This window comes from Monodelphis domestica, chromosome 3 (assembly GCF_027887165.1).
Source record: "Monodelphis domestica isolate mMonDom1 chromosome 3, mMonDom1.pri, whole genome shotgun sequence".
NCBI classification, from domain to species: Eukaryota; Metazoa; Chordata; class Mammalia; order Didelphimorphia; family Didelphidae; genus Monodelphis; species Monodelphis domestica.
In genome coordinates this window covers 396,276,974-396,565,331 of record NC_077229.1, presented here as the reverse complement: position 1 = coordinate 396,565,331, position 288,358 = coordinate 396,276,974, and the positions used below count along the sequence as shown (strand labels likewise).

Genomic DNA, 288,358 nt, shown 5'->3' with positions numbered 1-288,358 from the left:
GAGGGACAGTCGATATAACAGCACAATAAAGAGTGAATCCATGACTTTCTCTTTGCCATTTATGCAATGCTTTTTTTTTATGCCTTGCCTTCTGTCTTAGAATCTTGATTCCAAGGTAGAAGAGCTGTCAGAGCAAGGCAATTGGCATTAAATGACTTATCCAGGGTCACAGAGCTGGGAAGTGTCTGAGATCAAATTTGAACCCAGGACCTCCCATCTCTAGGTGTGGCTCTCTATGCACTAAGCCATCTAACTGCCCTTCACAAAACTTTTTTCATAAGTTGCTCTTTTCCTCCCATCCCAAAATCCATCATCTATTGCTCAGCCTTCAGCAGATGAACTCTCAGAACTCACTTGGGCTTGCCTTTCAATTGCAGGCATAGAGTGTATCATTTACCTGTGCCAAGAGCCTTTCAAGCTTGGTAGAATCTATATTTCCTTCAGATCACTAGGCTGGTGCTCAGAAAGTAAATAGATATTGCTAGGTTCCATACTTAAGGTCTTTCCAGCTTAATAGGACTTGGCTAGAGCTTGCTTCACTGTTATAGCCTTTGAGTCACCCCCATATCACAGTGAATCAGCAGGGAAATACTATGTAATTGGGTTTGGGGTGGACCGTGGGGGCCAGCCTCAGGGCATTTGTAGATATTACCTGCCTACTTCCTTATGTGAGAATATGGAAGCTTAGCGAAAGGCTGTGTGTATCCATGATGATTCAGTAGTTTGTGCTGTGTGATGATGTGTTCTATAATCAGTTGCTGAGCTCATGAAGACTCTAGAAAGGGAGAAAAAGGCTTCCACTCCAGGAGGTGAGCTACCCTTTTGCGACATGTGTTCTTTATATGTATGCCTTTATTATCTCTGTGTTGTGTTTGTACCTTCTTCCCTTCCCCTATGGATTTGGAGTATACTTGTGGTATATGAACCCCAGACTCTGAGAAGGGAGGGAAAAACTTTGCATCAATTATTCTTACTCTACCTTCTTAGCAAATACCATTAAAATCGAATTGTCTACTTGGCTGATTATTAATGGGGAGCAAGCCAGTGGGGGCTTAAGAGGATAGTCCTAGAAGCACAGCATCCCAGTCCCACCAGGGTTGCCCTCTAGGGAGAGTTGAGTTAGTGAGCCATCCTCCAGGAATAGCAAGCTATAGGCAGGAGAATGAGTGGAGGGATATTTCCTCATTCTACATCAGAAAAAGCCTTTCCAGCAGGGGGAAAAAGAATATGAAGCATGATGTAGATTGTGCAACAAAGATGTTCTAATGATCAGGGAGTAAGGAGATGGAGGGAAGGGAGCAAACAGGCATTTATCAAGCCCCTACAATGTGCCCAGCACTATATTTAGCACTTTTATAAATATTATCTCATTTGATTCTCACAACAACCCTGAGAAGTAGATGTTATTATTCTACCCATTTTATATTTGAGGAAACTGAGGCAAGCAGAATTTAAGTGATTTACCCAGCACCACACAGTTGGTATATATCTGAGATGGAATTTCAGCTGAAATCTTCTTGACTCTAGGCCTTGTGGTCTATCCACTGAGGTCTCTAGAGTAAGGGGGAAGTAAACACAGGACTTGACAATGGGACTAGATGGTGTGAAGACTGAGAGTCCTTGGGACAGTGAATAAGGGCAATAGGCCAAAGTTACAGTTAATATAATAAAAAGGAGTGTGGAGCTAAGGAGTACAATAGATAAAATTCTAGACCTGGAGTCAAGAACTAAGTTCAAATCTAGACTCAGACCAGCTGTGGGATCCTGGTCAAATCACTTAACTTCTACTTGTTTCCCCTTCCTGATCTGGAAAGTGTGAATAATAATGACATCTACACAATTTACTATGTAGTTATTCATAATTTAAATAAATTAATTTTATGTAAATTTAAATCATAAAATTTATTTTAATAGTTAATATAAACATTAGCTGTTAATATTATTTCCCTGTCCTCTGTTTTTCCCTCATCTTCCTCTCTACAAAAATGGTTGATAAGCTGAGAAGGGAGAAAAAGGGAAGAAGGAGAAGAAGAAACAAAGAAGAAAGAAAGGGGAAAAGAAGTATAAGGGAATGGTTAACTGCCCTTAACTCTCCTATTTCTGACAATGCAAGCAGAGCTGGATACAAGACTGAAGATTTAGGGATATCCTACAGCTTCTAACATTTGGCCATAGGATATAGGGGACACTGCCTGTAATTTAATCTTGAAGGTGAGTTATGAAGTAGAAACATATGTCTTCTTTGATTTAATCTCTATTAATCTGACTTTTTACTCTTAGAAACATAATTTTCTTATTCACTAAAAAAACAGACTTTGTGTTAAAAGCTAAGCCAACATTCTACACTTAAAAGAAGAGCTAAAAAAAATGTTGTCCAATAAACGTCTGAAAAATGTGATGACTTATAAATTCAGTTTTTATTTTTATTGAGGCAGAAAAGAGACATCTCAGGCTGGCAAAGATGTTATTTTGTTTGGGACTGAGAGAAAGAGATGTAAAAGGCCCCTTATTAACAAGTGGCAAAAACCAATTGAAATAAAACCTAATAAAAATACAACTCACATCTGAACTAATAGCTTAAGTGCCAAGTGGATCTTTTCACTTATAATTTACATAGGATTCCTATCACCATCATTTTATTTCATTTTTCTCTTATGCAAAATTTAAATGTTGAGTTATATGTATTCACTCCCTATATTAGTCCTTTAATTGCCATAGGAATGCTAGTAACTTTTAAAGGTCACTTTAATCAGAACTCTCAAAAATACATAAACAAAAATTGAGGTATCTAGTTATCTATCGTATGAGAAGAAAAAGATGGTGATGTCATTAAGCAATCAATCAATCAATCAAGAAATGTGAATGAAGTGCCTCCCATGTGCCAGGCTCTTTGCTAGGTGCTAGAGATACAAAGACAAAAATGAGCAGCCCCTGACTTCAAGGAGCTTCCATTCCATATCAATATAAGTGAGAATGGCAACCCCTTTATGCCTTTGTATGCAGTTTTATGTATTGTTGGGGCCACAACAATGTATTAACCTTTAGTCAAGGATATAATTTAGCTAGGCTGGTTCTCAGATGATAATTTGTAACCTGATTGTACTTGTATTGTACCTAGTTTGTACTTGAAACCTTTCCAACTTGGTAGGGTCTGCCAGACCTGTGTTCCCATGGCATAACTGAGGGTCACCTTCACACCACGCTGAAGCAGGGAACTATCCCTTCCACATTGTGACTTTCCCCATCTCAGTTTCAGGATATCACAGGTCAGCATAAGAAATGAAATGGGAATTTACTGGGAGTTTTGTAGAAGCCAAAGATAACACAGAAAAAGTTTAGAAACTCAGAAATGCATACTTAAATCCAGAATTTACAAGATACTGTAGACACTCAATAAAAGAAAAAGAAAAATATCAGACTTCTTCTCTGGTATGAAAGGAGGACCAGGAAATTTTACAGGGATTTTCCAGATTGCTGGAAGCCAAACCCACATTGCTGGAAGTCAAACCCTAATCCCTGAGATGTAGGAAGAATACCCATATATAGACACAGATAAATACATACAGATATAAAACAGCTGGTGTTTCATGTCTAACTCTTTGTGGCAAAGATACGAAGTGGTTTGCCATTTCCTTCACCAGTGGGTTCCCATTTTACAGATGAAGAAGTAAGTCATGTCCAGGTTAAGTGACTTGTCCAAGGTCACACAGCTAGTAAGTGTCTGAATCCAAATTTGAACTTGAGTTTTTGACTTCAGGTCAGGTACTCTATCTACTTTGCCACCTAGCTGCTAGAAGGGAGCAGAGTTTTCTGGAAAGACCTTTGCTATGCTGGATTCAACAGACATAGGTGTGAATCTCAGCTCTAAAAGTAACTAGCTAAATAGCCTTATACAAATAATTTAATCTCTATGAGCAGAGATTAAATCAAAATCACCCTTTCATTTTTCTTTTATAGGATGAAAATAATACTTTCACTACAGACACTGTCTTTTGCCTATCGTTGGATTCTCACTGGGTATGCTTAGCACAGTACCCAGCACATAGAAGGTGTTTAAGAAATGCTAGATCAGGTTTCAGAGTCAGAGGACTTGGGTTCAAAGATTGTCTTTGACTCACTACCCAAGTGAGCTTGGGCAAACCACTTAACCTCAATGGGCCTCAGATGGTGCAGAAGTTGGACTAGGAAGCAAGTTCCTTCCATTTCTAGATCTATTCGTCTAGGAGAAGGGGAAGGGGGATGAAATGGCTAATTTGGGAACTGGTGGGTAGAATCCAGGATCATAGATCTAGAGCTAGAAGGCATCTAAGAGGGCATCTGATCCAATTCCCTCATTTTACAGATGAGGAACTAAGTCAATCAATCAATATGCATTTATTCAGCATAAACTATGTGATGGACACTGTCCTAAGCACTGGGAATAGGAGCAGAAAGAAAAGACAGCTCCTGTCTTCAGGGAGCTTATATTCCAATTGGGGGAAGACAACACATAAAAGGGAGCTGTGAAGGAGGCAAGAGTTCTCCAAGTACTTTCCTTCATGGTAGAAAGTCCAGAGGACAGTCCGGAGAAGGGTCAAACAAGGCTGGCCTACTTATTTTCCTTAAGTAGAAGTTCTAGGAGAAGCTATCCAATCAAAGAAGTGGGAAGGTGGGATACTTTCTACATGTAGTTTCCAGGGTTGAAGAGAGCTTCTAGCATGGAGAAATGTGGGGGACATGATAGAGAAAAGTTCAGAGCACAGCTTGGAGAAACTACGTCCCAGAGAAGTTCAGAGACTTGCCCAGAGTATCACAGAAGTATAAGTATCAATGTGAATAAATGAATGAATGAAGAAGCATTTATTAAGTGCTTACTGTGTGCCAAGCAGGATGTTAAGCACTGGGAACATAAATACAAAAGCAAAGACAGTTCTTAGGTTCTACTGGGGGAGGCAACACTCAGAGGTGAGGGATGAGCTATAGTTTGGTGAATGTGACCAGAAGGGAGTAGATTGACATCAAACAGTTTCAGAGTCAATTAATTTGATCCTGGTTCATGACTGAAGGCAAGAGGAAGTCAGCAAGTATTTATCATATACCAGGCAAAAATGCAGACCCAAACTCAAGGTTTACATTGTACTGCAATCATCTAGTCTATCTATACACAGACCCATCTTACAAATGAAGAAACTGAGACTGAGACTTTGAATGGCTTGTCCAAGATCACACAGCTAGCAAGAGACAAAGCAGAGCTTCCAACCCAGGTATTTTCTCTCTAAATCCAAGGCTTTTTCCTCCCATTTTCCCAAGGAAAAGTGTACTTGTAGGCAACATGTGGCACTTTTCACCCTGAGGAGGGATTTTGAGCATAAGAGCCTATGAGGCAAACTGGGGGGCCACCCTGACCCTGAATTCTTACTCATTTGAAGAACACTCACAGAATGAATTCTAAAACTGGAAGAGTAAGAGAGAAAGTTGGGTAAGATTCAGGCAAGCTGATAGAAGAAATTGTGATGGTGGATAACCATGATGAGAAAATGTGTCTATAGGCCATAGACCAGAAGGCCCAACACACAATCTTGAGGGCAGAGAAATAAGAAAGCATGGGCTGAGGAGTAATTATTAAGAACAAAGACTGGATAAATCCATGCTCAGTAAAAATATCCAGGATGAAAGAATGATTGACTGTATTAAATGCTTCAGAACTGTAAAACACACACGGTGCAGAGCCTTTGATAGAGGGGTAAGGGAGGAAGATAATGGTGGAGATTGGGTAAAAGATCAGTGCATTCAGTTACAAAAGACAAACCTTTGACTCCAGGGTGCAAAATGTTGGCCGCGTAAAGAATGTAAATCTAGTGGTTTTGCAGCTTCTAGCGTTTAGAAACAGAGCAACAGCTGGCCCTGGGGGAGAAGAAGTAGGTCCTTTTGGTGAGTTAAAAGTAATTTTTGTAGATTTCAGGGGTGGGAGTAGAGATTCCCCCTGTTGGACCTTTTTTAATTTATTCATTTTATTTCCACAGAAACAGAATTTCCAAGTTGGAAAAGCTTTCAATATCTACCGATACCCCAAAGTGGTTACCCAGGCCTTGAATGAGGAGGATTCCTAAATCTCCTGCGACCGTCCATTCTGCTCAGATGGTTAGAAAGTTTCTCTTGATATCAAACTTAAATTTGTCTCTTAAAATTCTACTCATCGCTCCTGGTTCTACCCTTATGGGTCAAAACAAGTCTAATGCCTCTCCCATAGGACAACCCTTTCAAGTACAGGAAAAGAACCATCACGGCTCTTTTGAGTATTCTCTTCTTCAGGCTGTGGGCTTCCCAGGTGCTTCAATTTCCTGGTCGCCCTCCTCTGGACATTCCTTCTCAAAGGGTAGGGCCAGAAGGAAACACAATATTCAGATCTGATCTGATCAGTGCTGAGTACCCGGAGGAACCATCACCCTGTTATTCTGAGAAGTAGCATCTCTCTTCATGCAGCCCACGATCATTTTGCCTTGCTCGGCTGCCACATCACATTGCTGACTCATACTGCGCTTTTTAATGGGAAAATATTTGGACTTATGTGTAGAGTCATGGACTGTGGCATTTTTTTCTTGTTTCTATTTTTCTCTAATTCTCGAGGCATATAATCTGATTTCTGTAACAAGTAGTTGGTGAGTTGAAATCCTGGATCCACTTTAATCCTACATCACTTGGATGATTTCCTGTTCTTTGGCCCAGGCACCCTCAAATGGCCAAAGCCGAAGGCAAGGAAATCTTTAATGCTTCAGAGAGAGGGATAAAGGGGAGCAGATCCTGACACCGTGAAACCCACACTCTTTACATTATGTTCAGTAAGGACAGAATATGTTATCACCTGAGATAAGTAAAAGCTCTTATTTCTCCAGACAAGTAGCGGAGTATTATTAAATCATACAATGCTGCACTTTATTTTTCTTAAAATAATTAAATGGTTTATTGATGCACTTTTTTTTAACATTGCTGTCTCTTCCTCGTGACTCACTGCCACCACCACCATGAAAATCCTCCCTTGCTACAAAGAAACTCAGCAAAGCACACAAATCAACACATTGGTCATAACCAGCAAGATATGCTTTGCTCTGCATCTATGTAGTCCAACATCTTTCCTCTGACTTACTGTTGTTGCTCAGTCATGTCTGACCCTTTGTGACCCATTTGAGGGCAGAGAACCTGGAGTGTTTTGCCATTTCCTTCTCCAACTCAGTTTTTAGATGAGCAAACTGAGGCAAACAAGGTCAAATGACTTACCCAAGGTGACACAGTTAATAAGTGTCTGAAGGTGAATTTGAATTTTGGACTTCCTGACTCCAGGCAGGGTATTCTATCCACTTCACCACCAAGCTCATCCCCTAGCTGCTCTACTGAGAGGAGGTAATAATATTCCAATAGCTTCCTGACTATACTATGCCTCTGCATGATTCAAAGGTCCAATGTCTTTCAATGTTGTTTTATTTAAATTTTTGTGGTCATTGTGTAAATTGTCCTCCTGATTCACTGACCTTCATTTCATACAACTCTTCCCAAGTTTTCCTAAATTTTTCACATTCATTAGTTCTCCTAGAGCAGCCAAGGGGGGGGGGGGAGAAGAAAGAATTTATTGTGTCTGCTAGATGCCAAGCACTGTGCTAAGTGGTTTACTAAGTGAGAATCAATTGATTCTCACAACAACCCTGGAAGCCAGGTGTTATTATAATGCTACTTTACATTTGAGGAAACTGAGGCAGGCAGAAATTAAGTCACACAGGTAGTAAGTATCTGAGGTCAAATTTGAATTCAGGTCTTCCTGATTCTGAACCCAGCAATCTGTACCACATTTTGTTCAATAATTCTTCCAAATCTTGGTACCAATTTTGCTTCTAGTTCTTTACTAACCCAGAAAGTGTTGCTACAAATTTTTTTAGCATATATGAGACATTTTTCCCTGTCTTTGATACCCTTATGGTATAGATCTAGAAGTGGCATCATTGAACAAAATAGAATATAGAGTTTAATGATTTTTTTCAATATAACACCAAATTGTTTTTGCAAAGAACTCAACTAATTCGTATACCTATTTTGTGCCTATCTTCCCACAATCCCTCCAATATTTATCACTCTCTTCTTTTGTCATCTTGATCTGTCTCATGGTTGTGAGATAAAACCCCAGAATTATCTTAATTTTGGTTTCCCTTACTAGTGATTTGGATTATTCATTTATATGTTTGTTCATTAAAATCTAAGGGAAACATTTGAATATTAAAAAAGAAACAATGGTTAGTTTTCTTATACGATGTCCAGGATGAAAATGGAATAGCCCCACTTGCACCAGACGATTGGGTCCCAAGAGGGATGGCTGCTACTATTTCAGGGTTCTAGGGGTCACTCCATGGTTGACTATCTTTGTAAGCTACCTATTCACAATATACATGATATACATTGGAAAGAGAGGTAGAGGCCTGGATAAAAATCCTAACTGCCATTTATTAACTAACTAATCTTAGAGAAGCTTCTTAACCTAAACAGATCTCAGTTTCTAGTTAGTGGGAGGCAGTGGTTGATCTCAGTCAACTCAAAAGCCCCTTAAACCTTTAAATCAATGATGCACTGAAAAACACACACAAACCTTATTTTCTGTACTAAATATGGATTCTAAGACAGAAGAGGGGGTAAAGGCCAGGCATTTGGTGTTAAGTAACTTTTCCAGGGTCACACAACTAGGAAGTATCTGAGGCCAATTTTGAACCAGGTCCTCTGGATTCCAGATCTGGCTCTCTATCCACCAGGCTACCCAGCTGCCTCCCATGATATACTTTTTAAAATCTATGTTTCTGGAGGCATCTAGGGAACACCATTGATGGAGTGCCATGCCTGGGGTCAAGAGGAGCCTCAAACACTTCCTAGCTTGACTCTGAGCAAGTCACTTAACCCCAATAGCCTGGCCCTAACCTCTCTTATTCCTTAGAACTGATACTTATCCTAAAACAGAAGATAGCAGTTATTTAAAAAAAAAAACAACATATTTCTGGATAGTTAAATATACTTTTTGGAAAAATAACAACTTTAATATTAAAAAAAACACTATTATTTCCCAGATATAGGTACTCCCTCCCATAAACCTAGATGACAAGCTTTAATAAATAGCATTGAGTGGATGAGTTAAAGGATTCATCACCAGTAGGAAAACCTTCTCTGCATATAAGCAGTAAAACTAAAACTTTTGTGATAGTGGTATGCATGTTACTAGAGATAAGAAATAATTTTAATATGGCATCATTTTAAGACAAGAATGGTCATGCATGTACTTCACTAACACAAGGCAGATTCTGAAGTCTGATGCTAACCAGTGCTAGTTTCTCTATCTTTATAGAGTAGACCAACAAGTCCTGGATTTTGCAGAACTGTTTTTTATTGCTTTCTTGTTTGGGGGTTGATTTTATGACTTTTAAGAATGGATTTCACTCCAAGAAACACACAAAAGTGGTAGTTCTTAGAGAGCACACTTCAATGACCATTAGAGATATATTTGTAGCAATTGGTATGGGGAAGTCAAGTGTTCCAAGGATTATTCAAACCCACAATGAGGTAAGATTAATTGCACTGAAGAATAAAAGAAAGTACAATAAAAAAATTTTAAGTAGAACAAGAATTAAGAAACTATTGCTTAAAACAGCCTAATTAATCTTTAGAAAAGAAGCAAAGGGGGGCAATTGGGTAGCTCAGTGGTTGATAGCCAGGCCTAGAGATGGGAGGTCCTGGGTTCAAATGTGGCTTCAAACACTTCCCAGCTGTGTGACCCTGGGCAAATCACTTGACCTCCATTGCCTAGCCCTTTCTGCTATTCTGCCTTAGAGCCAATACACAATATTGGCTCCAAGACAGAAGGTAGGGGTTAAAAAAAAAAAGAAAAGAGGCAAAGCCCTTCAGAGGAACCTGAAAGTTGTAGTGGCTCTTATTGATTCTTCTGTAGTACAACATATTGAGATTAAAAGAATAGTAAGTGGACTAGCATGGAAAAAGTCAGTTACTAACTTTTGGTAATAAAGAAAAAATGCTTATATGCTCCTCATGGGCAAAATAATATGAAGATTTTGTATTGAAGTATTGAAGAGTGGAAAAGGGTGCTTTTTACTGAGGAAACAATTTTTCATTCAAATCTATATAAAACCATTGCCAGAAGTCCAGGTGAGTCTATAAGTTCTGGGCAGGCTTATCAGACTTATAGAAAATGCTTGCCCTAAAACTGTTCAGAGATGTTTTTTTACTTCCAGAGGGCCTAGAAGAGTCTTTTTCCCCCACTGAGGGAATGATGATGTCTGAGATAGATAGATAGATAGATAGATAGATAGATAGATAGATAGATAGATAGATAGATAGATATTGATATACTAAAAAGAGGAGCCATTCCTGAATATCAGAAATCCCCAAATGGAGAACACAGTAGAGTGACTTTGTACCATACCATATATATAGAAGATAGAGATAAATACGCTTCAATGGCCTAGAAACTTGCCTGATTTAAACCCCATTGAAAACCTGTGGACTATAATCAAGGCTAGACTTAAAGGTTAATTAGGTCAATCTCTATTCATTCTGGCAGGTTGGCACCCCAGAGGAATATCTTCTACCATTTTCTCAAGGTAATTCTGTGGCTAGTTATTCTTTTATCAACAGTTCACGAGCCCCAACCAGTGAGCTTCCCCTTTATAATCAGCCAGTAGTATCAGATCTCTAGCAAAGGCATCTATTCAAATGGCACTACAAGAATATTATGTTTTGTTTATAAAACAGTTCTCCCCAGTGCTCTCTCCCACAAATAAACACATAGTCTTTGGAGAGAAGAACAAGCATGAACAGTAGTAGTGTATTACTTTAAAGTACAATGGAAGTAAGGAGTTCTAGGTCCAGGTAACTCACAACTCCCAAACTGCAGGATCTCAGGATGCTTCATTCTCCAAAGGATTCTCAGGGAGGTTGCTGCAGCTGTCATGGATGATTTGTACTGCTGTTCACCTGGGCTAGCTCCTCACAATGCATGCCATTTCCACTGGTTAAACTGTACCTCAGCTGGGCTTGCTCCTTACAGGGCATGATGTCCCAGCTGGATAAATAAATCTACTACTGGGCTACATCAAGCAGCTCACATTCATCTATAGTTCTGGCTCCTCACTGAGGTTGGCTGCTGTTGGACCAAACTGGGAAAGCTACTCAGCTGCTGGACTGTGGCTGCCAGATGGGGCCAGTCAAACTGCTTTACTAATAGGAGAATAGTTTCCCCTGGGGCTGGGTGGGACACTAAGAGCCTGTGGTAAAGTAGTTAGGATCCTAAATGGAAAGCTACCATTTCAAGCATTATAGAAGGGTTCATTTGAGCTGGTGCTTAAAGACTCAGTCAAATTTGACAAGTTAGGAGAGGACACTCCAAGTGGAGAAAATAATATGAGCACAGAGGCAGGAAAGCTCTGAACCTATATAATCCAGACAAAGATTCAGAAACTGGGAGTCCTGTGAGAGCTCAAAGGGCAAGGCAGGGCAGGTGTGGTAGCAAAGAGATTCTAGGTCAATAGTAACAAAGACTTTTGTCATTGAAAAAATGCCTTAGCCATCCAGAAACCATTTATAGGCTCCCCTTAAGCATGGCTAAACTGTAATGTGCAAATGGAAATAAGTGAAAAGCACCTGTCTAGAGTATGAGGTTCAAGAGAAGAGAGAGAAGAAAGTTTAGACAGTATATTTCTTACACAGGTAGGTACTGACACAAATTTTCTTTCAACACAAAAAAGAGTTATTTGTATGTGAGATATCATGAGTCCCCTTTTTCCTCAGAGTAATGAGCTCTTGCTTTGTTTATAAGGTGGACACATGAGCTAGCATTTATATAGCAAATTAATGTTTACAAAGTGCTTTACACACACTATCTCATTTGATCTTCACAACTGTCCTGTGAGACATGTGCTGTTATTAGCCCTATTTTACAGATAAGGAAACTGAGGCTGAAAGAAGCTAAGTGACATTAACTAAAGTATTATGTAAGAAATAAACTAAACTAAGCCTAAGTGACATTAACATTAAGTAATCTAGATATTCTTTAAAGAGGCCACCCTGTTCTGTGTTGATCTTCAGATTATAAATGCCTTAATGGTAGGGATCCATCGAGACGGCATGGGACATTATACGCCCAAATTATAGAAGTGTTTTAGGATAAACTGTTAGCGGGAAAATCCTTTTGCTTCCTTATATCCTTGGGACTCCTGATAAGACCCTGATAGGAATATTCTCTTTGGATTGTCCTTTAGGTTTGAGATGGATCTAGAGCTATGCCTTGATAGCATCGAGTCGTATCTAAGACATCCTAAACTAGAAGGGTCACCCTCTATAACTTCAGGCAAACCTCCCCCCCCACCTGCCTTGGTGCATACCACCCTGAAGCCACATATTAACTGCTGTGAAGAATATAAAGAACCCAGAATTGATGTCCTCTAGGAGGCAGCTTCTCGTCTATGCTGTCTTCCTGGCTGGATTCAACATTACCTTCTAAATGAATACGTTTCTCTTTTTTGTTTTTAAGCTGAGTTTTGGAGTCTTGCATTCCTGCAAAGGGCACCCTTCCTGAACCTTGGGGCATTCCACTCAAGCCCCCCACAACAGAACTAAAATCCTAAACCCTGTAGCATCTATTGCTATAAAATCCTGGCAGGCAAAGAGGAAAAGTGCCATGTATGGGAAGAGTCAGCTCTTACATGTCAATAGATTATAGTGACTGGCAAATCTGGGGATATTCCTCATTAGAATAAACAGGATGTAATGAGCTTTTTCTTTGGAATTTGTTTCTCTTGCCTATACCAGATCATTAACAGCAAGAATGCCCAGATGAACACAGTGATAAAACATGGAGAAAAGACAGTCCCAACCTGGATGTTTCCGAAGTCTCATTTTCTTGCAGAAGAAAACATATGATTTTTCACTTGTTTATTTGAGTATGTGATTTATAATAATTTAAAAAAATGATTACAAAAATGAACAGTATGAAAATGGGTAAAATCCAGTGGAACTGCTTGTCATCTATGGGAGGGAAACAACAGGAATCATGTGACCTTGGGAAACTTACTTGTTGCTGGTATAAAATAAGGAGATATTTTTAAAGTCTCATTTTCAGGATCTCTCCATTTAGAGGGGTTGTTCCACTTGGGCAGGTTACCTCTGTGCCTTCGAACCAGAGGCCACTGCAGTTATTGAGCACACTTCAGCAGCTGTTCCTCCTCTGAACGCAGCAAAGCAGAGAATTGAGGCAAGAGGTCTTCTAAGCACGTGGGGACCAGAGGAGTATGAATTGACCAGACTGGATGTTTCCTTTTATCAAAGTCAGTGAATAAAGTGCTTAACTTTTTTGCTTGACTTTGCCCAAACAGCCAGGGCCTCCAATGTTTGCACCTAAGGCCAGGGATTAAAGAATAATGCTTTGATGACAGGTTACCTGTGGCTCCAATTGGGGATTTCATTGAGATCAGAGGGGTGTCAGGATCTCTCCTGAGGCTCTGATTGAAAGCCCCTTTTTCAGAATTTAAAGGGCCTTGGACTAATCCCCTGGGCTGTGGGGGAGCAGCCTCAGGTGTTGATTGCCTGAGTGAATAAGTGGCAATGCTACTGTCACAAATGAGCTAGAGAACTCCAGCCTCTGTTGGAGTGCAGTGTTGTTCTCGCTTGAAAAGAGCCGAGCTCTAGCCAGCTCAGCGTTATTCTTTGGTTAATGTTCATTTGGGGTAATGTTTCTTGTTTAATGCTTGTTATTTGTATAACTTTATGCTGGGTAAATACAGCTGGCTGCCTCTACCTTCCAATTATGGGCTATGACTTGATAATGGGCAGAGGGATGGCAAGGTGGGAGTGAGTGGCTGCTGATGGATTCTCTTCTGCTCTCTCCTACGAAGTAATTGTTCTCTTGTTTGTTTTCAGAAATTGCCAGGTGCCAGGATGCAGCCCCACAACATGTAAAGTCAAATACCGGCCAACCTCTGGAAATAGACCTAGAGGCATTGTCTCAAAGGGCCCCAAATGGTGAAACTCTCCGGCAGGCTTTCCAGAGGGCGAGAGGTTGGGATTCTGTAAGATTCGGAATATTGGGTACTTTTCTCCAACCCGCCCCCTCCCCACCCTATCCAGGACCAGATTGGCCATTTGGGAAGTTGAGTCAAATGTCTGAAGGGATCTGGAGAAGCCCAGCTTCAGCCTCTCACCCCTCCTATCCTACTGGTACAGGATTCACTAATAGAGCAAAAGGTATAAATACTCCCCAGATCAATCAAATCTTTCTCCGGTTAATTTGATGGAAACACCCAGGGCTCCAAATGCTATGTAAATAACCCATCATCTGTGAATTTAAATAGGTAAGGGATCCCAAACACTGTGAAGAGCCGTAACTGTCTCAGAGAGGCTCCTGGGGTAACCAGCATAAACCCTGAAAACGGATCTAACATACAAATAATCTTTACACTGGAGAGGGCTAAGCTTTGTGCTTTATCTAACTAAATAAGCACTGATGCCATTAAAACGCTGAGCTGATTTTAAGTCTTCTCTGCTCCTGCTGCTCCTATTGACAGAAAGATAAAGTGCTGTCTAACAGCACAGCAAAGATTCTTACCTGCAGGAGTGCAGCCCAAACCTTTCTTGATGCTGCCCCCCAAACCCTGCACCAACAAGTCAGGAAGCATGTACTGAGCTCCTAATGTGTATGCAACACTGTGCTGTGTGCTTTGGGAAATAAGAAATAGGATATAAGCCCATGGGCTAGCTTGGAGCTGTGTGAATAAAAAGGACAAATCAGAAGGATTCTTTAAAGGAAGAAATGGAAGAGGAAAATAAAAGGAGAGCCATGCTAGCTGCAAGTTAGGAGATAAGGTTCTAGAGCCAGACCAGCTGTGTGACTCAGGCAAGTCATTCGATCTCCCTAAACCCTCCCTGTCTCCTTGTATAGAAAACACAGAGGCTTCACCAAATGTTTTTGTGGTTTTTTAAACCCTTACCTTGTGACTCAGAATCAATGCTGTGTATTGGTTCCAAGGCAAAAGAGCGATAAAGGCTAGGCCATGGGGGTTAAGTGACTTGCCCAGGGTCACACAGCTGGGGAGTGTCTGAGACTAAATTTGAACCCAGGACCTCCCATCTCTAGGCCTGGCTCTCAATCCACTGAACTACCCAGCTGCCCCCAGAAATCTTTCTTTAAAGAAAATGCTTTAGCCTGATACAGTATTCATTCAAAATGGCTAAATAATCTGTTCATCATTTTAGAATAACAATACATGTTCTGACTAGGTTAAAGAACAAAATCAACAAAAAAAGAGGAGAGGAATGAAGGCTTATAGGGGGAAATCTATAGAAAAATAGTTTTAAAAAGAATAAAGAAATGGGTTAAAATGAGATAAAGAGATAAATACTATGGAATTTTAAATGGGTGGGTTGGGGGAGGGGAAGAAGAAATATTCGGAGGGAAGGAACAAGACTAGAGTAATAACTTTGCCCAATAAGAGAGATTGGAGTGAGGGAGGAGGGAAGTAGTCAGTGTATAAGGGTAGAAAAGAAGATCAAAATATTTGAAGCAAAATAAGCTATATAGTACCCTCTACTGTTCTGCTTGTATGTTTTTGGCTTGGGTAAGTAATATAACAGGAGCAGATATAGAGGAATATGCAAACTTAACATCTATAGTCATAAATATTAATAGATTGCTGCTAAACAGAAGAAAGTTGAACTAAAAATAAAACCCAAGTTTGCAGTATTCAAGAAACACTCAAAACATGGGAACACATTCAGAGTTAAAGTGAATGAAAGCAACAATATGCTTCAACTGAATCTAAAAAGCAGCTTTGTGTATGCTGTATTTCAAACACATAATTCTGCCACCACCACCACCACCTCTTCAATGAAGAGAGAAAGACTCTCTCTTTTGGAGAGAGTGGAACTAAAGTGGATACTAAAATTAGGTAGTATTCAGTTTGGGGTTTTGTTTTCAGTCTTTCCATTGTAAATATGATCTCACGCAAGTCAAAAGTAGAAAATTACTAATAACGTAAATGTGCAATTTTGAAACGGTTTTTATCATATTATTACTGATGTATAGTATTTTTTATTTTTATATCACATTGATTTCCAAATAAATCTCTCCCCATCTCTCCCCAGATAGCCAAATATTTTAAACAAAAAGAAAAAAAAAGAAACATACTGTTCAGAAATACTAACCAACATGTTGCCTGTGTTAATAGTATATATAGTGGTCCACGCCAATTGTCCCCCATCTCTGCAATGAAAAGAGAAAGGAGCATTTTCCTAACTCTTGTTCAGGTGTGAAGTTTGATCATTATAGCTATATAATGTATAGTTTCATTTTTGTTGTTGCTTTTCCATTTTCATTGCTGTAAGCATTATGTATATACAGCACATTGCTGGATTATGCTTTCTTATACATTCTTCCACTCTCATCTCAATATAGTTCATTCACATCTAATATTAAAATTATTCATTTTGTCATTTTTATTTTTCATTGTTTGTTATTCCTTTCCTCTTTTATGTCAGTACTTTGCCCATCAAATTAGTTTTGATACTGGCCTGTTCTCATAGAGTCTCCTACCCCTCCTCCTCCCATTTCCATCTAAACCAAATTCTTGGAATTTACTAAAATTGTTCTTCCCTCTTCTTCCTACCTAATTTTACTCTGTACTTACCACTAAGAAATATCAATTCCTGAAGGATATAATGGAGAGTGAAATAACTTTCATATGGTAAGAGTTACTTAGTGTCCAGGATCTTAATTGATCTCATTCCACTATTAAATCAGGTTATCCTATCTCTGGCTTCATGTCCCTCTTACCACTTCAAATTCTAACTACTTTTAAGGGCTAATATACCACAATTCCTCTGCTGGGATGGGATTACAGTCCTAGAAGATGTAAAATTTTCTTAGAGAGTTAGTTGTTAATATGCAAATTTCTTCTAAATGAAATCTATTATGATATCACTGTTTCTTGCTACAAATATCTATCCCATTTCATATGAGAATTCATATGACACTATTAGTAACTTGACTTTCTCCCTTCTGGGGAAAGAATCCTCATATCCCAGTGCCTACCCTATAATATTTTTAGGCCATAATTCCACTAAATTCACTCTTCAAAAACTATAGGAATATTTTTCTTCTTTGTCCATATAGGGAGTTGCAAGAAATATATGTTCAAGGGTCAGTGTAGCATTAAAAAATTAGTTTTTCTGCTAGAAGTATATTTTTAGAGGTTTATTTAAGATTAAGAATTTAAGAAAATACAAGCAAGAAAGCATGTGCCTAGGAGGGCCAAAAGGACCATTCAATTTCACTTACATCATGAGAGACGCGTCTGCTTGGAAGGGGAAGTAGGAAGAGTGCTCAGTAGACTTTTACAGCCACTTAAATAGAAATTTTGATCTCACCCAGGTGGAAATCTCAGGGAGATTAGAGGGAATCCTGGGAACTAGAACAAGGACTTCTGGGGATTGAAGTCCGGGGTTCAAATCTCCATTTTTACATTCTCTGTTTGAGCATTTGGGAAAAAGATTTTCCCCAAAGGGTCATGAAAACATAATCAACTTAAGGATTACAATAATTTGAGGATAAGAGAAAAAAAAGAACAAAGCCAATAATTGCTAGATGCATTGACAAAAAGCCAGTTAGGAGGCATTCCCCTTTGGCATGAAAATACAGATACAAATAAATAAATGTTCAATCAACCACACCAAAAGTTCATTCTTGATCTTTTTGTGCAGCTTGTGGTCTGGAGGCTTCTTCATGGTATCTTCTCCAACAGTTCAGTTTCTGGATTTGGAGAGGTATCATCTTTCTTTACCTAAAATTCTTCTCAAAAGGAATTTAAACTTTGCAATTTAAAATAATAATATTTTTACATTTCCCCATTAAAAGAGTGAATTGAAAAACACAGAATCACTTAGGGATGCATAGCTGAGGTATGAGGTATATGAATCAATTGATAAGAGAAATTAAAAACACATCAGAAAAATTCAAATAAAAAAGTTACTGGATGAAAATGTAGACTATCAAAGTCTTATGTGTTAAAATTCAAAGTAAAAGAAAATTAAATCTATAACAGGTCCTTTAATCAGGGCCCAATTAAAATGGTCTAAGTAAGTAAGCATTTACCCAGTCAGTAGCCAGGACTATAGAAAGTTTGCATACTATGAAAGACAGAAAAGGGACCAGATTGTAGGAGCCAAGTTTGAGGATACTCGTCTGTATTTTCAGAGTGTGGACCCAAGGGAGGCCTATGTCATAACAAATGTTAAACATAGCAACCTCGAGTCTTCACACTAGGTTCAAGATCTTTGTATTGGCTTAGAAGTGTATCAGTCCATCCTGGATTGGTTTATCTTTGGCCCTATGCAATGGCTCTTTTGTGTTTATCTTGTCCTGGAATCAGACAGAATCATTAAGTAAAGTCTCATAAATTTTTTAAAAATAATTAGTGGCATCATTTTTATAGTCTCAAGCTTTTGGGTCATGCATTGACATTATAGCAAATGTATTTTAAACTTATATTACTGCAAAATCAAAAAAGTTAAAGAAAATCTTAATGCTGGTGATGTGCTTCAAATATAAAAGGAGAGAAAAAATATTTTAAAAAACTGAAATAGTATATTGCACATGTAATAAAAAATATAATAAAACGTTTTAAAATTCAAAAATGTAGCTTATAATCATTGACATACTGTGTCAGCTAAGAATATATAGAATACAAGGCTTTCTCACCAAAAATGAGATCAATTTCCTCTTCATATCTGGCCATGATCCACTGTGAGTGCAAGCAAATGAATTGAACAAGGTAACATTTTTCATTTTTAAAGAACAGTGGCACAATTATGTAGGAATCAGTATCCCCAAAATTCTAAATAGCCCAATTAATTACAATAGCAAACAAACACACTATCATATTTCACATAAGTTGCTGTATGGCATTTTTTAAAACCTATGAGTTGTTGGATATTTGTCACAATTTTTATAAATGTAGCAAATCTTCCAACCTTCGCAAATACATTTTTAAACAAAGTAAAACTCATTTTGGGTTTACAACATCATCAAGAAATCTAGATATCATTCTGGTAGAAGTAAAATGAGCTGAAGAGTTATAAATGAGAAACTCCTTGTTTGGAGACTTTTTAGGGGTACATGCCTTGGGATTAACTGCCCAACTTCCAGTCACATTTTTAGAAATGTGGGAAGGTTGTGGGTTATAAAATGTATTTCACTTCAGCTGTAGAATGGGCCTTACACCTCTTGTTAGGGGCAGGCAAAAATGACCAGAGATTGTTAAGAAAAATTCTAAAAATCTTGTCTAGAAAACCCTTAAAATCAATTGAGATATTTAGCACAGTAAATTTTTCCAAAGGTTGTTATAGCACTTTTTTTTTTTTATGGAGTCCATCTATCCTCTGTGTGACAATTTACAAAGTCAAAATAGAAAAGCAGTTTTTTTTTTTTAATATGGGCTTACTCAATGTTTGTTCAGTATTGTTATAGGGGAAAAGCAACAGAATATAACAGTAGTTAAAACTCAGTACATTAAAATGATTCAGTGTAACAGAATAGCATGGAATGCAATAATATATGAACTTAAAAATCACAAAGTTAAAACTTAAACAAAGCAATCAGTAAAATGCAATAGAATACAGAAATTTTTATAAAACATTGGAGTCTGAAATGCCTTAAAAATATATCCTCCAGTCTCTTTAAAGTTCCTTGGGTTTTTTATCCATTTAGATGCTTATTGCTTATAAGTTCCTGTTTGGAAAAGTCTCTTCCTTCTTTCCCTTCCTTTCTCCCCTCTTGTGATACCCCTGCCAGTCCAGTCCCCAGGCTAAACATAGCCTAAGGGAAAATTACCTCCCATCTTTACCAGGTGCTAAAAATGAGTCCTGGGCCTGGGGCGATGAGCTGTCTGCTCTGAGGCTAAAGTTTTCTGGAGCTCACCAGGTGATAGAGATTGGGGTCCGGACGCTGGGATCAGGAGCTGAGCCGGCCGGGCCAACAGGAAGGGCTCAAGAAAGTCTGAAGCGGATGGCTGCAGGCAGGCAGGCAGGGATGGGCCGGGCTGGGCTGGGAGCCGGTGAGCTATCTAACGGCCAGAACAAGCTGAATCAGCAACAGCTTTGCAAGGGTAAAAAACCTTGGCCAGAGAAACATGGCTTAAAAAAAAATTCTAGGCAGTAGCTATTAAAGGGTAAACTAAAGATCAGAAGATTGAGGGTATTTAGACTTCTGGTCAAGATGGCAGCTTAGAGAAAGCTAAAGTTCAGATCTCCGGAAACCCTTCCCTACCAAACTCAAACTATATGCTCCTAGGGCACCGAAATTCAAAACGAACAACAGCATAGACCCCGGGAATCTTCCTCATGGACCTGGACCAAAAGGTACGGCCCCCCAAAAGCCAGAACCCGAGATCACTCGGACCTAAGGGGTAGGCAGAAGGAAGGTCCCAGGACCCATTCCCCCCCAACCCAGAGTGCTGACTCCGAGGCAGCAGAGGGAACCTCAGAGCCTCAGGGCCGGCTATTCTGAAGGCTGCTTCCTGAAAACAACCTGACTCAGTCGTGGGGGCACACAGATAGCAGGGAAACAGAGAGAGCCGGGGGGAGCCTGTAACCTCCTGACTGGATCCTTCCATCTGAGTCTCACGGAAGGTCCCTGCCCCAGGGCATAGTCAGTTCAACCCAGCGAAAGCTAATCTTATCAGGAGCCCTCAGAGCTCTGGGAAGCCGCGGCCCCTCACCCCTCAGAGTGCAGGCTCTTCTGTCCGGCTAAGGCACAGAAAAACCTCGTGGAGAGTGCCAAGCCAGGCTCAGAGTGTGGAAGTAAGGCAACGGAGAAGCATCGGGAGGGAACTGAGGAGGGCAGTAACATGGAAACACCAGCAATTCCTGGCCTCCGCGGGAAGACAGAACAGCTGAGGAGAACCGGACAATTTGACTAGGGCTAAAACCTCTGAACACCAGACAGAGATAAGAAAAGCTAGTCCTCCCCACTCAGATAGAAATGGCAAACTCCACAGAAGCACAAAAGCCTCAAAATTCCAAGAAAAACAAGAAGAAAGGGGCGACTTTGGACACATTCTATAGAGCAAAACTACAAAATACAGAGGAGATAGAAGAGGAAACAAAAGCAAATGCTCCAAAACCTTCCAAAGGAAAAGGGAACTCTCCACAAACTCATGAAGAATTGGAATCGGGAAGGATCAAAAAGATGGAAGCCTTCTGGGAGGAAAAGTGGGAAATAATGCAAAAGAAATTCACGCATCTACAAAACCAGTTTGACCAAAGTGAAAAGGAAAACCAGGCTCTAAAGGTCAGAATTAGGCAACTCGAAGACAACGAGCAAGAATTAATAAAGCAAAGCCAAAAGACCAAGAAATTAGAAGAGAACATAAAATATCTCACTGACAAGGTCATAGACTTGGAAAATAGAGGGAGAAGAGACAATTTAAGAATAATTGGACTACCAGAAAAGCCAGAAATAAACAGCAAACTCGACATCGTAATACAAGATATAATCAAAGAAAATTGCCCAGAGATCCTAGAACAAGAGGGCAATACAGCCACTGACAGAGCTCACAGAACACCCTCTACACTAAATCCCCAAAAGACAACCCGCAGGAATGTAATTGCCAAATTCCAAAGCTTTCAAGCAAAAGAAAAAATCTTACAAGAAGTCAGAAAAAGACAATTTAGATATAAAGGAATGCCAATCAGGGCCACACAAGACCTTGCAAGTTCCACTCTGAATGATCGTAAGGCATGGAACATGATTTTCAGAAAGGCAAGACAGCTGGGCCTTCAACCAAGAATCAGCTATCCATCAAAACTGACTATATACTTCCAAGGGAAAGTATGGGCATTCAACAAAATAGAAGATTTCCAAGTTTTTGCAAAGAAAAGACCAGAGCTCTGGAAAGTTCGATATTGAAAAACAAAGAGCATGGAATACCTGAAAAGGTAAATATGAAGGAAAGGGAAAAGGAGAAAAATGTTATCTTTTTCTTTTACTCAAACTCTCTTCTCTAAGGACTACATTTATATCAATCTATGTATATTAACATGTGGGCAAAATGTAATGTGTAAATAGGGGGAAAAGAAAGACCAAATTGTAATGGTGGAAATTTAGGGGAGATGGGAGAGGTTATAATATTGTAATGGTTAAGAATGTGGCTACAGGATTTATGTAATATTAAACAATGGCCGCCAAGGAATTTACTTATGAAATTCCTAAAATGAAACACTCAAGTCAGAATGAAGTTTATGGAGGTTTAATCACACTGGGAGTAGGGAAAAGGATAGGGAGAGAAGGAGAGAAGAGAAAAAGGGAAAGGGGCTACTCAACCTCTGACCAAGGCAGAGGGAGTTTTAGGCCCAAAGGCCCAGGTGGAAAGAGTCAGTCCTTAACTCACGTGACCAATCTGAAGGAAAGCTGTCTGCGGGCGTCCTCTCTGTCCAAGCTCCTAACACCAACTCTTCCTCACACCAACTCGCGTCTCCCTCTCCCCACAGGAAGTGAGCGAATTCCAGAGGCTGTTCCCTACCTCACTTCCTGTGTCTCACAAAATCCAATGGTTGGCTCTAGCTTGGCTTAGGACAGCCCAGGTGGGCAGTTAGTTATTTCTGATTTGTCATTGACTAGCACATGCCCATGTAGTGTGGGTGTGCACAATTTTTTTGGTGCTAGACCAAGATGGAGACTTTTTAAAATTCACAAAATAGAATAATCTTTCTCACACAAAGATTCACACGGGAAGGGGAGGGGAAGAAAACTCCTATAAGAAGGAGAGGAAGAGTTTTTACTTAAACTTTACTCTCAGGGAAATCAACTCTGAGAGGGAAGAACATCCAGATCCATTGGTATCTTGAATTCTATCTTACCCAACAAGGGAAGGGAGAAGGGAAAACCAAGGGGGGTAGGCGGGAAGGAACACAAAAAATGGAGGGAAGAAGAGAGGGGAGGGGGAGGGAACAAAAAGGGAGGGACTAGAAAGGGAAACATATCAAGGGAGGGGACTAGGGGGACTGATTTAAAGTAAATCACTGGACTAAAAGGTAGAGCTGAAGAAGAAAGGTTAGAATTAGGGAAGGATATCAAAATACCAGGGAGTATACAAGTGACAGTTATAACTTTGAACGTGAATGGGATGAACTCACCCATAAAATGTAGAAGAATAGCAGAATGGATTAGAATCCAAAACCCTATCATATGTTCTATTCAAGAAACACACATGAGGCGGGTAGACACCCACAAGGTCAGAATTAAAGGATGGAGTAAGACCTTCTGGGCCTCAACTGACAGAAAGAAGGCAGGAGTGGCAATCATGATATCTGATAAAGCCAAAGCAAAAATAACCTGATCAAAAGGGATAGGGAAGGTAATTATATTTTGTTAAAAAGGGACTTTAGATAATGAGGAAATATCACTAATCAACATGTATGCACCAAATAATATAGCACCCAAATTTCTAATGGAGAAACTAGGAGAATTGAAGAAATAGACAGTAAAACCATATTAGTGGGAGACTTGAACCAACCATTATCAAATTTAGATAAATCAAATCAAAAAATAAATAAGAAAGAGGTGAAAGAAGTGAATAAATTCTTAGAAAAATTAGAGTTAATAGACATATGGAGAAAAATAAATAGAGATAAAAAGGAATACACCTTCTTCTCAGCACCACATGGCACATTCACAAAGATTGACCATACATTAGGTCACAGAAACATTGCACACAAATGCAGAAAAGCAGAAATGATAAATGCAGAGCGAGAGGAGCAGAACCAGGAGAACACTGTACACAAAGACTGATACACTGTGGTATAATCAAACGTAATGGACTTCTCCATTAGTGGTGGCATAATGTCCCTGAACAATCTGCAGGGATTTAGGAGAAAAAACACTATTCATAAGCAGAGGACAAACTGTGGGAGTAGAAACACTGAGGAAAAGCAACTGCCTGACTGCGGCGGTTGAGGGGACATGACAGAGGAGAGACTCTAAATGAACACTCTAATGCAAATACTAACAACATGGCAATGGGTTCGAATCAAGAACTCATGTGATACCCAGTGGAATCACGTATCGGCTATGGAGGTTGGGGGACGGGGGAGGAAAATGATCTTTGTCTTTAATGAATAATGCTTGGAAATGATCAAATAAAAATTATAAAATTAAAAAAAAAAAAAAGAAGATTGAGGGTATTTCATTTTCCCGAAGTGGAACACCTTCTTTTGGAATTGCACAAAAGAGGACATAAAATCTCGAAGGATAAGGTTCAGTGGTGTCTCCCCAAAGTAGAATATTTGGGATTCATCCTGACTGCAGGTGCTCGCTATATTTCTCCAAATTGAATTGAGAATATTCAAAATTTAAGTGCTCCTACTAACTAAGAAACAATTGAGAGCAATTTTAGGAGCAACAGGGTTTTGCAAACAATGGATTCCTTGCTATGGGGAAATTACTAAACCCCTTATAGCATTAACAAAGGATTTGGTCCCTGAACCCCTAAAATTAGAGGCAGAACACTTGTCAGCTCTATCAGATCTAAAAAAGGCTATCCTATCTGCCCCTGCTCTAGGCATCCTAGATTACAATAAGCCATTTACTTTGTATGTACATGAGCGAATAGGAGTAGCTTCGGGTGTTTTAACTCAGACTTTGGGACCTTCTCAGCACCCAATTGCTTATTATTCTGCCCAACTGGACCTAGTAGCATCAGGAGCACCACCATGTCTTAGAGGAGTAGCTGCTACAGCCTTACTAATGACAAAAACTGTTGATCTAGTATCGGGATGCCCATTAACAATTATGTTACAACATGAGGTAGAAGCATTGTTGCTAAGGCATAGAACACAGGCATTCTCAGATCAGAGAATTACAAGGTATGAAATAACCTTGTTAAATAGCAAAAACATTACCTTGAAATGTTGTACTACCTTTAACCCTGCCACCTTGCTTCCAGATTTACCAACTTCAGGAGAACCATTACACAATTGTGAAACACTAGTGTCCATGGCAAAAAAGACTTGAGATAATATCTTGGACACTCCCTTAGACAATGCAGATCTGATTTTATTTACTGATTGTTCCTCTTTTATGAGGAATGGCATACGCTACACTGGAGCTGCCGTAGTCTCAGAATTTGCCACTGAGTGGTCAGCTTCTCTACCCTCTAACATTAGCGCTCAAGGAGCAGAACTTATAGCTCTGAAGCACGCTTGTATAATTGCCAAGGATAAAAAGGCAACAATTTATACGAATTCTAGATATGCTTTTGGCATTTGTCACTCAGTTGGAATGCTATGGATCCAGAGAGGATTTTTAACCTCAGCTGGAAAATCTATAATGTAGAAATTATTAATGAAATTCTTTCTGCTCTCCAGCTGCCTGAAACCCTAGCTATAATTCATTGCTCTGCCCATAAAGGTGGCACTGACCCTGTCTCTAGAGGAAATGACTGAGCAGATGCCACTGCAAAGCTGGCAGCCATAGAAGGACCTGAATTAATTTTAACATTAACAACCACCGATGATTTGAATTTATCACTTTCCTATAATGAAAAGGAAGTGGAAAAATGGAAACAAAAATTCAAAGCAAAACAGATCAATGGAGTATGGGTGTCATCTGAAGGAAAACACGTGCTCCCTAGAAGTTTCTATCACCAAATTTGCCAATCTATTCATAAAAATGGTCATTTTGGTAACCAGGACATCATGGACTCTATTAAGAGAGTATGGTTAGCACCTGGTATAACTACTATAGCCTCTAAAATGTGTTCAGCCTGCTCTACCTGCCAGGCATATAACCAACATGCATTTCGTGGCAAAGCTTTTGGTGGACGTCCTCTGACTTACACACATTTTGAACATCTACAGATAGATTTCATAACAATGCCAAAGGCTGGACATTATAAATTTTGTCTAGTCATAGTAGATCAACTGACCAGATGGCCGGAAGAATTTCCTGCGACCCGAGCCACAGCGGATTTTGTTGCTAAGATACTTTTAAAAGAAATTATTCCTCGCTTTGGCCTCCCAGCACTTATTGATTCAGATAGAGGAAGTCATTTTATTGATTCTGTCCTAAATCAGATATATTCTTGCTTAGGGATAACTCCCAAATTCCATGTTCCATATCATCCCCAGAGTTCAGGCCAAGTTGAAAGAATGAACAAAGAACTTAAAACTATGATTGGAAAATTATGCACTGAAACACATTTAAAATGGCCTGAAATTCTCCCTCTGGCCTTATTTTATCTTAGAAGCAAGCCTAGAGGAGACCTACACATCTCACCATTTGCAACGCTTTTTGGACATCTGCCTATACAGGCTAAACCTTTTTCCCCTGAATATACCCAAAAAGCTTTAAACTATGGGAACCTGCCATTTATTGATAAAATGTTATGTGACTGTGATTAATGTTTGTATCTGATTCTAGAAAATGGGATAAAAACAAGGAGCACAGACTTAACCTGAATAGTGCCAAAAAGGGCACACATGAAATACTAATGTGGACTCGAGGTTGCGACGCTTGACATATGTTAAGTCGTAGGACTTCCTTGTAGCTACACTCTTTGCGAAGTACTCATAGAAGTATAAAGTTTGACTATCATGCTGGGTCCCTATATCCCTGAAAATGACAAAAATCAGATGAGGGAATGACACTTCCCTATCAAAATGGAATTCTAGTTCCTTTCCTTCTTATATTATGGCAACTTCCTGTAGTCTTGGCTGCAAATGGGTAACTGAAATATTACTGCATTCTGTCCTACAGACTTGTGGAATAGAAACTACTTTAAATTGGACCTATACAAGGGCCTATTTTGAATTTTTTTTTCCTTATGTTTTTGATTGTGTTTTTCAATTCTTCTGATAATTGACTCATACACACTCATAACCTTAGCTGAACTGAATGTTTTTTAACACCTACTTCAGCAGGGATTGTATTTTAATTTAAAATCCAAGATTTTTGATTTTTTTGTTTGAGATTTTATTTTTATAAAAATCCAAGATTTTGATTTTGTTCAAGAAAGATCTTCAAGGAAGAAGTTTGCTAACTCCTAAATCCAGATAATGAATTGTTGCAGAAAGATGCCAGAAAACCCACACTACATCAAGAAGATCCAGAAGGAACTTTGGGTGTGGTTGATTGAACTGAAGTTTAATTGAACATTTATTGTAAATGTACACATTTATGCAAAAAGGGACTGCCCCTAATTTGGCTTTCTGTCAATAAGCATAGCAAAACATTGGTTTTGCTTTCTTTCTTTTCTATTCCTCCCTAACTACTGTAATTTCCTCTTAGAAAATTGAATGTTGTATAAATCTGTAGTTAGAAGTGCATTTAGGACTACAAAATGATAATGTTAAATGATCAGTGGGGAGATTAGTCTCCCAATGATCATCAGGAGGGATTGTGAATTGTAAATTTTTCAGACTCTACCTTGGAACATTTGGTTAAGACTATTCCCCATTTTAAACAATGAAGGTACTTGGTCAGGAATGTATTGAGAAGTTTAACATTACTCCACCCATACTTAGGCATACTTTAGGGGAAGATAAAGTTGTAAACTCCTGATGGAACAATGAGAAAAAGTCCCCAACCCATACTTATAGTGAGGCCAAGCCCTTAAGCTAGGTCTATTTTTAGATCTAATACAAAAGGGTGCTAAGTACCCATGAAGGTCAAATTAATCACTAAAAGGTCAAGCAACTTACAAAGGGCAAGCTTAACAAAGAGGTGTGAAGTACTCAGAAGGTATAATCTACCCAGAGAAAGTGAGAACTAAAGAGTGGTGAAAACTAAGAATGGACAGTCCTAGGAAAAGCATCTACTGTGATTGGTAGCCATGAAAATTTAGGGGAGGTGACACAAGAGAAAATTTTCTTTAAAAGGAAGGAGCTTGAGGCCTCTAAAGAGGGTTAAGCTTTGGAAGCTGAATTGGAGGTCAGGAGTCAGAGCTGGCTCTCTCAACTGAGGAGCTAGTTGGAGCTCAGACTAGTTGGAGTAGCTGGGTCTCTGAACACTAGAGTTTTGCTTGGGATAAAATCTTGTGGTGAGTGGATTAAAGAGTGACTAGTCTCTCTCAAAGCTCAGGCCTAGGCCAATGGCCTAAGCCCTTTCCTACTATTTCCTCTGCCTCTCTCTCTCTCTCTCTCTCCCTTTCTTTAATTCCTTCATTTGTATTAATTAAAATCTCCATAAAATCCAGCTAACTTGGGTATTTCATATTTGGGAATTTTTCCCATGGTGACTACTTATTTTTGATATAAAATCAAGACACTAAAATTATTTTTATAGTTTTGGCAATTTAAGTCTTCAACCCACATTTTCGCAGTCACAACAGTTAGGTAACACAGTAGATAAAGCACCAGGCCTGGAGCAGGAGAGACCTGCCTTCAAATTTGGCGTTAGACGCTTTCTAGCTTAACCCCAATTGCCTAACTCTTCCTGCTCTTTTGTCTTAAAATTGATACTAAGACAGAAGAGAAGGGTTTTAGGTGGAAAAGAATATATGTTCAGCTTCCATCTATCTCCCAATTTTCTCATAGTGCTATTGCTCCCACAAAAGACAATGATTCATTTTCCCAATTACCTGTATTCCTTCTAATTTTGATTGCACTGGTTTTGTTGGTGCTTAAAAGCTCTTCAATTTTATATCACTAAAATGATTCATTTTGTCCTTTGTATCTTTTCTCTCCCTGTTACACTCATGAAAACTTTTCCCTGATCTGAAAGGTACTTTCTTCTTTGCTTCCCTAATGTACCTGTGGTATCACCTGTCAACATGGAAATATAGAGGTCCCCAGTTTATTTAGTTTGAGTGTAGAAACCCCAGGTTTTGACCTTGTCACAGGAGAGTTTCCCCCTGAGGGAAGGTCCCTCTTCACCAGACAGTGAACTTCCTGGTAGTTTGGGGGGGGACAGCTAATCCCATCCAATATTGAACATCCCTTTTGTCCCAATGGTTTCTTCCCCCTAGGCTAAGGTCTATGACCAAGGTGACCCAGCCCTAGGCTGAGTCTTTCCCTTTTGTGTCCATTGTAGGGCCCCAGCCCCTCACTATTATTCCTGTCTGGAACTCTTCATTTTCCTTTCTTACCATTGTAAAGTCAATCAACTGTCCCTCTAATCCTAAATCCCCCCCCCCCCAGGCCATCTGAGTGGTATATAGGTTCCCCAAGTTCTTTTGTTCCTCAGAGTCCATCCTGAGTCAGTGGCACTCCCAGGGGCTAGTGACCAGGGCATCTTGACTCTGTGCAGTCTTGGAAAGCAGCTCTGTTGTCATATTAGTAGCGCTACCCCCTTTTCCCTTGATTAAAGAGTGATTTTTGACTATTTAATAGTTCTGCGTTTTTTCTAGTTGACACACCTTATATGTCCAAGTCATGTATCTATTTATAATTTATCTTGATACATGGTATGAAGTGTTGGTCTATACCTAATTTCTGCCAGCTTACATTACAGTTTTCCCAGAAGTTTTTTTTTTCACATTTGGGCAAGTGCTTACCCTGTTTCATTGAGAGGAGGGGGAGGTAGAACACATACTGGTTCCATTACTTTGTTTAGTTGATGCAGCTATTCCATATAGAATTTGGTAGGGAACTTGCATCTGCGAGAATAATAATGAAATATAAGAGGAGTGCCTTGAAGGGACTCTGGAGCATCTGTAGACATTTACTTCTGGTTGGCTAACCATGTGGTAGGGAGGAGCATGTTTTTAAATTGTCTGCATATCCAGAACTATCTGGCCCTAAGTTCCTTCCCCTTACCACATGATCTCCCCTTGGATACAATGACCAAAACAATCACCAAGTGAAATAAAGTAAGCAAACAAGAAAAAGAGAGGACCCAAAATAGTTTTGCAAGCCAATTTCCTGTAGTGTTCAGATTTGGTAGGAATTCACCATAAGACCAGAAATATTCTTAGGAAAGTCTCTTAAAGAAGTAGAATCATCCAATACAAGACTATTAGAACTAGCATAATCTTAAAGTTAATCTAGTCTAAACTCCTTTATTTTGCTGGTGAGGAAAATTGGAGCCAAAGAACTTAAACAACTTGACTATGAGCACATAGCTGGTTAAGTAGCAGGGCCTACCATAGTTGCAAAGACAGGAGATTATGCAAGCCCAGAACGTGTTTGAGATGCAGCTAACATATCCAGTTTGATATCCATCTTGGGGACAAAATAAAAGGTATCATCTGTATAGAGATGATAACTGAATTCCCATGGAAGAGGAAAGCTTGATGCTCCTGTCATGTTCTTATTCCATAAACTGCAGTGGTTCCCTGTTACCTTCAGGATCAAATATAAAATATGTCTGTTTGTCTTTTTTTGTTTGTTTATTTATTTGTTTGCTACATCAATATTCCCAGGTAACTTCCTCCTTCCCTCCTCTTCCCTAAATAGAGAAGCCATCATTGGACAAAATGATACGTGTATATATAAAACTGGCTTGCTTTTTTCTATTTATCAGTTCTTTCTTTGAAGGTAGACACGCACAAGCCATTCTTCAAGCAATGTTTCTGTGGCTGTATAGTGTTAGGTATATTTTGGAAAACAGTCTCTGTTGTCGTTTGTTGGTAAGGGCCAGCTGGCTGTGAGTTGAAGAAGGCTCAACGTAACTACTTTGGCCTACACAGAGTGAACTACTCAGAAAAAGATTTAGGAAACAAACCCTTATATTTAATAGATTTGAAAAGGCTTAAAGGAAAGGTAAAAAGTATAGCAGGAAAGATCCCTAATACTAATGGTGTACTAACTCAAACCATACCCAACTCAAGGTTTCTCATGGAAACTGCTTCCATCTGGGAAAACCCAGACCTGCTCTCTCTCCTTATCACTACCTTAACCCAATTTCTATCTAAACCTATTTCTAACATCCTAATAATAATATGTAAAATTCTAAAAATACTGTCTCCAAGTTTCTTTATAGTTCACCACTCCAATGTCAGCCTAGTCAGGTTTGGGCCTAGTCAGCCAGAGATGGCTTCCTGGCCTAGGTAGGCCAAAAGCTTTGCCTTTGCTTCTGTAGGCACACAGCGTTAAAAGCAAAAAGTCTTCTTTTTTCTGTCTGTTAGTCTTCTTCTGTAGTCACTGCCAAACTCACTTTTTCTCTTCCAAACTGTCAATCTGGTATTCCCAAGGTTTTCAAGGAAAATCCCAGAGATCCAACAACCACCAGCCTCCAGAGCCAAGCTCAGATTCCAGAGACTCTGACAGGTGGAAACTCCAACCCTTCTCAGTACCTCAGAATTCCAGCAGGAACTCTGGCTCCAAGTTCCAAACTAGGCCTCAAACTCTGAGACACTTTTCTCGCATTTTATCCTTAATCCTTAATCTCCTTTAATCTTATAATAATAATAATCTCCCGAATCTTATAATAGTCCCAATAATAGAATGTTATTTCTTGGTTCTGTTCATTTAATTTTTCATAACTTCATGCAGATCTTTCCATGCCCAGCATTCAAGGTCATCCATAAGCTTCCTCCAATCTACTTTCGGGTCTTATCTCATGCTACTTCCTTTCATGTACTCCATTTTCCAGGGAACCTAAGCTACTTATTCTGCCTTCTTCTGCAACCATGATTGTGTTTACACTGTTCCAATCCTTACAGAAATTTCCTTTTCTGATGATCCACATTCTAACCTAACTACCTCTGACATTGTCTTCTTAAATCTTTCCCTTAAGTCAATGCCAACCTCAGGTAGCATCTTCCCCAAAAAGTCTTGGCTGGTCCATGCAACTAGAAAATAATCACTTCTTCCTTGAATCTCCAGTAGTACTTAGTTTGGTTTTCTTCTTTGTATATTCCAAAGTATTATTTAGATTGGATTCAGCAATTCCATTCAACATGCATTATTGATTTATTACAGTGAACCACATAGAGAGTAAAATTAGAAGAGGATTATTGATGAGAGGATCCTAGGATTTTAGAGTTTGGAATGTACCTCTGAGATCATCTACTGCAACCACTTTGCTATACTGAACATCAAAAAAACAACAACAAAAAAAGATAGCAAACAAATTGATAGTAGTATACTGTGGTATTTCTAAAGAGCTTAAAAGAAATCAAATATCTACTCTATAGAGGTAAAATAGTCATAAATAATAATTGAAATAACCTAGCACTATCTAATCATGTAGGTGTTCCATATAGTAATTAGGTAATCTATTGATAAGAATTATATATGACATATCTCAAAAGTCTTAGTGTAGCTTAAGCTTATTAATGCTTAAATTGCACTAAGACTTTTGGAACAACCTATATAACATAGAAGAGAAATGTCAATTATTTACACTCATGAAATTCTATAGGAAATGTGGTCAGGAAGCACTACCCCATGTACTTTGCATAGTCTTCCAGAGAGGCATTCTTATCTCATCAAGGTGGATCACTAATTTTAATAATTGATGTATACTACATTGTGTTTTCTACACATATAACGATATTTTCAAAGTAAGGCCTACAAATAATTGGAGACTACTTAGTCATTTTTTCCAAAGACTTGCTAAGTTTTGTGAAGATAGAATTAACTCCCCCCGTGTCTATTTTTAGCTAAACAAGTCAAAACTTAAAGCATCCCTACTTAATACTAAGTAAGAGAATTCACAAGTCACTTACTAGAGTAAGGTCACACCTCCAAAGGCTACTGCCACCCCCTTTGAGCAGTTCAAGGCAAATTGAAAGACTGCAATTGACTCACACAAAGTGAGGGAGAGACAAGAAGTAACTTAAGTAAACTGCTTTAAAAAGGCCAACTTGAGGATTCAGTAATTCTCTGCAGTGGTGAGCTGGACTGAAGGAGGAGACCCTTTTCCTGGATCCTGAATTGTGGCGGTGAGTGGAGTGATTCCTTCCTTGGTTCATCAGTGAGGGGACCCTCTATGCTCGTTGGTGTTTTGGTGGGACACTCCCTTCAATGTGAGTTCTGGTGATATTCTTGGTGGTCTTAGCCTCATGTCCACTGAAGGTTCTCAGCAGATTCTTCAGCATCTCCTGGCTCTTTGGATTTTGGCTTCCTAATTAGAATTTTGGATTCTAGTGATATTTGCTTTCAGATTCTTATTTGTAGTCTGGAGACATTAGGATTAAACTTAGGGTATTTTGTAGCTAGTGTGAATTTTAGATTTACTCTACCCTGCTTAGTCTTTAGAATTTTAGCAACCAGGAATGTATACACCTCCATTTAAGGATTAAGTGTGGGAGAGGAAGGTCTATGATCTGCATGTGCTAGCAAGTGACAAATCAGAAACAACTAACTGACCTCCTGGGCTGTTCATAGACAAGTTTAAGCCACCATTGGTACATGTGAGACACAGGAAGTGATGTAAAGAATTGCCTTTATATTTCACGTCACTTCCTGTGAGAGGGACTTTTGAAGTGGAACTTGACTTGGATGAGCTCAAGTGTGAGACCTCAGACTGCTTCCCTTAGACAATCACATGATGAGTGATAAGGCTGACTCCCCTTTCCATGACCGAATTTCTGGAGGCACCAGCCTCCAAGGAGGCCCCTCATCTTGGAGGAGGCCTTGTGGCTGGAAGCCGAGCTAGATTTAATCTTCTGGGAAGGCTCCTTGGCTAAGGCCTCTGAACTCTTCCTGGCTCAGACCAGGCCAGAGCAGATATTCTTCCCTTTTCCTCTCTTTCCCTCATTCTTAATTTCTTCCTTCTATTGTAAATAAACCACCATAAATTCCATTCTGACTTGAGTATTTAATTGGGATTTAGAATTTAAATCCCTGGCAACCACAAAAAAAATATATTAAGTCTCAACCCTAAATTTTACCCTTAACACTAGGCAGTACTTTCTGTCTTTTTATCTACATTTTCCACTTTCACTCTTTCCACCTTTTTGTAAATAAAGCTACTAAAAGTCAATTTGTCTTAAGCTGTAATATTTTAAAATCAGTGACCACACTATTACTTTAGAATTCTCATTTTTAGCATAAAACCTAAATTTTAATTCTTACAATTTCCAAGAGGACCTATGGTTTCATTTGAACAATTCCTATAAATGACTATATTCTATAGGATTAGAGGAATAAGAAGGAAAGTTTGAAAGAAGACAGGTTGCAAAGCAGGAAACTCACAGGAGAAACTAAGGGAAAAGAGGATTCTAAAAGGAACCTGAGGACAGAATGAGAGGGAGAATTGATCCTGGAGCTAGGGCCAGAGTTCTTGTGGAGATTGGAACTTTGGAGTGTCAACTTCCTGGGAGTTAACTGACCTGCCCGGAGGAGTAGTTGCCCTGTCGGTTGATCCCTGAAACCAGTTTCCAGCTTATGGACTCAGCTTTTTATCGGTTTTTACCTCTTTGTTCCTGACCTGATTTTGAAGATATTGTTATGTTCCTGAAGAATGCCAGCCTGAGGATATTTTGTACCTGTCTATACTCAAGGAAACTTTTGGGTTTTTGCCTGAAGCCCTTGGGTGACTCTGACATCCAGTCACTACCCGTATTCAACAACTGAACTATAAAGCTTTTCCTAAAGACTTTTGGAGTGACCAATAGTCAGGATAGCTAGACTACGGATTTGGGGGTAAAGATAGAATACTGTTATTTAGCAGCAAGAAAATGAAGATAGGCCTTTGTAGGCCTCTTAGATCTGGAGGATGGAGTAATAGAGTTATTAGCATCAGCATTACCTCGGCCCTCCTCCCTATCCCATTCCTTGTTTATATACTATATGAAACCTTTTACTAACTTAATAAGAAAAGTCAGATTGTGTTATTAAAAGATCCAGGTCTGAAAGCAGCCATCTTGGTCTTTCAGCCTGGTATAGACAGAGATACTGGACTTTCAACCTTACCATCTCCAGAAGTGTTAATATCCACATCTTTCAATTCTTAAACTATTAAAAAAAGGAATATGCAAGGCTTGGAAAAAGGCCTCACTTGTTAACACTTAAATAATGCTGACTTCACTAAGTTACCTACAACATAAGGTAGGGATATGTGTGGTATTCAGGGAGGACTAGTACCTCTGGTGTGAGGGCTTATTAAGCCCTTTGCAGGGTTACCCATCCACCTTTGGTGTCCAGCTCTCACCCAACTTTCATCTGTGGCTCCAAAAACTTGTAGCAGGCCTAGGATCCACACCAGGCTAAACCAGGTTGAGGTTAACTGATGGGTCTCAAACCCATTGGGTAGTTAGGGGGATGTTTACCCAAGCATGTGAAAAACTTCTCCCAGAAGACTGGGTAGATGAGAAAAATTTGCTTCAGTGGTCACAAAGGAGGCTGTGGAATGTTTAGAACTTGGACAGACATTAAAAAGGCCCATGTCAGACACTATATCCTGGGCCACCAGCAGTCATTCTGATTTTTCTCTTGCCAGTGGTCTTGGATAACTCTTGAAGAGAGAGTGAGATTGATGATTTTGTGCAACTCTGCCTCACTTGAACCCAGTTCACACTGTAAGATTTAAAATTGGGTTTGACTCAATATGAGAGATATAAAAGTGAGATTGTGGTTGCCATTTATAAAATATTAGCCCTTAAATAAAAAATGACTGTTAACAGCTTTCATTTACAACAAGGTAGAGATATGGAAAGTCTGAAAGTGGGAAATTTAGGAAGGAGACAGAGCCTTGTCTAGCTTACCAGCTTAAGTGTTGTGAAGGGCTCCCTCAAGTCCCAGTCTCCATGTGGAAGTCCCAGTAGCATCTTCAGTCAGAAATCCACCAATGCAAGCCTCTTCCTTCAGCCCAAGTCACCAGCCCAGAAAGTCTCTCCAGAATAGAAAGCTCCAGTCAAAGATGAATCTAGGATAAAGTGACTGTCTCCAAGAGTCTTCCTTTAGCTGGGCTCACCAATGCAGAATGAATCCAAGAAGAATCTCCCTTCAGCTAGGCTCACCAAAGCACAGTGCATGAATGAATGCTTGGGCTGACCTTTTTAAAGCAGTTTTCTTGAAGTCACTTCCTGTTGCTCCCCCACTTCATGGGAACCAATCACAGCCTCCCAATTTGCCTAGCATTGCCCAGGGAGGGCAATGGCCTTTGGGAGGTGTGAGCTTTCTCTAGTAAGTGACTTGTGAACTCTCTTACTTTTTGGATTAGCTAGGTGCTAAATAGGGGTATTTTAAGTTTTTGATTTGATTAAATTAAAGGTTGCCGATTGATTACATGAAAAATAAACTGAGAGTCTAATTATCTCTTCACAACACATGAGTCAAGATATCACCCCTTAGTGTCATTGGTCCTCTTCAAAAAACAAAGGATGAATAATAACCATAAGGAATGAATAGTGTGTCCTGTTAAATCACTCAGTAGCAGATCAAACTATCTTAGCTTTTATAAGACATTTGCCTACTTCAGATTGTTTTTAAATCTCTCGTGTATATAAGTCTCTTATGATCTCTGGTATATTTGCTCTCACAAAGGAAAAATAAATGTTGTCAACTATTTTCAAGTGCCCAATCATTGCTTTCCAATACAGAAAGACTAAACTACATATGAGTTAATACACAAAGATCCTACTTCTGCCCTCTACTTCCCATCAATGTTCATTCATCAAGAGGGGATTAAAAAAAAATTTAGAGTACATTATGACAGTATTCAGTGTTCCTATCAAATGAGCATCTAATATATCAGTTTGTTGAAATGGAAAGAAAAAGGAAACTCCCCCCCATCAAAGCATTACTTTATTCTAGAAATTTTCTTTGGGAAGGATAAATGTCCAAGTGAAATATAAAAGGATCATTTTGTCATCTTTCCTAAACTAGAGGGGTTCTCAGTCTTCATATGGATAACTATCAGAATCAGTGTTCCTCCTCATTGAAGATGGGCAGAGGTTCTAGTCCTTGCTGCTAGGGTTTTTCAGCAGCTGCTTTCTTATTGCCATATCAAGACTTAAATAGACGTGTCTGTTAGAACTTCCTCCAAATGCCCTTTGTAAATAATTCCATAACATACTTTCCAACTTTTCCAGAATGTGAAATGTCAAAAGCAAAGACCAGTGTTCTCCTAGATCAGGAACCATATCTGAACCTTCATCAGAATTTTTGCTTAATCAAAAGTACTGAGCCAGGAAGACACTGGAGAAGGCATGATACACATCAGAATTGTGGAATTTTCCGAAGAACTATTGGAATTGTCTTTCACATCAGTGTATCTGGTTTATTTTGGGGTTTTGTTTTTTTGAGTGTGCTTTTACAACAATGACCAGTATGGAAGGGCCTCAGACCTTAATAGCTGTGTTACCCTGGAGAAGTCATTTAACATTGTTTGCCTCAATTTCTTCATTTGTAAAATGAGCTGGAGAAGGAAATGACAAACTACTGCAGTATCTTTGCTAAGAAAACTCCACATGGAGTCACAAGGAGTCAGACAAGAATGAAAACAACAAAATAAGAAGTCCTAGACAGAATCCTGCCATTGCAGCTACCACAAGATTCTAGTTTTATTGTTGTTAATCCTCCTAGTGGCTTTTTAAAATAAATCTTTTTTATCCAAGGCACATAGGCATTGCAGATGTTTCCCAAATGAGCTTCATGCAACACAAAGCAGCTTTGGTAGTCCTTCTCCTAGTGTTTATTGTCAGTGATATGAGAACCTAAGGATTTGGCCCTGCCAATAGAACAGTCCTCTATACTTCTGTTCATCTTGGGCTTGGGATAACCAAACATCTTGTCTTCTGTAGCCTTCCTTGAACCACTCTACACACTGAATAACATGTGTAATGTGTAGTATGCACTGTGGACTCACCCAACCTGTATATCTTCCTTTGCTTGCTCCTCCTCTGCTAAATAAATTATCTACCACAATTCTGTAGCTGCAATAGCTGGCCAAGAAAGTACAGATTTCTATTTTGCTCTGTCCACAAAGATGTTTCTGGGAAATTTTCTCCAGAATTGAGCTTCTCCAGTACTCGTCATTGCATCAAGGTACCCAGTTATCACAGGGAGGGGCTACTGAATGAGTTCTTTCCTTCATCCACATTGGTCTGGCAGGGAAGGGAGTAAGACTAGAGCTCCAACTCCTGCTTTTTGCCCTATGCTTTAATTAAGGCTGATGAGTATGATTTGTTTATATTTCAACTATATATTTGCTTACATGAGAATTTTTAAGAATCTATATTCTCCAAGAACCTTTAAGTTAAGATCGAAGATCAAGTCATTATTCCTCTGGCACATGAGAAGATAAATAGCAATGATATTTACTCCTCTATTTCATAGAGAGAAGTCAGCATTTGCCCAGCTCCACAGTGCATAATTTCCTAGGACTGTTACCAATACAGATCTTGAGGGTATTATTGATATTGTACAAGTACGATTCAGGTGCAGGGAGTGGTGCCATATTGAAATGGAGTGATAACAAGGGATAGGGAGATACCCTGTTGAAGGTAAGTACACAAATTATTTGTGTATGTGTTTTTATTTCCATCTGACCTACTATAATATGAATCCTTGAAAAGCAGAAATAATGTCTTTTCAATATGCATATCTTCAATACCTTCTACAGCACCTTTAATATTTGGTTTGGATCTAAATTTGCAATTCCATTGTGTGGAGAATTTCTAATGTCAAAGGATCACAAGATCTGGAAGGTTTCTTAATTCAGTCTCCTCATTTGACAGATGAGGATCTATTACTCTCCAGAGAGGTTAAGATTTGTCCAATAAGAAGTAGAAGGATCAGGATTCCAAACCAGCTCCTTTAGTGATAAACCCGCCAAGTCTATGCCCATTCTTACTGGTGCAAATGCAAATCACAGATCCACGAGAGAGTGCCCGAGGCACTAAGAGGTTAACTACCTTATTGACAATCATCTATCTAGTGTGTCTCAGAACACATTAGTGCAATGGACAGAAAGGGGCCTCTAGCCAGGACGACTCATTTTCCTGAGTTCAACTCACTTAACCTTGCTTGCCTCAGTTTCCTCATCTGCAAAATGAGCTGGAGAAGGAAACTGCAAACTACTCCAATATCTTTGCCAGGAAAACCTAGAATGTGGTTACAAAGAGTTGGACATGACAGAAATGTGTGAACAACAAAGTGTATGTCAGAAGCATGGCTTGAACCAAAGGTCTTCCTATTTCTAGAACTGTCCCTTTATCCGCTCTGACATACCACCTCTCTATATACCCTGAGTTTACCCATAATAAGTATTTCTTGCTCATCTAAAATGTATTTTATGTCAACATAAAACTCCTCATAAACACAGTGAGGATTGAGGTGATAGTATTTTAGTCTACTAAAACCAATCCATCAGAATATATTTAGTAAAGCTTTTATAGCATACCAGGCACAGGACTTGGAGCTGGGCTGGACAAATTCAAAGTAAGATATTTCTTGCCCTCAAATACCTTATATTCTAGGAGAAGGGGAGACAATCTTTTCACAAACAAATAAATATAGGAACTACACAAAAAGCTACAACACCCTAAATAGTGTCTGGAGAAAGGGAAAAGCATTAATAACTGGGGTTATTAGGAAAGGCCTTGTGAAAGAGCTAACACTTGAGCTAATCCTTGAAGGCATCTAAGTGTTTCAAAAGACAGAAGTGAGTAGGAAGGGCATTCTAGGCTTAGGCACAGTCTGTGCAAAAACAAGAAAGTGGGAAATAGAATATTATGTACAGAAAATGGCTAACGGGCTGGAATATAAAGGACATGAGAAGAAATGAAGTGTAATCATCTCAGAGAGGCAGTCAGGAGCCAGATTGTAAAAAGTTAAATGTGCAAAACAGAAGTTTATACTTTAACCTAAAGGTAACAGGGATCCAGTGAAGTTTCTTGAGCTGGAGTGACATCATTATGCCTACACTGTTAGGAATGTCAATCTGTTGGCTATGTGGAGGATGCATTAAAAAGGGGAGTAAGTGAATGAAGGGAGAAATTATTGCTATTGTCCAGATGAGAGATGATACGGACTTGGACTTAGGTGGCTTGAAGAGGAGTAGAGAGAAGGGTTCAAGAGAAACTGAGGAGTTGAGATTGGCAAGACTTCATAATTGATTGATATAGGGAGGGTAGTAAGGTGAGGAAGAATGAAGAGTTGAATAAAATTCCTAGATTGCAAACTTGGATGACTAGAAATGAATGAATCCTTGTTTATTTGGGTGTATCATATGGGGTTTTGCTTTTATTTTTTTTTAAGCCCTTACCTTCCATCTTAGAGTCAATACTGTGTATTGGCTCCAAGGTAGAAGAACAGTAAGGGTGAGGCAATGGGGGTTAAGTGACTTGCCCAGGGTCACACAGCTGGGAAGTGTCTACGATCAGATTTGAACCTAAGACCTCCCGTCTCTAGGCCTGGCTCTCAATCCACTGAGCCACCCAGCTGCCCCTGGTTTTGTTTTTATAAGAGAATCATCTCTAACAAAACTGAATAATACAGAAATATGTTTTGAGTGATAAAACATGTATAACCCAGTGGAACTGCTTGTCAACTGGGGGGAAGGGAGGGCAAGGAGACAATAAGAGTCAACTTTGGAAAACTGACATGTAAATTTGTTACTGGAATAAAATAAAGATATATTTTTTTAAATGAGTGACTCATGTTTACACTCAGAAGTCAGAGACAGGATTGATATGAGGCATCCCCAGAATCTTAGGGCAGTTTAGAAGAGTGAACTAATTATAAAATTGCACTAGCCCATTCCCTGTACACAATATTTTCTTTCTCACTTCTTTGCTTTTGCACAAGCTGTGTCTTTGCCTAGCATACCCTTCCTTCTCACTTCTGCCTCTTGGAACCCCTAGATGCTTTCAAGGATCAATTCAAGGGTTATTTCTTTCAATAGTGCATTTCCTATATCTGCTCTGTATAAACTTGTTAAGTGAAGACCTTTAGAAGTTTCCCATAGAAGAAGAGAGCACAGATATCTTTTCACGTACGTGGAAAGGTTCCCATGTTCCAGTGGTCATGTAGGGGGTTTTCAAATTCACGGACAGTCTCAAGAGCAGAGTAACAGGATCTTGAGATTTTTTTCCCAATACATCCAAGCCCATTTTTCCTAGCAATCCTGACCTGGAGCCAAGGATGGGTTCATTCCAAGAGGCAGTAAGGCAGTAGGGCTTCTTTGCCCTCTGCCCCAGGAAACCTGCTTTGGCCAGCACAAAGGGGGGAAGACGTTACTCTCTTCACACATTTAGTGGAGTCTTCCTGAAAGAGACCCACTACTCTGGTTCTAATGACTGCCTTTTCCTAAAGAGAAACATTAAGAACAGCAGAAACATAAGTAGGTTCTGTAAACTTGTAATCATACATGTCAAACACAGTGTACTATTTTTCCCCTTCTAAAGTAGAAATGGTAGGAAGTAATATAGAGTGGGTGTTGTAAATTGTGTTTTCTATGACAGAAGTTAATTCTAAACTAAGTATTCCCTGAAAGAAAAACAGAGAAAACATTTTTACATGTCTATCATTTGTCCTTAGAGGACGCAGAAACAAATATGTTTTTTAAAGCTTGACACCAGTATTATTCTAGGTGGCCTCAGGCTATGTGCTTTGTTTCCAGTTTGTAGAATTGGAGGGATAAGAAAACAGCTTTGCATTAAGAGGAACACATTGTACAGGTTAATCATAGCCATGCAGAAATCAGAATGCTGCCAACAAAATAATGGAGCCCGGGTGCCAGGGGAGCCACAAGGCTGATTCAGAGGGAAACCCGGGGACAATAACACCTCGTTTGCATGGAGCAAAGCATTCCAGACATGTGCCTTGCAATTAATAATTGATGTGACTGAAAAAGAAGTTTTTACTATTGTCAACAGCGACAAACGCTTGTAAAAATTTAATTGGCTAAAAGTTCATTTCGGTGTTGTGCCATCAGGAAGCAGCCATTACAGAAGGAAGAGATTGTTGAAATGATGTTTAAATTTTAAAGGGATGTAAATTGGAAAGGCAGATCAAGACTAGGAGGCTTTGAAAGTGCAAAACTGTCTGATGAAGTCAGTCACTACCCAGTCAATATTTTATCAATTAACTCATTTAATGGTTAACCCTGTAGAGACCCATTACAAGCCTGCAGCCTTGTGCAAATCCAGGTTTTGCAAAGAAAAGGATGTTTGTAAGAAGGTTGTGTTTGTTTGGTTTGTTGTTTTTTTTTGGGGGGGGGGGGAGGTTGTGACTAAAATTGTTTTCTTAGTGACTGTGCTAAGTTTAACCAAAACACCAAGTTCTCCTACAAGTTACTTCATTCCCAGTTCAAGAGTTACTTTTATCCAAACTGAGAGGGGGCCTCCTTGTCATAGTAGATATACTTTCTCCAAAAGAGTATGAAAAATGTTTTGAATCGGGTATCATCAGTAGAATTTTGTATGTTAAATAGCATTTTTACTGCATTGGGGAGTTTATATTGAACAGTCCATATTACAAAAGTAGTCACCGTAGAGTGTGTTCAGGTGTGGGTCTAATCAGATGACTTCCAAGGTTCCTCTCATCTCGGAGATTCTGGGATTTGTAAAAATGGAGATTTGAACCCCAGACTTCAATCCCCAGAAGTCCTTGATACTTCCCAGAATTCCCTATAATCTCACCTAGGTCCCCACCTGGGCCCGAACACAGTTTGTATTTAAACTGGCTGAAACGCCTACTTCGGCCTCTCTTTCTTCCTCAACTTAAAACATTGCAACATGTAGAAATTAGGCTATGAATGAGATAAATCAGCCCTAAGCACGTGGCTTATTATTTTGTATCCTTGCTTTCTAATAATCTTTAATAAACCTCATAAAAATATAATACTTTTATTACTAGAGACTAAATTTAACTTTTACAGTGTCTGGGATTCACTATTGGAAAAACTGCAAAGTTCTATCTGTCCATGCTTGTAATCCAAAGAAACTCTATATTGAATATTCTTATATTGGAAAGAATCATTTTACAATAGTACTGTCTGGGTTTCTGCAAACTGAGTTTTCTTTAAATGGTTCTCACTTTGCAAAGAAACAAACATTGTTCCAGGTAATACTTTATTTGTGGAAGAAGAAGGAAGTTGTCAAATCAAAATCCCCAACCCTTCCAAGCTTGCATCTCCCTCTCTTTCCTCTCTGAAGACTCTTACTGGCCAGTGGCTACTCTCTTTCTCCTTCTGACTCTGAAGCCATCAAATCCTGCTTTCCTTTTGTGCTCCCACTTTATGTCCCTTCTGCTGAATGTAAACCTCAAAATTCCTTAGACTTATAAATGTTGGAAATTTCACCATTGGGATATTTCATACTTGGAAAATTTCTTACTGACAGTCTATTGGAATGGGAACCCCATTGGCATGGGAGGTTCTTTCTCTTCCCTTCTTAAGATTACTTTAGGACAGAAACCCTTTGCTGAACAATGGAAAGGACTTTGACCTATGCTTAAGCATAGAACAGGAATTTCTTTGAGTCTTGATTGATTTTAGAATTGATACAATGGAGATACTAGGAATAAATCTCCACCCTATTCAGTCCTAATAGGATTGAGTAAGGGCTGCAGCCTAGATCAAAATTTAATTATTCCAATCTCTACCATACTCAAGTTAACAGGATTTAGAAAGGGCTGTAACAAAGGAGTAAAGATTTAATCATTTGAAAAATATGACCTTCAACAGACATGTGCAAAAGCCAGAAACCTCTGGGCGGTCCTGGGTTAAGCGAGAGCCTCCATTGACAGGGAAATTGATGAAGAGTGATTGGTAGATGTGAGGACTGAGGGGAGGCAACTTGGATGGTGTCCTTAAAGATAGGAGGGTCTGGAGACTCGAGGAGGTGGTTGTTGAGTTTTTGGGTCGGTGTGGTTGCTGGTCTCTGAGGAAGCTTGCTCTGAAGGAAGCTGAAGGTGGGGGCCTCTGAGACTGTTTCTCCATTTTGGACACGTGAGTGAAAGGGACTGATCTCTTTTCTTTGCCCCAGCTATCTAAGGGCTTGGGCCTTTTGGCCCAGCCTAAACAGAAGGGGTATTTAAGCCCTATTCCCTTCTCTCCCCTTTCTCTCTCTATATATATCTCTAATTCCTTTCTTGCTCCTATTGTAATTAAACTCCAAAAAAGGCTGACGGCTGACTTGAGTTTTTCATTTAGGAATTACATAGCTGATTCCTTGGCGACCTTAAATTAATATATATCAGTCTTTTAAAGTGATTCCCTTGTAACATTGTGGCTGACCACACGGGAGTCTAAAGAATCCTCTCAATAAAACTTTTTCCTTGCCTTTTTACTATACTGTTTCACCACTTAGTCCTTTTTTTAAAAAAAAAAAAAAACTTGGCTTAAAGACACAGCTGCTAGAACACGTGAGTATAAAAAACTTTTTCTCTTTTCTCCTTAAGTTAAATTGGAATCAGCAGTTTTTTCTTTTTCTTCCCTTTAATCTTAAGGGACAGCTGGGTAGCTCAGCGGATTGAGAGCCAGCCCTAGAGGCAGAAGGTCCTGGGTTCAAATCGGACCTCAGATACTTCCCAGCTGTGTGACTCTGATAGACAGAAAACAGCTGTTTTTAAATCTCAGCAACAGGACTCTAAAGTCCTGGCTGGAAGAACTGTTTCTAAATATCCTTTCCCTTAAGGAACAACTTCCTGGATTAGAAAAAAAAAAAAACCCTGTGGAAAGTTTGTTGCTTTGCCCTGCTCCCCACGTGTTTTGTGAAATTACAAAATATACATATAAAAATGAGTACTACATTCTTTGACAATTATATGGCAGCTGAAGAAGTAGGGGCATTGAGGAATGAAGGATACCTCCAAATTTTTATATTAATAGGTACTGTCATTTTTGTACTCCTCAATACTATATTTAGAGATGAAAAAATAAAAAATATTGAGGATAAAATAAAACAAAATGAGGATAAAATAAAACAAAATGAGGATAAAATAAAACAAAATGAGGATAAAATAGAAAATATTGAGGATAAAATAGAAAATGTTGAGGATAAAATAGAAAAAAATGAGGAAAAAATAGAAAATATTGAGGATAAAATAGAAAAAATTGAGGATACAATAGAAAAAATTGAGGATACAATAGAAAAAATTGAGGATAAAATAGGAAATATTGAGAATAAAATAGAAAAACTTGAGGATAAAATAGGAAATATTGAGAATAAAATAGGAAATATTGAGGATAAAATGGGAGATATGGAAGATAAAATAGGAAAAATTGAGGATAAAATGCAAGCCCAATTAGAAGATCTAAAATGTTTCTTACAGGATCAATGGGCAAACACCCACTCTACCAGAAACAGACCTGTTTCTGAACCTTTGAATGAGGAAATTTCCTTCCCTGAAATAGAGATGGAAAACACCTTCCCTATAGCCCAGTTAACAGACTGCTTCTCTCGTGCAGTGCAAATCTTGTCTGAATTTAATCCCCAAAACCCTTCCCCTGCAATCCCAGCTTCTCATGTTCCTTCTCCTACAGAAAACCAAATTCCAATGCAAGGGAGATCTTGTCCTCCTAGAGAAACCTGTCCTTGTCAAACTGACCCACAGGTGCAAAATTCAACTAGAGGCCTGTTTCCTCTAAGAGAAGTACCTGAAATAGGACGAAATGGGGATGTGGTGACTTTAAGACATAGGATACCGTTTACTCCCCAAGAAATAAATGAATTTACACGAAATATCCCCACATATGAACAAGATCCTTTTCTAGTAACAAAAAAGATGGGAGACATATTTTTTCAATATAATCCGTCTTACAAGGACGTTGAGAGCTTACTACAGGCTTTTTTAAGTGAACGTGAAAAAAATAAAATAATTGCTCATGTCAACAAAACCCGGGGGCGTAATGCAGCACATTGGCCATCTCAGGATCCCGAATGGGACTATAATAATCCTGAGGACTATCTACAACTATACCGTTGTAGAGAGGCCATCCTCACAGCCATGAAGGAATGTGCGGACAGTACAGATAAGTGGATGGAACTGGAAAAAATTAAGCAAAAGGAAAACGAAACACCCTCCAGATTTATGGACAGAATTATCGAGTTTGGGGACAGATACTTAGATTGGGACTTAAATAAAGAGAATAGTTTAAGACAAGTTAGAAGAATCTTTGTAAATAATTCATGCAAAGTAATTAAAAATTATTTTAAAACACAATGCCCAAGATGGTCAGATATGGATCTTGAAGAATTGCGAAAAACAGCTATATATGTTTTTAAGGGAAACGAAGAAAAGGAGAAAGAGAATAATGATGACATGGAGGAAATGAAGAAAAAAATGAGATGTGTAATAGATAGGATAACTAAATTAGAAAGTGGGCATGATAATGAACCAACGACAATTGCCCCTCTCCAGAAATCCAATTATCAATCCATTACTTGCCACTTCTGTGAGAAGAAGGGCCACAAAATGATGGAATGTAGAACCTTTCTTAAGATGTTTGGAAGGAATACACACTTTAATAATGGTTTTAGAAATAATAACTATAGAAATTATGATAATGGTTATAGAAACCAAAATTCTAGAAATTATAATAATGACTATGGAAATAACTATAATGAATATAGAAATAAGAGCTTTAGAAACCAGAATTATAGAAATAGGAATTGGGAATTTAATGACAATGCTCAAATTGAAGAAAATTTTAATGATTATACTCAACAATATATGAGAAATGGCGCTCGTCCAAAAATTACTCGAGGTACTAATGACCCTCAGAGAGGTGCCCTTCAGGGGGGTGCCCAAGGAATATCCCAAACACAATGATGGTGCCCGGGGGGGGCTGGGGCACAGGAATCAGAGGATACAACCTTTGATTTCCCAGACCCTGATGTCCTACTACCCGTTGTCCCTATCCACTGCCCTCCCCATACTAATGAACCCCATGTTACCTTAAAAGTGGGTAACACCTATTATGATTGTCTATTAGACACCGGAGCTTCCTGGTCTGTATTAAAGAGAACACCTGATTTACAATGTTATTCTATTGGCTCAGAGAATGTAATGGGAGTATCAGGAATAACCCAAAGAGTTAAAAGACTTCCTCCTAGAATGGTGTCTGTAGGACCCCTGGAGGTACAACACTCCTTCCTTTTGATGCCTGACTCCCCTTTAAATTTGCTGGGGAGGGACCTTCTATGCAAACTCAGAGCCACAATAACCTGCTCCCCAGATGGCTCATTATCATTAGAAGTACCAGAGGAATCTTTAAATTTACTCCCTGTACTTCTCTCTGAAAACCAGGAGGCAAAAGAACCTTCCATTTTTGAAATACCTAAAGATATACCGGAGTCCCTTTGGGCCACATCTTCTTCTGATGTAGGCTTACTTAAATCTGCTGTTCCTGTGCAGATAAAAACTAAATCTAGCCCACCTCCTTCTATCCCTCAGTATCCCCTCTCAAAGGAGGCAATTGAGGGTATTACACCAGTTATTAACTCATTAATAGAACAGGGAATAATAATCCCTTGCAAATCTGAATACAACACGCCCATCCTGCCAATTAAAAAACCAAAAAAAGGACCCGATGGCAAGCACATCTATAGATTCGTACAGGATCTAAGGGCAGTGAATAATCATGTTATAAAGAGACACTCCGTAGTTTCTAACATACATACTATTATTTCATCTATTCCTAGCACAGCTACATACTTTACAGTAGTAGACTTGTGTTCAGCTTTCTTTTCCATACCAATACATGAAAACTCCAGGCATATTTTTGCTTTCACCTGGAAGGGCTCACAATATACCTGGTGTCGGCTGCCACAGGGTTATGTCGAAAGTCCGAGCTTATTTGAGCAAATTTTGAGCCAAGACACAGACAATATAACATTTAAAAATAGCAAATTAATCAAATATGTAGATGATCTACTCTTGGCTTCAACAGATGCAGAAACATGTCAAGAAGATAGCAAACACCTTCTTTTGGAATTGCACAAAAGAGGACATAAAATCTCTAAGGATAAAGTTCAATGGTGTCTCCAAAAAGTAGAATATTTGGGATTCATCTTGACTGCGGGTGCTCGTTATATTTCTCCAAAACGAATTGAGAACATTCAAAAATTGAGTGCTCCTACCACTAAGAAACAGCTGAGAGCAATTTTAGGAGCAACAGGGTTTTGTAGACAATGGATTCCTTGCTATGGGGAAATCACTAAACCCCTTATAGCATTAACAAAGGATTCAGTTCCTGAACCCCTCAAATTAGAGCCTGAACACTTGTCAGCTCTAACAGATCTGAAAAAGGCTATCATGTCTGCCCCTGCTCTAGGCATCCCAGATTACAACAAGCCATTTACTTTATATGTGCATGAGCGAAGAGGAGTAGCCTCTGGTGTGTTAACTCAGACTTTGGGACCTTCTCAGCGCCCAATTGCTTATTATTCTGCCCAACTAGACCCAGTAGCAGCAGGAGCACCACCATGCCTTAGAGGAGTAGCTGCTACAGCCTTACTAGTAACAAAAACCGTTGATTTAGTATTGGGATGTCCATTAACAATAATGTGCCCACATGAGATTGAAGCATTATTGGTAAAACATAGAACACAGGCATTCTCGGATCAGAGAATTACAAGGTATGAAATAACCTTATTAAATAGTGAAAATATTACCTTGAAACGCTGTTCAACTCTTAACCCTGCCACCTTGCTTCCAGATTTACCCACTTCAGGAGAACCACTACATAACTGTGAAACATTAGTGTCCATGGCAGAAAAGCCTCGAGATAATCTCTTGGACACTCCCTTAGACAATGCAGATCTGATTTTATTTACCGATGGTTCCTCTTTTATGAGGGATGGCATACGTTACACTGGAGCTGCCGTAGTCTCAGAATTTGCCACTGAATGGTCAGCTTCACTACCTTCTAACATTAGCGCTCAAGGAGCAGAACTCATAGCTCTAAAACAAGCTTGTATAATTGCCAAGGATAAAAAGGCAACTATTTATACAGATTCTAGATATGCTTTCGGCATTTGTCACTCAGTCGGGATGCTATGGCTCCAAAGAGGATTTTTAACCTCAGCTGGAAAATCCATAGCTAATGCAGAAATTATTAATGAAGTTCTTTCTGCTCTCAAACTGCCTAAAGCCCTAGCTGTAGTTCATTGCTCTGCCCATACAGGTGGCTCTGACCCTGTCTCTAGAGGAAATGACCGAGCAGATGCCGCTGCAAAACTAGCAGCCATAGAAGGACCTGGATTAATTTTAACATTAACAACCACTGATAATTTAAATTTATCACTCTCCTATAATGAAAAGGAAGTGGAAAAATGGAAACAAAAATTTAAAGCAAAACAAATTAATGGAGTATGGGTGTCATCTGAAGGAAAACCCCTGCTCCCTAGAAGTTTCTATAACCAAATTTGCCAATCTATTCATAAAAATGGTCATTTTGGCACCCAGGGCATCGTGGACTCTGTCAAGAGAGTATGGATAGCCCCTGGTATAACTACTGTAGCCTCTAAAGTATGTTCAGCCTGCCCTATTTGCCAGGCATATAACCAACATGCATATCGTGGAAAAGCCTTTGGGGGACGTCCTCTGGCTTACACACCTTTTGAACATCTACAGATAGATTTCATTACAATGCCAAAAGCTGGACGTTATAAATTTTGTCTAGTAATTGTAGATCAACTAACCAGATGGCCGGAAGCATTTCCTACGACCCGAGCCACAGCAGATTTTGTTGCAAAGATACTTTTAAAAGAAATTATTCCTCGTTTTGGCCTACCAGCACGTATTGACTCCGATAGAGGGAGTCATTTTACCGATTCTGTCTTAAATCAAATATATTCTTGCTTGGGGATAACTCCAAAATTCCATGTTCCATATCACCCCCAGAGCTCAGGCCAAGTGGAGAGGATGAATAAAGAACTTAAGACTATGATTGGCAAATTATGCACTGAGACCCATTTAAAATGGCCTGAAATTCTCCCTCTGGCCCTATTTTATCTTAGAAGCAGGCCTAGAGGAGACTTACATATTTCACCATTTGAGATGCTTTTTGGACATCCGCCTATACAGGCTAAGCCTTTCTCCCCGGCTTACACATCGCTATTAGGGGGAGATATTACTATTGCTTCCTATATACAGGAGTTACAGCACAAACTACGTGAACTTCATGAATCTGGAGCTGCAGTACAAGCTGGACCATTAGACTTTTCTCTGCATGACCTGAACCCAGGAGATAAAGTTTATATCAAGAATTTCAAGCGAACTGGAGCAACTGAACCTTCCTGGGAAGGACCATTCCAAATATTATTAACTACTCCAACATCTATAAAGATTGGAGAAAGAGACTCTTGGATTCACTGCTCACATGTGAAGAAAGCATCTTCTGCTGAGACTGATTAACTCTATCTTATCATATGAATTGTGACTCTATCTTATCATAAGAATTGGAAATAATAATCCATAGACAAATGGATGCTGGTTTTTTTTCTCTCAAGAATATATTGAATTACTGATTTTTTTTTCTTATTTTTTCTTATTTCTTTTCTTTTATTTTTTTTATCAGAATATTTGATTTTTTTCTCATTTTTTGTACTGAAGGTACACATAATTAATATTAATATTATTTTTTCCCTGCAGTAATACAAGTTAATATATATACTCTTGCTATAATATCAATATATGCCTAAAAGCTTTAAACTATGGGAACCTGCCATTTATTGATAAAATATTATAGGACTGTGATTAATGTTTGTGTCTGATTCCAGGAAAAGGGATAAAAACAAGGAGCACAGACTAAACCTGAATAGTGCCAATAGAGCACACATGAAATATTAAAGTGAGACTCGAGGTTGCGACGCTTAACTTATGTTTAAGTCGTAGGACTTCCTTGTATCTACACTCTTTTCAAAATACTCAAACAAGTACAAAGCTTGACTATCATACTGGCTCCCTATATCTCTGAAGGAAAAAAAAAATCAGACAAGGGAATGACATTTCCCCATCAAAATAGAATTCTAATTCTTTTCTTCTTATATTATGGCAACTTCCTGTAGTCTTGGCTACAAATGGCTAAGTGAAATATTACTGCATTCTGTCCTACATACTTGTGGGATAGAAATTACTTTAAACTGGACCTATACAAGGTCTATTTTGAAATTTTCTTATGTTTTTGATTATTTTTCTATTTTTTTGATAATTGACACATACACCCCCATAACTGAACATTGCATGCTGAGCTAAACTTGATTTTTTTTTTAAATACTTACTTCAGGGGGGATTGTATTTTAATTTAAAATCTAAGAATTTTTGAATTTTTTTTGTTTGAGATTTTATTTTTATAAAAATCCAAGACTTTTGTTTAAGATTTTACTTTTATAAAAAATTCAAAGATTTTGATTTTGTTCGAGAAAAGATCTTCAAGAAAGAAGCTTGAAACTTTTATATCCAGAGAATGAACTGTTGCAGAAAGATGCCAAAAACCTACACTTCATCAAGAAGATCAAAGAATGAACTTTGGATGTGATTGATTGGACTGAACTTTTGATTGAACATTTATTGTAACATTTATGCCAAAAGGGACTGCCCCTAATTTGGCTTTCTGTCAATGCGCCTAGCAAACATTGGTTTTGCTTTCTTTTCTTTTCTATTTCCTCTCTCACTATTCTAATTTCTCTTAGAAATTGAATATTGTGTATATCTTTAGTTAGAAGTGAATTTAGAACTACAAAATGATTATGTTAAATGATCAATGGGGAGACTAGTCTCCCAATGATCATCAGGGGGGATTGTAAACCTCAAAATTCCTTAGACTTATAAATGTTGGAAATTTCACCATTGGGATATTTCATACTTGGAAAATTTCTTACTGACAGTCTATTGGAATGGGAACCCCATTGGCATGGGAGGTTCTTTCTCTTCCCTTCTTAAGATTACTTTAGGACAGAAACCCTTTGCTGAACAATGGAAAGGACTTTGACCTATGCTTAAGCATAGAACAGGAATTTCTTTGAGTCTTGATTGATTTTAGAATTGATACAATGGAGATACTAGGAATAAATCTCCACCCTATTCAGTCCTAATAGGATTGAGTAAGGGCTGCAGCCTAGATCAAAATTTAATTATTCCAATCTCTACCATACTCAAGTTAACAGGATTTAGAAAGGGCTGTAACAAAGGAGTAAAGATTTAATCATTTGAAAAATATGACCTTCAACAGACATGTGCAAAAGCCAGAAACCTCTGGGCGGTCCTGGGTTAAGCGAGAGCCTCCATTGACAGGGAAATTGATGAAGAGTGATTGGTAGATGTGAGGACTGAGGGGAGGCAACTTGGATGGTGTCCTTAAAGATAGGAGGGTCTGGAGACTCGAGGAGGTGGTTGTTGAGTTTTTGGGTCGGTGTGGTTGCTGGTCTCTGAGGAAGCTTGCTCTGAAGGAAGCTGAAGGTGGGGGCCTCTGAGACTGTTTCTCCATTTTGGACACGTGAGTGAAAGGGACTGATCTCTTTTCTTTGCCCCAGCTATCTAAGGGCTTGGGCCTTTTGGCCCAGCCTAAACAGAAGGGGTATTTAAGCCCTATTCCCTTCTCTCCCCTTTCTCTCTCTATATATATCTCTAATTCCTTTCTTGCTCCTATTGTAATTAAACTCCAAAAAAGGCTGACGGCTGACTTGAGTTTTTCATTTAGGAATTACATAGCTGATTCCTTGGCGACCTTAAATTAATATATATCAGTCTTTTAAAGTGATTCCCTTGTAACATGAATCAGAGGCACTTGTGGGATTTCAGAACCAATGAACCTAGTTATAGGATGATAAAGTTGCACAGTCCAGGAAGACTGGCCCAAGATTCCTCAACTGTCTATTAGCCAACTGACCCAGAGCTTCCTTATGTAAGTGAACTCCTCTTTCTCATCATAGACTCTGGCCTTTGCTTCTCATGGAACCACTTAAAACTTTGCTCCTAGAACTATCTAAATGTGTAGCCATCCAGCTAAATGTTCCTCATAATACAACCTTGCAAGGTTAAATACTTTCCAAGGTATTTGAATGCTCAGTGGCAGCACTGCCAGGAAATTCTATTTTAAGTTACTTAGGCTAGAGCTCAAGCTATGTTTAGTGCCATTTAAGATATCAAAATAGCAACCTTGATAAGCTAAATTATTTTGGTTATGAAACAGAGATTGATGGGAACTGCATTTATTGGATGGCATTTTTCCACAGATTTTTCTTACCATTTCTTTTTTTTTTAATCCTTACTTTCTGTTTTAGAATCTCTACTGCTATTGGTTCCAAGGCAAAAGAGTGGTATGAGTGACGTTTGGGGGGCTAAGTGACTTGGCCAAGGTCATACAGTTAGGAAGTATCTGAGGCCACATTTGAACCCAGGACCTCCCATCTTTAGGCTTGGCTCTCAATCCAGTGAGCCACCCAGGTGCCCCCTCCATTTATTTTTAAAATAATATTTTTTTAACTTGTTTTCAACACCATTCTTTAAGGATGTTACTGAAACTATCTCATTCATACTCGAAAAGACCTTGGCCCTCTCCCTTTGATTAAGCAAGGATAAGAATAGAAAAACCATTTCTGACCTGAACTTCAGGTTGGTTTGTTTTTTTCATCTATCCAATAGATAGGTTGGACAAGAATATTTCTCTAAGGCCTCTTCTAATTCTCGGGTTTAGGATTCTGATTTTTTCCCCACATTCTTTCTATAGCCCAGATTTATGTAAGTGTATTTCCCTGAACATTGACCTTTATTGTGCTAGAGAATCAATGACACATGTGAATAAAGCCTGCAGCAAGCTGGGCAAAAACATGCAATTACAGCAAGGGCACTGGACTTGGAATTAGAAAATATGAATTTGAATGCTACCTCTTCCGCTAGCCAGATGTATAACTGATCAAATCCCTTAAATTCCCTGAGTTTCATATTCCTCATCTATAAGATGGTGATAATACTTGTATTACCTGCTCCACAAGATTATCGTATGAGCTGTGCTCATACCTTACAAGGCTGACTTATTATCATTTCCGTGTTACACACCATGTTCTTTAGAGTTTTGCTCCAACACAAACGTCTCCTGACATGGGGGTAATCCCGGTTTCCTAAAAACCATCTTAGCAGGATGCAAGCTCTGGGAGCTTCAAAACAAGTTGGAAAGTTTCCCATACATACAACTCACTGTTAGACTGTGCCTGCTGTCCAAGGACCAGCCTCATATCCAGGGAGGCTCATCACCAGCTGGCTGTCCATTGCGTGTTGAGATCCTCATGATGCCCTTAATACATTATTTGTTCAGTTGAGTTGAAATGATACCCAAACTAAATCCCAAGAGCACTTATAGATAAAACTGAAAGGAGAGGGAGAAAACAGCAAGAATTGACATTTATATGTTGCTTGAAAGTTTATAAAGTGAATTTTACATTATTAATGCCATTTTGGACTTAATGCAGTACCTTAGTGTAGTTTTAAGCAAATTAAGTCAGTAAAACTGTATACATTTCCTCAGCTTATTCTCACAACCAATCTATGAGGCATTGTCTTCTCCATTTTACAGATAAAGAAATTGAAGATAAGAGAGGTGAAATAACTTTCCATGATTCCATCTTGTATGCTGGATTTGAACAAAGCCTGTCCTTTTTTCCCCCCCAGGCTAGTGCTTTTTCCATTACGCCACTCTGGGAACAAATTGGTACAAACTTAAACTGACTTGCCAGTGTTTTTCTAGTAAAAATATTCCTATCGCCAGTGGCAATGGAACCACCACATTTGGCCTCTAACACTTTAAAGCTGGAAGTAGAAATGTCATCCTAGGGGATGAATTCAGGAAAAATGAATGGAGTTGAATAAGAATACTTAGTAAGTATGGATGGGTTGAGATTTGCTTTAAAGAAACAGGAACCTATTAACATAACACATCACCAATGCAAAATTATTTTGATTGAACCCTTGTATGAATGGAATTTTCCTTCAGGGACAATGACACTAATAGGTGTCCATTGTAGATTGTGGCTTTTAAGACTATTGTGATTTTCTTTTCTGCAAAGTGTCTAATAATTCTCAGCTTGTTAACAAAGTTAATACAGTTCTTTTTAATAGAACCTGACCAATATGCCTACAAGTATGCTGTAATAGAAAGATCATTTACCAGAGACTTTGCCATTAGCTCACAGGATAACCTTAGGTAAACCACATTGTCTTATGTGTGGAATGAGGTGATTGGACAAAGGTCTTGACCAGCTCTGTCATTCTATATTCTATGGATATGCCTAGTCTAGTAGGCTGTCCAATGGAGGGATTTCCTTCAGATTAGTGAATAAAGAGTTCAAGCTGGTGAGAGTGTGATAACCCTAAGAGGCAACCCATCCTTCATGCCATTTGTGTCTCTAGCCCAATGAAAATGATGAGTAAAAAATAATCTCTCCCTTTGGAGTTACATTCATGGTTACATGTAACAATCAGTTAATATTTTCTCTCGCTTCATACCCAAACATGGAGCCAAGATGGAGATGTAAATGGCAGGTGATAAAGTCTTCTGAGAACATTGTCATCCAGTTTCCAAGTCCATATCCATTTCTTTATACTCTTGGTTTGAACAGAGAATGTCTATTCAGTAGGACCCTCAACAAAATCCTTCTTACACCTATATAATCATGGAAACAAAGCTACAAGGGGTCCTAGAGATCACTGGGTCTATCTGCTATTCCTTAGATTTCTCTTCTTCAAATGAAATAATATTTATAAAAACACTTGGCACAGTACCTGGCACATAATAGGTACTATGTAAATGTTTAATCATTCTTTCCTTCTCTTTGTCTCTCCATTCCCCTCTTCTCTAGAGGGAAAAGAAATGATGCTGAGTTATATAACCTTAAGCCCTAGGTCCAATTTTAAAAATAATATATTTATTTTGACCAATCATGTGTAATAATAATTTTTCTGCTTTTTCTTTTATTTAATGTTTTATTTTTACTTTAATAACAAATTTCCACATGTTTTCCAAAGTTATATGATTCATGTTATCTCCTTCCCTTTTCCCCTCTCCCCTCCTAGAGTTGACAAGCAATTCAATCTGTATTATATATATATATATATATATATAATATATATAATCATGTAAAACATATGTAATAAGTTTAAACACACATATTCCAAAGTTATGAGATTCAAATTGTCTCTCTTCCTCTCTTTCCTCTCTCTCTCCCTGAGATGTTAAGCAATTTGATCAAGGTTATACATGTATGATTATGCAATTTCTTTATTGGTTATATTATGAGAAAACACTTAAGTAAAATCAAAACCCCAAAATCAAAACACATTCAAATAAAATGAAGTAAAAAATATTATGCTTCATTCTGCATTCAGACTTCATCAGCTCTTTATCTTGTGGTGGATAGGATCATAAATCCTTCAGAATTGTCTCATATCATTGTATTGTTGAGAAAAGCTGTCATTGACAATTGATCATAATACAATATTGCTGTTACTGTCTACAATGTTCTCCTGGTTCTACTCAGTTGACTCTGCATCAATTAATGTAGGTTTTTCTAGGCTTTTCTAAAATCATCCTACTCATCATTTCTTGTAGCACAGTAGTATTCTATTAAAATTATATACCACATTTTGTTCCACCATTCCCTAATTGATGGACATCCCCTCGAATTTCCATTTCTTTGCCACTACAAAAAGAGCTGCTATAAATATTTTTGTACAAATGGGTTCTTTTTCCTTTTGCTCTAATTGTTTTTCTAAGGCCTTCCAAGGATTCCATTGTTTTTCTCTGGATTCCCTCATTTCTCCAAGCCTATCCTGATATTTGTAGAACAATTTTGTCATAGCAAAGTTCTGCATTAGTAATCTTAGACTTCTTTATCAGTCTCATCTTTTTGATAAATCCTTTTTCTAATCAAAAAAGGTCACAAAATATTAAAGTGAAGTTGAAAAATTTACCAATTTTATTAGCATCACCAGTTTTCCAAAGGAAAAGAGAATGTTCCCCTATACATATTACACTACCAAACAAAATACAGTACCATCCTGTTAAAATATGGATTATTATAAGATGGAATGAGACATAAAATTATACACCTTCCCAATAAAAAAAAGGACTAATACAAATTAATAGGTTAGCCTGCAACCTGTATTCCGTATAATGTGATGGAAAGAACATTGATCTTAGATTCCTAAGTACCACTTGAACAAATAACTTCTCAGTTTCATTATACATAAGAGGGGGGTTTTATTCCTGTATCTCTTCTTATTGTTGTTCAGTAGTCTTCAGTTGTATCTGACTCTTTGTGACCTACTTTGGGGTTTTCTTGGCAATCCCCTTACCATTCCCTTCTCCAACTAATTTTATGGCTAAAGAAACTGAGGCAAATAGAGTAAAGGTAGCTTGTCCAGGGTCACACAAGTGTCTGAGGTCAGATCTGAATTCAATAGGATGAGTCCTCTTGATTCCAGGACTGATACTCTATGAACTGAGCTACCCAGATCCCTTGTATCCCTTGACTTTCCGCAAACTTTCCCCTCACCTTTATTCACTATGAAAGGGAACAAATTCTAAAGCTTACCATGGATATACACATAAGAAATAAAATAAGAATGCACTAATTTCAACAGTATGGTAGCTTTTTACCAAATGTAACAGGAAAACTGGTCTGTGGGATTCCCATCCTTCAAACATTTGCAGTGCCTTGCCTGATGTAATATTCCATGGGAACATCAGAGCAACATAGATTTCACATACCTCTTGACAAACTGATCATATCTCCTGGAGATGGCATAGCCTTGCTTAGGAATCTATTTTATAATTCCAGCAGGAGCTACCTCTCTACACTGTTGTAAAGAAAACAATTCATGAACCTCAAAGCATTATATAAATTTATGACATTACTCTTCTTATGCCCTGATATGTGGTCTAGAAAGGAGATCCACTGTATCTTGAGAAGGGTACTTAATGTTTATGCAAATATTTGATTTTTTTCAAAGGAAAGGAGGGAAGAAGAGAAGGAAGGAAGGAAGGAAGGAAGGAAGGAAGGAAGGAAGGAAGGAAGGAAGGAAGGAAGGAAGGAAGGAAGGAAGGAAGGAAGGAAGGAAGGAAGGAAGGAAGGAAGGAAGGAAGGAAGGAAGGAAGGAAGGAAGGAAGGAAGAAGGAAAGAAGGAAAGAAGGAAGGAAGGAAGGAAGGAAGGAAGGAAGGAAGGAAGGAAGGAAGGAAGGAAGGAAGGAAGGAAGGAAGGAAGGAAGAAAAAAGAAGGAAGGAAGAAAGGAAGGAAGGAAGAAAGGAAGGAAGGAAGAAAGGAAGGAAGGAAGGAAGGAAGGAAGGAAGGAAGGAAGGAAGGAAGGAAGGAAGGAAGGAAGGAAGGAAGGAAGGAAGGAAGGAAGGAAGGAAGGAAGGAAGGAAGGAAGGAAGGAAGGAAGGAAGGAAGGGAAGGAGGGAGGGACAGTATTAAGAATGAATTCCTGTTTAACTGAAGCTAGATTACTTATTAATAAAAAAAAAATGTGAAAACCGTTTGAAGCAGCATTAAACAAGTACATAGGCCCCAGATCTGGTACAGAGCGACTGCTCCATGGGTTAATATATTCACCTATAAATAAAAGCTGTGACAGCTCTCCTGTCAGTACTTGCTGATGGACGGTTCCTTTTTCCGCCATTACAGCCTTGTGAATGTGGGAAAATTAATTTAAGTGGTAGTTAATTTCTAATGAATTCCATTCAAGCGGTTAATATGGTCCCTTGATGTTATGGTAACCTTCATGGATCATTGCATTATGTAAATAAATTCTACTTTATGCTGGTTTATAAAAAAAGAGAGAAAAAAAGATTGGTGAGTCTGGTTAAATCTTTACTACACATGCACACACAACTAAAAGTTGCTAGGGAAATTCTTTCCCAAAAAGATAAGAAATACCAATACATCAGTGAGTGCTCTGAATTAGCCTCGGTGATCAAACTATTCATTTTTAATGCTTCCAAAGCAATTTTTCTATGTATAATTACATCTAAATCATCTGTTAGATGCCAAAGGGAAAGTGAAAAGGAAGCTGCCTTACAAATCAACACCAGGTGGGCTTTATGTGCTCCATAGGAAACATTACACAGTCTTATTCTGAAGTTGCAGTCATAGGACAAAATCAGATTATTGATTTGTTGGTTACAGAGGAAAATTATGACCAGAAAACAGGAGGTTAGGCCTTCTGGGTTATGTCAACCCTGAGATAAATATCTGGCTTTTGAAAAGAAATAGAAGAATTATTCTACCTGGTTCTTGCACACACACCACCTCCCCTCCCTACCCTACCCCCAAGCCCAAGACAAGGAAAAACCCTCTGTGGGTTCTTAAAAGACATTTGGAGATGTCTTACCACTTTTTATATGAATGGAAAGCCTCAGCCCTTGGCTGCTCAGCCATACTGCTCTCTGTCAGGGGTTGGTATGGTCTTGGAAAAATCCAGTGCCAGTGGAGAGGACGTAATGTGATGAATTGGCCCGGAGCTTTCCCTGTTCCAAGTGGACTTCATGCTATACTCTCACTGTCACCCAAAGCCACATCCTCCACACACTGATTTTTCAGCTCACTGGACAGTCTTTCCCCCAATAAAAGTTCTACTCCTACTGGTGCAGAACCTGAGTAGTTGACACTACGCTGATGGGGCGCAAACTCTGAAGGCAGGATGGGAAGGTTTCGAATACTCCAGGATCCAGGCATAGACTCTTTGTCACCCTGGCACTAGCTGAGTCAAATTCATCTCTCAGGTGGCCAGAGGATGGAGAATTCCTCAGCCATAGCATCTCTCCAGCAGGCATAGGAAGGTGGCAACTTCCAGAGGTAGAGGGAGCATCCCAGAAACAAGATCACAGATCATTGAAGTACTGAAGGAGATTTAACCCTTGCTGAATGCCAAGCTACTAAGAAGCCAGGTGACCCTGGGCAAGGCACTTGATCTCTCTCAACTTCAGTTTCCACATTGGTAAAGTGGCCATAATAATAAGCACCCACCTCACAGAGTTAGTTCAACAATCAAATGAGATGACTTAAGTGAAGTTCTCTGTAAACTATACAGCTCCATATAAATGCTGGCTATTCTTCTTATTATCAGTAAATTACCATGAAAGGCTCACCAAACCACCCTCCAAATATTTCCCCATTGGCCTGTCATAATGCCTGAAATTCCCATTTTAAACCCTTTGGGATAAGGCAGCAAATATAGCAGCTGTTAAATTATACATTAAATTTATGAACTGGAGGACTTCCATGAGAACTGGAACAACCTCCAGGAATTGATGTAGAGTGACAGGAACAGAACCAGGAGAACATTGTACACAGAGGCTGATACACTGTGGTACAATCAAACATAATGGACTTCTCTACCAGCAGCAATGCAATAATCCAGGAATGAGGTGTTGAGGGCTCGCACTAGAGCGATGGCTGGGTCAGCAGAGTGAAGAAGGCATATGAGAGAGATGCTACAAAAGCAACAGTAGGGATACAGTGGGAGACAGTGCAAGCCTGAGGGTGGCATGGCCCTCTCCAGTAATAAAGATTGAGGTGGGTGGGGGAAAGATAATGAAATGGGAGAGTAAAGGATAACAGAGAATTTGGGACAGGATTAGATTGATTAAAGAATCATCAGAATAGAGAAGGTAATTAAATACAGGGGAGCTATTGGAATCACCAGGTGAAGGAGATAGAGGGAGAAGAGAAGAAAAGGCAGGACAGAACCGGGAGGGACATCCCTGGTTACAGGATGTTGTTATCATCCCTTAATACTTTAGATCAAATTGATTTTTTCAGATTCATAGATTAGTCCTTACAGGAGCAAATTCCATAGCTGGGCACTGGGGGATGGTTGCGGGGTGGGGGTGGGGTTAGGGAGAGGTTGTTTAGGCCAAAATTAAAGATTGGAGTCCAGCTAAATTTGAAGGAAAGAGATCAAGGAGAGGGAAGGGTCAGTAGTAATTTAAGGCATAGCTGTAGAGCTAAAATAGGGAACTCTGAGCCATCTAAGAGCTCTTATTTATATAGCTCTGTAAGATTTGGGCACTAGGTAGCACTGTAGTGTGTTGGACCTGTAGTCAGGAAAACCTGAGTTCAAATCCAGCCTCTGACACCTACTAGCTACATGACCCTAGACAAATCACTTAACCCTATTTGCCTCAGTTTCTTCATCTGTAAAAATGATCTGGAGAAGGAAATGGCAAAGTGCTCCAGTATCTTTGCCAAGAAAACCCCAAATGAGATTACAAATGGGGGACACAATTGAAGCATCTGACAAACAAATAACTTCATGTATATAATGGGCATTCTAATTCCTGCCTTCTCAATGGGTGGGGGATGAGTTGAAAGGAGAGAGAGAATTTGGAACTGACAATAAAAATAAAAAATTTAAAGTAAAAAAAAATATTATTGCTAAGCATTCTATTTTTATTAAATTGAAGTCATTATCGATGGGTTTGTATATTGTTAACTCCCCTGGTCCTAGACATCTCAAAGTTAAGGATTTCCCAATAATCAACATACTGATGATCCCCATCAAATAGATCTCTCTAAAAAAAAAAAAAAGATTTTTTTTGTTTCTTTCATTCTCTGAACAGCCTTTTGAGGTACACAGTTGAGCTATATGAAACTAGAAAGGGAATTACATTGTTATATATCAAAATGAAGAACTCATAATGCCATATGCTTTTGATTTTGAGCATCCTTTGAAAAATCATCATAATCCTACAAGAACCACTTTGGGAACATCTATAGATCTCCCAGACTTGCTTGGGAGATGAGCCAAAATTACAGGTCAGGATACAACAGTATTCCTCAAACTGGTCCACAGACCCCATTTGGTTTCATATGAAAAGAGAGTGCCACTGAATTTTAGAGTTGCTAAACAGTATCTCTTCAAACCATACCTAAACAAGGATCCCACTTACAACACACATGACAGTCATCCAGCCTTTACTTGAAGACTTCCAGTGAAGGAGAAGCAGTTTTACTATTAATGTTGTTCAGTTGTTTCAATTGTGTCTGACTCTTTGTGTTCCTATTTGGGTTTCCTTGGCAAAGATTCTGGAATGGTTTATCATTTTCTTCTCTAACTTATTTTATAAATGAGGAAACTGAGGTAAATAGAGTTAAGTGACTGGCCCAGGGTCACTCAGCTAGTAAGTGTCTGAAACCAGATTTGAACTCAGGATGAGGACTCTTCCTGACTTCATGCCCAACACTCTATCCACTTCATCACCTAATTGCCCCCCCCCTTCATTTTTGGACAGCTCTAATAATCTGGAAATTTTTCCAGACATCAAGCCTAAATTTGCTACTTTGTAATTTCTATCTGTTACCCCTAATTTCTCAAACAAAACCAATCTAATTCCGTTTACACTAATTCCTTTCAAGTTTTTGAAGACAGCTTCTCATGTCCCCGAGTCTTCTCCACTCTAAAATAAACATCCTCAGTTCCTTCTACCAATCCTCATACTGCATAGTCTCAAGACCTTTTAACACCCTAGTTACTCTCCTTTGAACCTCTGTAGCTAACCAATGTTCTTCTTGAACCGTGGTAAAATAAAGTTGTAAAAATGTTTCAAGTAGGTCTCTCAGCTCCACATTTCACAATCTCTCCTTATAAAGAGGCTTCTTTGATCTACACCCATTTTTAGCTTAATGATGTATAAAAACAGTTTGCTCTTTGTTCTGGGCCATCTCCACCGTTCCAGTGCTGCTATGTCAACCACTGGAATGGAAGAGATGAGCAGCACATGTCCTGTGACCCCAGAATGCCTGCCTCCTGACCATTTCCTGTTCTGTTTTATTTTTTTAATGGGATTTGTTTGTTACGTTAAAATACCCAGGTAACCCCCTCCCTCCCTCCTCTCCCCCATCACTGAAGACATCCTTTGACAAAAAGATATGTGATATGTATATATAAAACTAAGGAAGAGAACCTATATGTCCTAAAATATTTATAGCCACTCTCTATGTGGTGGCAAAGAAGTGGAAATTGAAGATATGTCCAGGTCTATTTTATTCAAAGGCTCTGCTTGGCAGCTCTCCAGGATCCAGTGTCCAGGGCATCAACCAAGCAGCAATGCCAGTCATGGCATGTGAGTCGCCACCCTGATCCAACACTTTTGTTAACTCTGTCACTTAAGATACAAAATGGGGAAGGGAATTAAGGCTGAGCTGCTGTCCCTTCCACCCCCTGGGTCTTTTCACCATCTTAAAATTTGAATGTTAAAAGGCAGAGGCAAAGTTGGGAGTTTGTCAGAGCATCCTACTCCCCTACCTCGTCTTTCACACTCTAACCTGCACCAATTTCTATTTCCATATTTTACATGAGCTGAATATCCAAGGTCCCTAGCCAATAGCCTTGCTATTTTAAACAATATTCTTCGTGGCAAAATTCCAGGACTGTAAGCCCAATATTTTGAGCGTTCCCTTGGTGTTATAATAAGATATGGATTATTTCGTTGATTTTAATTAATATTTTTGAGGCAGGTCGGTGACTCAGTGGATTGAGAGTCAGACCTAGAGATTTGAGATCCTAGGTTCAAATCTGGCCTCAGACACTTCCTAGCTTTGTGACCCTGAACAAATCATTTAACCCCCATTGCCTAACCCTTACTGCTCTTCTGCCTTGGAAGCAATATACAGAATTCGATTCTAAATTGGAAAGTAAGGTTTTAGGGGAAATAGGAATAAAATAAAACAATACTTTCACCTTAAGGTGAAATGAAAGGAAATAACAGTATCCTAGCTTAACTAAATATTTCAGAAGATAACATCTACAAGATCAGTGTTAACTATGAATGAGAGGCCCTTCAAATCCTTTCTGACACTTAGACCCTGTATGACCTTGGACAATTCACTTACCCTCCTTTAAGCTTCAATTTCCAATAAAATAAGGGACTTGGATTGGATGGTTTCTAATGTCCCTTCTATTTTTACGAATTACAATTCAACTGCATCTGATTAAAAACGTTTAAAAAAACATTGCTTCTAAAAAGATTATTTTTGGGATATACATGTGTATGTATATTTATCTATATAATGTTATACTGTAAGTTATATATACATGATAGATTGTATATATGTATATGGTATGCGATGTATACATAAATGCTCTGTGTATTATATATTACATACATTATGTGCATACAATATATTGCATATATACATAACAATGTTTATTGTATGCATATAAAATACATATATATTATATGTCTGGCAGATAAACACTGAGATGACTGCATTTTCATGTGGCATTATTGCCCTCTTGTGGAAGTTAATGAAAAGTTTAGCCTTGAGATATTCAGACATTAATCCAATACTTAACCAATATGTTTTTTTTCTTTTTTTTCCCCAGTGTTAGTTGTAAGGGATAAAATAGAAACATGAGTCCTAAGTTTGATGAATGCCTTACAACTTCCTGTATAACTTTAGCAACTGATTCAGAGTTTTTCCTGGGGTTAAAAAAAATGTTAGAAAGAGTTCCGGATTTAGAGTCAGAGATTCAATCATTTTCAGCCCAATTCTTCATGATCCCATTTGGGGTTTTCTTGGCAAAGATACTGGAGCAGTTTGTCTTTTCCTTCTCTACTTCATTGTACAGATGAGGAAACTTAGGGAAACAGGGTTAAGTGACTTTGGGCCAGGGTCACACAGCTAGTAGGTGTCTGAGGAGGGAATTGAACTCAAGAAGATGAGTCTTTCGAACTCTAGATCTGGCACTCTATCCATCACACCTTCCAAGCTGGGTTCAAATTATGGCTCTGCCACTAATTATATTTATGAATTTGGGCAAGTCATTTAATATCTCTGGGCTTAATTTCCTTCAGTTATCAAGAGAGATGAGAAGATTGGGCCAGATAACCACAAAAGACCCTTCTATCTCTAGATCTGTAATCCTAAGTAATTTCTTCCCTGTTATCTCATGTCATAATAAATATGCTTACATTTGTGAAACATTTTATAATTTTCTAAGTCCTTTGATTTGCATTATGTCTTTGGATCCTCACAATTATCCTGTGTGACAGAGAGGGTAAATATTTTTATTCTTATTTTACAAAAAAAAAGAGGAGATTGAGGCTAGGAGTGGTTGTATAGCTTTTATAAAATCACTTGGACTAGTAAATAGATTAGAGCCCAGGACTCTGAGTGTCTCAGTCTTTATTTCTTTCCATTATACCATGTTGCCTCTCACTCAGCAGTTCAAACATTTATAGAAGATCTGTGTAATACCCAAACAGAACAATTTTTTCCCTCCTTGATGGCATCAAACTTCATCTTCCAATCACATAGCTATCAACTAGAATAACCAAATTCTGACCTACTGCTTCTCCAAGATTGTGAAGATATTGCTTCTGTCTACTCACAACCTCCTTACTTGCAATTGCTACTGCCATTTCCCTAGGGTGCCCCTAGGATGCTCAGGTTCCCAAGACCACAGTAAAAAAATCTCTACCTTTACCTGAACTTTTCAGTGTAAAAAGTACTGGATTAGGCATGTAAGGACTTGCTTTTTCATCATTTTCTCTTACTGAACAGGTGATGGTCTATAATTATAATGGAATACTATTGTACTATGTAAGAAATGATGAGCATGCTGATTTCAGAAAAAACTACATGAACTGATACAAAGCAAAGTGAGCAGAACCAGAACATTGTATATAGTAATAGCAATATTGTACAATGGTCAACTGTGAGAGACTTAGCTATTCTCAGAAGTGATCCAAGACAATTCTGAAGGACTTATGATGAAAAATACTATCCATCTCCAGAGAAAGAACTGATGGAGTCTGGATGCAGATCAAAGCACACAATTTTTCACTTTATTTTCTTCATGTGTTTATTATTTTAACATGTTTCTACTCCCACAACATAGCTAATATGAAAATGTTTTGCACAACTACACATGTATAATCTATAGCAAATTGCTTGTCTTCTCAAGGAGGGAGAAAGAATTTGGAACTCAAAATTGTAGGAAATTAATTTTATAATTTGTCTTTATGTGTAGCTGGGGGAAAAGAAAATGGGGGATGGGAGAAAAAATAGTATAGGTGCAAAATTATGAACTAGGGGAGTGGCTGTTTGAATGGAGAGGAGATCTCTGCAACAGGTACATGGCATGTAAAACCCCTTCTAGCTCAAAGTCTATGATATGATCCAGTGAATCAGTCCCACTTTGCTTAGACCATTCCACCACTCTCTCCATCTAAACTAGAGCCTACTAGACCAAGGAAGCCCTCACAATTTCATTAGATTCCTTTAAAACTGGTGACATTGTTCTGTGAAGACTGTATTAATTCCTTAACCTCCCATTATCAACACAGGTCTTTTTAAATTCTCTTTGGGCTTTATTCCCTTGTTGTTGTTGTTGTTGTTGTTTATTCCCCTTGGGTTACAGAATATTGCTTGGAAAATATTCTAAATCAAACTGACTTGGGCCACTATAAATTCAAGTTATCCAAATTTCTCTAGGCCCTTGGTGTTGATCGATAATCTTTAACAGTCTTTTATTCACTTCCTATTGTATTCCTTGAAATGACTGGTAAAAACATCCTTTTTCCACAAGGTACCATCCAATTCCTTGTCACCTAAAGAAGATATTTGTCTCTGACATTGACCATTGATAGTCATAAAAATACCATAAGTTTGTACAGCATATCATTTTCAAAGTGCCATATAATATCTCATATGATCTACAACACAACTTTTTTTTTTCTTTTGAGGCAGAATAACCATGGCTTGGCCCATTTTACAAATGAGCAAGCTGAGAGACTCAGAGAATTCACACTAGAACAATACTAGGAATGGAATCCAGGCTTTCTGACTTCTGGGTCAGGGCTCATTCCATTCCACATCCAGCATCCTTATCAACTAGTTATTCTTACCCTGCTCTTCACCTTTATCTCTCTAACCATTCTCTTACTCATTCACTCCTTGATCCCTCACAATCTGATTACTAGTCCTACAATTCAACTAAGAGTTTTCTCCAGGATCACCCTGATGACCTCACACAAAATCTCATTATTGGAAAGGACCTCAGAGACTGTCTATAACCAGCACAAGAAACCAGCTCATGCCTACCTAAGTCTCTGTTCTGTAACATGGGCAAGTGGTAAAGCAATGAAAAGGGGACCGATCTTGGAGTGTTGAACTTGGAGTCATGAGACCTGAATTTGAATCTTGGCTCTACCATTTATGCCCTGTGTAACACTGAACAAGTCATTCAACCTCTCTAGCCCTCAATTTCCTCAATGGTAGAGTAAGGGCATTAGAATAGTCCTCTAATGTCTCCTCTAGGACGAGAACTAAGTCCTTATGAATTCCAATGGGCTTCTTTTCTGTCCTCATTCTCCTTGACTTCTTGGCTTTCAAAACTATGAGCCAACTCCCTCTTCTTGTGGCCTGCATCTTACACCTTTCAAACCTTTTCTCTTACTTTCTCCTCATTCTCTCTCCATGTGGATGTTCCCCACTGTAAGAGCTGAGTCAGCTCTCTCTCTCTCTCTCTCTCTCTCTCTCTCTCTCTCTCTCTCTCTCTCTCTCTCTCTCTCTCTCTCTCTCTCCCTCCCCCTCTGTCTTTCTATCTGTCTATGTATCTGTCTCTCTCCTCTCTCATCTCATCTTCTCCCATGGCCTCCCCCCCCCTCTTTCTCTCATCTCATCTTCTCCCATGGCTTCAATTATTATATCAATACATCTGACTATTCCCAAACCTGGGTTCCCAAACATAATCTTATTCCAGAACTACAGTCCAGTAATTCCAACTACTTGCTGGGTACCTTCATCTGAATGTTCTGCCATCACCTCAACCTTGATATGTTTAAAACTCATCATCTACACCAATATATATATAAGCACACATACAAGCAAACACACACATATTCCTCTTTATTTCCCCCGAATAGCTCTATTTTTATTGATGGCACACTTGACTGTACCAAGGATGTGTGGATTTGTGATTCTACCAATTAGAACTTTGCTCTGGGTCCCCTCTTATGGCTAACCTCTCTTCCTTTTGAACTGTTGAATTTCAATGGATGCCAATAGTAACCTTGACATAATACAGTTGCTTCCCCATGGAAGTTATCCTTCTAATTCCTTGGATTTGTAAGCTCTGAACCATCTTTGTTTCTTGCCTCTTCATTTCTTTTCCTCAAACCAATCAGTTTCAAAATTCTGCCATTTTTTAAATTTCAGAAACATCTCTAATTTTTTCCATTCTTTCCATTACCATTGCAACCAACCTCGTTCAGGTCCATCCCAGCATCAGATAGCTATATATGTTAGATACTTCTTTTTTATTATATAACCAAAATCTCACTCCCTATAATTACCCAATGATATTATTTCTACTGTCTAAAGCAACACCAACTAAAGCATCTTTGATATGATCTCTTTAAAAGTTCAAAGACAGCCAGTGTGTTTTCTTTTAATCATCCCTAATCTGAGCCAAAGTTGGCAACACTGCCCTTAGTCTATATTCTCTATTCATAAATCCAGAGCAGGTACACTAGAATACCCATGGAATTCTTCAACCCTTGACTCATTTTCTCATTACTTTCATGATTGGAGGTATAATGAGAAAACTCATTTTGGTGAATTAATCAGTACCAATGACCTAAATCTGTTGCTCAGATGTGCTATCTAGCATATATCAGGTTTTTAACATCTAGGTAGATCAGAAAACAGGAAGACAAAAAGAGTTTGAAACAATTGTTTATTACATAAACTTGTAGTCTCATAAACACTACATTTCATACAGTTCATTCTTTTTTTGCTAAAACAGCTGATGCTTTTTTGTATTATTCTCCCTGCTTTTGCTAGACTTTCCTCTGATCTTTCCTGTTTCTGTCTCAGAGCCATTGTGCAATAAGAATGCAATAAAGAACTTTAGAATGCAATGAAGAGAATTCCCAATAACTAACCAGCATCAGGTCTAACTATCTATCTCTCCCTAAATGTGTCCTACACTTCTTCTTGGAGAATTCTAACAGCTTTCTCATAGGCTATCCCTTCAGGGAACAGTGTAGTCTAGTGGAAAAGAACACTAGACCTGAAGTCAGAAGCCCAGAGTTCAAATCCTGACTCCATCATTTCCTAGTTGGCAAGTCTCTTAGCCTTAGAGAATATCAGTGTCCTAATCTATACTTATACTAATTGACCTCACAGAGTTGCCCACAAGTTGTGGGGAATGTAGAATGTATTTTTAAGAACTTTGCCAAGATGAGCTATTATTTCAACCACCAGGTGGCACTGATAAACACTTATTTGGGAGTACCAAGCTCTTCTTGGCAGCATTGAGCAAGTGTGATTATTAAAGAGTCTAAGCCCTTCTGTCCTTCAACTCTACCCTTCACAGCAGGTCAGCACTACTACGATGTATAGATTTGTGGTTCTACCAATTATCACTTGGCTCTGAGTCCCCTCTCAGGGCTAATTCCACCTTCTTTTGAAGTGCTGAATTTCAGTGGCTGCCAGCAGTAACCTTGCCATAATGGAGTTGCTTCCCCAAGGTAGTAGATGTAAATACTAGGATTCTATCTACACCAGTTTTATTCTTAGTAGAAAATTGATAAGTAAATAAACTATTTAATAAGAAGGAGACAAGGCATGATAACTAAACAAATATTTTCAAATGGCCATGACATGCCTCAAAGCCCAAAGTTCCCCTAGGCACAGGATCCATCTATACTCAGAAGCTCCAGGCATGTTATAATGGGAATTCTTCCTAGAGCAGGCAAAGAAGAGCAACATCATTCCCATGGGAGGTTCACCTTAGATTTCCCTTCGTATTGTCACTAAGCGCAGACACAGGAGCTCTAGAATCAGTCCCAGTTCATTCCCAGCGTAGGACTGGAGGACATGGGATCAAGTGCACGCTGGAACTCGGGATGATTGGTCCTTTCTGGTTGCTATACAGACCTCTGACCTTGTCTGGCAACCAGTAACCCATCATGGATGAGGGTGAGCATATAGGCAGCCAGCCTAGCAAGGAGGCGTCCCTCCATCTCAGCTTAATGTATTCCTGTCCCTCTGACTTTCATTTGCCATTCTCTCTGCTGCCCCTGCACCACATCGCTTCCTTTCTTTCTCTCCCATTCTACATCTTGAATCACTGGGAGGGGGCAGTTGCACAGGGAGGGAGCATTACACCATTATTCCTCCAAGAAAGTTTTTAGGCCTCCACTTCCTTCATCTCTGCCCTTTGAAAATATCCTCAGGAAGCATCTACCCTTCCTCCTGTTGCCCAACTAGTATGTAGCTGATAATTTCTTCTCTGGGTCCTTCTTGACTTTCCAGCCCTGCTTCCATTTTTCCTGATGCTAAGAATCAAGGCATGAACATCACATTCCTGTAACGGTGTCATTAATCAATGCAACAATGTTTACTCCTCTTCCTAGTTTGTAGGAAGCAATTTTTGTCTCATCTTATGGTACATAACCTTAGCTAGACCCTTGAAGCCGCTCAACAAATCTTGTACCTTAACTTTATTAATCCCTTATCTCATTTCCCACAAAACTTGTTTCATACATTTCCTCCTCTTTTTCCATAACCATCAAACTCACTCTACAACCCACACTTTGAAAAGATTACTTGGGCTCATATTCCACCAAGAAGACTGAGGCCTGCATAAACATCCTAAGCTCCTGTACTCCATTCATCAAAACCTTTTGGTAGGGGGCAGCTGGGTGGCTCAGTGGATTGAGAGCCAGGCCTAGAGACAGGAGGTCCTGGGCTCAAATCTGGCCTCAGACAGTTCCTAACTATGTGACCCTGGGAAAGTCACTTAACCCCAATTGCCTAGTCCTTAGTACTCTTCTGCCTTGGAATCAATACGCAGGATTGATTCTAAGGTGTAAGGTAAGGATTACCCCCCCAAAAAAAAATTCCTTTTGGCACCATCATCTTCTCTTTCCTCTTTCTCTTTTGACACAAAAGAAAAGATATTCTGACTATTTACTGTTGACTATTACTTACTACTTACTATTTACTAACACTAATTCCTCTCTCTATATCCTTGAATCTATTTCTTCCTGCAATTATCCCTTCTCTCTTTCATGTCTTCAAACACTCCTACTTCCTTGTTATCTGCCTATGAGCATCCTTGGATTTTCCACAAGCACCATTGCCCCAAAAGTTCTCCTTTAGCTTTTCTGTCACATATTTCTGTTTCTATTCACAAATAAACTTCATTTAAAAAGAAATAATGCTTCTATGTCCTTACTAGCACCATTCTCCACAACCTCTCCTCTACTACTTTAAAATGACTGTCAGAGGTCACCAATCATCATGTATCACCCAATCTAATGGTCTTTTTAATATGATCTAGGCTGCTTGACCTCTCTAGCTTTTGCCACTGTGGACAGCTCCCTCCTACTAGAAGCTCTTTCCTCCCACAACTGGTTTGTTTGTTTTCCTTCTTCTGTAAATGTTCCTTCGCTCTCCTTAACCAGTTCCTCTTTCTTCCTGATCTTGTGATGCGGGTAACCATAGAAGGCTCTATCTTTAATCTTGTCCTCCACGTTTACATCCACTTATTTGGCAGTCACTCACTGCAACTGCCAGATATTTCATCTGGGAAGATTTCCAAGTATATATTTCTAGTCTTGGTCCCTTTCAAGAGCCTTCAAGATGGTTCCAGCCATATGACCCTCCAACAACTCAAGCTTATCATGTTCAAAATCAAATTCACAACAGTCACCTTGAACCCTGCTTCTCCTTCTGATTACCCTAGGTCTGTGGTGACCAAATCTCCCACATTTTAAACCTTAAGATTTTCTTTACTCTGCCCTTTTCCTTTTCTTCGTATCACATCACTGAGCAAATCATGTTGTTTCATCCTCTGAAAAATATCATGTTTCCTTGCCTCCTTCCTGTTCTCATTGCCATCACCCTAGTATATAGGTCCAGACTATCACCTTCTCGGACTATTGCAGTAACTTTCTACCAAGTCTGACTACCACAGTTCCATCTTTTCCTTTCTATTCTTTCCACTCTTTGCTCCACTGCCAGAATTGATTTTCTTAAGCATAGACCAGACCATACCAATCCTTTCCACTAAAGTCGTCAGTGGCTTCCTACTGCCAGTTAAAAGTTTAAACTCCTCTCCTTGGCATTCAGAGTCCCTTATAACATGGCACCTACTCTTTAGCTTTACCTTGTACCACTTCCCTCTCACAAGTCCATACTACCATTTGATTAAACTAGTTTCTGATTCCCAAACAGGCTCTGAAATTTCATGTATTCTTTTTGCCTGTTGAATACTTCTCTTTTCTTTACAACTCAACTCAAAAATACTACCACCTCCAAGAAGCCTTTCTTGGTTCTCCCTATCCTATATTGACAAGTACTTTTCACCTTGAAACACATTTAATACTTCATTTTGAAACACTCTTAAAACACATATCATTTAACATGGTGTATCATAGCTATTTGTACTGATACCTTACTCCTCTACTAGACCAGTGATGGTGAACGTATGGAAGCCACCCACTCTTCCCCTGTCAGAGTTCCTTACTAAAAGGCAGAAGGACTTGGGTGGAGCTGCTCCCCTCCCCCTCTCTACCATGACTGATGACATTTTTTTCACATCCCCCACCCTTCTGCCCAGCAGCCAATGGGAGCACATAGGAGTTAAGGTGGGTGGCTCACAGATGGCAGAGCTGGAGGGGAGCAGAGCGCTCTAGCCACTCCCCTCCCTCTCTTCACCTGCACTGAGGACATTCCTCATTTCACCAGCCCCTCTGTCCAGCAGCCCAACTGGAGCACTTTCTCCCTCCCCTATGTGGGATAAAGGAGGGGGGTGTTGAGGGGGAGGGTCAAGGCACAAGGTCTTGGGGGTGGGGTAGGGGTGGGGTCCAGCACTCTCTAAAAATTTCACCATCACTATACTAGACCTTAAGTTCCTGGGGAGCAAGTGCCATGTCTCATCCAAATGATCTCTTCCAATTATCTACCCATAATAGTTTCTTCCCTCACTCATTTTCTCCCTCTTTCCTCCCTTCCTTTCTATCATTCATCCTTTCTCCCTTCTTTTCTTCCTTCCTTGTCTCCCCATCTCATCCAGGCTGAAAGTACAAGAGTTATTCAAAGTCCAGTCCCACTATGGACCAGCATTGGAGCTTTGACAAGCCCCATTTCCAACATGGGCCAATTGGTTCCTCTTTGGGCAAACTAGTGGCCACTACCCAGCTCTCTTGGGCTCACTATACTGATGCTGAACTTAGTGGTGGCAGCTGTTTGGCACAGCACCCTGCAGTTCAGAACTCCTGAGCTCAAGCAATCAAGTATCAACCTCCCTGGTAGCTGGGATGCCAAGTTACGTCACCACATCTACCCATAATAGATTCTTTTTTGGTTGGTGGTTCTTTAAAATACTTTAAAAAATTATTTAGCCCCTCTCTCCCCTCCCCACATCACAGAAGTCCTCATCTGATAAAATATATAGATTATGTTTTTCATGTTTCCACTTAATTTATTCACAAATTACACTTTAAATCTATAGCTGTATATAATGTTCTCTTGGTTCTATTCATTTCAGTCCTCATTATCACTTATAGTTCTCTCCAAGTTAAAAAAAATTAATCTGCTCATCACTTCTTATGGCACAATAGTATTCCATCACAATCAAATACCACAATCTGTTTAGGCATTCCCTCATTCTTTGCTTTTTTTCATGATCTCCTTGGAAAACAGAACTAACAGTGTGGCATTGCTTGGTCTAAGGATATACACAGTTGTATAGCTCTCTGGGTGTAATTCCAAATTGCTCTACAGAATGGTTGGATTAGTTTACATTTCCATTGACAATGTTTTAGTGTCCCTGTTTTTCCATATCCTCTCCAACATTTGTCATTTTACCTTTCTGTCATTTTAGACAATCTGATGAGTATGAGATGATACCTCAGAATTGTTTTGGTTTGCATCTCCCTAATTAGTTGAGATTTAGAGCATTTTTTCATGTACCTATATATGGTTTTGATTTCTTCATCAGAAAACTGTCTATTCATATTTTTTGCCCATTTATCAATTGGTGGATGACTCTCATTGTACTTTTAACATAATACAGTTTCCCTGTAATTTAATTTTTTAATATTTATTTATTTTAATTATTTAATTTAAAATCCCTTTCTTTTAATTATATCTATTTTAGTTTTAACTTTGTCAGAGATCATGATTGCTACTCCTACTTTTTTTGTATTGGCTGAGGCATGGTAAATTCTGCTCCAGCCCCTTATTTTCAGTCTATATATATATGTCTCTCATTTTTAAGTGTTTCTTGGGTTTTTAATTCATTCTATCCATTTTCATTTTATAGGTGAATTTATCCCATTCATGTACAAAGTTATAGTTCCTAGTTGTGTATTTCCCTCCATTCTATTTTGTCCTCACTGTTTGTCCTTCTCTTCCTCTCCTTTTATCATAACCCTCCTCAGGCATCCAATTTCTTCTATTACCTCTCTAATTCATGCCCCTACTTAGAACTCACTCCCTTATCCTCTCCCTTTGCCCTTCTATCTCTAAATCAACCCATTCTTCCAAGGTTCCGTCCCTTGTCCCTTTCCCATTACCTCCTAGTTCTTATTGTATTCCTTCTTCCAAAAATCCTTCCTTTATCTATCCATTTTGCCCTTTTATTTCTTTATATAAATTCCCTTCTAAAAATTCTAGTCTCACCAAATCCATCCATAATAGGTTTTTAATAAAAGTATATGTTTGTACTTTTTTGTACTGTATTGTCTATACTATTGCTATATATATATATATATATGTATATATATATATATATATTTCAGGTATTTCAAGTAGGAACCAAGGGTACCCTGTTACTTAACCATAGCCATCAGCCTCAGGTAACCTGCAGCTATCTGGGCACAGAGTTCTCTCATATTGCTCTTGGGAAAATTTCCAGCTACTCATTCCAATATAAGCTATGGTTGCCTTTCCCTTCTCTCCACAATACTACTAAAAACCTCGATTTCTGACACCAACAAAATTATATCCAACTAGCTTTCTCTTCTAATTTCAAAATTAGCCTCTGTCTTGTTCATATATCACAGTGGATATTTATTCATCTTAGATCATTTTTCTCCATGTCTACCCACAAATCTTCCAGATAGGATCCACCCAATATACTAAAGGGATTCTTCTCATGCTTTAACTATTTCATGAATACCAATGTTATGGTATTCTCTCTCTCATTATTTACATAATATTGATAGATATGTATAGAATGCTTTACGGTTTGCAAAATACTTTAAATATACTATATCACTTGTTGCTCAGAACAACCTTATGTACTACTAGAGGTATGATTATCCCCATTTTAGAGATGAAAAAATGAGACTTAGTGTAGCTAAGTGACTTACTTAAAGTCAGAAAGACTCTCAAAATCTGTCTCACATGTGTGAATGCTATTTCAGTTCTCCCTTAAAAGGAGAATGTGTGAATCCATACCCTAAATAAAGGCTGAGATTTTGAGGGGAATGGGAGGCATCAATAAAAAATTTAACAATGTAACAAAAAAAAAAACAATAAATGAAACCAAATGCTATTAAACCCACATGTAGCTATAATGATATATAAATACAGGTGCAGGTATATTTGCTATAATAACCATTTGGGGCCTTCTTTCTTGGAAGAAGTCTATGGGAAGAGAATGCCATAAATGCTGCTAGATGATGATGATGATGATGACTATAATAGGTAATATTAACATAGTGCTTTAAAGTTTACAAAATGTTTTATATATGATATCATTTGATTGCTGAGATGAAGGCTGTTAGTTTTGCTTAAATGGAAAGTTCAAAAGTTGGAAAGGGAAGCCTGTCTCCAGAAATTAATGACTATAAAATTTAACACGAGTATTTTTTGCCAATTTTTATATTCGCTGGTCTCCAAAATGTTCTGAATGGTTAACTATTTATATTTTTGTCTTAAAATAATTGACACGTTAAACCCAGGGGAATTGTGCATCAGATATGGGAGGGGGCTTGGGAAAGGGGAGGGAAGGAACATGAGTCTTGTAACCATGGAAAATTATTCTAAATCATCTAATTAAATAAAATTTAAAAAAATTTTAAAAAAAGAATTGACAAGATTTGTTTTGAGAATTTTGTTGGAAATGGAAATTTTAATGGAAAACTCTAAAGTTACAACTAGAAGGTGTGGCAAATTCACTTGAGAGGGGAAAAGAGCAAAATGCAAAGCTCTTCCATTGACCCCTCAGCTCCTGATGTAAACACTGCAGAGAGTAAACCTGCCTCCCTCCCATAATGATGATATGGAGAAAGAAGAATACCATAACCCCACCCCTCCACTTTTGAATCTCAGCACCCTGAGATAAAGCCCCTCTATTCTAGTGATGGCTCCAGAAGATTCTTTGGGTCTCACCCAATCAAGGTTGGGAGTCATCCTGTTAATTATCTGAGAAGGGTATAACCTTGATTTTTGTGCCTCAGCTTTTTAATTTAATAGCCACGTTAAATATAAATTCCAATTGAGTTAGTATGAAGACTACTAGAGGCTCTCTCAAGCATTTTAGGGCACTCAGAAATTATATGGCTTCTCTTTATGCATGAATGTCTACAACCCTTGCGCAGGAAATCTTAGAGAAATCAGGTTGGAAGTGGAGAACCCCACATATCTTTTATCCAATCTTAAACAACTTGGCAGTGAACAAACATACTGATAAAAGTAACAATGCTTATTTTAAATCAGCAACTAAATTCTACCACAAAATAACAATCTTAAATGAAAACAGAACTTCCACAGATTCTTAAAAGACATAATTATGTGGTGAGGCAGTTGGCTGGTGAAAAAGTCTTGGAATTTGAATACATTTATGAGTGTTAGATAGTAATGAAGTCGTATGGGGAAAATGGCATTGTTCTTTGACATAAGAAACACAAGGTCTTTAATAGTGATAGGTAAGGGGGGGATTTATCTGAACACTTGGGGAGTTATGTGTAGCTGGATCAGTGAGGTATACTGGGGCTAGCTAACTGACAGATCTCCTTTCAGATATTGACATAGCCCAAATCAATTTCTCATGCATTATAAAACAGTCTTCTTTGTTCTTTAAATTTCATGTTTCTCCTTTGCTTTACCGTATTATTTAAACAAACAAAAAAAAGACAATCCAGGACATACTGAATTTTAAAAAATCATTGATATCAAAAGAGAAATAGAAAAACAATTTGCTTTAATAAATTGGGAGATCAAATAGAAAAAAAATGAGTAAATAGAAAAAGAACTACATCTAATAAATAAATATTAAAAATATTCCATTCCATCTATTTATCACTAGTCTAGGCTCCTCTAAGAAAACAGATTGATAATATAATAAATGAAATTAGCATTATTTTCTACTTGCCTGGCTTAAATTGTTACCCACCCTCAGTGAACAAGTGACTGATCATCACATAACACACAATAATAGAACACTCCAGAGTGTGCTGCTTTCAGAACCACCAGATAAATAATAAAGGGCTCTTAGTGGTTCCACATTTGATAAGAATGCTTCAACTAAGATTATTACACATTTTACATTTCCTTTTGAAATATTATTTTTGCTCATTATTTAAAAACTAGTTTGATAACCTCTTAGAATATTAATTCAGAAAAATCCCTTTATTCTTCCTTAAAATTTTGTTCACATACACAGAGGAAAAAACAACCATAGTATACCAATGGGAAAAAGATAATCCAAAAGGCCTTAACTTACATGGAGGAATCAGGGCTAGAAAATCACAGGGAATGGAATGCATTCAAATTGTTAGAAATTTTGGAAATTGTACCACAAAGCTACTAATTTCCTAAGAATAATGATGTGTGTTCTTAATAGGTAAGTATTATATCCTAAAAAACAGCAAAGAAAATTTATGATGAGGGATACCTGCTGACCATACCAAAGTTTTTTTACTTTAGTGTTAGATGAGTGGTCTCTAGAAACAAATTCTAACCATTGTTATATTTCTGAGTCTGTTTTACCTCAGATAAAAAATTATGTCTAAACATTTATGAAATAGACATAAAAACTAATTTTCAAAAAAAGATTATACATATGTATCATATTTTTGTTAAATTAAAAATATTTACTTGATTAATATTCTCATTTATTTCTGGCTTTTTCCAAATTAGATAATGAGATCTTAGACACCTAAGAGCTGAAAGAACCTACTAGATTCAATTAAAACTACTCCAGATAGATAGGCTTTTCCTAGTTTTAAAAAGTAGTAGTAGAATCTAAAAATTCCTGAAAAATAATAATTTTTATAGTACTTTTAAGGCTTATGAAGCCCCTTACGTATAATATCTCATTTGATCCTTATGACAATGTTGAGAGGACATTTTACAAAAATGAAACTCAGAATGAGAGGGTGACTTGCCCAGAATTACACAACTAGTAAACGTCTGAGGCAGAAATTAACTCAGATCTCCCTGAATCCAAGTCCAGCACATTAGCTACTGTACCACATAGCTGACTTCTAGATATGAAGGAAGAATAAAATTATTAATTGTATTTAATTTAATTTTTTTTATTAAAAATTATTTTTAAAAATTTTTTTAATTAAATAAAATTTAAATATTTTTCATTTTCAGGAAATTCTTCTTCATACCTAAACTTATTCCACTGAAGTTAAAGTCATTTTCTCTTCTCAGATGAGAAGAAAAGTAGCTAGCAAACTATTTTTTTAAATCATCTCTTCATAAACTATATGCCACCAAAAGCACATGAATGTCACTTCCTTCTCCCTGCTCCACCCTCCCCCAACCCCAGGAAAATTAAGAGCTAAGCATGGTTCAAATTAGGACCTGTTCTCGGGCCTCCCTTATTCCATTATTCTGAACCTTTTCCCACTGGTTGGAACCCCCCACAAAGTATATAATTTCCTAATTAGTTATTCCATCCCTTTTAGCAAAACTAGAATTTAGGAGATGCTCTGACAGCTCATTCACTCTGAGACAAATTTATCTGTTATTTTCCATATGCATTTATACCTTATCCAGGAATAGAAGAAGCCTTATAGAATGAAGCTCTATAGAATTTGGGGACCGTTAGACTAATGGAGAGAAGAACTGGGAGTCATATGGAGGCTTTCTGCAAATTCCCCAAAATTAAAACCAAATTAAAATTAAATTAAAATGGTTTCCTATGTTGCCTGTCCCACATTGATCAGCAGCAATTCTACACTACATGAAAAACACTCAAACCATGATCCTTTATCTGCACGCTTCTCCAGGAAACATTATAAATTTAAGAATGGCCATAATTCATCAGTAAACTAAGTTACACTAATGACAAAAGGACAAATGCTATTCATCAAAAACAGCAACACACTGAACCATAAGAGAAGCTGCTTAAGGCCATTGAGCATGAAAACTTTTATGAGATATTAAAATAGCCCTTTGACTTTTTATCAGGTTTCATCAGTGAAGATATTTAGAAATACAGGGTACAAGAAAACAGGCAAACAGATGAGGCAATGGACAGAATGCTGGGACTGGAATTAGGAAGACCAGTGTTCAAATCCAGCTACATGGCCTTGGGCAAATAACTTAATTTCTGCCTCCCTCAGTCTCTCTAAATGTAAAATGGGGATAATACCTACCTCCCAGGGTTGTTGTGATCATAAAATGAGAAATAAGGACTTAGCACAGGCTTTGGCACTGTGACAGAGACTGGCACATAAGAAAAGTGCCAGACTGAAGAGTATGTGAAACTGACCACCTTGACAGGGGAGGTGCCCCAAGGGATTGGAGTCTTGAGGAGGAGAAGTCTCTGGCTGGTAGAGGAGTTGGTCACTCAGTCTTGAGAAACTGAAGAGTATTTGGGAAAAGACTTTCTCCTGAGGGTTACCTACCTTTCCTGCTGGTGACTAGAAATCCTTCCCCCCAACATTTCCCAATTGAAGGAACTTTCTGAAGAGAAACCTGAGCAGGCTTTACTTCAGCTCCTGTTGCCCTGAGTCTGAACTGTGGTCAAGGGGCCAAATGCAGGGTGAGTCAACCTGACTTTCTCTCAGGTGGTTCAGGCTGCCAAGGCCTGAGTTCCCTCCAAACTCGAGGAGGGAGGAAAAGGGTTTTAGATAGAGACAGGGATTTCCCCACTTCCCTTTCCCATTCTTTTTGTGAGTTATTACTTTTGTATTACCTGATTGAGTTGACATTAAAAGTTATCTATTCCCCAAGCTGAGTGTGAGTGAACAGATCAAGGGAAGACCCTTTGGTCTCAAGTAGTGGAGGGGGGACAAGAGGGACAAGAGCAAATTGGGGAGAGCAGCTTTAGCTGAGGAGGGAAGGCAGAAGGGTAAAAATCTTCAAACCCCTCTCTCCTCTCTCTGAGTCAACCCTAAACATCAGCTATCTCCCCTGAACCCTGCTTTTAGAAGGGAGGTCTCCACTCTTTCCCCCTCTCAATACTGAAAGACTGAACCCCTCAAATACAAATTAACCTCCCCTTATAATACAGCACACAGCAGGCACCTAATACATCTTTGCTTCCTTTCTTCCCTGGGATTCTTAGGGGATATTGAAGAGCAGATTATAGCAGGAAAACCATCTAGTCAGACCATGTATAATATTTCTTTTCCTTTTGTAATTCACTTATTAGCATCTCCTAAGGGTTAAAGACCAACGGTTCTATTTTTTTTTATAGACTACAGGCATTTCTATTATACTACAACACATTCTATAATTCTATTATTGGTCACATCCAATAGTCATTTGTGGAAAGATACTAGACCCTTTTGAAGAAAAAGGTCAGGGGCCACCAGACAGCTCAGTGGACAAGTGTAAAATTGAGATTTGAACTCTGGACTTCAATCCCCACAAGCCCTTGTTCCACTTCCCCAGAATGCTTTGTAATCTCACGCAATTCTGAGGTGGGCCAAAATCAAGGAAGGATTTAAGCTGATGGCAAAGGCTTTTGGGCTCTCTTTTTGGGACTTCCGTTTTGGAGCAGACGTGGCTCTTTCCATAATGTTGGTGAGGTCTTGTCTAGGCCTCTGGCTTAGGCACGTTTTTTCCCTTATCCTGTATTTTCTTTAATCCTTAATCCTTAATAAACCTCTAAAAAATATAATACTACTCCTTGCAGAGAGAAACTAATTTCTACCTGCCTCAGTCTCCCCATATTCCTAAATTTTAATCTTAACACAAGGAGCCAAGGCTAATGACAGGAAGTCCCAAGTTCAAATCTGGATTCAGACATTTCCTCCCTGTATGACGTTGGGCAAGTCACCCCACTGCCTAGCCCTTACCACTTTTCTGCCATAGAACAGCTACTTAGGATTGATTCTAAAACAGAAGATGTGTTTAAAAAGAAAGAAAAGAAATAGGTCAGGTTTTGAATCAAAAAGGCTCGATCTTCTTAGTAGAAAGTTTTTTTTTCCATCCATTTCACAACTCAGTACTGCCCCCTTGTTCTAGCCAAAGTTGGAGTAAAGGGATATTAGCATTTTATTTCACCATTCAAATAGTTAAAAGGCAACAAAATATTGATCAAAAAACTATTTGAATTTGTTAATGGTTCCATGGAAGGTGTAAGGGCAGGTTGCAAAAGGGGAAAAGATGGAACATTGAAAGTGGAGATGATTAACAGCAAAGACCGTGGGTAGCAGAGGATGCTGGGAGAGAAGGGACTTTCTGGGCTTTTGAACGGAGATCTGGAAGAGGCAAGAAGCATTTCCTTGCTGGGGATTTTGCCAAGAGTCTATAAAGGATTCCCGTGTTTAGCGCTGAGATTACAAAGTTATTTCAATGGCATAGCATCTCAAGAAACAACTCAAAAGAGTGTCAAGACTCTTCAGACCCAAGAGGGTTGTGGACTCTGCCTGAGAGCCTGGCTCTCAACCCTTCACACCTGCTCAGACTTTTCCTTAGCCCTGATAGTATTAAAAATAAAAGAGAATTAGTGGGAAAGGGGAGGAGAAACTCTGGTTGGATTGATAGCTGCCAGTGATGGACCTTTAAGGGTCATAGATCAGGGACCCGATTTCCTCATTCTAACTCCCCAACTTTCCTTATAGACATTGCCCATTATAGCTTCTTGCATGCAGTCAGATATATTTCTAAGAACTAAAGGAAGGTAATTGGCTGAGGCTATAGATAAGCCATAACAGAGTGCTAATCAAGACCCCTCCCCTGCTGAGTCAAAGACCTGGGGAGGCTTGTCTCCGTGACCTCCTCGTGCAAGGAAAGCTGGGGGGGGACCTTGATAGGGGAGACCTTCTTTCATCTTCCATCACTCTCACATAGCAGGGGAAACCCAATTTCCTGAGTACCACCCTTTAACAGCATTACTCAGGAGGGGTGAGTGGAAGAGAGAATGTAGGAGCCAGACCATCAAGGCTCCTACCATTTGGCACCTCCCTCCCCTTCACTGCAAGCTCCCTTTTGACCATCTTTAACCAGCCTTAAAGTACCATCAGTGTCTAGATCACTTATGATCATGACAAAGGGAAGGCTGGAAGGAAGGACCACAACTTTGGGCAGTCGAAGGAAAACCTAAGGGTTTAGGTTCAAGGAGAGTCAACAATTTAACATTCACAAAGTGCTTTCCTCATGTCAGTCCCTTGAGGATAAGATTATGAGTGATCTACAGATCAAATTTTCTTTCTCCCATATTTCAGCCTCTTAATCATAAGCTACTTATTGGATATTCCCATTTCTTTATCTCCAGATAGCCCTCGTTATCTTCCCCTGAGGCCCTTTCCTTAACTTTGGTTTCTGTGCAGGGACCATGGCCCTTCCAGTTGTTGGTTCAGTTTTGGAGTCATCCTCTACTCCTCCTTCATCCCCCACATCTGATCAGTTTCCATGTTTTGTTGGCTCCATATCTCTTGCATCTTCACAACCACCCTTATTTAGACCCTCCATACCTCTCACCTGAACTACTTAATAATACAAGAGCCTCCTAACTGGTCTTAAGTCTCTCAGTTCTCCAATACGTCTTTCACACAGCTGATATTTCTATTGATATTCCTAAAGCACAGGTGTGACCTTGTTATTCTACCATGCTAGCAGACACTGTACATGAGCTGTGTAGACATTCTAAACTCCTTGTGGTTACTTCTGGAGCCAAAAGACACCCACCTCTTGTCCACATTGAGGTTTGAGTCCACCAATCAGAGAGATTTGGGAAAAGGACATCATGAAGAACACAAATCGCCAGAGGATATGCTTCCTTTGGAACCAGGAACTAGAGAAGGCATATGGTCTGGCAGCAGAAAGAGCAAGCCAGCCCCACATGGCTCATACTTCTCTTTCTCTGGCCATTTTTTGCTATATAATAATAATAAAATTAAGCTAGTCTCCAGAGAATTTAAACATAAGTCCTTTACTATTGACTCCAACCTACCTTTCCTACAATAGTCAATACTCTCCTTCATAAAATCTACCTTTAATCAGTCTCCTTTGCTATTCCTCACACAAAATTCCACTTTGCACAGACTACCTCTTGAACTGTCTCTTAAAATCAATTGGGAGATTTTTTACCTGAGGCCTTTATAGTTGCTGCCATCCCCTCAAATTACCGTGTACTTATTCTGTACTTACTAATATAGACTGTCACCTTCATTTAACTGTAGGATCCTTGAGGACAGAGACCATTTCATTTATGTCTTTGTATGTTTACTTGATATCTTTTTACAGATGAGGAAACAAAGGCTCAGATAAGTGACTAGGTTCAGTTCTCACTCATTCACTTCTAAAGCCACACAGCTGATAAATGACACACACACAACTGGGAGTCAAAGTTTTCTGATTCCTAGGCTGGAAATCTTTCTATACTTCTAACTGAAGTAGGAAAGCCTACAATCTGCTTCACAATTTCACTTTGGGTTGGTCTTGGAACCCACAAACCCACTTAGCTTCTCTTCATGGCATTATGTGAGACCTACCATTCATAAATGTATCTGAACTCTCCGTGAGCCTGTTTAGGTTGATTTTGGTCTAAACTATCTTTCAAGATACATTTTTGTGTGTTTATTTACTACTTTGTAAAGCAGTAGTTCCTTCAATGGCTGGAGTCACTGCCACCATCAGGATAACATACTGTATGAAGTCACAGCACCAATACAAGTCTACTATAATTTTCTATGTAGTCTTCAGTGCTGAATGAAAAAAAGCAAATTTCCTTGTCTCTATCCCAATACTCTCAAAAGTTACTACAAACCTTCCTTCCTCAAACACCCTACCCTCACCAACAGATGGCCTCCTCTACTTCTGTCGAAACTCAATGTTCACCCATCCTTTAGTCTCAGAGAAAAAAAATAGGCTTTCTTTACCCAGGTCAGTCCCTCTTGATTGTGCCCACCTTGTCTTCATACTTTGTTGTTTCCTCCAGGATCTTGCTCCCATGATGATTTCTCTCAATTTTTTCCTTACCTATTCCCTCTTTGTCCCCCTCAAAAACAGCTTGCCATTACCTACACACCTGCTCATGATCTTTATAATGTGGTTCGCACCTCCCTTTGCACACTTTTTTCTCTTCATGAACTCTTTATGCCAACCAAATTGGATTTTTTTTTCTTGAACTGAAGATCCATGTCCTGCCAACACGTATTAAGTTATCTCATATGCCTGGAATATTTTGCCTCCTCATCTCCATCTCTCAAAACCTTTATCTTCCTTCAAGGCACAACCTATGTGCTACCACCTACATGAAAGTTTTCCTCATACTACTGGCTTGGGGCTCTTGAATTTTCTAATACATTTATTTGTATACACATGGTATTCCCCTAAGAGAACGTAAAGCCCTTTGAGGGAAGCTTCTATTACATTTGTAGCCTTTTATCCCCAATACTTAGCACAGTGCCTTGAACATCAAAAACACAAAGCATTTATAAAATTGTTGAGTTCGCCATTTGAAGACATGGCTCATCTCATATTCAAAGATTTTATGAAGTGGAAATGGTATAGCATGTGGAAACTACAAGGAACCACCAAGAAAATCAGGTCCAACTGCCTCATTTTACAGATGAGGAATCCAAGGCCCAGAGAAATTATGGGACTTGTGGTGAAAGTAGGGTAGAAGGCATAGCTATAACTAGAGCTAACTGATATTATCTAACCCACATCTTTCCTTCCTTCTACAAGAAAAGCACATAAAACTTTGTCAAATACTCTCCCAAACTTTAGTAATCTATAGGTATGGCATTCTTTTGATTTCCCAGGTCTTGATGAAGTCAGGTTGAGAACATGTTCTCCTGGATGTTCAGTAGCCATCCCTTGAATAACACTTTCTAAAACTTTTGCAAGCAATTAAAGTCAAGCTCATTAGCCAATGAAATCTGTAAACTTCTTCCGCTTCTTTTTGAAAAATAGGACCATTTGCCCATTTCCAATGAGATGGTACCCTCTCCTTCAAAAATTCCTAATAGTGATTTACCAATCACATGTCACTTCTATCAGAACCACAGAATACAACTTGTGTAATGGCTCCTGAAAGGAAAAGCTTTTGCTAAAACCCAGATTTCCTGAATTCCACCCTTGTAGACTTATATTGTTACTTGTATTAGACCTATAATGAAAAGACTATTATAGTAAATAATAAACATTTAAATGAATTTCACCCTAATACCATGAAACTTCCTCTTATATTTGCTTTTCTTAGCATGTTAAGTTCTTTCTTTATAAGAAACTATGTCCACTTTCCGATTTGTATTCCTAGAAATTAACATAGTGCTTTGTAAAGCGCTTAATAAATGCTTTTTTCATTCATTCATCTCCCAACTCACTCTAATACAGTTTCTAAACTTTTTATGTGTCAGGGATTCCCCAGGCAATTTGATGATACCTATGAAACTCTTCTCAGGGTAATGTTTTTAAATGCGTAAAATACATACGATTACAAAGAAAACTAATTGAAATACAATTACAAAAATATTTTTGAAAGAAAAAAGTTCACAGGCACCAGGTTAATTACTCCTATCAGGATAGGTAGGCTAAAAAGAAGGCTATGGTAGAGTAGAAGCAGAGAAAAACAAATTGTACATGAGATTTTAAAAATTCATTTCTTAAATGACAGTTAAAGAAATAAAAACTCTTTTATCATCCATCTTCATGATATTGTTATTTAATGGTATTATTGCCAACATTTGACTGGCTCCAGTTGTTTTGGTTTTTGTTTCTGCCAATTTCTAAATGATAGATGGTATTTTGCACTTCATTTCAGTAATCAGACTTCAACTGTCGTTGCTTGTGTCTTGGATTTGTGGCACAATATACAAACCATCTTCCACGCCTTTTTACAAAATAACAGTCCTTACAGCGCTTCTTTAGAACAGCTTTTGTTTTGAACCCAAGAATAGGCTGAAAGGGTCTTAGCAGATAACGGGAAAGAAATGGATGAGTTATTGTGCTAAACTTCACAGGACCAGCATCTAAGGGAAGTGTATTTTGTTGCGATGAAAACAGAAACGCAGAGACTGAGGAAGGTTTAGCTGAATATCTGCTCACATGGAGAAGAGGACTGGTGATCATAACCATCATTTTCTTTACAAATAGAGATGCCATGTTTTAGCCAAACCTAGGGGGAAGAAGAAAAAAAAAATTACTTCCCCTCTGAGAGACCCACTACTTTCTTCTGTTTTATTTAATACTTTTTATTGCTCAAAGCTTAGACAAAGTAGTATACATAGCTACAGCTATTATCAAACACCCAGTTCCATTATAATAAAACTCATAAGGAGCAGCTGGGTAGCTCAGTGGATTGAGAGGCAGGCCTAGAGACTGGAGGTCCTAGGTTCAAATGTAGCCTCAGACACTTCCTAACTGTGTGACCCTAAGCAAGTCACTTAACCCCTGCCTAACCCTTACTGCTCTTCTGCCTTAAAACCAATACACAGTATTGATTCTAAGATGGAAGGTAAGGGTCAGAAAAAAAGAAACAAACTCATAGGCTATTCACATTCTTCATTGAAAAGTTTTTATCATAATGACATTAGAAATAATGACACTGAAGAGGGAAAAGGGCAATATCCAACCTCCCCAGAATGAAAAGAAAATAAAGTACTTTAAAGATAATAACAGAAAAAAGATATCACATGATAATAGGAAGACAATATTTTCCTTCTATTCTCAACACCCCAACTTACCCAGACATACACACACACTCAGACTGAAACACACACCTTTGGATCATTAGATCCTTTTAGTATTTTGCTCTGTTGAATAGTTTTTAGATTTATTTTTCTTGGGGAGCTAGTTAGGATATTTGGGATAACTGGGAGAGAAAAACTGAGGGTCAATTGCAACTTAATGACAAAACAAAAGCTTATGAAAGTTTGAGTTTCTGTTCAGTTTCCCTGTAAAACCACTTTTCACAGAGAGAATAAACATACAAAATTAAAGAGCTTGATGTTATATCTGGAACATTTAGGTACCCTTTATAATATGTTCTAAGACATGTAAAAATTTTCTCATTGCTATTATACTTATCAGCTAGTTATTTTACCACAAAATGAAGAACTTTGGCAATAGAGAATCCACTACCTTCCAATCAGCCCACTCCACTTTGTTGTTGTTGAATCATCTCAGTCTTGTGTGACTCTTCCTGACCCCAGTTGGGATTTTCTAGGTAAAGAAACTAAGGTGGTTTGCCATTTTCTTCTCCAGAAGATGAGAAAGCAAAGAGGAAAAAGGGACCTGTCCAAGGTCACACAACTAGTAAGCATCAGAGGCCAGATCTAAACTCACAAAGATGAGTCTTCCTGACTTTAGGCTGCACTCTATCCACCATGTCACCTAACTGACCCTTTGGAAAAGTTCTAATTTGGGTATGCTCCTTCTTTACATCATATCTAAATTTTCCTCTTTGGAAAAAGGCCTGTACGAAAATATTTATAGCCGTGCTCTTTGTGGTGGCAAAAAATTGGAAAATGAGAGTATGCCCTTTGATTGGCATATAGCTGAACAAATTGTGGTATGTGTTGGTGATGGAATACTATTGTGTTGAAAGGAATAATAAAGTGGAGGAATTCCATGTGAATTGGAACAACCTCCAGGAATTGATGCAGAATGAAAGGAGCTGAACCAGAACATTATACACAGATACTGATACATTATGGCACAATCGAATGTAATGGACTTCTATACTGGCAGCAATGCAAAGATCCAAGACATTTCTGAGGGACTTAAGAGAAAGAACACTATCCACATCCAGAGAAAGAAAAGTGAGAGCAGAAACACAGAAGAAAAACAACTGCTTGATCACATGGGTCGATGGGGATATTATTGGGGATATAGACTCTAAATGATCACCCTAGTGAAAATATTAATAATATGGAAATAGGTCTTGATTAATGACACATATAAAACCCAGTGGAATTGCTCGTTGGCTACGGGGGTGGGGAGGGAGTTGGAGGGAGGGTAACCATGGAAAAATATTCTAAATTAAATAAATAAAATTTTTCAAACAAATTTTCCTCCTTCAACAAGTCCTTATATTGGAAGTCCTTCCCCAATCAGGTTGCCCCTCTGGATATTCTCCCACTTATCACTGTCATTTCTAAACTACGGTGCCCAAATTTGAACACAATATTCCAGAAGGGGTCTGACCAGGGCAGAATAAAGCTATACTTTCACATTCTTATTCCAGTAAGTTATGCCTCTCTTAACCAAGATTATCCAAAACCTGTATTCAAGGGCTTATACTGAGCTGTAGTCCACAAAAACATCTAGATCTTTTTCAGACTGCTATAAGAACATTTTTGCCCATCTTTTATTTATAAGGTCATCCTGGAACTTGAGGGGAGAACATTTACTTTCTCCCTCCTTAACTATTTAAGGGTTCAGAACTATCAATCGGCAGATAAATGGATAACATATATATGTGTAAATATAATATATATAGCATATGGGATGTCACATGCACATATATGTGTATATGTGTAAAACATGTGCATGTCAAGTTATCATATGTGTGTATTGAATTTTAGTGTAACATTTTGAGAAGAATATTGATAAACTGGAATAACATAACAGTCTTGGGATAATGTCACTTGGGGCTGAGCTGAAGAAAGGGGATGGATGGTTAGTCTGAAGATGATGTAGAGGAGCCATGATACCTTTCCTCAAGTATCTGAAAGACTGTCACCTGGAAGATGAATTAAGACTTGTTCTATTCGCCAGAATGCGGGTCTAGAAGCAATCACAGAAACTGCAATAAGGCAAATTCAACAATTTGACAATTAGAATTGACAATTAAAAACTTAACAATTAGAGCTGTTCTAAAATGTATGTACTTTATTTCTCTGGAAGTAATGGTTTCTTCTTTACTAGAGGTCTGTGTTTTGTGGAAAAGCAGATTCTCAGTCAGGTGCAGGATGTCCTGGATGGCCTATTGTCCTTTCCAATTCCATTTCCATGGCACACTGTATAATATACTTATTACGTTTCATCAATGACTTCAAATTTTAAGCCAAAATACTCACATAATTAAAAGCACAGCAGCATTAGCAAACATTTCCACTAAGTTTTCATGTGTCCAGGTCTATACAGGAGAATCTATATGAGGATTATCACATTTGATCTCCAAAACAGTTCTAATCCAGTGAACAAGGTGACTAAAGGCTGGGTTCTGTATATTATAAGCTTCTTGAGGTCAGAAATAATTTTATATACCTTTGTAATAAGTAATAATAGCAATACTTAAGTTACATTAACATAGAGCAAGGAACTTATTTTATCTAGGTTTCCTAATTATGCAACTGCACACACAAAGAAGTAAATGTATGTTCTATGAATGAATAAATGGCACTTTAAAGGTTGGAGAAAAGCAACCATGTAGGAGGAGTTCAGTTTGGCCATCCACATTCAACCCAATGTGAATATTGAGGGTAAGGGGTTGGATAATTTGCCTAGGCTCAGATGTCAACTTTTGCCTCTGATGATGAGCAAGTGGTACATACTTAAAAAACGATTGCTGATTTGACATGACTAGTGATTACTATCCCTCTGGCCCTGGACAGAACACTGAACCAGGTCACCCAACCAGTAAGTGTCAGAGATCAAATTTGAACTCAGATCTTCCTGACTCCAGAGCTAGTGCTCTGTACACTGTGACACCTAACTGCCCCACTTTAAAATCTATTGCTTTTATGAGGATAAAACAGTAAGAATGAAACAGTCCCTCTCCTGGAGGAGCTCAAGTTCTACTGGGAAGATATCAGGGCAGAGATGCAGCACACAGAGGTCTGGGGTGGGACACCCCAAATCCAGTCCTCTTTGTATTGCATCCTGGCCCTCAGGCACCTGTTGCTCAGTCCCTATGGATAGTTTGTGATGGAGAACAGTCTTTACTCTGTAGGCCACTGCTAAGAAAGCACTGCACCAAGGACTTCAGGTGTATAAGAGGTACTCTACTGTTTGCCTTCTCAATGGGTGGAGGTGGGGCCAGAAAAAGAGAGGGAACTGGGGGCTCGACATTAAAAAAATGTTAAAGAAAAATTAATTTTTTTAAGTTAAAGAAAGTGGCTGCAACCACGCGTCTGAGGATGGCTTAACCCCAAAGCTATCCAAAGCATCCCAACAGCCCTGTGTGATGGCTATGACCGACCTACATCTGTCCATTTCACAGATGAGGCAACTGAGAATGGGAAAGATGAGGCGGGCCTTCCTCACACGGAGACTGCACTAGAGATTCTTGAGACTGTGGTCGGCACACAACAGGCATTTAAGAAGTACTCAGAACTCACTAAGGAAAGGTCTGCGAAGAGCAAGAGAACTGAGGACATATGTGTCAAGGTCATTCCCAAGGACCGCCCCCGCCGGGACTGCAGGCTCGGACACAGCTGGGAGTTCCGTCCGCTGCAGGCCGGGTGAGGGCGCGGCCCCTTTAAACAGAGGGAGGGGAAGAGAGAGAGCACTATCCTCTTCTCCCCACCCCCACACGCACACATTTGAGCGGGGCTTCCGGAGCTCGGGCGCCAGGATGGCACCGATCTAGAACGGGCTGCGAAATCAAGAGAGCCCCGATGCCCGCGCCCCAGTAGCGCCTTCCACGTGGGGTCACCGCTATCGAGTCAAAAGCAAAAGAACGTACCTGCGGCAAGTTGTCCAAGAGCAGCCGAGAAACCTTCTTGCCCCTAGCCCCAGTAGCTTTGCGCATGCGTTACGTCTCTTCGTCTTACGCACAGGGACAAGTGAAGCCCTGACGCTCACGCTCTTTCTATCCCTCCAGGAGCAAAGATGGGTGGCTTATGTGGTCTTGTAACTTGCTGGCTGTGTTGCGCAGACTGTCGTGCTAGGAATCCACTCTTATGAAAGAATATCTGGAAAGAATTTCCTAAACCAGCAAAATTGACATATATATGTGCGTTTGTGCATGGATATATATATATATATAAATTATATATAAATATATACAGTCAGCTTTTATGTATAAAAATTAAAAGATTTTTAATATAAATATATACATTCTGTAAAAGAAAAAGACTTGAACATTTACAAGCAAGCATAATATATATGTACATATATATATATATTAAAAGAATTTTCAAACCAGGATAATTGATGTGTGTGCTAGAAAGCGAATATGAACCAGGATAATTTATATACACCTATATATTCAAGTTAATTGTGTGTGTGTGCTGGATATATGTTGTGAATGTGTGTCAGTTATGCTGGTTTGGGAAATTACATGTATATACTATATATATTGTATATGCTGTCAACGAGAAAAAAACGCAGAACTATTAAATATTCAAAAATCACTCTTTAATCAAGGGAAAAGGGGTTAGCGCTACTAATGCGACAACAGAGCTGCTTCCCATGACTGCACAGAGTCAAGATGCCCTGGTCACTAGCCCCTGGGAGTGCCACCAACTCAGGATGGACTCCAAGGAACAAAAGAACTTGGGGAACCTATATACCACTCTAGATGGCCTAGGGGGATTTAGGATTAGAGGGACAGTTGATTGACTTTACAATGGTGAGAAAGGAAAATGAGGAGTTCCAGACAGGAATAATAGTGAGGGGCTGATGCCCTACAATGGACACAAAAGCGAAAGACTCAGCCCAGGGCTGGGTCACCTTGGTCATGAACCTTAGCCTAGGAGGAGAAACCATTGGGACAAAAGGGATGCTTAATATTGGATGGGATTAGCTGTTCCCACCCAAACTACCAGGATGTCCATTGTCTGGTGAAGAGGGACCTTCCCTCAGGGGGAAACCTCTCCTGTGACAAGGCCAAAACCTGGGGTTTCTACACTCAAACTAAATAAACTGGGGATCTCTATATTTCCATGTTGACAATGCATATACTATATATGTATATCATATATGTGTATATATTGTAAAAATAAGCAATGAATTGATTATTGATTATAAACTGATTTGATACTCTGCTTGTTGAGCTTACAAAGTTTCTTCAGTTTATATCAGTGAAGTGAAGCTCATAAATGAACTTCACTTTGGGGCCAGGTCCAAGGATGTTAAGGAGACTCTTGTTATATAAAAAGGAACTATTTATTGAAAATATAAGGAATAAAAAAAGGATTTCTAACTCCATCCAAATAAAATCCCTGGTTCCATAAGGAACCACTTTTCCTGTTTCCACAGGCTACATACACTAATCCTTCCTGATCTGACTAACCCAATTTTCACAATTCTGCAGTGAGCTAAACACTTTTATCTTTATACGAAGTATATAACTCTTAACTTTGTCTCCAAGTTATAAAAATAAGAAAGGCTAGCTGGCAGAGCCTCAGTGTCAACATGGAAATCTAGAGATCCCCAGTTTATTTAGTTTGAGTATAGAAACCCCAGGTTTTGACCTTGTCTCAGGAGAGGTTTCCCCCTGAGGGAAGGTCCCTCTTCACCAGACAGTGAACTTCCTGGTAGTTTGGGTGGGAACAGCTAATCCCATCCAATATTGAACATCCCTTTTGTCCCAATGGTTTCTCCCCCTAGGCTAAGGTCCATGACCAAGGTGACCCAGCCCTAGGCTGAGTCTTTCCCTTTTGTGTCCATTGTGGGGCCCCAGCCCCTCACTATTATTCCTGTCTGGAACTCTTCATTTTCCTTTCTCACCATTGTAAGGTCAATCAACTGTCCCTCTAATCCTAAAGCCCCCAGGTCACCTAGAGTGGTATATAGGTTCCCCAAGTTCTTTTGTTCCTCGGAGTCCATCCTGAGTTGGTGGCACTCCCAGGGGCTGGTGACCAGGGCGTCTTGACTCCGGTGCAGTCTTGGAAATCAGCTCTGTTGTCGTAGTAGCAGCGCTAACCCCTTTTCCCTTGATTAAAGAGTGATTTTGACTATTTAATAGTTCTGCGTTTTTTTCTAGTTGACATCAGCAAGAACCAAGTTAGGACTCTGAGCCTTAGCAGACTCAAGAGTCCAAACCAAAGACCAGGTCTTTCTTTGGTCTTCTCAAAGATAAAACAATTTATACAACAGCAATAGACAGTCACTACTGTTTACCAAGTTGGAAAAGGAAAATCACTTAGCTCCTTCAGGTTTTTCCCTTCTTTCCTTTTACACCAGACAGTGAGGAGTGAAAAGAAGTCACTTCCTCCCACCACTCAGAGAGAGCCAACTGCCACACCCAGAGACCAACTGACACACAAAAAACATTACCCCTCCCACACACACTATCATCATTTGAAACTGACACTGTCTCAGCTCTGCTTCAAATTCCAATTCTTAAGCCAGTTCTCTACTTATCTCTAAATTAATATAACAAGACTTAATTTCTAATATCATCCATATATATATACATACATATATACAAATACACATATATATATATTATATAGATATATATATTCTTGTTTATACATGTCCATCTTTTGCCTTTATAGAATCTAAGGTCCTTGAAGACAGGGATTGTTTCACTTTTCTCTTTGTCAGCAGCTATTACAGATGTCTGTAACATTAGAAACTGTTACTAAATGCTTGTTCATTGATTCATTTATTGGTTTACTTAGAAGAGGGAGACAGGAGAAAATTTGAAATAATCCTGGTAGGCAGGGGATAATACCCCCACACACAAAAAAAATTTTTTTCAGTCACTGGAGTGATTGCCCAGACTACAATAATACATAAATAAATAAATAAATGAACGAATAGATAGATAGATAGATAGATAGATAGATAGATAGATAGATAGATAGACAGATAGATAGATAGATGGACAGATAGATAGATCATTGCTCATGGTCTTTCAGTTCTAATTATATTAGACTATATGCAATCACAGAGGGCAAAAAAGATCGTAGGGTAAGATCTTATAATTAGCGCTGGTAGGGACAGTAATCTAATCCAAACCCTTTATCTTACCTTTTATTTATTTATCAGTCAAAGAAAATGAAAACGAGAGAAGTTAAATAACTTGGTCAAGATCACACAGACATATTTGACAAGTGGTAATCTAACTCTTGCTTCATATTTTTTTAGGAAGAAGAACCCACTGCCTCCCCACACACCCCATTCCATTTTGGGACAGCCTAATTATTAGAAAGCATTTCCTCAAAACAAATCTAAAAAAAGTCCTTTGCAATTTTTAGTCATTGATCTCAAGCTTCAGATCTCTCTGTCCTTAGGCCAAGTAGAATAAATCTCAGAAATGTAGGGATCATGTCATCAATCTAATCTTCTATTCCAGGAACTTTTTATCCCTTTCCTTCAATAGCAGTCGAAAGAACTAACCATAATTGTTTTCAAACATTGGTTTTGGCTCAGGATGTGAACTCCTCTTGAGGTCTCTATTCCTCCACCCCTCTCTCATTTCTGAAGATGAGGAAAAATCCAAAAGTACTTGCTTTAAGGAGATCTGCTTGCTTAGAGACAATAAGATAAACTCATTTAGTTTAAATAAAGGTCAAATGTCTGCATTCTATGTAGTATTCTCTTAATGCAAAATTTAAAAACTGAAAAATACAGATTGAAAATAAAATCCATAAACTACTTCAAACCCCTCCAGTGCATCTGCTACTAGTTGCATTTGACATAATCAATTAAACACAAGTCCTTTATACACCAACCCCTCATCTCCTTATCATACACTATGGCAAAATACAAATTTGGGATGCAATTAAAATTAACTTAATCTAGTAAATAACCAGGAACATTTGAAGTAACAAAAACACAGTAATGAACCATGCTGCTAGTTGCATATGGTAATAAAACAGAAGGGGAAAACAAAATAGTAAATTAACTATTTTTCAATGGTTTATCTAAGTAGCCACAATTCATTTTCTTCAGGCTAGATGCTCCTATATTGAGGAAAGGAAAGGAAAAGGTTCTAGAAGCTATAAGGTTTAGGATCAATCTCCTGTAAAGCATCTTCTTTCTGCTGCTGCTGAGACCATTGTGCCTGCCACTGTTCTTATTCTTCAACTCCCTGCCCAATTATCTTCTGTCATGTCCGTCTCTTGAGCAATTTAAAAACTGCCACTCTATTGGAAAACTCCACTAGACAGTTCCAACTAGGATCTTCCTCTGGTCCAAAGTATGAAAGAAATACAAATTCCAGGGTCTTTAGAAAGTTAGACCCCTTTGCAGGGCAGCCAGTACAAATCATGCCAGAAGGGCTGATACTTATATAAGGAATTATCTTGTAGACCTACTAAGAGAAACCATTAAGATTTTATCTACCTTATAATTTCTCTATACCTTTATAAAGGCATACACACACATATACATATAATACTAATATATGAATGCTTACATATATAATTATTACTAAGAATGATCATTATTTTTACACAAAGAAACACCTTTTTGTATGAGTGAGCATATTTCAGGTTCTTATAAATATGGGATCCTATTCCCTAAAAGCAGTTTTCTTTACAAATTGGAGCTTCTGTTTCTTTTACATGTAGGACTTCATCTGCACATGTGGATTTTATATACCTTTGATATATATGGAAATTATATCTCTAGCTTCTTTAAATATACTCTGTCTCTATTTAAGACTAAGTACAATTTCACTAAAATAACAATCCAGGAAGAGCTATGTTTATAATTATCAGAGATAAGACTCCTTTAAATGTAGAGTATTATTTCTAGATTCAATAATATGTAGACCCAGTGCCTGGGTATAAACATTGATAATTCTAAGAAATTAAAAATATTAAAGAAAAACTTCCAATGTATTGGATGGATCTACTTTAGAAGATTTACATAAAGACAAATGCAAAAATTGCCCAGAGTGATGTCTTGGAAGAGGTGAGATGTCATCATCTGCTCAATGAAGAGCCTGGATTAGATGATTTTTGAAGAAATTAATTACAAATAGGGAGCCAAGATGGCAGAGTAGAAGCATGGAAAGCTGGAGCAACTTTAATAATCTTCTCCAACCCACCTTAAAATAATACCTCAAAACAAATACTAGAATGACAGAACCAATAAGGGAGAAGAGTAAAGCATCAGAAGAAATCATATGGATTATCTCAATAGATAGAAGAAAAGTCTTCAACAAAATGCAATACTCATTCCAATAAAAACACAAGAAAAGACAGGAATAAATCTATCTATCTATCTAAAGCCATCAGCAAATATCATTTGCAGTAGAAATAAATTAGAAGCATTTCCAATAAGATCAGGAGTGAAGCAAGACTGCCCATTATAATCACTATTATTTAACATTGTCCTAGAAATGCTAGCTGTTGAATTAAGAGAAGAAAAAGAAATTGAAAGAGTTAAAGTAGGCAAAGGGGAAACCAAACTAAATTTTTGCAGATGATATGATGGTATACTTAGAGAATCCTAGAGAATCAACTAAAAACCTAGTTGAAAAAATTAATTACTTTAGCAAAGTTTCAGGATACAAAACAAACACATAAAATTCATCAGCATTTCTCTATGTTTCAAAGTCCTGCAGCAAGAAATAGAAAGAGAAATTTCACTTAAAATAACTCTAGACACTACAAAATCTACTTGCCAAGACAAATATAGGAATTATGAACACAATTATAAAACACTTTTCACACAAAGTCAGATCTAAACAATTGGAAAAGCAATTGCTCATGGATAGCCCAAGCTAACATAATAAAATTGAGAATTCTACCTAAATGTATTTACTTATTCAGTATTATACCAATCAAACTGCCAAAAAATTATTTTATAGAACTATAAAAAATAAAAACAAAATTCATCTGGAAGAAAAAAATCAAAAATGTCAAGGGAAATAAGGGGGAGAGGGAGTAATGTAAAGAAAGGTGTTCTGGCAGTACCCTAGATCACAAACTGTACTATAAAGTAGTAATCATCTAAACAATCTGACACTGGCTAAAAAATAGATTGATGTACCAATGGAATAGATTAGGGATAAATGACATTAGCAAACTAGTGTTTGATAAAACCAAAGATCTCAGCTTTTAGGATAGGAACTCATTATTTGACAAAAACTTCCGGGAAAACTGGAAAACAGTGTGACCGAAATAAGGTATAGACCAATATCTCATACCCTATACCAACATAAGGTTAAAGTGGATATATGATTTAGACATAAAAGATATTACCATAAGTAAATAAGGGAAACAAAATAATTTGCCTGTCAAATCTATGGAGAAAGGAAGAAATTATGATCTAACAAGTGTAAAAAGGAATTCTTTATTCCTTTTTTAATTTAACAGGGACCTGGAGGTCCTCTTACCATAGAGATGTGTAGGGATCCCACCATCCCACAGTGACAGGAAGTAGGAACCAGGGAGCCCCCTGCTGGGCAAGCTAGTGGAACAGGCTGTCAGTTACTGACAGGTGGGGATGGAGGGTCAGTTGCTGCCAGTTGCGGTCTGTGAGTTGCAGACAGTTAGGGCTGGCAGTTATGGGGAAGTTAGCTGCTGGGTGTGAGTTGGTCCATTGGGGATTAGTTGCTGGTGGTGTGGATTGGTGATTAGTTGGGGGTTGGCATTTACTTGATGGAATATAAAGGTGGGCCTGAGCTTACTGATAGGGTTTTTGCCTTTTGGTTTGGGCTTTTTAGGTTAGGGTTTTTTTTTTCCCCTTCCTTGAACTTTTTGAAAGGTGGCTGGTCTTGGTTGACAGACCTAATTAGGGTTTGATCAAATACTGATTGGGTTGGTTTTGATTGGGCTGGATAGGGTTGGAACTTTGTAGGGTGTTTGTTATTAGCAGTAGTTATAGGCAGTTAGGTAGATATAGGCAGTTTTAGATAGTAGTTATAGGCAATTATAGGATAACTAATATAGACATTGGGAAAATTTCTTTCTCTACCTCTTTACTATATTTCCCTCCTTTTCTATATTCATTTTTACTATATTCTTTACTATCGCTATTTTAAATAAACTAAATTATTAATTGTTGAAAGCTGCTAGAAGTTTTCTTTTCTCTTTCTTAAAGGGATAATATTAATTTACAACTCTACTATATTCTCATTAAAACTTAAGTTATTAAAGCTGCTCTCTTATTTGGTCAAAACCCCTATTTAAACAAGAGACAGAGAACATTACAATATATGAAATGAATAATTTTACTATATTACATTTAATAGTTTTTGTACAATTCAAACCAATATAGCCAAGATTAAAAGGACCACAAACTGGGGGAAATTTTATGACATGTTTCTCTGATTAAGGTCTCATTTCTCAAATATGTAGAGAATTAATCTATAATCCATGGATATATATAATTTATAAGAATACAAGATATTCCCCAATTGACAAATGGTCAAAGAATATAAACAATTTTCTGATGAAGAAATCAAAGCTATTGATAATCATATGAAATCTCTTTATGAGAGAAAATGCAAATAAAACAACTCTGAGGTACCATCCCACACCTTCCAGATTGACCAATGTGACAGTAAAAGGAAAGTGATATGGCAAAATTGGGACACTAAAGCATTGTTGGTGGAGTTGTGAAATGATCCAACCATTCGGCAGTGTAATTTGGATCTATTGAGATTATCATGTGATTTTTGTCAGTTTGCTTGTTAATATGGTCAATTATATGGATGGTTTTCCTAATATTGAACCATCCTTGCATTCCTGGTATGAATCCTACCTGGTAATAGTGAATAACCCTCGTGATCACTTAATGGAATCTTTTTGCTAGTATCCTATTTAAGATTTTTGCATCTATATTCATTAAGGATATGGGTCTGTAGTTTTCTTTTTCTGTTTTGGACCTGCCTGACTTTGGAATCAATACTATATTTGTGTCATAAAAGGAATTTGATAGAACTCCTTCTTTGCTTATTCTGTCAAATAGTTTGTATAATGTTGCAATTAGTTGTTCTTTGAATGTTTGATAGAATTCATTTGTGAATCCATCTGGACCTGAGTATTTTTTTCTTAGGGAGTTCTTTGATGGCTTGTTCAATTTCTTTTCTGATATGGGGTTGTTTAAGTAGTCTATTTCTTCCTCTGTTACTCTAGGTAATTTATATTTTTGTAAATATTCATCCATATTACCTAGATTGCCATATTTATTGCCATATAATTGGACATAATAGTTTGTAATGATTCCCTTAATTTCCTCTTCATTAGAGGTGAGGTCTCCCTTTTCATCTTGGATACTGTCAATTTCTTCTTTCCTTTTTTTAATTAGATTGACCAGTACTTTGTCTATTTTATTTGTTTTTTCAAAGTACCAGCTTGTAGTCTTATTAAAAAATCAATAATTCTTTGACTTTCAATTTTATTAATTTCTCCTTTGATTTTTAGGATCTCTAATTTAGTCTTCATCTTTAAAAACAAATTTAATTTGTTTACTTTCTAGTTTTTTAATTTGCATGCCCAATTCATTGACCTCTGCCCTTCTTAATTTGTTAATATATGAACTCAAGAATATAAATTTCCCCCTGAGTACTGCTTTGCCTACATCCCATAGATTTTGAAAGGATGCCTCATCATTGTCATTTTCTGCTATGAAATTATTAATTCTTTCTGTGATTTGTTCTTTAACTAACTGATTTTGGAGAATCGTATTGTTTAATTTCCAATTAGTTTTTGATTTGCCTCTCCATATACCCTTACTAATTATTATTTTCATTGCATTGTGATCTGAGAAGGTTGCATTTATTATTTCTGCTCTTTTACATTTGTTTTCAATGTTTTTGTGCCCTAGCACATGGTCAGTCTTTGTGAATATATCATGTGCTGTTGAAAAGAAGTTATATTCCTTTTTGTCCCTATTTATTTTTCTCTACATATCTACTAACACTAATTTTTCTAAGATTTCATTCATTTCTCTTACCTCTTTCTTATTTATTTTTTGGTTTGATTTCTCTAGTTCTGATAGAGGAAGGTTCAGGTCTCCCACTAGTATAGTTTTTCTATCAATTTTGTCCTTAAGCTCCACTAGTTTCTCCTTTAGAAATTTGGATACTACGCCATTTGGTGCATACATGTTGAGTACTGATATTTCCTCATTGTCTATATTGCCTTTTATCAGGATGTAATTACCTTCCCTATCTCTTTTGACTAGATCTATTTTTATCTTGGCTTTGTCAGATATCATGGATTGCAAATCCATGCCTTCTTTTTATCAGTTGATGCCCAATAGATTTGGCTCTATCCTCTTACTTTTACCCTATGTGTGTCTACCTTCCTCGTGTGTGTTTCTTGTAGACAGCATATGGTAGGGTTTTGGTTTCTAATCCACTCTGCTATTCGCTTGTGTTTTATGGGTAAGTTCATCCCATTCACATTCAGAGTTATGATTACCAGCAGTATATTTCCCAGCATTTTGATTTCCACTCCTAGTTCTGACTTTTCTTCTTTCACTATTTCCTTCTATACCAATGTTTTGTTTTCAATCAGTCCCCCTAATTCCCACCCTTATTTTACTTCCCTTTCTACCCTCTCCCTTCTTATTCCCCCCTTATTTTCTTTACAATCTTTTAAAACTACCCCCTCACCCTCTCCCTCCCTTTTACTGCTTCCCTCCCCACCAGTCTGTTTGTTATCCTTCTACTTTCCTATAGGGTGCAAATCAATTCTTTGCCCCAATGTATTTAATTGTTCTTCCCTCTTTGAGTCAATTTCAATGCACATAAGAATTGAGTATTTCCAATCTCCAACCTCTTTACCCTTTCAGTGTATTGATGTTCTCCCCCTCTCCTGCCATGTGCTATTTTGTGACATATAAATATACCTCATTTTGTTTCTTTTCCCATTTCTTTTAGTATTATCCTCTTTTTTAGCTCTATTATTTATGGATATATATATCTATATAGATATTTATATGTTGGCATTTCATCCTATACAATTTGTCACTGTTCCCTCTAAGTATAATTCTTCTAACTACCCAGGTGATAACAACAATTTTTAAGAGTTACCAATGACCTCTTTTCTTATAGGGATACATATCATTTTAACTTATTAGGTCTCTAAAAAAAGTTGAAATTTTTTGTTTGTTTGTTTTGTTTTGTTTTGTTTTGCCCTCTTTCTTAATTACCTTTTGATGATTCTCTTGAGTTCTGTGCTTGGGCATCAAATTTTCTATTCAGGTCTAGTTTTTTCTTTACAAATGTTTGGAATTCTTCTATTTTGTTAAATGACCATACTTTCCCCTGTAAGAATAAGTCAGTTTTTCTAGGTAGTTGATTCTTGGTTGTAGACCTAGTTCCCTTGCTTTCCAGAATATCATATCCCATGCCTTTTGGTTCTTCAGGGTAGATTCAGCCAGATCCTGTGTTATTCTCACTGTAATTCCATGGTGTCTGAATGACTTCTTCTTAGCAGCTTGTTGGTCTAATAGTTCTTGAATTTGGCTATAATATTCCTGGGTGTTGTCAGTTGGGGATGAAGTACAGGAGGTGATCTGTGGATTCTTTCAATCTCTACTTTTCCCTCTTTTTCTAGAATATTGGAGCAGTTTTCTTGGATAATTTTCTGTAGTATGATGCCCAGGCTTTTTCTTTTGTCTTGGTCTTCTGGTAGACCAATGATTCTTAACTTGTCTCTCCTGGAACAATTTTCTAAATCTTACGTTTTCTGAATGAGGTACTTCATATTTTCCCCAGTTTTTTCATTCTTTTGATTTTGTTTTATAATGCCCTACCACCTTGTGAAGTCGCTTGCTTCTAATTCTGGTATTCTGATTTTTAAAGACTGGATTTCGTCCCTGGCTTTTTGGTCATCCTTCTCCTTCTGATCTTTCATCTCCTTTGCCTCATTTTCAAGCTGATTAATTTTGGCTCCCAAGACACTGTTTTCTGTTTCCAGATGACTTATCTTGCTTTTTAAGTTCTTTTCCCAGTTGTCTTCAGCCTCTCTTAATTGTGTTTTGAATTGTATTTTGAGTTCTTCCAAGGCCTATATCCAATTTGCTGGAGTTTCGGTGTTTTTTCTTGCTATTCCTTCAACCTTCTCTGTTCCATTTGCTCTTTGTTCATTGCCTGGATAGAAGCTATTGATTGTAATTTCTTTTTTCTTTTTCTGTTGTTTGCTCATATTTACCCCTTCTTTATTTCCTGCAGTTGCCTGTGGTTTTGCTCCTCTCATTTTGTGTGGTATCTCTGGTTTCGGGCTTTTCTGTCAGCCTTCACCCTTGGGGCTTAGTCAGAAAATCTCTCAGTCCAATCTGTGGGGGAGGGGTGTTGGAACTTGAGCTTTCTGGGCCTTTGAATGCTTTGTTGGAATTAAGCTCAGCTGAGTTGCAGAGCTGGATGTGTCCTGAGGCCAAAACTTCGGGAAGGGGGTGCAATATGGAGTGTCTCCTCTGCTGCAACTAGGCTGCCCATGCTGCGCTTCTTCTCCAACTGCCTCTCAACCACCTGTGTTTGATGCTCTGAGCTTGGCACAGCTTTGCCCATAAGGTACTCCCTCCAGACCAGTGCCATTGCCAGTCCAGAGGTTCCAGTTATCGATGGATAGAGGCTCAGTGCTCTAGGTGGGGGAGGGATCCTGGGACCTTCCTTCTTCCTTCCCCTTAAATCCCTGTGTTCTTGATTTCAGGCTTTGGGGGAGTGTACCTTTTAAGTTGAGTCCAGCAGGAGGTTCCTTGGCTCTGTCCTGTTGTTAGGTTTGATTTTCAGTCCCCTAGGAGTATTTAGTTTGTAATCGGTAATGAAGGGTTTTCAGAGGTCTGAACTTTTGCTGCCTCTATGCTGTGAAGAAAGATTCTATGCCCAACTGACTTCTCTCCTGGAAGCAAATGAATATAAGACTTGGAAGAGATTTTCTCCTGAGACCAAGAGAGGAAAGAGGTTTTTGGATCTGGCTACTGGCAGCATCAGTAAGAAGATCTGTGGACCTGCTTGGATATCAACCAACTGAAGATCCTGGCCCATTTGATTGGATTCCTGGTGTGAGACTTGGATATTGGAAAGTTAATACTTAGCTTAATAAGATAGTTTAGATAGTTTATAAATATTAGCTTTTAAGATAAGTATAGTTTACTCCTATATCCTTGTTCTTTCCTACCCTTCCAAACCAATAAATTTGAATTTATCTATATGTTCCCTCTTATTCTTTCCTTACCCCAAATCCCATCATGACAGTTTTGGCAAAGCCAGCTAGGTTAATGAGATCAAAGTTAGGTTGAAGAGGCTAGGTTTATTTGCCTGTTTTGTGAAGATTGGATTTTAGCTATCTCCTGATTGTAACAATGAAGGTATTTAGCTCTTCCTTTTTTGGGAAAATTGAATTGTAATCCACAATCTATTTTTAGATTTTAATCCCCAAAAGGTGATAACTCAGTATTTTAAGTAGATCTACCCATTTTAACTACAAAAAAGTGTTAACTACAAAAGGTGAACTAACAAAAAAAGGTGTTAAGTAACTATAAAAGGTGAACTAACCAAAAAAGGTGTTAATTAACCCAAAAGATATAATCTAACCAAAGAAGGTGTGAACTAAAGAGTGCACAGTTCTGGAGAAGAGCTGAGGTTGATAGATGTGAAATTTAGGGGGGGTGACACAAGAGAAAAAGATCTTTAAAAGATGACCAGAGGCCAGAAGGAGATATTTGATTCGAGATTTGAGTTAGATGGAGGATCTCTGACTCAGAGTGGGACTGGAGAATCAGTCTCTTGATACATTTTATTCGATACTGGATTTGAGGAGATCGAGGAGCTCTCTGACTTGGAGGAGAGACTGGAAGATAGACACTTGAGGAGTGACCAGAAGACAGACACTCAGATTTCTTTCCATTTAGATGGTCACTGTTGGTGAGTGAAAGGCTGACTTAGTGACCCCACCTTTCTGGAGGTTTTTTTGGTGTAAAGCCTCCAGGAAAGGCCCATCGTCTTGAGACTCTTTTCTCTGATTAGGGCCTTAGTATTTCTACCTGGCTCAGAGGAAGCCAGAGTTTCCTCTCTCTCTCTCTCTTTCCTTAATATTCTCCCTCTATTGTAAATAAACTACCATAAATTCCATTTACTTTAGTAATTCATTTTGGGATTTAGAAATCAAATCCCTGGCAACCACATAATTAATATATTTCAGTCTCAACCACAAATAAATTTAACAGTTTATTGTATAAGTATTTTTTAAGTATATAGAGAGAAGGGTTATGCCAACATTCTACTCTATATTTACATGGCTAGGAACTTAGGGGGTAAGCCACATAGAATTCTAAGGGCTTGGCTTGCTCAAAGGGGTTAGTGAGTCTGCCCCATAGACCCCTAGCAGCCATCTTGGAAAAAAGCTTTTTAAAATTTGAAATTTATTTATTGTTTGTTTCTTTGTTGTATGTGTAAATTACAGTGTGATAATATTGTTATGTATAATAATTTAACAATGGAAGCTGACATATCAGCAGACATGTTTAGTAATATGATAATGATGTTTTTTCACTATATTATGTATATTCCCTATTTTGTATTTGTGTCCTTCCCTACCTAATGCCATTATGTTTTTGACATGGATTGTATGAAGTCACTGATGGACCTAAAACTGTGTGATATTATAGCATATGTACCCCTTGCTGTGATCTGTGGGTGTATTGTATACAAGTCTCGTGCCTCTGTGTGTCTTTGTGTAAAGCATCTTAGAGGTCTAGTAACCTGGTTTAGAAGGGATTCTGACTTAAAGCTGATGATTATACAAATGGAACATCAAATGGATACACTGGAGCAATTTATAAACAACATGAATATGAATCAAGTCTGTGTACATGACAACAAATTAAATAATAAAGGGAAAAACCTAAATGGGCTGGAACAGGAAGAAGTAGCAGGAATAGTAAATTAATGCCCACTAAGAGATATGCCAATGGTTAAACAAAATGAGGTACATAAGGTTAAGATACATAAGAGATTTTCCCCAGAGGACCTTGAATCCATCAAAGGGAGGACCCCAAATTTCAATGACAAACCAAATAAAGTAATTAAAGAAATGCATAGGGCAATTGATTTATACGATTCTGATTTCAATGATTTTGCCCTATTAATGAAAGAGGTCTTGACAAAGAGAGAGAGAACCAAATTTATACAGGAGACAAGAAGAGATACTTTATTACAATCTTGGCCAGAGGACTTAAAGCTAGATATGGCAGATGAGGGGGTTTATGATATGTTAGTAGAAGCAAGAGATGCAGTCCTAGAGGTAATGGGGAGATATACTAAAAGACCCAATACATGGTCAAAATTTGAGGCTATAAAGCAGAAGATGCCTGAAGCTCCTGTCATTTTCCTGGAAAGGATAACCGAGGCAGCTAAAACTTTATTAGGGATGGATCCACTGGAAGAAAACACAATTGCACACATCAAAAGGGTTTTTGCAAAGAATGCAGTCCCAAAGGTCAGACAATTTTTTAAAACAAAGTAACCAATTGGGAAGAATTAGATCTGGAAGACTTAAGGAGAAAAGCTACATATTTGACAAATGACTTAGAAGATAAAAATGATGAGAGAGATACCTACAGAGAAAGAACTGTTGAAGTCATAATGCAGATCAAAGCATGCTATTTATTACTTTAGTTCATTTGTGTTTGGGTATTATATGAATATTCTCTTACAACAATAAATAATATAGATATAGGTTTTGCATGATAATATATGTATAACCCAGATCAAATTGCTTACCATCTCTGGGAAGGGAGAGGAAGGGAGGGAGAGAGATAATTTGGATCTTATAACTTCAGAAAATTTATGTGAAAAATTGTTATTACATGTAATTGGTAAAATAAAATCTTTTTTTTAGAAAAATATGATATCTGAAGTCTTTTTCTGCTCTAAATGTATAATCCTAGGATGTGTAGAATACCCTCACCATTGCTATTACATTTCCGTCTAAGCAGCGTCATAGATTTAGAGTTGGAACCTTAAATAGCATTTTGCCTAACCTCCTTATTTTACACGTAAGAATGCTAAGATTCATTGAGTTACATGATTTGTCAGTGTCACACAGGTAGTAAATTACATATGCTCTTTTAATTAGCACTTCATTACAAACCACTGTATAGTCTACCCATATTAAGAATTGCAACTGGAGCAAAATGGCTGAGGACAATGCTTGTGGTATGCAGATTAAAATCCTTGTGCCTCATAGTTCAATGCCCTGTAGGAGGGGGGGAATGTGAGCTCTGGGATAGGAAGAGGGAGTAGGATTGCTGACTGATGGAGATCAGGGAGGAGAGAGATAATACCTATACTTGATAGTCATACTTCTTACAGGGTACATCTACTTCGTCTCTACCCTGCCCAACTTCCTTAAGAATATAGGACAGATACTACAGAGGATATGTGTCCTCCTGCCCCTCATCTGGGTTTTTCTCCTGGAATAGAGATTCCTAGTTATGGTTCAGCTAACAGCAACAAGCAAAACAAACAAAATGTCCATTGTTAAGAAAACATTATCCTTTTTTATAAACCAGGCCATTTGAGCTTAAAGTTACTACTAAAATAAAATTAGCATTCTTCATTTTATTGCAAACAATTTTTAAATTTTACAATTTCATATTCCACTTATTATATGTTTATAAGGCTCCCAGATGAATATTTTATTTATTTTGTTGTATTTATTTTTCTACTCATCTATCAAACTTCCCATGATAAACTACAGTCACATTTCTCATATAAGATAAATTGTACACATATTTATATCATAGGTATTAACCTGACAAAGTGGGGAATAGGTAGGTGAGGATAAAATCTTGATTTTTTTTACCTTTTGTTTTTAACTTAAATACATATTCATCCTAATCTTAAGCAAATTTCAATAGTGGAGATGTGGAAGAAAACTCAGGACTCATCCACTAGCATGAAGATATCATGAGGACATCATACATACCTTTTCTTTATTTATGAGTTCACATAACTATATAAAGGAGAAATACATTTCAGTTAGAGAAATAATTATTATGTTGTTATTAAGCAATGTAGCAATAAATTTTCTGATTTACCAGAAAAATTTAAAGTCCCATAATTAAATTCTATTATTGCCAAGAATATTTGCTTATTAGGAAAAAAATCTTAGAGAATGACAGTGTTTCTTCTAAGCCTTCAAAACAACAAGTGTATGTCTAGCTAGATTATCAGAAATGGAAATGTTGACTTTTATATACATAATTTATTAATATGAGATGTAGGTGGTGACAGATTTATAGGACATAATACATTGATCGTTGAAGTAAAGACTATAGCAAGACAAAGGGGAAATAGGTGTGAACTCTACTTCTGAATGAATCAGTGAGGCATATAAGAGTTAGCAAAATGACAGATCCCTTTTCAGATATGACCATAGCCAGAGTCAATTTCTCATGCATTGCAAAGCAGCTTTCTTTGTTCTATAAATTTCTTGTTTATCATTCTTACTCCCAATATTTAAATGTAAAATAAGAAGTAGATATCTTAAAGAAAACTCATGAATTATCATTGAAATAATAACATTTTCTTCATAAATAATTAAAGGAAATAGAACAACTAAAATAATCCAAAAAGCAAATGTGGATAAATCTAAAAGAACTCCTTTTAGTGAATATGTACTAAATGTATTCCATCTCATGAATTTCATGTTTTTTTACCTTTTTTTTTTTAACTATGAGCCTTTGGAACCTTTCTCTTTGGAGGGGTGGTATTGACTATAAGGAATTGACAGCCTTTACTTTTACCACTTTCTAGCATAAAATTGTTACTCATTCTGAATAAGCATGTCAATAACTTTTCAAGACAAATTAAATCATAGAATGGAACAAAATTATAAAATATGTTCTCCAGTAGCTTTTGTTTACAGGTTCAGCTACATGAATAATAAAAACCATTTAGAAGTTGTACAAAAGGCAAATCATTTTGATATATACTAGTGTTCATTTCATTTACTCTTTTCAAAAGACTAATCTGTTTTCTTACTGATTGCAAATGTACAGATTTATTACTTCTTGTGATTTTTCTGAACTTATTTCTTTATGTATCAAGTAGATTTAAAATTTCTGAATAAAGAGGATACAAATTTATATTTATAAAGAAAATGGAAAAATATACAAAGAATTGAATAGACAGTTTACAACGTGTTTCCCCTCACTTATTCCCAAAAGAATATTCTCCTAGAATTAATAGAATGGCAAATACACAGCATAGCATCATAGTGGAAAGAACTGACCAAGGTGATTAGTAATCATTTGAAGATGAATGAAAATTTAAGCATAATGAGAAGTATTATACAGGAATAGTTTTGAATAATAAAATACAGTGTTAAGAAGGTCAGTAATAAAATATTTTTGTTAATGTTTTATAGTTTCATTTGCACTATGAAACAAAACTAAATCTAGGATTTCCAAAGACAATTTATCCTTTAGCCTAAAAAGGAATCTGCCCAAAATAACCCTAAACTAAGATATAATTTGGAAAAACAGCCCCCAAAATGATTTCTTCTATTGCCTTGACAGTGTTTGATAGTAGGAGATAGAGCTCCAGGCTAGGAGTCAATAAGATGTGTGTTCAAATTTAGACTTAGAAATTGAGTAACCTGAAGCATGTTCCTTAATCTTTGTTCATCAGCTTCCTCATTTGTAAAAGAGAATAACAATAGCACCTACTTCCTAGGATTATTATAAAGATTTTTGTTTGTAAAGCACTTAGCCCAGTGCCTGGCTATATATAATATTATATATAATATGTATTTTATATATAATAGATAGTATTTAAATATCAGTTATTATTGTTGCCAATAATAAAATAATAACACTGGTACATAACTTTAATAGCATTAATAGCAAGATGTGCTGCCAGTTTCCTGTCGGGTTTTTTCTGACCCAATCTTTCTTAAGTTATCAACTATATACTACCAAAGGATAAACCAAAAGGATAAACAGTGGCTCCTCTAAATATAGGCCAATTATGTATTTATGTATTTTATATAAAGCATTCACAGGATTTTTATATAATGAAAAAGAAATCTATATCCACTCATAAGAAAACAATATTAGCAGAGGAGCAGAAAAAATATGCCAAAAAAGTTCTAAGAGTTTATAGCAACTTGCTATCAACTCAGCAATTAATGAATAAATTCTTGACATTGTCACATCACACATAGTTTTGAATATCACTAAGCTTTTGACTCAGTTCCCTGTCTTTGTCTTATTCATGTACTGGAATATTCAAAATAAACGCAAGTATAATGAAAACACTAGAATATATGATATTCACATGGAAAAGTGTATCTTTTTAAAACATACTACCAACAAAGTAAGTCATTAACAATTCATATAAAACCTGGCATTGCCCATTATGGTTATACCTAGCCTAAAATCTATTCATTATCATCTCTTCAAAATTGAACTAAGTATGCCTTCCAAATGAATCCAAATTAAAGGAGGAAAAATTGAATCAAAATATTTGACCATCCAATGCATAAAGGTAACATCAAGCTATAAGGCTCCATCAAACAGACACATTAGACAGCTTTTCAATCTCATGGAATCTTTCTCAATGATATAAAAATGTCATTGGACTCAGTAATGTAAAATTCTTAATATGTATCAAGAAAAAGATAGAGGCTGAAGGTTTTAAGCTTGAATTCAGAAGTCACCAATGGATTATTTACAAATACCTTAGTCTCCTCCAGGCAAGATACATTAAAATAAAGATGAAAGAGAAAGCCTGGGTAAATGTATCCAGAGACTTACTGGCATCCTGAAGCCATATTTTTTTTCAATGGGAAAAATATATTTTTAGAGCAATTAGCCCCTATGTAATACTAGTCTATGTAATATGCTTTGGGGATTGTAAAACAGACCATCACAAATTTAGGAAGTACTTAATAAAAATCCAAATAATATTAACAAAAGTTGGGACCCTATTACCCTAAAATATAAAAATATAAATTTTTTTGGTTAGTCATTTTTCAGTCATGCCTGACTATGATCCTATTCAGGGTTTTCTTGACAAAGATACTAAGATAGTTTGCCATTTCCTTCTCTAGCTTATTTAAAGATGAAGAAACTAAGGCAAACAGGGTATAGTGATGTGCCCAGGGTCACAATGCTAGTTTGTGTCTGACTCTGGTTTGACCCCCAGGAAGATGAGTCATCCTGAATCTAGGCCTTGCACTCTATTCACTGCTCTACCTAGCTGTCCCCAAAATATTAATACTTCCCCTCTAAAAAGGAAAAAAGATGATTAATAGACATTCTTTGAGTATATTACAAACAAGTAAAAACAACCCTACAAAAATACTTTTACAAAAGTTAGACCTCACTTCACTGAGGAATAATAAAGTCTGATAACAGGTACATGGCATTGGGTTTGTCAAATATAACTCCAAAAGGCTTATCTCTGGATGGAGCCCACAAAACATCTTTAGATCCAAAAGTGGAATTAAAAAGCCTGGCATGAAATTAAAACAACTCTGAGGTACCACTTCACACCTAGCAGACTGACCAATATGACCGCAAGGAAAAACAATAAATGCTGGAGGGGATGTGGCAAAATCCAGACACTAATATATTGCTGGTAGAGTTGTGAATTGGTCCAACCATTCTGGAAAGCAATCTGGAACTATGCCCAAAGGGCTTTAAAAGAAAGTCTGCCCTTTGATCCAGCCACACCACTGCTGGTTTGTATCCCAAAGAGATAATAAGGGAAAATATATTTATAAAAATGTTTATAGACACGCTTTTTGTGGTAGCCAAAAATTGGAAAATGAGGGAGTGTCCATCGATTGGGGAATGAATGAACAAATTGTTGGTATGGAATACTATTGTGCTCAAAGGAATAATGAACTAGAGGAATTCTGTGGGAACTGGAACAACCTCCAGGAATTGATGCAGAGTGAGAGGAGCAGAACCAGGAGAACATTGTACACAGAGACTGAAACACTGTGGCACAATTGAATGTAATGGACTTCTCCAGTAGTGGCCATGCAATGACCCTGAACAATCTGCAGGGATCTATGAAGAAGAATGATATCCACATTCAGAGAAAGAACTGTGGGTGTAGAAACACAGAAGAAAACAATAGGATCAATCACATGGTTTGATAGGGATATGATTAGGGTTTTGGCATTAAAAGGTTACTCTTCTGCAAATATGAACAACATGGAAATAGGTTTTGAACAATGATGCATGTATAACCCTGGGGAACTGCTTGTCAGTGCCAGGCTGGGAGAAGGAAGGGGGTGAGAGAGAATCATGAAACATGCAACCATGGAACAATATTCTTAAATAAATAAATAAATAAAGCTTCCCACAATAAGAGGTTTAATATGCATGTTCCAAAAAAAAAAAAAGCCTGGCATGGGCAACATGTAGATGAACTTAGCTAATCCTATGTCAGTAAAGAAAGATCAATCAAATGCCTAAATTATGTTGATTTCTTTGAAGGATAACTTGGTGGCATTACAGGACCAGGTCATTGCCATAGGGCATTATGGAAGAGCTATCTTTAAGTAATTTTGGGATACAAGGAAATGGTAGTGATTGTGTAATACATCACTAGATTATAAATTTTAGCATTTATTGAATCTCTAACAAGATGAGTTCATTGTCTTTCAAAGCCTGAAAAATAATATGTTACTACATGATGAATATTCTGGGAAACTAAATTGTACTGGTAATCAAACATTAACACAGACCTACAATATCATAGTCCTGTTGTCTTTAATTGCCCAAACACAGAATTATAAAACAAGGCATGCATGATGCCACCCTTCCTTCTTCTGGCCAACCATGTCTGTGACACTGATTCCCTCAGTGCTGAGGCAGTATATAGTGCTTTAAAACAACAAGATGATCTCCCTCCCTCCACCCCCTTTTCTTTGACCTTCCAGATGGAGTCTTGCTCCACAGAAGCTCCCTATTGCTTTTTAAGTAAAATACAAACTCCTCAGGCTGGTATTTAAGACCCTCTGGGATCTGGCTTTAACCTGTCTTCTCAGACTTATTTCACATTTATTTCCCTTCATGTTCTATGCATTCCAGCCAAACTGGACTGCCACTTTTCTGAAACTATATTTTCTTGTCTGCTTTTGTTCAAGTCCCTGGCCTATTAATTCACTTCTTCCTCTCCTCTACTCTGAATTCTTCCTTCAAAGCTACTTTTACCCAATGAATCCTTCTCTAACTCCCTATTTTTTTTACACATGGTATATCCTTTCTCCTCTTCCCAAACCCATTAAACAAATCTCATTAAGGACAAGGTCAGTTTCAGTTTTCTTTTCATTCCAACTCTTAATACAATGTGTTATACGTCATAAGTGCCTAATATTTGTGGAATACAATAAGGAAATAATACTTTCAACACCATACTTATAATTTTAATTATTGTAGTCAAATCTTCATGGTAAAGAATTCCTCTTGCTACAGTGTAATAAAGGAAACTTTAAGTATTGTAGAATATATAGTCAGTTGATTGGCAGTGGTTGTCCTTCATACTTGAAAAAGATCAAAATGATATTACCAATGATGTCTTTGACTCATGCATAAATTGTATTTAAGTGAGGCAGAGTTACACAAAATCATCAGTCTTATTCTCTCTTCTAGAGTCATCAAAGTCCAATGGCAAGACAAAAGTCAAGACAATTGGTGATGGTTCAGGATACAGCAGATGACTTTGGCTTCTTTAATGTCTAACCAAGCCCTAAGAGGAATAAATTGTTCTCATCTGCCCTGCCACTGGGAAAAGTTTTTACATGTCTGCAGTAGACAGCCCCTTAACTCATCAACTTGATACTTGTTGGTTACCCTCAACCTGGTTTAGCTCACCTGTCAAGATGGTTTTAATAGAGTGTGGCTGTTGCACATGCTACAGCTTCTTGGAGCTGGGTGGCAAGCAGACACCAAAGGAGGATGGCATCCCTGAAAAGGGCTTGACAACCCCTTACCTTAGAGGTACTAGTCTTCCCTGAACACTCCTATAACCCACGTATGTATTTATAAACTCTAAGAACCAATCATTCCAGTAACCCATAGAATTATGTATGAAGCCAAGTGTGAATCTAAAGGAAGGGGATCATCTAAATTCAAACTAAATAAAGAGCCAAAAGATTCACCCAGGAATTATTATACTACCCCCCATAGAGTTCATGGATTTGTTTTGTTCATTCTCTTCTTTAAGTTACAGAATATCTCATGGGTATGCTCTGAAATGAACTCAAAAATATAAAAAATGCAAACTTTCTCTCTAATTGATTTGAACTCTCATTTTTCTCCCATAGCCTAGCTTTTGCCCTTAATCTCATACTGCCCTCAACCTCCTGGAATGATACAAAAATTACTATTAATGGCCATGTATAGTGCTATGCCTGGGATAGAGTGAAGTCACTAAAATTTTTTGTCTTGGACTAGTAAATCTTAGACTTTTAAAAAATAACTTTCAAAATTTTTAATTTGCTTTATGTCCTTTGCAGTAAGACATTGAATTCACAAGACTTGGGCTATATTTAATTCTTCCTTAATAAAACACATTTTATCCCATTCGTTATCAAATACTTTTATAAGTAATCCATTTTTCTCAATCTATCCTTGAATAGCCCATTGGTTTTGAATGGGTTTTAAGTCAGACAAGTTCCCAGATCACTGAAGCATGTGTATTTCCATTTCTTGGAAAAATTTCTTTAACTCTTTGTGATATGTTGTATGATACAGAGTCATAGGGTGGTATATTTCAATTTTGGAATTTATATAGTTCAAGAAAAATTCTGCTTTTTAGTATATCAGCATATTTATCATAGTTGATAATTTCCTCAATGGAGACAAGACTTTTGGACCCAACAAAAATAAAATGTTCCCCAGACATTTGGGGGATGCATGTTTTATTTTTTTAATTTAAGTTAATTTATTTAATCAATTTAGAACATTATTCCTTGGTTACAAGAATTATATTATTTCCCTCCCTCCCCTACCCCACCCTTCCCGTAGCCAACCGCAATTCCATTGGGTATAACATGTGTCCTTGATCAAACCTTATTTCCATCTTGTTGGTGTTTGCATTAGGATGTTCACCCAGAGTCTACATCCCCAGCCATATCCCATTGACCCATGTATTCAAGCAGTTGTTTTTTCTTCTGTGTTTCTACACCCACAGTGTTTCCTCTGAATGTGGATAATGTTTTTTTCTCATAGATTGCTCCAAGTTGTTTAGATCACTGCATTGCCACTAATGGAGAAGTCTATTACATTCGATTGTACCACAGTGTGTCACTCTCTGTGTACAATGTTCTCCCGGTTCTGTTCCTCTCACTCTGCATCAATTCCTGGAGGTTGTTCTAGTCCCCATGGAATTCCTCCACTTTATTATTCCTTTGAGCACAATAGTATCACCAACATATACCACAATTTGTTCAGCCATTCCCCAATTGAAGGGTATCCCCTCATTTTCTAATTTTTTGCCACCACAAAGAGCCTAACTATGAATATTCTTGTACAAGTCTTTTTCCTTATTATCTCTTTGGGGTACAAACCCAGCAGTGCTATGAGTGGATCAAAGGGCAGACAGTCTTTTAGTGCCCTTTGGGCATAATTCCAGATTGCCCTCCAGAATGGTTGGATTAATTCACAACTCCATCAGCAATGGATTAATGTCCAGACTTTGCCACATCCCCTCCAGCATTCATTACCCTTGCTGTCATGTTAGCCAATCTGCTAGGTGTGAGGTGATACTTGAGAGTTGTTTTGATTTGCATTTCTCTGACTATAAGAGATTTAGAACACTTTTTCATGTGCTTATAAATAGTTTTGATTTCTTTAACTGAAAATTGTCTATTCATGTCCCTTGCCCACTTATCAATTGGAGAATGGCTTGATTTTTTTGTGCAATTGGTTTAGCTCTTTATAAATTTGAGTAATTAGACCTTTGTCAGAGGTTTTTGTTATGAAGATTTTTTTCCCCAATTTGTTGCTTCCCTTCTCATTTTGGTTGCATTGGTTTTGTTTGTACAAAAACTTTTTAATTTGATGTAATGTAATCAAAATTATTGATTTTACTTTTTTTCTAGCTCTTGCTTGGTTTTTAAAGTCTTTCCTTTCCCAAAGATCTGAAATGGGGATGCATGTTTTATAGATTGCTGAATATCCTAGATCATACATGTTCCCCTCATCCTCTTCTGATGATAGTTTTAGCACAACTCTAGGGAAAAACTTGAATTTTATCAGTAAAAGTTACCTTTTCTCCAGTTTTTAGAACTCTAATATTTACATTCTTTTACAAATGAATATTCTTCAAATATTTCTTCAAAGCAGTAGTTGGCAAGTGTCCACCCCTCCACCCCTGTCTTGTCTTCTTGCTCTTCTTTGAATTTTAAGAAGCTCTATTGTAGCAAAATCAGTAACTTCTCCATTTGCCAAGTCCCACTGAAGATTTTTACTTCATTTCTGAGGATTAACTAGATTGTTTGTAGCAATTATTTGCAATTTTTTCATGCTACCTTTTTGTTTTGTTTTGTTTTGAATTGTGCCTTCAGTTATACTTTTTTTTTTCTGATCCTGGTTCATTTCAGATTCTAAAGGCCCTTGAAAAGCATAATTCCCCCCCCCCCCCCCGTAACAACTAGTCATTATATATCTCTAACAGTCAATGAAGTATGATCTTTAGTAGTTATAAATTTTGCATGTTTCCTTTGAGTAGAATCCATTCTTAAAAACCATAGAATTAAAAATATAACAAAGGGAACAATGAAACACTGAACAATGTTCAAACAAAACAATGAAACAAATATGTGACATGAAATCTGGTACTCAACTCTACTGAAAACCAACAAAAGATGAAGAAACCAGTTCAATCTAGTCTGATAAAGGTTAGATATTCTGAGTCATTCTGGTTAAAGTAAAAAACACATGAATGCCCACTGCTGTCAAAACACGAAACTATATTGAATTATTGCTTGATTGTTTACATTGGCATACTGTTGTACTTTATTAATGATGTCAAATTAATTAGATAATGAAGCAAAAGATTAAAAAGAAGAGAACTTCCTTGCTTCTTAGAATATTTGTGGCTAAGGTTAAATTTTACTTTCTACCCAGCCAGTCTTAAGGGAACAGAGGAAAAGAGATGAAAAGAAAAAAATTATTTTAAAGCTCAAAGCAGAACTTTCTTCAGCACTGCTTTCTTGGAAAAGAGGAGGAGAAAAAGCTATGATTTGAACCCAACTCAAAAACCCTGCTCCTGTCAGCTAGCCCAACAGGAGTACAGAATTGAACTCTGCTCAGATCTTCAGTATCTTCCTACTGCCTACTAACTCAACTTGACTTCTTTGTCTAGCATTTGAGGTCTTCCAATCCTGCTCAAATGACCTTATCTACAGTCAAAAGTCAAAATGTTCTACTGTTTCCTGAATATTCTTTGTGCTCCCCCAACTTCTATGCATTTACTTTTTTTTTCTAAAATGTCCGCTAACCTCCTTTGTCTGGTGAACTCGTTTTATTACCCTAGTCCCACTCAAAAATCACTTTCTCTCTAAAGCCTTCCTTACTTCCGAGAAACAACCTTCTCCCTCAGACATTACATGCATTTTCTGCATTCTCCTCACCATTCTCACAGTTTTTATCTTTCCCTATTAGAATGTAAATTCCTATAGAACAGCTAAGCAATCTTAAAGACAAAAAGTTGCATAACATTTCTTGATAGTTGGGTAGAGAGAGTTTGCTCACTAGGGAATTCTCTACAAAGAATCATAGATCTAGAACCCCTACTCCCTAAGGTAGGTATCTCATGTAATTCTGTTTCTCTTTTACCTCTCTTCTAGATTGTGAGTTCCATGAAGTCAAGGACCATGCTTTATCTAAAGTTGTATCTTTCCTAGCATATAGCAGTGTTGTTCATAAAACAAGCAATTACTAAATGTTTCTTGAATAAATATGCATATATTTATATTTATATATATATATGTATATATATATATGAATTAGGTCATCAACCAAGGATAAGGCAAGGTTTTTCTACTAGCTTGTAGAATAGAAATTAAGCTCATTTGACAGCTGTAGAACAAAGAAGTAATTTGTTTTTGCTTAAAGTCATGTAATTATTTAAAGACAGAGCTAGAATTACAACTGAGACCTCCTGACTTTCAGCTCCATGTTCTTTTTGATTTAATTCTACTAAGTTCAATTCAAAACACAGTATGTGTTCATCGCTGGGCAAAGTATAATTGGGAATTCAGAAGACGAAAGACCTATAAAAATTGGTTCTTTGGCTAAGAACTTTCAGTTTCATCACAGCAATGACACATACAAAACATAAAATAGATAATAATATGGACAATGAATGATTTCATGACAAAGCAAGTAATAAAAAGAATAAATATGGAAGTAGTTTTACATTATTCCAATACATTTATTATATGAAAAGGGATAGGGACTAGACAAGTGATGGTGAACCTATGGCATGCATGCCACAAAGGGCACATAGAGTCCTTTCTGTGGGCAGGCCTACAGTCAGTCACCTACCAGAGTTCATTACTAAGAAATCAGAGGGACTCAAGATAGAGCTGTTCCCCTCTTCCTCTCCCTGCCTGAGGACATTTCTCACATGACCCACCCCTTTGCCCCTCAGCTCAATGGGAGTGCTTCCTCTGACCCCTGTCTTGGGTAAGGGGAGTGGGCAGGGCAGGGCCTGGCACTCCATCTCCTTCACCATCATTAGACTAGAGCCATGATTGCCTTGGTATAGGGAACTTCCTGGTAAGGAAATTCCTTCAACCATTGCAGTTACACCTTTTTTTTTTTAATCCCTGACTTTCCATCTTAGAATGAATACTGTGAATTGGTTCTAAGGCAGTAAAGAAATGGGGGTGAAGTGACTTGCAAAGGGTCACACAGCTAGGAAGTGTCTCAGATCACATTTGAATTCAGGGCCTCCCATCTCTAGGCCTCACTCTCAATCCACTGAGCCACCCAGCTGCCCCCACAGCCACACATTCTTTATAATTTATATTAGAGAATTGTCTCATGCAATAAGGGGTTAAATGAATTGCCCAGAGTCACACAGTCAGTATGTGCGTTTAGGCAACTCTGGAATCCAAAGTCTTCCAGGACAATTTTCTCTCCAGGCTGCCTCTCATTAGCATACCTTGACCTCCCTGATAGGGACTGCCTACAATCCTGAACTAAAGAGCCTTTGGAATTGCAATGCTTCCAGCAGAATGGCCTCAGATATCACTCTAGGAAGTCATCTCTGTGGTCTTGCAGCCTGACAAGTGTTATTACAGGTTCTACATCCACAGCTACTTAAAAGACTCAAGAAAGAAAGTCTTTGCAACCAAAGTCCTGGATACTGTTGAATAGTTTAAAATCAGAGAGTGATAACAATTTTATCAGTGCAAATGGTACTAAATAAGGTAGGTTCTAATATAATATCATTCATATCTATCCCTTCTTTATCTTTACTCACTTGGTCACCACTATTGTTCAGACCTTCATTGCCTCTCACTCAACTGGACCTCTGCAGCTGCCTCCTAATTAATTTCTTGCAGCCTCTCTCCCACTTCTACTACATCTGCTTTGTCATTTGTCAGTTTACTAAGGGTTTCCTGTTTGTCAGGCACTGTGCTAAACACTGGGGAGTCAAAGAAAGGCAAAAGATAATCTCTGTCTTTGAGGCACTCACAATCTAAAGGGGGGAGATAACATGAAAATAACTATGTACAAATAAGTTATATATGACAACATGGAAATAATCAACAGAGTAAAGGCAATATAATTATAAGAAATCAGTAAAGGTTTCTAATTTTGCATCCCAAGAACCATGAGACTTCTCTCTGATTTGCAGCTGTAAAATTCCATATTTGTTATCTCCCCCATTAGAATATGAGCTCCTTTTCTGTTTGTATCCCTAGCACTTAGCACAGTGCTTTGTTCATAGTAAGTGCTTAATAAATGTTTTCTTCATTCATTCATTTTATCCCCAAATTAGAATGCAAACATAAAAATTTTATCTAAATGCTCCCCCAATGCCTAATACAGTGTTTTGCACAAACCAAATGCTTAATAAATGTCTGAACTGTTATTGAATAAAACAGAGATCACAGTGAAGTGGAGAAGTTCAAGAAGGCTATAATAAATAAACAGGATTTGAGCTGGATTTTGAAAAATTTGGATAGAGAAATGTGAGAGGAAATTTCTAGTGCAAATAAAAATACAACCAAAGCAGGTATTTATTTTAATATTACTAAAAATCTATGGTTTCACCCATAAGAGTGCTCCCTATACCATTAAGATGATCATTCTTCCATACTTTTGTATTGTAAGGATAATTTTAGTGTTTTGACTTAAAATCTAAATAAGTGGTTGCCATGGGAAATTCCCAAATATGAAAATACCCAAGTCAGCTGGGGATTTATGGAGATTTTTAATTAATAAAGAGAGAAGGAATTAAGGGAAGGAGAGAGAGAGAGAGAGAGAGAGAGAGAGAGAGAAAGAGAGAGAGAGAGAGAGAATTTAAACTACTCTGGATAAGCCAAGCAGTAGTTAAAGGCCTAGGCCAAAGTGACCTCCCTGAGCCTAAGGGAGAGGGAGTCAGTCTTATCCCTCACAACAAGACCGTCTCCAAGCAAGCTCCAGTCCTCCACTGAATCTCCTGAACTGAGTTCAGGATCTAACTCAATTCAACTGACAAACTCAAATGCACTCTGAACTGTTCTTTACCTCCTTTTAAAGAGAATTTTCTCTCATATCACCTCCCCTAAATTTTCACGTCTACCAATCACAGTAGACACTTTTTTCCAGGACTGCCCATTCTTAGTTCTCACCTTCTTTGGTTCTCACCTTCTCTGGTTAGATTATATCTTCTGAGTACTTCACACCTCTTTGTTAAGCTTGCCTTTTGTGAGTTACTTGAATATTTTGTGATTAATTTAACCTTTACAGGTATTTAACACCTTTTTGTATTAGACCTAAAAATAGACCTATCTTTCTAGCTTCACTATAAGGTATGAGTTAAGTATCTTCATTGTTCAATCAGGAGTTTACAACATTTATCTTTCCCTAAAGTATGTCTAATTAGGGTGGAGTAATTTTAAAAGTTCCCAATACATTCCTGATTCTTGTTAGACCAAGTATCTCCATTGTTACAATAAGGGAATAGCTAAATTAAATCTTCTAAAGTAGAGTCTGAGTAGTTTTTTAGATTCACAGTACACCGTTGTTAGTTGCTGTCACCAAAACCTGTAATCACTTCTAGCCAAATTTCTAATGAAACTTCTCTGAAATTCTTCTAGGTCAGTGATCTCCAAAATGGGAACCCCCAGTCTATGGCCTGACTCCAAGGGATGTACAACCAGGTAGCATCCCACCCTTGCTGCAATAACCAAACCTGGGGTGTGTCTCCACCACTGCCACATATCCCTTTATCCTCTGGATTTCTGGTCTAGAATCAGCCCCTTAGGACAGTCATGATCAAAACTAAGAGGTAAGAGGTACCAGTAGGAAAATTATCTTCCCACTTCCTATCTCTCAAATGCTGCTGGCTATAGCATCTATTCCTTCAAAAGGAGGAAGAACTCTGCTTGGGGAAATGGCTAAAGAGCCCTTTTCCTTTTGCATGGAATAGTCACAAAAGGTAAGTAGGCATGGATGGATCTGGATTACAGATGTCACTGCATTATCTTTTCTGCTAAGCCTACTTATTTTGCAAACTTCTTTATTACTATAGAGAATACTATCATCCTTCCAGGTACCAAAGTTCTCACAAGTTCTGTGTCATCTTGAAATCCTCACTTTCCCTCACCACACTTGCAAATATAAAATCAGCTGACAATTCATGTAGGTTCTGGCCTAATAACATTCCTATCTATCCCCTTACCTTTACTCACAGGGTCATTACTGCAGTTCAGGCCTTCATCATCTTTCACCTGGACTACTGCAGCTGCCTTCTAATTAATTTCTTTGCCTCTTTTCTCCCTATTCCAAGTCCTCTCCACAGAGGCCAAAGTGATATTCCTAAAGCAGAGGTCTGCCTATGTCACCCTCTTATTCAATAAATTCCTGTGGTATATAGTTTCTTCTTTATTTTGTCCTTTTAAAATTTCTTTTTTTTTTTTGTACAAGTTTGTAAGGAACAGGAGTACAGTAGTACATGTCATGTAATCATAATAACTAACATTTATACAGGGCCAGGCACTGTGCTAAGTGGTTTACAATTATTATCTTATTTGATTCTCATAGCAAACCTGGGAGATTGGTGTTATTACTAACCCTAATTACAGATGATGCTACTGTGGCAGGCAGAGATTAAGTGGCTTGCCCAGGGTCACAGTACTAATAAATGTCTGAGTTCTAGTTTGAACTCAGGTCTTCCTGGTTCCAGGATTGGCACTTTATCTACAGCAGTGAATCTAGAGTAAGGAAGACCTGAGTTCCAAACCAGCCTCAAAAATTAGCTATATGATCCTGAATAAATCACTTAACCTTCTGTGTTCCTCTGTTTTCTCATACACATAGTTTGGCACATGCTCAAAAATAGTTTAGCAATAGGGTCATGAAATAAAAAATTTGTAAATACCCTTTAACCCAGAGATTCTAACATATGCCTCAAGTAAGTAGATAACATACAGAAAAGCCTCATGTACAACAAAATATTATAACACTTTTTGTGTTGCTACCTTTATAGTAAAGAATTAGAAACAAAGTAGATGCCCATCTATTTGATAATAGTTAAACAAATTGTTGTAGGTGAATGTAGTGATATATTATTGTATTGTAAGAAACAATTTATATGATGACTACAGAGAAGTATGAGAAGACATTATGATACCAAAAAAAAAAAAAGAATCAGGAAAACAATAGACAATAATTACAAAATGTAAATAAAACAATAGCAAAAATATAAAGGGAACTGAATGCTATGAAAATTATATAATTTCCAAGCTTGGGCCCAAAGAAGAGATGTGAGACGTCACTTCTTCTAACTTCTGAAGGGGAGCACGGAACATAGATGTGAAACAATACATATAATATCAGGGTTGTTTTTTTTTCTATACAGGTTAGTTTTGTAATTTTTTCCCTTTATTATAAGGGATGGCTCTTGGGGAAGACAGAACGGGAAACGGGCAATGTGAAAACAAAAAATCAACAAAATTTTATTAATTTGTAAAAAAATATGGAACCCATGTAGGCTAGTTCTCTTGATGAAGATATACCTTCCATCATCCAGATCTCTCCACCTTAACACAATCTTCTTGACCTTGTACTCTGCAAAAGTAGTCTTTGAGACTTTCCAGTTATCTTAACCCTTACTCCCCTCCAAGAAGCAGCAGGATAGGGCTTTAGTACATCAAATGATAGAGAAGAGGTAAGTCATTCATTCTGACATATTTACACAACTAAAAAATATCATCAATGTCCTTCCTAATTTAACTCCTCACTGCCAATCTTTGGCAGAGGATCACAGTTCTTACTAATAATTGGCTCCCTCCATGCCCCACCATTAAGCAAACCCTCAAGTTTCCAAAATAGCTGGAGAAGCAGAGTCTATCTGCTGGGACCCTAAGTAATTTTGGCTTTATCAAAGTCTTGCTAGAATGTTCTCTCACCAATTTGAATAAGCTAGTCCTTTTAAACAAGAAATTGACGCATATCTCAGTTAGGGGCTCTCCGTTTCCTTGAATTGACCAAGACCATCTCCACAAGAAAATTCTAGCTCCAGGCCCTCCTTTTCTTTCTTCCCATGGTCTCTCTCCACTTGTTTCTATTAAGGCTTTTCCTGCTCCTCTCCTCTAGATCAACTCTGCTTCCATCTTCACTAAACCTAGTTCCACTAACTCCACTTGTCTATTTTCAAGGCCTTCCTCCCCCCCCCCCCCCCCCCCCCCACTAGACACTAGACAGCTTCTGAGGGCACCTAGGATTGGAACGACTGATCTGACTTTGAGAAGTCCAGCACTGTACCCCTTCTACACCCCTATTTAAAGACGGTTCCGATTTACATAGTATCGAACCCATTTTCACTGGAGTACTGCGGACCTCTCTTAGTCCATAATCTCTCTTAAAGGCGATTTGTGTTCCGGTGACACTGGGTTAGCTGGGGAGGAATGAGCCCCAAACCAAGGAAGTAGTTTGGTGTCACCGATCTCAGGGGCCCAGGTTGGGGCAGGAGGTGACGCCTAAGGTTGCTTATGGCACCACCCCAAGGCTTGGACTCGGTGAAGGTCACTTTTGCGTGCGCAGAGGTTTAACCAAGTTTAACCAATAACAACCTAGTGCTGCAGAGAGCAGCGCGGTAACAAGAACAGGCTCAGCGTTTGTAATTCGAGGTTGGGACCCCAGCAGGGGTCATTTAAATCCTTTAACTTCCCGACATCAGAAGAGGAGAGGGGAAGCTGGACTGGATGACGAGCCAGTTCCCTTCCAGCTTTTAAAACGACAACCACTTAGGAGAAATGGAAGCACGCCCACCCTGCAGCAGGGACTGAGTCAGATGACAGACGCGAGGGAATAGACCTGGAATAAAAGGTGTAGCCTCCACCACCGCCCTTTAGGACTCAGGAGCCTCGTACAGTCTGACATGCGCAGACGCCCAGAGCCATTCAGACAGGCAGAATCGTCCTGCGCACGCGCTGTTAGAGCAGCCAAGGGACAAAAGAAGTTGCGCATTCTTCATACTGGTTCCAGAAATAAAAATGGGCGTCCGACTGCTTCCCATATAAACCTACCCACCTTGTCTTAGAAACAGAAGCCAATATAAGTTAAGTGACTTGCTCAAGATCACACAATAAGTGGCAGGGCTGATATTTCAACTAATGCCCACTGACCCTATATGTAAAGCTTTTTTCACTTCCTTCCAAATGAATGAGATTGCATACACTTAGGTAAGCATCAACTCTGTGCCTGTCACTGTACTAGGGAATGGGGATGCAAATGTAGGAAATATTTTTTTAGCTCCCTCACTCTCAACTATTAGTGCCCCCTCTCAAGATAGTGAGCTACTGTATATTTATTTGTATGTATCTATTTTGAATGTACATTTGCATATAAAAATCCTTGAGGTGGACCCAGGAAGCCTTGAGTCCAAATTTTCAGGTATTTGTTAGCTCTGTACTCCTGATCAAATCATTTAACCTCTCAGCCTTAGTTTACACATATGTAAAATAATAATAGTATCTTTCTTGCAGGAATTGTGAAGGTCCAACAAGATGACATAGGTATGATGCATTGCTGTTGACTCTTCTGCATTATATTTGTTTGTTTGAACAAGTCACCTAAACTTTCTGGGTTCCAGTTCCCCAAATTAAACAACAAGCATTTGTTAAGTGCCATGTACTGTTTAATCTGCTTATTTGACATACTGATGACCAACTCTATAAACCCATCCAAATGAATACAAAGACATTTCTCGTCTACTTTGTCTTTCCTGTGCAGATGGACAGACTCTACTCTTGAATGAATACAGATCTCTTTCAGTAGTCTATGGAATGTTCTGGGTCTTGATATAATCAGCATAATATAGATTTATAATGAATGGGGCTCAGTGATAAAGAGGAGAAAAGCATTCTGAATTGCTTTTAGAATATTGCAAAGCTCCTTTATTAACCCAAAACTTTCTCTGGAAGCAAAATCCTCTTGTTTCAATACTACCAGGTTCCTGAATAGAGGATCCTACCTCAGACTGGTCACACTGAGGTCCTTTCTATCTCTGAGATTCTGTCATAAACAAAGATCTAGGAAATCCCTGCTGACTGCTGCTTTGCCTCCCACTGACTGTTCTTATTAATTTTTCTGAGAAGAGTTTTTGCAGAAGGCCTACTCTCTTCTGGTTGTTGCTCTTTACCTCACCATGCCCTTTTTCAGTATTATTTTACTCCCACAGTTCTTTCTCTCCTCAAGTATTGAAATTATAGGTACTTGTTATATGTTGATGTTAGTATGGTAAAAAGTTATTGACCTTTCAAAAATCTCCCTGTTGGGCTTCAAGAAGCCCAAGTCTCCCTAAGTCATTTTGAGGCCAACCTCATATTAAACTTTTGGTTGGTGGCACATTATTCAAATTCAGTCAGTATTCTAAGAGAACAGAAAGACATATTTAAGTTGGAAGTTGAAACGGGATAAGAAATTCCATTACTTCAATAAATCTGAGACGCTTTATTGAGCAGCTAGTGACCAGGAAATAAACACTACTTAGGAGGTTATCAAAGTAAGGAAGTCTCATTATGCATTTAAAAATAAGTACTTTTGCTTTTGAGGGTGTTTATTATAGTCATTTTAATAGTTGCCATAGTACTGAGACACCGGCAACCAAATAAAATAAAATCTAGTACTTTTAAAAAATAATTTAAAAAATTTGTTATGTTGAATTTAACACCAATGAAGGGCCCTTTCAGGGAATGTTTTCTTTCTTTCCTTTTTTTTTTTGTATCCTTTAGCACAGTTTCTGATACACAGAGCTGCTTAATAAATGTTTATTGAGTGACTACTGTGTCAACTTCTGGGAATGCAAAGAAAGGCAAAAACAGTTCCTGCCCTCAAGGAGTGTACAGTTTAATGGCAAAGATCATATATAAACAACCAAGTACATACAAGATATATTCAGAATAGATAAAAGTAACATGAAAAGGGAAAATACTAGTAGCTAGGGTGGGGGTGGAACTTCTGCAGCTACAGAGAGGAATTTAGCTGAGTCTTGAAAGAAGCTAAAAGGTGGAGGTGAGGGGGCAGAATATTCTTCATCTCTAGTCCATCAACTCTCAGTCAAGTGATAAGAGACTATGAAAACTTGTCAAAAGGTTCATTTTATGTTTTGACCTGAAGGCTAAAATGCAGTGGGAAGCAAGGAGAAATTCAACTGTCAACAATTTCAGACACATATACTCTTTCCTTTGACTACAATCAAAAGCTTTCTGATTGATTGATTAATTGACTTCATTACAAAATGCATCTCTGGAGCCCTCTTTCACAACTCCTTCCATTAATAAGTCAGTGTAAATTAGTAGTCCATTTAATTTCAGAGAGAGGACCATAGAAAGTTAGTGATAGAAGAGAAAGTTAGTGACAGAAATAGGGAAATTAGGAAGAGGGATAGGTTTTAAGAGAAAGATTTGTTTGGGACAAATTGAATTTAAGATGCCTATAAGACCTCCAATGGAAATTGTATATATAATAAATGATGTGGGATTGGAATGCTTAAGAAAAATAAGGGTTCAGTGTATAAATCTGAGAGTCATCTGCACAGAGATGGTATGTAGAATCCATGCATGTGATCTAATGAACCTAGAGAGAATGGTGGTAGAGGGAAAAGAGAAAGTGTCTCAGATAAAGCTTTGGGAGCAGGACACATGTGGGGAGGGGTGGATTATTATTTAGCAAAATAAACTGAGGGTGGCTCAACAGGTAGGAGAAGCAAGAAAGAATATTGCCACAAAAATCCAGTATGATAAGTTTCTCTGGTTTCACAAATGCCAAATATTTCCTAAGACAATAAAGGTGAGAATTGAGTAGAGTCTAGTGGATATGAATAAATGAATTGATAAATGAAAAAAGTACTTATTAATGCGGGGGAAACAAATAGAAAAGCAGAGACTGACTCTCCTTGCTCTCAAAGAGTGACAGAGTCTGACTCTGGAAACAGCTTTCGTGGGTCATCAAGTTGGGGTGAGAAGTATGTGTATTGGGTTTACAGGAGAGCCTGTGCTTACTAAAAACTATGCAGACAGCTTCTTAGTGCAGTGGCAAAGTATATTGGGTTGGGGTCTACAATTTATAGGGTAAATGATGTAGGAAAAGGGAATAGGGAAGCCTTTTTGGAGGGATAATGGTTAGTAATGATTTACAAGATGGATAAAATGGATTTAGATTACCTCAGTGGCACTAAGCAATGTTTTCAATAGGACAATAAATTATATGTCAGCATATCAATGTATGACCCAATACAGTATGTTCTTCTTGCAGAACTGCTTCAGTGATTTTCTTGGCAGAGCATCTGATATTTGAGAGGAGGGAAATGTTTGCTTTTCTCATGCTGGGTTGCAGATTATGTGCTTGATAATTTCTAAGATGTGATTTCCCAGAGACTTTGCAAACTGGGGTGCATTGGGCATTCCTCAGCCTTGCTGGAATGGAAGCCCCTAATTTTTTTGTGCTGCTCCCACAAAAGAGCTCACATTCTAGTGGAGGATATAACACACTACAGAAAGGTTTAGTTACAAATGAGATGGAACAGTCCTTTGGTGCTTAGGGTACAGGAGCAAAGCAGAAAGTAAAGCATCTTCTTTAATGTCATTTCCACTAATAAAATTCTGTTTCTGATGTTGAGCTATTTGATAATGTCAAAGACTTAGGTATCAAGGACTTTCTTTTCTCAGTTTGCAGAATTTTGTGACTTCCTCCAGTACTATAAGAAAACATGAAATATAGGAGTTGAGGAAGCTAGGATCAAATCCTAGGTTTAGGGGTTTGCAAAGAATGAGAAAAATGGATAAAGAATTTGAGGTTAGAGGATAATATAAACTGAACTGATAAACTGTAGGGTCAGAACTGATAAGGGAGGAAAGTAAAAAGTTGTAAATACCATTGGTGAACCTTTCTTCCTGTTTTATGCCCTGTTTGATATTTATAATCAGAAAGCCATTAAAGTTATTTCTATTCTATAGTTCAAGGAATTTTGTAAGATGTTTTTATTTATTTATTTATTTTTAAACCCTTACGTTCCATCTTAGAATCAACTCTCTGCCTCTCCTAACAAAATAAACAAAAAGGTCTTGGATTATACTGTATCCAGCAGCTTTATACATTGTTTACCACCAAGTGACCCTAACAGCTCAAGCCTATAATTAGCTATCTATCATCAATAACAGATAGCAAGATCAATATCATCTATAACAATTCCAAGGAAGAAGAGTGGTAAGGGCTAGGCAATGGGGGTCAAGTGACTTGCCCAGGATTACACAGTAGGAAGTGTCTGAGGTCAGATTTAAAGCCAGGACCTCCCATCTCTGGGCCTGGTTCTCCATGTAAACTTCAAATTTCCTTAGACTTATAATTGTTGAAAATTTCACCATTGGGATATTTCATACTTGGAAAATTTCTTCAATGTTACAAGGGAATCACTTTAAAAGACTGATATATATTAATTTAAGGTCGCCAAGGAATCAGCTATGTAATTCCTAAATGAAAAACTCAAAGTCAGCCGTCAGCCTTTTTTGGAGTTTAATTACAATAGGAGCAAGAAGGGAATTAGAGATATATATAGAGAGAGAAAGGGGAGAGAAGGGAATAGGGCTTAAATACCCCTTCTGTTTAGGCTGGGCCAAAAGGCCCAAGCCCTTAGATAGCTGGGGCAAAGAAAAAAGATCAGTCCCTATTACTCACATGACCAAAATGGAGAAACAGTCTCAGAGGCCCCCACCTTCAGCTTCCTCAGAGCCCAGGAACCACACCGACCAAAAAATCAACCTCCTCCCCTCCAGTCTCCAGACCCTCCTATCTTTAAGGAAACCATCCAAGTTGCCTCCCCTCAGTCCTCACATCTACCAATCACTCTTCATCAATTTCCCTGTCAATGGAGGCTCTCACTTAACCCAGGACCGCCCAGAGGTTTCTGGCTTTTGCACATGTCTGTTGAAGGTCATATTTTTCAAATGATTAAATCTATACTCCTTTGCTACAGCCCTTTCTAAATCCTGTTAACTTGAGTATGGTAGAGATTGGAATAATTAAATTTTTATCTAGGCTGCAGCCCTTACTCAATCCTATTAGGACTGAATAGGGTGGAGTATCTCCATTGTATCAATTCTAAAATCAATCATGACTCAAAGAACTTCCTGTTCTATGCTTAAGCATAGGTCAAAGTCCTTTCCATTGTTCAGCAAAGGGTTTCTGTCCTAAAGTAATCTTAAGAAGGGAAGAGAAGGAACCTCCCATGCCAATGGAGTTCCCATTCCAATAGACTATCAGTAAGAAATTTTCCAAGTATGAAATATCCCAATGGTGAAATTTTCAACAATTATAAGTCTAAGGAAATTTGAGGTTTACATCCATCCACTGAGCCACCCAGCTGCAACAAAGCCATGGAAGCCTGTTTGTTGAAAAGCCATGTAACACCAAGTAGCACCACCTTCTCACTTTCAACTCTACACTATCCTATGCACATATCCACTAAAAATGAGTTCATGGAATCTCTCTGATAATTTTATTATTTGTTTTCTCCAGTCAGTCTGAGGACAAAATTAGTTCAAAGTACAAAGTTATTTAGGCAGTGAGATGGTGCAGTGGATAGGGTACCAGATCTGAAATCAGGAAGACACCTTCCTGAATTTAATTTTGGCCTCAGACACTAGCTGTGTGATCCTGGGCAAGTCATTTAATTCTATTGCCTCAGTACCTCATTTGCAAAATGATCTGGAGAAGGAAAAGGTAAACCAAACCAGCATCTTTGCTAAGAAAACACCAAATGGAGTAATTAAGAATTATTCACAACTGAGATGACTGAACCATATAACAAAATTATTTTAGCATAATCAGAAAAGTTGCAAGAGAACACACTGTATCTACCTCTCCAGCCCTCAGCTAAAATGAAGGAAAACATAATAAAGTTAGGGAACAAATACATACTATTAAGGAGGAGGGCAAAAATGTATTGACATTGTGATTCTTATAGTAACTACTAGGCATATAATCTCAGCTAAGTGTACTCTTCCCATCTGTACTGGAATACCTGCTGTACTGGTCTCCATTGGTCTTTTGCTGATTGGTGGATATATAACAACCTTAGCTAAGTATTATCTTGGTCTCTATTGGATATTACTCTCTGGTATTTAGTTCTGGACTCATCTCTTCAGTGTCACCTGAGTCATCTCAGCTCCAGTCTCCTAGAGCATGATGTTACATTAAAAGCTCTTTAACAAACCGGCTTCCATGGCTTTTTTTTAAAAACATCTTACAAAAGTCCTTGAAATATGGAACAGAAATAACTTTGATGACTTTTTTATTATAAATATCAAACAGGATATAAAACAGGAAGAAATGTTCACCAGCAGTATTTATAACTTTTTCCATAAGACTGACAACACTTTAGTCACAGACAACACCCAACAAATAAAACCCACACAAAGTTTCCCTATGTGGCAAACCTATGGCATACATGCGAAAGATGGCATGCAGAGACCTCTCTGTGGGCACACACATGGCCTTTCACCCCACCCCCAGTTTGTTACTAGAAAGGCAGCAGGACTCAGGTGGAGCTGCTCCCTTCCCCCTCTCCACTGTGCCTTATGACATTTTTTAACATTATCTGTCCCTCTGCCCAGCTGCCCAATGGGAGCACACAATGGGTAAGGTGGACAGCTCATGGTTGGCAGAGTTGGAGGGGTGCAGGGTGCTCAGGCCACTCCTCTCCCCCCTTCACCTGTGCAGAGGGTATTTTTTCACTTCACCTGCCCCTCTGTCCAGCAGCCCAATGGGAACACTTCTTTCTTCCCCTGTGTGGGATAAGGAAGAGGAACATGGCATGGGGTATCTGGGTGGGGGAGCATGGCGCATGGCACCTGGTCTCTAAAAGGTTCACCATCACTGCCCTAGGGCAACTTAATATTCTTCCTTTATCACTTCTTAATTTTATGACATGATACTGGTTATTTTACTACAGAAGTTAGGGTGTGGTGGTCTCTGAATGCCAAGATAAGGAATTATAACTTTTAACGTAGGGAATCAGAGGTTACTGAAAATTTTTGAGCAAAATAATGTTTTGTAGGAAATTAGTCAAGCAAGAGTTTGAAAGACACAAAGACTGGAGGCAGGGAGATCACAGAATCATGTTAGTGTTTGAAAGAAAATAGATTATCTAGTACAAATGTTTCATTTTACAGAGGAGGAAACTTACATCTCTAAGTCTCAGTTTCTTTATCTGTCAAATTGGGATTTTAATTTTTTTTTAACTGACTTCCTCAGAGTTATTCTGAGAAAGATCTTGTTAAGTTTAAAGTATCTTCTAAATGCAAGTGATTATTATTGAATGATTGAATACAGAAGATGTTGTAGTTAAAGGTGATCTAGAATTTAGAGCCTAGAGAGTAGTGGCACCAACACCAAAAGTCTAAGAAGGGTATTGATCTTGTGAAGTGGAAGATAATCAATTAGGTTTTAGAAATGTTTACTTTGAGTTGAAGGCAAGACATTCAAGTGGAAAAATTTAGCAGGCTGTTGGAAATGAGATAGAGAAGGTAAAGATTTTTAAAATTTCATATGTAGGTATACACATGAATACATATTATTGCTAATAGGGGCAGGTTGTTACTGATTGATAATACATGAGTTGCATAATACTTTTAAGGTTAGATAACCTTTTATACACATTATCTCAACAGTAATAATAGCTAACATTTACATAATGCTTACTATGTGTTAGGTACTGAAGGATTATTATTCTTTTTGATCCCTACAACAACCCTGGGTAGTAAGGAGTATCATTAATCTCCATTTTACAGATAAGGAAACCAAAGCAAACATAGGTTAAGTGACTTGCCCAAGATCACAGGTAGTAAATGTCTAAAGCCACTTAGGTCTTCTTGACTTTCTTTAGGTTTGGCAATGTATCCACTGTACCACCCAGCATTAGATCATCACAAGCCTGTAAGGTACATATAACAAACATTTTAATTTTCATTTTTACAGATTTTGAAGCAAAAACTCAGAGATTTTATGATTATATTTTTCCCATTTAATGTTCTTTTCTTATTCAATCTGCACGGAAGCAAAAATCACTTTATAAAATGTAACAACTTCTGTATCAGCAAAATCAATGCAGATAGAAGAAACCTACATTATTATTTTTTTTTGATGAACTATTCGGATCTTTAATTTGTCTGAGGTCACACAGCTGGCTGAGCCTTCTACCTTCAATCCTGTGCTCTTTTCTAATAGTTGTATCCAACAAATATTAGAAACTGAGGTTCTTACTAACGGCCACAAGAATGATGTCCATGTAATAAGAAAAGTAGGATCAAAGATGCTGAATTACAGGGGATCTTAGAGGAATCTAGTTCGACACCCTCGTTTGACAGATGAAGGAACTGAGTTCCATAAACTGAATGGCATGTCCAAGGCCAAATCTCCGAATTCTTTCTTTGGCTCATTAAGAAGTTCTAGGAAACACGAAGGTGTGCATCCTCGAGTCGTTGGGGCCAAACAATTTTCACCCCCTTTCTACCTTCCCTCCACACTCGGTCCACTTCCTTCTCCCACAGTTTTATCCCTGCCATTCCTTCTTCCTCATTTTGTTTTCCTCTCTTCTTCCTTCGCCCCGCGAGAAATAACTCCCAGAAACAAACTATCCGAGTTTATGCGCAAGCGTGGAACACCACGGAAGCGAGCGTTCTTTCGCACTGTTAAAGCGTCGGGGTTACGGGGTCATCCCGGGGAAAATGGCGGCGTCTGCGGCGGTGGTGTTTGTGACCTTCGGCCGCCTTCTGGGCCGCAGCCTCGGGCCCAGCCGGGGCTTCCCCGCGGCCGCCAGATGTTTTGGTGTGCAGATATCGCCCACGGGGGAGAAAATTACCCACACGGGCCAGGTAATGGGGGAAAGAGGAGGAAAAAGGGTCTCTCGTCCCTCCCTAATCTCTGCTGCTAATGCACCTTGTCCCCGCTCCTTTTTCTCGTGGAATCTCGGGACTGACCGATGGACCTACAGACAGACAGATGCTCAGCCTTTCCTCACTCCCCTGCTTCCAGCTTCCCTTGGATCTCTTCTTGGGTTGCTGCCCCTCTCTCCTCCCCCTCCTTTCCTCCATCCTGGTCCTCTTTTCTCTTCCCCCCTCCCCTCCCTCTTTTCCCTTCTCCTTTTTCCTTTCCTCTCTCTTCCCTCCCTCTTCTCTTCCTTTCCCCACTTCTTTCCCTCGCCACCTCTCTCCCCCCTCCCTTCCCTCTTCTCCTCCTCTCCTCGTTCTCTTACCTCCCTTTATCCCCCCCCCCCCTCCCCGTACCTTTCTGGGTCTTTTCCCCTCCCTCCACTCCACCAGATAAATGTTTGAAGCTCAGGACTAGTGTCGGACTGGTGGCCTCCAGTGACCTCCCTCTACATTCTTGAATCTTCTTAAGCCCCTTCTAACTCAGGATCCTTTTTTATAAATCTCTCCCCGACATCTCCATACACTGACACACAACCTTATCCTTTGCTCCCTTCTTTAGGAAAATCGTATCCTGTACTGGAGAAAAATATCCGCCCTCTTTGGACCTATAAGTGTCTACTTTCCTCATTTATACCCTTTTTGGCGTTCGGTTTGACCTCTTTGGTTTTTTTTGTTTTTCCTTTTTGTTTTATCTTCAACTATGCCTGGCACATTGAAGGCCTTTCGTTTGATTGCTATACCTACCTTTTATTACCTTTTACGCCACCTTTTGGTTTAAAAAAAAAAAGGAAATACAAATTATGCGGTCTTGGTCCCAGTTAAAAGATTGGTTTATTTGAGGAAGGAATATTATTATTCTGTGCTTTGTCCCTGTTAAGCCTTTGAATGCTTTTGAGCCCTAGTTGCTGAATACTATTAAGATTGAGTCATTTAGCAACAAATAATATAGACATCTTTAGATCAGTGTTTACTTTAAAAGTACCACATATGCAATTAATATAATCTTTAACTTGCCTCCATCCCTAACATTTTGATTATCCTTTGTGCAGTTATTTTGATGAAATAGCTTTACATATTTCAGCATGTAAAAACCCATTTGGTCTTACTTTGGAAAATTTTTTAAATTTCATATTATGAATAGTGGAGGTTTGAATATGTCACTTGGCCTGAAGCTTAAAACTGTAAAATCTGGGCATTTAAAACATGAGAAATTGAAATTGAGTATTTGAATTATTTTGACTGCATTCATTACCCTATGATAGTACTTGCTTATCTAATAATTATTATTATTACAAACATTAATGTAATTCTTTAAAATTTTCAAAGGACTTTACAAGTATCTCATTTTATTCTCACAACAACCCTGGAAAGGAAAGTATTATCCCCATTTTACAGAAAGGGTAACCTAGGCAGGCAGATTAGGTGACTTGCCCAGGCTCACACAGCTACATAGTGAGATTGCATGTGAATTCAGTTCTTCCTGACTTCAGGTCCAGCACTGTATCCACTTCACCACCTGGATGCATCTTTAATATATATTGCAAAAAAAAAAATAACAGAAACTGATAGTATTCACTGAAAGATGGTGTGTATTTTCATTCCATGTGCCTATAATTACAGATTTCTTCATTTTACTTTATGTGGTTGGTTAATTAGCAATGTCCAGATGTTGAAGAAAAGCTTCTTTAAATTTCACTATTTATGATTGAGGTTTGCTTTCTAAAGGACAGTTTTACCCTTCATTTATATTAGAGTAGAGACTTATTCTTTTAACTATTTTAAGTAACTGAGTTCCTAAGCTTATATTAAGAAAACATTAAGGATCATTTTTACCAAGTGACATACATGAAAGTGTTTTTGAAAGGCATGAAGAACTTACGAAATTTGGTGGTGCTATTAATATCTGGTTATTCAGAAAAGCATGATGTAACATTGAACTTTAGTATCAATTTTGACAAGTATGCTTGAAATAAGACAAATTATTGTCCTAAAGGATAAGTTGTAAAAATAAAGATGGTGTTTTTTTTCCCCCAAGGTTTATGATGAAGATGATTACAGGAGGATTCGCTTTGTTGGTCGCCAGAAAGAGGTAAGCTTATAGCTTTCAAAAGAGAGTTAAGCTTTAATAAAACTCTAATATGACAAGAAATAAAATGGCAAATTGCACATTTAACAGACAGAAAGTCTTAGAATCATTTTATTTCTTAAATTATATTTCTTCAGCCTTTTTGGAGGGATACAGTTGTGAAGCTAATTTTTTGTTTTTGAAATGTCTAAATGACTACATTGTTCACTTGAAGAAAATAACGCATTAACTGAAATGACTAATTTCTTTACATCATGCTTTTTCATGTCCATAAATTATATTGCTTATTTTTTGTTAAAATATGCTATTTTAGTTATCTAATGGAATATGATTATTTTTTTTGCTTCATTTAAATAAGTTGTGTTGGTTTGTTGTTTGGATATAAGGACCCTTAGATGTTGAAAATAGTATATATAAATCATTCTTTCCTGTAATTTAGTCCAAATTAATGTGACAAGTTAGAGTTAAATTCTTTTCTATGTAACTAATACTATTACTTGTCACCAGTCAGTGAGTTTTAGGTTGGACTAGGATCTGTGTCTTTCTTAACTCCCTTTATCTGACTCTCTTATTTCAAATGACATTAATATTCTTTACCTTGATGTTCTTCTGCCATTGATATATGTAGCCACCTTGCCTTTCAACTGATAGCTTCTCTACTCCCAGTATATTCTTAAAGGCAGGAATTGTTTTGTTTTTGTCTTTATATCTCTAGCATCAGACATAGTGTTAAGTACACAGCAGGCACTCATATGTTTAATTCCTTGCTTTAAAGAAAGGCCTGACCTTTTTATCATTTGTCCATTCTAGTTCAGTTAAACGCTTTCTTTTTTTATCTACCTTTAATTAAACCAGCTTTTTGTTCTGCCTTATTAAACCAGCTTTTTGTTCTGACTATGACAAAATTATTCATTAAATTTCACTCAACAATTAACTTATTTCTGATTACTTTTCACTAGATTTCTTGCTTGGATTCCATGATTGTAACCTTACCTAATCTGCCACCCAGAATTCTTTGCCAACTTCAGTTTCTGCCATCTTGATCGTCCTTGTCTTCTTTATCTACTCTGATTTTAGATTTCTGAGTTGGGAAAAGTTACAGAACTATACAAACTTGAACTCATGTAAATTCATATCTTATAGATTTATCTGGGTCCTAGCTACTACTCAGCAGTTTCTTTTACTCATCTTTTCTTGATTCAGTGTCAAGTCTAACTGGCTATTAAAAGTGTTTAATTCTATTCTTTTCAGCACCTTTCTTGTTGATAAAGTTATCTAGGATGACCTCTCCTTTCACAGCTTCACTTTACCTAACAGTTTTTGGCTTTTTTCTTGGTCAAATCAGGGAGAGAGAATGAGCATTTATATGGCACCTACTATGTGCCAGGGGCTTTACAAATATTTCATTTTGATACTAATAACAACCCTGGGAGGTAGGTGCTGTTATTATTCACATTTTACAGATGGGGATACTGTATGAGGCAGGTAAGTGACTTACCTGGGATCCACAGCTAAAAAGTGTCTAAGGCTGTATTGAAATCAAGTCTTGGAGATTCTAGGCCCAGGACTGTTCACCTAGCTGCCTGGTGCCTAAAAGGTATTATGGCAGGCATTTATTTGGCACTAATATATACCATTCATTTGTCAAGTGCTGGGGATAGAAAGAAAAAAATGAAGCAGGCCCTATGCTCAAGAAGCTTATATTCTGTCAGAAAAGGCAATATCCATATAAGTATATACAAAATAAATACAAGTTCATTTTGTGGGGAAATGTCCTAACTGCTGGAAATATTTCACCTCTTTTACTATCCTATGTCACCTATGATAGTCACCTATCACTTATAACAGAAAATTCAGTACTGTTTAGGTAGGTGATTCCCCTATCCCCTCATTCATTTAATCCCAGACATCAAAATGGCTTGTATTTTTAGAACATTGGGGGTAAACATATATTTGTTTGAATCCACATGACAATATTCATAATATACAAAGTGATCAGTTAATTAGGCACCTGGGTGGTAAATTGGTTAGAGTGCTGGGCATGGAGTCAGGAAAGACCTCTTGCAAAAGATGACACTAAGGTGGGTTTTGAAAGAAGCTAGGGATTCTAAGAAGTAGAAGTGAGGAGGAAATGCATTCTAAGTGTGAACAACCTGTGCACAGGCATTGAAATGGAAGATGGAGTCACAGATGTAGCCATCCACAAGACCTTTGTAGGTAGACTAGACAATATGTGAAAGCAAGTAATGTTTACTAAGTGTGGAAGGGTATTTTGGAATTAGATTGTGAAAGATTTAAAATGCAAAATAGGAGACTTTGTATATGTCTCTGAGGAAGTATTCCTCCATTTCTAAGAGTAGCTCCTTTCTACTTGGGATCTTTAGTCTGTTGCCTCTTCTCAGCTGTGAAACTTAAAGGAGACCACATAAAAATAACTTTCTGGCATCTTCTGTCATCTTCCAATCCCAGATCTTTATTTCTCATCATAGCTTATCCTCTCTATTGACTTTTTTTTTCATCTTATTCCCTAACAGTAGAAGTCTCTGAGGTTCATTTGTTGATCTTGTGGTTTTTCTATATTCCAGCCATATATGTTTCACCTGTCATTGTCCAATCTTAAGTCATTTTGTGAATGACAGCATGATTTAGTGTATAGACATCTGACCTGAGAGCCAAGAAACCTGGGTTCAAGTTCTGCCTTGGCTGAACTGGCTCTGTGATCCTGGGGAAGTCATTTAACTTTTTAAAGGTTCCATACAAGTGAAAGATCAAGTTTCAGAATAGTTGCTGTCTCCATAATAGGACATTTTCTTCCTGGGGACTCACTCCTTATATATTGATAAGATCATACTATCTTGCACTTAAAAAAAATTATTCGTAGATTATGACTAAATCCTACCTTATTGGCAACATTGTAACATAATTCAATAAATTGTTCATTTTTAACATCCCAGACTAGCTACCTTCTGTAATGTGGTTTTATCTACATTTTCAAGGAATGAATGATCTTTGGACAAATATGGCTATTTCCCTATAGGAATCTTCAATTATAGTCTTCCCTTTTTGCTCATTTTTCAATGTTATTTATTTTTCATTCTTAAAGGTAGTGAAGTGACCTTGAGAGCTGACCTCAAAGGCAGGAAGACTTGAGTTGAAATCTTTCTTCTGACACATTGGTTTTGTGACGATGGGCAAATTACCTGACCTCTTAGTGCTTTAAGTGTTCTCTGTTGGAAAAGATGCCATCCTGAATTGGTAGAGGGAATTTCCTAACATGTGATTTCCTTATTATACCAGGGAAAAATAAAGGTTTAGTATTCTATCCATTTCATGTTTATTCTTGTCTCTAAACCCTTTTTATCCTATCATTTCCTGCCTCGAATCCCTTTTCTTTTTTTTCCTCTTTATCTAAATACTCTATGTTTTAAAATTCATCTTAAGTTTCACCTAGTTGGAGAAGCTTTTTTCATCTGTATCCTAACTATACAGATGCAGTATGGGTTAGGAGAAAGACCATTGTTTTTGAAATTGAGGGACCTTAGTTTGAATCTTACCTCTAATACTTAGTAGCTGTGGAACCATGAACAAACAATTTATGAATCTCTCTGATCTTTGGTTTCCTTATTTGTATTAGGGAGGAGTAGGATGCCCTTTTATATCTGCCTCACAGGGTTGTCAGGATCAGATTAGATAATATATATAAAAATCTTTGAAAGCATTATCTAGAAAGCATTATTTAAATGTCAGTTATTATATCCTTCTATAGTAATCTCTACTTTCTCAATTTTGATAGTATTTGCCTAACCATTCATTTGATAATTATGCACTGCTTGTTTAATCTGTATGGATGTTTTATTTTTCCAGTGAGGTTTTAAGGTCTTGGAAGATAGGCACTTTATCTTGTACTTTGTATTTCTCATAGTATTTAACACAGTACTGGTCACAGAGTAGACAATAGATATTTGTGTAGTCAATGAATTCCACATCATTCTGGTAACTGATTTTTTCCTAAGCATTCTGCATAATATGTGACATTGATATTAATTATTGTTAATGACTTTGTTCTTCTTTCTTACAGTTATTCTTACTTGTTAGTTGACTATGTTCATTTATTGTATGGATGTGTTTTAATTTTATATGAAACTATTGTGACAATGAGGAAGACTGAAAAAAACCCAGAAATCACCTTAGCCTCTGTTGCTTGCTATATATATACCAATATAGATAAAGACACTTTGCCTCTGAGCTTGTTTCCTTGTCTGTAAAATGGGACAACTGGTTGATATTTGTAAGATCGCACAGTAATATGAGGAAAGCATTTCTCCAAATTATAATTCTTCTACCACCACCACTGCCACGGCTACCACTACCACTATGTTTTCCCAATTTCAGGTACCACCAAATACTCTCACTAAGAAAGTAGTAGAACTTGGCTTAGTCATGTGCTGCTTGCCTATTTTGTATCTTCACCCATTTTACTCTCTTAGCTCCTTGTTTACTTAAAATAGTCATCTATTCTCAATAATAGATAATTGAGTGCTCTTCAGCTAAATTATATTCCCCTCACTGTCCTGTCCCCACATTCCCATTTATTTTAATAATAAAATAGACTTGTATTTATAGAATATTAAAATTAATTTATGGTGAAAAATAATACTTTGATATATTATTTGATAATAAATATTGATTTGTAACAAAATTTTCTGTCAAAAACTCCATATTTTAGTCTACTTTTAAGAAAGACCTCCCTCAGCCATAAGTGGCTGAGGAATATTATTTTTCCCAGTTCCTGAGGTATTTGCCTAGGCATGAATTCTTTCTTTTGTGTATCCCATAAACAGAACTACCCTTAGCTGGGTTCATCTCCAGGGACATATCCCTTTGTCCTTTCTTTCCTCCTCATCAATGTTGGTCTTCAAAGGGAAAATTAAGCCTGGGAGATTTTGATTGAAGTAATCACTCCCCTCATGACGCCCCTACTATGAAGTGATAGGGAGGAGTTGAGATCTGTTAGCCCACCTCCTCATTAAAATACCCACCAATATAGATTGCTTTGCCTTTGTCAGGAGAGGTCTCAATGATGTATGTACTCTCAGAAGGAAGACACCAGGATTTAAAGGGGGCTGGACATCTTACTTGATGTCTTTGATCACTGAGAGATCAATTACCTCCATTTATTGGTTATTGCTAGCCTTAGTAATAATAAATTAATTCATCATACTTGGAATTTTGCCTGTTGGAATTTTATTTGGCACACTTATATGTGTTTGAAACCAAGGCAGTCTTTTTGCAGTATTAAAGTCAAATGATCACTTAAATTAGGCAGCAGGGCAGCAGGTGGTACATTGGAAAGCGTGCTGGGCCTAGAGTCAGGAAGACCTGAATTCAAATATGATCTCAGACTAGCTGTGTGACTCTGGTCAAGTCACTTAACTTCTATTTGTTCCTGTTTCCTTATGTAAAATAAGACTAATAATGACACTTAGCTTCCAGGGTTATTGTGAGAATCTAATGAAATAATACCTATAAAGTGCTTAGCACAGTGCCTGGCACATTGTAAGCACTATATAAATATTGTTATCATTGCCATTATCATTATTCTGAAGGGATATCTTTTAGTTAGGATATATGAGAAACTACAGTGTGTAGAATTTATTTTATTTTTAAAGCTTTGTAATTTTCATTTCTTTGAGTCCTATGTTCCCTCATCTCCCCTTAAGTGATCCTCTTAACATGAAAGCTTTGATTTGTCTGGTTAAAGTAAGAATGCACAGATATCTTCATTTTAAAAATCTATGAATAACTAGAATTTTTTTCTCTTGTCTGCTTCCAAAGGCTGATCTAGCAAAAATAATGGGGATGGAAGGAGAAAGATTTATTTACCCTCAAGGATCCAAAGGAAAATATTTGAAAATATGAATTCATAAACCCCAAGGTTCATGAAACTAGTGGTTTAGTCAATAAGCTATGTGAGTTGTCCTTTAATTTTATCCTTCATGGTAGCTCCAGGACTTAATGCTTGTTTCTTTCTTTTCTTTCTTTCTTTCTTTTTAATACTTTCTCTTGCTAGGCGCCAGTCAGATTAATCAGTGAACTCCTCTATGTACCTCAAAACCAGTTTGGACAAGTCAATACAAATGCCTTAGTTCACCATTCTTTTGAATTACATTTTAAAATGTTTGAGTTTTATGTAAAGAACTGTTTTTAATTATAAAATTATTGTTCAGAAAAGCATAAATATAAAAGTATGTATTTTAAACTCATTCACTTAATATGCAAACTTTAAACTTACTTAATTTTAAAAATGTAATTTACCTCATTGTTCATTTTAAACTTAAGAATTTAATGAGAAGTATGAGTTTTAAAAATACTTTTTATGAAACAATATTTTAGAGTTCTATATTTAATCTATTTTACTTTTAACATCATTTTTAGCATTGATCCAAAGACTCTAAATCATGATTTTGCCCCTTAGGTGCCTCCTTAACTTCTGCCCCTCCCCTCCCCCCAATTTGGTAGGGTTTGAATCTGACATAACAAGTTTTCCTCAGCAATTGCTATCCCTAAAGTATGCCATTTGAGTCAAAGTCCTGCCTTTTAACAATGAAATTTACTTTGGAACTAAATATTTAATATGTATAGCTTATAATTAAAAAAAAGGCAAAAGCCTGTCTTTAAAGATTTTCCTTGTTAGTGACACAAGTATTTTTCTTGCTCAAAGCAGTAGTGGGACAGTGTAGGGTATATGATTTGTTATAAACTTAGAGAAGCCTTAGCCATTGCTACCAGCTAATCAGAAATATTCAAGGCATATATATGTATAAACATTCAGTTAATTAATAATGTTCATAAAATGATTTTTTCTGCTAAAATTTTCTTAGTGATTGTAAGTAAAATTGAGGGTTTTAAAAACAGTATTTTGACATGCCATTAGCATCTAATAACATTTTTTTGTATCATAGATGGATGTGTTTTTGTTGCTTCGTTCTTTACATTCTTTTGGTTGAACTGAATTTCAGGAACCAGACATTAATAATTGGAGGGTCATGATTTCCCTTCAGATGTACTGCATTAAATGACAGTAGTGTATGCCCTTTGTCAGTCAGAAATGTCAAGTCATCAAATGCCCTTCCCTCAAGGAGATGGCTAGGTCTCTTTTAACTGCCATGATTGGTGCCTATCTGTTTGTTAGTGTGGCCTGTGTGACATTTTTGTCACTTATTTAGGCATTGTATTATTTAAACTATAAGACTTCATTTGTATGGTTAGTTGCTTTGTCCATCAGTAGCAGAGGTGAGCAGTACATCACTCATTTCATACCACACTATAAGGATGTCACTGTAAGGGGAAAGACAAGACTGTCAACAAATATATTCTGTTTAAAAGAGCATGTAATACAGCATTAGTATAATGCTACACAACTTGATATTTTTGTTTTATTGTAACTGCATTTTATCATAAATTCTTTCACCTTGAAATTGAACTTTAAGAGGAAAGCTAATAAAACTATGGTGATAGTAAATTATAAATTACAGAGTGCTTTCTTTATCATTCTTCTCTCCAAACTTGTACTTGTCAATATATGGGACAGTTTTATTCCAAATATGGATAAATATGTATGTATATATATATCTGTATTTCTGATGAAACCATCTCTGGTTAAACATGAATTTAGGAAGACTGTGATAACTAACATTAAAGTACGATTTAACACAGTTTGCAACCCCCCCCCCCATTTAATACATCTTCAGAAACAATAGATTGCCTTAACAAATAACTAGCAAAGTTGAATAAACGTTAAATAGTATTATATATTTATATTTTGCTCTAAAGAATTATTGGAGCATTGTGCTATAGTCAAGGAAGAACAGTTTTACTAATCTGTGGACAAATTTGATATTTTTTCATAATTTCTCAACTTTATTTACTAAAGAAGGTGAATATAAAGGGAATTTTTGCCTTTCTACGCATATGTTTTATGTTCTAACCTTTTAACATTCTTATAAAGACAGATGAAATAGCTATTTGGCCTAAATTCTAATTCCAGTTCTGCCATTAATGGTGCTGAATAGAAGAGATTGGCATTTTTCAGCTGATGAGTAAAATACTAAGTTGGAGGGAAAATGGGGGTGAATACACTTTGTTAAAAAGTGCAAAGTAGAGTTGAAAGTGGAGAAAATATTAAGAGGACTGGAAAACCGAGAAGAAATGGAGCTAGCTCAAAGGGCAATGTCTAAGAAATTACATGTATTATTCTATTGGTTATCATGGAATTGTGTTTCCTGTTAACTAGTGAGAATACCATTTTTTTAACTAGATAAGTTTAGTTCCTGAAACAGCGCATTTTTCATATGCACCTGCCTTCCAAAATGTAATAGATAATTTAAATTATATTTGAGAAAAACATTTACACTAGGTAATTTTTTATTTAAATATTCTGGCATCACATAAGTTTTAGGGCATTATTGAAATATATTTTATGCATAAAGTTTAATCATTTTCTTTTTCAGTCTTTATCTGTTGACTTTGCAAAAGTTCTCAAAATGTTTTAAAATAAGAATTTATTTCATGTTGAATTCAAGATTTCACTGGTTCTAAATGTTTACCCTGCTATATTACCATAGCACTTGCTATCCTTCCCATCCCTGTTAATATTCCTGTACTCAGTATATCTATTTTATGCCATTTTCTCCTCTTCCATTTCACTTTATGTAGTATTTGTTGTGTGTGTTCAATAAACTTTCTCTTTTGTCTTAGCATACTTTCTGGCCCTTACTGAGATCTGTATCAGTAGATGACTGCTGCTTCTTCCTAGTTGTTGTCTTCCATGAAGGTTCAGCTATTATCAATCAGTACGTGGAAAACACACAAGCCTATGTCTCTATTTTGTAGTCTAATCGCACTTGTCACAAGACATCTCAAGTGGGATATCTTATCACCAACTCAAATATGTCCAAGGCAAATCTTCTCATTTTCTACCCTCTCCTGCATTTGCCATAAAGTAGATGACTCTGCCTTATCACCATCTTTCTGAGTCTAGAAATCTTAGTCATTTTGAAAGTGTCACTGTCCTTTTGCTCCATCCATCTTTTTTTGTCTTATCCTGCTATGTGATCCTCGGTAACATATCCTACATCCACACCTTCTTTCATATCCATAGACTTCATCTACACTGTCTCTTATTGGAAAATGAAGTCTCTGCTTCCTACTTTTCTCTTTTATATCATCATCTAACTGCAGTCCTCCTCAAAACTGAATTGAGCTGTCTCTCTGCTCTTTTTGTTTGAGTAAATTACAGTACTTACCTTCTTAAGGCACATTTTAGATTTAGAGGCAGAATAACAGTGACCAGAACGCTGCACATCTTGGAGTCAGGAATATTTGAGGTTGAATCTTGCCTTAGACATTTACTTCATGAGTGGCCATGGACCAGTTGCTTAATCTCTTGTAAAATGAGGTAATAATGGCATTGGTCCATCCTGTGTCTTCTCTCCCCCCACCCCATCCTGAGGATCAAATGAAAATGTGCTTGTATATGAAGAATTTTGCAAATCTTAAAGCATTATGTAAAAGCCAGCTGCTTTTATTATTATGATCATCATCTTCTATATGCTGTTTGCTTTAAGGATAACTGAGCAAGCTTTGCATTTTATATTTTGGAGTCTTTTACAAATATTAAAAATTCTATATAAAGAAGTTGTTATTAATAACAATACTAAACTCTTAATCTACCTTAGATAATATTCACTTAACCTTTGTCCTCCTCTTCCAGATTCCCTTTTCATTCCCTCTCAAAAGATTTGCTTAATACTGTCATTATATTACTTCTGCCTGCAAGCCTTTTCTTAAGCTTCATTCTGCCAGTATGCCTTCTTTTCTGACAATTTGCCAGACTCCTGAAATTCCATCTTCCATGAAGGAATAAAGGAAAGTTAAGTTCTTTTGCATCTCTCCCTCAGACTGTACCTTCTCTTTTTCTGTTCACTACTAAATCAACTGTGCTTACCTTTTTGCTTATTTGTAATATAAACATTACGTTTATTCAGTGTTTTATCAGTTGTCTGTCCTTTTTACTGTAATTAAATAAGAAGGCTTAATTTAATTCATTTCAGTGTCTGTTCCAGAAGCCAGAGATTTTTTAACTTGTGAAATGATGTAGAAAAGTAGATTTTTGTTGATACCACCTGACTTTTCTGTTCTAGGTTAATATTTTATAAGCTCTTTAATAAATTTGGAGGGGTTTGAGGGAAGGTAAAAATTGACTCAAAATATTTCTTTCCTCTTAAAAACTGTCATTCTTATTTTTGGGCAATTTTGGTATACTCAGCTATCTAATGTTTTATTCATTAACTGTAAACCCATATTTCTGGAATTCTGCAATAAATGTGATATTTAATATTTATAGTGATGACCATGAGGCCTGTAAATTTTAAAATGATTAAATTAATGACCTATATAATTTTAAGTGATCGAGGCACATATTTTTTTCTTTTGTCCAAAGATCATTATAAGACAAAATAATTACCAGCTTTTCAAAGAATATAGAACTTTTAAATTTTGGTAGGATGTATGCTGTAATAACACTATTTCTAACCAGAATATTTGATTAAATAAGTTAATTTGTTGACCCAACTATACTGCATTGTTTATTTTAGATTAAAAAAGTTAAGATGTTAAGCTATTCTTTGAATCAATAAAGATTTGAAAAGTGCTACATTGTTGATTAAGCTTTTGAGCATACAAGTTTTTCTCTCTAAAATATTTGAGTATTCACATTTACTGTTAAGATCCTATCAAATTATGCTGAAATTGGTTTCTATTGTCTTAATCTTGTTTGTGATTTCTGAAGCTTGTGATAGTTGCCATAATTTCTTCTCACCAGTTATAAAATTGGTGCTATTTCTCCCTTGTAAATTTAAAACAACAAAACCCCCCACAAATAATAAAAAATTATGTTTATTATTTGAAACTAACTTCTTAAAATCTACTGAATAACTATATAGTTATTCCATTGAAGTTCTGTTCTGCTTGGTCATCATAGATGAGAGGATAACATTGTACTTTTGAAAGTCATAATAATGGAGCACAGATTCCAGAAGGCTTTACTAAAATGGAATTATTTTGAACATTGATCTAATGACAGCTCTTTTGTTTGTCATCTTAGCACTAGACTTAAGTGTAGAAAGCTTTATCACCAGAAAGGTAACCACCACTTGGAAAGGTGTCAGTCTGTATTGGTAGGGAAAGTGCCCATCCTGAGGGAATCTTGAGTTGTTATAGTCAAAATTCTTGTTTTGATGGTTTGAAAAAAAAATGCCTTTTCCCCCCTCACTTCAGGTAAATGAAAACTTTGCAATTGATTTGATAGCAGAGCAACCAGTGTGCAAAGTGGAAAGTCGAGTGATATCATGTGATGGTGGAGGAGGCGCTCTGGGTCACCCAAAAGTGTATATAAACTTGGTAATGTATCCTACTTCAGCTTTTCATTTTGTTTTCATTTTAAAATGGGTATTAAGCATATTTTGGTTGATTTGCTCATAACTCACCTTCCTTACTAATCCACAAGTCTTTTTCCTAGCCATTTACCATTACAGACTCATCTTTTACTTTCTATCTCATTTACCAGGCTATGTACAGTTTTCTCTGTCTACCTACCTAGTCTACCCCTCAATTTCAGTTTGGCACCTCTGTAGATATATGCCACTATATTATCTCCTCCTCAGTACTTTACTTATAGAGAATATCACAGACTGGGAGATTTATTAGATTCCATAAGAATATCAAGAAAAATGTGGAGATAGCAGGAGAAAGATTTTTCAGGGAATTTAGGCAGAGGAAAGAAAGCAACCATACGATGAACTGAATGACAGAGTGAATAAATGTCTTTTGAAACTCATGAATAATCCTCTGTGTGGATGATATTTCTAGAAGATTTCTTTAAGAATAGTTTGAATTGCTTTGAATATTATGACCTAATTCTTAGGGGCCATACTTTATCATTTCATAGCATTCAGGTTCTGCTGTTTTGTTTATGAATCTTTCCATTTGCATTGTAGCACTTACTGTGTATATGATATTCTGGTCCTATTAATTTCACTTTTCATCAGTTTATATGTCTTCCTATGTTCTTTGTATTTCTCAAACCTATCAATTTTTTAAAAATTACAGCACAATCATAGGCCATTACATTCATGTACTAGTTTGTTTAACCATTCCCTAGTTGATAAGTATTTACTTTGTTTCCAGTTTATTGATAACTACAAAAAGTAATTTAGGGGTGTATGGGGAGGGAAGTGGAGGGGGTGGGGTTCCCAAGTTAGCCCACAAAAACCTATAACATTAGGTAGTGTATTTTCAGCAATATTTTTCTTTTTTAAATTGCATTGCATTCAAGTGCCAAACAACATAACCTGTTTATTAGTTGGTGATTTCTATTTTGCCCCTTTTTCCTTGTTCCCTTCTTCTCCCTTGTCTCACTTCTCTACCCCCTACTTCCCCATATACGTATGGGTATAGGTTTAAAATTTTAGAAGTGAGATCTTGAAATGTTATTGTGCCTTTTTATGCATTAGTAGTATCCAGTAGTATGAGAGGCAATTGAGGAAGGCCTAAAGATACTGCCCAGAGAAAGGTAAGTTAGTTATAGGTCCAAGGGATGTAGAAGAAGTTGTTGGAGTGTTGGTGGGATGGATGGGGCAGGGGGCAGAGATACAAGTATTAACAATTTTTCCTCAGTTCCTCACTTTCTCCTAGATAACAGTTCAAGCAGGTTGTAGTTCCTTAATCTTTCTCAGATACTAATGCTTTTCTTTCCTTACTAGTAAGCATATATTTTGTATTCTCTATATATTTATTTTGTATGTGCTTATGTAATCTCCTTAAGAGCAAAATTGTTTCTTTTTTTTTTTTTTAGCATTCTCAGGACTTAGCACAATGTCTAGCACATGCTAACCACTTAATGCTTGTTGATTGACATTTTTAAAATTGCATATCATTAAGTTTAAAGTTTTTGCATTTCACAGTTCACTTTCTTATACTGCCTCTGATTAACTCATAAGGTTGACTTGAAATTTTACCCATTAAAATTATTGCATGGCAAAAGGAATTAGTAAAACTTGTGAAAATCCTATGAAATGCATTCCACATATATATATTTTCATTCTCCTGTATATTCATTAAGGTTATGCCTATTCACTGTGGGTAATTGCTTAAGGATCTGTCTTGGGCCCACCTTTTCATTTTCCACGATACTAGCAGTTCTCAACCTAGGATCTGTGGTAGATCTCAGAGTGTCTATAAACTTAGACTGGTCACCTAGTCATATGTATCATCTCTATGCAGATGATTCCCAGATCTTTAGATTTATCTCTGATCTGTATTGTGAACTCTTATTTCTACATCATTGACTGCCTTTTGGATGTTTGAGTGGTAGCTACATATCAAAAAAGTAAATCATTATCTTACCCCCAAAAAACTTCCTCTTCTCATCTTCCAATTCCTCCTAGCCACACAGACTTGAAAAATAGGTGTATTTCTCAATTGCTTACTTGCACTTAACCCACATGTCCACTTTGTTGGCAGATCTTGTAGTTTTTACCTTTACAACATTGCACATTTAAATTGCTTTTCATCACTCAGTTGGCTACCACATGTAGGGGTTCCTAATTACCTTTTCTGTGGATTGTTTTAAGAGTCTTCTAATTGGCTTCTCTGCCTCAAGTCTTTCCTTTTCCAATCCATTCTCTCCTGTCCTGGCAAAGTGATTTTCCTTAAATCTAAATATAGTCATTTCAACCTGACTTCCCCTTCTATCTACCAGCAGTGGCCTATTTGCTAGCCAGTTTATTTTTTTGTGCCCTATATAACTTGCTAAGGTTATAAATTATACATAAGTTGTTGATTTGCATTGGAGGTAGAGTTTTCACATCAGGAATGTCCTACATTGATGAAACACAGATCAGGACCTAATACCTGCATATATACATGCATGCATGTATATTGTGGAAATATGTTAATTGTTGCTTTTGTAAACGAATAGTCAATTATATTTAAAGCATTGTGATGTTAATGTTTAATTTCAAGTTTCATGAACTTTGATAACCAATTTATGATGTTTTAGATTTTTCATAAATAAAGTTGCAGCAAAATGTTGGTTCCTGTATTTAGAAAGTTTGCTTTTTCTTATTTACAGGACAAAGAGACTAAAACTGGGACTTGTGGGTATTGTGGACTTCAGTTTAAACAAGATCACCATCACTGAAACCAGTTATATTCTTTGGACCTTGTACAAGTTTCTGCATGTAAGAATTTTGGTATTTTAAAAAAATGTATTTAAGAATCACAAAACATAAGCCTTGTTTAAAAAATATTCTATGAATAGAACATAATTGTTGAGTATAAGTTTAAAGTGACTTTTTCCCCATGAAATACAGCCCTTGAATTGCATTGTTTTTTATAAATGTATGGTCAAGTCAGTCAGTCTTTTAACACATTGGCTTGGTCTCTTTTAAGAAAAATCAAAACCTTTCTGTTAGCAAATATTAAAATAAAGTTACTTTAATCTGTTTATATGTTGAATTGTTGGTGATAGTTTAGAGATTATAAAGACAACCTTACATAGATTAGAAAAAGAACTGAACTCTTAAGTCAGAAAACTAAATTTGCCTTTCAGTTCTGATACTAGCTTTATAATCATAGATAAATCACGTAATCTCTCAGAGTTTATCTGTAAAATGGGATGGTTTTTTTCTTATGATATCATATATGAACATTTCAATATTAAGAATGGAAAAGAGAGTTGTAATTAAACTATTATGTATAGTTTATATATGTTTATGCCTGGCACATATAATAGTAGGCGCTTAATAAAAATATCAATTGATTGTATGTATTAAATTTAATATGATAGTAAGAAAACTTCTGCTTGTCTTTGTCCCCTTTTGAACTTCTGCTCTTTTCTGTATATCTTAAAATATAAAATGTTTTGCTGATAATCTTTTTTTCTTGCATCATTATGACAGTTATTCAGTTTCTATCCCTACTAAGGGGAAGCCCTTCCTTGTGACAAATAGCTGTAGCCAAGCAAACAGATCAACATATTGACCATGTCTGAAAAAATGTATGTCTTCTTTTGTACCATTATTCCATCACTTGTTCCAAGATGCAAAGAAATAAAGAATGCTTCACAAATCTTTGTCATTCCTGTATAAATGCCATGCTAATTTTGTCTTAGTCTAATTTTAGTAGATGTGTTGCTTAAATTGAGTACTAAAATGGAAATATTAATGCTTACACAGTTTATAACACTTGATATCAGGATTGTTGTGAGAAAAGCATTTTGTAAACCTTCAAGTGCTATGTTAGTTTACTTAGACATTACTCTGAAAAGCATATACATAAAATTTGTATGCAAAACTTCTTTTACCCACCATTATCAGTCACAATTTTTAAAAAATCCTTACCTTCCATTTTAGAATCGATACTTTGTATGGCTTTCATGGCTGAAGAGCAGTATGGAATATAAGGTTAAGTGACTTGCCCAGGGTCACACAGGCATTATCTGAGGCCAGATTTGAACTGAGGATTTTACTCTCTAGGCCTGGCTCAACCCACTGAGCCACCTAACTAACCTGCCTCCTTATTGGTCAAAATTTGATGACAACATCATTTTAGATGATGTGGAACTGGAGGAGGCAGTCGATGGTACTACCTAAGTCTATGATTTTTTTTCAATATGTCTGTAACATGTTCCAAGTAGTCTAGGGATGCTGAGAGACTGTACCCTCATGTAGTGAATAAGTATCAGACAGATCCTAAAATGAGCTATTATGACTCTAACATAGGTCCACCATCCATTGTTGGGGTTTTTTTGTTTATTTTTTAATTAAATATTTAATTTTTTTCTAATATATATATGTAAAAGTAACTTATTAAAATTTTTGAATTCCAAATTCTTCCCTAACATGGCAAGCAATTTAATATATTGATTATACGCATACATCATGTAAAACATTTCCATATTAGTCAGGTTGTAAATAACAACAAAGGCAAAAACCCCCAAAAAAGAAAAATTATCTTTGAAAAAGAAAATACACTTCAATGTGCATTTAGACTCCCATTAGTTCTTTCTATGGAGGTGGAGAGCATAAGTCCTTCAGAATAGTCTTAAGTCATTGTATTACTGAGAATATCCAAATCGTTCACAGTAGATCATACAGTATTGCTGTTGCTTTGTATCATGTTCTGGTTCTGCACATTTCATTTTACATCAGTTCTTATAAGTCTTTGCAGGTTTTTCTTTTTCTTTTTTTTATTAATTTATTTAGTCAATTTAGAACATTATTCCTTGGTTATAAGAATCACTATTTCCCTCCCTCCCCTCTCCCTACCCTTCCCTCATCCAATGCGCAATTTCCTTTGATATTACATGTGTCCTTGACCAGAACCTATTTCCTTGTTATTGGTGTTCTTTGCAGATTTTTCTGAGAGCATCCTGCTCATCATTTTTTTTAGCACAAAAGTATTCCATCACAATCATACACCACTCCTTGTTTAGCCATTCCCCAGTTGATGGACATCCCCATAATTTTCAATTCTTTACTACCACAAAAAGAGCCACTACAAATATTTTTGTACACTCTATATGTGCTGACAGGTCATTAGAAAAGGATTATGGTGGGGACAGCTGGCTTGGAGATTTTATCTGATAATTCAGTATTGTAGATATCAAGATCCACTATTGGGGACCTATCTAGTAAGAGAACCCAATTCAGTGACTTTGTATGGTATTTGGGTGACTTGTGTGTGTTCTATTAAAAGTGGAAAGGAGCTTTCCCTATGTTGCAATGCTCATGGAATCTTGAAACAGAAACTTGGGACACACTTATGACAATGTCTTTCTAAAACTGAGTTTAGATATTACTAAATATGAGCAGAAGACTAATTCAAGAGCTGTTAAATAGCAGGATCACAGAGCTATCTTTTCCAGGTGGTCATTTTTCTTTCTTTCTTTTTTTAATTCACAACACATTTCTCTGGAGTCATCCAAGCAGTGTACAAGTAGTTGCTTTAGAAGAGGCCTTGACATTGAGGAAGGCATTGAAGCGTCTCAGTTTCAAGAAATTATAACTTAAGACCACCAAAGTACTAGGGATACTTTCAGTGAACTGTTGGATTTTGGGAAATTACAAGGAGTTGGAAGTAATTGAGGGTATCTTTTTATTTTGTGATAATCAGACCTCATTTCAAAGGCTACCCGTGCAAGTGATGTTGGGATCTGTAGAGATTTGTCTTACAATAGTACATAACACAACATGAAATTTGATAGTGTTTCTCCTTTTTTTTTTAGAAGTATTTTATTTGGGACATTCCCTGGCGACCAAAAATAATTTAGATTAAGTCACAACCTTAAAATTATCCTTACAGAAGATAGTCAAAATATTTTGAATGTGATTTTTCATTGTTTTTGAACTATTTAGCATAAAGACCCAACAAGCTAGATAACTAGATAAATTTTAAGATAACTCTTAAAATGAAAAGAACTGCTCTTATCTTTAAGGCTGGAAACCATGGGATACCATTACTAATTTGTTAACAGACACTGGCCAAACAAATGCATTTTTTAGAATATCTTGCTGTACTTTTGCACAGAAGTGGAGATTTAAATTTTTGTCAGAGGAAGTCGGGTTTTGTCACTGTGTTTCTTATGTGTTAATGTGTTGATTTATGTCTTCAGTTCTTAACATTTTAAATGCTTTTATTCCTGTTTTAAGTACTTGATTTTTAAAATACTCTGATCAAAAAATTATTTCATATCTTATGGAATATTGTAAGTTTTTTTTCTTAATTTCCATGTAACTACAAATCGCTTTGTGTGGTGATTTTTTTTTTAAGTAGACATTTGAGACATTTGTTAATTGAATTGGGTGTTTCAAAGAAGAAAAACCTAAATCTATCTAAAAGTAATATCAGGCAAAACTTTGAATTTACCAAAAGCAGAGTACCTTGTGACATTCAAACTACAGGGTCTAAAATTCTCTTATTCTCACTTTTTTTTCATAAAAACGTAATATTTCTGTAATTTTCTAAAAGCAAAAGAGTCAGTAGTTTATCCTTTTAACTAATTATTAATACTTGAGTATACTTCTGAATCGTACCTCTCCCACAAAGTCACTTTTTCCTAGAGAACATTTCTAAATGTAGGCAAGGTTGTGTGTGTGTGTGTGTGTGTGTGTGTGTGTATGTGTGTGTGTGTAAATGATTTGTGGTGAAAAAACTACAAGATTTATATCAAAGAGATAAAAAAGGAAAGAATCTGTACAAAAATATATATAGCTGCTTTTTTTGGTGGTAAAGAATTGAAAACTAAAGGGATATCTCTCAGTTAGTGAAAGGCTGAACAAATAGTGGTATATGATGGTGATGGAATACTCTTGTGCTATAAGGAATGATGAACTGCTTGATTTCTATAAGAACTGGAAAGACCCACATGAAATGATGCAAAGTGAAATGAGCAGAACCAAGAGAATATTGTACATTGAAACTGAGACACTTTGGAACCATCAAATGTAATAGACTTTTCAGCTAGCAGCAATGCAATGATCCAGGACAATCCTGAGGGACGTTTGAGAAAGAGCACTATTCATACCAAGGCAAAGAACTGTGGAAGTAGAAATGCAGAAGAAAAACATGATTTATCACTTATTTATACGGGTATATGATTTGGAGGTTTGTTTTAAAAGATTACTCTTTTACAAAAATGAATAATATGGAAAAACGTTTTGAGTGATAATACATGTATAACCCTGTAGAATTGCTTGTCAGCTTCGGAAGAGGGGAGGGAGAGAACATGAATCATGTAACCATGGAAAAATGCTTATAAATTATTTTAAAAATATTTTAAAAATAAAATTATAACCTGAAAAATAAAATAAAAATAAAATTCCTTGTTTAAAAAAAGGATGAAAATAATGTGTGCTGAAGTCAAATCAACTTTTTTGTTTCTCTGGTTAGCTCACATTGAACCCCTGCTCACTGGGAAGAGCTTCCTAAGAATATGTTTCCCTTTTCCTTTAATCCTGTTTGACTTCAATGACACTGGTCACATGTTTTGCTGTTTTTATCTTACTAAAGGTATTTATATATTATATAATTTAGTTTATTAAACATATATACAGTATGAGGTTAAGTATTAGTGGAGAGACAAAGTTTAAATAACAGAGATTTCTGTCCAGAGTTTATAGTATAGTAGGAGATATGACATGCGTAAATAATTACAAGCAATCATACATGCAAATTGTATGAATCATGAGTAAGGAGGGGTGTTAATATTAACAGGGAATATGGAATCAGGAGAGGCTTCGTGGAAGAAGAGGCATTTGAGTGGGCATAAGTGTGTAGAAACAAATAAGGTGAACTATCCAAAAAATAATTCCAATATTAAACTGATTCAGGCTGATTAAGGGAAAGTTTTGAACAATAAAATAAATGATTACACAACACACAAAAGTAAAGGAACAGTCTGATCAACTCATGTTTGATCATCAACTCAAAAAGACCCCAGTTTTTAGGGTAGTGACCTATTTGACAAAAACTGTTGGGAAGCTGGAAAGCAATCTGGATCAGCTTCTCACTGGATATTAAGATAAATTCCAAATGGATGCATGACTTGAACATAAAAGGTTATGTAAATGAGAGGAGAAAGGGAGATGGTATAGGCAGGAGAGGAGTTTATTACTAAATGAGATAGCACAGAAGAGAAAAAGGGTAGTTTTATGTAAAATCAGTGTTGCACAAAGCCAATAAAGTTAAAATTAGAAAGGAAGTAGGTAACTAGAAAAAAATCTATCACAGTTTCTCCATAAAGATATCATAGATAACTAAGAAACTGATTCAAATTAATACGACCAAAATCAGTTTCCCAATAGACAAATGGGCAAAGGATATGAATAGGCAGTTTTCAAAGGAAGAAATCCAAGGTAAGTGTAATTATGAAAAATGCTTGTTCAGTTGCTTTCAAGTGTCCAACTCTTTGTGACTTGATTTGGAGTGTTTTGTCATTTTCTTCAGCTCATTTTATAGATGAGAAAACAGGCAAACAGTTAAGAAACTTGCTCAGTTGCGTGTCTGATGCCAGATTTGAGCTCATGAAGATGAATCTTCCAGTACTATCCACTGTGCCACCACCCTGAAAAATGCAACAAGTTTTTAATTAGAGAGATGCAACTTAAAGCAACTAGAAGTTCCAACATGTAATGAGGGGATATGGAAAAGCAAGCAGACTAAATCACTGTTGGTGGAACTCTTTTTTTTTTTTAAACTAGTATCAATTTATTATATGATTCTGGGAAACTGAAAAATTAAAATTTATTTATTTATTTATTTTTTTAAAATATATTTTATTTGATCATTTCCAAGCATTATTCGTTAAAGACATAGATCATTTTCTTTTCCTCCCCCCCACCCCCCATAGCCGACGCGTAAGTCCACTGGGCATTAGATGTTTTCTTGATTTGAACCCATTGCTTTGTTGATAGTATTTGCATTAGAGTGTTCATTTAGAGTCTCTCCTCTGTCATGTCCCCTCAACCTCTGTATTCAGGCAGTTGCTTTTCCTCGGTGTTTCCACTCCCACAGTTTATCCTTTCCTTATGAATGGTGTTTTTTTCTCCTGGATCCCTGCAAGTTGTTCAGGGACATTACACCGCCACTAATGGAGAAGTCCATTACGTTCGATTATACCACAGTGTATTAGTCTCTGTGTACAATGTTCTCCTGGCTCTGCTCCTCTCGCTCTGCATCACTTCCTGGAGGTTGTTCCAGTCTCCATGGAACTTCTCCACTTTATTATTCCTTTTTGCACAATAGTATTCCATCACCAACATATACCACAGTTTGTTCAGCCATTCCCCAATTGATGGGCATCCCCTTGTTTTTGGTGGAACTCTTAATAAAAAAGAAAAACAACTATTCTAGAAATTCCAAATTATACCCCCTCCCCTAGCCAGTTACCAAGCTATGCATACTCTGACCAATAGAATAAGCTTACACTCCAAAGAAAAATCAGAGGAAAGGAGTTCATATTTATAGAAATACTTAAAAACAACCTTTCTTGTAGGCTCAAACTGAAAACTAGGGGGAAAATGGGGGAATGTCTAAACAAACTATATTATGTGAATGTAATAAATATTGTGCCATAAGAAGTGGTGAAACAATTCCAAAGTTAACTTTGAAAGACTATGTAACTGATCAGTGAAATGATAAACCATGATTCTAGAGGACCAAAGATGAAGCAGCACACTACCCACCTCCTGTAGAAAGGTGATGTCCTTAAAGATTGGCCAAAGTGGGGATTTATATTGCTGAATTATGCATACTTGTTTTGAGGATTTAATTTTTCTTTTAAAAAATTGTCAATGGTAAATGCTTGTAAGAATAAATAGATTTTTTTAGAAAATGATTAATGGTAAGTAGGAGGGGGAAGATAATTCTATAAATAGAATACAAGAAAAGGTATGGAAACCTTAAAACCACTTATGTAATGTGAAATATACAGTTTCTTCCACGATGAGCCAAGAAACATTTCCACAATCACATCAGTTTATTATAAATGTAATGTGCCCTAATTTCCATAAGGTAATACTCATCACAATTTATGTCAAGTAAGCTGTTCCTGTAGTCACAACATGCATTCTAACTTCACTGATTCTCAGGGTCAGATAGACTAATTGGAGTATATGACACATAACACAAAAGATCCTTCAAAATCCTAATATTCACGACTGTAGGGCAACAGTGAAAAAAAGGAGAGGGTTCAACCAGCATTTTGCTGTTGACCTCAAAATGTGCCACCATCTTTGAGGTGACCAGTCGTCATCCTAGGATGGTTTGGCATTTGCTGCTTCCTGGAAGATGCTCCTTCCTTTTCTGTGGCATTTGCTGCTTCCTGGAAGATGCTCCTTCCTTTTCTATGCCATAGAGAATGACATCCTCAGGGTCACCCTATGGAAGGACACCCACCACATGCCAAGGCAGAAGTGCTAGCGGGCAACAATTTCCGTAGTGTAAACCTCAAAATTCCTTAGACTTATAAATGTTGGAAATTTCACCATTGGGATATTTCATACTTGGAAAATTTCTTACTGATAGTCTATTGGAATGGGAACCCCATTGGCATGGGAGGTTCCTTCTCTTCCCTTCTTCAGATTACTTTAGGACAGAAACCTTTTGCTGAACAATGGAAAGGACTTTGACCTATGCTTAAGCATAGAACAGGAATTTCTTTGAATCATGATTGATTTTAGAATTGATACAATGGAGATACTTGGAATAAATCTCCACCCTATTCAGTCCTAACAGGATTGAGTAAGGGCTGCAGCCTAGATCAAAGATTTAATCATTTGAAAATATGACCTTCAACAGACATGTGCAAAAGCCAGAAACCTCTGGGCGGTCCTGGGTTAAGCTAGAGCCTCCATTGGCACAGGGAAATTGATGAACAGTAATTGGTAGATGGGAGAAAGAGAGGAGGGTCTGGAGACTTGAGGGTTGTTGAGGAGTTTGGTCGGGGTGATTGCGGTGGACTCGGAGAAGCTTGCTCTGAAGGAAGCTGAAGGTGGGGGCCTCTGAGACTGTTTCTCCATTTTGGTCACGTGAGTGATAGGGACTGATCTCTTTTCTTTGCCCCAGCTATCTAAGGGCTTGGGCCTTTTGGCCCAGCCTAAACAGAAGGGGTATTTAAGCCCTATTCCCTTCTCTCCCTTTATCTCTCTCTCTATCTCTAATTCCTTTCTTGCTCCTATTGTAATTAAACTCCAAAAAAGGCTGACGGCTGACTTGAGTTTTTCATTTAGGAATTACATAGCTGAATTCCTTGGCGACCTTAAATTAATATATATCAGTCTTTTAAAGTGATTCCCTTGTCACAGTAGTTAAGCACTATCTTTACCAACTCTAGAGAGTTTTGGGGGCTTATGTTAGGTTGTAGCTCAACTGGACTGCATGAACCTGTGGCCAAATTGAAAGTTTTTATAATCAATCAGGCCAGCTTCATAAAGGCATGGAACAAAAAGAAAAATAGATGTTTCTTCCCTTATCCACTCTCTTCAGTTTGGCCAGGAAAGTACAGATACACAACAGTTGAATCATAATTTGCATCTGAACTTCAAGAAGTTACCCATGATATCTACCATTTAATCTGGAGACATGAAAATGGAAATAGCTATTTCTGAAGCTGAGGTGAAGGCGAATGAAAACCTATTAAAATTGGACCATTCAAATGGTGGTATTTCTTTAAATAGAGCAGAACGCTACTAGCAGAGAAATTGAAAACCCATGGCCTTAGGGCTTGGGTTTTCATTTAGAGATACCTTCTGCTTTCCAGATGGGAAAGCTTTTTGTTTCATCTAATAAGTAAATCTAATAAGTTTCATCTAATAAATAAAACACTTAAGCAGTACATTTGGGGGTTTAATAAGTCAGTTATCCCAATTAAACTAGCAACCTGATAATAGCAAATCCATGTCTTCGAGATGGATTGGGCTGCTATCTACAAGCAGATAAGAGAAATTTGAGGGGGATGGTTTGTGTTTCAATAAGTGGGTTTTTGGAAGGATCAGTGTTTTAAGAGAATGGGACATTGAAATGATTTATCTAACAAGCTGAATAAACATTGCTTCCAATTGTGTGCAATTTCTTATTTATAACATGCTCAGGCCCACCATATATATCTTTCCATTGGCTTTTGGGTGATTTCAATTTACATTCTTTAGAAATTACTGCATAGCATGAATTATAGATTTATGATAATACCAAAAGGCTATAGATTTTAAGTGGAGGGGCCTTCGTTTCAGGTAGAAAATTAGAAGGATATATTGATGTGCATATTGACACAAATAGTTAAAAGTAGAGCTATACAAAGTTTGAAAAAACTGATGCTAATACAGTCCATGAAACAAAGATAATAGGTCTCATGTTTAAAAAAAAAATGACAGCCTTGCATGCCATATGTTTAATTACATAAATACTAATATATAATTCATATATTCATTTGTTATTATCTTTTTCCTAGTTTTAAAGAGAGAGATTCTGGATTATCCTTTGCCACAAAATTCACCAGCCTACTAAAAAAATCTTCTAACTTGCTTATATATACAATATAAATATCAGTTTTAGGATTCATCACTTCCTTCTGTCCTCAGACCTTTTCCAGTATAATCTTATGCTGAATCTATTGCCATGATGAGATAGATTTTCTTTTTTCAGTTTTTTTCCTTCTTGTCTTTCCTGTTCTACTCAGTGGGCATTTATTCAGTGTGTCTTTTGTGCACTATGCTCAAGAATGGGGCAGACACTTTTAATAGGTCTATGATCTCTTAGAGATGGATGCTTCCTTCAGAGATACATATTGCAACCATCTATGTCTTTTCATCTTGTGCTATTTATATACTTGTCCTTTCATAACCCTTCCATGGAGAGTTAGTCCAACCGATGAGGGGCTTTTTCTCTAGATCAGGAGATCTTAATCTTTTTTGTTTCATGGACAACTTTCATAGTGTCATGAAGCCTATGGAATTCTCAAAATGATATTTTTCAATGCCTAAAATCAGAATTACAAAGGAAACCAATTATATTGAAATATAGTTATTAAAATATTTTTGAAAACAAGTTCATGAGATCCCAAGTAGAGAATTCTTGTTCTAGGTCTCTTAACATTTCATGGGCATCAATCAGTCCAGTACTCAACTTGTCCCTCTTATTTTTAGATATTCTATGTGGTCAGATCATTCCCTTTCCCCAATCATACATCTTTTTTGATGATACCTTTTGCATTACTTCTTCCTCACAACTTGTCAGTAATATTCTAGTCAATTCATACCTCCTATATGTCTTTCCTTTGCCCTCTGAGTGATCAGAAATTCTGATTCTTTGGAGATTGTGGTAGTCTATTATTTCTAACTATTGCATCAGTGGAAGAATGTTAAAAAAAATTTTTTTTTCCTTAAAGAAGCTTGGAGTCTTTTTTTTTTAATAAACACTTGTCTTCCATCTTAGAATCAATACTATATATTGGTTCCAAGGCAGAAGAGTGGTAAGGGCTAGGCAGTGGGGGTCAAGTGACTTGCCCAGGGTCACACAGCTAGGAAGTGTCTGAGGCCAGATTTGAATTAAGGACCTCCTGTCTCTAGGCATGGCTCTCAATCCACTGAACTACCCAGCTGTCCCCTTTGGAGTCTTTTAAAATACTAAACAGTTTCCCAAATGTAATCTTGCTGTCTTCTACCTTGTACTAGTCCTTGACCTAATCCTGTCCCAATAGGTTGTTTCTGCCCTGATTCTTCCTGGTCATTTCCTGTAATTTGCTAGGCTAGAAACTCCCCAACAACACAACCTCACTGATTGGTACCTCCTTGCCCATGGCATCAGAGACAGTAATAGCAAGAACAGGACTATCTATTGATATGGAGTAGAGAGAAGCTCAAGATGAATCAAAACTATTAAATCAATAAGTAGGATTTTCCAACTGCTCACCCCCATGAGCCAATATTATATGTTTTGAAAGTATTGAGATTCCTACATTTTTAGAATTAAAATCCTAGTATGCTTCCTAATTTCCCACAGATTCTTATCAAGTAGGAGTCCTGCTATCTTTTCCAAATCCACCATGTGAAGACTCCAAAATCCCTGTCACTGGTCAATAACTGATGCTAATTTCATATCACAAGTATAGCAAAGCTTTTATATACCGTAAGTGATCTCACTGAATCTTAACAACAATCATGAAGTAGACACTATAATTTATAGATGAGGAAACATCCCCAAAAGATCCAGCAATCTGGCAAAGGCAATCTCTGCTTTAGTCTAACAAAAGAATTCTTACTATGTCATACCAACAAATGATTATCTAACTTCTACTCCAAGACTTCCAATGATGAAGCTACCATTTTTTGAGCAGTCCATCCTATTTGGGGGCAGTTTTTCCTGACATCAAAGCTTAAATTGGTCTCTATAACTTCTAACCCCATTTTTCTTGGTTCTTCCCTCTGGGACCAAAGAATGAAAACAAAACAACAAAAAAACCTAGCTAACCTGTCTTCTACCTGAGAGCCATTAAAATACTTGAAATTGCTGCTACGTCTCCCTGAGTCTTCTGCAATTGTCTTGGATCAGTATATTTAAATCATGATAGCTAAGTCTTTCATAATTGATCATCATTACATATTAAATATTTCTGTGACTGTGTACAATGAGCTCCTGGTTCTGCTTGCTTCATTCTTTTATTCATTCACCAGTTCATATAAATCTTCCTAGGTTTTTTCTAAAATCATTCCCTTTATCATTTCTTCATAGCACAAGTGTTCCATCACTATCATATCCAACTTGTTCTGTTAGTCCCCAACTGATGACCCCTTCAATTTCTAATTCTTTGCTAATACAAAAAGAACTGCTATAAATATTTTTGTATACACACACACACACACATATGTCTGTTTCCTTTTTCTTTTATCTTTTTTGGGATTTAGACTTAGTGGTGGTTATGTTGGTTCAAAGAGTATGCATAGTTTTATAGCTCTTTGTTCCAAATTGTTCTCCAGAATAGTTGGACTAGTTCATAACTCCAACAACAGTGCATAAGTCCCTGTTTTTCCATCTCTCCAACATTTGTCATTTTCCTTTTCTGTCTTATTAGCCAATCTAATAGATATGAAGTGGTAACTGAGAGTTGTTTTAATTTGCATTTCTCCCATCCAGAGTGATTTAGAACACTTTTTCACGTGTAGTCCCTGCCCTCTAGAAGCTTATACTGTATTCCTTTTTTTTTTTAAATAAAAAAAAAACCCTTACCTTCTGTCTTGGAGTCAATACTGTGTATTGGTTCCAAGGCAGAAAAGCAGTTAGGGCTAGGCAATGGGGGTCAAGTGACTTGCCCAGGGTCACACAGCTGGGAAGTGTCTGAGGCCAGATTTTACCTAGGACCTCCTATCTCTAGGCCTGACTCAACCACTGAGCTACCCAGCTGCCCCCTTATACTGTATTCTACTAAGAGGAAAAAACCATGCATATAGCTGACTAAATCCAATGAATATATACAATACTTATAATATATTTGTTAGGGTGCAGTACTAGCAACTGAGGAAGATCTGGAAAAAAATCTCTTGTAGGAGGAATGGAGAACACTGCAGAAATTGGGGACAGCTCAGACAGAAATAGGGGTACAGAGATGCAGGGATGATCTGAGAAAGTCATGTTCAGGGACCAGTAAGATTAGAACATAGGATGTGTGTCAGAGAGTCATGTAATCAGGCTAGAAAGATAGATGGACCGGAATAATGAAGGACTTTAAATGACAAAAGGACTGAGTAGCTCCTCTTGGAGTCTATAGGAGCCACTGAAGCTTCTTGAGCAGGGGAATGATATGGTTTCACCTGTGCTTTAGGAGCACAATCTGGCAGCTTCTTGGAGAAGCGATAGAAGAGTGGGGAGTCTGCAGGGAAGACTTGTAATGATCAAGGTGAGACTTGATAAGGGACTGAATCAAAATGTCTTATTTATTAGTTCAATAGTTCTATCACTTTTGATTTTATTAATTTCTCCCTTAGTTTTTAGGATCTCTAGTTTGGTTTTCTTCTGGGGGTTTTTAATTTGTTCACTTTCAAGTTTTTTGATTTGCATTTCCAATTCATTGATCTCTGCCCTCCCTAATTTGTTAATATATGCACTCAGGGATATGAATTTTCCTCTGAGTACTGCTTTGGCTGCATCCCATGAATCAAAGTGTCTATGGGATGAATAGAGAGGAGGACTGATACTGGAGATGCTGTGGGGAAAATTGATAGGAATGGCAGATATGGCCATTGACTGGATATGAGGGCTAGGTGAACGAGAGTGAAGAGCTGAGGATGGCTCCTTGGTTGGGAGCCTGGATGAGTAGAAGGACAGTGAAAACAAAAGATAAAAAAAGGAAATTAGATAGAATCACTAATAAACACTAGGGTTCCCCTTCCCCGATATGTAATATACCATCTCTGCCTATTCGTGCCCCAAAAGATAACTCTGTGACACCAAATAGAGCAGACTGTGCTACATCTATGTAAGGGGATGGAGGAGACCTCTGAGCCTGGGATGCTTCCCGTGGCATATGTCAAGGTCACAGGACCAGATGGTCGGAGGATGTATCGGAGAAGTATAAGAAACAGGATAAGAAAGGCAAGGGAGCACTTTTGAATAGTGGATTGGAGATTTTCCTAGATCCATAGGCATGTTGGGAAGCTGGTCCCTACCATGCTCCTGGTTTCTTGTAGAGATTGTTCTCTCTCTAACAGATAAATATGAGAATTTATAAAACCAAAGAATACACACATTAGCCTCCTAATCAGTATAATTTCTTCAGTTTCTTTTTACTATCTACTTTGATAGAGGTTTCCTAGCTCTTTGGGATGGACGGTCTTTTGTGTGACTAGCATTTGGTTGCAAATGATCACTTTTTATTCTGAACTCTTAGACTACAGATAATTGTGTGAGTTAGATATAATTCTAGTTCAGTATATCTCTTGGAGAGGAAAGAGAGATTGGTCTTGGAATCTTCTTGTTCCTCCTTCACTAGGCTGCTGCTTCTGTTGGTATCCTTCTCCAAAAAGAAAGGAAATTGAATTTTCAGGGAGGTGGAGGGGCCGTTAGGTGGCTCAGTGGATAGAAAGCCAGGCCTGGAGACAGGAAATCCTGAGTTCAAATCTGACCTCAGACACTTCCTAGCTGTGTGACCCTGGGCAAGTCACTTAACACCCATTGCCTAGCCCTTCTCATTCTTCTGCCTTGGAACTAATATACAGTATTGATTCTAAAACAAGAAGTAAAGAATTAAAAAAAAAAGTAAGCTAAATAGGAAATGGGTCAGATATCAGATCAAATATCTATATATGCCACATGCCAACCAGGCATATTTTTATATTAAATAGCTATTAACTAAACTACACAAATATTACAGTATTATTAACTATTATATATTATATGTATTATATTACAGGATGACAAATATTACAGGAATTTAGGCTATTCATTTCCCTAAAAGGCAAGGAAATTGTCCTTAAAATTTGATTGGCTTGTGGGCTAAGGGTTCACCCACGTTGCTATTTATGCCATATTGCAGTTGCTTCATGGTGTGTTGATGTGGTTTCCTGTTTATGTATGAATATAGATAAACTACTGACATGGTGTCTGGGCTTCATACTTCACAGATGTCCCCAAAACAGGGGAGTCACATACCCTGACCAGATGCTGACCAGACATGCATCTACCTGAGCTGAGTGCTAGATCTTTGTTCAGCCTAAGTAAACTTTTTTTCATCGTCTAATGGATAAGTTTCTTTACAATATTGGATCTAAACTACCAGGAGACTGGCCTGAATCACGCTTAAACGATAGCAGACAAATTTAGGGGAAAGCTAATGAACTGCTCTTTGGGAGCCATACTGTATCTCACTGCAATTAGGAGGAACAGAGATAACAACAAAGTGCAGTCTTTGCCTAGTTCCTGTTTGCTCTTTCTGCCGCTATTCATTTAGAGTCTGGCAGAATCAGATGCTTCACACACCAACTTCTAGTTCAAGGTGAAGGGTGAAGTCTGTGTTTTATCTCCAGATGATAGAGAGTACAAAGAAATCCCTGCTAGTGCATCTCATTAGCAACTCAGGGAAATCCATTCTCATTTCAGAGAAAGGATTAGGGGATGAGAATTCCAGGTTAACAGAGCCTCTGAACATGGAGCTGTTTCTTCCTGCTAAGGAGAATCCAAAAGAGAGAGAATTAATGTGGAGGGGATATACTGGGCTTGACCTAGAGAGAAGATCTGAGAATCACTAGCTCACAAAAAGGAATGTGTATATATATTTATATTTACTGACTAGAGCAAATCGCAAGCAGGTCTCTCTCTGTCTCTCTGTCTTCTCTGTCTGTCTCTGTCTCTGTCTGTCTATTTCTCTGTCTCTGTTTCTCTGTCTTTGCCTCTTTCTCTGTCTGTCTCTCTTTCTCTCTGTCTTTGTCTCTTTCTTTCTGTCTGTCTGTCTCTCTCTCTCTCTCTCTCTCTCTGTCTCTCTCTCTCTCCTCTCTCTCTCTCTCTCTTTCTCTCTCTCCTCTCTCTCTCTCTCTCTCTCTCTCTCTCTCTCTCTCTCTCTCTCTCTCTCTCTCCTCTCTCTCTCTCTGTCTCCTCTCTCTCTCTCTCTCTCTCTCTCCTCTCTCTCTCTCTGTCTCCTCTCTCTCTCTCTCTCTCTCTCTCTCTCTCTCTCTCTCTCTCTCTCTCTCTCTCTCTCTCTCTCTCTCTCTCTCTCTCTCTCTCTCTCTCCGTCATGACAACTCTAGCAAATTTTTTTTTGCATCTTTCACAAAATGGACCACTAAAGCCTAAGGGTGCTTTATCCAGAACAGAAAGTGCTACATACCTTATTAAACATTGTTTAGAACTTTCGATGACTTCCAGCCTATTATGAACTGTAGCAATGACAGATTACTGGAATATTCACATCTGACAGGACCTCTTTAGTCATGCTAAACTGAATTTGATTCCTGAGAGGCTAATATCAGTATTACAGTACTAATTTATTAGACATGGTTAGATTTAAAATTTCATTTTTGTGCAGTTATTTAAAATTTAAAATGATAACGTCTAACCCAATTAAATTTCAGTTGATCATTCTCCAAATGCACAAAAGTCTTATAAAATATGAATAAGAAGTCTTAAGAACTTTTAGAACAATTTAATCTTCGTATAGATGATCAGCTTTTGGAATTGTCATGTCACACAGTAGACATTAGGAAATATAGAGCAGAGATAGGAGTCTGGGAGACATAATATAGAAAGGAAGTCTGAACTAACTGATGCTTAAGTTATTGGACTATTTCATACACATTAAAATCCTCCTTCTCTGTTCCAATAATTATATTCTCTTATTTGACCTTTCCCTTTGGGAATTTCTGTCTTTTTCATATAAAGCTCAGAGGACTTATTTTTAGCCTTGGAGAGGTGACTAAATCTCATAGAATTTTAGATTTGAAGTGGGCCTGGAGACATCATTTAGTTCATATCTTCTATCTCATCCCCTCTGCTGTTGCTGCCAGCTAGGAGTATTCTGCTCTTTCACTGTCTGTCCACCTACTATACTCTCGCGACAAGCTGGTGTACAGCAAAGATCAGCATTTAGATGAACTCAGCAAACCTTTTAGGCATCGGGGATAGTATATTCAGGACTGGTCTTGAATGAAGTGAAACCTGCCTCTAAATCCTACCTGAGATCTACCTACCAGATCAGGAATAGGCAATTTAACCTTTTAATGCTCCAGGCAAGTGATTGAGATTATAAATTGAAAGTGTTGAAGATTTTGCAGTTCTAGGCAGTGAATTCTTTACAGAGGTGAAATCTAATGTCTAATGGCCAATAGGAAAAACCACTTAGTTTGATGAGTTAACAACTCTAATTAGATCAGCTTTTATTGGAATAAACTCACGTAGATTGGGAAATGAAAGGCCATCCTAGACACAGCCTACACATTTACAGGGTCACAAAGATTTTGGGGATGAGCAAGTCTTCATTATTAAGTATGGATTAAAATGATCAGTTATCTCTCTTCATTCATGGAGACAGTAACAAATGGGACTGGTAGTGTCAGGATAAAAAGGTCTGGAAAGAATCCAGTTAGTTTAAATGATGGGAAAAGTGTGTAAGGGAACTCTAAACCTTAAAAAGAGAGGAGGCTGCCTAGGTAGAGAGAAGATAACTTTACTCCCATTCTTGGATTTATTTCTCCCTTCTCTACCTTCCTTTCTCCCCACCCATCTGGATAAGAAGCCTGAAGGGCTTATTATGTAGCTGAAAAATTGGAGGGCCCTGGACACCAAGGACCCTGGTAGCTTTTTAGGAGAGTGCCTTCCAGACAAAAAGCTGATTAGTGTCTAACCGTCATAGATAAAAGAAGAGCATTTAAAAATCCCTAGAGTAAACTAGACTGAGGCAGTAAATTAAAAGATTCAAGCTATAGTCATTAAGGAATGGATTTAAGTCAATCTGTCAACCAATGAATCAATTAAGAAGCACTTATTAAGAGTTTGCTGTGTTTCAGACCAAGGCATTTATGGCACAATGGATAGATGGACTGCCATGAAGCCAGGTAGATTTCTCAACTCAAATGTCCCCTATGACACCTACTGGTTTTGTGTCCCTGGCCAAGTCACTGAAATTCTCTGTGCCCTGGACAGTTCCTTTAGGGTCCAAGTTGTAGAGCAGGTGCTCCTATGTCTTGACAGAGGGAGGTTCTTCTCTAGGAGTTCCTAACACAAATCAAATATCAAGTCCAGTTCAAAAACAACAGCAAAGTTCTAGACTGAGAAAAAGAAAGAAAAAAGAAAAAGTCTTTTCCCTTAAGAGATTTTTGTTCTGTTGAGGGAAACAACATATATATATAAAAGCAAAGACCAAGTAATTGGGGTGGTCAGGGGGAGATGCTAGCAGGAGAGCTGAGGATCCTAAGGGTATTCCAGGAGGCGGGACATCCCAAGTAAAAGCCTAGAAATGGGAGAAGGAAAGTTGTGCATGAAGAACGACAAAGCTCAAAAAGCAGAATTAAGCCTAAGATTTTTCACTAGCTTGGAAACACCCTGCTCTGTTTTTCAAAGAACTTGGCGTATGTAGGAGACAAAAATAAAATCTCTTGCTAAAGACAAAAAGCCTGTTTTAGCCAAAATTCTGAAAGGAACAGACAATCCAGACCTTGATTTTTTTTTATTTCTTAACCCACATAGAAAGGTCATTTTCTGGTGTGGTTTTAGTCCATGAAGGGCTCCTGTTTTTCTAAAACAACTTTTGAAAGTGTTGGAATTTGGGGCTTAAAAGCATGGCAGAGTCCAATCTTCCTCTGAGGAAGGGATAACAGTATAGCTCGGAACTCCAGCTGAAAGCAGAAACTGGACGCAGAGAGAAGCTCCAAAGCCATGTGTCCTGTGGAACTCGAGCTGCAAACAGCCAGGGGCATCCCGGTACCCAGTGGCGCAGCATCTGGCAGAGACATAGTCAGCACAGCGATAGTTGGCAGAGATCATCCATTTAGTAGAGACCAGTAAAGAGCGTGGACAGGAAGAGGAGGGTTATGACATCCCCAGAAGATATCAGCAACTCTCTGGTACTATGGATTTGAGTTATTTCTTCACGTGTATGTCCAAATGTTCCCTATAGGGGTGGCCCACTTGGATGTCTTCCTGTGCATGTTCTCTACATGCATCCAATCTTCCTGTTGATGGGCTGATGGACTGTGTATTTGAACCCCAAATTTATAGGGGAAATATTTTGTTTTCACTTTTCACAATATACTGTTTTTTTAAAACCCTCATCTTTCCTCTTAGAACCATTAGTATATATTAGTTCCAAAGCAGAAGCGCAGTAAGGGCTAGGCAATGGGGGTTAAGTGATTTGCCCAAAAGTTACCCAGCTAGGAAGTGTTTGAGGTAAAATTTGAACCCAGGACCTCACATCTTCTGGCTCTATCCACTGAGACACCTAGTTGCCCCCTCTCTGTTGGTATTCTATTTCATTGTTTTGATTTGTATCCTCTTCAAACTAATCAAGGTAAACATATTGATTAGCACTCATAAGTAATAGTTTTGAGTGGAAGTATCTTGAGCCTGAGAGTAGACTTGTCTGGAGGACCTTCCCACTTTGAGGTAATTAATCTGTAATTATAATTAATTCAAGGTATGTCCAAGTGTTATAAATGCAATTAAAAAAATTAAATTTAAAATAAATATTTTGGATATAGAGTTAGAAGTGTCACGCGAATCTGATAATAGTGAAGAAAAAAGAAATTACTCAAGTTTTATCTATTGTAGGAACATAATCACTATTGCCAGAGTTCCTGGTAATTTATGATCAGATAATATTACTGTTCATAAAGTTAGGATTATAGTATATGATTTAGAGCTAAAAGGGGGCCTTGCAGATTATCAGGTTCTTCACCTTCATTTTGTGGAAAGGGAAACAGGATAAGAAAATGGAAGTGACATATATTTAGCTAAGTAGCAAAGCTGGGATTTGAACCTAAATCTTTCACTCCAAATCCATCACCCTTTTCTTTGCACTTTGCAGGTCATATTTTTACAGAAAAGTTACTATGTTTCCCTTTTCTGCATATCTTAAGATGTGTCGTAATCATATGTATAATTTTGTTATATCCAGGAACTAATACTATCTTTAGCACAAAGTGTACACAATTTTGTAATGGAAGTCAATAGGAAAATTGAGTTTACGTAACAGAAATTTGACTTATTCTGCTAATTGAATGACATCTGGATATTAAATGGCTCTCTTTTGGTTTCTTCTTTTCTTCTTCATCTCAGAAAGGAACAAGAGTTTAAAAAAAATCTTTCTTTAGTTGCTGACATTTGAAAAGAATATGCTATTTTCTTTAGTGTCTGTGGTCAGTTGGTTCTTATTTTCCACTTTAACTTTGCTAACCTTGGAATCACAGTTTCTGGCCTTGGCTGTCTTGGACCTATTTAATAGACTCCCTTCTGTTCCTTGGTAGCCTGGCCCCAACTTTCACTTTTCTTGGAAAATATATGTGCTGCCAATCAAAGAGGAATGAATTAAGCACCTGCATGTAATTAAACACAATTTGAGGGATATTAAAGAGTTTTGTAATTTTGAACCCAGACAGAATTAAATATTTCATAATACGTAATTTTATGCATTCATCTTTGAACTTCTGAGTGGTAGGTAAACAGTCTTTATCCAAACTTTTTTTCACCCTTGGATGTACCTTGGTAACCAAAAAAGTATGTCCTCCTTGCCCCTGACATGCTGTACAAGAGACAGAGCTGGAGGACCCTGATGGGTGACATCTTTTTCCAGGTTATATTCTCTGGTCCTTCCTCCACACTCCTTAGCACATCATCTCTTACCAACCCTGAAAGGGCACTTATTACACTTCTGTTCCTTGAAATGACTGTTCATCTCCTCTCCCTTCTCAAATTACTTTGTATTCATTTTTCTGTGCCCATGCCATATTCTTTTCCTACCCAAGTAGAGAATGCTCTTGTCCTAAAAAGGGTGAAAAAAAATTCCTTCCAGGAAGAGATGAGCCTGGGAAGACTCTTTATTTTAAAAACTTTTTTACTTAAAAAAAAACAAAAACAAACCCAACCCAAACTTTGAGATTCTAAGGATGCAGGGTCTTTGAGTACATAACTAGTGAGCCTATTGGATAATACAGTTTCCCCCATACATACTCTAAATATCATTTATAGGGTCAAAGGATTATAACTTTAGAGCTGGATGAAGCATCAAAGGTAATTGAGTCCAATCCTCTTATTTGAGAAAACAGAGGCCCAGAAAGTATGCCATTTGCCTGAGGTTATACAGAGAGTAAGCTGCAGAGCTAGGATTTGAACCCCAAATCCTTGATTGCCAATCCCTAGACTCTTTATACTACGTCATGATTAAAAACACATTTGTTGATCTGGTTTTATAGGGTATAAAAAGTATAAACCAGGGTCCTTATCCTTAAGAGATGATACTTTTCTTTCGAAGACAAAGCTTTCCCTGTGAAAGTATCAGAAAACAGGACCGCTCAGAGTTGCTAAGATGTATGGTTCAGACAATCGGTATGTAAGGGGATGCTTTTACAGGTATAGAGAAAGTCAGAAATCAATGTGGGATGAAATTATTCATGAAGTCGAACTTCAGAAAAACATTAAAAGATAAGTAAGGATTTAAATGGATGGGGAGGATAGGGAAGACATTCCAGATTGTGGGATTACATGAACAAAAATATGGCGACAGGAAAGAGTATGATTTACATAAGGGAACAGGAAAAATTATAACTATATACATACCTATGTGATATAATGTAGATTATATACTGTAAAAGCTTTTCATTTAATGTTGCCACTAGTTTAGTTTGAAGGAGAAAAAGTCCATTAACCTGAATGTCAAGATAAAATACAGCTGCTTGCTTTTTTTTGGTTGATCTGTTTTTGCTTAAGTTATGCATGACTATTTTTTATGCCATCAATCATTATAAAGCTGTTGGCTTAGTAATTCCAAATACATGATTAGAATTTTTTGACTATCCACCCCTGTGAACAACACAATGATAATTGGGTTTATTTCCCCCTTTGAAGGTAATATATTGCCATTTTGATTGAATTAAATAATTTACAGTTTTCTGAAAAGATAAATATTTATTTCAACTGTAAAAAATATCAGCCTTCATTTTTAGCATGGTGATATTATCTGGGTGATAAATGGGGAGAAGCATATAAAATAGATGGGAGCGGAGTGGTCCTGAGTAACAGAATTCTATGAGGCTTTTGTGTTTTGGGTATTTCTAGTCTTACCAGACACAAGAAAGGTTTTCTGACCATATCCTTCAAGGCTTCAATGAGTCCATAATTTCTATAATTTGAATACTGTCTCCAATTATAGTTTCCAATTCACATATATTTTGTCATCCTCTTGATGGTGTCTTTTAATAAGCCCTCCAAAAAGAATGTGCTTATCGGATGTTCTTAACCTGGCTTTCCATGAATTTTTTTCCCCCAAACCATTACCTTCTGTTTTAGAATTGATATCAGTTCCAAGGTAGAAGAGCGATAAGGACTAGGCAACTGGGGTTAACTGATTTACCCAGGGCAACATGCTAGAAAGTGTCTGAGGGCAGATTTGAACTCAGGACCTTCCATCTCCAGGTCTGGCTCTCTCTCTAATGGGTCACTTTAGTATGAAGAAAATTATTTAAAAAAACATGGGCAGTGACAATTACATTACAAAACTAGTTGTCATTAATTCCTAGCTGCCTCTGAATTCTTTTTTTAAAATGTTTTTTAAAAACTATATTTTATAGCTTTCCCCAATATTTTGGTTTTCTTTTATAATTCTATGTATTATATTTTATGCATTTAAAGACTTGTTTTTTTTTTTTCTGAGAAAGAATCACTAGGCTTCCTCAGAATGCCAAAGGGACTCATAAGAATGGCGGGGCTAGAACCTTTAAAATTATGAAGTTAATAATACCTAACTTGGGCATTCACCTTGTTTTTAATACATAGACAGGCTCTTTTCTTTTCTAATTATGAATTTCCTTAAAAAAAACTTTAATAGGTTAAAATCTGTCCTCAGACACTTCTTAGCTGTGTGATCTTGGGCAAGTCATTTAACCCCCATTGCCTAGCCCTTACTGCTCTTCTGCCTTGGAACCAATACACAGTGTTGAGCCCAAGACAGAAGGAAAAGGTTTAAAAAAAACTTTTAAAATTATTTAAAAAGAAAGTTTTTTAGTCAAATCTTGGATTCAAGTCATTATGACATCAAAGAGTTTATATTTGATCCTAGAGGCATTAGCGTGCCATTGGAGTTTAATGAGGAGAGAAAGGAATGACATAGTCATCCCTGAGCTTTATTACTTAGATGCTCAGTGGAGAATGGATTGTGCAAGAGAAAGACAGAGTTTTAGATTAGGGAGTTCTTACACTAGTCCAAGTGAGAGGTGATATAAGCCTGATCAAGGGTGGTGGCTGTTTGGATGGAGAGAATGGGATAGATTTGAGACACTGTGGAGGTAGAATTAGGAGTAGAATTCGTTGGGTGAAGAAGTGATGAAGTGGATAGAACTCTAGATCTGGAGTCAGGAAGACTCATCTTCATGATACTAGCTGTGGGACTCTGGACAATTACTTAACTCTGTTTGCCTCAGTTTCCTCATCTGTAAAATGAGCTACAAAAGGAAATAGCAAGCCACTCCAGTATCTCTGCCAAGAAAACCCCAAATGGGGTCGTGAAGAGATGTACATGATTGAACAATGAAAATAATTAGGGCTAGGGGAAGGGAGTTTGAGAGGTCCTGGATGATTCTGAAGTTATAAAGTTAGGGTGTTTGGGAGAATGGTGATTCTTATAACAGAAACCAGGATGTTGGGAGGAGTAGAAGGGAAAGAGAATTTATTTGTTTTGGACAGAAGATGAAGGCCCAGCAAAGGAAGAAGATAGTATGCAAATTCAGCAACAATAAGGCAGTATAAATAATTCCAGGTACAAATAAAAGGAATATAAATAGTCCTAGACTCAAACTTCCTGCAGTTTCCCAAGCCCACCTTGACCCATAATGATTCTTTCTTTTCTTGTCACATCCAGGTCTTCGTGAGTCTGAGATGAGAATGAAATCATCATTTACTCAACGTAAGACTTGGGATTCACACCTCCCTTCCCCATTCCCCCCACCATTCCAGGTGTCCCCGCACTCCCCCACTGGATAATAGATTGAATTCACAGCCAGACTCACTCTTAGTCAGTCAGGAAGTCTGATTGCATGATGAGTTTTAGATTATTCTTCTCACATTAAACATTCTTGTTTTAATCATTGAACTAATCTTCCTCATCAAGGGACAGAAAAGTATAAATGATGTAGATAATATTGCCATTATTTAAAGAAGAATGATTCAATCTGACACATGGGTCACCCCCAAATTGTAAAAGATAAGCTAATTAAGCAGTTGTCGTTTATATTCACTATTTTATACCTTTCAATAATTGTATGTTCTCTGCATGTAAACCTATTAGATAATCAGTTTTAGTGACAAGTTATAAGGAATAATCCCAATTATTAATTGATTGAACAATCAATTAATAATTGGGTAAATCAATTAATAATTGGGTAATTGATAATCATATTGTGAGTAAAGTAACAAAGAAAATTCTTCGAAATGCCTTGGGGATTCTTGCCAAGGGGAGCTGTTTGTGCCTTTAGCATCCTGGAAAGTGTCTGGATGCTTTCTTCTGAATGGAATTTATGGCATCTCAGATGGCTTTGAAGCTAATGAAATAACCTTTGCTTTTTGCCATATATGGAACAGAGATTTTGTTACTGAACCCCAAGATAAGAAAATTTTACTTTCTTGATGAAGAAAATGAAAGTTTTGGTTGCCCTTCCTGAGAAGAAACATGCACCTGACGGCCTTCACCTTTTTTATAACCTGACTCTTTTGCATAGACTATAAAAGCTTGGGTGGTCCAAATCTCAGAGTCTTTGGCCAAACTGGAATGGTTGGGACACTGACATTTTGTAATTTATGGCTCTTACAATAAAATGTCAGTTTGAGCTCAGATGATTGCTTGCCACAATCACTTATTTCTTTATTTTCAACAAAAATTCTCAAAAGACAATCCTTTTCTGTATAGAGACTGATTTACTTTTATATCTCATTCTAGGTCTAGAGGATGTGCAATCAGTATCATACATTTGAACAGTACTTTATGGTTTACAAAATGCTTTCACATTCTTTTTTATACTTTATCTTCAAAATGCCCTACTGAGATAAAGGCAACTCTGGTTATTCCCACTTTATACATTAGAATGTAGAGCCTCAAAAAGTGTTAGTGACTACCATGATCCCAGAACTAAAGGTTTATAGGACCAGGATTCAAACTCAGGTCTATAGACTCATTGACCAGTATTTTGTCGGAAAAGCCAAAAGGAAATCTTTACATAAAGTCAAATCAGTTACTCTTCATAATTTTGATGCTACTTCAGATTGAAGAAGCCAATTTTAATAGTTAACATTAATAGTCTACTCTCTCCATTTACCTTGGTCCTTCTACTTAAATCAATCAAAAAGTCCTTAAGTGCCTGTTTTATGCCAGGAGACAGAATGTAGTATGTGAAGTATGAAGAGAAGGATAGTGTGAAGAAGGCTCAGAATTCTACAAGCTTCTGATCATAGGGGAACTAGACAAATATTTATTCATTTGATATGATTCGAACAGCCCCAAATGGACAATTATTGAATTGAGACCAATCAATTGTAGAAAATAGTAAGTTCTGAACATTTTCTACCTTATGTCTATCTGGCTTCCCTTCCAGAGGCAGCAAATGGGTAGTAAGTCATTGCATACCTTAGGTTACATACAGTGTGCAGATACTACACCACACTTCAACACATATCCCAATGACTTGGCCAAGAAGTTCATAGAGGATTGTTTGTTTAGTGAATTCGTGAAATGCAGATTCGAGTGGTTAGTATCAAATAGTCACAGTGGTGACTATCATCTTTCCAAACTTATTTCTTCATCAGACAATCTGCTATACTTACCCCAAATGAGGAATGAGGAAATCATTGAAGATTATTTTGCCTTATTATATGTTAATGACTGAATATCACAAAAATATTAATTACCCAGGTAAACAGAACACGAAATAAAGAATTTAAATCACTCAGTTACAGAAAAAAGGCACTTAAAACAAGGTACAAATGGACATTCAAAGTGGAAAAATAAAGCTAGGACCAGTTAGGTTGTCAAGTGAATTTCAACAGATGTTCAAAGATTAATTGTTTCTAACATTACATCACCTTTTTGGAAAAATGAGCAGAGAAGGGACATTACCAAAATTTTCCATGATGCAAAAATGTTCTTGATACTTAAGCCAAGAAGAAATAAAGCAAAAAAAGAAAATTTTAGAAAAATGTCCTTTATGTATATCAATGCAGAATATTAAGTAAAATAATAGTAAAGAAACTAGAACAAATTAAAAGTATTATACTCTATGACAAAGTTGTATTTAGGCCCAAAATTCAGAATTTGGGATTAGTTCAATGTTAGTAAAAACAGAAATATAATAGGCCACATTAATAGCAAAAACAATACAAACCACATGGTATCAATAGATGTATAAAAAGGTCTTAACAAAAGACAACATCCATTTTTGCTAAAAACATTGAAAAGCAGAGAAATAAACTAAACTTTCCTTAATATGGTTAATAGGGTCTACCTGGGGCCAATATTTATATAAAATTGGAGAAATACTGGAGGGCTTTTCAAAAAGGATCAAGCATAAGCCAAGGATGTCTTGTGTCACCACTATAATTTGACAGAGTTCTAGAAATACTTGCTATAACTTCAGGACAGGAAAAAAAGTTAAAAGTATAAGCATAGGCAAGTAAGGATCAAAACTACTTCTGTTTTTTTTGTTTTTTTCTTTCTTTTTTTTTAAACATTATTTTATTTGGTCGTTTTCATACATTATTCACTGGAAACAAAGATCATTTTCTTTTCCTCCCCCCCCCCCCCCGCCCCACGCCTTTCCCTCTCCCATAGCCGACGCATGATTCCACTGGTTATCACATGTGTTCTTGACTCGAACCCATTTCCCTGTTGTTGGAATTTGCATTATAGTGTTCATTTAGAGTCTCTCCTCAGTCTTATCTCCTCCAACCCTGTAGTCAAGCAGTTGCTTTTCATCTGTGTTTTTACTCCCACAGTTTATCCTCTGCTTGTGGGTAGTATTTTTTTTTAGATCCCTGCAGATTGTTCAGGGAAATTGCATTGATACTAATGGAGTTCTCCTGGTTCTGCTCCTTTCGCTCTGCATCACTTCCTGGAGGTTGTTCCAGTCTCCATGGAATTCCTCCACTTTATTATTCCTTTTAGCACAATAGTATTCCATCACCAACATATACCACAATTTGTTCAGCCATTCCCCAATTGAAGGGCATCCCCTCGTTTTCCAATTTTTGGCCACCACAAAGAGCGCAGCTATGAATATTCTTGTACAAGACTTTTTGTCCATTATCTCTTTGGGGTATAAGCCCAGCAGTGCTATGGCTGGATCAAAGGGCAGGCAGTCTTTTATCACCCTTTGGGCATAGTTCCAAATTGCCCTCCAGAATGGTTGGATCAATTCACAACTCCACCAGCAATGAATTAGTGTCCCCACTTTGCCACATCCCCTCCGGTATTCATTACTTTGCATAGCCGTCATGTTAGCCAATCTGCTAGGTGTGAGGTGATACCTGAGAGTCGTTTTGATTTGCATCTCTCTGATTATAAGAGATGTGGAGCACTTTTTCATGTGCTTATTAATAGTTTTGATTTCTTTGGCTGAGAACTGCCTGTTCATGTCCCTTGCCCATTTGTCAATTGGAGAATGGCTTGATTTTTTGTACAATTGATTTAGTTCTTTATAAATTTGAGTAATTAAACCTTTGTCAGAGGTTTTTATGAAGATTGTTTCCCAATTTGTTGCTACCCTTCTGATTTTGGTTACATTGGTTTTGTTTGTACAAAAACTTTTTAATTTGATGTAATCCAGATTATTTATTTTGCATTTTGTAACTCTTTCTAATTCTTGCCTGGTTTTGAAGTATTTCCCTTCCCAAAGATCTGACATGTATACTATTCTGTGTTCGCCTAATTTTCTTATAGTTTCCTTCTTTATGTTCAAGTCATTCACCCATTTTGAATTTATCTTGGTGTAGGGTGTGAGGTGTTGATCTATTCCTAGTCTCTCCCACACTGTCTTCCAATTTTCCCAGCAGTTTTTATCAAATAGTGGATTTTTGTCCCAAAAGCTGGGATCTTTGGGTTTGTCATATACTGTCTTGCTGAGGTTGCTTGCCCCCAGTCTATGCCACTGATCCTCCTTTCTGTCTCTTATCCAGTACCAAATTGTTTTGATGACTGCTGCTTTGTAATATACTACTTCTGTTTTTGAATGATATGATGAACTATTTAGAAAACCTGAGAGATTCAGCTAAGAATTAATTTTAAAATAGATGGACAAAAAATCCCCAATAGCCTTTCTATATTTTACTAACAAAAATCACAAGAAGAGATAGAAAGAGAAATGCCATTAAAAATAACTACAGATTATATGAAATATTTGTCAGTTCACCTATTAAGATGCACATAGAAATTATATGAAGGCATCATGGTACTGTAGATAGAGCACTGGATATGAACTCAGGAAGACATGGGTTCATATATAAAGAAAAGTACTTAGTAGCTGTGTGATTCTGGACATCATAAACTGACCCAACCATTTTGGAGAGCAACTTGAATCTATCCCAAAAAGCTATAAAACTATGCCTACTTTTTGATCCAGAAGTACTACTTTTAGATCTATATTCTAAAGAGAGCAAAGAAAAAAGAAAAGTATCTATATGTACAAAAATATTTATAGCATCTATTTTTGTATGAGCAAAGAATTAGAAAATGAGAGGATACTCATCAATTGGGGAATGGCTAAGCAAGTTGTAGTATATGATTGTGGAGGAATACTATTGTGTTATTATAAGTGATGATCAGGATGCTTTCAGAAATGCCAGGGAAGACTTACAAGAACTGATGCAAAGTAAAACAAAGAGAATCAGGAGCGCATTATATAGTAATGGCAATACTGTATGATGATCAATTGTGAATGACTTAGCTATTTTCAGCAATGTGATGATTCAAGAAAATTCCAAAGGACTTATGATAAAAAAATGCTAACCATTTCTGGAAAAAGAACTAATGGAATCAAAATGCAGATTGAGGCATTTTTTTAAACATTCTTTATTATTCTTGGAAATGTTTTGCATCACTATACATTTATGATTTCTATGAAACTTCTTTTTTCCTAAGGAGGGGGTAGAGAATGGAAGGAAGGAGAGAAATTTGGAACTCAAAATTAAAAAGCAAGCAAACTAACAATTTTTGTTTATGTGTAATTGAGGAAAAAAGAAAAAAAGTTTAAAAAAACAACATCTTTGAAAGACTAGAGAACTCTCACCAATTCAATGATTAACCAAGACTCTAGAGAACCAATGATGAAACATGCTTTCCCAATTTTGACAGAGAGTTGATGGATTAGTCGTATAGAATGAGACATACAGTTTTGGATGTTCCAACATATGCATGTGTTTTGAATGCTAACTTTTTACAGGAAACTTAAAAAATTGAGTGGATGAGAGAATTGTGGATTATGGAGGGCTAGTGACTAGGAAAAGTAATAAAAATGAATGTCAGTGAAGTATTTTAAAATGTGCACAAGAGAACAGAAGGGTAATACATGAAAAAATACAGATAAGCAGGTTAGCCTCTGGAAATAACATGTTAAATTTAGCATAAACTTTTTTAAAAAGTTGTATGTAAGAGCAAACTAATATATAATATTTTTTATGTTCTTTGTATGTTTATTCATATTTGTTGGAATATATGGAGTTCAATATAAGAGAAAAGAAAAAATGAAAGATAAAAACAAAACCAAAAAATTCTTGTCTAATGACATTTCTATTTTGCCCTAAATAAAGCTTGTAGAATCACAAGATTACAGGTTAAAATTTAAAAACTGCTTTCAGAGTACCTAATCCAAACTCCTTATTTTGCAGATGAGTAAACTGATTAGCCCCAAAAAGTGATTAGTCTTGCAAGTAACCAAGCTAAGATTTGAAGCCAGCTCTTCTGATTCCAAATAGAGTCCTATTCTTTCCACTATACTAATGCCTTGATTGGCTAAGTGCATTTTCAACCTTGACAATATCTATGGAATCCACCATTTTGCAATTTTTAAAAAACAGCTAAACCAGTTTGATCAGTGTTTTCCCCTACTTTGGTATATGTTCCCTAGAACTAGCTGATTAGCTGATGGCTAGGGGTGATTGAGAGCTGTGATAGTGAAAAAAAAAACTATAATTATGTGTCCAGGAAAAGATCAGATATTCATTTATACTTTTTTTCTTAAGCCCTTCCTTTCTGTCTTCAAAATAAGATAGAAGGGCAAGGGTTAGGCAAATGGAGTTAAGAGACTTGCCTAGGGTCACACATCTAGGAAGTGTCTCAGGCTAGATTTGAACTCAGATTCTCCCATCTCCACACCTGAGTATTCTATCCACTGTGTCACCTAGCTACCCCTTTCCTGAGATGTTTCTACAATGAATTTCCCATGTGCCTTGCTATCAGGGAATTGGATCAAACTGACATTTCTGCTAGTCTTATTCCTCCTACCTCATAAAAACACCACCTTGATTTGTGCAATTCACTTCCCTCTCATGTGTGTGGGGGCCCCTAAAGTCCTCTTAACTTCAAAGGAAATTCTTTGGATGGAGAAGAAAATATATGCTGAGGGAACTGGGCTGTTAGCCAATTGTGTAATGGAGAAAGATAGGGAAAAGAAGAAATAACTTCCTGCTCAAATTGTCCCATTTTGTTTCTTTCTCCAGGCATAAGCATTAATTACTCCTCTCATCTAGTACTGTTACGCATTTTCTCTTTCCCTAAGTTGTCCTGCTTTGGTTTCACATTTTAGCCACAACATTAAATGCAATACTCTTCTACAGGCTGAATGTGGTATGTAGGGAAACATTTCTTTATATGGTTTTCTCTTCTTTACCTTTTCAAATACTGAATTTTCTCTTATATATGAAAAAGAAAGGAATGATACATTTCCATTATGTTTTGTAAATTTCAATATCCCAAACATATCTCCTTTAATGTTCTTACCTAGATTTTAAAAATTTATTTCAGAATTTCACAATTCATATGATCCATTATACAGGTGGTGATGTGAAACCAAAGGTCAGAAGAGAGTTTAGGACTGTATGAATAGATCCAACAACCATTTGCACTGAGATGATCATTGAACTCATCCATCGTAGTTGATGAGATTCCAAGGAAAGTAGAATGGATATAAAAGAGAAGATGGACTGGGAGAAAATGTTAAGGAACAGTCACCATTAAAGAGTGTGATCTGTAGTAAGTTTCAGTAAAGATACTACGAAGAGGTAAAATTGATAGAAGGAAAGCTAAGAGAAGTAGTATCATAAGAACCTATAGACAAGAGAGTGAATAGAAGGAGAGGATGATTAACAGTTTCAGAGGCTCAAGAAAGCTTAAAAAAGATAAAGATTAAGATGTTGGATTTGACAATTAAGAGATCACTGGCAACATTTTAAGTTGGATGAAGAATTTCTTGTTTCTGGAAGATTGTTGAGAGCTCTACTTTTAGAGTTGACTTTCTAACACCTTCAAGTTTGAGATGATCAGAATCTTAGCTTCCATCAGAAATAGGCAAAATTCTGGAGATATGCTGAGTAAAGTAATTCAAGAATCTAACCTTCTAATTCAGGAAGGAGCTCCTAGACTGAGATAGCTTTTTTTGGAGAAGAGGTTCTAGAATTGAATGAAGGGAGAAAGTGAATAGATCATTTTGCCAAAGAATTTAGCTATGAAAAGGGAGGGGGGATAGAATAGTAGCTGTGGTGATGGTCAGATAAAGAGGTTTTTTTTTTGTTTGTTTGTTTCTAGGATGAGGAGACTTGGGAGTAGTTTGTAGGCAGTAGGGAGTCAGGGAGACAATAAGGAGAGATTGAAGATTAGGGATAGTGGGGTGATGGAGGAGGCAATCTGCTAGAAAACACAAGACACAATGGGATCACTTGAGCATATAGAAGGGTTTTCCTTCACTAAGAGAAAGACCATCTTTTTATGTGAGACAGGAGTGAAAGAAGAGACAGTGGGAAATATGTATGAATTATTTAAAGTGAGGAGAAAAGGAGAAAATGGAGCTCTTGGGAATAACCTTAATGTTGGTGAAATAATCAAGGAAGGTCCTTAGCTTGGGCTGAGGTGGGGTGGAGAAGGGAAATGGGGAGGATGCTTGAAAGAGGATGAACAGGTTTTAAATAGTCACTGGTAAGTGTGATAATGAATTGAATAGGAAGATATAAGAAGATTGCCTTACTGAAATGAGGGCTCTGATGTGGGTTGTTGAGAGCTGGGATGGAAGTAGGATCAATAGTGTGGTGGGTGCTATCACTCCTAGGGCTCTTGTGCTCATCTCACTATTGGTGGCAGTTGGTCAGCATTTATTTTGGTGGTGAGGAAGAAGGTGGAACTCTTCTCCATTAGCATTTATTGTTGGTGGTGATGACAAATGTGGTCCTTCTCCACAATTATTTCCCACCTCAATGAAGGTTCAGGGGAACCTGAAGGGAAGTAGGGTCAATGGTTTGGGGAATATTGCTGTTTGAAAGGCTCTCTCCATCAAGGTCTGAAGGGAGATCATGGTCAAGGAGGGGTGATTTGATCTGTCTGACACATACTGCCACTCATCTCTCCCTCATAGTGCTCTGTAACTTCAACGAGGCTGGTGATTATGGAGATCACCTATCCTAATTTTCCTGATTTTACTACCTGGTGTTGATCATTAAAAATCCTCTGATCAACTTGGTGAGCTCCTTGAGAGGGGAAGCTTTGTTTGAGACATGAGTTTGTACATGCCTGGTTAAGACATGCCCCTTCATACCTCTGGGGAGAGAGTTTTCATTGGTGGAGATCAAATTGTTTGTGTTGGTCAGTTGTGAGAGATGTGAAAGAGCCATTTCTTTGTGCCATGGATGAATAGTTTGGCTGAGATTGTTTTGGGAAGAGCCACTGTTGGGTTAGCCTATTAGAGGAAGCCTATAGATACCTTTGCCCTCGATGTTAGAATGGGATATGGGGTAAATGTGGTCCATCCTTGCCTTTCCTCAGGAACTATTAATGCATGGAGTCACATACTTTTAACCTTAGTAGTTATGGAAAGGAAAATATGGGCAAGTGCTCCAAGAATGGCAACGTTTTAACCAACTAGAAGTCAACATCCAGGGCAGTCATTTGATACTGACTTTGGAGAGATAATAGCAAAGGGACATATGGTCTCAATTGTGGGTAGCCCTGAGGAGGGAAACTTATGGTCTCAATGGTGAGAGAACTAGACCTCTAGTCTGGAGGATTATTGAGAGTTCTTCCTCTAGAGTTGACTCTCTAGCACCCTCAAATTGGAGGGTATCAGAATTCAACAATCTATCAGAAATGGGGAAATTATTGAGATTTTTCTGGCAGTGTGATACCAGAATCTAGATTTCTATCTAGCAACGAGACTCAACTGAGTCAGTCATTTTGGGAGAAGAGAATCATGCACATAATCCCCAAAGTTGAAGGAGAGACTGAATCCCATTATGGCAGGAAAAAAATCTTCTGTGTAGAAGTGTGAGTGATGCCTATTTTTGCCTCTGTGTGAGACAAATATAGACAGATCATGTGTACAACATTATGTACATGAAAACAACCCCTTTCCCACCATAGGTGATAAAAATATTTTTACTACTGATTCCCTTTCTTATGTTTTGTGTTGTTTCATTTTTTTAATTAAATGATTTTTCTCTGAAAAAAAGAACTAGAAAGGAATTTAAAGATTGTTTAGTTCAACTCTCTTATTTTATAATTTAGGAATCTGAGATCTAGAAGGGTTGTCTCAGGTCCTAGAGCCAATCAGTGGCAGGAAAAGGACTACAACCCAGTTCTCATGATGGTCAATCCAGTGTGACTTCCTCTGTGCTGCATTTTGCATGTGGATATCAGTCTCAGTGAAATATCGATCATTTGTGATGTACTCAGTTTTCCATTTTAGCAGTATGTACAATAACTATTATTCAGTGACCCCAAATTCATGAACATGTTAGGCTTTGAGTTTTCTGTGAGGTAAGCTCTGCCTAGAGATAGGCTTTGGAGTTTGTCATTGAACTGGCAGAAATAGATATTTATGGTAAATATTTAATCCAATAGAAGCCTTCTTTAACCCCTCTTGATTCCAATGCCATCCCCACTGTTTTTTCCTATTTATCCTATATATAATGTGCTTTGTTTGCATGTATTCCACCCCCCCCCCCCCATTAGATGACAAATTCTTTGAGGGCAGGGACTGTCTCTTGTCTCATTAGTATCCCTAGAGCTTAGGTGCTAAATAAATGTTTATCGATTAATTGGTTCCTCTGCCTGAAATGAAGCATGAAATCAGATTTGAACTTTATTGTTTCATGTGTTGTTATTGTATTATTTCTCTCAGTGGATAGTAGCCTGGGAAATTTTTTTTTCATGATTTTTTTCTACCCTTTATAAGATAGATAGGAGAGAGAATAGGCTGACTTCATTTGACTACTGAAGTCAGATGTCCCCCCTGACTTCTATAACTGTTCTGAACTTGAGGACTAAGCAGATGCATTATCCCATCTTTCCATTTCTTGACATTTGAGGGGTTCCCCCCCCCCAGATGCTTGCAGTATTTTTTCTTTGAACTAGAAGCTTTGGATTTTTATTTTATTCTCTGAAGTTCTAGATTTTTGCAGTGATATTCCTGGAAATTTTCATTTTGAGATTTCTTTCAGAAGACTATTCTCTGTATTTTCTTTCACTTTGTCTTCTGGTTCTAATAGGCTTGTATGATTATCCATGATTTACTGAAAGCTTGTATACAGATTTCTTTTGATTGATCATAGTTTTTATGGAGTCCAATAATTCTTAAATGACTTCTTCTTAACTTGTTCTCCATATCAGTGGTTTGTGATAGTAGACAGCGCACATTTTAAAAACCTTTTTGATCTTTTAATTTTGTTTTAGTATTTCTTTTTTTCCCTCATAAGTTCTATTCAAGCTATTCTATTAAAAAAAAAAACAAACCTTACCTTCCATCTTGGAATCAATACTGTGTATTGGTTCCAAGGCAGAATAGTGGCAAGGATTAGGCAATGGGGGTTAAGTGACTTGCTCAGGGTCACACAGCTGGGAAGTTTCTGAGGTCAGATTTGAACCCAGGACCTCCCATCTCTAAACCTGGCTCTCAATCCACTGAGCTACCCAGCTGTCCCCAAACTATTCTGATTTTTCAGGTAACTTGTGAGGTGAGGTTTTTCCATCCTTTGTTCTAAGCTATTTATTCTCCCTTCAATTCTATTCTATAACATTCTTATTTCATTTATAACTTTATATTTACTTTCTTGCTCCATTTCTTCCAGATTCTCATATTCCTTGTGACAAAACCAATTTTTCCCCTTGGAGGCTTTGCTTGGACTTGTGAAGTTACTCTTATATTCTGGATTAATTTTGGCTGTCTCTTGATCCATAATTTCCTTTATGGTGTTTAGAAACTGATTTTTACTTATACCTTCAGCCTCAGTTACTGATTAGGCTCTCTGTGCCATGGCCAGGCTCCTCCTTCTGCATTTTTTAAATAGAGGAAGTGAAGTCCTATTTGGTCCTGACCTCTATTTCTAGGGGTCTTCCCCCTTCCCTGATGTGTCTGTACTTAAGGTAGGTTTCATTCTTGCCCTTCTCCTTAACTCACATCTTTTTGGGTCCAAGAGCTATATGATCTTCAGCCCTTGTAGCATCTCGAATCAGAGTGCTGTTGACTTCTGACCCCATTGCTAACCCTGGACTGAGTGCTACCCACTCAGGGTCCCACTTGTGTGGATTGCAGAGTTTCTGCCCTCTTCTTCCCCCTGCCTTCCCCCAATTCTCAGTCTGAGCATTTTGGTCTTTCTACTTCCCAGAAATAGAGCCTTATGGGCTTCAGGTGCTCACAGAATATCTCTAGTTAGAAAGCTGGAAGACTTTAGGCTTATCTGAATTGATGCTGACTTTTCTTGTGGGATTCCTTTCTCAGAGGTCTCTCTGCCTTTTTATGTAATCCTGAACTGGATGATGGTGTTCACTGTTATTTCTTTTTGGATTTCTGGATCATTAACTATTCTGGTCACATTTTTTAGATCTTTGTAGGGGTATATATGGGAGAAGTCCTCTATGAGCTATAATGCTTCCATATTAACCAGAAGCCCCTGTTTAAATTTCCTGATTCTTATTCTTTGGTGTACTTTTCTATTTTTAACTAGTTTCTATAAAGATTGCTTTATTGTACAATTTTAAGTCTGGAAGTGGAATTTCCCCTGTAATATCCTAATATCAGTAAAACACAAACAGGAGCCATGATTCAAAATATGAATTAATCTTATTTTTATTTGTGGCTAATTTTTTAAAATGTAGAAATCTGAGTTAGAGAGAAGTCAAGTCACTATGCAGAGTCACACAGCTGGTAAGATCTGGAGCTAGATTCAAATTGAGGTATATCTTGACTCCAGTTCAGTGCTCTATCCACTATCCCAAATATAGGCAGATGTGTAACTAGTATTAAGATAGTTTTTAAAATTAATTCCTAGTTTTTATATTTAAGAGGAAAAGGAAGAATAATTTTTTAAGTAAGATACCCCCTGCTGTGCCATTTGGCAGTTGGTGACAGTTAGAGGGGTGTGACTGAGTGTGGTTTGTAGGTTGCAGAGGGTTGGAAAGGGCTTTTTGTCTCTGGCTCTTCTGGGGAGAGGGTGTGTTGCTAGCACTCTCTTTGATTGGTGACAGAGAAATAGAATAAGGCCTTAATAGCCAGATTCATTATCCACTAGTTTGGGTAGATAAGGTAGATAGATAGTGGTTATATTATCAGGTAGAGAGAGTAGTGAAAGTAGGTGAGGGCTGTGGACTAGCAGAAGATATTGCCCTCTGAGGCAGATAGATGTAGGGTTTTCTAGAAAAATTTAGTTAGGTTTGGGATCTTGGATATAGTTATAAATTATTATAAGATTACTTTCACTTTCCTCCTTATTATTTTCTATCTGTATTTCCTAATTATAAACTAAGTGTTTTGTCTTTAATAAACTACACACTGGCTTTTGATCAAAGTCCTGCCCCCTAAAATTAAACTCATCATACTAGGAATTTTTGCACTTATGACAAAATCAACTTGGGCAGGGGTTTTATCAACTAAACACCAGATGGGCCCATTCTCCAGTTAAGGGTTCTATAATATTATTCTTCTAAGCATGTTCTAAGAACATGCTATTCAATTTCTCAGTCAAAAGATGGGGAGAGGGGGAGGAAGAGCTATTGGCATTAACAGGGCTGTTGTTTAAAATTTTCAGCCAAATGGATGTTTGTATTATAACCACTCAAAGAGCTAACATGTATAAGCTGGCTTCATCTTGTGGGCTATTTCCCTAAATGCCATCACCCTTAAGTGAATTTGTCCTGAGTGCAAAAATGAAGGCAAAGAGATAGAAAAAGTCCAAACCAGGAAAGGAATTCTACTTGGATGGAATTCTGAGAGTGATAAGGCTAGAAAGTGGGGGAAGAAATGGGGCTAGCTCTGGTATACAACATGAATTGGCAGAGAACCACAGGCATGGTTGAGAAGAAGTTTGCTTCTCCTGCTAATATTAGATCTCTGGACTCATGTTCCTGTTGTCATGGTCTAGTTATGGCTCTCCATTATTGGCATGCTTCATATTATTCAATTAATTGGTCTTCCAAGCCTTAATTATTTTATTTGTGAAAAGTAGTTGTTGAATTAGAGGCCTTCTATTCTTCTTTAAAGCTCTAATATTCTCAGCCCATGAGGCTTAAAGCAGTTGATCTGTTTGTTCTTAACTGGTTGTGTTTTTATTTCCCCCCAATTTTTTATTTGCTCTGATCCTTTGAAGTCAGTCTTTCATCCATAATTTAACTTGTTTCCAATCTCCTAATCCCCTTCAGTTTGACTTTTCATTCCTGGAGAAGGAAGATCTTTGGATTTTAGGATCCCAGGTCTAACTCCATGATTTTGGGTCAAAATGATCTAGTGCTTAACTTAGTTCAGTGCCTGACACGTAGTACGCACTTAATATGTGCTTGTTGACTGACTGGGGAGGTTAGGTTGCACAGTGGACAGACTCATGGGCCTGGAGTTAGGAAGATGTGAGGTCAAATTCAGGCTCAGACACTCACTAGCTGTGGGGCCCTGGGCAAGTCACCTTCTGCTTGCCTCAGTTTCCCCAATTGTAAAATGGGAGAAATAATAGCACCTGTCTTAGAGGCATGCTGTGATGATTCAATAGGATAACAATTATAAAGCTCTCAACACATTTCTTGGTACTCAGAAGGAATTTAATAAATGCTTATTTTCTTCCTTCCTGACTGCTATGATTGACCATGGCCATCTGATCGTAAGTTGGCCAATATCCTTTGGATTCTGTTTACAGAAATGTGTACAAGTATAAGCAACTTGAGAATGCATACTATTTTTATTTTTGAATTTCTGTTCCTGGTCGAGTAAGTTTAAAAAAAAAAACAATTTTCTCAAAGACTTCACTACTCTTAGCAATACAATGATCCAGGACAATTCTGAAGGACTTATGACAAAGAGTGCTATAGAGAATGCTCTCTCTCCCTCTATAATATATAAAATATAAAGAAGGCTTTAGAGGAAGAATTGTGGAAGTCAGAGTGTAGATCAAAGCATATGATTTTTCACTTTAGTTTACTTGAGTTTTTATTTTGGGGGTTCTATTTTTATATGAATGTATTTTACAACAATGAAAAATATGGAAATAGGTTTTGCATGGTAATAATGCAGATCAAATTGCTTACCATCTCTGGGAGGAAGGAGGGAAGGGAAGGAGAGAGACAACTTGAATCTTGTGACTTCATAAAACTCATGTATAAAATTGTTATTGTGTGTAATTGGTAAAATAACATATTTTTTAAAATAAGTAAAATATGAAGAAAGTAGAAAAAATACTTTTCCAGAATACTGAGCGATTAAATGATTTGCTGAAGGCCTCATAGCCAGGATGTGTCAGAGGCAGTCCTGCAACCCAAGTCTGTCTGATCTGGTGCTAGCTCTTTATTCACTATACCATACTCACCTTGCACAGAGTAAGCGATTCATAAACATTGACTGAATTGAATTATTTGAAACTCCTTAAGCAGCAGACACACAATAATTAGCAAGATACCATTTTGTGCTAAATAAGATTATAGATGAATAGATTTAGATTTCGAAGAGGGCTTTATTTGGAATCTAACTCAATCCCTTCATTTTACAGATGAGGGAGCTGAAACCAAAGGACTTGCACAAGGTCACTCAGAGAGTAAGCATTAGAGGTAAAATTTGAATGTAGAACCTCACACTCCAGAACTATTGCTTTTCCCCCCTAAAAGTACATCTTATCCATTGAAAAACATGAAAAATATACTATTTAATTTTATATTTTCAATTGTGTTACATTTAACAAAGAAAGTTAAGAAAATATAGGGAATTGATCTCTTATCAGTTCTGAAAGCAAATGCTACCTCCCATGCCATCCATTCCCTTTATTATTAGTGGTTTCTGCCCATAAAATGATTTAAGTGAGATTAAAGTAATATCAATCCTTTCATTTTTGTTCATAAAGCAAAGTGTACTTGCTTGTGATAGTAATATGGATCAGTTATTTTAGCCTATCAAGATTTTGAAAAAGAAAAAAGAACCCCACAATCTAGATATCTGTGATGCCTTGCCACTCAGAAGGACCTGTCAGAAAATTCAAGATTGAATTGTATGACTGATGCCATTGATTGCTCCCCTGACCTCTTAGAAAAACTGTATTGTGCTTCCCGACTTGGAGTTTATAAGTTTTCCCCATGAAACAGAAAGACAAATATACCTATATCCTGCTTTGATATAAGCTATTTTGAGATCTTCCTAGAGATTAAACGTGAAAACAATAAACCTGTTAATACTGTAGGGGGAAACTATAAATTTCTGGTTTCGAAGATGCTTTGGGGATGGATTTGATTATAAAGCCTGAAGGTATTCGCTTCCTTCTTCCTGTTAGGACAGTGCTCCTTTGGATTCCCAACCCAAAAAGACTGTGCTCGAAGAGACTAGCCAGGGAGAAAAACTGATGAATTGTGGAGCTTTAGAAGCTGGGAGGTGGTGGGTGCAGGTGCTCTTTTGAATTGAAGAGCAAAGTGCTTCTTGTTCTCGAAGTAGTTTAGCTTACATACGAAATGCTTTCCTTGGTTAGTTTCCTACAGAAAAAAAGGTTATGCAAAGGCTACAGAATCCTTCTCAAGCAAGAAGCAAGTTTCCTTGCTTCAAGGAATTAAGAGAGAAAGAAATCAATGTTTCTCTTTGGATCTAACTTGCATCACTTGGATCTAACTTCCCCTGATAGGGGAAGGAACCAGGTGCCTCGTTTGGTTAGCTCTTTTATGGAAAAATGTGCTGATTTTATGGTTCTTCGGTTTATTAGCAGGAACAGTACTTACAGCCTGAATCGCAAGAAAAGCAGAATCGCTTTTTAATCACTTCTTAAATGTAGATAGGTTTTACAATTGATCAGATTTAACTGGCCATCTTGGTACAATCTTTACAGGTAATAAAGACCTTTTTGTTGTTGCATATTTCCCTAACTGGTTAAGCTTCCATTCCAGACCATGTGTGCCTTACTGCTTCCCTGGGAAAATAACTCCCTTCGTAGTTTTTTTTATTTAGTTTTATTGTCGTATACAGATATAGATTTGTTAAATCATGATGCCTCTGCTGACTGCTCTTATGCTGTTGTCAAGATGGTAAATTTGCAAATATTCTAGGTCGTTTTGAAGTGTAGTCTTCTCTCTATTGTTACAAAGGAAAAATATGAAATATAAGCCACACTTTTACTGAATGTGCTGATGACATTATATTCCACAAGGCTTGCCAGGGGATTTTAGGAAAAAAGTTTTAAATATGTATTTTTATTGCATTTAATTTTTCTTTTTCATAAATTGAGCTGATGTTTACTGCTGTGTGGAAAATTTAAATGCCAACAATAAATCTTGAATATAATAGGAGAAAAATCATCCCTCAAACAATATGCTGGCTCCCAGGCAGTTTATTTTTTGATACTTTATCATAACAGGTCCAATACACTTGTTTAGAAGATGCAGGGAATGAAATCAGAAGGCCCATGGTAAATCTCCTGCTCTGATTTTTATATCTGCTGTGGGCAGATAGGTGAGGCAATGGTAAAGAAAACGTTGCTAATCTGAACTTAATATAATTGTAAATATTTGCAACCTTGTCTCGTCCACTGACTCACTTAAGCAGTGAACTGGATGTGCCTAATTTGTCATTGCCTGGATGTGGGATGTGGTGAAGATATAGATCCATTTTCCAATATACCTCCTCTATCTAGGGACAAACTAGGTGGCACAATGAATAGAAGGCTGGATCTTGACTCATGAGGGTGCAAGTTGAAATCCCGCCTCAGACACTTACTAGCTGTGTGACCTGGGCAAGTCATTTCATCTCTCTCTGCCTTACTTTCCTCAACTATAAAATGGGGGTAATAAGAGCATCTACCTCTTGGATTTTTGTGAGGATCAAATGAAATAATATTTGTAAAGCTCTTTGCACTTAATAAATGCTCCCACTACAAATTGCTCCATGGCCAAATGGCATTGTTATCCCTCAGGAGTTTCCTGCTCTATTTTAATTTCATTTATTTCTATTCTGTACTTTGATAAGGAGTTTTATTTCCAGGTAAAAATAAACTGAGCTTTGTTACTTTTTAAGTGAATATTTGCTGTAAATGAGTGAACAATACAGGGAGGGAAGGTCAAAAGGGAATCTGAGACCAATTGCTTTAAACTCATCTGCAAGCCAGTATGAAGATAGCTGTCCCACTGCACAATAAAGGGCTTCAAAAGACAAAAACCCATCCCTGCCCTTTCAGGCAGGTGTTCTCTACAAGATCTTTACTTCCCATCAGCTGGGGGATATTAGTAAATTTCAATTCTTTTCTACCAGGCAAAGGAGTGGTTCTGGGCTGCTAAAAGCTCATTCCTCCAAAAGTAAAGAAACCTGGGAATTCCGAAGGTTCTTCCCAGTACCTTCATGCTATCATTGCCATAGTGAGAGGGTGACTCAATGAATTCAGAGCTAGGCGTAGAGACAGGAGATCCTGAATTCAAATCTAACTTTAGATACTTCCTAGCTGTGCCATATTGGGTGAGTCACAACCCACACTGTCTAGTCCTTTCCTCTCTGCTGCCTTGCAATCAATACATACTATTGATCCTAAGACAGGAGCTAAGGATTAAAACAAACAAACAAACAAACAATCCAGTTCTTAGAAGTTTGTCTCACTAGTTATTACAGTAAAGAACTCTCCTCTGGAGATGCTTTTGAAAAATCTTATTTTGAAAAAGTCATTCTCTGTTTTCTTAACTTAGTTCTTGGTGCAAAAAGTGCTGCCTGTAGGAAAGGAGCTTAGCAAAATGTCTGTGAATATAGATCCCTTCACAGGCTATTTGGATTTTTCTCTAATTCATATTATTTATTATGTTGATAGTGTATTAGGGGAAGAGGCCTCCACTCAAGGATTATTCCACTGCATTCTGTGGAATGGAGGAGGTGGTGTTTACCAAATCGGTAGAAGCAGAATAGAGGTGCTGGAAGATTCCTATCACAACGGAAAGGCTTTGAGCCTAAACTCAGTGCCAGGAGAACAGCTGAGTAGACACAGGGTAGAAATGGTCCTCTACAAAAGTTTTTTTTTTTTTAGTAGAACCTTAATATATGTTTATTGATTGATTTTATTTTATATTATTTTAAAACTATTTCCCCATGTTTACATGGATTCATTTTCTTTCCCTCCCCTCTTCCTCCCTCTCTCACAGTCAATAAGCCCTTCCACAGGGTTATACCAATGTTATCATTTTCATATTTACATATTATTCCATATTCTATATTATTTTTGCAATAAACCAATCTTTAAAAAAAATCCTAAATTATATACCCATACAAACAAATGATAAGGCATATGTTTTTCTTCTGTGTTTCTACTCCCACAGTTCTTTCTCTCGATGTGGATAGCACTCTTTCTTATAAGTGTGGAAAGGAAAACTGAAGCAAGTTTTGAACTTTCTGCCAATCAGGTGGAACAAACAGTAGTTGGAATGTTAGAGAGAAGATATTGACAAGACAGACAGTTGGGGGGGGGGCAACTGGGAGTGGCAGTTGGTCTCCTGACTAACTCTCTCTGGATAGAAGGACCTCTATTCCTGAATTTCCCAAATATGTGCCCTACCTGGATTCCTGTGATCATGTCATCGAACAAAAGGACTTAAGGGAAGCAGTTTGAACTGTAAGGTTGGTCTTTAGGGACATCAGCCTGAAGAGACAGGTCCAACCAGCTCTGAAGGTCAGAACTTTTCTTCCTCTTGCTGTCTACTGCTAAGACTTTGAACTTAAGAAAACTAGCACAGATTAGCATAGACAGGAATAAGAAAAACCCTCCACCAGCCTGTAAGGCCTGGTCTCAACTCAAAAGCTAAGAGAGAGTCAAACCTGATCTAGGGAAATCCCGATTCCCTCTTCCCTAATACCTCTCAATCCAAACTTGTTATTAAAATTTATCTTTATTTAAATAACCGCAGTCAGATAAGAGGACTATCATTTCAGGGGACATAGAGGAAGCTGAACCTCAGGACAGCCATTCAACTATAAATGGTCCTTATGGGACCCCTGCTGGGTAACCTTGGTCTGGGGGGAGGCTTGTCCCTCAGGAGGGTCCGTGCTTACCTGCTCTGGGGTATCTTCCACATCAATCAATAGAGAAGACATTCCCTCAGGCTATCTTAGTTGGCCTGTTTCTTGGGAACTCCCTTGTTCAAAAAATAGTCTCTCAGCAGGGGACATCTCTCTCCTTTTACCTCATCTGCATTCATATTCCCTGTTATAAAACCTTTCTTATCCCCTGTTCTTCAATCCCCAACACATTTTCCGTATAAATATTATATAAGTCCCTCAGGATTGTCTTGTAGTAGCAAAGGTCATTACACTGGATCATTCTACAATGTTTCACTTTCAGTGTACAATGTTCTCCTGGTTCTGCTTATTTCACTCTGCATCAGTTCTTGGAGGTTCTCCCAGTTCATATAAAAATCCTCCGTATTATCATTACTTGTAGCACAATAGTATTCCATCACCATCAGATACTACAATTTGTTCAGCCATTCCCCAATCGATGGACATCCGTTCATTTTCCAATTTTTGCCACCACAAAGTGCAACTATGAATATTTTTGAACAAACATTTTTCATTATTATCTCTTTAGGGTATAAACCTAGTAGTGGTATTGCTGGATCAAAGGGTAGGCATTCTTTAAAAGCCCTTTGAGCATAATTTCGAATTGGCCTCCCATTTTTAAGTTATACATACATTTAAATAAAAAAAAAAGAAAGAGAAAAAAGTAATAACTAATAACCATTTTTTAAAGACAAAAGACTGACTGTTAGAGAATGAAATAACTTTATTTTATTCTTATTGAGTCATTTTCAGTCTTGTCTGATTCTTCATAACCTCATTTGGGGTTTTCTTGGCAAAGATACTTGAAGTGGTTTGCCATTTCCTTCTCCACCTTATTTTATAGTTGAGAAAACCAACAAATAGGGTGAAATGACTTGTCCAGGGTCACATATCTCATACGTGTCTGAGGCCAGATTTTAATTTAGAATAAGTCATTCTGATTCCAGGCCTGGTACTCTATTTACTTTGATGACTCTGACTTTAACTATAGCAATTTATAAGACTACCTCATAAGTCACAAAGAAATTATTATTTGCAATTCTTGGAGGAGATACTTGGACTGAGAAAGTCATGGATCCAGGAAATGTTGAGATTACCTTTTACTATAAATTTTGACTTCTTTGGGAGTTAGGGGATGGGCGTTTTGGTAATCTGTAATTCTGATTTTTGACTCAGTGTTAAAATAGGTTTGTTTCTGATTTATATGATGGTAATGTACTTCCTTTGTCACTCAGAGAAGAAAATTAGTCTTTATCTGCACTTCAAAAAAATAGTGAATATAGTATAGTACATTAAATGTCTTAAATTAGGAATGCTTTTATTTGCTCTTCTAGAACAGTGGTCTCCAAACTTTTTGATCATGTTCCTATATCAGAAAAAAATGTTGAGCATCTACCCCTAATATATGTATATTTATGTATTTATAATTTATATACATATACTATTTTAGTAATATTTATGTATATTATAAAGTTTAAGCAAAAATTGAAATTAGAAAAAGATGAGAAGATTTTTTTTTGATCCTGGAGGTCATAGTAAGTCACTGGATTTGAAGGAGGTCATCCAGCCTTTTAAATAGATGGTCTATGGATGAGATCCATTAAAGTCACAAGCTCTGGTGAGGTCACCAAAAAAAAAAGAATATAAAGAGAAGAAAAGAGAACCCAGGCATACATATATACATATATATATATATATATATACACATATATCTATATCCACTACAAGAGACTGTGAAATGGAATGTGAACTCACAAATGAGATTAAGGAGTCATCAGAGAGGTAAAAGTAGAACTAAGAGAGAGCAGAATCACAAAAATTTAGAGAGGAAAGAGTATCCAGAAGAAGGGAGTGGTGAATAGAATGGTGCTGTAGGAAGTTCAAGAATATGGGAATTTCTTTTAATAAGAGAACACACCAATGAATCTAGGATCTCCTGAGCATTACCTGTGTAGGAACTCCCTGAGTAAGTCCCAAGGGGTTGCCTAAGGCAAATGGAGATTAAATGACTTTTCCTAGTATTAAGAGGCGGAATTTAGCCTTTTCCTACTTCCAAGCCTAGCACTCTTTCCATTATCTCCTACTATTTAAAAAAAAGTTTATTAATATTTTTTGTTTTTATATCACTTTTATTTCCCAATGTATACTATCTCTCTACTATTTAAAAGAGCTGTCCTTTATAACAAAGAAAAAAAGAACAAGAAAAAGGACCCCAAATTAACCAACAAATCAACTAAGCCCAATTTTATATGATAGACTTTTATATGCAGTGTTCCATACACACAGTTTTACACTTGCAAAGAAGGGAAGAAAATACATTCTCATATCTCTTTTTTTGAGGCCATGCTTGGTCATTACAATTTTACAGCAATGAGTTTTTGATTTATTTTATTTTATTTTATATTATTGTAGTTATTGGGCCTATTTATTTCTTGGTCCTATTTTTTCATTTTACATCTCAAAAACATGTGTTTCCTATGAAGCACAGTAAAAAAAGACCTTTCCTTCTATGATCAAATGTATGTATAACAAAAAGCTAATATTATTTGCAATGGAAAAAGCAATAGAAACGTTCCCAATAAAATCAGAGGTAAATCAAGAAAAAAAAGCATGTTTCTTACTTCTCTGTATTGTTTAAACTTAAAGCATAAATAATATTCCATGACATTGTTATAACAAATTTGTAAACCCCCCCCTCCCCAGTTGATGGACATCTACTTTGTTTCTGGTTCTTTGTTCTCTCAAGGAATGTTGTTTTAAACATTAAGGTATAACTTTCCTTTGATCATGGACCTCCATAGGGGCATATAACTAGTTATGGAAATTCTGGGTCAAAGGATATAGATATTTTAGTAATTTTCTTAGCACATTTCAAATTTTTTTCTTGGTGATCATGTTGACTTTAAACAAAAATCTTCCTAATCCAGGTCTGATCATGCTAGTCCCTTACTCAGAGACATTCAGTGGCTCCTTATTGTCTCTAAGATAGAACACAAACTCAGCCTTTCACAATCTGGTGGTGTATTTCTAGTCTTGCTTCACATTGTTTCCTCTCAGCTAATATATATTGCAGCTAAATTAGAGTTCCATCAGTTCTCTTAACTCAACATTCTATCTCCTTTCTCTCTTTTTGCTCAAAGCATCCTTAGTACCTGAAATAAACTCTTCTCACTTCTTTGAACCTTTATCTATTTTCAAGACTGAGATCAACTGCTACCTTCTATTGGAAACCCTGATCCTTCCTTTTTGTGAGTGCTTTATCCCTTCTCTGATTATCTAGTATTTAGTATCCCACTTAATTTTCTCCCCCAACCTCCCATCCCTCATAAACTCCTGGAGAGCAGGGAATGCTTTATCTTTGTTTTTGTGACCCATGTGCTCATTCATTATAGGTGCCTAATAATGAATGTGTCGAATCACATTGAATTGAATTGAATTGACACTGTAGAGTAATTCAGTGTCATCATAGAGTTTTCCTAAAAGGAATGTATTTCCCTGCATAACTTGGAATTTAGTTACACTTCACTGGGCCTTCCCACTTTTATTATGTCTGAGGAAAATTTCTATGCCCAGAATTGAGATTTTCCATAGGAAATCAATGTTCTTTGAACTATTACCGAGAGATTTATGTAATCTTAAACTTAATTTTCTTAGACCTGAAGCTGCTCTCTTTCAATTGTGTCCATACTTGGTACTTAGTTTGTTAGAGATGCAGAGTTGGTCCACTGATTCCCATTTTTCAGAACTACAATAGAGCAAAGTATTGTAATTAAGACCTTACCTTAGCAGTTTCCCAAGAGAACTAGAAGAGTTTTTTATTGTGCCAAATGGAGTTAAATGGAATAAACCCAGGTTCATTACTATTACATAAAAATAACTTCGTGGTACACTAGGCAAGAATGAACAATCTAGAGAACTAATCAGAATGCTCATTATGTGATTAAGAGCATTATTGTTACATGGATTTAATAAGTGGGAGCACATTAAAATAAAAAGTTCCTTTGGGCAGCTGCTTATGAAAATTCCTTTTCTCTTCACATGCAAAAAAGAATCAGATTTTCACATTGCCACTATTTCATGAATAAGGAACATTATTTTTTGATCTCTCCTAAAAATTGAATTTCAGATGATGGATTCGGTTGACTTTGGTTACATGGACACAATAGCATAGAATCGACTTGATGGCTATTTGTTGCAGGATTTGATGGGGAACTTTGCCCCTCACTCTGTCATAACTATATTTTTAAAATAAATAATTTTCAAATAAGCAAAAGATGTTGAATTAGATATTAGATGAGTTTTACAACATTGTTATGATTTTTTTGGTCAAGGCTTATGATTTAATCTGATATAGGGAATGAAAAGCCCCTCCCTTCAATGTAGATCGGTAACTTGTCCATAATTTGTAGTCATAGAGAGCTGCCTTAGGACAATGAGAGATTAAGTGACAGTTAGCATGTGTCAGGGGCAGGATTTGAAACCAGGTCTCCCTGACTCTAAGGCCATACCTTTTATCCACCCATCTATATTGTCCATTTTCATTATGACAATGTGGATAGAATAAAAAATGGTCATTATTGTTGTCAGAACTGTTTTTTCTCTATATTTAATTCAACAGCATTTATTGAATGACTGCTATGTGTCAAACTCTGTGCTTAGTGCTAGGGACAAAGACAGAAACAAAACTAAATAATCCATGTCCTCAAACAGCTTACATTCTACTGAGGGGGGAAATATGTGCAGAAATACATATAAAATCTCCATCAAACAAATACAAAAATTTTTTTTCAAGGGGAGGAACACTAATAACTGGGAGAATGAGAAAAGATCTTTTGTGAGAAGGAGCACTTGAAAGGAGGGAGATATAGGTACCAAAAGGCAGAGGGGAGAAAGGACAACATTCTAGACATGGGGAACAGTTTGTGCAGAGGGACAGAGAAAAATGAGGGAATATTGTTTATGAGGGAAAGTAAGTGGGTCAATTTGTTGAGGGAAATACTGTGCAATTGGCCTGGAAAGATAGGCTGGGAGGCAGATTATGAAGGGCTTTAAATGCCCAATATATGAGTTTACATATGAAGAATAACTTCTATCCCATAGGATTATTTGAGACAGAAGTCTGTGGGATTTGATGCCTTCCCTTCTGCCTTGCTTGAAATTCCCACTGCCTGCATTGTTTCTCTAGGTTAGGGACAATAGGAGGATTTTCTTTTTAAAATTTGTCTTTGGCTTAAATTGTGTACCCATCTCTAACGTGCACATCCATGACCCTTTGTGTACAGAGCAGCTATTGTCTTTACGGGGGCATCCCCTTTGCTCTCCCTTTGAGAAGCGATGCTTGAAGATTTTTGTGGCTGCTGCTCTTATTTGGTCCCTGCATGATAAAGATGAAAGCAATCTGGGCTGGCATTAGAACGGGGAGAGGCTGGCTGGAGAGGAAGAGTTGCTTGTGAAGGGATTGACATTTTGAGACATCTTGCTCTCGTTTTATTTTGATCTGCCCTGTTAATGACCCAGCTTGTTAATAGAAGTTGTGCTTAATCCTTCACTTCGCTGGGGTAACTGTTCAGTCCCTAATAACACTAGTGACATTGATATGCATTCCTGATCAAGGGTTTCTAACAATGTTGCGCCTGCTTGACCTTATTATTCCTTTGATGCCAAAGACTCCTCATGTGCTCATTTTCATTTGATGATCTGCCCGGTCCCCTGGGTCAGCCATGTGCATGACAGGTGGAATAGACAATCAGTGGGGTAGGTTGGAATCACCTGAAATTCCAAGTCCAAGTCCTAGACAGGTGGTCCTATGTGGAGGTGTAGCAGCTACCCTATAGGAAGGAAGCACACCTGCACTGGGGTCCAAGGACTGGAAAAGTCCACCACTTACTCTATAGGAAACAATAGTAGTTATTTGGTCACCCATGAATGAAAAATCAGAGGCGTCCCATTTTATTGTTTGTTAAAGGCTCTGTCTCCAACAAACCTGTGCTCAATTCTTCCAATAACCGATAGAAAGTGCATCATGTGACTTATAAAGAAGGAAAATCGAAAGGGAGTTTGTGAGACTAAACAACTGTGATCCTCATGCAAGTAGTAAAAACTTCCCTGATACTGATAGGGGGCAACGACTGGCTATTCTTCACAAATTCCTTTATTTAGTATAGCTTTCATTCCACTCATTTGGGTAAACATTTATTAAATACCTATGCTGTGAAAGATATGGGGCTAGGGACTGGGGATATGTAGTTTAAAAATGACAAAAACCAGTTACTGCTCTTGAGGATTCTATGGGGAGATGCCACGCTTAATTGGGTCACTATGTAATACCAGGACAATGAGGTGGCACAGTGGATAGAGTGCCAGGACTGGAGTGGAGAAATCTATCTTTCTGGATTCAAATCTGGCCTCAGATAGTTACTGGTTGTGCAATACTGCAAGTCACTCAATCCTGTTTGCCTCAGTTTCTTCATCCATAAGATGAACTGGAGAAGGGAATGACAAACCTTTCTAGTATTTTTTTCATAGAAAACCCCAAATTGGTCATGAAGAGCTGGACACAACTGAAAGTGATGGAACAATAACATGTGATGTCATCTTTGGGCGCTTCCCCCAAGACGTTGGGTCTTCAGTGCACAGTTGTGTTTTATAAGTTCTAGGAGTAACCCTTGTTGGTTTAACACTCCTCATATTATGGCTTGTAAGCCCTTAGCTTTGAGTTTCTTCTTAAAAATCCACCAGGAGACACAATTAGTCTTTTTTTTTAAACCCTTACTTTCTATCTTAGAAAAGCAGTAAGGGCTGGGATTATTGGGATTACTAAGTGACTTGCCTAGAGTTACAAAGTTGGGAAGTATCTGAGGTCAGATTTAACCTAAGACCTCCTGTCTCTTGGTCTGACTATATCCATTGAGTCACCTAGCTGCTTTTTTTTTAAACATTATTTTATTTGGTCATTTCCAAACATTATTCATTGGAAACAAAAATCATTTTCTTTTTCTCCCCCCTCCCCCCACCACCTCTCCCATAGCCGGTGCATGATTCCACTGGGTATCACATGTGTTCTTGACTCAAACCCATTTCCCTGTTGTTGGTATTTGCATTAGAGTGTTCATTTAGAGTCTCTCCTCAGTCATATCCCCTCCACCCCTGTAGTCAAGCAGTTGCTTTTCCTCGGTGTTTTTACTCCCACAGTTTGTCCTCTGCTTGTGGATAGTGTTTTTTCTCCTAGATCCCTGCAGATTATTCAGAGACACTTCATTGACACTAATGGATAAGTCCATTACGTTCGATTGTACCACAGTGTATCAGTCTCTGTGTACAATGTTCTCCTGGTTCTGCTCCTCTCTTTCTGCATCACTTCCTGGAGGTTGTTCCAGTCTCCATGGAATTCCTCCACTTCATTATTCCTTTTAGCACAATAGTATTCCATCACCAACATATACCTCAATTTGTTCAGCCATTCCCCAATTGAAGGGCATCCCCCCATTTTCCAATTTTTGGCCACCAGAAAGAGCACAGCTATGAATATTCTTGTACAAGTCTTTTTCCTTATTATCTCCCCGGGGTACAAGCCCAGCAGTGCTATGGCTAGATCAAAGGGCAGACAGTCTTTTATTGCCCTTTGGGCATAGTTCCAAATTGCCCTCCAGAATGGCTGGATCAATTCACAACTCCACCAGCAATGAATTAATGTCCCTACTTTGCCACATCCCCTCCAGCATTCATTACTTTCCGTCGCTGTCATGTTAGCCAATCTGCTAGGTATGAGGTGATACCTCAGAGTTGTTTTGATTTGCATCTCTCTGATTATAAGAGATGGAGAGCACCTTTTCATGTGCTTATTAATAGTCTTGATTTCTTTGGCTGAGAACTGCCTGTTCATGTCCCTTGCCCATTTAGCAATTGGAGAATGGCTTGATTTTTTGTACAATTGATTTAGCTCTTTGTAAATTTGAGTAATTAAACCTTTGTCAGAGGTTTTTATGAAGATTGCTTCCCAATTTTTTGCTTTCCTTCTGATTTTAGCTACATTGGTTTTGTTTATACAAAAACTTTTTAATTTGATGTATTCCAAATTATTTATTTTGCATTTTGTGACATCTAGCTGCTTTTAAAATTAATTTTTTTTAATATCCTTACCTTTTCTCTTAGAATCAGCACGAGGTATGGGTTCTAAGGTAGAAGAGCAGTAAGAGCTAAACAATTGGGGTTATTAAGTGACTTGCCCAGGGTTACATAGCTAGGAAGTATCTGAGGCCAGATTTGAACAGAAGACCTCCCATCTCTAGGTCTACTGAGCCACCTAACTGCCTCTCACAAGTAGCTTTTAGCAAAGGTACTTTGATAGGCAGGGTAAAAGCAATAACTGCAAAGTATTCCCCTGCCCATTTAGCAGGGGCACACTCCTGTAGCAGTTCCCAGTGTCAGTGTTAAAAAGCAGGCACAAATCTCAAGTAAAAAGCTAGTAAAGCACACAAACAAGATAGTCCTGTGGTAAAAGATGCTCAAGAGTCTTGACTCTACAGGATTTGGAAGTCTAGCCTTCTCTTTTTTCCCCTCAGAAGCCTCATGCAGCTGCCCTTGGATCAACATCTCTGCTGGGTGAGTTGTTTAGTTGAGTTCCAAGACTATTCTTTTCCACAGCTCAATTCTTAGCTGCTGGTTTGAATTCCTGCTTGAGTCCATTGGCAGATGTCTTCTCTGCTGCCAGGAGGCCCATTCCTTGTATGTGCTTCCTCCTTAAAGTGACTATCTGTCTGTAACTTTGCCTGTTGAGAGGGTGAGTCTCTGCTCCTTCGTTTGTGCCTTGGAATGTAGAACAGCTCTAAATGGGCATCTCTTTCTTTGCTGCTAGGTACTATGGTCCATGAACAGCAGGGAGATCAGAGGAGAGGACAGAAGAGGGCACAGAAATCTTCTCCCTTCCCTCTTCAAAGTTCTTAACCACAGAGGAGGAAAATCATGATTTATCACTTGTTTATGTGGGTATAGGATTTGGGATTTGGGTTTTAAAAGATTATTATAAAAATGAATAATATAGAAACAGGTATTGAGTGATAATACATGTACATCCCAGTGGAATTGCTTGTCAGCTATGGGAGGGGGGAGGAAAGAGGAGAGGGAGAGAACATGAATTATGCAACCATGGGAAAATGCTTATAAATAAACAAACAAATAAATAAAAAGTTCTTTCCCACAAATTACCCTCTTTGGATTGTCTCCATGCAGTGAACTTTGTTGGATGAGATGTCTCCCACTCTTCTGTAGATGCCATAATGTACTGTGGGGAAGGAGGGATCTGTCCTTTCCCTCTTCTCTTTAGGGGTCTCTTCCATGGAGCACTTGAGAACTTACACTCCTTTGAACCACACTTGATGTCACTAAGGCTTAGCCATTTAAAGCTCTATAAAAGTATGTCTAATTTTTGCTCATCCATTGAAGTTTCTTGCTTTAATTACACTGGAGAAAGAGGTCCACATATCATAACGGGATCAGGGTGTAGGTTTATCTTTAAATAGTCTAATATCTCATTAATACCTTGTAGTTACACTCTTGGCCTTCTGGTAGGGGAGAGAGGTGGGAGATAAGCTCTCCAAGTAGATACAATAGAGAATTTTAGTAGAAAATATAGTATAGAGAAAAATAGTAAAGAATGCTAATAACTAGTGGGGACAGGATAGAACCCTGTAGACAATGGTACCTTTTTTGTAGCCTTGAAGGAAGCAAAAGATACTAAGGAAGACATGAGGGAGAATATTTCAAGCATGGGGGATGAGGGACAATTTAGGTAAAGACACAAGAGATTGAATCTAAATTTGGGGGACTGGGATTACATTAGTTTATCTTGTATATTGCACAAATGAATGGGACATGTGAAATAAGTCTAAAAAGTTGGGCTGGCCCCAGACTGAGATTTTTAAATGACAAGTTAAGGATTTTGTATTTTATCCTCGAGGCAATAGGAAATGGGCAATAGTGAAGCTTCTTGAGCAAAGGAGTGGCATGCTCAGACCTGGGTTTTAGGATTATTTTGGCAGCTGCTTGGGGTGAATTAGAAAGAGGAGAGCACTTAGAAGTCTATTATAATAGCTCAGACAAAAAGTGATGAGGACTGCATTCATTGTGGTTTAAGCTCCAGAATATTTCAGGGCCTCCTTAATGAAATTTATAACCACTCAACATAGATAGGTATAGATAGATTTAATAATCCATAAAAGAAAAATCCAAATGGGTGAAAAATGTCTAATGTCCATGATAATACAACTGAGTCAGTCCATCAGTAGATGTATTTGAGAGAAGCATTTTAGGTGGACATTGAACTAAACCCTGATCTATGTATTATTTTATGTTGCAGTTATTCTACCATATGTCCCCCATTAGATTATAGCTCCATGAGGGCAGAAATCTTATTTTTGTATAAACTTTACATGTTTTCCAAAGCCTCAGGGAGTTTTTTTTAAAATTGATGATTACATTGAATTGAAGAAAGGTGATGTATCTCCTTTATATTAGGATGATGTATCAGGCAATCATTAAATTGCAGGAAATGGTCTATTTCAGTAGCAAATTTCAATTCATCCAGTGTAAAAAGCTTTTGCTCTGGAGTCAGGTTCTGGCTTCAAAACTTGCCTCTAATGCTTAATGTTGCCTTGAACAGAATATATTTATAATTTATAATTTTTTCTTGGCCTGTTTTTTCCATCTGTAAAATTAAAGCATTGGACTAGAGGGCTTTTACCTAGGTCCCTTCCAGCTCAAGATTTATGTTCCTGCTTATTTTTGGTTTCTTGGGATCCTAAAGGAAGTCAGGGATTAAACTCATTGGGTAAGAGCTTTTGGAATGATTACTTGGTGAATCTCAGATTCCTACACTCTGAATTTTATTGGAATGATTCTCACTTTCATTTAATTCTGATTTGAGTCTTTCTTGAAAGAAGAATCCCTATCCATGGGCTGATGGTATTTGTATGGTCAAAGGACCTTTGTAGTAGAATAATTCTTTGTATGGGTTTTGGTACTTACTCATCTATTTTCCTTCTTCCAGCATTATGATAAGAAAATTAAAAAATTTTTCCATTTTATATTTGTTTCCTTTTGCCCATCTCAATGTTCTTCTACACCATTTCCTCCTCAGCATTTTCTGCTGTTATCATAAGCTAGCTTGGTACATTGTAAAGTCACGTATAAATTGGAGATGTTTTTATTATTCTCTAAGCATAATGCACCCTGTTCTTATCAGGACAGATAAAGGGTTATTGAAGAACAGCCAGCTACTTGTCACTGTATTCTGGCAGGAATCAAGAAAAAAGTAGAGCTATTCAGTTCTCACGCTATGAAATTATGTTTCATATCTGCCCTTCTTTTTCCTGTTTCTTCCTAGGTTTCTTCAGGGGTAGATCAGGTGCTGTCAGTATTCCGGGTACCTCCAACTCAGAGGAAAAATACCAGCAGTCAGCTAGGCCTGTAGCACCTTCCAGGTCCTTTTTTTTTTTTTTAGAAATCACAGATACTTAACTTGAAATATTAAAGGAAAACAATTCCTAATAACTCTTTTCAGTTGTTCACTTTTATCCCTCTCCTTGGCTAGACCATCAGTAGTCTCTAAGACTATTCTAAGCAGAAACATATTTCTAAATAAAGAAAAAAGATATCCTAGAATCCACTTATCTTTGTATTAAGTTGATATTAAGGTAGGTAGAATCGTTGTTCTTTTAAAAAACTTATAATAGAGTGTATTCTTAGATGTCTTTCCCCCTCCCTCCTCTCCTTGCACCACAGAAAGCAGCACTTGACAAAGAGATATGTATAGATAAATTATGTCTTTCATGTTTCTATTTATCAGTTCTTTCTCTGGATGTGGACATTCAGAAGTCATTCTTCAAATATTATTTCTGTAGCTGAATATAATTTTTCTTGATTTTACTCATTTCACTCTTTATTATTTTGTGTAGGTCTTTACAAATCAAAATCAAAATAACTTGCTCATCATTTCTTGTGGTATAGTAGTTTTCCATCATAACCATATACCCCAATTTGCTCAGCCATTTCCTAATTGATGGACGTCCCCTCAATTTTCATTTCTTTGTCACCACAAAGAGAGCTGCTATAAATGTTTGGGAACATATAGGTTCTTTTCCTTTTTCTCTGATCTCCTTGGGAAACAGCTGGGTCTAAGGGTATACACAGTATGTTGTTTTTTTTTTTTTTAATCTCTGGGCATAATTCCAAGTTGCTTTCCAAAATGGTTGGATCAGTTCACTAGTTCCACCAACAAGAATCATTATTCTTTAGTAAAGTGGGGAACAACTGTCTCAAAGATTAATGAAGAAGATTGCAAGTGACCACAGACAAGGACCCAGATGTTACGTTCAATTCAATTCAATAAATAAATAAATAAATTCAATAAATACATATTTAGTAAGTCACTGAGATAGGTTTTGCATAATTTCCCTTTGCTCTTCCAATTTAGATGAAAAGATAATTAAAAATATGTGTATGTACATGTATTTGTAGGGAAACCTATGAGAAAATAGAGCATGTCTTCTCTTGATTTCCAAACACTGCACTTTTGAATCCCAGGGGGCAGCCCAATCTTACCCAATTCTAGCCCTCCCACTTTTTGTGGCATCTCAGCTGCGAAAGGCAGTATCCATTTGGGGCTACTAACTCAGGGAAGGACAGGCAACCATACTGCTCAGTCCAGTATTTTCTGGAAGGATGTTTAAAATGATAGCTGCCACAGCCTCAGAGAATTGGGGGCTGGGGCAAATGAAAGAAGTAGGCACAAGAAATAAAAACTGTAAATATACAATGAATGACAGTGAAAGATGATCTGCGGATGAAAAAAAAGTTTTTATGTTTTCTGTTAAACTTCTTTGTCACGTGGAGTCTTTATAACTTTGGACTTTGTTGCTAACAATAAATAGCTGACATTTGTGCTATAAAATACATAAAGCACTTTATTATCTCATTTGATTTCCATAATGATCCTGTGAGGAAAGTGCTATCATTAGCCTCTTTTCCAGGGGAAGAAATTGAGGCTAAGAGATATTAAATAACATATTCAGAGGGGAAGAGAACAAGCATTTATTTAGTACCTACTATGTTCTAGGCACTGCCCTAAGCACCTTATAAGTAATATATGATTTGAAGCTTGATGTCTTATGGAACATAAGACAGCTTCCAGTTGACCAATGGTATTTTGTTTTTTTTTAAATGTTTACTCTCTGTCTTGGCATTGATACTACATATCTGTTCCAAGGCTAGGCAACTAGGGTCTAGTGACTTGCCCAGAGTCACACAGCCAGGAAGTCTCTGAGGTCAGATTTGAATGCAGGTTTAGCTCTCTGTCCATTGAACCATCTAGCTGCCCCTGGTATCTTGGATTTTAACCAGTCCCCTGAAGACATGCCAGGGGAACCAGGTTTTTGAGTTAGGATGAATCCAACCCAACTCCATGTCCTGAGTTTGGCAAATTAGTCACTTAATTTTTGACGAATTGGTCACTTAATTAAGGCTATTCACCATGAACTCATTCTTTTCTCCTCTTCTTCATCTCCTGCCACTTACATGCCTTCTGCGATTTTCTTCTACTTTACCTCATTTCCCTTGAAGTGACCTTACTCTTTACCAATGCTAACCTCTCTACTTGGTCAAAGGATTCCAGCTCACCCTGTCTCCTCCAGCAGACTACTGCTTCTGTCATCCCCACTCTTTCACTTATTTTTAATCTCTCCCTTTCTCCAGCTCATTTCCTACTGCCTACAAATGTGCTCAGTTCTCCCCTAACCTGAAAAACCCTCACTTGAATCTTCTACCCCTCATTAAGTCTAGTCCTATATCTCTTCTGTCCTCTGTAGCTAAAATCCTGGAAAAGGTCATCTATGATAAATACCTCCACTCTCTCTCCTTTTACCCCCACTTTTTAAAAAAACCCTTACTTCCTGTCTTAGAAGGATACTGTAGTAAAGGCTAAGCAATTGGGGTTAAGTGACTTCCCCAGAGTCACACAGTGAGGAAGTGTCTGAGGCCAGATGTGAAATCTCTTATTCTCTCATAACCCCTTATGATCTGGCTTATATTCCACTGAAACTGCTCTCTCCAATGTTACTAATTATCTCTTAGCTGCCAAACCAATGGCTTTTTCCTCAGTCCTCTTACTTCTTGATCCATCCTCTGTATCCTTTGATACTGTTGATCGCTGTCCTTGATACCCTCCTCCTTGATACCCTCTTCTTTTTAGGTTTTTCAGGACATCACTTCCTCCTGGTTCTTCTTCCTTCTCTGTCTCCTTTGCCAGATCCTCCTCCAGACATGCCTTCTAATCACAGGTATCCCTCTGGGTTCTGTCCTTGACCCTCTTTTCTATCTGCTTCATTTGATTTAGTCCCCATAAGCTTAATTGTCAACTCTATGCTGATGTTTCTCTTATCTACTTTTTTTCCCTCAAATTTCTCTACTGACCTCAAATCTCACATCCACAATCCCTTTTAGACATTTTAAATGGGGTATCTTATTTAAACAGGATGTCCAGTAGATATCTTAAACTCAATATGTCTAAAACAGAAATCTTTTCCCCTAAGCCCTTCCCATCTCCTACCTCCCCTATTACTGCTTACAACCTAGAATTGATCTGGGATTCCTCATGTCTCTCAAACCCAAATACCCTCTCAGATCAGACATGTTGACAAGACCTGTCAGCCTTACCTTTGTAACATCTCTCAAATATACCCTCTTTTCTCCTCTGACACCACCATCACTCTGGTGTAGGTCCACAGTATCTTAGATCTGGATAATTTTAGTAGCCTGGTGATGGTCTGCCTGTCTCAAGCCTCTTTCCAGTCTAATTCATCCTCTATTCAGCCACTAAAGTGATTTTCCTAAAGTACAGTTTATTCCTCTTACTCAATAAACTCCAATGGCTCCCAATTGCCACCAAGAATAAATACAAGATGCTCTGCTTGACATTCAAAGCCTTTTAACATAACATTTTTAACACGATCAGGTCCCTTCCTACCTTTCTAGTCTTCTTATACCTTACTCCCCAAAACATATTCTGCCTTCTGGCTGTTCCACAAAGAGGACACGTAGTCTCCTGGCTCTAGGCATTTTCCCTAACTGTTCTCCATTCTAGGCATGCTCTCCCTCCTCCAATCTGACTACTGACCTCTATGGCTTCCTTTAAGTTCCAACTAAACTCATCTACAGAAGCCTTCTTCAATCCTCTTTGATTCTGGTGCCTTCCTTCTGTTAATTATTTCCTATTTGTCCTGTATATGGCTTGTTTGTACATATGTGTTTGCCTGCTGTCTCCCCTATTAAATTATAAACTCCTTGAGGGTAAAGTCCATCTTTTGTCTTTTTTATTGTATCCAGAATTTAGCACAGAGCCTGGCACATGGTAAACACTTAAGTGTTTACAGATTAACTGATTTTTACCTACAAACAAATGTACATTATGTGATGGCGTGAGACCAGTAATTGATCCTCATCGAAACCATTCTCCTGTTGCTTTTAAAAAAACACACAGATCTTTGCTGCAAGGGTTGGGCAATACCTTTGTTTAAAAGGAATGATTACTTGCTTTATACATATCTGTCATCATATTTTTACTTGATGATCATAATTCAGTTTTATGTCCTAGGATTACAATCATGTATTCTTTTAGTTGTACTTAATTTCATTTATAATTAAAGCTTCTTAATGGAGTTTCCTTTTCTTTCAACTTTCTCTGCAGTTTTCACTGTACTTTATATTTCACATTTGCTTCTGAGGCATATGATTAAGTGCACATATTCATAATATTGCAACGTGAATTAAAAAAGACTATACAGAAATCTAGATTTATGAAATTCTTCTTTTTAGACCATTTCCATTCATAACATTTCCTGTCTGACACAAGTCCTTTTTCAGCTTGATTTTGCTTATTTTTCCCCCTACTCTTCCCTTGAATGCCTGACTTGCCTATTAACCCTATTTCAATTAGTTCAGAAATCAAGAGAGAGCAGTTGTAATTGTCCCCCTCCAATGACTTGCCTCCTGCCTGCATTACTCACTCCACTGGCTCTTGGTCAAGCAGGGCATCGAGTTGAAGCTTTCCAGGGACTGACCCTGTCTTACCGTATTTGACAGATTCTTTTGGTCACTGACATTCTATCACCTTACCTGCTGTTTGCAGTCAGAAGGCCTTTTATGTTTGTCCCTGCATTTGATTGAGATCTCCTGGGTTTTCAGCATCCTCTGTGGTCTCTTCCTCCCTAATGGAACACTCTTCATCAAACATACCTGCAATGATTGACCTCAACAAACTTAAATCTCCCTTCAAAGTGCATTTGTTTCCTCTGGCTATTCTTTCTCTGATGCAGTAGATTGTTTATGGACAAGATGTTGTTCCTACTTTATTGGTACAGGGCTTTCAGCCACTCGCTGTAGAAAGGTTTGCTTTTAAAACAAGCATAACGATGAAGGCAGGCGCCTGCATGGTTTCATCATAAATTTTTATTATTTTTTCATTTGATGAAATAAAAATACTTCAAACATATTTTGAGTGATTGCTATTGCTATAAATGCTCTGCAGTGCTCCCTGTTTTAGAAATATAGGAAGGTCTACTTCAGGCATAAAGTAGTAACACTGAGAATGTTTGCAATTTTGAATTTTTAGAGAAAAAGTTTCAAAATGAGGAAAATGAGCTGTTTTTTTTCCTAAAACTCTCACTCTGATTGAGATGCACATTAAAATAAGCATAAGTCTGAGAAAACAGAGAAAAGATGGCTGATGAGTTAGCTAGGTGGGACAGAGGAGAGAGCACTGGGACTAAAGCAGGCAAGACAGGAGTTCAGTTCCCTTCTCAGACCCTTATTAGCTGTCTTGTCCTGGGCACACTGTTTGACTTGCTACCTGACTCAGTTTCCGCATCTGTAAAATGAGGATAATCATAGCATCTCTCTCCCAGAGTTCAGAGCTGCTGTGAGGATCAACTGAGATGTTAGAAAATGCTTAGCACAGTTCTGATAAATGTTTATTTCCTTCTTTCCTTATATACATTAATCCTTAACTGATTCAATACTGTCCTTAACATGAGTCCACTGGTTTAGTAAGAATCTCTGGACCAGAACTTTTTGAATTGTGGAATCTGTAAAATATGAATTTATGAAGGCTTAACTACTTGAGGGATTCATGATTTCATTGACATAGGAGCACCTGCCATTAATTCAACTGACAAGTCCTTGAATATCACATTATACCAGAAGTTTTCCTAAATTGCCATGATGAGAAAGTCTGTCTCCTAGGGTCCAGCTTATGGGAGGATGCTCTATTCTTTTTTTTTTTTTAATTTTATAGTATTTTATTTGATCATTTCCATGCACCATTCATCAAAGACAAAGATCATTTTCTTTTCCTCCCTCCCACCCCCCATAGCCAACGCGTGATTCCACTGGGTATCACATGTGTTCTTGATTCGAACCCATTGCCATGTTGTTAGTATTTGCATTAGAGTGTTCATTTAGAGTCTCTCCTCTGTCATGTCCCCTCAGCCATTGTAGTCAGGCAGTTGCTTTTCCTCGGTGTTTCTACTCCCTCAGTTTGTCCTCTGCTTATGGATAGTGTTTTTTCTCCTAGATCCCTGCAGATTGTTCAGGGACATTACACCGCCACTAATGGAGAAGTCCATTACGTTCGATTATACCACAGTGTATTAGTCTCTGTGTACAATGTTCTCCTGGTTCTGCTCCTCTCGCTCTGCATCACTTCCTGGAGGTTGTTCCAGTCTCCATGGAATTCCTCCACTTTATTATTCCTTTTTTGCACAATAATATTCCATCACCAACATATACCACAATTTGTTCAGCCATTCCCCAATTGATGGGAGGATGCTCTATTCTTAACTGAACTGGTCCTTGGAGAAAAGTCTTTCATTAGACCCATACTCAAATTCTTTTCAGTTTGGTAAGACCTACAAAGTTTATATTCCCTGGTTGAGCCTTGGAGAACTCAGGGCCAGCTCCAGATTACTTCAAGGAATAATAGTAGGATTTGAGCTAAGGTTCTTCCAAATGCTGAAGAGAAATGCTAAGAAATGAACATGGCATTTCCAGTTTAAGACTTAGAATTATAGACTGAAAACTGGAAAGGACACAAAGGTGATCTAATCCAGTCTCCATATTGATTTTAAATTTTATTTATTTATTTTAAAGCCCTACTTGTTATCTTGGAATCAATTCTAAGTATTAATTCCATGGCAGGAGAGTGGGAAGGGCTAGGCAATGGGGAGTTAAGTGACTTGCCCAGGGCACACAGCTGGGAAGTGTCTAGGGCAAGATTTGAGCTCAGTACTCCCGGTCTCTAGGCTTGGCTCTCAGTCCACTGTGCCATCTAGCTGTCCCCAGCTTTATTTATTCATTCATTCATTCATTCATTCATTCATTCATTCATTCATTTATTTATTTATCTATTTACTTATTTATTTATTTATTCATTTATTTATTTATTTATCTATCCATTTATTTATTTATTTATTTATTTATTCATCCATTCATTTATTTATTTAATCATTTATTTATTTATTCATTCATTCATTTATTTATTTAATCATTTATTTATTTATTTAGTCATTCATTCATTTATTTATTTATTTGTTTGTTTATTCATTCATTTATTTATTTATTCATTTATTTGTTTATTTATTTATTTATTTTTTAAAACCCTTACCATTGGCTCCAAGGCAGAAGAGTGGTAAGGGCTAGGCAATGGGGATCAAGTGACTTGCCCAGGGTCACACAGCTGGGAAGTGTCTGAGGTCAGATTTGAACCTAGGACTTCCTGTCTCCAGGCCTGACTCTCAATCCACTGAGCCACCCAGCTGCCCCCTTTATTTATTTTTAATGAATAAAAATCTATTTTCTTTCTCACATCATCTACTCCACTGAGGAAAAAAAGAAAAAAAAAACCTTGCAACAAATTGTTTGTTGGTTGGTTTTTGTACTTGAAGAGAACCAAAATGACATCACTACGTCAGGGTCAACGTAAAATGTGTCCCACTGTGACTGAGACCAGTATGAGCTTGGACATATTCTCTCTAGGTTGGGCATAAATAATTATGTGACTACCTGAGATTTGCATCAACTATGTGCCAGGTACTATGCTAAGCATTTTACAAATATCTTTTTTGATCTTCCCAACAACCCTAGGACATAGGTTGCTATTATCATCCATTTTACACTTGGGGAAACTGAGACCAGCAGAGGTGTGTGTGTGTGTGTGTGTGTGTGTGTGTGTGTGTGTGTGTGTGAGAGAGAGAGAGAGAGAGAGAGAAAGACATCTGAGGCTGAATTTGAACTCAGATCTCTCTGACTTCAGGTGTGATGCTCTAGCTACTGAGACCTGCCTCACTGCCACTACTACTACAGCCCTCTATTAGGAAAAAATTCAAATATTCATAGACTTCTGAGAGTATATATAGCTTAAATGCATGGTGCAGTGGTGAGGATATTGGGTTTAGAGTCAGGAAAACGGGTTCAAATCCCTTAACAGACACTAGCTGAAAGACCTCAAGAAATCTCTGAATGTCTTTGTGCTTCATTGTTAAAGTTAAGGTGGTTGACCTCAATGGCCTCAAAGATCCCTTTCCACTTGTACAACAATGATCATATGATCATATGAAGACCAGGGTCCCTTTTGTCAAGTGTTTTTATCCTAAAGGAAACCAAGGAAGTTACACAGAGAGATGTATGTAGCACAAAACATGTACAGGAGGCCAGGCTGATAGATGATACAGTGAAACAAAAAATGATCTTTGGTTCTATATTTCATGTAATGAGGCCAAGATGTTTTCTGTTGTTCGCTTTAGTTATTTCAGTTGTATCTGACTCTCCATGGTCCCATTTGGAGTTTTCTTGGTAAAGACACTGGAATGGTTTGCCATTTCCTTCTCCAGCTCATTTATAGATGAGGAAACTGAGGCAATCAAGGTTAAATGTCTTGCACAAGGTCACACAGCCAGTAAGTGTCTCAGGCTGGATTTGAATTCAGGAAAATGATTCTTCTAACTTCAGACCCAGCACCACAAGGTGTTCCCTATCTGACTATTAATACCCACATCATCATTTATGGCAGTGGTTATCGACTCCCCTCAACTCTAAACATGAAGTGGACTAGAGAATAGAAATGGGTCTTTTGTATCAATAACTTACCTACTCTACTATGCCAAATCTTACTAGCTCCTGAGAGACATCCTTCCCATCTAATTTTTAGCCATTTGTTTATTTATAATTGTGTTTATTTATTTTAGTGAGAAGGAGGTCTGCGATTCAAGCTCTTGGCTTCTGTGAAGCCACTTTGAGAGGGTATGAGGACAGCTATGTGCAGGGGATACATTTAAGTGTTCTTCTGTGAACTCAATGGCAGTAATCTTAGGCTATTTGCATGAACATCAAATAGAGAAGTCAAAGGTGAAAGCGATGGTGTTATAAACTGGTCACGTCTCACTGACCAAGGTCAAGTTAGGGCAACAGAGTCTTGAAGCATTTTCCTTTTAACAGTTAGAGGTGTTACTGATAACATGAAACTGCCTTTCCTTTTTTTAAAAAACCACCACCATTTTAATCTAAAACAGTTTTATATAAATGAAGATAATCTCTGAAATTATAACCTCTTTGGGTCTAAAATCAAGTCAGAAGGTACAGCTTGCCTTTGCTTTCTTTCCTCATTATTGACTCACTCTTGCCAAGTTGATTTATTTATCTTCAAATTGCTGGATACTGTAGGAAGAGAGTGTCTGTTGTTGCTACTAACCTTAATAATAGGCTTAGTAATGCTTTTTCAGACTATTTAAAATATATTTTAATGTTGTAGTAGCTCTTATTATTCCTATCCAAATTGCAAGAACAGGTCATGGCTCCAAGTCCTAGTTTTGCTTTACATTCTTTATTATGGTGTAGTGGTGGCGCAGGGATCTTAAAGGTGATGCCAGGGAGAGGACCAAGTTGAAGCATTGGCTGCCACTGTGGGGGCTCTGGCTGGAATAGGCAAGGAAGGCCACAGCTGCACCCACCGCAGCCGCCACGATGCAGAGCATCAAGTGTGCGATGGTGGGCGACGGGGCAGTAGGCAAGACGTGCCTTCTCATCTGCTATACCACCAATGCCTTCCCTAAGGAGTATATCCCAACAGTGTTCGACAACTACAGTGCCCAAAGCACTGTGGATGGTCTGCAGTCAATCTGAACCTGTGGGACACAGCAGGCCAGGAGGAGTATGACCAGCTACGCACCCTGTCCTACCCCCAGACCAATGTCTTTGTCATCTGCTTCCCCATTGCCAGCCCACCTTCCTATGAGAATGTGCGGCACAAGTGGTACCCAGAAGTATGTCACCACTGCCCTGATGTGCCCATCCTGCTCGTGGGCACCAAGAAGGACCTGCGGGCCCACCCAGATGCGTTAAGGCGGCTGAAAGAGCAGGGCCAGGCACCCATCACGCCCCAGCAGGGTGTAGCCCTGAGCAAGCAGATTCATGCTGTTCTCTACCTTGAGTGCTCTGCGCGCAGCAGGAAGGCGTCAAAGAAGTGTTTGCTGAGGCAGTCCGGGCTGTGCTCAATCCAACACCACTCAAGTGGGGTTGCTTCTGTTTCCTCTTATGATTCCCCAACCCTGGGAGGGGAAAGATCCCTTCCTCACCCCTGCTGACCATGTCCTGGGGCTTGTCATCTGTTTGTCCATCTTTCTGAGCCCCCTTTTCCCCTCTCCCACCTCAGCCAGATGTGCCTTGACCCCTTCTTCCCTCCAGGTCTGATGGTTTCCCCTTTCTTACTCCAGCCATGGCCCCACCCTTACCCTCCCTATTCAAGGAGAGGCGATAGGGATGGAGTGATATTCCTGGCCCCCTTCCCTGGGCAATTTAATTTTAATTTAATTCAGTGAAGATTCATTTACCAAACTCCTACTATGTGTACAGGGACTTATTCAGGTGCTGGGAAATCAGAGATGAAAATTGACAGAGTCCTTACAGTCCACTGTCCTTCATTCAGTCCTTGGCATGTGGAGCTGAAGAAGTCCTATTGTGGCAGGAGGTCTGTTTATGGGAAGGACCTTTTCCAGCTCTCCTCCCCCCCCCCCCAATCCCATCAGTTTTCAGTGAGCTTCCTTGGGCCAAGCCTAAGGGGGACTTTCTAAACTTCTCTAGGCTTAAGGCACCTCTGGAGACCCATCCAACCCTCTGGCCATCCCTGCTCCAGCCTGGCTACCATGCTCAGGACTTACCCCACCCCTCTTGCCAGGAAAGGAGCACAGAATCCTGAGAAGAGAGGGAGCCAGCCAGCACCTGCCCCACCTGAGGAAGGGGCAAGGAGAACCAGCTGCCTCCCAATCCCCCATTTGCAAACTCACCAACAGACGTTGCCCATATGCTCTGAGGGCCTGGAAGAGGTGGGAGGACTTGTCCTATCCCACTAGCCCCCTCAACCTTCTACCTGCGTGCATTAATAAAATCTCCTTATGTGCAAAAAAAAAAACCAAACACTCTGGCATGTTCTATCAAGTTGGAACAGCTTCAGATTGTGATATAAGAAGGTGTGTCAGGCTGAGTTTAGAGAAGTTCATTACCAGGTTGGCTACAAAGGGTTTAATTTTTTGGCCATAGCAATACTTGAAGAACATCTCCTGGACTGTAGACAGGCTGTGACCTATGGCCATGGAAGTCACAATTAGCTAAATGAAATCTGAACTATGATGGAGATGCTTTAATATGATTAATTTGATGATTAATTATTATTATCACAGATTTGCATGATGGGAAGGAAGAAAGGTGACTTCATCAGGCTGAAAATGGGCTATTTTTGGATGGGTGTGCTAGTGTATGATAGAAAGAGACATTGTGGACAACTATTATGGTCTATGGAGCTCTGGAGGATTGAGAATGTGTAATGTAAGGGAAAGAGTTGAAGAGTGGGATATCTTAGAAAGGAAGTATATGGATACAAAGCCAGGACTGGATGTAGTAATTTGGATCAAGCTGAATGAATGCAACAGTCTTCATTCCCAAAGTTATGCTGGATGACATATGCTATAATTTTTTGGTCAATCATTTTTCAGTTGCATCCAACTCTTCATGAACCCATTTGGAGCTTTCTTGGCAAAGACACTGGAGTGGTTAGCCATTGTATTCTTCAGTTCATTTTACAGATGAGGAAACTGAGGCAAACAGGTTTAAGTGTTTTTCCCAGTCACACAGCTAATGTGTCTGAGGCTAGATTTGAACTCAAGACCCTCTGATTCCAGACCTGGCACTCTATTTATTGCACCAGACACAAATCAAGAGAAATAGTATATAGATGAGCAATGGAAAACATGCTGATTTTGGAATGAGAGAACCTGGACGTGAGTCCTGGTTCTACTATTTATTGCTATTTACTTTATTTTGGACCTCAGCTACCTCATCTGTTAAAATGAGGGGACTAGGCAGATAATCTCTAAGGTTCTTTCTGGCTCTTTATTTAGCAACGAACCAGTGACAGAGTTGTGCAGCCGAAGGAACTTAAAGTCAGGTTATGTTCAGGCTAGAAAAAGCCTTAGATAGCATTGAGTATCATCCCTTTCATTTTACATTGAGGAAATTGAGAGAAGCGGCTGAAATTCAAAAGACTAGATGGCAGCACTGTTTCAAACTATACCTGCCAGGGTGGGAATGAGGAATCTTTGCTTGGACAGCAATGGGAACAAGTATAACTTGGATGAAGTTTAGGGGTAGTAGAAATAGACAGTGCGGTGGAATTTTGCCTTGATATAAACGTGATCCTGGTTTGGTTAGGACATTTAAATATATATGGTTGATCAAGGTGGCAAGATTGGTTAGATCACAGTTCAGAAACTTCTCCCCATTCTTAGGGCACCTTAGCTGAGTGGAACAAATGTTGCTTGATCTCACCGCAGTATTAAGGTTGGTTAGACACCTCCACACCCTTGGGATGTGTTTAGGGAAATGGTCACACATGAACTTCTGAGATATTATCATTCACAGTCCTTTGGAATCAATCAAGAATACCTGTGTACCAGATGAAATCATATTACAGTAGGATCTTGTTTTATGCAACCACTATATTCCAAGACCCTCGGCATAAGTAGAAAATTGCTCATGATAGCAAACCACACTTCTTAGGAATTATTGTTTATATGAATATACCTGGGCACTTTGTAGCTTTTCTTGGGCTTATCAGAGCTACCAGCATCCCTACTCGAGTACTTTGGGATTGTTATTAATAACTAAATAGTGTTAATGAAACAAAGAAAAGCACTGCTCTGATGTAGACATGACTTGCTACAAGTGAGAATTGCAGACAAGGACTGATACCAGGAGCTAATGTTTGGCACAAAACAATGTAACGACTTGCACAAACATTCTTACTTCTCCAAGCGAGAATGAGAGTGATTGGGCTAACTGCGTCTAGATTTTGTGTGCCACTTGGGAAAGTGGTGCCAACTTAGTGTATAATAAAAAATTATATTGTTTATTTTTCTGCCTTTATTATTTTTCCTATCATCAGTGGGGTATATCTGAATTCATGAGTGTTGAGTTTACATAAAATAAGATCCCACTTTATTGCTTTTCAGCTTCTTCCCCCTCCCAGCAGGTATTGTGATTCACTGTTAAAAACTATGAAGGAAAGTAAACCTAAGGGGGCATCTGGGTAGCTCAGTGGATTGAGAGTCAGGTCTAGAGATAGGAGGTCCTGGGTTCAAATTTGATCTCAGACACTTCCCAGTTGTGTGAGCCTGGGCAAGTCACTTAAACTCCATTGCCTAGCTCTAACTGCTTTTCTTCCTTGGAACCAATACACAATGCTGATTCTAAGACAAAAGGTCAGAGTTTTAAAAAATTAAGTAAACCTGATAGTTGGAGTTGCCCTAAATGTTTGTGCAAGGCAGACCTTCAAGAAATCTAGTCCTAAAATGGCATCCCCATTTCCACCAGTTGACAGCATTCTTTCCTTTTACTTGGTCTGATTCAGATGTCTCCTCTTCCAAGAAGCCTTCCCTGATCTCCCCTCTTGATATTAGTTATTTCCCTCAGATGCTTCTGTCTTCTCCCCCAAATTCACCTTGCATATATTTTGTATACATTTATGTATGTATATGTTGTAATCCCCCCAAAAGGGAGTGCTCCTTGAAGGTAAGAACACTTTTGAACATAGTAGCTTCAGTGCCTAGTACAAGTGCTGGCACATAGTAGGAGCTTAACAAATGCTTTTTGATGGATTGATTGAATCATTTCAATTTTCTCATATTATTTTTTCTGGATCTCTCCTCTGGGTTTAGTACATCCTTGTTTTTGTGTACATATCATCTTCCTCATTACATTTTATATTCCTCAAGGGCATCATTGTATTTTATCTTTGTATCCTCAGCGTTTTGTATATTTAATTATTAATTATTTTGTTTAATTTGTGTTGAATTGTTCTGCTCAGTTGGACTGAAATGGTGTGATAATGCATAGCCCTCAAGGCAATCTTAAATAGAAGACTTCTCTTCCAGTTTTTATTGGTTTCCTTGATAAACTTTTTAGTGCTACTATAGAGAGAGGATGAGGACAGGATTTCCTCAATGCAAAATCAGAACCCATTATGGTAGGTTAGAAAGAGCAATTGCGTCACTAAGTAGGAGTCAAGAAATTGAGGTTCTAGTGCATGCTCTATTATTCTATAGTTGTGTGTGACCTTGGACAGGTCACTTAATCTCTATGGAACTCACTTTCCTACCCTTTAAAATGAAGAGATTGGACTAGATTATAGATAATTCAATTCAATTGAACACTTATTTGTTAAATGCCTGCAGTGCAAGGCATTGTAGAATACCAAAATGCAAAATAACGTGCGTAATCCTTGTCCTCAAGGAGCATACAAATTGATAGAGGTATGAATGCATATGAATAAACATGTCACAGAGTAGAACATGATTTAAAAAAAAGAATCCAGACACATGTGAGAGACTTTGAAAACTGAGAGATGGCTGTCAGATAGGAGATCAGGGCAGAGTTCACAGAGAAAATGACACCTGAGATGGCACTTTAAGGAAGAGAAGGATTAACTGGAACCAAAGTAGTTATCTATTAAACCGGGAATGACTGAAAAAATAGTGGCATATAATTGTAACATAGTCTCAGGTATTTTCCTTTTTATTTCCTTCAGACTTGAAGAGGTCTTGGGTAGCTAGCGAGATAGAGAGCCAGGCCTGGAGTCAGGAGGATGTGGGTTCAAATATGACCTCAGATGCTTCCTAGCTATGTGTCCCTGGACAAGTCACTTAACTATTTCCCTAGCCCTATGTCTTTCAGTCTTAGAATTGTTAACTAAGATAGAAAGTAAGAGTTAAAAAAAACCCAACAACACTCATAGGGTGTTTTAGTTTACCTCCTCTAGTCCTAAACTTAGAATTAATTCAGTTCAATTCAATCAACTAACATTCTTTAAGAGCTTACTGCATAGAAAGCCAAAAACAGATGAGTATGCAAGATAGCTAGGCCTTGAGAATAGCAGTTAGAAAGACGAGTTCAAATCCAGCGTCAGACACTTAGTGTGTGACCCTGGGCAAGTCTATTAATTCTGTTTGCCTCATTTTCCTCATCTGTAAAATAATCTGAAGAAGAAAATGGCAAACCATTCCAGTATTGTTGCCAAGAAAATCCCAAATGGGATCATGACTTGAAATGACTCAACACCACCAGGCATACAAAAACAAAATTAAAAGCATCTTTTTCCCTTAAGGAAATTACATTCTACTAATTTATTCTGTTGTACTCACTCTGTTCCAGGCTTATTTTCACCATCATCCAAGGCTGCTATTTTCCCCAATTCCTTTGATCACTGGGGAATTAAGATCCTTTTCCCTCTGGGTCTCTTGGCTTCAAATCTCACCTCACTCACCTCAAAGTCACCAAGTCCCAACTCAGTGATATTTCATTCCTCTATCTGTGGTAATTTCTTGAAAAGACTGCCTTTGTATTAGAATAAGCCTGCAATCAATTCACTTTGGGGAATGAAGACAGATAGTCAGACTATGTGCTATAACATTTTAAGTTTGAATGTATAAATATATTCTAACATAGATCTGAAATGGAAAGCTTGGGCCTAGGCCAGGTCTCTGACTTAGGGACTTATTTGCAATATATATATATATATATATATATACACACATACACACACATCTACACCCAGATGTGCATATATGTACACATAAATATACATATATGCATATACATACATATACATATGCATATATATAGTCATATAGCTAGTAAAAAGCATCTATCTATCTATAGATAACTCTATCATCTCTATCACTTACCTCTCTATAGAGAGAGACTCAAGTTAGACTTAAAGAATAAAACTCATCCTAGTTTGCCAACTTTGGGCAACCTATGGGAGCCAGGAGCAACACCCAGGAAATTGTTGATATAAAACTGTTGGGTGAATTGCACACTTTTATAGAGAAGGACATTGAAATCATTTTGGAAGGAGGTAAGGGGAACAGAGAGCATTTTGGCCCTGACTCATATCCTAACTAATATAGGAAGTTCTATAAAATAGAGCTAGGGACAAGTTTGATTATTCAAATCTAACTTGAGTCTCTCCTTCCCTCCCTCCCTCTCTCCCTCTCTCAATCTCTCTCCCCCTCTCTCTTTCTCTCTCCCTCTCTCTCTCTCTCTCCCTCTCTCCCTCTCTCAATCTCTCTCCTTCTCTCTCTCTCCCTCCCTCCTCCCTCAATCTCTCTCCCCCTCTCTCCCTCCCTCTCTCTCTCTCCCTCCCTCCTCCCTCAATCTCTCTCCCCCTCTCTCCCTCCCTCAATCTCTCTCTCTCTCAATCTCTCTCTCCCTCTCTCAATCTCTCTCCCTCTCTCTTTCCCTCCCTCCCCCTCAATCTCTCTCCCTTCCCCCTCCCCCTCCCCCTCTCAATCTCTCTCTTCCTCTCTCAATCTCTCTCCCTCTCTCCCTCCCTCCCTCCCTTCCCCCCCCTCTCTCTCTCCCTCCCTCCCCTTTCCACAATACATATATGTACGTATATATCCATATTTATGCACATATACACAGACACACACATATGTTCTGGAAATAGGTCCTCAATATAGTCAGACGTCGTCATTGCCTTAGTCTTCCCATTTCAGGTCTGTGTTAGAATGTATTTGTGAACACATGTTCACACTTGAATTGATGCATCACATAGTCTGACTATCTGTCCTCACACCCCAAAGTCACCTAATAGATTTCTCAGAATAATGCATGCAAAACTTTAATTACAATACTTGGCCTTTTATGCTTCCCCTCCTCCCCCTTAAAGCTTCATTCATTATGCAGGGCTCAGGACTCTTCTTATACTATAAACACAACAAGATGTCTTGACTTCAGACAGACAGGAGATTATTTTTCCTCTCCCAGGTTGTAGGTCTTTTGGGTTGTCACTAGTAGACCCTCTCAATGCACTGATTTCTACTCATTAAAGCGCTAGTTTACCCACCTTGCAATGCCTCTGCACTGTGTCAGAGACACTTATTTGTTCTCCAACCATCAGAGGGTATTAAAATTAACAGCAGTCATCACACGAGAGGAGAGGAGCGACTGGCCTCAGACACTCAGATAGTTATACACTCACAGCAGGAAACTTGCAATCAAATTCTAACAAAAGGTCACATTTGCAATAAGTAAAAGGGAAATGTAGGTAATTGGTTATGGAGTCAGCTAATACCTTTGCAGGCCCTGAAAGGCAATCTGATGGACTTGAAACCTTTTTGTTCAGGTAATTAAAAAATGAGATTTCATTATATCATTAAAAATGAGCGTTAGGTATTTTCTTGAACACCAAGCTGTTGTGACTGCAAAGGAAAACAAAATCCAGTAAGGCATACATAGCCTTTTTGATTTGTTAGTAAATGGCTTACAAACGAAACAAACGGTGCTGTGAACAAAGAAGGGAGTGGGATGGATGGCTGAATAGGAAGAACATCTGCAGATCTTGCCTTCTCCTCAAAATCCACTTTAGGAATTGGAAGGTGGTGGAGTGGAATGGCTAAGACCAGCTAGAAATTTCCAGGAATCTTCAATGCTTAGTACACGATTTCTGATGAAATCAAGGTTTAGAGAATGATGAAAAGGGAATTGAAGATAGAGGAGCAGTCATTAGCTGTATTTCACAAGAGGAATCTGGAGGAATTCTTCTTGGGAAAGGACAAAAGGAATGAAAGGAATGTGTGCAGAAAAGTTAGTCCGTTAAGATGAAGCACCTCATCCTTGTCCAGAACAAAGCATTACTGAGAGCAGTGCCTGTTTTTTAAATGTTTGATCGAAAGAGAGTAATGATATGCACAAGTTAGTTTTTCAGAGTCAGGCTTGGCTGCAGCTGACAGGGTTTAAAGATGATGTCACTGAATTTATGTTTTCATGACAGGCTTCCTAGAAAACAAAGAATAAAACTTTTTGTCATGGAATTTCATCTTAGATATTTAGCCATGCATTGAATGGAAAGAATCCCCATCACTTTCTATCATAGAAAGATTTAATTTAAACAGGCTATTTAAAAATCAAATTCTGAAATCTGTTATTAACCAAGTTTTTAGTTTTTTACGAGATTCATTTCTATTCTTTTTTCCTTCCAGCCATGAAATATTTGATGATAGTTCATTCATATCCTTTTTTAAAATCTCCCTCCATCCCCATATCCTAGTGTGTGCTTTTCTTTTTCATTTTTGTTAATAGTTCTAAAATATCTTCTATTGCATAAATATAGTGTCTGTAAATGAGATCCAAAAATGCAACCAGCATTTTTGTAATGCTCAGAGTTACAGTAGCAACCAGTCATCGGTGTTCCTTTTGTGTTTGGAAAGTTCCATTCCAGTCAGAATTCTGGCTTCTTACTCCTCATCATGAATAGACATAATTTATGTTACCCCAAAGAAAGGAGACTGCACTTCCTGCAAGAGGTTAACCCTCATCAAAGGTTCTAATGCCTTCCAAAGCTAGGACTTTTTTGGTATGAAATATGTAGCTTTCATATCAAAGCCATAGAGAAAGGAAGCAATATGGTTCAATTATCTTCAAATGATTATGTTTTGTACCTATCTCAATATCACAAGAAATTAGTTTGTGAACAATTGTAAATTGCCTAATTGAAGGAAAATTAGAAAATGGCATTGTAAAGGTACTCTTCTAAATATGGTTTCTTCAACAAATTAGTCCCTTAAAAATAGAAAGATGTCAAGGAAAATGCTAAATTTGGTCATTTCACAGGGTATTTTCTTTCTGTGATTTTTCTTTCTGTTCTGTTTTAAATTAAAAATAGAAATTTCATTTATATATGTATATTTTAAAAGGCAATTGTTTATTTCATCCTGAGGCAGCTGTGTATGAAATTAGCAGAGAAATTTGATGAAGACAGTAAACTATGTAAGGTTATAGGTTTTTTTTTTGTCATTTAAAAATCCACATCAATTTATCATAATTTTCTAATTATTTCCATTGCTTTACAGCAAATTATTAGTTTCATTGAACCATAAACTTTATACTAATAACACTAATTTGTCTTACATTATAGGTTGCTCTATTAACTTTTATAAATGTGTTAAACATAGCTGTTGATTGATGGGCAATAGTCTGATTTCCCTTTTCTCCATTTTACAAATACCTGACTCAAATATTTTCACTTTGGAGGCAATATGAGTTGGCTTTGTATTTTCTTGTTTTGCTTTTAATTAAAGGGTTTGTTTGTTACAGTTTTTCTCGGGTTATACAATTCTTTTTCTGGCCCTCTGATACCATACGACCCAAGCAATTTGAAGTTTCTGAAAAGCCAATGGTGATATATTTTTTATGTTTTCTAAAATATCACAGAGGGATTATTTGAAGAATCCTTTTAGTAGAGACTCCAGGTGATAGTTTTTGAAAACATTTTTCAGTTTAATTCAACAGATAATTTTTTAAGTTTACAGGATTGATTCTCTCCATTTCAGCTTTCTAATCTGGCTGTATTAATTTACCAGCTATCCCCATGCTCACTTTTGGTTCAGAGCTGGCACTCTATGCCAAGATTTCCTTTACTTTTTCCTTATTATTTCCCCCCAAACAATGTCCCTCTTAAAAATTCAAAAATAATTTTTGAAACCCACCTTTTCCTCTGTAGCCCTTCTTTATTTACTCTCCCTGGTTTCCTTCAATGCCTTACACGTTTTTATTTGTTTTTGTTTTTTTCAAATCCATTTGTCAGTTTGGGTACTTCTGGTGTGGACACTTCCTCCACTGATATAGGCTGTCAAGTTGTCTTTAGCTTACCATCTTGGGCTACATAAAACAAATATTTGGTGAATAGGATTGGTCTAACTATTCCATAATAGTCTTTGACAGTGTAAATAGTTATCTACAGCTATTTCAATTTGAAACTATTTTAAACTAATAAGAAAGAAAAGGGACAGTTATTTATAACAGATACTATAGATGTGAATGGAACTCTTTTTATCAACTTAAATGAAAAGTCAAAACAAAACATGCACAGAAGATAGAATCCAGGGGAAACAACTTAGAATGAAATCAAGAGGACTAAAGCACAGAATGAAATGAGGCTGGTTAGGAAAACCAAGGTAAAGCAACATGGGGATATTTTAAAACATGTCAAGGAAAAGGAGCATCAGGGAAGAGATTGGATTGATTAGTAAGGAAGTATAGAATGATGTTAACAGATGACAAAGAAAAGGGAATTCTACTCAACTCTTATTTTTGCTTCTATTTACTCTGCTGAAGAAAATGATTTGGGGTTTAGATGGAAGAAACAAAAATGGGTAACAGGGATTTGAAACTCAAGCAAGATAGATAGAGAGATAGTAAGGTAGTTCCTAGCTGTGATAAACACACACACACACGAGTATATATATATATATATATATATATATATATATATATATATAATATAGCACATCTATACAATGGGATATGGGCTAGACTAGGAACATAGATTAAAGCTGAGAGAGACTTTTCAAAATCATATAGTCCAGGGCTCTTAATATGGAGTTTGTGAACTTGAAAAAAATATTTTTGGTAACTGTATTTCTGTCTAATTGGTCTCCTTTATAACTCTATATATTTTATTTTAGCCTTTAAAAAGATTATTTGGAAAAGTAAGCCATAGACTTCACCAGACTGCTAAAGAGGTTGGTGACATGAATAAAAGTTAAGAATCCTTGGTCTAGTCCAACTAACTCACTTTACAGTTGGGGAAATTAAGACCCATAGAGGTTAATTGACTAGTATTTTACATGTAATAAGTGACAGAGTTTGGATTCTGAACCAAGGTTCTCCAATCCCAAATCCAGCTGGTTTTTCCATTACACTGTATTGAGCATAACCTCTAAGATCCTTTCTAGCTCTGAATCTATAATACTATATAATTCCATTTACATTTAAGTCCATTGATATATATATATATGTATGTGTGTATATATATATATATATATATATATATATATTTATAGGGACTTAAATATTTGTTGAGTGAACACTTTATTTAGCCATACCTTCTAAACTTGCCAGACAGATATACTTGCCAAATCAGTTATTAGCTCATTCTTACAGTCCATGACTTTTTCTCAATCTTCATTCTCCTTGAACTTTCTGAAGACTTTCCTGATATTCTCTTCTCTCTAGGGCTTCAGGATACCATTCTCTCATGGTTCTCTGGTATCTGAACATTCTTTCTCAGTGTCTGCTGGATCCTCATCCAATTTGCTCTCTCTAATGGTAGGTATCCCACAGGGTTCTATACTGGGCCCTCTTCTCTTCTCCCTCCATACTTGGTGATCTCATCAGCTCCCCTGGACTTAGTTATTATCTCTATGCCAATGATGATCAAATCTATCTATCTTACGCCAACCTCTCTGATACCTCCAACCTTGCATCTCCAATTTCCTTTTAGACATCTCAAACTGGATGTCTGGTAGATATCTTAAATTCAACAAGTTCAAAACTGAACTCATTATATTTCTCCCAAACCCTTCCCTCAAAATACTCCCCTACTATTATTGAGGACAAAATCATTCTTGCAATCCTTCAACTCTACGATCTCAGTGTTATCTTCAACTCCTCACTATCTCTTATCTCTTGCCCTCCATATCCAGTCTTAAATCTTACAGTGCAATCTTTCCAGCATGGAAAGTACAAATAAAACAAAGCAGAAGCAAACAAAACAGAAATAGGCATTGAATGTCTCTTTTTGTCCCACTAACTAACCTGAACTGAGAGTCTTATAGGCTTTAGAGCCATGTATTCTTGGCAAGTTGGGATGAAACAGGATGAGCTTGGCTCATTTTATGGTTAAACTGGGGGAAGAGTCCAGCAGATTCCAAAAAGGAAAGTCATCTGATCAGGACACTGCTTGGTCCCTCTCTCCAGAGCCCTTATGATTGTTATCCCCCTCTCTGTAGGACTGGCAGCAGGTTGCTATTCAGGCAGATGGATTAGCTCAGTAGATGCTGGAGCAGGCTGCCCAGGAGGGTAAAGAAAATGCCAATGTCAGCATTTCCTTGGTTGTTGTTAACTGTACTGCATAAATTGGACTGCCAGTGCAGTGAGACTGAAAGTAAATTGGGCTGGCACATTCAGCAGCTAAAGATAGAGCCCTAGACTTTCAAGGCCCATACAATGAGGGGTAGCTAGTGGAACTGGTAGCCATGTGCATGAGGCCCTCTCTCTAGATGGGTTTAGGGATCAAGAGGTCCTCCTTGTTTGGGACCCAGAGTTTCTAGTTCCTCCTGATAGATGAGCTGTGATACTAGAGAAGGAGAATAGTCTTGGGGCAGAGATTGGAGAATTCCCACCTGTGAGTTAACAAGTCAGGGTCTTATCCTATCCCTTTTTATGGAAGAAGGGCAATGACTCCAGCTTGAAGGGAACAGGCTGCAAGGGACCCTTTCCACCAAAGAGTTAAGGTGGCTACAGGACAAATTCAAAGAGAAATAGGAAGAGTCCCTGGAGCAATGGCTCCTGAGGGTTTGGTCTAATGGAGTCAGTGCTGAAAGGCTTTCTGCTTCAGTCTTCCATGGCCTGGGGAAACTCTCTGAGGGACTTCTTTTATAGTCAACTAAATTTGTTAGGGCCTCCAGAAGGAATATGCTCTTTACTTTTTTTTTTAGATATCAGAGATAGGAATTATTTGCACATGCCCTTATAAAGATGAATTCCCCTTACAGCCAGCTCAAAGATGAAGATCTATAAAGAGTGCAATTCCTAAAGGAAATAGATTTGACAGATTGTGTTTATTCAGCACCCCTCTCTAGGCCCCAATCTGTTATATTCTGTGCTCAACCTATCTTAGAAGAAATTAGATTTCTACTGGGTGGATCCCAATATTATGCTTCTTCAACTTTAGCTATGGGTCTCCCCAATGACATCATCATATAAGAGTAGGCTGAAGAGGTATTGATATTTGAACAAGAGATTGGGACCAAGTGGCTTGGACAAGTAGTGCTTTCAGTAACAGATATTCTGGGACCCGGGCACTCTGTTAGGTGGGCAGAAGAGGACAGAGAGGACTTTGGATACGGCATCTGGAATATAGGGCTGATCAGAGAGTAATTTGTGGACAGTCCATGAAGGTGCTTGTAAAATTCTCCTGGGAAATTAGTGCACCAGGGCACCAGGGGATCTTCAGCCTCACCCAAGCCTGAGAGATCCTCAAGACCCCCATCCCATTTGGATCATGCAAGGGAGAATACAGAGTACAGTCCATGCTATAAGCTTAGTATCTGCACATGGCCTTTTAGCAATCTTTAGGCATGCTGCTGTGGATAGGACCAAAAGGAACCCTTGGTTTCCTGATGGTTACCTGAGCCATCCCATGTCCTTAACACAGAGCATCGGGTCCTCCCTGGAAGATGAAAGATATTACTTCCCTAGTGATGGAGATGAAGGAAGTTGAAGTACTTCATTATTCCAGATCCTCTTAGAACAACCTCGTGCTAATCTGTGAAGAAGGCAGGTGGTACCCGGCAGCTTATGATGGATGACAAGGAGTTGAAAAAAGTCATTATGCCTAGCTCTACAGTTGTTCCTGACCTTGTCAGTGTTGTAGACCAGGTAGCCCTGACTTGGAGTCAGTGGAATGGAATTATCAACCTTATTCATTTTTTTCTTTATTTCTGTGGCTGAGACTAGTCAGGAACAATTTGCTTTCTCCTGGGAAGGAGATCAATATACCCTTTCTATCCTTCCCTAGGGCTGCCCCAGCTCTCCTTATTACTTCCACATTATGGAGGTAGGCAGAGACCTGAATGAAGCCTCCCTTCCTAGGGCATTGGTATCAGAGGGTCTCAAAGTCTCTGCCCAAATTTGGCCTGCAAAACTTCCAAGTGCCACTCGAAATAGATTAAAATGTAATTGGGAAATGCTTAACACCATTAACAACAAAACACAGATAATGCTAGTTTATATGATTTTCTAAGTCAGTATCTGCCTTTCAGGGACCCGCTTCTATTTGGATTGAACACAGCTGTCATAATATTGAGTGGGCCAGATAAAACCACTGTAGCAGATGGCCTAGATTAGATGGTGGCTGATGATCGGGACTAGTAGTGGAAGTGATTCCTAAGAAAATCCAGGAGCCATCTCTCTCAGTCAAGTTTTGGGAGATATCATGATCAGAAAATCTCAGAGGATGCCATGTACAGTCTGGAATGAGTACGAGACTTACTTCCCCATGATCTAAGAAGGAGGTCTAGAGACCTGGACTCTTTAGATTTTAGGAAACTCACATACCTAGATCCTGATGGCCCCCCAAGCACAAACAGTATTTTTCAAGAAGGTCCCAGAAAGGGGGCAGCTGGGTAGTTCAGTGGATTGAAAGCCAGGCCTCAAAATGGGAGGTTGTAGGTTCAAATCTGACCTCAGACACTTCCCAGCTGTGTGACCCTGGTCAAGTCACTTCACCCCCATTGCTTAGTCTTTACTGCTCTTCTGCCTTGGAACCAATACATAGTGTTGATTTTAAGGTGGAAGGTAAGAATTAAAAAAAAAAAACAAAGAACATCCTAGCAATCTTCTGGGTATTCATGGCCCAGCAAGGTTCCTGTTCTTGGAGGTCCTAATCCACAAAGACTGGCCAGGGGGAGCCTTTGGCAGGCACTAGTGGATGACCAGAGAAAGCCAAGGTGAGGCATCTGGAGCTCCAAGCTCTCCTGAGCCCTGACCCACAATGTTGCTTTTGAAAAGTGGTTGCTTTGGCTTGTGATGAAGCTTCTCTGATACGGCTCCCCCCATAGAATTTGCTTGGCCCCAGTTCCTCCATGCATCTTACTGCTCTTTGGGCATAAATGGCTTTGAGTGTAAGTGGTTAGGGCCTCTCAAACTTGGTGGGTGCCTGACACCATATGGGTTTCTATGTGCTGATGATTTATTGACTCTATGCAGTTTCTAGATGGAAACAAGGGCGCTCATGGCCAAGAAAGTGAAGGGCTCCATCGCTGTATCCTTGCTATGTTAGGGAAAGGGAAATTTCCTCCTTTGTTAAATGTTAGTGACTTGTGAGTGCTTTCATCTTCACACTGAAACTAAATGAAGTGTGTGGCTGCTGTTAGAGTTATACCTACAAGAGAATTTCTGGCAATCCGTATTGGTTATTAAGACTTATAACACAGGGCAGCTAGGTAGCGCAGTGGAGAGAGGATCAGGCCTGGAGTGGAGAGGACCTCAGTTCAGCCATCACTGACAGTCCCTGCCCTCAGGGAGCTCACAGATGCTCAGTGATGCTTGTCAAAGTCCCCGAAATGCTTTTATTTATTTATTCATTTATTCTGGAAAAACCCTCATTGACTGTCTTAGAATTAATGTTATGCAGGCAGAAGAGCAGTAAGGGCTAGGCAATGGGGCTTAAGTGACTTGCCCAGGGTCACACAGCTAGGAAGTGTCTGAGTTCACATTTGAACCCAGGACCTTCCATTTCTGGGCCTGGCTCTCTATCCACTGAACCATCTCTGCTTCCTACCCCCTCCCAGTTCTTTCAATAAATTTATTTCACATTCAGTCTTTTATCATACTTGCTTTTAAAAGAATGATACCAAAAGAACACATCACAGATCATGGAGCAGGGCAAGCTACTTACATTTCTATGCTCAGGAATCTAAAAGACAGAGTTTACTTTTCTGCCAGTTGACCATACAAAGTTCTATGCACAGTAGGCATCCAAAGAATATTGTTCAGTTAAGGGTGAAAAAGTTCTGGATTGTATTCTAGTCCAGGTTTTGTCATTAGCCATTTGGATGACATCAGACAAGTTATTTAATTTTTCTGAGCCTCAGTTTTCTCATCTGTAAAATAGGGGTTCCAGGCTCTAATGTTCTATACTACCATCTATGATTTGGCTGTTTTAATAAAGTAATCTTCACTCACCATTATGCTACCATTTATTTTTGTCATTTTGCTTGTAATGGAAGAAAACTAACAATGTGTAAATAAGTATTATTTTTTGTTTTTAGGAGATGTAGCATTGTTTAGGGGAAAGAGCACCAACCTTCAAGTTGGCCAGGTTCTGTATTCAAGTGCAAGGAAGTCCTATACTTTCTAGCTGCACAACAATAGGCAGGACAATTGCAATTCTCTGGATTTTAGTTTCCTCGTCTCAACATGTGGATTCTACCTCTAAACATGCAGAGAGACAAGGTAGAAATAGAATTCTGAAAACCTTAAAGTATTTACAAAAAATTGGCTGCAGTTATGATGGAGTTATTTAAGATGTTAAGCTTAATATGGTTATAAACTCACAAAATAGCCCAAAGAGCTGTGGCTCAATGGCATGAAGGGACCAAAGGTAAAGAGAGGGTTAGTTCTTTCACATTCTGACAACTCCAAGGCTTTGGGAAATTCTTAACCTTTTGGTGTCTGTACTTGCGGTACATTTTGGGGAGCTAAAGGCAGGTTCTTTTAGGCAGAGGGAGTTGTTTCTTAACGGGGTCTGACACAACTTCAGCAAGATGCTATAAGAAAACACACTGCCTGAAGCAGCCTGCTCCCATGCAGAGAGGAGGCTTCCAGCTGATGCAGTTGATTGCCCACCTATAGACTGTGCAAACACCAGTGTGCCTCTCACTACTGAAGCTTGCCTGTGGCTGCTGTGGATGCTAACTTTGCCCACTAGTTCATGCAGGATCTGTGATGACGATTAAATGTTTAAAATTACAGCAACATTATAAAGTTGGTGGAGAGAAATCAATGGCTATAGTCATGAATATCTATGGAAGATACAGCTATTCTTTTATAATCAAAGATCATTTCTGTAAAGTACGAAGTATTGTTTTAAACAATAGACTGAACAGAATTTCATATTGAGAGAACAACAATTTACTTTACAGACTATGGAGCCTCCCATGGAACTTTCTGGCAAAATGTGAAACTTCAGTCTAAATCTATTTGCCATTAGCACTAACAATGACCAACATTCATAAGATGCTTTAGGGTTTTAAAAGAGCTGCTTTTATGTGTATTATCTTAGCTGAGCCTTATAACTCCTGTAGGAAGCATGTGCTATTCTCAGTTTACACATGAGGAAATTGAGGCATGAAGATGTTAGGTGATTTTCTCAGGGTCACACAGCTAGTATGTATCAATGTCAAGGTCCAAACTCATCTTCTTTAGACCAAGTTTAGAGATTTATCTACCATGCCACTTAAAAATAAGATCAGACTTGGTCTAGTTGGTTCCAACTGCTCTTTGGGAATGACTTGAGAAAAGAGCTCTTAGGAGGTGGTAGAGAGTCAGAGATTTTGAAATGACAGGCTTTCTGCTGGACTTGCTCAAAATCATAGAAACTTATGAAAATGGACCTCCTGTAGGTTTGACTATTCCAACTTTCCTTGGCTAAGCTGATATCTCATATTTTTCCACAATGAAGAACTCACTCATTCTTGTATATTCTTTGATATATTCTCATATGTATAACTTCTTTGGTTTCTGTACACAGTTTTTCTTAAAATAAAAAAATTCTAGATATTTGCCATTTGTGCTGATCTTTAGGGTTACTAGTATTTGCTAGAAAATGGATTAAGTTGCTAAGTGTGAGCTAAGGGCTACTGCCTTTTTAAAAATAAGTTAAATTTTTTATTTTTTAATTAGTTTATTACACTAAAGTTTTAACCAGGTTTTTCTCTTTCCCTCCCCACCTTGAGAATGTATTTGACAAAGGAAATACATATATAAAATAATGTCTTCTTTGTTTCTGGTTATTAGTTGTAAGTCCTAAAGAGCAATCGGGGAAGATTCTTTTGTTCTGAACGTATTTTCCTTTAGACTCTCAATATTTGAAGGTTGGCACACATATTTCTAGCTCAATACACTTCTTCAATATTGGAGGAAAGATTTCTTACTTAGCCTTTGTTGTCATGGAACTTGTCAACCTTTTCTATATCATGTGGAGAGGGTTGGCACCACTTTGATTCTTCTGCTACCCTCTTCAGAGTCAACCCAGATCTTGTCCTATCCATTTCACCCTTGAACAAAGTTTGCCTGGTTAGTTAGAAAATCCATACATATATCCATTGTGCACTAAAAACCCAAATCAAATCAAATCAGAAAAATAGCTGCTTTTAATGATCAGATTTCACTTGAGTCTGATACCATGCCTCTCTAATCACCTGGCCATACTTCTTAAAATCTTGACTTTCCCCTTGACTTCTGGATTCTGTTATCTTACTGATCTTAGACACCAACTATACCTACTCTTTGTCTATTTCTTTAGCTTACACTAATTCCTCACCTGGCTAGCCCTTAATGCCCGAGAGTATCCTAGCCTAGTCTTTGTATCCCCTTCTGACCTAGATCAATCCTGTTGCTTAATTTCTAGGTGTCTCTATTGCTACAGTTTTCCTCAGCTTGGATCTAGCCCTTGTTCCTATGTTGCACAAAAAGCCTACATACTGCTCACAAACTGAGGTTATCTTGTAAAGTATTTAAAATATCTAAAATTGTCATAGGGTCACTTTCAGTACTACAAAATCTTCAGTTATGAAAAATTTTTTTGCATGGTGTTATTTGTGATTTTTTTTCTTTGATAGCTTCACTTTCTCTTTTCTCCTATGTCAATTGGAAGAGCTTCAATTAAAAAAATTAAATTAAATTATTTTTTATTTTTATTTTTATTATTTTTTATTTTATTTATTTATATTATTATTTTTAAATTAAATTATAATAAATTAAAAAAATTATTGAAGGTCTTATTCAGTCCTTTAATTTAATAGTAGAAATCAATAAATAGTCTTACTATAGCTGCTAACTTTGAATTCATCAGTTTTGTCTAGATGAGTATATGTTGGCTATATTTTAAAAGTGAAAATAAGTTAGATCTACAATTCCATTTGTTATAATGGGGAAAAAAATCAGCAAAATACAATGTTGTAAATCCAAAGTTTTCCCTAAAAACACACCAACCTTTTCAAAAAGAAAAGGTCATCCATTTTATCTTTAATAGATAACACTGAGGCTTAAAAATCCACAGAAAGTCAAAATTTGTTTTTCATTTAGACTTATCAAGTAGTCACTGGTGTTAGCGTTGTAATTAGGGAAATCCTATGGGAACCAGATGAAATACAATGTGAACAACTGAACTGCCATTCTGGAGATCTTAGGACCTGGCAGTAGCTGAGACCTTTAAGGAGGATGAGGGGCAAGTTACTGGTTGCCAGTGGATAATGAGACTGGCCATGAGCTTATTGCCTTTAGGTCGGTTTTGTAGCTTGCAAAGGCAAGGTCAGATTCAGGGAAACCCTGGGGATTTGCAAAGGCATGGTAGCATTGTTTGGGTTTCCCAGAAAGTTTTCATGGCACACATGTGCCTTCGTACATTTTCCACAACAAAAGTGAACTCTAAGAAGACAGAATTGTGTTTCCATTTCCTTTTCTGTTGTGTGATTTGACCATATTTGATATCTTCCCTAGTGGTAGAGGGGGTTGAGTTTTCCTGTAAGGGCTAAACCTATGAGGACATAGAACTACAAAGGACCTTTTATTAGAGTCAATACTATTTATTATCTCATATTTTACTTTAAGAAAAACATTGATGGAACAGTATTTTATATGGCATATTTTATTCATCAAACAAACAAAATTAAGGCTTACCCAAAATCTTATTTTTTAAATTATCAACTAAAATTTATTTTTAAATAGAAATATAAAAAATGAGACCCCAAATACTAAACTATTGTTGAGATATTAGGGCAAGTTTGAGTATTCTTGGTATACACCACACTCATGTCTACTGGTGATGATAAGGCTAGTCATGCAGAGGCCAAGTTGTATTTCTGATTTTTTTTTTTGAGACTCTACCCTATCACCCTTAGGATATATTGGAGAGACTCAGATGTGACAGCTGGGAAACAAATGAAACATGTCAAGCCGAATCTGCTAATTAACAAACATTTTGATATGTTTTCTTTATTAAAAGTAGATACCACTCACAGACTTATTAAAGTAGAAATCTATGAACTTTTCCTACTCTAGGGAAGTAGCTTAAAGTATTGTTCTGAATTTGAAAACACTTGTGATAGATTCCATAATTTACAGTTAGTATTTTGGTTAATTCTTCGGTGAGATGGGAGGCATGAAAATTCTATAGTTCCTTCAAATTGGGTAGAGATGCATAAACTCAGTTTTCTAAACCAACCAAAAAACCTCCATAATACATATGGGAAAAAAATAAATTTTAAATTAGTCTGGAGCCTCATTTGTACATTATTCTCAGATTCCATGCTATTAGACTGTCTTATAAGGAAAAGCTTGGGATCCTATTCCTCCTTCAGTAACTAAATCCCCTTGCACAGGACCTGAAACACCCTAAATTTTGCTCTATGGTGATGAGAATTAAGAGTATGGTTTCTGAGTCTTGTTTCAGTGAGATCAGTAAAACATACACACAGTGAAAGAATACACATCAGAATGTTTATATGGATAACTTTAACTGAATTGGGTTAAAGCTTTTAAAAAGAGAAATTACTAAATGCTTGACATTCTCTTTTCTCCTATGTCAATTGGAAGAGCTTCAATTTAAAAAATTATTGAAGATCTTATTCAGTCCTTACTCATGATGTGGGACTTCTCCCCATTTTGGACAATTCTTAAGAAGTGTTTTGGACAGGACTTTAAATGGTTTTTCAGATGGAGAAAGCATGATCTGATCTTTTGTTGATGAAAGAAGCTTTGATTCAGAATCCAGTGCTTCTGTAGACATTAATCTTGTATTTTATGTATGCATTAGTGTGAGGTTGAGGTATACCACATAAGAATAACTTGAACAACTTTCTTTTTAAAAAGAAAATCACAAATTTCTTATCACCACAACTGGCAAAAACTATGAAACATGTTTTTAAAAGGATGATTTTGTTGTTGTTTTGAAAGCTAAGGACATTCTTAAGTATCTAATTAGGAGAAAAACATGTTCTTCTGATCCTTAGAAGAAAGAGATTTTAAGAAATATTTCAGCACACATAGGGGTTTGGGTCAGAAAAATTCTGCAGCTTATAAAGTCATTTGTTATTTTGCTGTGATTTTATACACAATGGAAGGGTGAAGAAAAGGTCAGCAATAACTCTGCTGTTGCATTTTAGCTAGAAAAAAACACAATATTGATCGATAAGAAAATGGAAAAAGCACAACTATTAGCGTCTTACTTGATCTTCTCCGACCTTTACCCTGCCATGTTGATTTTATTCTTAAATGTTATGTCTCCTGTTCCAAAGGTTTGTCCTATTTAGTCTTTTATTTAATTAATACATGATCTTCTTTACTCTCTCTAATGTTGGAACAAGAAATTCTCTTTCATTTCCTTGTTGAACCATTGTCCTTACACCATGCTTCATGTGCTACCATAACCACTTTAAGTATGAATTGGTTTGTTTAAAACTACTCAGGACCTAGAGTCAATAGGTACTTAATATCACTGTATTCTTACAGGTCATTGGGATAAATTTGATTTTTAATAACTAGGAATATAGTGTTGACCAGTGTACTTTCTTGCCACCCATTATGTGTACATGAGGCTAAGAGAAGAAGTTCCCTTTGAAAGGTCTTTCCTTGGCCTTGGAGATCTAAATAGTAGAGGATCTCTTTTAGAGGAGCAGAATGAACAAATTCTAATTAATAGAGAGAAAATATGCACCTTAGAAATACTAACTACGGCTTCCTACCTGCTGTGAATTTAAGGAGAAACAGGTTTTTTTGTTTGGTTTTTGGTGTGTATGTGTGTGTGTGTAGATAGATGGATTTTTATAATCTCTAAAACAGGGCTATTTCACCTTGCCTTAAGTAGTTCCATGAAAACATTAGCTTAAAAACATCATAAAGTAGAATTTATTTTCTTGTTAATGAGATTATACATATTCCAAATGTATAATCAATGGACAATCTTAGAGCAGAGCTTCATAACTTTATAGCAGGGTTTACAGGAGCCAAACTCTCTGAGAAATAAAATTGTTGAGAGTATTTGTACATGGTTTATGCCTCTTTAATGATAATCTTTATCATTAAACATATCATTAAATATATAAATATAAATAAACATATCATTAAATATATAAATATAAAAAAATATAAAAAAATAACAAAAAGTAGTGATGAAATAGTGGGTAGAGATCTGGTTTCCAAATCAGGGCCATCTATGTTCAGATCCTACCTCTGAAACATACTGGTGACCCTGGGCAAGTCACTTAACTTTTGATGCTCCACACAATGCTCGAGGAAGATAAATAGAACAGTTGTTGTTCTTTATTGGTAGAGAACGTTTCCTTCCCAGAACTCTCTAGACCAATGGAATGTGAGATGCAACAACAATAACAGTAAAATTGCTCTTATGATAATTTCCCACTGAAAGGAGCCTGAAAGTGTCATTCTTGCACCCTTCCCAATAGTTTAAGCATGTGCCTTTGTCTCTAGTCCTTCCTTCCTGTTTATTTAAATTCTCCATATGAATCAAAATTCCCTAAATGTTCTCCATTCCCTTTGAATAATGTTATAGGTAGGGCACAGAAAGTCAAATCTTAGAGGAGACAAGTCATTTGGTAGAGGTGCCGGAAATTAGATGTTTCCACCTAGATGTTTTCCGGTGGCCTGTGGGTGGGTTTCCTATATTTCCCTAAAAGATTGGAAGAACATTAGAAAAGAGACAAAGCTTCAAAGTAATGAGGCTGCTCTCTCTGAGTCATTCCTGGTCCTTTCTGATGTTGGTGCTTGATAATTGAGGAAGAAAGCATATAGATATAAATTATCAGATAAATTACCCAACACCGCTATCCTAATGTTCTGGCCGAGGGTAAGTGGACACCTTTCTGGCAAGCCAGCTCTGTCCCTTGAATCCCCTGACACGAGGGGACACCTAACATCTGCCTGGATTGCAGTTGCTCATCTTTCTCCAGGCAGGGAAAGGGCAATTTTCATGTTAGTAATTTCTGATGTGGACTAAACAAAGCAAAATGCAATCTGTCAGTAATTCGTTCAACCGAGAGAGGCGAGGTTGCTTGATACCATGCAACCAAGAGGGGGGGAAATTGTGGAAAACTCGAGGACAAGAAGACTCAAATGGAGGGGTTGAGGGTTTAAATGCCTAATTATGTTGCGTCTTTTCATCGTTGTCAGGAGAGAACTTTTAGCCCCACACTATTTTAGATCCCATTACAATATTGTGTGCCTTTTCCATATAAATCACTGTCACTTGCTTAGCCAGTGTCATTTTGCATGATTGAAAAACTGGCTTGAGATGTAAGTTAATTATGCATGTAACTCTCACTATGGTGAGGGAGAGAGCAAGGAGGCTCTACACTCGATTGTGTCGATGTGAATGGCTCAGTGACCCTGTTGAACTCGGGGATTCTTGCAGACAGTTTGGCATTATGGTCCCCAAGCCAGCAGAGATAACGGCTACATTTCCTATAACAGAAATTATTTCCAATCGAGATGGAGCTAATTTTCTTCTCTTTCCCCGTTTCTCCCTTTACTCCTTATTCCCAGGTTATCTGGGCCCTCCCTTGGCTCATTTCTGTGATTCTCTTTCTGGGGGACAGTTCAGTAGGACGAGGTACAGATAAGAAACTATCTGGGAGACTCACCAAGTTATCTGGCTTGACCTTTGGAGAGACTTAAAGGGAAGTGTTGTCACTTGGAGGAGATAGACGGGTCACGTTAGGCACCGGGCCAGCCAGCAACTTTTTTAGAGTGTGTCAGAGGCAGGGCCAAGTGAAGACAGACTAGACTTAATCCCTTAACCTACCCTGTCAGGACTGCATCAAGTCAGCACTGCCAAATCCACAGCCACCTCATAACTCAGAAAGGTATGCATGATTGCATTTATGAATTTGCTTTTGAAAAGGGGCTTTGTGGTTTGATATTCAGAGCACTGTGGAACCTGGACCACTTCTCCTCGTATGCAAATGCACAGCTAAGCAGATTCCAGCTGAATAGGCAAATCCACTAAATGAGTAAGATGAGGGATGATATTAAAGGAGATTATGGCAAATTTTTTTAAAAAAGATGTGTTATCTGTGAGTGAGGTTTTTAAAGAGGAAGGATTCAGATTCTAGGATGTTAAGAGTTTCATGTCACTTGGAAAGGAAGGAGAAAAGAAACCATTTTATTTTAAATGTGGCTGAGCTGGGGAATCACGGAGAAGGAAGGGACAGTGGACAGAATGCATTTGGGATTTTGCTTAGTTAGGTACCATTTATATATTATTTCATTTTGCAGGCACAGACTGGAACACCTGAAAGATAAAGGGAGTTTCTCTATAATTCAAGGAAAAAGCAGTCTTTTATATTTTACTTCCAGTCATAGGAGTTTCTATACTAATTCATAAATACGCAAACCACTCCACAGAAAAAGCTGTAGGGATAAAATATATTTATACCAAATACCAAGAGTCACCTGGATGGATTGCCTTTCAATTTAATAAGGAAGAGGGGGAAATCAGAAAATTACTTTTCTAATAGTGGCTACCTTATGATTCTCTGTTGTCTACATTAATAAGAAAATAAAGGCTGCTCATCAGTAAAATGGCGAGGTCTTAAATTGTGTTTTCCTGGAGTGACAACTGTAGTGCCTGAGGTTTCTACATATTTTAATGTTTACACTTAATAAAGCATTCAGCAACCTGTGCTCAGCTGAATCGAAAGAGGCTTTTTCCCATTTAGGATTTAAAGCAGTTTTAGAGGGTGATAAAGCCTATTATATTTTATTAAACAATTTATGCGTGTGTGGCATAATTAAATTCCTGAATGCCATGTGTCAATAATTTTGGCATAAGATTACTGACTGTAATAATGTCTGATTTTATACCATGACATTATTTTATGAGGCATGCCTATTATTCATACATAACCTATAACACCAAAATGAAAATGTACCGTACCACAAGCTCGTCATGATTTATAACACATCTTTCAAAGCAGTTACTTTGAAATATAATTTCCACTCTAGTTGCAGAATACATCAAAATAGTACAATTGAAAGATGATGATATGCAATTGGGATAAAAGGAATTCATGTTTTCCTTGTACTCTAGTTCCAGCATGCTTTAAAATGATATACCTGCAGCACTCCATGAGCCAAAGGAACTACTACATTCCAGTATAGCCAGCAAGGTTGTTGTTTTGTTTTTTCTTTTTTTTTTATTTGCTGCACTTTAAAAGAATTTAGATTTGATTTCTCCAATAATATGGAAACCACCATGTAAATCCCCAATTATTATAGGTATACTAAGTCATCTCAAAGAAATATTTCCAGTATTTTGCCAGGAATATAGCAATCAAAGTGGGCTTGGTGAGCTGGAATAAAAAACTCAGGAATGGTAAACACGGAGAATGCCTCTGAATGTATTGATTCATTTATTTTGACCTTAAAAAGCTCATTTGTTCTCTGCAAGCTACATATGAACATTCAAACCTGTGAATTTAAGTTACACTTTGGGGTTCTTCCTCTAGAAAATTCTTGGTTTTAGATAATCTTGAAACCAGTAAAATAAATTATTCTGTGACATTTGAACTGGAATGATGTGCCATTTTTCAAATTTTTACTTGCTCTGTACTATATTATCTTGCCTCTCCTCTCTTCTCTTTTCAACTTCTCCAAAAGAAACTCATAATCTTTAAGATATTTGGATACAAGATGCGATTCTTTAATTTTTACTTGATAATGCAGCATATATCATATTATAATAAGCTGTGTGGTTTGTCTAGTGCACCAATCAATCAAATAATTTATTAACACCTACTATGATCTAGGCATGGTGCCAAGGTTCCTACTTTTTTTTTTAATTTTAAACATTATTTTATTTGGTCATTTCCAAACATTATTCACTGGAAACAAAGATCATTTTCTTTTCCTCCCCACCCCTCCTCCCACCACCTTTCCCTCTTCCATAGCTGACGCATGATTCCAATGGTTATCACATGTGTTCTTGACTCGAACCCATTTCCGTGTTGTTGGTATTTGCATTAGAGTGTTCATTTAGAGTCTCTCCTCAACCCCTCAACCCCTGTAGTCAAGTAGTTGCTTTTCATCAGTGTTTTTACTCCCACAGTTTATCCTCTACTTGTGGATAATATTTTTTAGATCCCTGCAGATTGTTCAGGGACATTGCATTGCCACTAATGGAGAAGTCCATCACCTTTGATTGTACCAGAATGTATCAGTCTCTGTGTACAATGTTTTCCTGGTTCTGCTCCTTTCGCTCTGTATCACTTCCTGGAGGTTGTTCCAGTCTCCATGGAATTCCTCTACTTTATTATTCCTTTTAGCACAATAGTATTCCATCACCAACATATACCACAATTTGTTCAGCCATTCCCCAATTGATGGGCATCCCCTCATTTTCCAATTTTTGGCCGCCACAAAGAGCTCAGCTATGAATATTCTTGTACAAGTATTTTTCTCCATTATCTCTTTGGGGTACAGACCCAGCAGTGCTATGGCTGGATCAAAGGGCAGACAGTCTTTTATCACCCTTTGGGCATAGTTCCAAATTGCCCTCCAGAATGGTTGGATCAATTCACAACCCCACCAGCAATGAATTAGAGTCCCTACTTTGCCATATCCCCTCCAGCATTCATTACTTTCCAAAGCTGTCATGTTAGCCAATCTGCTAGGTGTGAGGTGATACCTCAGAGTTGTTTTGATTTGCATCTCTGATTATAAGAGATGTAGAGCACTTTTTCATGTGCTTATTAATAGTTTTGATTTCTTTAGCTGAGAACTGCCTGTTCATGCCCCTTGCCCATTTATGTCAAGGTTCCTACTTTCAAGAAGCTTACATTCTAATCATATAGTATTCTACATTGTAATTATTTGTGTCTATGTCTTTTCCCCCAACTAGTTTGTAAGCTTTAGGAGATTGAGGACTATACCTTGCCTAAACTTTGTATCTTTCCCTAGTCTCTAACATAGTGCTAGACACAGAATACATATTTACTTTCTGTTTGGTTGAGTGTTAAAAATTGCTTTCAAGCCATGATGATATCATTTCTAGATAGTTCAAAGTGCCTTATAGAAAGCATCTTAAATTTCATGATATTTGAGTAAAATGGTTTAAGGGAAGACTATCAATTTATGTTTCTTTTTGGGGTAAAGATTCTGGAACTTCCTCCCTTCTTCTCTCTCTCCCTTTCTTCTCTCCTCCCTCTCTCCCGCCGTTTAACTCGCCCTTCATTTATCAAGCACTTATTGGGCTAAATGCTGAAGATACAAAGACACAAATGAAGTGGTCTCTGGCTTCAAAGAACTTAGATTTTAATGGAGAAGAAAACATGTATGTATCTAAGTATGCAAATAGTATATACAGAATGAGTGCAAGGTGATTTTGGAAGGGAATGAACTGTGAGTTAGGAGGATCTGGAAAGAGTTCATGTAGAGGGTGATGCTTAATCTGAGTCTTGAAAGAAACCAAGAGGTCCAGATGAGAGAAGTATTTCCCAATTTCATTTTAATCTGGTTTGGGTAGCACTTGGGAGTGTTGCAGAACAATGCCCTAAGCTGTATGTTTGACTTCTTTTTTGTAGTCCACTAATTTTCAGAATTTCTTGAAAATATTAAGAAAGTTTTTTATCTTCAAAACTATTAATTCTACTGTGGTTAGCTTACACTTACACAGTGCTTTTAGTTTTGCAAAGTTATTTACATTTTGATTATCTTAATAACCCTATAAGAAAGATGTCCATGTTACAGATGAAGAAACCAAAGTTGAGAGGTTAACTGTTTTTCTAAGGGTTACACACAGTTTAAGCAGGACTCAAATGCAGGTAATCATAATAATAATTGGCATTTATATCATGCCTACTATATGCCAGGCACCAAGGGCTTTATATTTATATACTCATTACCATTCTGGAAGGTAAATGCTGTTATTAACCTCATTTTTTTTTACAGATGGGAAATATGGGGCAAACAGAGATCAAGTGACTTGACCAGGGTTACATTGTTAGTGTCTGGAGATGGATATGTATTCAGATCTCCTTGACTTCAGATCCAGGGCAGTGCACACTGTGCCACTCGGCCTCCCTCATTCCACAGTACCAAAATGATTTCTCTACTATCATTGTTGTTGTTGATCCTTTGCTTTTGAAGAAGACTAATGACACCACCAGGTGATGTCTTGGGAGGGAATTGAATTCAAGTGAGGCAGTGTTGCCCAACATCATCAGCCTTACTTTCTCTCTCCCAGAGTCGTTGAAGTCCAGTGGCAAGACAAGAGTCAGGACAACTGGCAATGGCCAAGTTTGCAGTGGATGACTTTGGTGTGTTCCACATCTGACCAAACTCTAGGTGCTCCACAACTCCTATTTTAGTCGCTTTCATGACTGTGGAACAAATCATTCTCATCCACCCATTTCACCCAGGGAAGACTTTGCATGCTTCTGTAGATACCCCACTAACTCACTGAAATATTTGAGGACTGGGACTTTCAATCTGATTTAGCCCATCTTCCTAGGTGATTTTATCTGGGGGTGGCTGCTGCAATAATACATCTTTGGGGAATCATTGGTGAGTTGGATGAGAGATCTACCCCAAAGGTGGATAAACAGTCCAAAAAAAGATTTGGCAAACCCTCACACCAGAGGTTCTAGTCCTCTTGAAACACTTCATACCCCATATCCTATTATCACTTTTATTCTAGCTTAGAAGTTCAGATCTTCACTCATATAAACCAGTTGTCTGGTGATTTTCCATACCATGGGAATAACTTTAGGGTTATCCAAAATAAAAAAAAAACATAAGTTTCTTAATAGGAAATTGTGGGGGATATTCTTAATTGTTCAAATGGTTCCTATCACTGCTTAGAGGACTTTGCAAAGATATGTTATGTGCTTTGTAGTGTCTAGATGTTCCTCATGCCTTTTCCCAACTTTTGATCTGCAGGACAAAGGGTAGATATAATAGTAATTTTAATGGAGAAGAAGGGAGGGTGGACAGAAGCTGCTGAGCAGTTATTTATATATTAAGTAATTATATTATATATTGTACATAGTAATAGATATAAAAATTCTCTTCTGTAACATCCTTGACTGATATTGTATTATGGAAGCCATTCTATTTGACTTTTAAGGGAAGTAGCAAAGAAGATGACTCAGTTTGAATTTAAGGACAAGGAAACCAGGGTTATGGAGGATTCACCTGTGTTTCCATCCTATTCTCCAATCTCTTTTTTGAAGGTGACTCCTAGAGAAACAACTTTTCCCATAATTGAGCTCAAGGCCTTTTCCTTTGACAAATAAATCTCTCTTTTCCAGGGTCTCTTCATTTCCTGACCTCAAGCATAAGAATTCCTTTTCTGGGGATCCTCTGATTATTTCTTTAGTGCTTGCAGTATCCATCCTTTGTTCTTTTCCCTCTCCCCAAGATCCTATCCCTATAATTGCTTGATCACTTGTAATTTAGTTGAATTGGTTGCTATATTGCACTGGATGAGAGATTTTTTTAAACTTGATGGCACTTAAGAAAAACAACTATAAACAACAACAATGATAACGATAGTCGACATTTACACAGCACTTACTAATGTTCTGGGTACTGAGCTAAGTGCCTTGCAATTATTATCTCATTTGCTCCTCATAACATTTCTGGGAGGTAGTTGCAGTTATTATTTCCATTTTACAGATGAAGACTGAGTCGGGAAGGCAACTGGTAAATGGGAATTTAGTGGCAAAACCATGACTAGGATCTATATTATGATTCCCATGCAGCAGCAAAGTGGATAGAGTGCTGGGATTGAAATCATGAGAAAATGTCTCTCATACTTAGCTTAACCTTGCTAAACATCAGTTTCCTTATATGTAAGATAGGCATTGTGATACCCATAATAATAATAATAATAATATTCTGGTAACCATTTTCTTCATAAAATTGGGTATAATAATAATATAACATATGTATTAATTACCTCATAGAATTGTAGAAAAAGCACTAAGGTTGTCAACCCTAGAGTGTTATAGAAATATGAACTGTCAATATTATGTCACTACATCATGGTACCTCTCTGTAATACATTAATTATATCCTACATATATGTATTATAAAGACATTTTATTTTTCATAAAGTTTTATAAGCAGAGAGATTTATAATTGATAGCTGATTAAATATGGTGTTGGGACAATGTGTATAAAAAGATGAGCATCAGATCATAGATGTAGTCCTGTATTAAATAATATTGTTTATATGGGTCAATCAGGTTGGACTTACATTGTTTTATTACATAATGCCTTCTTCAGGAATATAACCCACTGTAAATTTGAGGACTGCTCATATGTCATTTTTGGTACCATAGAGTTGACTTCCGACTTGACATAGTAGCTGAAGTAGTAACCTCGATTCCAGGATGATTTATTATTTTTTCTGAGTGAATTAAGCAGAGCAGAGTTGATCAGGACCTGTGGGGTATGTGTGTGTGTGTGTGTGTGTGTGTGTGTGTGTGTGTGCGCGCGCGCGTGTGTGTAACTAGATTATGCAATTGAAAGGAGGGGAAATGGTAGCAATATCCAGTTCAGTCACCACTATGTGTAACTTTTTTTTTTTTTAAACCCTTACCTTCCATCTTGGAGTCAATACTGTGTATTGGCTCCAAGGCAGAAGAGTGGTAAGGGCTAGGCAATGGGGGTCAAGTGACTTGCCCAGGGTCACACAGCTGGGAAGTGTCTGAGGCCAGATTTGAACCTAGGACCTCCCGTCTCTAGGCCTGGCTCTCAATCCACTAAGCTACCCAGCTGCCCCCTATGTGTAACATTTTTACTGACCTAGTCATGATCTCTTCTTCTATAATTCTGTTATACTGCTTATTCCACACACTCAGAAACTTTTTTGGTGAAGAGTCTCTTGCTCTGGGGATGTCTCTGTTGAGACAGAAGACTAATTTTTTTGAGGTTCTCAATCTATTCACTGTGTCAATGATTTTCAAAATGCCAACAGCTATTAGTTTCTGATTTCCTTGCAGAGAAAGAGTAAGATTATGTCTGGACCTATAAATATGTAGGCAACTTTAATTGATCGTATTTTAACCCATTCAAATGAGTTAAAGGAGCTCCAAGAGAAGGCAATAATAGATTTTGGGGTTATGTTATGCTGTGGGAAGAGAGATGGTAGGAAAAGGATAGGGATAGAATAATGGATGGTGTACAAGGATGGAAGAGTTGGTGATATCTACATGGCACTCCTACTTTTAACTTTTTACCAACTAAGCAAGTGTTGGGAATGGATAAAATAGAACTATACTTATCCTGACTAATAATAGCTAAAAGGAATGCATAGGATGCAGTAGAATGGAAATGAGAAGAGGAGAGTTAAAGCAATACAATTAGTGCAGTGGTGCTGCACTGAAAGCAGGCTGAAGATAGATGGCCACACTCTTAAGCCCCTGAAGGGAGAAGAGGTAGTTGCTGATCCCTAGGTTAGAGAGGCAGAAATAGTACCAGGTAATGTCTTTGTCCAACTTATCTTAAATATCAAATGATGGCAATGATTATTGTCAGAGATAATGATGCTGCTGATGATTGTATTTAAGTCAAATAATTGACATGTCCACTTCATTGTATCTTTGATATTGTGGGCAATAGTTACTGAGATCATTTAATATTGTCAAGATCATAAAACAAAATTTGTCAACATGATTTTTACTATAAAAACAATGATAATGCAATGTTGTCAACAATATTAATTGATTAAATCCTTTATGTTTATAACATATAATTAGTAATATGGTAGATTTTTTAAAAATGCACCTGAAAAATGATCTCTGTTTTGGGGTCTTTTTTATACCTTCTACCACTTAAAAATAAAGGTTTTTTTGATAACAAAGAGATACTTCTCAGTAAAATCAGAAATGTAAATATTTTTAAAAGATTTAATCTAATTTTTCCTCAATTACATGTAAAAAGAGTTTCCAAACTTTAAAAAAGATTTTTGAATTTAAGTAAATAGTTTTATTTATTTTTTTAGACCCTTACCTTCTACCTTAGAATTAATACTAAGTATTGGTTCTAAGACAGAAGAGTGGTTAAGGGCTGGGTAATGGGGTTAAATGACTTGCCCAAGGTCACTCAGCTAGGAGGTGTCTGATGTCACATTTGAACCCAGGACTTCCCATCTATGGTCCTGGCTCTGAATCCATGGAGGCACCTCTAAGTGGCCCCCTAAGTAAATGTTTTTTAAAACTGTACATCTCTTTACATTTTGGTTAAAGCCTATGAACTCATTACTTATATGCCAGAAAAAAAGAAAGGAAGAAAGACAAGGAAAATTAAATGTTTCAAAAATGTATACAAAACAAAATGTTTAAAAATATATTTGTTGCAGATTCTACTAGTTTAAAAGTATAATTGAGTTAATATTTTTACAATTGTTTCTATTACTAATTTTTTTTAGCTCAAACATAGAACCATAATTTTCTTTTTCTTCTCCTTCCTTCCTTCCTTCCTTCCTTCCTTCCTTCCTTCCTTCCTTCCTTCCTTCCTTCCTTCCTTCCTTCCTTCCTTCCTTCCTTCCTTCCTTCCTTCCTTCCTTCCTTCCTTCCTTCCTTCCTTCCTTCCTTCCTTTCTTCCTCCCTCTCTCCCTCCCTCCCTGCCTCCCTCCTTTCTTTCTTTCTTTCTTTCTTTCTTTCTTTCTTTCTTTCTTTCTTTCTTTCTTTCTTTCTTTCTTTCTTTCTTTCTTTCTTTCTTTCTTTCTTTCTTTCTTTCTTTCTTTCTTTCTTTCTTTCTTTCTTTCTTTCTTTCTTTCTTTCTTTCTTTCTTTCTTTCTTTCTTTCTTCCTAGAAAAGGTTATCAAAAATCCCACTGCTGGGTAACATTATCAACGGCTTGATGTTTTCTACACTTTCAAAGGCTAACAGAGTTTTCAAATGCATTAAGGAATTTTACAGAGAAGATGGTGAATACTATCTACTACTTCAAAAATGCATGTGAAGAAGAAACTAAGCTTCAGGGATTTTAATGAGACATAAAGGAAAAAGCCATGATAAAAATTTTTAAATGCTGGAATGGATTATTGAGGGAGGTTATAGGGTATCTTTTTTCCCTCAAAGTCTTTCAAATATGGTGAAGTCTCATTTGGAAGAGACTGATATGTCAGACTCATCAGGGATATTAGAGAACTAATCCTCTCATTTTATGAATAATAAAGGAGATCCAGATAATTACCCAAGATCATAAAGCAAGGTACCTACAGCTGGGACTAGAACTCATGCCCCCTAATTCCAGCACTTTTCCTAAACATTCTACCTCTAATAAATTCAGGGCTTGGATCCTTCAAAATTCCATTAGATTCCACGCTTCTATATAGTGGGTTATTATCCATATATGATCTATGTCTGCATCCTTTCTGTAGTAGAAACAGTACTGGCAGGGGCAGCTGGGTAGCTCAGTGGATTGAGAGCCAAGCCAGGTGTAGAGACAGGAGGTCCTAGGTTCAAATTTGACCTCAGACACTTCTCAGCTGTATGACCGTGGGCAAGTCACTTGACCTCCATTGCCTAGCCTTTACCACTCTTCTGCCTTGGAACTAATACCTAGTATTGATTCCAAAATGGAAGGTAAGGGTTTAAAAAAAAGAGAAAGAAACAGCACTGGCCAGGAAATCAAGAGGTCCCTGTCCTACTCTATTTTGCTGTTATCTGTAATGAATTATTTCCTCTTCTTTTTTTTTTTAGACTTAGTTTACCTATCTGCAAAATGAGGATAATTATGCTGGTTCTCCTCAGGGTTTTCCTGACAACAACCCTGTAAGGTAGATAGTACAAACATCTTCTCCAATTCTACAAAAAAAGAAAAAAAGAAACCGAGGACTAGCTAAGGCAGACATTCATAATTATGAGAGTTATTATTGCTTACACTCCCTTCAGCTCATCTGTATGTATCTTTGAAGCTATTCTAACTAATAAACACTTTCTCATATTTAATCGTCTTTTCAACTTACAGAAGCTGACTAAATATTTAAATCCTTTAAAGAAAAACATGAATATTGTCTTTTTTTCTTGGTATGGACAACTTGATGGAACGTTTAGGGCTTTGAGGCAGTCCCACAAGATGGAGCTAGAGAGCAAAAATGAATACTGAGAATGAAAATATAGGGTTGTTGGTTTTTGTGAGTAATCAGGTGTGGGTGGGCAGAAAAACGATGTTTTTAAAAATAGGAAGTCTGATTTGGCACTGAAAGCATATTCAAGTATCACCCCCACTCCTCGTTAGTCGGGGGGGGGGGGCGGAATCTTTAGTGCTTTAGTCACTAAGATTCCATAGTTTTTGACTGTCTTTTGCTATGTATATGTGTTTGCTAAAACCTGTCCTTGTTTTATTTTTCTAAGATTCCTTCAAAGGACTCTGTTGCTTTGGACTTAAAGAACAGAGAATATGGGAAATGTTGGAACCAATGGACAACGTACAAAGCAGCAAGAAGCCTCTTTAAATAGTTGAAATCTTGACAATTTATTGCTACGAAAGTTTATCTCTTGCAAGCAAGCTCTGGTGAATGATTCATGCTGTCTCATAGGTATTATGAGAAAGAAGACACATGCATCAGTTTCGTTGTCTTATTCAAAGAACTCTAATATATCAAGGCTTGGAGTAGCCAGTGCTGGGACCTGAAGCCTTTATGTTACACACAAGCTGGTGAATTGCACAACCAGGAATGGGAAAATTGTCTTCCATAGGCACACAGTCAATTACTTTTCAGATGGAAGTAAGGATCTAGTTGGGGACATCATCAAGTTCCCTTCCTTTTTCTTATATGAATATTTCAAAAAGTAAAGCAGTTGTGGTTTCATATATCTACATGGCCCTTTCATCCGTACAGATTGAGTTTTTCTAGACCTTGGTGGGATTGTAGGTTTAGGAGATTAAGTAGATTAAGGAAGGGACCTTAGAGGCCATCTAGTTCAATTCCTTCATTTTACAGAGGAGGAAACTGAAGCCCACAGACATTAAGTGACTTGCCCAGGTCACCTAGCCCGTTAGCAGCAGAATCAGGACAGCAGACAAAATAATTACCATTTAGTGATGGACCTATTGTTTGAACAATGGGTTTATGTTCATTGATATTGAGGGAGAAGCTTTCGTTTACTTCTCGATTTCCTTTTTCCTCAATCAAGATTTAATCCATTTTGAGAGCAAATCCCTGAGGTGAGAAAGAAGACACCCCAAACCTCGGGATTCTTCCTCCTCTCTGGGGATGGGGGGAGGAACCAGCAAAAGTGGAGATGGGCGGACAATCATCACGAAGGAGCCTAGTCAGTAATTCTTGCTAGCAGCACCTTTCACCACCTTTTATTGCTGCTGTTCAGAACCCATGACTGCCAAGCTTTGTTTCTAGAGCCATGTTTTCCAGGAAGTGAAGAATCCCAAAGGTGGGCAGTCCATGTGCCTACTGCCAAGCTGGCTCGGGAGGCTTTCAGCTGAAGGATTTATAAGGCAAGAATGCATTGCTCATTAGCCCTATTTGTAGCACACCTGTGCACTTTTCAAAAGCTTGTAGCTGGGCCACACCGATGCCTTAGGAAGCAACATTTTCCTGGAGCTGTTGCAGCAGGTAGAAAGGTAGCTTTAAAAAAAATTCCCTAAAGGAGGTGGGGTGAGAGACAATCGAAAGAGCCATCTTTCCTTGGAGCAAAGAGGCTCCTTGAGACCTGAGGCAACCCGAAGGGAAAGGAAAGAATGGGCTGATGGTTCAGCTCAACGCAAGAGCAATGATGAAGAGGTCCCCACTCCTACCACCACCTGTTTCGTTAATAGGTTAATTATATTGGGTGTGCCTCTTTCCTGGGTAAGTCGTTAGTAATCATCCTTCCCTGGGAGAGTCAGTATGTTTTACAGGGATTATACAAGAGGCTGGGACTAGGAGATGAACCCAAAGAGACTTGATATCTAGTCCCCACCCTGCTTGCTTACATGAGACACAGTTTTATGTAACCGAGAGAGCTTTGGACTTGAAGCCAGAAATCACAGCGCGTGAGAGCTGGAAAGTGCCTCCCTTGTCATCTAGTCTGTCCCATACACACAAGGAATCCTCACTATAGCATACCTTGCAAATGGCCATCCATCCAGTCTCTGTTTGAAGAACCTCATTGAAGGAGGACTCACTACCTATCCAAGCAGCTTATTCTATTTTTGGGTAATTATTAGGAAGGGACAACTAGGTGAAGCAGTGGAGAGAGCACCCGGCCTGGTGTCAAGACCTGAGAACAAATTTGGTCTCAGATACTTAGGAGCTGTGGGACACAGGGCATGTCACTTCACCCTGTTTGCCTCAGTTTCCTCATCTGTTAAGTGAGCTGGAGAGGGAAAGGGCAAACCACTCCAGTATCTTTGCCAAGAAAACCCCAGATGAGGTTGTGAAGAGTTGGACACGACTGAACAACAAAATTATTATAATTTTTTACTGAACATCAAACCTAAATTGGTTTCTTTGCAACTTCTGCTCTTGGTTTTATCCTGTGGGGACAAATAAAGGAATCTAATCCCTCCTCCACAAGACAGCCCTTCAAATACATGAAAACAGCTCCCCTGAGCCTTCTCTTCTCTAGGTTAAACGTGTCAAGTTCCTTAAACTTATCCTGATATGTGAACTCAAGATCTGAGCTTGCCATTTCAGTCAGTCAATATAAAGGATTTATTAAGCACCTACTATGTGCCCTGAAGATACAAAGAAAAAAGACAACTCTGCCCTCCAGCTGTATGATCCCAGACAAGTCACTTAACCTCTCCCAACCTCAGTTTTCTACTCTGCAAAATAGGAATAATAATTTGTTATGAGGATTAAATGAGATTGTCTAGGTAAAGTGCTTTGTAAACCTTGAAGCACTAGGTAAATGTTACCTATTATTATGATCCTCTGAGACCGTTTTCCTTAAAAGTTAGAGCATAATGCTGCCTGATAAGGGATAGGAGGGACAGTAAACCAGAATGATAAGGAGAGCCCTTCAGATATAGGTATATCCCAATGCTTGACATTTAAGAACATGAATTAGGAGATGAACATTCCATTGCAGAAGAATTCATTTATTGGCAGAGGGATAGGCTCCTCACACACTTCCTTTAAGTATCTACCTTGCCCACTGTGTTTATAACAAGCTCTCCTTTACCAAAATAAAACAAACAAACAAACAAACATGAAGGCAACTTTTCTGGAACATATCTCTTGTGCAAACAAAAGGACACAATAATGCCAAACAGCCCCATGATAATCAGCGTCGGGGCTTTAGCCCTCTTCTATTCTTAGCTGACGACAGGCATTTGGTTAACCACAGCCCACAGTACCAATGAGGCTGAGGTAATAATATGCTTAGCAGAGTGACAGCTGGGAGGCTAGTGGAAGTGTCAGAGTTCGGACCTATCTTCACCTTTCTTCATCACCTCTGACTCTTGCCAAGCACACCCCTAGAGTGCTGCCACTGTGGTATTTGGAAACACTCCTGTGTGGCAACTGCAGGATGTAACACAACAACTCCCAGATGATGCAGATAAACAGAGCTGAGCTTAGTGGGTGGACTCGGTCATGTGCCAGGCTGGGGGAATAGGGAGAGAGGGAGGAGTTTCTGTTGGGCAGAAGAAGGGATAGCCATATTTTCCTTGAGGAAAATAATCAGTGAGTATAACACATCCAAAGAGCATAAGACTCTTGGGATGGGCAAGAACAACCTTGATGCTTTAGTTCAGTTCTTCTATTCCCTAGTCCCCGGATTCAAGGCCTCGACTGCAGAATGCTTAAGGTGGTTCTGTGTGACATGAGGATAGGCAAGGAATAGTTAATCTGTACCATAATAATAATGCCTAACATTGCCAAATAATTTTTTCATTTTCCAAGAACTTTTATTTATTATTGTCAGTTAGCATGATTAAGAGCAGCCTTCTGAAACAGGACTATTATATGGTTGGTTCCTTGGAGGAGATGAGAAGTAAAAATAGGTGGGTGCAGGAGAGAAAACAGCCCTTTGCTTTCCTGAGGAAATCTGCCCGTTAAACAAAAATTTAAGTGTTTTGTTTAGGTGTGGGTAACGTGCATAGGTTAGTTGACTGAAAGCTTAATAGAGAGGTAGGTAGGTGACTCAATGGATAGAGAGCTACGCCTGGAGATAGGAGGTCCTGGGTTCAAATGTGACCTTAGATACTTCTTAGCTGTCTGACCCTAGATAAATCAGATAAACCCAGTTGGTTAGCCCTAACCATTCTTCTGCCATGGAACTGATATTTGGTATTGATTCTAAGACAGAAGGTAAGGTGAAGAATTAATACTAAGGCAAAAGGTAAGGTTTAAAGAGAAAAAATTTTAATAAGACCCAGTGGTATGAGGTAGTAACCTAAAAAGCTAGTGTAGCCTAGGCTGTGGAAGAGATCAAGGGATGTAGTAGTTTCCTTACGTGTTGCCCTGATCTACCATGTTTGGACAATTAGGTTTATTTCTGGCCACCACATTTTAGGAAGAATATAGATAAACTGAAGAGGATGGAGAATTAATTAATTAGAAAGGTGAGAAGACTTATCATCATGCTATATAAAGATTGGCTAAACAGAAGAGGAGGCCTGTAGCAATCTTTGAGGATTTAAAGGACTGTCTTATAGAAAAAGGAATTAACCTACTGCTTGGCTCCAGGAACAGTGAATAGAAATGTTTTTGTTTTTTTTTATCCTGGCAGTTAGGATTAATGTAAGGGAAAATACCTAACAATTAGAACTATACAAAACTAGAAAGGGTGCCTCAGGAGGTAAAGGGTTTCCTCTCTCTGGAGATCTTTAAATATAGGCTGGGTAACCACTTGGTAATGTAGAGTGGATTCCTGTACAAGTATGGATTTAATTAGATTGGCCACCGAAGTCCCTTCCAACTTGTGATCCTGTCATTTCTGTGCCTTTCCTGTGGTTTCCTGTATTGATTCTACCCCTAAGTTTTCTCCTTCTCTTTATAAACTTGTTATCATTATTTTTCTACTTAACCCTTGAATGGGTACATGGGCACATAGTATGTGGTGCTTTTAAAGGTTATGTCTTTAATATAAGAAATAGCTCTGTCCTAGAAAGAGATTTTATTCTCGTTATTCATTATTCTCTTAACATGAATCAAATGGACAAAGAATTCCTATCCCTGGACCATCAAGGAAGGCATTTTCCCCCAAAATATTTCATTGAAAGGCAAAGTTCTTCAATGCTAAGAATCAAATAGGCCAGATCTCCAAATTGAATTTGTATTATTATCTTATTGGGGAGGTATATAAAGTAATTTGACATATAGGTGTGAGAGAATTAATAATTGACCTTTATTGGAGAGAATTAAAGAGGCTTTTCCCTCTCCAAATCTTTTTAATTGTTGTGTCCAGCAGAATTAAAGGCGAGGAAGGGACTAAATTGGTGATAATAGGGAATTTGTTGAGTGCAAAGTAGTGCTAGCTATACAATCTTATTTGGGGTAGAGCTATTACTCAAAGTCTTTTAGTTTCTGTTTCATGATCTGTTAAGCAAAGGTATTGATAACCACTCTCCCCATCCAACTTGGAAAGTGAACAAATATCATTGAAGTCTCTGAGGAAATGTGACTTTCCAGACATGTACAATAATATCTTTCATTAAAATTATTTGTTAAACACCACTAAGAGGATGTCACTCATTTTATTTGTGACCAAATGGCATGCCAAAAATCAATATATAAGTAGCTAGTTTAATATCATTTATCCATTTACTTGATAAATAAAAGAATATATAGCACTTTAAGGTTTGTAAAGTACTTTAAACACATTATCTTGTTTTATCCTTACAATAACAGTAGGAAGAAAGGGTGATTAGTATAGATGATGAAGCTAAAGTTGACAGAGTTTTCCTGGAGTTATAGGAAACCAGCTAATAACTATCTGAGAAAGGATTTGAACTCAGATTTTCCTGATACTCAGTCTAGTATCCTATTGCTCTTCCTATCATATTTATTGACTACATCCCATAGGCAAGGAAGGCATGGTGCTTTTCCTTCTTGGTGGTTCTAGGACAGGTAAGACAGTTCTCACACTTTGTTGTGTTTTTTTTTAAACCCTTACCTTCCATGTTAGAATCAATATTGTGTGTTGGTTCCAGGCAGATGTGGCATAGACTAGGCAATAAGAGTTATGTGACTTGCCCAGTATTTAAACCAACTGTTAAAGACCTCCAATTCTAAATGCAACATTTTTCCCATTGCACCCATGAGCTAGACTTGAAGGACTGGATAAGAGTTAGGTAAGTAAAGGCTGGATATAGGGTTATTTTATGAAGCTGGGACATCAAAGATGAAAAGTAAAAAAAAATCAATGGAGCACATTGGTGGATTGAATGGTCTAAACTAGCAGAAGTGACTGGATTAGAGAATAATCTAATTAAGAGTAATAGTTCCTACCTTCACCAACCAGAGTAGCGGTAGTGGAAAATCATTTCAGAGAGAGAATAACTCAAACATAATGGATATGGGAGATTAGGGAAATAAGTTAAAGTAAAAAATTATTCTAAGGGGAAAATGACCTATTTTCAGAAAATAGTGTGTAAGGTCAAAGAAAGTGAATGACTATCAATTGGAAATGATTGAATGAAATTTGGCATATTGATGAAATGGGTTATAAGAAACGACAATTATGAAAGATTTAGAGAAACTTGACAGATTTATATTAAGTAATGCAGAGTCAAATGAACAGAATCAGGGTAATAATTTATACTTTGACCATAATCATGCAAAGGAAGGCAATTTTGAAAGACTTCAAAATTTTTGGTGAGCTCAGATTAATCATGAGTCAAAAAGAAGGATAATGAACCATGTGTTCCACCACAGTGTCTGGCAAATAGTAGCTAATTAATAAGTGTTCATAGACTACTGATCTCATGTCAGAGAGGTGATAAACTACAGATGCAGAATAAAGCACACATTTTTCAGAGATGGCCAATATGGCAGCTTGTTTTGATTGCCATGTTTACTTGTTAAATGAAGGCTTCTTTGGTGGTGGAGGAGTATTGGTAGAGTTGCAAAAAATATGAATATTTTCAAGAAATATTTTCAGAAAGAAAAGAATATGAAATAACAATAAAAGACAGAGGAAGAAATAAGAAATCCAGAAGGAGATACAAATGGGAAATTAGCTATGATCTTGTTAAATTTCAAGTACCCATTAGAAAAAAAGTTGTGTATCAATAGAATTTCATAGTTCTATTACAATCTTTGTTTTTGGTCTTATTATATTGAAATATTCATATTGGTGGATGATAATTAAACCCATAATAGAAAAGAATTCCAAATAAAAAAGTATTTGAGGTTTCAAATCTGAGGGACTGAGAAAATTAGGGTGCCATTAATAGAAATAGGGAAATTTGCTTGAAGAACTCATGATTAGGGGTGCTTTCAATTTTTGAGTTGAACGGAATGGAAATTTTCACTAGAAAGTTGGAAATATGGTACTGGACTCTGGATGATAGATCAAGTAACAAAAATAAAGACATATAATAATCTTCTGCCTTAATGTCTAGAATATAATAAAGATATGAAATACATGAGAAAAATAAAGATGAAAAATAAATGTAATAAAGATAATAAGTAAAGTAAAAAACAAGAAAGCAAGAGATTCTTTTTCTTTTTCTGTTTTAATAATGAATCTTCCTATCTCTCCTAGGGTGGAGATACACTCCTGATTCCATTCCTAATTAGTCTAGGAGCTTTGAAGTCTCTATTTCTGACTTGGAACACTGTTCCTCCTTAGGCATTCTCTCTGCTCTTGGGATTAAGCTCACCATATATTAGTGCCAGGCTTAATGCAGTAAAACTGGTCAGTTTAGTCCATTGCATCTCAGAACTCCTGAGCACAAGGAATCCATCAGCTTCAACTTCTCACCTAGCAGAAAGCATAGATATGTATAACCATATTGGATGAAAACAAAAGGTTCTACATTTTTTACATGAATAGATTCTCTTTATTAAGTAGATGTCTCATTAATGAAGATAGTTACAAGGTCATTTTGAGCAGGAACTACCTATCACATATTCTGAAAATAAATAAGTACTATATTTTATACACTATGCCAAGGCTATTTTTATACTGACAGATCTGAAACAAGGGGATTTGAAATTGATTGATCATAAAGACAAATGATGTAGATTTAATCCTAATCAAGTAGTTAGAATTGATTTATCAGCTAAAGTTGAAGGTAAGAAGTCAGAATATTCTGGACTATAAGGATCATGTGTTATTTATTCTGTTTTTAAAAAATTGGGGAAACCACAAAGGTTGGCTTGTAAATTCCTGGAGGACAGGGCTGCAAATACCCTTGGAACAGACTTGTGTGAGCAGGGTCTTGAAAGTTTTTAACATATTTCTGGTAGAATACACACAGTTGATCTATATGATTTCTGAACTCTGTATATACAGTCCTTCTGTCATCAAAGTAGAACCAAATGTATCACATTACAGCTGCATGATGGGTTCCTAGGATATATAGAATAGATACATCTTTGCATTCAGGTATACCTAAATCCAACAATATGGAGCTCTAGGTCACAACGAGAGATAAACCTTCAAGATGTTCTCCATAAAAACATACATTTACCCCAATTATTTTTTGAGTCTTCTCCAATCACAATATTTTGATATTTTGATGAACCCATGTTTTTACTGGTGTGGGAACTTCTTCTACCCAATTTAAGTCAAACCTTTTGAAGCCTATGCATTCATATAAATATAGACATGATTGCTTTTCTATTGATGATACTTTTAGTCTATATAGAACTTGTCTATAATCCTTTAACATATAGAGTGGAAAGGAAACTGGAATCCATGCTATTCAAGGAACTCTGGATGTTTAGCCAGGAAAAAAAACTTCATAGAGTACCTAATAGGAAAGATCACACACACATATGCAGCGAATATAAAGATAGCCCAAAATGAAAATAGATGATATTAAAGAGACTGGGGAAAGATAGGCACACGGATACACTATTGATTGAACTGTGAATTGGCTCAAAGGTTTTGAAAAGAAATTCTGAATTATGATAAAAAATGACCAAAATGTCCATGTTATTTGGCATAGATATCTTACTGATAGGCATAAAACCCAAGAAAGTAAAAGACAGAAATAAATACTCAAAATATATTTAAGTATTTATAGCAGCACTTTTTAAAAAGTTCAGTAATATTTTTATTTTTTCCCAATTACATGTAAAATAATTTTTAACATTTGCTTTCTAACATTTTGAATTCCAAATTATCTCCATTCCTAACCTCCATCCCTGAAATGGTAAACAATTCGATATAGGTTATGCCTGTGCTATGATGAAAAACACATTTCCATATTCACAAGCTATAGAAGAAGATACATAAAAAACAACATGAAGAAAATAAAGTGAAAATGGTACTCTTTCATCTGTATTCAGATTCCATCAGTGCTTTTTCTGGAGGTGGATAGCATTTTTCACCATTCACCATTATTCCTTTGGAATTGTCTTAGATCATTGTATTCATGATCACCATGTCATTCAATATTGCTTTTACTGTGTACAATGTTCTCTTGGTTCTGCTCACTTCATTTTGCATCATTTTATTTGTTTTGCCAGGTTTTTCTGAAATCATTCCACTCATCATTTCTTATGGCACAATAGTATTATTCCATTACAATCATATATCACATCATAGCAGTACTTTTTATGGTAGCAGAGAAAAGAATACATGAGAAATGGCTAAACAGATTGTGACATCTGATTGTAAATTAAATTTTTTGATGCCATGAGAATTGGCAAAAATGAGAAATTCAGATAAACATCAGGAGATTAATAGGAATTGCTGTAAATTGAAGTGTGAATTAATCCAAGAAAACAGACACCTAATGACTACAGCAAGAAAAATAGAAAGAGCGATAACAACTACAAAAACCTAAAGTGAATGAACTATATTATAATGACCCAAAGGCTTGGCCTTGGGGAAGAGTCTTTCTAAAATCCTGTCTTCTTTTCACTGAGGTAGAGGGGCCATGGGTATGGAATATTTCAATTTAAGATTTGTTTGCAAGCTGGTTTTCTAAAACTGCTTCTCTGGTTTTCCATTCTATGTTATAAGAGATGACTTGCTAGGGAGAAAAAGAGAGAAGAATATAATTTTAAAAAGAAGATGATGTGAGAAACAAACTATATGAATTAAAAAAAACTTAGTTGGGATATAATGTCTTCAAAAAGTTGATGCTTTATATCTGAGAGATTCTGTTTTCTTTGATTGATCCTAGAATTAAATACTAGGACCACTGGGTGAAAGTTAAGAGGAGCAGGTCTTGACTCCATTATTTATAACCAATCACCCAGTATGTGTTTATCAAGAGCAGTGCATGCCAGGCACTGTGGTAGGCACCAAGGAAATGAAGACAAAATTAATACAATCCCTGCATTCAAAGATCTTCATTTTTAGTGTGGAGACTGGAAGACAGTTATATACATATGCAAAATAGGAAACAGGAAATTGCTAAAGGGCTCAGAAATGCTTCATGTAAAGGTGACATTTGACCTTAGCCTTGAAGGAAAATAGAAATTATAGGGGGAAGAAATGAGGAGGGATTCATTCTAGGTATGAGAGAGAACAAAAGCATAGATATGGAAAGTGGATTGTTATAGAAGGAGGAATAGTAAGGCCAGTTTGACAGGACTGTAGAGTATATGAAGGGGAATAATGTGTAATATGGTTGGAACAGTAGGAAGAGGTAAGGCTATGTAGGGTTTTAAGTTTCAAATAATGGTATTTACATTTGATCCTAGAAGTGATAGCTGGATGTTAGAATGAGGTGCTATGTCAAGTGGAGGCTGAGCTTTAGGAAAATCACTTTGGAAACTGTGAAATTTAGTTTGGAGTGGGGAGAAGCTTGCCAGTAAAGTTTCTGACCCCAGACCTAGGACAGAGATAGATGGCAACCCTGGCTCTATTGTAGTCTTATGCATATTATTTAGTTATGATTAACAATGTCATCAGACTATCCCAATGGGACAAGTGAGAGGTGAGGAGGGTTTGAACTAGGGTAGTCACTGTGTAAGTGAAGAGAAAAGATAGAGATATGTGAGATCAGTGAGAATGAGGCACAGTGGACACCGAGGTTACAAATTTGGGTGATTGGATGAACGGTTCAGAAAAGAGTTGGAAGTGGATAAAAACTTCTCCAAAATCAGATTTGTCAAGAATTGGAATGTATTGTGTCAAATAATATGGGATTTCTTATCACAAGAGATCTTTAAATAGCAGTTAGATCACCACTCATCTGATGTCATAGATGGGATTTGTAAATTAAGTAGAGAATGGACTAATTTATCTCCAAAATTCTCCCACATTAAATAATTCTATGATGCTATGGATCTAATAAACTTTCTTTTTTCCCCCTCCTGCCATTTCCCTCTTTCCCTTTAATTCCTCTCTCTGCTTGTCCCAAGTTTACTGGATCTCTCTGTCTCTCTCTCTGTTTCTGTCTCTCTCTCTGTCTCTGTCTCTCTGTCTCTGTCTGTCTCTGTCTGTCTCTGTCCCTGTCTCTCTCTGTCTCTGTCCCTATCTCTCTGTCCCTGTCTCTCTCTCTCTGTCTCTGTCTCTCTGTCTCTGTCTCTGTCTCTCTGTCTCTGTCTCTGTGTCTCTCTGTCTCTCTCTGTCTCTGTCCCTGTCTCTGTCTCTGTCCCTGTCTCTGTCTCTGTCTCTCTCTGTCTCTGTCTCTGTCTCTCTGTCTCTGTCTGTCTCTCTCTGTCTCTGTCCCTGTCTCTCTCTGTCTCTGTCCCTGTCTCTCTGTCTCTGTCTCTGTCTCTGTCTCTCTCTCTGTCTCTGTCTCTTTGTGTCTCTGTCTCTGTCTCTGTCTCTCTGTCTCTGTCTCTCTCTGTCTCTCTCTGTCTCTCTCTCTCTGTCTCTCTCTGTCTCTCTCTCTCTCTCTCTCTCTCTGTCTCTCTCTCTCTCTCTCTCTTTCTCTCTCTGTCTCTCCCTGTCTCTGTCTCTCTCTCTCACGCACGCTCTCTTTTTCTCTGTGTCTCTGTCTGTCTCTAATGCACACCTATAAACAAACTACTTAAGATAGTGGAATAAAGTAAAGATGGTGGTGGACTTGTATACTATGCTGCCATCCCAAAGCTCTTGACATCCAGACTTCTGGCAACCAGAATACCATTGACTCTTGCCCCACCTGACTACCTGGTGTCTGGAGGACCTTCTTCTTGCCCAGAATGAGGTCCGACTCCCAGTTAGAGGGGCTTTGGAAAGGAAGATCACTAATAGCATAAATTTGAATCCTGAGGATTGAGACTAAGGAGAGAAAAAAGTGATGTCAGAAAAGGGTTATGGCCTATGAAAATATTGGAGTAGAAAGATTGGAGGTTTTTAATAGTGCAAAGCAGAAGTTTAGGAGGGGAAAGGTATAAGAAAAGTTGGAATGATAGGAAGTTATAGTCAAAGAGAGATATGTCAGATAAAATTTAAGGTCTTTTTTAAAAATTAGACATTACAGTTTTATTCTGCCCCTAATAGACTGTAAACTTCTTGAGGGCAGGGATTATATGATTTTTGTTTTTTATCCCCAGCACCAGGCATAGTACCTGGCACATAGTCACTTTAAAAATGATTGATCAATACGTTTCTTTTATTCTGCTAATTTGGCACTTTGACTTGCAGGCCTTCTCATCCCCTGACTTCTCCCTCCTATGAAAGAAATACCAAAGGGTATGAGTGGTTCTGAGCATGCACATCATAAAACAGTAACTTATTCACTAGTGACATGATGAAATTATCTGAAAAGTATTTAGAAGGAGTACATAAATCACTTCAGAATAAGCACCTTAGCTTCTAGAAACATATCTCATAACTAGTAGGTAACTAAGTGGGATTGACTGTTATTATTGAGCAAATAAATGGTTATTTTACTTAGTAGATTATATGGTAATTGTACTTGAACTCTATGTCAACTACAAATTTAATTGCTGTGTAGGCTGCAAGGCATAAATTATACCTGCTGTAATTTATTTATGTAATAAAATTTACCGTTAACTCAGAGTGAAAAAATAAGGAGAAAAATAATATGTTTCATACTCTAATTACATAATAAAATTACAGTGCAAAATATAATTTGGACACCAAATCTTCTCTGGCCTCTGATGAATTGGCAAGCAAGTTTACTTTTTCCAGGGCTCCTAATTTTGGGACAATTTTGATACTGATGCCTTAGACTGAATGATATCTTTTCTAAAGTGATGACACCTCAAAGCATGTAGCAGATGGACATTTAATTGTGGTGAGACAATGGAAGAGAGATGAATAGAAATATGTCACTGCTCTAGCGAAAGATCTTGTGCTTAATTTTTTATAAATAAGTAGGTAGAAATTATTCAACATATCAAATTCCTCAATTAAGGGACAGGAAAGACAACTATCTATACATTAATTATTCTTGTCTTGTTCCTCTCTAACTTTGAAACCTCAAAATATAAACATATTTTAGACTATTTCTCTAAATTATAGTACAAGTATTATTATATAGCAGAATAATTGGGGTCTGATATCTGCCTACCATGTGAGGTTTCTTGGAAAGAAAAGCATAGAGTTTACCAGCTTTGATTATTTAAAGGATTAACAAATCACTCATTCGTCTATTATGTGCCATAAAATGATTCCAGAAGCATGATTTTGACTAGCACCTCATTGATCAAACTTAAAACATAATTTTGGGAGACATTTCAGAGTGACTCAATTTATTATTTCCCCAGGCAATTGGCCAAACAATACTCATAGAAAAAAGTAGAAATGTGGTAAATATTGTCCTCTTATTTATATCTAATCCCAAAGATTCCTAACTGGTTCAAATGCATTCTTCTGGTATTCCAAGAAGAGGTTGGCTATGGAAGTCAAAGGAAATTTTGTAATCTTTGAAGTTGGGAATGTGAGTGTGGGATGTTCAAAAAGCAGATTAAAAAACCCTTGGAAGAATGGTTAAGGTCTGCAATGTGTTGATAAAAAATTTAACACTGACTGAAAAAAATGTATACAGTCACATTTTTAAATTTAATTTGCATCATTAACTTTTTCTCCATCACTTTCTTAAGTCTAGACAATCAACAAAACAATATATCAAGTCCATATTTGTAGCATTTGCCTAAATGTTTACACTGAAAATTTAATAAGCTCTTGATAGCTGGTCCAAGCTGGATCTAGTGCAACCCTACTTAGTGTGGTGCCCTGCAAAGGGGGAAAACACTGAATTTGCAGTCAAAGGAGGACCCAAGTTCAAAAATTGGCTTTGCCATTTACTACCTATGTGACAAGAGTTTTTAAAATGACTGGGTTGGACTCAGCTTCCTTACAATTCTAATTCTATAATCCTAAAATATCTATTAAGAGGACAACTAAAGAGTGATACAGGGATGAAGATGGACACTCAAATATAGTAAGCATCCCTAGACCACTACCCTGCCTCACCAACCAGCAAAAGTAGAACCATATAGGAGTGACGTTATCGTGATTCACATGAACTTTCTACTCTACGATATTGGCAAAATCAGAACTCTTCCTTTTGCTCTTTATCTCCAGTATCCCTTGATCAGCCACCTAGTGAATATGTCCCTTGATATATCTGTTTGATATTACTTTTTGACAGAGCAGTATCTTAATGTAAGAAAACAAATGCTGTTTTAACTTTTCAGGTGCTGATACTTTTAAAAAAATATATAAATAGAAAAAAAATAAATAGAAAGAAAATCTCTTCCCAGTTTAGACATAGGAAGGAAAAGTACATCAAAATTAATAAGGTAGAACATAACTCCACACATAGCATGGAATTCTAGAGTTCAGAAAAATCACAGATTTTTTAAAAATGTAGATATCTCCAGGAGGTCACCTTCCCTTCCTTTTTTACTTACTTCTGTTGATTTAACTGTTTTTAATCAAGGATTCCTTTTCCCTCACTTGAAATCTTTGGTAATTTCTATGTTTTTTTTCTTTATATTCTCCAATCACTTACTTTCTGATTCCTTCTTCTTTCAAGGCAGATTCCGCAAGGGCTTGATCTCGGGCTATCTCAACCTTCTCCCACAATAGGTCTCCGTCCTTGCCCCCTAGTGACTTCTGAGTGGATGGGTGGGGGCAGAACTGGCTCCAATTTGACTCTAGTTCTCTTTTATTCAGGCCTGATACAATCTGGAACCCTTCTTGTTATCTCTGTTTTGTCTCTGGCCAAGTACTGCTATAGCACAGCAGATTCCCTAGACTTCCACTTCTTCTCAAGGATTCGTAAGGGGTGGCAAGAATTGAGTTTTGTTACTTTTTGCCAGAAAACGGATGGGTAAAAGCTCGGGCTGGACGGTGTGCTGGCAGGGTCTATGGCAGCAGAAACAGCAAGAGAATTGCTACGTGAATCCCAGAGCACAAGGCAGGGATTCCCATTGTGCTGCTCTTCCAAAACATAGGGCTGGTGGGGAAAGGGGTGCTGGGAGAGCATGTTAGGAATTAGAAATTAACCTTCTCTACTAGTAAGCCTTCATATTTTTCAACCTTAGGGAACCTTGAATCTTAATGGAAATAGCTATAACTATTTGTGTACAATTTTTATTTGGGGGAATTTTGAAAGGTTGTGAAAATTAGAGAAAATGCTAATTCTCCATTTTGTTGGCCATATGACTCCAGATAATTTCTTAATGGATTTTCTATGTTTTGCATCAGAATAGATTTTGTACAGTCTTGCTTGGAGAATTTGCCCGTTAGCTTATTGTTCTCCCCTGTCCACTCTGGCCACACTGTCTTTGTCTGTCTCTTTCTGACTCTGTTTCCTCCTCTGCCTCTAATTCCTTCCATCTCTCTCCCTCCTTCCCTCCCTCCCTCTCTGTCTGTCTGTCTCTGTCTCTCTCTCTCTCTCTGTCTCTGTGACTCTGTCTTTGTCTCTCCCTCCCTCTCCCTCTCCATCTCATGCTTACTCAAGTCTCTGGGCTCTTTCTAAAACCACTGCTTGTCTAAAAAATCCTTCCTCCTCTTTCTGTCTATGCATACATAAGATATGTGTATGGAAATTGTCAAAATGCATAGAAATGGCTTTCAAATGGCTTAGATAAATGATCTGAAGTCTGACCCACCTTCACAGAAAGTAGGGGACAGGTCAGGCCTATATCACCAGCAAAATAGCTAGGAGGAGAGATCAGCAAGGACCCTAATTGTAGAGACTGGCCAATCTCTCTCCTACAGTCTCCAAGAGGAGCATCAGACTAGAATTATGTCTATTTGCCACTCCTCAGATATCTCTGGCTGAATTCAGAAAGAAAGTTGCTTCACTGATCACTCTCGTGAAGGAACCCAGTCCTTACTGTATACTCAGCAGCTTAGTTCATTTTCCACCAAATACTAGTGAACAAAAGACCATCACAGATCACATGTGAGTAAATCTATTTATCAAAGCAAAATGGTAAATGGAAATTGCAAAAATTCTACAGATGAGAATATACCAAAAATATATGAGTGGATAAAATCTTTAGGTCTGTATGTGTGTGTGTGTGTGTGTGTGAGAGAGAGAGGGGGGGGTCCTTTCTCAGTCTCTAGAAAGGTCAGTAATATGGTGGAATCAACTTTTAAATGTATTAACAACTTGGAGTTTTCCATTTCACAAGCTACTTCTAGTTCTAATGCTCAAAACACAATGTTTTAACAGGAATAAAACTCAAGTAGAGTCAGAGGACATCAAGGTTTTAACCTCAGGGGGTTCTGTAATTCTTTATTTTTTATTACAGTGATCTACAGGACATCATCAATCCCCAACAACCTCAACCCTGAATATTCAACTTCTGGAAATTTTACCTAGAACTTTCCTGATGTTTCACCTGGAACTTTCTGGGAGTTTCCTGGTCAATCTCTGACACCGCAGGATAACTTATACATCATGCTGGAAATAAGTAGAAGAGAGATGGAGAGGGAAAGGAAGTGGGATTCTGTCCAACTTCTTTACAGGAGGACCTGAAACAATGTTGCTCCCTTTGGCAGCTTTCTCTGAAATGCCTTGTTGATAAATGATCCCAATGCCTTTCTTCCTCCTCATTTAAAAAGGGGTCAGTTAGATATATTTTCACTCAAAATACTTTATTAAAATGATTTTTAAAGCTAACTTTCCTGGGGAGTCACCTAAAGCATTAAACTTACATCTTTTCCTACAGTTTGAAGGAATGTCATCTTACAAAATTATTTTTTCTTTCTAAAATTTTTGAGCATTCCTTCAGCAATGAAAGGTCTGGAGTAAATAACATGAACCTTTGAAGGCAGGTGCAATTGCAAATTTGCTACATGACAGGCATGTTTGGACTCCTCTGATCTTCTGAAACACTCCAGACAGACATTTTCTGGAGGCTCAGCATGTCTCAGAACCTGCAAGACTAGTGGATATGTTGGATTTGTCACTGAAGGAGAAGAAAGCAACCTGAGACACTGAAACAAGTATTTTCTATGTGATTATTTTTCTTGTTACTACAATTAGCTACGTAGGGTGCATTTGAACTTAAATCTTTGGAAGGGAAGTGTTAATGAATCTTTAAACTTCAGTATCTCACTACAAGCCTTTGTTTCAAAATGGTTAAAGTAATTTTCCTCTATAGAGGAAATGTTCAGTTTTCTCCATATTGTAAATGCTTAACAGTGGCTCAGAAATATTTTACACAGTAGCACATGACCTCTATTTTTAGACCTTTCCAAGTTTTTGAAGTCTTTTTCAGCCTCCATTCAAAGGGTGAAATTTTAATAATTTAATTCATTCAGCAAACATTTATTAAGCATCTATTATATGCCAGATATTCTGTAAGGTAGGAGAGAGAGACAAAAAAGAAAGTCCCCTGCCTTAAGCAGATTATGCTTACAAAATATGTACAAAGATAGCTAAATACCAAATATATAGGTGAGTCATGTGAAGGTAAAAATGAAGACATATACAAGAAGAGAATCCTAATGATTGGAGAGATCAGAGAAGTTCTCTTTATCATTTATTATTTATTTTAGATTTATATTTTATATTGTAATTCTTATTATTTTCTTTAAAACCTTTATTTTCTGTCTTTGAACCAATACTAATACTTCAAAGGCAGAAAGGTGGTAAGGGATAGGCAACTGGGGTAAAAGAACTTGCCTAGTCACACAGCTAGGAAATGTCTGAAGTCAGATTTGAACCCATGACCTTTTGTGTCCAGGCTTGGCTCTCTGCGTAGATGAGTCACCTATGATACCCCTTTCATATATGTTATAATGAGAGTTTCCTTTTATTTGTGTTTAGGCTATACTGGTTGGTCATTGTGATCCCTTGCTTTTCTTGAAATTTGTCTTGAAAATGCTAAAACTGCTTCCTAAACCTATGAAAAACCTATCAATAAGCCAACTTTTAGAAACTCAACATTGTTCCCTTCTTCTATTATTTCCCTAGTTATAAGTGAGGGAATTGAGGGGATTAGATACAGTCATGTAACAAGAGACACAATAAAACAAATGAGGCAAAAAGGGTAATCCAGCATCTTGCTTTTCTTGTTTAATTAGGCTGCTTTGACTATAGCAAGAAAGTTGAGACACATTTAAATGCTCGAGAAAGGAACTTGACAAGTAAAGTTATGTACCTTGCAATTGCATGTGCTTTGACATAAAAAAGTCTCCTTACTTAGGGAAATCGTCCCCTCATTCTCCATTCATTATTCCCTTTTAGATTTTTCATCCATACCATGACCTTGATAAAATTAGATTAATTGGCCTCTCACCTTGATGTCTGGGAGGCTATCTGCTATGTGCAGGCAGTAGGATGCAGTACAAATGACCCTGACATTAATTTAGGGAATTTGGGTTCAAAATTTGCATCTTGCCATGTTGCTTAAATAATCTGGACTACAATTTCCTCATCCATAAAATGAAGGGATTAGGTTATTTGCTCCCCAAGGCACCTTCTAGCTCTAAATTTATCATCTTGCCAAAATTAAGGGTCATTCGATCTAAGGATTTATTTCTCCATAGCAGAAAATCACAACCATAATGACAATGCCTGATACTTATATAGTGCTCTCATGTTTACAAAGTGCTTAATAAACACTATTTCATTCGAGAGTCATGCAAACAGTCTATGCCCCTTCTTTCCTAGAATGTTCAAAATTCATTCCATTTTTGACATTCTTCCCTCCATGAATATTTGGAAAGCAAAAGAGGAAAAAAATTAAGATCATTCCAAACTAATTCTAACTATTATTCACTGACATAAGAAAAAGATGGGAGAACTGGCTGTTACGATCTTTTTATCTTAGCCATGATCGCACTCATCATGGCTCTTGTGAAGCTGAATAGTTATTGTTTCCTTGAATTTCTGAATAAGCCCAACACTTCTGTGTTTGGGCTCAAGTTTATTTGATCACGTCCATGAAGTTCCTGACCATAATCCAACAGTTGAAAATATCCTCTGCTGGTAGGTAGCAGCTCCTATACACCCCTCTGTCCATTCATCTTCCAAAGCTGGTGAGCCTAGAGTCCTGGGTAGATGACTCTCAGGCAAAGTGAAGAGACAGTACTAATTGAATGTGTTTTATTAATAACTAGAAAACAACTAATGGCCCATCTGGCAAAATGACACCTTCTGAGCCAGACTTAGCTCAATGGATTACATTTATTTTTAATAAACTTAAGTCTGACTTAAAGGCCAAATAGAGCTGTATGCCTTGATACAGAGAGACAGCCACATACATTTACAAAGCTTGCTTAAGTAGCCTTCCCAACTTCCTTCAGGGACCCCACAGGAATAAGACAACATATGGTGAGAGTTCTTTTAAGATACTCTTACAAGGAACACTAAGCAGGCAGAAATACAGTGGTTGTTGACAGCATCCGGCAGCAAGCATAAGGTCAAAAGTCCCCAGAGGTGTAAAGCTGAAAGCCAGCACGAGGCTGAGATCAGCTCCAAGCTGAAATGGGCTTTTGATTCTGCTCCACTGACTTCCTCAAAGTTGAGCCAAATGTCTGACTTTCCATTGGAAAAGTGTTTTAGATTGGAATGTCCAATTTGAAGACCATTGTCAAGGAAGAAAGAAACAGTGAGGCACTGATTGACTTGTGATGCCCCCAAGATTTTGGGGCAACCTCAATTTGGGATGGTCAGCATTGTGAACTGAGATTTTTGTTGCTTTTTGAAATATGTAGGTGGAGTATGATTTTTAATAAAAAATTAATAGTGCCCATCACTTAAACCTTTTTTGTTCTTGATAACTGTTTTCACCTCTCCCATCTTTGGTCCATCTATTACCCCTTCTATTTTCTCCAGTACTCTCCTCCTTTGATCCCTAAGTTTAAACTGGAAAAAACATGGAGGATAATATAAGGACAGTTTGCAAGCATTGTGATGGTATGATGGTAATGTACCAGGGCAATGACTTGGGAATCAGAGAATGTGGCTTTGAATTCCACATCTGAAATGTTGGAATGTCATAATACCTATCTGATCTGAAATGAGTCACTTAAACATCTGAGTTTCAGTTTCTTCTATTAAATGGAAAGGTTAGACATAATGGTTTTTGAGGTCCTTCTAGCTCTAGATTTATGATCCCTTAATAGAGTCCCAATGATTTCACTGCACAAAATGGAAAACAAACATTTTTTTTGGGGGGGGGAATAAAATGCTAAAGGCAAAAGCAGAATACTTGGGGCATTAAGACAACTACCACCCACATCATGAGCAATGGCTTAGTTCCCTGCCAAGACATTTTCTTGCCAGCATCCTTTGTCTAATAGTATCTAGAAAATGTCATGACTCTCAAAGATGTAACTCTTTCTAATCAAATTGTAGCATATGCTTCCAGAATGTCCTTTATCTAACAGAGCTGAAACTCTTTGTTTGAACTGGGGAATAGAGTGACCAGTATATTCACTGCACATCCAATTTTGCCAGGTACAGTCTTCTCTTTGTAGTTTAGTGAGGTTACAATTAGGGGTTGTTACCTCACCAATCCTTGTTCTTGCCTCACTAATCCTAAAAGTTTTCCAGTTCCAATGTTTGGCAAAATGTGGGGGCAGAGTGAGTATACCAGGGAGAATTCCAGGGAAGGGAAGGTGGGCATAGTTCTTGGAACTTGCTCGGGGCTTGAGTGATGCCATAAGTTGGCATCAGTCTCTCAGCATGAGAGTTCTGGCACTGAGCAGCATTTTGACTGGTCAGCTGAATGCCTTCATAAGTGTTGGAACTCTTTGGAAGCATTCTATTAAAGGATAGAAACCTCATTTTGGAATTTATTTGGAAGAACACATTATGAAAAGAAAGAAAAGTATGCAATGAAAAACTCAAGTAATTCAAGTATCCTTATTTTCTCCTTTTTATTCTGGTCACCAATGGAAATTCTCTAGAAAATAAACAAAATGTTGTTTTCCTTTGTCAGTGGCGAGTAATACATTAGAGATATGTAGATCCAGATTAGATTTTTGGGACCGGGGTTGGAAACAGGATTTTTGTGAACTTGATTAAAAACAAAGAATCAAACAAGCAAACTATCTGCAAGGTTATTATTGTATACATTAATTCTTAGTGATGGGATGGGATTTATGCTTCATTGGTATAGAGAACTCCAACTGAAGGAACTCTGTCTTCCTATATCTGAGAAAGCTTACTGCAATTTATGCCTCATAGAGCTGCCCGTGGTTCTGAGAAGTTATGTGATTTATCTAGGACTTCATAGTCGTTAGACATCAGAAATATGGCTTAAACCTGATTCTTCCTGGTTTTATAGCCATGATAGCATGGCACCTAGCTGCTGCACTAGATAGGGTCCTGAGTGGGCCTGAAGTAAAGAAGATCTGAGTTAAAACCCACTAACTATCTGTGTGACCTTAGGCAAGTCACTTGTTTGCCTCAATTCCCTCAACTACAAAATGGGGATAATGGGTGAGCAATCCCTCCTACCTCCAAACTTTTAATAGCTATGAAAATACTATGTTACCTTCAACTCAGCAATATCAAGACACATATTATCATGTGCCCTTGATTCCATTTTTATTCAGTGCCGCTCTCAAGGGTACACTCACAAAGTGGGCTGGTCTCACCTAGAATGAGGTGAGGCTGCTCTAGAGTTGGGTATAGATTCTCACTTGAGTTAAGAAATGTTCATTCCTCAGTCCCAAACTTACTGATGGGGCTTCAGAAAACTAGAAAATAGAAAATGGAAAGTGTGTGTATTACAATGATTGTTCTTCGCTGTTGTAGACATTAGATTAGCCCTTGCTGTTTAAAGTAAACACTTATTGGGACAACCTGTGACTTTCCACTGTGAGTATGATCTTTGCTGTTTACAGAATATTGCTAACAAAAATGACAGTAATAATTGGTACTGCAGACATATCATGACCTATTTGCTTTAGATTCCCATAGTAAAACATAAGCAAGAAACAACCAAGAAATAAAAATCAAAACTCAAACAAATCTGTTTACCTGCATACTGACTCATGTCTTCTTCTATCTTTGAATCTCTCTAAAAACTGGTGAATTGAATTTTTTATTTTCTTTGAAGTGAACAGATATTTTTCTTCCTTAATTTTGGCAAAATGATGTTTAAACTTCAAGGTGATTGACCAGGTTTTTTGACTCTAAGAGAGTCAAAGGTGATATTAAGGAATAATCTATCTGTTCCCTATCCTTGGGATATTCTTCCTTGCAATCCCTAGTTCCCTTCAAGGCTTTAACTCAGCAGATACTTTTTGTGAATTTTTTCCTTTGTAATTTATGCTCCTCCTCAACTTGGGGGTGTGTGGTATTTATTACACACACACACACACACACACACACACACACACACCTTTAAATATATTTGAACATACTGTTTCTTCCCAGTAGAATGCAAGGTCCTTGAGGGCAGGAGCTGTTTAAGTTTGTTTGTTTGTTTGTTTGTTTGTTTCTATATTCCCTTTGCCTGGTACATAAAAACACTTGAAAAATGTTTAATGAATCTAATTAATTTGGATTAAAAGAGACTTCTACTACTGTAATCGCCTATATATTTGCCAGTAGAATTAATTTTTCTTTGTTATAAACCTATATCATCTTCTGGACCTTAGAGGATAAAATGCTCTGATTCCCACACAGAGAACCAGAGTTATATGTGTCTCTGGACATCCTGTCTAGTTCATTTTCTCCATCTGTCTCCTCACCTCTCCTCTCTCCACCTCCTACTGATGACAAATCTGATATCAGTCATTTCACACTTCAATACAAATTCCTCAGAGGCTCCCTGGGTAGGATGGCTAGAAGTCCAGTTCCAGACCTACCAGAGGGGAAGAGGAAGGGAGGAAACTGCTTTGTGTTTAGATGTGGAATTAGTCTTTTCAGAACATAGGTCTTCCCATTCCCTTAGGAGTTAGGTTGCTCTTTCTACCCCTTCTTCCTTTCTCTTTCTGTCCCCAATTCCTACACCAAGGCCCTTAGTTCAGGTTTTAACACTTCTTCTAACCCATTTTTAGTGACCTCAGTCACCTCATATATAAAATGTAAAAAACAAACAAACAAAACAAAACCATTGGATTAAATGAGCCCTAAATTGCCTTATGGCTATGATGTTCTATTCAGTGTCATGCACAAGGACCTTAACCTTTATGAAAACAAGTGTTAGCATTTATCTTTGGTGTCCCTAGAAGTCCCTTTCTCTCTCTCCCCAGAATGCAGGTACTACAAAGAAGGCTTTCTCTTCCCTCTTTAGGAGGGACTCAAAGAGCTTTGGATTTTTTCTGGGTCCCAATGAGCTACATTTCCTCATGGTAGTAAAAAAAAGAAGTAGGCACATGGAACCAAGCTCCAAGTAGTATTTCTTTTTTGCTCTTACACAATCAAATGTGATGTTTCTCATGTAGAAGAGTTTGGATTGGGATGTGCTCTGTAGAGCAGGTATGGGGATCCATAGTCCGTAGTTCATACACTGACACACATTCCTCTGTCCCCTTCCCAACAAGGGTGCATACTCACCCTTGAAGAAATTGACATCTTGAAGAAATGATGCAGTAATCCTTTGGTTCTTGTGAAGGCAAGGGCTGTATCCAAAGAGGACTTTCTTGCCCAAATGATATAAAATTATTTTGGAAAATAACAGGTGAATATACTACTTGTAGTGGACCAGCCTAGAAATGAGGAATACCTTGGCTTAAGTTCATATTAACATCGTGATTAAAGGCAAAATCACTGAACTTCTCAATATACAAGGCAACTCTTTAGACTGAGAAGACCTATGGGGATTTCCATCTTCATTCATTGAAGTATGGGAGTAAGAGAAGTCTCCTATAACAATTTTTCCAAAGCAGAACTTTGTTAAAACCAATTTAAAGATCCTTCTATAACACTAGCTTCTGCTCTCATAACAATAGAAATAAATTGGAAAAGTTTGCCAATGTATTGACAAAATTCCAGTCATCACTACTTTCCTAAAAAGAAGGGTTAGGGCTAGGAAGAAGTAAATGTATGTAGACAATGGTTCCAGTTTAGGCAAGCATGAATGAAATCAGAACAATTTAGCAAATTTATTAATTAGGGCCTTATTGATGTCCCTAAAGTAAAACTAAGTAAAATTAAAGGGAAACCTTTATGTTGAAATTGTGGCATCCTGGCTTTATTTCTACAGCTGCTGCTTTCCAATAAGAGATAATGGGAGCAAGAATTTCACAAATGTGTAAATTGCCTATCTTGCATTTCTTGACACCACTTTATTGTTCTGTAATGCTTTCCCCCTAAGGACACTAAGGTAAAGCTTTTAAGAAAATAAATGATCTTCACAGCTATTTTTTTGTTTATAACATAATTAATGGTTTTACTATTTTTAGTCATTAGTCACAAACCTTACCTTTATAGGTTTACAGGTTTAAAAACTTGCACATTCATTTGGTCTTCAGAAACATGCAAAATAAAGTTCAGAGTTTCTAGAACTCCAAAGGAGACTGTCAGTGAATTTGCTCATTATTTTTCACTTTTATAGACATAGCTCAAGTTTGATCATAATATAAGGGGTGCTGAATAAAGTAAAAGAAACTTAAAATTAAGTAACACATTAATTTTTTCCTGAATAATAAAACACCTCATTTAATGTATAAAGCCAGATCATCCTGAAAAGAAAAAAGTAATAAATAAGGAGGTGAACAATTATTTCTGGTTTCTGTTTAGATCATTACACAATTTCCATGAGTCCTGCTTTGGGTTAGCTTTACACATGGGCCCATTGCCTGTGCCATGAGTTCTCAAACTTTTCAGCCTTGGGATCCCCTTGCATTCTAAAAAATTACCGAAGACCCTAAAAGCTTTTGTTTCAATGTGTTAGATCTATCAATATTTACTATATTTGAAATTAAAATATTTAATATGATTATGAAAACAGTTTTGACCTCAAGGGCTCTCTGAAAGAGTCTTAGTAACCTCCAAGGTTTCCTTGAAGTATATTTTGATACTTGATGGTTTAGCCCAGTGCCTTGATATTATTATTTTGGAACCTTAAAATAGATTTATCATGAAAAATGTTTGTATTTTCTGAAACTAGTTATAGAAAAGTAGCTGTAAATGATGAAGATGATCAAGAGTTGATGAATAGCAGAACAAATAAGCAGAACCAGGAGAACATTGTACACAGTAACAGCAATATTGTACAATGATCAACTGTGAAAATTTGGCTACTTTCAGCAATGCAATGATCAGGGACAATCCTAAAAGATTTATGATGGGGAATGCTATCCACCTCCAGAGAAAGAACTGGGAGTCATATGGATGCTGATCCAAGCATACTATCTTTCACATCAGTGTATTTCAGTTTTATTTTGAGGTTTTGATTTTGTATGTGTGTACTCTTACAACAATGACCTATATGGGAGTATGTTTTGTACGATAATAAAAATAAAATGAATGAAAAAAGAGCTGATGAATATAGGAAGGTCTAAACTAACCTTTATGGGCTTACTGAGATTTCTACAGACAATATTTATAAAAGATGAGGAATTTTTGATGTGTCTATAAATTACCATTGACATTTTGACTCAATCCTCTTCAACAATTTTATTAATGACTTGAATGAAGACCCTGAAAACATACTAATTAAATTTGTAGTTGGCATACAATGGGGAGGAAGAGTGAATGACTTCAATTATGACAGAATCAGAATCTGAAAATCTGGCTGAAATAATGGGATAAAGTTATAGAATGAAATTGAATATAGGTAAATGTAAAGTTCTATGTTTCGGTCATATATATTTGCAGTTATTTCTCTATCTTTCTCTATCATTTATCATCTATCACTGATATATGTGAGATATATGCATATATTAATGTAAATCTGGCTTAGTAGAAAAGTTTATGGAAAAAAAGGTTAAAGGATTTTTAGTTCACTGCAAATCAACTATGTTAGTAGTGCTTTGGGTCTACAAAAACAATGTCTAGTGTTAGTCAAACAACAAGCACTTATTAATTTTTATTTTTTCATTCTAGTAGGGGAAGATGACATAGAAAAGGAAGCTGAAATAGAGTAGGAGGAGGATGAAGGCATTTTCTGGTTTGTAATGATGAAACCTAAAGTCTTGATTGGCCTAGGGGAATTCCTTAAATGGAGGTTCTAAAAGGAGCCATCCAATCCAAGGAAGGGAAAAATGGGACAAAGGGTATTTCTGAGTTATGAATTCCAAGTAATCTTCTAGGACAAAAATGTATTATATGATGAAGAAGTTTATACTGAAGGTTGGTGAGAAATTAAGAGAAGCACAGTGTTCAGAATAAAATCATTGTACTTTGCACTAGTTAGGTGACATCTAGAGAACTGTGGTTGATTTGATTAAAGTATATCTAATGTAGAAGTTCTTAACCTAGAGTCAGTGAACTTGTTTTTTAAAAAATATTTTGATAACTATTTTAATATAATTGATTTCATTTGAAATCCTATATATTTTCTTTTATATGTTTAAACATGCTATTCTGAGCAGACGTCTTTAAGCTTCATCTGCCTGCCAAAGGAGACCATGACAAAAAAGAAAGTTGTGTCAATTCCCATTAAAGTAAAGCAAGAAAGATTTTGAAGGGATTTATATTATTAGGCATGGCTCAAGGTTTATCCTGAAGATTTAGAAACAACAAGAGAGCAGTCTTAAAATCTATAAAAATATTAGTTAAACGGGGAGGAGAATTACTTGGTGATTAGAAATAAAAGGAAATTAAATTTGACTCAATTTAAGGAAGAAAGGTTTCATTTAGATCCTCATTCTTTTCTTTGGACCATGTTTTGCTCATTGAACAACTGGAGTAAGGAATGGGGTTAAAATGGATAAGTCACTCACCAAGTGGTAAAAGATCAGAGAACTAAGAAGATGAAGATGAACTAGAAGAGGAGCTCAAAACAATAATTTCCTAGGGTTGCCCCCAGACTCCTTTATTTTTCTAGAAATGTACTTATTTTGATAGCTACACCTTTATATAGATGGTTGGACAGATAGGAAAATCTCAGATATTTGTGTCAGGGGTAGCTCAGGATCTCAACACTTCACTCTTCATTTTTTAATCTTAAGAAGCAATTAAAATTATGGCAGTATAACATCTTTCCAGAGAATACAAACTGGCAGAAGTGGAGGTTATCTGAATAACCTTCAGCAGGACCTTTTACCTTTCTGGGCCTAACTTTTTAAATATATAGATAAAGAAAATGGACTCAACCTCTGAAATGCCTTACTGCTCTACTAGATCTATGAACTATGAACTCATTGATATATTGTCCTCCTTCCTTCAGGGGAAAATCCAATTATGTAGGAGTCTTGGAAGATCTGATCAGATCTTGTAAATGAGCATTAAAAAACAAAATAAAAAATTCTTACCAAAAATTATTTCTCATGATGACAAACTTGGTGTACCTGCCTTTCAAAACCATTTATTTCCATTTCTGTTTTAGCATTCATCTCCAATACTATGTAATAATCATTGATACAGTGATCATTCTACTGATGTTCATTTAAAGGGACAAGACACATCAGCTGCCCATTTGACAAAAGGCAGTCATTTATCCAAGGTCACCAAGCAAGGCAGCAACAAGGAGAAGAAGAGTTACTTTGGGCTCCCTAAGTTATCTGGAAAGCAAAGATGAAAAGTATATGCATGGCCAGGTAGTAACAAAAATATCCATATAGAACCATATTATAAATGTATCCTTATTTCAGGAGTTATTGTTAAACAAAATAATTGATTTTGCATTCTTACCTACTTGTCTAACATAAATTATTTCTTCCCCATGGCAAATGACTACTGCAAAAATGGACACTGTAGTATGGCCAAAAGCATGGAACCTCATTTAATAGTCCATAAACAAGAGACATCTGTTAACAAATTCATTAATTAGTGTCTTGTTAGTAGTCTTATTGTGAAAGATAATCATTCGTTAGCTTAAGTAAGATTGTTCCTTGTTGAAAAGTGTCATTCTGTGAAATTATTGACTGGAGGTAGATAGGATTAGAAGTAAAAATTCTACAAACTCTGCTGTGCAAATTCAAGCATATATCTTGTTGATCTCCAATCATGGTTACAATAATATAAAGTGATTACTTAAACAAACATTTTTACTGTTAAAATGGAAGTTTAAATGTGATTTTTCATTAACAAGAATTGTTTGGTTGCAGATTAATGACCCCTCTCTCCAAAAATATATATGAATTATGTGGGCACCCCAGAAAGAATAGACAAGTTGAGGTTCTGTGATAGAATGGAATTGAGCAGTAATAAGTTTTTAAATGCTTAAAAGAAAAAGATAAGGATTTTCCAAGGCAGTATTAGGTAATGAAAAGTTTACTGGGTTTGGGGTTAGAGGACCTGGGTGTGAATCTGGTCTCTGATTTTTTGACCTGTGTGTTCTTGGGCACATCAGTTCACTTCTCTTGGCTTCCCTTTCCTCATTCATAATTTAAGAGGCTTGTGAGACTTGATCTCTAAATTACCCTATAATTCTAAAACCTATGATATTATAATATTTTTTAAACATAAGACCATAAAATCATATATTTGCATACTGATTGTATTGCATATTTTTAAATTAAGGGTTGCCAGCATGAAAAAATTACATATGATGGGGTTGGGCAAGAAGAAAGGAAGAGAGATCTTCAGCTGGCCTCCATGATTCTGTAAGTTTTCTTTAAGTTCTATAAGATTCTTTAAGTTCAGGATTATTAAGTACTAAGGGATAGTTGAAAAACTAGGGAAGCATGAAAGAGAGACTCCAGGTAAGATTCTAATTAAGGAAAGATAATCTAGCCTTTACATCAGTATCTAAGAATCAGAGAGAGATAGAGAGAAAATAATGTTAGAACAAATGCCAAAAGGACTCCCATTAACTTGGTGAAGAAGGCAACTTTGACAACTGTTAAGCAATATCACAAAAGTCCTCTGAGTCCAAACAGGAAAGTTACTTACCTTTCCACTGACCAAAATATGATCATTATAGACCACCTAGCTACTGGAACCAGATCAGGAATTCTCAAGATGGGAATACATGGACCTTTAAGGGCAGGAATGTGGTGGAGACAGCACAAACTGCTGATAGGTAAAATTTCAGTATAAATATTTTCACTTCAGAAATCATTCAATTCTACAAATCAGAATTTGATCTATTGTTGATTGTCTAGATGTATGTGATGGAAAACTATTAATAAAACAGATTAAAATATGACATGTATATTTTTTCCTGAAGAGTTTATTATTAAATGATTAACACACCCATGCCCAAGGGGTTGATGGACTGATTCCAGGGGGACTGTGAATTTAAAAAAAATATTTTTATAACTGTGTTTAATACAATAGCTTTCCCTGGTAATCCTATGTTTTTTACTTTATGCACCTAAAAACATTATTTTGTAAAGCAGTCTTGTGAGAGAGGATTTTTCTTGACCAATAATTAGGATTTTCTATGGGGCACGTGGACACTTGTCACCCATAGGACATTGCAACTCTAATTATGACAGCTTTGTTGCTCAATAATTGTATCAAAATTAACTGGTCTTCATTTTGTTTTTAATTTTTCAATGTTTATAAAAGATCGTTTTTCTGGGAAGAGACAAAGGGTGGGTGATTCTTTTTGTAAGTGTAAAATAAATGAACAGCATTGTATACAAAACTTAAAAAAATGGACTTCATTGGATTTCCCAATAGAACCATGACAGAAAGAAAAAAGGTTAAAAACTGCCTACAGAATGAGAAGAAACCTAGAAATATTCAGAACAATTTGAACCTGTACTGTACTAAGCAAAGGAAGATTGCAAAAGGATTTTGCAAAATGAACTCCATTTGATTGACAGGGACATGTGACAGAATCACATGGGAGCCTGAGTTAAGATTCTAAGGTCCCAATGGAAAAAAACAAAAAACAAAAAACAATCTCCTGGAGGAAGCTTTTGGAGTTAGTGGAGATTCCCATCTTTCTATAAGGTTTCTGGCCCTTTGTAAGATACCAGCTTTTGTGGAGAAAAAAACTGTTTTTACTGGCTGCTGGCAGCTAGACAGAAGACCAAAGAACCACTTCTCTGCTGGACCTACTTTGGACGTTTCCTCTGGGATCTTGGCTCATTTACTGGACTCTGTTTTGTGAGGTTCTGGTTGGAGGGAATGTAACTTATTTGGCCTAAATAAGTTAGCCATTAGGATATTATTAAGGGAATTTAAGTTTGGGAATTAGATTTAGTACTTCCTTCTCTCTTGTTACCCACCTTCCTCTCCCTTCCCCATCAATAATTATATGTTTTCTCTCTTGTCTTTCCCCACTTACAATCCCACCATAACAGTACTCTTGATTTATTTTTACTCTATACTGTCTGTTATCAAATTTAAGTACCACTCTGATTTATCATAAAGGTGTGGATGCAGCTCTGGGTTCTCAAAGACAATGCCAGGGGAGAAAAATCTCTGATAAGTCCTACTAAGCTACAAATATATTGAGGTTTAGCCCAGTGAGTGACCTCAGCATCTCAACATTGTCATCCAAGGATGAACACAACGTAAAGCCAGAGAGTCTCACCACCTTAGTGAAGCCCCAAAATGATCAATTTGGGGAGGGGGGCTAAAGAAACTCATGAAGGTGGTATACTATGACATAGAAGGGATGATATCTGAATTGGTGACAGAACCATACTAGTAGGATCATAAATCCATGAAATGAAGAATGTTCATATTGTATCACCCAAATTCCTTTACATTGTCATATAAGAGAAGGGATTACAATTCCACATATCAATCAAATAATAGACATGTTTAAGGTTTTTAAATGGATAAAAAAACCCTTCTACATCTTGCGATCACTTTGTCAGGTAGGAATTCCTTTTAGTCAGTGCAAGAAAGGAATATCATAATTGTCTAATTAAACAAACTAACCACCTACCTGGGAGCTTTAAATAACAGAAGACATTTTAGCAGTTATTCATTCAAATGGTGGATCAAATAGCAGATATTAGTTCAGAAGATTTTCGTGAAATATCTTAGAGGCATTTATTGTTGAGTTTTTCTTCCCCTCTGATTTCTTGTTCCTTCCAACCATTTACAATGCTATCAGAGAAACTGGACCAAAAGTACAAAATACATCCAAAAGACAAGCTGAGGACAAGCACAAACATAGATACAAATGGGTATCAAAGGGTAGCCACCAGTGGAAGGAAGTATCTGCATGGACTCAAAGAAAAGACTCCCAGAACCAAGATTTATAAGGTTACCCTTTCTTCACATGTTTGTTACCATTGTACTCACAGTCTTAGCTCAAACTTCACAAGGACACTGCACTTTGGAGGAAGTGTATAGTACAGGGATTGGCAAGGTGCTTTTCTTATCACACCATCTTAGTAAATACCTTTATAAAAGAATCTCTGATTGTCAATGGAGTCAAATTGGTGAGGGATCATGAAAGACGGTATAAGAATCTTAACTCCTAAGAGTTATTTATAGAATTCAAATATTATAATCAGATACCCTCTTTAGATTCCAGACTCCTAGCATTATGGAAAAATTAGAAGTGACCTTGAAGGGGGTGCTATGCTGGTAATGTTTAATTTCATGCTTTTTTAGACTAATGTGAACTGGGTTAGGGACAAGAGTACCAAATAAGAGGAAGGGAAAGTCTCGGACCTAAGAGCACAGTGTTTGAGAGAAATGTCAGTCATCCATTATTACTCATGGATATTTCTTGTTATATTAAATAAAACCTGTGACAAATTTGTTATCTTGTTGACCTAAACAGTTGAATGGGAGGTAAGTACCTTTCTTAATAGTTGGTATATACTTTAAAACTTTGTTCTAGTTGTTCTCATCCACAGATTCCATATGCAATCAGTCAACTGTATCTCTCTGTCCAACTCAGTTCAGTAAAAACTAATTAAATACCTACCATGTGCAAGATAAGCACACCACACAGAGGCAAAAAAGAAAAGAAATGGAAAAAAAAGAAAAAAGAGAATTCCTTGCCCAAGGACTTTACATTCTCTCAGGAGGAAATTTCATTTACAAATAAAAGTAAATACAAAGTAATAAAAATATATTTCAAAAGGGCCAGCAAAATTTAAAAAATAATCAAAGCTAAAGTAAATATTGTAATAACCTGGGATTAAGAAGAGAGCTACTCTTGTTTAAGAAAATGGATCATTTCAACTAGTAAAGACAGAATTTGGATCACTTATATAACAAAATTAAAACTATCACCCACTGTCTTTCATTAGTAGATATGGAGTTTGATTTTTGCTAGCACTACTCATAAATAGTCAACATATAATTTCCTCTCACTTCCCAGGGAAACATATAGTCCTCCAGGTTTATATTACTACCCTGTGTGCCAACCTCCTCCCCTATTTAGGGAAAGGACCCTGAGTCACTTAAAGAATTAACTCCCTCCCCCTGAAACTACACAGTCCATATAACTTATAGCATCAGTGAAGGTCAATATTATAGTTTTCTCTTCCACATTGTATCTCTATCTCTTGATTTCCTTTGGCTCTGCATTCTCTCCTTTAAGAGCATCTCTGCTTGGTCCTCTTCAACAGGCAAAACCTGAAAAGGATGAGGAGAGAGAATAAGAGCCTCTCTAACCAGCTTTAATCTTTCCTATCTCTCACTTCTTATCCTCCTTACACTCCTCAGGTTTTAACCTTTATTCAAAATTGTCGGCTTAATTTTGGCTAGAGAACTCAATGGCTAGAGAACCAAGCCTAGAGAGAAGGGGTCCTGGTTTCAAATCTGACATCAAATAATTCCTAGTTGTGTGATCCTGGACCTCTCTGATCCCAACTCCAAAGGTGTTAGTCCGTCAATCAAATCACCCTCAACATTCCATCCTCTCCCCTGCAACCTGCTCTTACAACGACCTTGAGGGTTCATTTCAGAATTAGATCTATGAATCTATCATCCTGTCAAAGAGGAGAGCACTCTTGGGCATAGAGATCAAACTCCCAAAGAACCAGAGGATCCCAGGCATATCTGATTCATTTTGGCCATACTTTCCCTGGTATTTCTCCCTTGCTGGTCTGCTATGGTGCTTTTGAATTTGATAGCTCTCTACGAAAGTAATCAGGAGCATTGGAAAAGCCTCTCTAAGTAACAGAAATTTCATATGTACTATCAAAAGTTTCTTCCCTTGATAGTAATCTTCCCCTCCCTGCCACCAACTCTTACCTTTCTTCTATCCTAGTGTCAATTTAATGATGGAAGAGTACCAAAGGGCTAGGCAATTGGCGTTAAGGGGCTTGCCCAGGGCCATATAGCTACGAAGTGTCTGAGGTCAGATTTGAACCCATATCTTCCTGACTCCAGGCCTGGCACTCTATTCACTGTGCTACCTAGCTGCCTCTCTTAAGAATAATTCACAGCTGTTCAACCTCTTCCCGAGAGACCTGCTTATTCTTGTCAAAGAGTTCTCTCTCCTTTACCCCAATCAAAGACTGTCAAATGATTTTAAATATGGGATTTCCTTCCATTGCTCTCAGGCTACAGGTCATAGGCTGAAATATAATTTAATACTAGTACCACAGTGCTGTCACTTAGGCGACATAATACTACTAATAAAATAAGAATACTAATGTTGACAAATAAGACATTTATGATTTTAAAAGCATTTTCATTTACATGATCTCATTTTATCCTCATAACAAACTCCTAGTGGCCACAGGCCAATGCTAAAGAATCTATCAAGTCAACAGTTTCCCAAGGAACATTAATTAATCAAGCTAGCCTAGAATAGGCTTTTAATATGATGAAATGCAACAATTTCTACAGCAGAGCTAGAAAAATATATTTCATTCGATCCAGTGGTTGGATACTGTTCTTTGATTATATCATTTAGAAAATGTCACCCATGACCTTATATGTCCCATTGTAATCCTTGTAAAAGAAAGACAGCATGGAGTAGTGGATAGCAGGCCAAATTTTGTCTCTGGTGTCTTTTTTTTTTTTGAACCTGAAACTTCCCTCCTATATGCTAGCCCACTTTTATAAATGATAAGTTCCTTCTAGGAGTACTCATTTTGGGAATGGACCTAGAACTGGCCATTGTTCCCCACCTTGATCCTATAAGGGTGTAAAAGGGGTTAATTATAAAAGGTTGGGCTGGATTATTCAAGAATAGGGTCACCAGGAATTTTAATTAAATTCCAAAGAGATTTTATTTATAATTTATTTACAAAATATAGAAAGAGAGAAGTTATAAAATCAGAGAGGGGATAGGGTAAGATACCTAGCTTAAGCACTAAGTATTTTGCTCTCACCCCTGGCTCAAAAACAGGCAGGGGAGTTTAGTCCTTAACCTGAGAGGCCTTGACCCTTGTAGCTGAGGACCTGAGGATATAGGGAGCCTCTCTCAAGAGGATAGGTCTCTCCTGAGGCTAGTCTCTTCAGAAAATCCAGGAAAAGAGTCAGTCTTTTCTACTCACCACATGTCAGTCCAAAGGGGAGAGATTCAAGGACAGTCTCACCATATACAGGGTCTCAGGTCCAGTCAGAAGATTCTTCACCAGCCTCCAACTTGAACTTTGAACTCCAGAAGAAGATGAACTCTCAAATCTCCCTAACCCCATAGGAAGTTTTAACTCCCTTTAAAAGACACTTTTTTTGAGTCACTTCCTGTGACTTCCTCCAGTTTCACATCTACCAATTATAGTTGAAGCTTTTCTTAGGACTGCCCAGGGGGCGGGACAATCAGTTTGATTCTGGTCACCCACTATTGCACATGTGGGTCACAGACCTCCCAACTCAGCTGTACGTAGGGTATTTACACTTTTGGTGATTAAATCTAAAAATGGGCTGGGGAGTTAATTTAATCTTCATAATCTGGGGAGAGATTTAATTTAATCTTCACAATTCCTAAACTTTGTTCCCAGGCTTTTGGATAAATACTCTCCCACTCCCATTTTTGTCTCCCTTTTATGTATTGTATTTCCCACATTAGAATATAAGCTTCAGGAAGGTAGGGATTGCCTTCCTTCCTTCCTTCCTTCCTTCCTTCCTTCCTTCCTTCCTTCCTTCCTTCCTTCCTTCCTTCTTCCTCCCTCCCTCCCTCCATCCCTCCTTCCCCCTTTGTTCGTTCGTTCCTTCCTTCCTTCCTTCTTTCTTTCTTTCTTTCTTTCTTTCTTTCTTTCTTTCTTTCTTTCTTTCTTTCTTTCTTTCTTTCTTTCTTTCTTTCTTTCTTTCTTTCTTTCTTTCTTTCTTTCTTTCTTTCTTTCTTTCTTTCTTTCTTTCTTTCTTTCTTTCTTTCTTTCTTTCTTTCTTTCTTTCTTTCTTTCTTTCTTTCTTTCTTTCTTTCTTTCTTTTCTTTTACAACATAGGTCATTTTGCTATTGACCTGAATGTCTTGGTCATAGGTCTTGGGATCATCCCACCAGCAAGGCCAATAAAGACTCAACAATCATTAAAGTGAAGATTTTAAAGGAAGTGAGAATCAAAATACCACCATTTCTCTCCACCAATTAAAAAGTGAAGAAATTGAAAATGAGTATTGAAAAATGGATCCAGAAAGAAATAGTAAAAAACAAAGAGAGAATCATCAAAATATGCTGTCTTTATCCCTAAATGCTTTATGCTTTGTGTTGGAATATGACTTCACAGACTTGGCAAATTTGTCCCCTCAGGAACATGAGAAATCATGGATCAGAGGATCAGAGCCAAATTCCAACCTTGTTTGTTGTAAAACACACATATCTTTTAAGCAAGACATTATTTCAGAGATCATTGGATGAAAGTGGAACTAAAGATATGTAAGTGAGCATTGTGTTATTTCCAGGCTAATAGGAATACAAATTTTCAGTATTCAGTTGTTCTCTAAGTCCAGAAGAACACATCATTCCTATTTACCTTGGCAACATTGACTTACAGATTGCTTAACATCCAAGATCCAGGTGCTATGAAGAAGACTTGTACCTCAAAACAGAATCCATGAGAAAAGTGAAGTAAATATTTGGATCATTGAAAATATTTAATTGCCTGAAATACTTAGATAATTGAAGCAAAATGAGAATTTAATTTCCATAATTTGGACAAACTCATCCTTCCCTTTGTGGGTACAGCATTGGCAAACTTTTTTAAAATTAGCAGTATTCTTCAGATTCATATTTCTAAGAGTGGTTCAGGCCATTTTGGGAACATTTATGTAACTACTTTTTGCTGTGGCACTTTTTACTTGCAATATGTTATTAAGAAAGAGAAATGGGGGCACAGGTCTATGAATCAATCTAGTCATTGACCTTTGGGTCAATGAAATGTGGCTCTTACCTTTTAAAATGCAAAAATTACTGTAAAAATTCTCAAAATGATGCTATCAGCCCTTTGTGAACACAGAACCAATTAAAACTGTCCAGCAAAGGTTTATAGCTTAACTGGGAGTGGGTTCAATAGAAAATGTACTTTTGTGCAAATCACTTCTCCAGGTTCAGAGTTTCTGCTACATATGCCAAGCTATATGCACACCCCATTCATATTAGAATAATCCAGATCAGAGTGGATCAAATTTTCCCCTACAAACAAATATTTCCATCTCAATGATTTTAAGGTACTTTGAAGGTTGGTTCACTGTGGCCCTGCCCTTTAATGCTCTTTAGATAGCATTTTACAAGGTAGGACAAGAAAAAGAGTTTGAGATATTGAACTTTTATCAGAACAAATAAAATTCAAGGTGGGGGTAAATTACATTTAAATGAGATAAGAGAAAATAGCTATGTCTCATTCTGTTCTACCAGCCCTAAGAACATTTTGGATCTAACATTTCTCTCTATCACACTTCTCTAATATTCATGGGATGTTCTTTTAAACTCTTGTCATGTCACCAGAATCTCCACTGTGAGCATCATCTGAAGAAATTACATTTTCGTAATATCAATAATCCACTGATAAAAGGTTTCTATTACTAGATATTGAGACTATTTCCAGAAATTAATGGAAGAAAATAGTATGTCCAAGAAATACTCATAAGAAAGAATGGCTTTGTTTCTATGTTAATTAGCTAATTGTCTGCCTAAACCCTAAAATTCCCTCTACCAAACACTCAACCTCTTTCTTTTCCTTCCATTTTTTAAGGCACTGCGATACTGAGAAATTTAATTGATATGACTTTTATTTTCTGTTTTTCTTAATCCATTAAGGAAAAAACCCGAGAATAGGCCACATACCCACTTGCAATTTTGCATGCAAGCCTAGAAAAAAAGTAGGTGACATAAATCGCGTGCATAATCTCAGGAGACAATCATTTTAAATCTTAATTGGCTGCCTTTTAAATATCATTTAAGGTCTGGTTTTCTCTGCCTCTCTCTCTAGTTAAGAAGGTGTTGTGTCAAAGTCTATTACCTTGCTGGACGTCTCTCCCCAAGTTAAAAAAATAGAACCATCAGCAGAGGTTTGAGAGGTCGATAAAGCTTTTAGATTTGGAGATGTTTTCAGGGAGCCCATTTCCTGCGGCTAAGAGTTGTTAATGGAGCTTAAGGAATTATCTTATGACTCGGGCTGGGAGAGCAGTATATTTCTTCGCTCCTGTTCCCTTGTCGAGGCTGAATATGCTGCTGTCAAACTCGCTTAATGAAAAGTAACGCGTCGCTGATTACAGTTTTATTTGGGCTCTATGTAAAAAGCGCCGTTAATTTAGCATCCCCTCCTTTGTGTGTTTGAATTTGCCATGGCTGAATGATTTAGAGTCTCTCAGTTTCCAGCCTTTTTCTTTCTCTTTTCTTTCTTTCCTCTCCTCTTTCTTTTACATTCTTCCCTTTGTATCTCTCTGACTTACACTTCTCTCCCTCCTCCTCTCTCCCCTCTCCGGACCCATCGACAATGATCTTTTCCTTGCCCCGTTGAATCAAACACTTAGAATTTATTTCTTTCCCTTCTCCTAAACCCCTCTGCTGACTCTCCTCAAAGAAGTTGGGAGATTTCACTTCGAATGTTCTCCATGGGTATGCTTAAAACCTTTAAGGAAATGGGAAGGAGAAGGGGAGTAAAGGTATTGTCATCTACTTTCGGAGATCAAGCAAGTATTCTACAGAAAGCTTAGGTAATGGAAACCATGAGGTGTCTGGTTCCTGGAGAAGAAAAAGGAAATGTTCCCGCTTTCTATGGGCTAAAATGACTTCTAAGTTCCTCTAGCACTTTATCATCCTTTGCTCCCACTCCCCAATGTCTCTAACCCCCACATTCTTTGGATTTATTCAAATAAGGCTCTAAATCCCTTTGGGCCAACTCTCTTCTTCCCTCTCTCCCTTCCAGATATATGCTAAGGCTTTCCTATTCCAACAGGAGTTTATTTTTCATGCAATTTCCTAATTCCATTGGGAAGTACATGGCAGGAGCCTGAATGGGTATGAATGAAAGCCACAGGTAGGCCAGGACCCCCTAAAGCTTAGTAAACTTGATGAAAGCAGTGAACTCTCGGTGGGCAGCTTGTGCTAGCTCCTAGTCCAGCTTATCCTGTTTCTCTATCACCATCAAGTATGGAGAAGACACCTTCTGAAAAACAGCAGCTCCACGAGGTAGATACTCATTCCTTCTGGGAAACCAGGCCAGACTCTCCTCCTCCTCCTAGGCTAGCCTGTCCTCACCCCCAGAAGTGTGGGATCAACCCTGGGCCCCTTGGCCATGCCTCCTATCCCAGGCGTAGAACCCCTGCGGCTCTGCTTCCGGCCCAAGTTCTCGCTCCTCTTTCTGTCCCTTCTTCCTCCCTCTTCTCCCTTCATCTTTTATCCCCTCATCATCCCTGTCCTCCGTGCCTTATTTTGGCTGAAAATGATTTGCTTTGTCTAAAGGGTTGCAGTGGAAGGCTCCGGGCGGCCGCTCTGGCTGCATTAAAATTCCTGCTGGCCCAGCTTCGAGCTGAAAACGCTTCTCCCCCGAGACTCCACTTTCGCTATTACTGTCAAGTACCCTTGACTCTTTATTTTTGCCCTTTTATCTATTACAACTAATTCGAGTTCTTTTGCCCTTTTCAGTCTAAGACGTGGGCTTTCTGTAAAGCCTCCCCCTGCCACCGAGCTCTCTGTGTGCGGAGCCTTTAGAAATTGAGGGGTTTACTGTCAAAATGAAAATTTCACTTCAAATTATCTTGGCTGATGCACGTTTTCCAGGCCGGGGGCTCCTGTCTCAGCCTTTTGACAGCCAGATCAGCGGAGAGGTTCAGTGATCTCGATAATATCATCCAAGAGAGCGAAAGTCAATACAATGACAGGGAATATGACTGGATACAATCCAATTACAGCTGCTTGCAGCAAGGGGAAGGGTTTGATCTACTCTTAGCCCCCCAGATTCCTTTATTCACTAGTTCCTCTGAGATGATTGCTCTCCAAAGTTCGGGGACCCCTGTGTTTTCCTTTAGGCACAGGAGTGTATAAGTGCCAGTAAAAAAAAAAAAAAATCCTTGAAAAGAATAGTGTTGACACTTTTAGTTGTTGCAAAAGTTCCTGGCCAAACCTAAGGTGCCCACTAGGTTTAGGAATTTGACTTTTTTTTTTTTTTGCCGTGATTTAGTCCTCTATTGTTCAAGTTCCCCCTTCTCCCACTTTATTCTGCCCCTTCCCATCCCACCTCCTCCCCCAGCTAATCATATCCCTTGTCAGTAAAGAGAACTCTGTCAGTCATAGCCTGCCATCAGTCGG

The 288,358-nt window shown here is 37.5% G+C and overlaps 1 protein-coding gene, 1 non-coding gene and 1 pseudogene across 12 annotated transcripts; 2 read left to right on the top strand and 1 right to left on the bottom strand.

Annotated features, from left to right (window-relative positions):
* Positions 1-85,929: 85,929 nt before the first annotated feature.
* On the bottom strand, positions 85,930-144,235 carry LOC103106051 (uncharacterized). Its single transcript, XR_008917813.1, has 3 exons — positions 144,099-144,235; positions 90,914-91,156; positions 85,930-86,398 (listed from the first exon to the last, which is right to left on the bottom strand). It is a non-coding gene; the product is annotated as an uncharacterized LOC103106051 (transcript).
* NDUFS6 (NADH:ubiquinone oxidoreductase subunit S6) lies at positions 132,420-249,097 on the top strand. Of its 11 annotated transcripts, XR_008917805.1 has the most exons (8): positions 132,420-132,650; positions 134,743-134,796; positions 146,131-146,253; positions 148,985-149,093; positions 153,805-153,924; positions 172,958-173,002; positions 188,305-188,362; positions 248,636-249,097. XR_008917805.1 is itself a non-coding variant. In XM_001369796.4 (5 exons), exons 1-4 carry the CDS (start codon positions 132,504-132,506, stop codon positions 149,051-149,053), a joined length of 393 nt encoding a protein of 130 aa, XP_001369833.1. In that variant the 5' UTR covers positions 132,420-132,503; the 3' UTR covers positions 149,054-149,093; positions 248,636-249,097. The 11 variants fall into 11 exon arrangements, 1 of the variants encoding a protein (XP_001369833.1); XR_008917808.1 differs by lacking the exon at positions 153,805-153,924 and having other exon boundaries at positions 188,305-188,349; XR_008917804.1 differs by lacking the exon at positions 153,805-153,924.
* LOC103106568 (rho-related GTP-binding protein RhoG-like) lies at positions 213,593-215,346 on the top strand (annotated as a pseudogene).
* Positions 249,098-288,358: the final 39,261 nt, after the last annotated feature.

Excerpts from the sequence above, each read along its gene's own strand:
- NDUFS6 (XM_001369796.4), top strand. The coding sequence starts at position 132,504 with ATGGCGGCGTCTGCGGCGGTGGTGTTTGTGACCTTCGGCCGCCTTCTG. Across the intron at positions 134,797-146,130 it reads TTGTTGGTCGCCAGAAAGAG|GTAAATGAAAACTTTGCAAT; the intron begins GTAAGCTTATAG and ends CCCTCACTTCAG. Across the intron at positions 146,254-148,984 it reads CAAAAGTGTATATAAACTTG|GACAAAGAGACTAAAACTGG; the intron begins GTAATGTATCCT and ends TCTTATTTACAG.